This window comes from Podarcis gaigeae, assembly GCF_964106915.1.
Source record: "Podarcis gaigeae genome assembly, chromosome: 3".
In the NCBI taxonomy this organism is placed as follows: domain Eukaryota; kingdom Metazoa; phylum Chordata; class Lepidosauria; order Squamata; family Lacertidae; genus Podarcis; species Podarcis gaigeae.
Genome location: NC_139680.1, coordinates 52,349,196 through 52,637,553, shown reverse-complemented (window position 1 = coordinate 52,637,553; position 288,358 = coordinate 52,349,196). Strand labels below are relative to the sequence as shown.

At 41.0% G+C, this 288,358-nt stretch overlaps 4 protein-coding genes and 1 long non-coding RNA gene across 12 annotated transcripts; 2 read left to right on the top strand and 3 right to left on the bottom strand.

Annotated features, from left to right (window-relative positions):
• Positions 1-62,283: 62,283 nt before the first annotated feature.
• HS3ST5 (heparan sulfate-glucosamine 3-sulfotransferase 5) lies at positions 62,284-208,237 on the top strand. 7 transcript variants are annotated; one of them, XM_083731441.1, is made up of 4 exons: positions 62,284-63,188; positions 112,814-113,015; positions 203,502-203,640; positions 206,309-208,237. In XM_083731441.1, exons 3-4 carry the CDS (start codon positions 203,534-203,536, stop codon positions 207,237-207,239), a joined length of 1,038 nt encoding a protein of 345 aa, XP_083587567.1. In that variant the 5' UTR covers positions 62,284-63,188; positions 112,814-113,015; positions 203,502-203,533; the 3' UTR covers positions 207,240-208,237. The 7 variants fall into 7 exon arrangements, with proteins under 7 accessions (XP_083587567.1, XP_083587571.1, XP_083587570.1 ...); XM_083731445.1 differs by lacking the exon at positions 62,284-63,188 and adding an exon at positions 63,202-63,275; XM_083731444.1 differs by lacking the exon at positions 62,284-63,188 and adding an exon at positions 63,384-63,487.
• Positions 89,357-232,022, bottom strand: LOC310841178 (uncharacterized protein; the record flags this gene model as incomplete). The annotated part of the gene is made up of 10 exons (XM_083731764.1): positions 231,871-232,022; positions 229,879-229,966; positions 198,898-199,035; positions 176,254-176,336; positions 174,991-175,165; positions 168,679-168,724; positions 125,295-125,378; positions 112,107-112,185; positions 100,872-100,948; positions 89,357-89,562 (listed from the first exon to the last, which is right to left on the bottom strand). Exons 6-10 carry the CDS (start codon positions 168,683-168,685, stop codon positions 89,357-89,359), a joined length of 453 nt encoding a protein of 150 aa, XP_083587890.1. The 5' UTR covers positions 168,686-168,724; positions 174,991-175,165; positions 176,254-176,336; positions 198,898-199,035; positions 229,879-229,966; positions 231,871-232,022.
• LOC310841078 lies at positions 161,353-165,224 on the bottom strand. Its single transcript, XR_014562329.1, has 3 exons — positions 164,853-165,224; positions 163,865-163,948; positions 161,353-161,809 (listed from the first exon to the last, which is right to left on the bottom strand). It is a non-coding gene; the product is annotated as an uncharacterized lncRNA (long non-coding RNA).
• A 1,061-nt stretch (positions 232,023-233,083) lies between the features above and the next one.
• HDAC2 (histone deacetylase 2) lies at positions 233,084-255,296 on the top strand. Of its 2 annotated transcripts, none has more exons than XM_083731361.1 (14): positions 233,084-233,549; positions 240,933-241,045; positions 241,627-241,744; positions 242,937-243,011; positions 243,582-243,720; positions 244,399-244,540; positions 248,745-248,837; positions 248,922-249,030; positions 249,772-249,912; positions 251,317-251,425; positions 252,437-252,567; positions 253,714-253,869; positions 254,640-254,697; positions 254,926-255,296. In XM_083731361.1, exons 1-14 carry the CDS (start codon positions 233,498-233,500, stop codon positions 254,954-254,956), a joined length of 1,467 nt encoding a protein of 488 aa, XP_083587487.1. In that variant the 5' UTR covers positions 233,084-233,497; the 3' UTR covers positions 254,957-255,296. The 2 variants fall into 2 exon arrangements, with proteins under 2 accessions (XP_083587487.1, XP_083587486.1); XM_083731360.1 differs by lacking the exon at positions 233,084-233,549 and adding an exon at positions 234,196-234,271.
• Positions 255,297-279,484: 24,188 nt separating this feature from the next.
• MARCKS (myristoylated alanine rich protein kinase C substrate) lies at positions 279,485-285,232 on the bottom strand. Its single transcript, XM_083734040.1, has 3 exons — positions 285,113-285,232; positions 284,631-284,822; positions 279,485-282,723 (listed from the first exon to the last, which is right to left on the bottom strand). Exons 2-3 carry the CDS (start codon positions 284,727-284,729, stop codon positions 281,953-281,955), a joined length of 870 nt encoding a protein of 289 aa, XP_083590166.1. The 5' UTR covers positions 284,730-284,822; positions 285,113-285,232; the 3' UTR covers positions 279,485-281,952.
• Positions 285,233-288,358: the final 3,126 nt, after the last annotated feature.

Sequence of the window (288,358 nt, the reverse complement as noted above, 5' to 3'; positions counted from 1 at the left end):
GAAGAGCTTCTGCCTCAAAATTGATTCTTTAAGAAAGCATTAAAAAGCTATTGGAATTGATTGCCTGCTAATATAAAGGAAAAACTCTTTGCCACTATTTGAGTTTAAAAAGAGCATCTTCATTCATGCATGTTATTAAAACGACTGGCCTGAAAGCCCCCGTAGATAGATAAAGGATATGGATGGGATATTAAAACAGCAAATCTCTTTACCTTATCTGGGATTTAAAGTTAATATGTCGCTTTTATTAATTTAGAAAGAACCATTAGTTAGGATGTCAAAGTGTGGGTTTACAATTAAAATGCTGTAGAACAGAGGGGTCTTTAATAAACAGTGGGCCAGGAATCCTTCATTAATCTTCCAAGCATGAGGTGTACCCCTGCAAAGAATACACTTTGAATGTACAGTTTTCCTTTTTTTGCAAAAAGGAAAAAGCAATCAACCCAGAGCTGATAAAACCTCTGATTAGTTATAGCATCTCCTCTGCAAAAGGGGAGCAGACCAATCAAAAGGCTGAGTATAACTGCAATGGCAGCAGAACTTCTCCATTAATGCCACTTAAAATCAGTGATAGACTGAGAGCTGTTAGGGACTACCACATCTCTGGAATAGCACTCTCAGAGAAATATTTTTGGCACCTCCTTTTGGCACTTAAGAGGGCTGTAAAGATCTCTTTATTCCAGTCAACTTTTGAATGGTATATGGTATTGTGTTTTTGATTGATGTCTGCTGCCACTATTTTAATGATGCTTTTATCTCCTCCTGTTATTTTTGTCTGATTGCCTTATCTGATTTGTTTAATTACTGCTGTTGTTTCAATATGTTAATGATGCTGTCTTGGTGTACTTTCATCATATTGATTTACTATTGTCAACCGCCTTGGGGAGATAATTAAATTTAAGGCAATTTAAGAATCTATAAAATAAGATTTAAAAACTAAGAGGTCAAATGCCATTTTCCCCAATGCTGGGGAGCAAAATCATATTAGTGATGAAATAGTAGTTCATGTGGCTAGAAAAGAGGCCAAAACAGGAATTGTAGCAGAAGCCTTGTCTGTGTGGAGTCAATAGGAGATTTTCAGTGGTCAAAGGTAGAGCCTCACTAGTTATGAAGGTATATCGGATTATATTACGCTTTCCCAGAACCAGATCTATGGTGAAGTAATGCATTGCCACTGCTCCAGTCAGATAGTATGTTTGGATGGAGTTTTGCATGTCTAAAGTGAACGTTAGGAAAGCCTTTCTGGATCAGACAAGTGCCTGTCTAGTTAGCTTCTCTGTTTCCCACAGTAACCATTGAGATGCCTATGGAAAAAATGAGTTTTTATTGCTCTCTCCCACAGATGTTCCCCTGTGGCTAGTATTCCGAGGCACTGTGCCTCTAATCCCAGATATAGTACATAGCCATCAGATTTGGTGCACCATTCCAAACCTTCATGGTGCATCAAACTATGAGGAGCTTGGCCATGATGGTTCTCTTGAATGCATGCGGGGGGATGTAATCTAGCCCCTTAAAACAAAATTGAGAATGATCACATGCAAAGCAGATGGAATAAGGATTCATGCACAATATCAGTTTGGCAAAGGTGTATTCATATGAAATTGACAGCTCCGTTTTTTAAATTAGCTGAGAATCTGTATTCCTGCCATGAGCCACAGGGATGCCAAAGAAGAGAGGTGATGGCTCAAACAAGAGGAAGTCAGTGGTTCCTTGTTCTGGCATGAAGGATGGTGAATCAGAGCAAGGCAAAAGTGAGCACAGTGGAGGAAGACCAAGGTATTGGTATTCAGGACCATGGATAGTGCTCTTGAAGCTGAGTCCTGGAGTCAAGGTTCAGAACAGGAGAGGCTGGCTCTGGTGCCCATGGACACACATGGAATAGGCATGAGCATGGATTTATTTCTTCATTGGAGCTGCAGTTTTCTGGAGGACTCTGCTTCCAGCAGACCTGATCCAGGGCTATGACAATTTCAGAGGTTCAGACTGGGATGAAATGGCAACTTGTCCACTTGGCTAATAATAATAATAATAATAATAATAATAATAATAATAATAAATGTATTTATACCCCGTGCATCTGGCTGGGTTTCCCCAGCCACTCTGGGCAGCTTACAATAGATTATAAAAAATACGATAAAACATCAAACATTAAAACCTTCTCTAAACAGGGCTGCCTTCAGATGTCTTCTAAAAGTCACATAGTTGTTTCTTTCCTTGACATCTGATGGGAGGGCATTCCAAAGGGAGGGCGTCACTGCTGAGAAGGCCCTCAGCCTGGTTCCCTGTAACCTCACTTCTTGCAGGGAAGGAACCACCAGAAGGCCCTCGGAGCTGGACCTTAATGTCTGGGCTGAACAATGGGGGTGGAGACACTACATTTACTGCATTTTGTATTCAAATATATTCTCTTGGATTCAAGACTACTGGGGACCTCATGTAAGCACTGGGACTGTCTAGGCATGGTATTGCAGTTTACCGCTAAATGAGTTACAATTTCCAGCAACTCTTAACAAACTACAGTGCTCAGAAGTCTTTCAGTTAAAGAATGCATTAAAAATGTGCTTTATAGTGTTTCTTGCTCCAGCACATAATTATACTTTTGACCTCAAAGTGGTCAAATGAATTAGGAAAGGGAATGTGTGAGGTAAACTCTGAGTGCTTTTGTCTTGGATACATCCTGTTAGACACAGCCTCTCTTCCTAATATTTGGGTCAATAACATAAAAATTGATGTGGGGGCACTTTTTCAAGAATGCCAAACCACAAAAAGATGACAGGAACAAGTGATTGCATAGTGAGTTTTTCAGGTCACAAACAATTGTGGAAACACACTTCAAGAGTAAGAAAAGTCTACATCTGTTTTCCCCCAGAAAGCAATGCTATCGGAGAAGCAGCAGTATAAAACAGAATGTAAAGGTCTAGTGGAAGACAAGTGGTGCAAAACTAGGACAGGGAACTGTTTTAAGAAAAAGTTTATTGCAAGCCAGCATATGTTAATACTCCAACTTTACTTTCAGGGTTAGTTTGATCAATATGAGCAGTTTCTAACACTGTTGAAATTATTGGAACTGACTGGAGGATATATATTGTTTATCACTGATATTAACACAATGGCAGACATTTTAATGAGCAGGCATCAGCTGATAGCTACACCTACAGGCACAGCTGCTATTTGCATGGGTAACGAGGGCATGTATAGTGAGAAGTCCCTGAAAGGCTGTTGCCACTTCCGTTAGAAGTAAAAAATACCCACAGATATGTAAGGGTATCAGCAAATGTGTACAGTTGGTTGTTTGGTTATTTACTTATGATACAGCAGTAAACCCCACACCAAAAAGATGGAGTATGTAAAGAATGTGACACAGAAAATCAAATCTGTTGATATTTTAACCGAAGCAGAGAGATTCAACCTTTACAAAAGCTATTTCAGAGCTACGACCAACGAAAAGGGGTCCCTAACAGATAGAACCCATACCATCTGTATTAAGATCTAGAGTCTGAAACGCATTCTCTTTTTTAATGTTTACATAATCAAATCGGATGTTCTGATTTTCTAGTGAATCTAAAGTAGATTTTACTGCATTTTATAAATTTGTATTTGTATGTAAAGCCCCATACAAATATCTCCTTCAGAATTTATCCTCAATCTGATCAAAATAATGCAATGTGCATCAGCGCTCCAGATAATGCATAGAGAAAACTAACATGTATTCCAATGAATGTATTCCATGCAAGCGTTGGTTTCTGAATGTGTGGAGTTCAGAGCCAGTAAGTGCAACCCAAATCAGCTCATTTGTACCCAAATGAATGTCTGAACAACCCTTATGTCTTTAAAAGGGTATTCCTAAGGCAACGATAGGGTACCTATGGCTTTTCAGATTCTGTTAGACTCCTGTTGGCCCTAGCAAGCATTGCCAGTGACAGGCCTGGCCCTATCATGAGACAGAGCAAGGTAGCTGCCTCAGGAGGGAAATTCAGAAGGGTGGAAAGTAGCTAGAAAGCTTTGCTATGTGGTCTGCCTTGCAGCCTCATAGCTAGCTTACTGCCCTAGAAGGCTAGTGCACCAGTGAGGTGACCCAGCCAGAGCTGGGGAGAGTAGCAGCAACACCTCATAGAATGCACCCTTTTAACTAAGATTCTCAACAAAAAGTGGGCATTCCCATAGAGTGGCTGCTTTTTCACTGGTCTCCTCCCATCCCACCAGGGAGGGGGCCGGGATCTATAGGGTAGCTGTTAATGGCACATCTTCAGGTCCTTGAATAGGTGCTGAATACTCTCAGGCTGGCCCTGGAAAATAGCTAGGGATAATGGAATTTGTAGCCCAACAAAATCTGAAGGCCACAAGTTCCCCATCACTGGTCTAGGGTGTGTACCAGGAGGAAGCTGGTAGTGACCAAGATCAACGTTTATTTTCCATGGAGAAAGTAACTATTCAGTCTCTTAGAAAGCAAAACATGCTATCCAGTCCCTCCCAAAAGAGTCATTTTTGTTCGCTTTTTGTCTTTCTGAAGTTAAAGGATAAGCCAAGTTAGAATACAGGGGTAGTAGGGAAAGATTGTGGGGTTGGCAGTTGCAGAATGACTTCCACTGGTGCAATGGAGCCTCCGCTCCCTGTCCTCTTCCACATGTCCCCTGCATTCCTTCAAGCTTGCTCCAGATTGTTGAGAGGCATGCAAAGGGACAAGAAGGAAGGGAATTCCATGACTGCAGTTACCTTATTGCATGCAAACCTATAGCTGGGCAGCAAGTATTAATGCAGCCTGCATAGGAAAAGTGCCTTGCAGGATAGAAAGTCACAAAAGGGATCCATGTATGCAAGAAAGGAGTTAGTAATACCAACTGTGTAGACAAAAAAAAGTTTCTCTAATTCCTAACATGTTTTGAACTGCAGTCTTTCTCAAGGGAGAAATTGCTTCACAAATAAGTAAGGCAGTTGGATCTGCTCAGTCATTCGGCAGAGTCATTTTTGTCATATATATCTCTCTTACTGCCATAACCTGTAAAGAGTCTAACTGCTCAAAGAGATACAAAGCTAATCACTGGCTGAGAAAGTCTAGCGTTCAAATGCACTGGGAATTAAGTCTGCTTTGTTGTCTCTGCAGCTGGTTCTGTTGAATGTTTTCTTTTCTTTTGCCTTTCTTGTATGAACTGCAAGGGAGTAAGGTTATATCCTCCAGGTAGATAATTGGGAAGGGCTAACCTTGGTTCTGGAACATCTAAGAAGACATTCTTTATAAGAAGAATTTGGGAGTATTTGCTAAACAAAAATCCCCATATCTAAGCACAACACATTTTGTGCACTGATTTTTTTTATTGGCATTTAGTAAAAACAATAATAGCATGTCCATAGAGGTCCATGCAACTATTTAACCAAAAAAGGAAGAGCCAATTTTCTTCTCTCCCAAAACAAGTGCTGACAATATACATTTTTCTGGTGAATTACATATATACAGGAGAAGAATTGATGCTTTTGAATTATGGTTCTGGAGAAGACTCTTGAGAGTCCCATGGACTGCAAGGAGATCAAACGTATCCATTCTTAAGGAAATCATCCCTGAGTGCTCACTTAAAGGACAGATCGTGAAGCTGAGGCTCCAATACTTTGGCCACCTCATGAGAAGAGAAGACTCCCTGGAAAAGACCCTGATGTTGGGAAAGACTGAGGGCACAAGGAGAAGGGGACGACAGAGGATATGGTTGGACAGTGTTCTCGAAGCTACCAGCATGAGTCTGACCAAACTGCGGGAGGCAGTGGAAGACAGGAGGGCCTGGCGTGCTCTGGTCCATGGGGTCACAAAGAGTCAGACACGACTAAACGACTAAACAACAACAAGGGGTGTGTTTGTAATAATTCCATTATTTATACACAGAAACAAACACTTCATATAATTCTATTTAAGAATTGTGCTTTAAAATGTTCCTATTTTTTTAAGTAATAATAATAATAATAATACAGTAAAGTGATCACCCTTGCAGTTTGCACATGTTCTTGTTTTTCATTATTCTTGTGTACTGGCGGAAGTGGGACCAGGGACTTGTAAAATCACAGTAAGAAATCATCTTTACTTCCTCTGTTCAGAATATCTGAACAATCGTCTTCTTGGCAGCCTACTCTTCTATTGAGTGTTTACAATTCGGATGTCTTTCCATACATATCTTGGGCTTTTGGCAACAATGAAGCTTTGCAATTACCCTGCCAATTGACACCCCCATGTAATTAAAATAATGACATAGCATTGCGTCTTGCTGGTTCCTAATGTCTCTGTCTCTCTTGCTCTTTTCCCTCCCTCTGTTTATCACAGCGAACAGCTGTGGCCATGCATAGGCTACACCTGGCACCTATAAGATTCCAGTTGCCAGACTTCTCTTTCTAGTACTTGCTTTCATTTTCAATTATTATTTTTTAGATGTATTGCTATACAGAGTGAGACTGGTGCCCAGAAAGAGAGAAAGCAAAAGAGAGAAAGAAATGCTGCAGGTGGTATCGAGGATGGGGAAAGAAGAAAGCCAAGTCTGGTTGGCTGGCTGGTATAATTAGCCTTCTCTTGCGAAATTTATCAGGGACATGTCATTTCATATGCAGTGTGTTTCATAAAACCAGGCGTTTCATGGGCTCAGTAACTGATTAAGCTCATGGGAATTAATAAAGCACACTGGGCTGTGTTTACATTGTAGATGTGTATTGGTTGAACTGGAAGGGTAAACCCACAGCAGAAATGATTGAGGAAAATGGAGCATCAGGTCTATTTAGTGGGAAATGTCACATCCAAATGTGTTAGGAGGTAAGACACTTTGTTTCAAGGTAGATTAATAATCATGGCAGGAGAAAAGCAGCAAAATATGTAATTGTATGAATTGTATGGACGCGGGTGAAGCTGTGGTCTAAACAACAGAGCCTAGGGCTTGCCGATCAGAAGGTTGGTGGTTCAAATCCCTGCAATGGAGTGAGCTCCCATTGCTCAATCCCAGCTCCTGCCAACCTAGCAGTTTGAAAGCACGTCAAAGTGCAAGTAGATAAATAGGTACCACTCCGGCAGGAAGGTAAACGGCATTTCCATAAGCTGCTGTGGTTCGCCAGAAGCGGCTTAATCATGCTGGCCACATGACCCAGAAGCTGTACGCCAGCTCCCTTGGCCAGTAAAGCAATATGAGCGCCGCAGTCCCAGAGTCGTCCACAACTGGACCTAACAATCATGGGTCCCTTTACCTTTACCTATGGACTGCCCAAATGCATGCATGGTCTTGGAAACCTGTGGGAAGGAGGGGCAATTTGGAACAGAAAAGCAGTGGATAGGGAAAGGGTATTATTTGTTTATTTTTGCCTGACATCTCTGATCTAAATTCCCCTCATCTTGAAATCAGTAGCAGCAGCATGGAGCAGTATGAGGTTGAGTCAGATTTTACCTGTTTGTTACAGTTTCATAAAGTGTTTACCCCCAAAATATTAGAATTAATAATAATTATGATAATAATTATTATCTGCTTTTTAGCTTAAGGTTCCAGGGTGGATTACAACAATTAAACATAACAAAATTAAAATGCAACATGGTGCTCTTGATGTAGTTTCTCTGCTATTGTTTTTAAGAATTTGATTTTTTGAAAGCAGTTTCAGCTGTGGTGCCCCAGTTATGCGGTACCTTCCTTAAAAAAAAATTCCTGGTACCTTCTTGGAAATCTTTTCAGTACCTGCCCTGAAATTCAGTTAGGAATGGTAGCCCATAAACATTTTAATTCAAAAATAAATACAGTTCTCTAGTATGCAGATGAAATCTTAAAGGTATCTGAATGGTGATTAGGCAAAGGTTTCCTGTTTACCAATGCCAACTACTTATTCCAAAACAAAACCTGGTAACCACTGGTAATCGATGGCAATTGTGACGTTCCTCATTTGCGCTTCCTGTCTCCTTTACAAATGTGTGAGCAAGTGCATTTGGCAGAGATCCTAGTTTGATCCAAGTAATATATCCAGTTCCCTTCCCCTGGACAATTAATGACAGGATTTAAAGCTTCATTTAAGAATATTCCTAATGGATGTTGTGCAATGTTTGAAGAATTGCATTTTCATTTGTTAGTTAGTAGTACCCTAGTCAACAAAAATAGATTAATTTCAGTATTTCAAACAACAATAAAATATGGAGGTCTTGGCATAATAAACAAGAAAAGCATTGCTTGTATATATCACTCAGCAAAGTACACAATAACTAATGAGGCCCAGGAGCTGCTGCAATACTGCCAGGGTGCTGCATGCCCGCCAACATTTCTCCAATGAAAATAGGGACATCCCATTCCATAATGATAATTTTACTATTTGTACCCCATACATCTTACTGGGTTGCCCCAGCCACTCTGGGTGACTTCTAATAACATATATTTAAAAATTATAAAACATTAAACATTAAAAAAAACTTCCCTATACAGGATTGCCTTCAGACAGCTCAGGGGTCGGATAACTCCATACCCTCCAACATTTCTCGAATGAAAAATAGGGACATCCCAAGAAAAAGTGGGACATTCCAGGATCAAATCAGAAACTGAGATGGCTCCCCTAAATCAGGGATGTCCCTGGAAAATAGGGACACTTGGAGGGGCTGGTGCTTTAACAGTCAGAGCACCAGACATGGGCCTGGGAGAGCAGGGTTCCAGTCTCCACTCAGCTAAGCTCATTGAGTAACCTTGGACCAGTCACTGCTGAACCTACCTTGCAGGGTTGTTGTGGGGATTAAATGAGGAAGGGGAGAACCATATATGTCACCTTGATCTCCTTGGGGGGAAAGGTGGGGTATAAATGAAAACCAACAAGATCCAGCTGGTCTATGGTAGAAAGTGCTATTCAGCTGGGAAGTAGCTGGAGAGTTAATACAAATTGATAGGTTTTGCATAGATGCTGCCTCCTACTGGTTCATACAAAGTCGTAAATTATGATTTGAAGCACAGTAAATAGGAATGGAAGGGATGAGGGTGGCACTGTGGAGTAAACCACTGAGCCTAGGGATTGCTCATCAATTGCTTACAGGGGGGCCTGTAAGACTGAGTTGTTCCGCCTGGCCTTTGGCTTGGAGCCAATTTGATTCCCTCTCTCTCTCTCTTTTTTCTTTCTTTCTTTCTTTCTTTCTTTCTTTCTTTCTTTCTTTCTTTTCCTTCTCCTCCTGCGATGAGGCTACATTTTAATATTTTAATGTTCCATTACTTTAATGTTGTATTTTATTTTTTGTTTTTAAGTTGTAATCATTCATCTTGTTTTTATTATTGCTTGTAAGCCGCTCTGAGCCCGGCCTTGGCTGGGGAGGGCGGGGTATAAATAAAAAATTATGATGATGATGATGATGATGATGATGATTATTATTATCAGAAGGTCAGCGGTTCGAATCCCTGTGACGGGGTGAGCTCCCATTGCTCGGTCCCTGCTCCTGCCAACCTAGCAGTTTGAAAGCACAAAGTGCAAGTAGATAAATAGGTACCGCTCCGGCGGGAAGGTAAACGGTGTTTCCATGTGCTGCCCTGGTTTGCCAGAAGTGGCTTAGTCATGCTAGCCACATGACCCTGAAAAACTGTCTGCGGACAAACGTTGGCTCCCTCAGCCAGTAAAGCGAGATGAGTGCCGCAACCCCAGAGTTGTTCGTGGCTGGACTTAACTGTCAGGGGTCCTTTACCTTTTTAAAAATAGGAATGGAAGGAAAGGGGCACTGCAAAGACCTATCTGGTCTTCAGCCGAGACACTTGAAAAGGCCATCTCCTTCATTTGGTTCCACCTGCTCCCCTTGGATCCCCTGAAGGAAGCTATGCTCTAGCCAGGGATGTGACTGGTAGGTACACTGGGTATTAGTAAGTTGTGGTGCTGCTCTGTATCAAGCATTGGACAGGGTTCAAGTCTCAGCAGGAAAGTGCTACGCCCAAGGTTCAAATTCCATTAAGGCATGCCAGGTAATGTAGAGTCAAAGCAGGTAGAAACCTTGATAACATTTAGTGAAGCATCACAGGAGCAAGCTCAAATCATGTTGTTTGGACAGGTAAATTCAGATGGAACCTTACACTGAGCAGTCCCATCTTCAATGGCCAGTTCTGCCTCTAATGCCAAAGCCTCTTCACTTCAAGGAGCCTAGCTGCCTTCGACAGTCATTGACTCCAGTGGTACAAGGGTGGTTGTAGTTCTGGAGTCGTCAGAGAATGGCAATGTAACCTCCTCAGGTGGGAGAAGCATAGGCTAAAGTGGGTGCAGTTGGGGTTCCTAGGACCAGTTCTTGAGACCAATTTTCTCTTACCTTCAGTTGCTCCTTGTTTACCATGAGTTGCTCATGGCCCCTTTAGCATGGAGTAATAACAGGATTTTGGCCTCCCTCTTTTTTATTTTTACATTGGTCCTGTTGTGATGTTTTACCTGCTGTGAGGTATTTGTGTATTACATATGTGGTGGTTATTTTCTTCTTTGTTAGATGGTTTAGGGGGGCCATTTAGAAGACAGAAAGGCAGAGTTTTAAGAAGTCTGCAAAATCATAAATAAACGAATGAATGAAGCTTGAGCTGTTCATTATGACAGCCAAATCACATGAGTGAGTAACAGCAGTGCAAGGATGTTGTTGCTGCTATTTTCTTCTACTTGTTTTTGGGGGGTTCCATTTTCTCTGCTGCATTTTAACCAAAAAGAAAAGAAAAGCACCCATCCTTGTCAATCAAATTATGTAAACACATTTCTACTAGAATGTCAAGTGCATTAACAAGACAATGATGGGAACTAAAATATCACTCTGCTGAAAAGGAATTGAAGACTCTTGAAACACTACAACCTAAATAATAGGAATGAGGGGGGATTATTCAGAGCTGTTCAACCTCAAGGTTTACAAAGTACTTCAGAGAGAAAAACTCTGAAATTCCCATTGATTGCTTTCAAAGTGTTGAGTGGGGGGATGACACATGTCACTTCACCCTAGAAAAAGATGACATCTTTCACCTTCATCCTTCTTAATCATCATTCCTACACATAAAGCCAGACAGACAGACAATATGCCTTGTATTTAACTTTTGCTGGGGTGTGTAGGGGAGCCATTTGATACGCAAAAGACTTAAAGAATGAAAAAGTTAAAATGGCTTTATATAGTAAATAGAGGGAAGAATCAAACAGCCAATTCATCATCACTTTATTTTATTTAAATTTAAGTTTGTCCCCTACACACAGAAAAGGTATTCACTGCAGGTGGCTTTATTGTGAATATTTCATGTATTGACATTAAGAGTATTTGTTCAGTTGCATTTCCATCTTGCCTCAGCTTTAGGGATGTGTTGTTTTCAATTTATTATACAGGCTATTTGCAACATACACAGACGCAGATGGTTGGATCCAGAGTCTCCCTTTCTTGAACGTAAATTCTCCTTCTGTGTTCAGAAGGGATTGATATCCAGTAAAGGGTCTCACTGGGGGGGGGGGGAGGGAAGTGGCAATCTTTTTGCTAATTTCCCCTTGCCTCTGCAGCCACTGACCTTCCCCAAACACCACCTGCAACTAGGGGCATCAGTGCCAATTTCAGGTGAGATCTCACCAAAATTGTAATGAGATCTTGAACACTGCAAGTGTGGTTTCAGTGAGATCTCACCCCAAACTGGCACCGGTGCCAGTGCCATTTCTCCACCGCCAGCAGAAGTGGCAGTGCAGGCAGGGCACATGGTGTGTGTGTGTGTGTGTGTGTGTGCGTGCGTGCGTGCCTGCCTGCCTGCCTGCCTGCCTGCCTGCCTGCCTGCCACCTTGAGGGATTCTGCTGCCTGAGGTTGCGGCCTCACCTTGCCTAATGGCTGGACCGGCCCTGCCTCTAACACTGCCTGAAAGGGTCCACTAGCCCTTCAAAGCAGCGCATCAGGGGGATATTCTTTGCTTGGCACCACCCACTTTGGAAGACTTGAGTGAAAGAATTGTCCCTTGAGTTTGATATTTTCACTTCTTGAATTTATTGGAAGCACCCAAAATAGCAGAACTCCACGCTCCCCAAATTCACAGCAACTTCTCTGAATTGAATTGCAGTTTTTTGTTGAACACCCTGGTTGTGCTGTCAAACATGAAAAAAAGTTTTGAAGGTGAGTTGTTGGCTTTAAACAAATCACCATTAAAAATAATAAAAATCATACCTTTCACCATCAAAGCGTGAATTGCCTATATCACTCAGTGAGAACTGAGATCTATGCTTTCTTTATATATATATATATATACAATATATACAATTCAGGCATATATTGCTGAAGTTATTGTATACTCTGGTTATGTTTGAATTAATAGCACATTTCCATTTCCCATGCTCAAGACGATAGTTTTTAAAATGTTTATACAAATTTTAAAATGAAACTCTAGTGTCACACTGCTTCGAAAATATTCAGAATAAAACCACAGCATGGTAGCTGGTAAAATAGCTTTGTTTATAGCTCCCTTCTCATTCTTGACTTGAAGGAATGGGTTTCTGTGTAGTAAGTTTAAAAACTGACTCACCCCCCCCCTTTTTTATACTTGTACTCTGCAAGATTCTAGGTGTTTTAAGGTCTGTTTCCCAACCCCCTATCATGCAGCACAGTGAATGTGGCAGAATTGAGAACCCCTTCATGCAGGGTTCTATTCCTGGTGCCTCTGCAGAGCACATATCTCCCCCCCCCCCCGGACTCCACGTGTTGGCAATACAATACAAGCCAACTGGACGCACTTATGCTGGTCACTGCCAGAATACAGAAAGGAGCTTACAAGGGTTTTCAACTGTAGCTTGACATTTCCAATTGTCCCCAAAATAAAACACTGCGTAGGTTGGTTTACTCCCCCCCCCCTTCCTTAACCTCTGGGACACTCCGTCCACCTAACGTTGTTTCTCACTCAGTCACCTTTCTCCGCGTCCTGTCAGTGGCCTAGACGGACTCGCGTCGCTAGGAAACGCACCTCAAGGACCACACTTCGCTTCGCCAGTGGCTTCTAGCCTCGACGTCTCATCCACTCAAAGCATTCACTGGAGTGTCCCCATACAAAATAAATACACATACATGCAAACCCCATACACATACAAACCCCATGCACCTCCCCAGTCCCCTTTACCCATAAACTTCCCAAGACCGGTGGCACTTACTGCTCTTCTACCGGCAAACCAGTGGCACTCTGCTCTCTACTGGTTAAACCCAGCGGCACTTTACTGCTCCTACTGGGCGGGGCTGATCAAACCCCTGACTCCCACAAAACAAGCTGTGGAGCCTACCTTTCCCCTGGGTACCCTTCTCCCGTGCAGCTGCTCTCTGTCTTTCTTCCGTCTCTGCTGCATCTCCACTCAGGTACGGGGTGGGGGGCTCCCCCTAGAAATGGTAGGGTGCGTGCTTGGAGTCACCGACGCCGACCGAGCTGTTTGCTTCGCAGTGATGCCTCGGTCCTTTGTCCTGTCCTCGGAGAACGCAGTTTCCCAGCCAATGCCCCAATGGTCAACCATGTAAACCCTAATGAAGGCGAGTTAGATTATTACTTATCCATACCCCGGATCTCACTCAGAGATATGGAGGATGAAGATGCTTCACTCTACCTGTAACTTGCAACCTGAAAGGTATGCTCACCACTTTAAAAAATAAATGAAAGTTTATCCAATAAGGTGTGTGCGTGCGTGTGTGTGTGTGTGTGTGTGTGTGTGGACTTCCATCTAAATCTGCTATGGAATACAAAGTTCATTTCTATTGCTGGGAGCTAGTGTTTCACGCCCCCCCTGCCCCCCATGGACTAAGGCATGTTTCTTTCACACATTGTAAGAAATAAGCTGTCAAAGTACACCAGTTTTATCAGAAGAAACGTGTGTAATTTGAGTGATAGCTAAATCAATATGGCTTTTCTTCTGATTTATGTTAAATTCTGATAGGTGTGACCAAAAAAAAATACTAAATTTTTGTTTCGTAATGAAACTTGGCATTTGACTGCCATTATATATTAAAAAATAACCCTGAACTCTAGTGCCTTTGGGCATTTTTACCTTGCACATTTGGCATTTATATAGCAGATTACCAGAAGCCTCGCTGACTGTGGTAGCTGCACGGGAGTCATAAAAGTGTTTTCATTTAGCTGACCTGATTTTTAAACCTCTCATCTTACAAACATCCATATCAGGTTGAAGTTCAACTTTGCTTGTGCGAATGAGCTAAAGGATCTTTCTTTATCAGAATAAAATCTTAGCTCATTTTCCAGCCAAGTAGTTTTGCAAGGATGTGCTCTAAACTGGTAAACAAGGGCGCAAAGGGGGGGGGGAAACTATGGGAAAGTAGGACAAGGCAAATACGCCTCTTTCTTTGAGCATGGATGGTTATGATGTAGTGAATTGAAAAGCTCAGACTGTAGGGTGTGCTCAGAAACACCATTGTTTGCCTCTCAGCATCAGATGCTGGTGACAAATAATTGGTTTGAGTGGTTGATTTATTGGCATATTGTGTTTGTAAGTTTCCTAAGGCCATACTGCTGACCCCATTTGGAAAGGGTCTTGCAGGACACTTTTTCCTAAACATGAAGAAGTTCTTGTATTTTTGTTTTCGTCATGGCTTTCTCCATGCTTCTGGTTTGGAGGGGGGGTTGGCATGGGGCACCAAGAGGGAGATGTGGAATACTGAGGCTATGTTCACATTAGTGAGGTCATTTTAACCACCCTGCCCCCTGCTGCATTTCCAGGTCACTTGCTATTGTTGCTGCTGCTGCTGCTGTTACAGTAGAGCAGAGGGAGCAGGGTGTCTTTACCCAATGATTTATTTTCCCATGCCAAATTCCAAGCTTTCATCTGTGCACATGCTGCCATCTGTGCATGTGCAAAGTTTTCTGAACCGTTTGCACCCCAGTGGAACTGGGGCTTCCATTTTCAAATCGCATGAAAGCAGGTTTAAGAAAAAGCACCTTGAAGAGGAATGTTTCTATAAAGCTGTAGGATACAGAAGGATTCTGAATAATATGTGAACCCAACGTAAAAAGCCAGTCGTGGGTAGGGTTGCCAGGTCAGGAACATTCCAGACCCTGAGATTTCAGGCGCCAGCCCTGATTCCTTGGGACAGCCCTTGGTGATGTCACAGGGAGAGTCCTCTGGTGATATCACAAGGTTACCCTGGAAATGGAGGTTAATTGGGAGAGGGGAGTAGTGGAGGGCAGGAATGGCCCTGCCCAAGTGTCCAGGCTATAATTTGCAGCAAACTACTGCTGGTCTGAAACCTGCTAGCTGCATTCACAGTCTTCCTTACTAATTATTATTAAAGGCTCTCTTAGCCACTAGTATTTTCAAGTATGATTGACAATACAATGACCCTGGAGATGAAATAAGGTTATCAAAACGACACAAATGAAAGAGGGCATATGAAAATTTCAGTAGGACACATATTTTCCATTCTTCTCTCTGCAGAATTATGTGGGTTAGGACTCAGTGAGCCTACCCATGACTCATGAGCAGAGGGTATGACACATTTCCTCCACTGTCAACAAAGAATCTTGTGAAACTGCTGATTTTAGTTACCTTCCTCTTCTCATGTTTTGGAAAAGCAATTTACATCCTGTTTCATATTGCTCTTCCCCATCTGATATTAACTGTTAGAAGGAAACCTGCACCTGTTTCTCTGGATGTTCTTTGAAAAGATGCCAATTTATTTTTATATGTATGTTTTCAAGTTTATTCATTGTGAGTGATGGGTCTTATTTTATGCAATTTTCAGAGTGCTTGTCTTGGCAAATTTAGAGATATAATTAATCACATGGGAGTGCTGCAGCTTAACAATTTTCTTTTATTTTGATGAAGTCAACTCCTCCAGATATCACCCAGTTTTATGTTTAGAACTGGGAACTTAATACCAGCAAGAATTACTTTTGCAAACGCATCTTGTCAGCTCATTCTTTATCAGCTCTGTAGGTCTAAAGTTTAAAGACTTAAGTTACTCCCACTGAAGCAAACTTCACCTAGGGAATTTTCAGAAGGTACAAAAACCAGCTATTGGTTTTTCAGAAACTTGCTGTCTGGAAATTATAGTGTGATAACAGTCCTGATCTGGCTGGGGAATCCACCGCAAAAGGAAGTTTGCCTTTCCCCTGCTGCCAATAGACACAAGCAGAGGACCCTGCTGGTGGAAGAGGGGAAATCTTTTGCCGTACCTCAGGGGAGGGCTGCAACTCAGCAGTGGTGCATCTGCTTTGCATGTAGAAGCTCCCAGAATCTCTTGGACCCCTGCCTGAAAGTCCAGAGAGCCACTGCCAGTCAGTGTAAACATGACTGGGCTAGAGGGACCAATGAATGGTGTGATTAGGTGTAAGGCAGTTTCCTATGTTCCCCTTCCCTCTGCAGCCATCAGTCACCCCCTCCAATGATGTTCTGGAAGGTCCTCAAACCCTCACCTAGAGCAGGTGTGAACTCAGGGCACCCTGTTAGAGGGGTCTATGTGGAGGTCTCTATACAGAAGCCAAGTGTGGGGCAGACAGGCCATAGAGCTTCCAGCAGCGGCCTGGGAAAGACCACTTTGTGTCATGAGCCAGGAGTCAGCTTCACCTGCTGAACAGCAGCCTGAAGGGGGAGAAGGCAGAGTGACTCCACCTGCAATTGATCAGCCTTCAAGGACACAGAGGAGCGAGAAGGCACTAATGAGAACCAGCTGACTTCAGACTTCTTAAATGGAGCTCTCAGCAGCAGTTAGATGCTGGAAACAACGCCTGTGGTTCCTGGCTCTACAATGCTGCTTCCTGCTCTGTCTAGACCAGTGGTGGCCCTCCAGCTCTTTTGGGACTACAATGCCCATCATCCCTGACCCACAGGTCCTGTTAGCTAGGGATGGGAGTTGTAGTCCCAAAACATCTGGAGGGCCAAGTTTGGCCATGCCTGGCCTAGACCCTTGGCTTCACGATCATTGGATTCCCTGGCCACTGGAATGTCTTGACTATGTGGATTGCTATTTGCCCGACCCTTGGAATGGACTTGATTTCATATGCTGACTCTGCCAAGCGTATCTGAGACTCTGCTCTTAACAACATTAAGAAAATAGTAACTTTTTAAAAAAAGCTAAGCACTGTTAAGTTCATACACATACTTTTCACATCCCCATGACTCATTTGTCATTGATTCAGTTCATCAAAATGAACATAAAACACACACACACAGTGCCCGTTGTTAAGCCAGATCAGCCAGATAGTGGGCCATGGTGGAGACAGTGGGGCTCTCAGACCCACCGCCAGTGGTAAGGTGGATGTTGACTCTGGTTAGCCTGCCCAGACACCGTTGATAAGCAACTCTCAGTAATCAAGAGGTCTATTCCCACTTGAGGAAGTCTGAGAGGAGCCTGTCCCTCTGGGGTGGTGAGTTGTGGCCTGCACTTGGTGTAGAGGCCAACCAGGAGGTCCAGCAGCACCTCCCCACTCATGATGCTCCTGCTGGGCCACAGCCTGTCTACCAGCAGCTGCTCCAGCTTCTTCAGCTGCACTTTGGCTGATGTGGTGGTGGTGGAGGAAGATAGATATCCTAAATTGATAAATCAAGACTATCACCTTTTTTAAAAATGTGAGACTGCCTTAAATACATAAAAAATAAGATCACCTTGAATGCATAAAAATCAAGCTTCTATTTCCTTTTGTGAGACTCCAGGTCCACAGGGACTGTGAGGAAAAATGCAAGAGCGACCAGGAACTGACACTTTTCAAGGTTATTCAATGATAGGCAGACTGCATTTTCTGCTCCAGCAGTAGGGTTGTTGTTTTTCTCACAGCCTCTGAATTATTCTTTCCATGAAGGAATATTTTGTTTCTGTATTGAACTCCTTTGTCTTTCTGGAGTGGAGAATCCGTTTAGCTGCTGTGTGTATTACCTCAAATTTTGGTTCATGCTCTGCCACTTAGGTTAGGTTTTCCTGAATCTGCTCTGCTTCTCTTAACATCACAATACCAAGACTGGCATTTCTATACGCTTGTTACAAAAGGTTGGGGAGATGCTTTTAAATTTTCACAAACATGTGTTTATGTGAGGCTTAATTTGAGTCAGGGGTAGAATTACAGCACACCCCCGTAATATTTTCAAACCTCCAATACCCTCAGCTGCATTAACTTTGTTCTACCTCTGCAGGCTGGTTGCATCATCCATCTGCCTTAATTCACCATGCAACCATAGCTAGTCTCTTCTTACCCACATGTTGCACACCCTTGACTGGGTGTGATAACTTGTGGCCCTCCAGGTGTTGTTGACTTCAACCCCCATCAGCCCCAGCTATCTTGATCAAGGATGGTGGCTGTTATAGTCTGGTATTGTATGGAGAGCCACATGTCCCCTCCCCTGTTTTAAAATGAATGAATGCATGAAGCTATGGAAATAAGACTTACACCAAAGCCCTTGGGGTGAGGTACAGTTTGCATGGTATGTGACATGCAGTGGTATCGCCTTTAATGTGGATCTGTATGAAACCAAGATCTCATGCCGTTTCCCACTACCTTTACATCTGCACAATCTTCCCACATTTGTGACAGCAAAAGCTGTTAGTTGTGAAAGAGGTACATTATCCTAACTGCTAAAAGTATGTGAACACCTGCAGTCCTGAGATTCTTCTCCCCTTGTAATAGTTGTGAATACCACTAAAGACCACAGCTTGGTCATGTACACACTCCTGACAGGTGTGTTAATGACTCCGGCAGCACACAGCAGCTTTATAACTCCTGGGGAAAAATGGTGGTTGTTTATAGAACAATTCCCCTTTGCAATTTGGACTTGGGGGTTGCATTGACCGTGTTGTTTTTCTTTCATGGTCCCAGTATGAAGGAGGCATATGGTCCATAAATCACACTTGGAAAATAAGCCTGGGACTCACTGACAAGAACATTTTTGAGGTGTGTGTCTATATGAGCCTTGAATAGCCTCGTTTTCAAAACAGTACCAAGGGACTCTGCCATTCAGTTGTCTTCTCTAGCATGAGAATCTGCTATATATCCCTCAGAAACAGTAAACAGGGCAGTGGTCTAATTTGCTGCCTTCCCTAAGCTGATTTATTTTCCCATCAAAAAGTTCTTTAAGCATAGTTCACATTGGCTTCAAGAACCAATAGTGTGCTACCCTAGGAAAGGAGGGAGAGGAGCAGAGACTTTGCCTTTGCATCTTAATTACAACTGCCTTCCAACCCAACGCTAAGCCAAACTGCATCAAGAGAACAGAGGAGATAAATGTGCAAGCTGCGAGTCTGACGTCTAATATCTGTTGTGGAAGATTTGGGATTTGATTTAGTGCCTCTATTGGAGAGTTAGGAAAAAAAATAATCCCAAGTCTTTCATCTTCTTATAATAAATTCATTTTTAGACATGCAATTTACCTTGCTGGCAGCTTTGTAGTTCATAACAATGGGATTGGGTGGTGGTGATGGTGGTGTGTGTTTTTTTTAAGCTGTATTATTTTATGATTACTATTTCCTTCATGTTATACATTTATAAACAGAAATGTGCTTTTCAGTAATTTTCAGGACTGTAGCATAGGAAAGGTAAACTCTGTTGCAACTTCAGGAAGTACTTGGCAATTTTCCATCATTATAAACTGCTGTTTTGCATTCCCAAGCAAACCACATAATGTTATCTTCACATGAAGTGCAGTTTCTTTTAGATCTGCCTATGTTGACTGATGTCCTGTTGTACTGCAAAGAGCCTGCTACAAATCAGCTATCAACAAAAAAGGCAGACACTGAGAGAAAAGAGGATTTAGAATGGTATGTATGTAGTTTAATTGGGCAACAAGAAAGGGGAACCTTGAGTAGAAAAGAAGTTTGTGAAAGGAACTATTTTAGAGTTGGTGGTGGTATTTGAATCATGGAACACATCTGTTCCATGATTTCCAAAAAACTGTTAGTTTTTTGTGAAAATTGCCTTGCTGCCATTGGCCAGATCTAAAGTCCATCTAGTTCATTATGTTCTCGGTCAGATGCCTCTGGAAGTTCCTAAGCAAAGCATGATGTTCCCAACGTTAAACTTCAGTTAAACTTCCTCCAAATAAATACTAAATGGTGGATGGGTATGAGTTTGAGGACAGGAGGTTATTCCATCTACTAGGATCAAGATTGGAACTAATGCATTACTCTCGAACTCCTGCTATTATATTGGGACTACTGGTTGGGTGTCGTGGTGCATATCTCGAAAAATGGAAAATACAGGAATGACTCACACAAATCCATGAAAACGATAGTGCCCAGATTACGCCCATCAGTCAGAGTATCTTACTTTGGAATTTGCTTTAGTAAGAAAATAAATACCTACCTGATGTAATTTGCCCTGTCCCATGTGATTAATCTCTACAGCCATTACTGGAGCTGTATAGGATTTAGCCATATGAAAGTGGTACCCTATCCTTTATTGATTTAAATATGAGTCTCATCCTTTGTGTTCTAGCCTGACAGCCCTTTGACTAGTTTGCTTTGTGTGCCCAGGCAGAGCACCCCTCCCCCCCCTGACCCCAGGTGACACCCGGGTGGAATGGGATTAAAATTGGCCACAACTTTATTAAACTGTCAGATGTAGGAAGACAGTGGTTTAGGCATTGGGCTTTTATCCCTCCCAGTCCCCAGCCAAGGATCTGGGGCACATCAGGGTTAACCAATCTGTCTGGGGATTGGGCTGGCTCTGAAAGACATGTTTAAGCAGAGAGCCCACCCCCCATTTCACCGCAACACAGGGGAGTGCACTGACAACCTTTCAGCGTATGGCCAGTGACTCCCCTCAACACAACCCCTTTAACAGGGAACCCTGGGATCACCACTGCAGGTTGGGGAGTCACCGATTCACCCCCCCCCCCATTTAGGGAAGATAGACTAAAGGATTCTGCCCAAGGCCTAACACTGCCAAAGTTGTGACGTTTTGCTATTGGGAAGGTGAAACTTGCCAATGCAGGGAAAATTCCATCCCGGTCCTTTAACAGCAACCATTGTAAGACCACAGCAGCTCCCGCATACCTGTAAAGAAGACGTTAACCTGCAATAAAAGGCCTAAACTAAGGGAGGGTAGGGAGGGTGAAGCTCTGGAGCCGACTGAGAGCTCCCAGGTAGGCTCCACCCCCTTCTATGCTTAAAGAGTGCACTCTACTCTTACCCTAGCTCTACCTCCCCAGTTGCGATTGGTTATTTGAACTGAGGTTTGGTGGGAACCTCGAGGTTCACGACTTGGGGAGGTGGTCCAGGAGCGCTCTTCTGGGAGTCACATAGGATCGGGGTGCTGCATGTGGGCATGCAAAGGGCACCCTCCATTTGATATGGAGAGCGGTCATTCTGGAACTACATATATAGTTACTCTTCAGTCTACTTCCCTAGAAGCATTTGTGTTGATTACTGCCATACTGCACTGAATCTGTACAGCCTGAGCTGTAAAAGAAGAAGAAGAAAGCTTTAGAAGTCCACCCTATGTAATTTCAGGACAAGGGCAATTTTAATGTGTGCATGATTCTGTGTGTGTGTTAGACAAAGAATTATCTCCAGTGCATAAAGACCAGGGATGAAGATAAAACCCTGGCATTTTTCTTCTTCAGATTGCCCCGGGGCCTATGAATAGGATGTATTGCGTACTATAAAAAGGATTTATTTCCAATGCTCCTTTTTAGGTTTGGCTGGTGGAATCTTGAAATGTTGCTGTGCTTAGCAGTTATCTAAAATCTAAATCAAGGCATTATTCATGCCATAAAACATTTCCATCCACTTTCTTTTGTAGCTTACCACTTCTCTATAAGGGCAGCACAATTGCATTCATATTTACAGCTCTGTTCATTACTCGCTGTACTTACAATCGCATTATGTCATTGAACTCTCATACTGTGGTCTTATCATAGTAAACTATATGCATTCCACGGAAGGGGAGGTGGGTTAAGACCATTTCCCATCAAAACAACTATGCCCACTATGCCCATATTTCTACTGTGACTGAGTAGAATATCTTGGCTCCATTTTCAAAAATTTTAGCAGAAAGCAACTTGATTTCATTCCAGCCCACCAAGTTGCAGCTGATAAGGTGGAAATGCTGCTGACAGGTAATCCAGGTATCTGCTGATAACAGCTAGCTTGTTTTGGATGGACTTACATTTCCCTTAAATGTTCAGGCTCATAGCCTAGGGATGTTAACTAGCCCTTGAAGACCTACTGTAAGTAGCCTTGCTGCCTAGAACTGTCTTTCAGGGAAGGGCCCTAGCCCAGTGGCAGAGCAGATGTTTTGCATTCAGAAGGTCGCAAGTTCAATCACCAGCCTCTCCAGGTAGGGGAAAGATTTCTTTGCCTCAAAACTCTGGAGAACCACTCTCAGACACTGGAAACAATATTGACTAGATAGGCCAAAGCCTAATTCAATATAAGGCAGTTTTCTATGTTCCTGTTTTCCTAAGGTTTGTGTAATAGTCAAAGCTTCTTCTAGACATAATAGCCTATCCAGTTATTCATCCTTACAAAACGTTCTTGGATTACTGGAATGCCTTGAAGATAACTCGGAGATTACAGTTAGAACAAAATACAGTAGTACCTCAGGTTAAGAACTTAATTCGTTCCGGAGGTCCGTACTTAACCTGAAACTGTTCTTAACCTGAAGCATCACTTTAACTAATGTTCTTAACCTGAAGCACTATTTCTGGGTTAGCGGAGTCTGTAACCTGAAGCGTATGTAACCCGAGGTACCACTGTACTAAAACTATGCTATTGATTAGACCAGTGCGTAGATCACATCTTACCAGAAATATCTGCATCGGCTCTCAGTGCATTTCTGGAAATGTTGGTTTTCATGACATGGGACTAGAGATTACCATAAAGATCATAAATTTACCCAGCTAAGCATCCTCTCAAAGTTCTTTCTTCAGGTTTCCCCCAACTTCAGAAGTGAAGCAGCTGGCAACCCACAATAGGGTGTTCTGATTTTGGGATGCTGTCCCAAGAGAAGCTCCCCTGATGCCTTTTTTTGCCCACTGGTTCTTGTATTCACATGTAATGTTCAACAAGCATATGTTTTCTGTGCCGATGTAAACAAATAGTTGCGCTGTACAAAATAACAAGTTTACACTCTTTCACACAAGCACTTGTGCATGTGTAGGAACAGCTTGTACCTATGCTCAGTGTAACATCAATGTGGATTTTGAACAGGTTATTATTTCTGACATAATATTCAGCATCCACACCAACTTCAGGATTATTTGTTAAACTGGTATAAAACCAAAATAAATTATTCTGTAGGCAGGCCCTTCTTAGAATACGTTAGCTCCATAGCTGAGCAGAAATCATTGCTTTATCTATAACCAACCTTGCCTACTGTATCTCCTTATTCACAAGTAGTGCAAAAGTTGTGGACTACAACTCCCATCACCCCTGACCATTTGCCATGCTGGCTGGGGATGACGGGTTGGAGTTGTTGTAGTCCACAACATCTGGCAGGCACTACGTTATCTACCTTTTGTTTTGAAAGTGCTTATTTCAATAGGATGGCAAATTTGCTTTTCTCCATAAAATAAGCCAACAGAGTCTCTCGCATTTAGAGGTCAAATCTTTTGTCGGTTCACACACATAAATCTGATTAATGTTATCAGGAAATGCACACTTACTGACTGGAGAATAGATCCTTTCATCTTAGAAGAGAGCATTACTCCTTAAGCTGAATTAGACCTCTTACAAATGGCCCTCAAGTTTATCCCAAAGCAGCTATATTTGAATCTATTTTAGTCTCAGGTACTGTTAAAAATCTAGTTATGAAATACTCTCGTGAATTTGAATCACATGTTGAAAAAAGCCACAGAATTTAATTGCCAGACACCTTGAACTGAAGCCTACTCTCTTATATGCATGGAGCATACTTAATCTTGGTGAGGCACAATGTCTGCATAGCAGAGGACAGTGCATCTTGTTATGAATCCAGTGTCATGAACGGGACCATGGCTGTTTAAAACACAATCAGCTTTAGAAGAGAAAATAAGGCAACTACTATAAACAACACACTGTTGGAGAAATGGTCTACAATTCAATATCAGAAAGGCTAAACTGGAGTTCAGTAAGAGGCCATTAACGTTCTGCCCAAGCCAATAGAAGGGAATGGGAACCTTGAAAGTTCACTCTCCTGCACAGCCCCAGAATGAAGCTAGAAAGTAACACCTGGAAGAAGGAAAAATCTTAATTCACTCAATGAATAAATCCCCAAACCACAGTATGCCAATACCTGTATTATGACCAACACAAATGTCACAAAGTCATGACACAAGTTTTCAGTTTTTCAAGAAGTTTTCATCACGTTGGATGCAAAAGAAAAAAGTGGGTGGGGAAAAGCTAGAGCTGATGTTGTTGTGGCAAGATTAAAATGCATCTTGAATCTTCAAACAATGGTTTTAGTAAGCTGGCAACCCTAATAAGCAGAAGTACTGGGCCCAACTTGTGTGCTTGGCAGCTGAGTATGCTGAATCTTGTAAAGAGATATATATGCTTATGATATATTCATTCATTGTGTGGACAGGCGGAGTCCCCCCAACCCCAGGCGACCCCCGAGTGAAATAATGACTCAAGACAACGTGCTATGGGATTAAAATTGGCCACAACTTTATTAAGTTTCTGATGTAGGGATACCTTGGCTCAGGCATTGGCCGTTTATCCTTTCCAGTCCCCAGCCAGGGATCTGGGAGACTTCAGGGTTATCCAGAATGCTCTGGAGAGCATATGTTCAAGCAGAGAGCCCGCCTCCCGTTTCACCGCCATTGGAGGGGAGAGCAATGAGAACCTCTCGGTGTATGGCCAATGCCTCCCATCAATACCCCTTTAACGGGGAACCCTGGTATCACTGCCACAAGGGGGATGTGGGTCACCGCTTCACGCCCCCCCCCCCCATTTAGGAAGTCTAGTCTAAGGATTCTGCCCAGGGCCTGAAACCGCCACCCGAGGCCGCAAAATCGCGGTCTCGCCGCCACTGCCACTTCGGAGGTAAGATTCACCTTCTGTTGTGTGGGCAGGATGGTCCCTCCCCTTACCTGGCCAATCCCCTGGCAACGCCTCCCCAGGCGGGATTGGGCGATTGGCTGAGGTAGGCGGAGACCTCCAGGTATCCAGCCTGGGGAAGATGAAGCCAGCCCAAACTACCAGGAGTCGCTGCACGCGACCACGTAAAAGGCGCCCCCAGTTGATGTGGGGAGCGGTCATTCTTACATATAATGCTTTTAAAACTATCTATCAAAATTCTTAGATTCTATGCTGTCCTTTCATTATTCGTAAAGCTGTGTTTGTAACTCAGAAGTTTAACTTTGGCAGGAAGATATTCAGCCTTGAAGTTTTATTTAACTTTTCAGGCACAAGAGATATAGTTCAAGCCTTAGTGACTGCATAGTAACCAGAACAAAACTGTTTACATTTTTGTGTGTGCTTGTATGTAATAGCTTTTGCTTGCAGGTGAGTGGCAAGAAGGAGGTTTGGCCTGGCAGACAAGCAAACTGGCAGTATTTGTAATGTCAGCAGTCTGGACATTTGCTATGTTAAACTTTAAGCCTACACAAATGGACACTATCCCCAGGTGCCTTCTGATCAGATGGGCTTTCCATTAATGCTACTGTTTTAAGCAGCCCCCCAATTTAATTGTCTGTAATGCAATTTCTGGCTTTGGCTTTTAATTATTTAAATTGCTTAATTGTTCAGTGCGTTCCTGTAGTTTTGAATGTTGTTGTGCTACATTGGTAAATGGAAAGGTGGAAGAGAAGTAAATGAATAAAAGAAACAACGTACTTATTCACACAGCTTTTAATTAACTTATGGGTTTCATAGCAGCAAGATGTGGTGATGACCACTAGCTTAGATACGGTAGTTTCAACAAGGGGGTTAGGCAAATTCCTGGAGGAGAGTTCTATCCCTGTTTCACTGGCCATTATTGTTAAATGGGAGTTTCACAGGCAGAGGTCATGTGCTGCTGAACACCTGTGGTTAGAGGGCAAGCAATATTAAGGAAGTGCTATTGGCTCCATGCCCTGCTTTGTGGGTTTCCCAGAAGCTTTTGGCTATTCACTGTAAGAAACCGGTTTTCCTCTTTGCCTGAGCCAGTTCTAGCTCTCTGACCAAAACAATACATTAAAATTATCAAGAATAAGTCAGAAGTTAAAAACAAGTAGACCTAAAAATATCAAAATATACATGAAACAAGCAATTAAAATATGCAATATTTCTTTTAAAATGATGTACTAAATGTATGTCAATTTAAATATCTGGATAGGCTTGTCTAAACAAAAAAGTTGTGGTTTTTTTACAGGTGCCAAAAACAATACAGCAAAAGTACCTGCCCAATGTAAATGGTCAGGGAGTTCCAGTGTAGGTGTTGCTACACAGAAAGACTGATTCCTTATGAGTGTGGAATGGACATCGTTTGGCAGTGGTAAAAGTGGTAGTTCTACAAATCGAAGTGTTAAGGGACATATATGGAGTAAGGCAACCCCTCAAGTAAACTGGTCCTAAGCAGTTAAGGGCTTTGTATATTAATAGTAAAACCTTGAATTTGTCCCAGTAACAAATCATTAGCTAATCTCTGAGCAGAGATGCTGTCGCTCCTTCCAGCAATCACGCTGCAGCAGCCTGAGCTAACTGCAGTTCCCAGACAGCTCTGTAAGGCAAACCCAAAGCTTAGTGGTTTCACTTATTTCTGAAATTGGGGTGCAGCAGCAACAATAGCACCCGCTAGAGCAAATCACTTGAAGCACAATAACTCTGAAAGGGCAAAGCATATGTTGTTGATAAGGAACGATATCCACAATTCCATTTAAGCTCTCTCTTGTTTTAGAATAGAAACGGGTCTATGGTGGACTGTAATTGTCGTGTAGTTATTCTTTTAAAAACATGACTATTGCAATGCCCCAAGTGATCTAGCCATCTAGTGCTTATTCCAGCAGTTAAAGCCAGCTCTCTTTCCCTAGTAGCAGGGAGCTTACATTGTGTGTCATTGATAATAAAACCCGTAGGGTGCCTCTTAAAACTGTGTTTGCAATTAAGGGTGAGAAAAAACACGATTCCATACATTTCAGCAGAGCTTTTTAAAAAATTGCTGGGTCATCTTGCTTTTTTGTCTTAAGACAATGTCTGATTCTGGCAGTTAATGCAGTTTCCAAGGAATTTGCACCTGCCAAATAACGGTTTTGTGAGACCAGGCATTTAAAAGCAATTCTGTTCTGTTTCATATAGACCTTGATTAACAAAGTCCTTTTGTGGGTCGTAGAAGCCTGCCGTACAAAGACCATAATCAATAAATATTTAAAGTTTTACTTCATATGTAAATATGGATGTTCCAGATTTGTTAAGCTCAGTTAATTTCCATTCACTCTTGATTACCCTTTCTGTAGAAGTAACAAACGTCTTCCAAGGACTGACTTTTGGCACTCTCCCAGGATTAATGTGTGAAGATGAAATTGGGGGGGGGGGAGAGAGAGATTTGTTCCCATTTTTCCATCCCTGGCAGAGGATGGGAGCTGAAAAGAAGACCCCCAAAGAATGGTGGGGCCTTTCTTTCATTTTTCTTTCCATATGCCTCCCATAATTGCCATCATTCACCTGAGTTTTACCTCAGCTTTGTAGAATCACTCAGAATTTTCAGTGTTACTCCAAGACATTTGCAAAGCAGTCACTATTATTATTATTATTATTATTATTATTATTATTATTATTATTAAAAACCCAGTCCGTTCAATAGTCCCCTTGTCAGGAGAGTTTCTTGTTTCCATGTACCTCTCCTGCTGCCAACGTAATAGCTATACTGCCTCATCGCCCAACTCCACGTAAAGGTCAGTCGGCATTTCCATTATAAAATCCCATTATTTTCTTGTAACTCAGGAATTTGAAATTGCATTGAGCTGCTACTTGGCACCAAGCTCCAGGCCCACTTGCATTTCCTTTACTCATATACACAAAAGAATATGGAAATGTTTTGACAGGAACATTTGCATGTCCCGGGCTTACTTTCCTATTCCACCTACAAACACAAACAATTATTCTCTTGGGATTTAGATTCCTTGGACTTTGTCTGTTGAATCTTCACATTATTTTAGGCACTCTTAGCTTTTTTGTGTGTCACTTCTTTTTTTAATCCAAGCCTGTTGAGCAGTAAACAGACTCACTACAGGATGTCAACAGGGAATCACAATGGCATGAAGTAAATATTGTGTCCTGCAGCAAACCTTGTGAATAAGTAAACCTTCGGTTTGGTGGAGATGAGCACACATGCAGGAAAAGCTCCTCAGACATAAAATAGATTTTATTTATGTATTTATTTGATTATTAGCCCATATTTATTACAAAACACATTCCAATATCTTCTAATCTCTGGCCACCCAAATCCATCTGATTTTTTTAAAATGCAGCTGCTAAAAGATGTTCAGACATGGACTTTTGTGAGCTTCAGAGGAAGGGAACAGTGGAAGGGCTACTCAGAAGAGTCTAGCCTTACAAAGGCTTGAATGAATGGAGTAAAATTGCCAAAAACAATTGTGGTGTAATGGTTGGAGTGTTGGACTATGACCTGGGACATCAGAGTTCAAACCTCTACTCAGCCACAAAGCTCACTTGGGTAACTCTGGACCAGTCACTGTCTCTCAGCATAACCTACCTCACAGGGTTGTTTTGGGCATAAAATGTGGTGAGGGGTGAGTTATGTACAACACCTTGAGCTCCTTGGAGAAAAAGATGGTAGATAAATGTAAGAAAAAAGATTTTTTTTAAAACACCGAATCTAAAACAACCACCCACTGGCTATTTTAGAGGTGCTGTATATATATATCATTTGATATCTGACAACCTTGAATGCCTTAAGTAGACTTAAGAAGTAATAGGCATTTCAGGTGAATTTTTACAGATTTTTCTAATGATTTGAATTTGTCGTTCCTACTCAGCTATGCAGCTTCGTATATGCTAGAGCGCACATGCCTCTGTACATCTTTAAAGCCCTACCTTTCCCTACCTTACTTTAACCCACAGAACCACTCTGTTAAAAGATGTTATCTTCTGGACCATCTTGGCGAGATCCTATCTGAATGCCTTTAGAAGTAATAACATAGCAACCACACTCTCACAAGGCACTCTAGCAAAATACCATCAAACTATGTAATACCCTTCCTATGGCCTCTTTGTTATTTCCGCTATCTGATCTTGTAAAGTTTGTAGCACATACTGTACAGCTTTTCAGTATCAACGTGGTTTCCTTTTTCTCTGCTCCATGCCTGCCAGAATCAGCTGTTAAAGAGGTCATGGCAGTCTTTCTAATTAAAGCTATCAATAAATATTTGTGCTCATGCAAGTTACTGGGCTAGCTACCTTGTGGTAAAGGTACCTATTGGAGTTCAGCACCTCTCTGGGTGTTTTGCTTTTATCTGATCTGCAGGATAATACTTCTAACTTCTGTTTCTTTTCACTGGAGCTTTCCTCTCCTAAATAGTCTAGGAGCAAATGGTTTGATCATTTGCCTGCTTGTGTGATATTTGATTTGCCACAATGAGGATGGTTATGCACACATAAGAAGACCCTTATCACTAGCAGATCATTTCTCATCACCTTCTGGATACAGCAACATCAGAAACTTTTTTCGAGCCCTTCTGGAAATATTACATTTAGAGTTGCACGGTGTGTAAAATCGCCTCAGCATTGATGACCACTGTCTACAGATCCAAAACAGTGAGAGGAAGGCTTTGTCTTGCAAAAATGGAAGAAAAAATTGCACAGACACAAAGTTAGATGTCAAATATAAATAAAAGTTTACTAAAATGATGTATATATGGTGCATGTTTTGCCTTCCGCAGAGCAATAGTCACAACTTTGGATGTGAATTACGCATTGGGCAGAATCCTTTAGTCTAACTTCTGGTGGTGGGGGGTGTGAAGTGGTGCCTCACCCCACCCCCACCTTGCAGTAGTGTGATCACTACTGTTAGAGAGGTCTAGTTGGAAGTCTCTGTCCAAAAGCCAGAGCGGCAGATGGGCCATAGAGCTTCTTTCAGAGGCATGGGAGAGCCATCAACATAACCTGCATCTTGCGATGGACCTACATATCCCAATTTTAAATCCCAGAACGTTGTCTTGGGCCTTGCTCCCAGGGGTTGAGACACTGCATTTTCAAGTTTTGCTCTTTAAATAGTTATAAGGTAATGCTTGCGGTTATTTGCATTCTCAATACATTCTAAGTTCTTTAATCATTCTTTTTGGTTTCTGTTCAGTTGTAGCAGAGAAAGGGTGTTGGAGGTCATTCTTGTTTGGCTTGTGATTATTTAAAACAAGATTCTGTAAAGAAAATGGAAAGTGAAAGTTGAGGACAAGTGTAGACATTTAGACATATTATATCCTTTTTGAAAAAGTTAGACCCTTCAGTTGCTACATTGTAATCATGGGAATCCTCACCCCCCCAAAAAAATCAAGTCTCAGTTTAGGGATATACCTTTCAAGTTGCATTTAAATTCCTGCCGTTTGGTCAGATCTACACCATACATTTAAAGCACATGATTTTCCCCAAATAATATTGGGAACTGTATCCCTTCATTCAGGAATTTTAGACTGCGGTCAAAATAAAAATCTCTCATCAACATCTGTATAGCCAGTCATTCACCTGAAATATTCTTCTCTCCATATTTTCTCTCTCTATTACTTTTTTCTTTTCTTTTCTTCTGTTATTGGTGCTATGACTTGCAATTAAAAGTTATGTGGAAGTTTTTTGTTTATTTTGCAGCAGCATTGTTAAATATTTAAGAAGGACCTTAAGTCTAACTCGCCTTGAGGAAAAATGGATGAATTAATAATGTATGCCATTGCTTTGCAGAAAATTAAAGGTTGGGAGCACGTGTTTAAAAATTAAATCATCCGCAATCTAAGTGAACAGATGCTATTTAGTTAAAATCTTGCAAACAACATAGTACAGAGAGGTGTCTACTCTAATCTCCCCCCACCCCCTACTCTCAGTGAAATCTTAATGATTCATTGCCGTTGAACAGATTCTAAAGCCTGCAGCTATCACATGAGGTAATAAAGAGGAACTTCAATTACATCCTTGAGAACTTTTGCTTCTTTTTTATTTCCTTGTATCGTTAGAATGTAAACATAAATGCCCTGACCCATCCAGAGATATGATGCACATAGGCAGACTTCCATTTATGTATCTCCAGCTGGGTGGGCTACAGAATGTGCAAATGAGCTCTATACGTGCAGTGCCCTTTCCCAATTCAACAGCTGGGTGTGACAGAAAAAAAACCCTTTAAAGGGCTAACATGGAGCTAATCAGCTTATGGTAGCAAGCAGGTGCTTCTAAAAGTGGCAGCTGCTTTGTGGAGAGCGGGCTCCCTGCTCCCCTAACACCAAACAGTTGTTGTTTAGTCGTTTAGTCGTGTCCGACTCTTCGTGACCCCATGGACCAGAGCACGCCAGGCACTCCTGTCTTCCACTGCCTCCCGCAGTTTGGTCAAACTCATGTTGGTAGCTTCAAGAACCCTGTCCAACCATCTCGTCCTCTGTCATCCCCTTCTCCTTGTGCCCTCCATCTTTCCCAACATCAGGGTCTTTTCCAGGGAGTCTTCTCTTCTCATGAGGTGGCCAAAGTATTGGAGCCTCAGCTTCACGATCTGTCCTTCCAGTGACCACTCAGGGCTGATTTCCTTAAGAATGGATAGGTTTGATCTTCTTGCAGTCCATGAGACTCTCAAGAGTCTCCTCCAGCACCATAATTCAAAAGCATCAATTCTTCGGCGATCAGCCTCCTTTATGGTCCAGCTCTCCCTTCCATACATCACTACTGGGAAAACCATAGGTTTAACTACACGGACCTTTGTTGGCAAGGTGATGTCTCTGCTTTTTAAGATGCTGTCTAGGTTTGTCATTGCCTTTCTCCCAAGAAGCGGGCGTCTTTTAGATCAGCATAATGTCAATCGTGTTGAGAAACCTCCCACCCACTCAACCTGACACTGCTAGGTGGAGGAGGCTTTACACACGGAAAAATCCCACTATAAATAAATCAGAAATTAAATTGTTATAACAAAAGGGGGGGAACCTCTATGTAAAAATGCTATTTTTGTGCTCTCTGGCACCATTTGGTGTTGCATGTTTATAATGCATTCAGATAGCTTTTTTTTTTTTTACTAATGTAGCTGAGTCCTAGGAGAAGGAGGAAGTTGGGGAAGAAGCTGGAAGTTCATGGGCAGGAGCAAGACTGACAGCTTGAACCAATGTTCAGTTTGCTGGAATGCCGGTACGACGAAAAAGAATGGGCTGGCAGCGTGTCTAAAGATCATGCCCTCTTCATCCTTCTTTGTATTTACATCTAACCTACTTCAAATGGTAAAGTACTCATAACGAACATCCTATGGACCAGAAATCACTCAAAACATTTTCATGCAAGAATTGCAGTTTACTTTACTCTTTTTTTCCCCTTCAGTGTGGAAGGCAACTATGCTGATGCAGATTTTGTGGTCATGGTGGCACTTTAGCATATAATTCAATATAATTTGTGATGTTTTTGATCAGCCTAATAGGTACATGTTTCTATCAGACCTAGTAAAGAGGTAAACACTCAATTTCTTCATATTTCACACAAAAACACAATCACTATGTGTAGTATCTACTAAGCAAGAATGGCTACACCCCCTCCCTTCCATATAGTGATGGCTTGTATATAATCTGAAAGTGTACCCTCCTTTACATTTTAAAAGTCATGTCTCATTAGATGTTTAATGTTGTATCACACTGTCTAATGCAACATGACATGACTGGTAAAATTTGAGGAAGGCAGACATTTTTCATATTAGATACCCACTCTCTGCTGGCAGCAGATTCCAGACCGCAACGGATGCACTGAGTTGTATAAAGGGCTAAATCATCTGCATATGTGAGGAAGGTAATGTATTAGATTGCTGGTAAATAACTAATTAAAGTGGGAGACAAAACAGCTTGCCGCATTGCTATAAAAAAAAGGCATATGATGTTTTATCGCTTTCCAATTGCTCTGGAAGTCTGTTATCCTCAAATGCTATTTTTCCCCCTTCACTGTTTACATATTCCCCCACCTACACAGTGAAAACATAACCAGGTTATTTTCCTGTAATTAAGAAAGCTAACCTACATTTAGCAATGTGTGCAAATCTGCAAATATAAAGTCCCTTTATAAAAAGTTAATGTTCAAAAAAATATTTGTAATGTCAGTCCTGACATATGAATATGCCATCCCTCAGAAAATGGCATCAATATAAAGGTGAGCTTCGTCTGTGAAAGTACGTCAAGGTTTTTTTATTTTCTTTTAATCAGGAGTATAAAGTGAGCAACAAATTATGGTCAAGTGCCTTATTCTAAACACTTATATGTGCCGAATATGAATGTGCATTTTGTTTTGGCTTCAATGCAGCCTTACTGAGAAAACAAAAGATGTGAATATCAATGGAATTCAAATGCTCTAGCTATACATTATGGCTTGTCAAAGAGAAAACTGACAATTTAGAAGCCTGGAAACCTCCTTCTTTTAATATCATCCTTCAGTAAGGCTGAAATGGTTGGAAGTGTTGGCTAAAGCAAAGTCAAAACTTCTAAAAAGAAATTTCTTGATTTCCCAGCCCTCCTCAGTGCCAACTCCCACTACATCAGGGGGCGCTGTGGTCTAAACCACTGAGCCACTTGGGTTTGCCAATTGGAAGGTCAGCGGTTTGAATCTGTGCAACGAGGTGAGCTCCCATTGCTCTGTCCCAGCTTCTATCTACCTGGAAGTTTGAAAACATACCAGTGTGAGTAGATAAATAGGTACCGCTACAGCAGGAAGGTAAACTGCATTTCTGTGCGCTCTGGCTTCCATCACAGTGTTCTGTTGCACCAGAAGTGGTTTAGTCATGCTGGTCATATGACCCAGAAGGCTGGCTGTGGACAAACGCCTGAAAGCAGAGATGAGTACTGCACCCCATTGTCGCCTTTGACTAGACTTAACTGTCATGGGGTCCTTTACCTTACCTTTACCTATCTTACAACCCACCCCAAAAAGGTGGCCACAATATTTTCCCCCTGATATTCTTCACAGATTTCTTTGTGGTGGCTGTCATCTCCGCTCACATACACAACCCTTCAGACAGCTCAAACAGTGTTTAAACAAGGTAAACACCAGCCTTCCCCTCAAAATGCTCTCAATCATTTTTCTGAAATTATCCCTTCCCTACCCAAATTTTGAGGAACATTTCATTTCACCACTACCCCTAAATTTTACTTCTTTGTCGTCTATGTGAGGGTAGTTGAATATTCCAATTTCTACAACATTTGCTCTTTTGGAGACTTCCTGGACTTCACTCTTCATTGCAAGACCTCCCTGAGCATTTTCTTCAGGGGGACGACAGCACATCCCCAATATTAATTTACTCCTGAGGAGTAAATTCACCATGTACAATGATTCTCTGGAGGAATCTGCCATTTTTGGCATTCCTAGTTTGCTGGCAGTGAGAGATTTTACTTTCTTGGGTTCCATGAACACTGCAGATGGTGACAGCAGTCACGAAATTAAAAGACGCCTGTTTCTTGGGAGAAAAGCAATGACAAACCTAGACAGCATCTTAAGAAGCAGAGACATCACCTTGCCAACAAAGGTCCGTATAGTTAAAGCTTTAGTTTTCCCAGTAGTGATGTATGGAAGGGAGAGCTGGACCATAAAGAAGGGTGATCGCCAGAGAATTGATGCTTTTGAATTATGGTGCTGGAAGAGACTCTTGAGAGTCCCATGGACTACAAGAAGATCAAACCTATCTATTCTCAAGGAAATCAGCCCTGAGTGGTCACTGGAAGGACAGATCGTGAAGCTGAGGCTCCAATACTTTGGCCACCTCATGAGAAGAGAAGACTCCCTGGAAAAGACCCTGATGTTGGGAAAGATGGAGGGCACAAGGAGAAGGGGATGACAGAGGATGACATGGTTGGACAGGGTTCTCGAAGCTACGAACCTGAGTTTGACCAAACTGCGGGAGGCAGTGGAAGACAGGAGTCCCTGGCATGCTCTGGTCCATGGGGTCACGAAGAGTAGGACACAACTAAACGACTAAACAACAACAACAATGTTTGCTGGACCTGATGACCTCTTCAAAGTATGTAGCTACATGCCTCCAGTAAGACTTTCCTTGTCCTTCTTATACTCAGAGGTAATCACATCCCACTGGTTCTCTCCAAACCCCATTCCTTAGAAATGGCAAATCTCACCTACTTCATTCTTGATTAACAGGAGGGAAATGCAGCTTGATTGCCATGGTGTGAAAATAGTTTCAGGCAAGGTTTATTGTTTTGTTTTTGTCATTCACAGTAGGGGGAGTGGTGAAAATTTATTGATACCCGAAAACAACTGGTCACTAAAACAACCAGGGGAACGGATTTAAACTTAAGTGGTACCCAAGACCTGGTGTGAGATGTAAGTGTTGTTGAAGCAATTGGGAGCAGTGACCATAGTGTTTTTACTTAAATATACATGTAAATGGACAATTGTCAAGAAAATCCAAAATGGTGGCATTTGACTTCAAAAAAGGAAACTTCCTAAAGATGAGGGGATTAGTAAAAAAAAATAATGTTAAAGGGCAAAGTCAATGGAGCCAAATATTTTCAAAACACAGGAGTTGTTTTAAAATACAATCTTAGATGTTCAACTGGAGTATATACTGCAGATCAGAAAAGAAACCATGAGGGCCAAGCGTATTTACCAGCAATCTAATACATTACAGGCTTCCCATAGGAGAGGTGGATTTAGGGCAGCACGACCAGTTGGGCACTGAGCCAAGGGGCGTGTCACAGGGATGTAGGCCACATGCAGAACAGAAGATGTGGCCAGGAGGTGGGGGTGAATTTTGGCCTTGCACAGGGTACCACTGAAATTTGAAAGACCAAACACCAACCCTACAAAGAGGCATCTGGTTGGCCACTGGGAGAACAAAATTCTGGCCTAGATGGGCCATTGGCCTGATCCAGCAGTTCTCTTCTTAGAAGCATAAAAAAGATGGTAAAGGACCCCTGACAGTTAAGTCCAGTCGCAGACGACTCTGGGTTTGTGGCGCTCATCTCACTTTACAGACCATTTTCCGCAGACAGTTTTTCTGGGTCATGTAGCCAGCATGACTAAGCCACCTCTGGCGAAACCAGAGCAGCACATGGAAACGCCGTTTACCTTCCTGCCAGAGCAGTACCTATTTATCTACTTGCACTTTTTGGTGTGCTTTTGCACTGCGAGGTTGACAGGAGCTTGGACCGAGGAATGGGAGCTCACCCCGTCATGGGGATTCGAACTGCCAACCTTCTGAATTGTAGTATTTTAAAAATCTCAGACCCCACTTTAAGGATGCAGATTATAGAAGCCACTTTGGTAAACAAGTATATAAATAATGCAAGGAAAGATCCTTGTGCCATATTTTAGAGAGCTTTACCTTATCCATCCACCTCTTCATTGATTTCCTGTTAAAAAGGGAGGGGGGAATAGTCCAAAATGAAGATAAGTTTTTTTCTTCCATGAAAATCCTATTTTTCTGTTTATAAAAATAGACTTTTCAATACGTCAGTATATATAAGTCCTCATGTTGTAAATATACAGTATTTTAATAGCTGAAAGGTTATAAAATTGTGGAAGTGTCACTTTTAATATACTTAGTCTTACAAAATGATTTCTCAATTGTACACTTTTGATTATATTACAGAAGTACAGGGATATGTTCAGATTTCATCTTAGAAACAGGTAACGTTTGAATTATTAAATTCTATTAGAATAGCTTTTACTTGATTATCTACATATATTGAAAAAACATGCCAGCTGATCTCTCTGTGACTTTGAATCTTAGTAATATGTGTGCATACCTTAGAAGCATTGAAGACAAAAGTTGACCACCTGTCTTAAAACAAAATATTCAATTATCCCTAAAACAATGAAAAGGGAAGTTATGGATCTTTAGAAAGATAGTGGGTGATATCCAATTAAGTCATACTCTGAGAACATCAATTGAAATCAAAGGATTTAAGTTTCTTAGACCCATTTAGTTCACTGGGTCTACTCAGAGTAAAACTAACATTGTATCTCACCCAATGTATGAAACCAGGATGAGTGTTAGGAGAAATCTGAAATGGAAATAAATAAATAAACATGCATATTTGAAATGTAAGCTAAATAACTATATTTTTACAATTTTCAGTTAAATATACACTATCTTGACATAAACGATAGCATGACATAGAAAACTCTGTCATTTCGAATAGTTCTATGCAGTGTTTCTTGTTTCAAGCTCTTTACATGTTGAAACATATCTTGCTTGACATCTTTAATTTATTGACTTGGTGATTTTATGTGATGATGGTGAAATAGTTCAGGTGCAGTTCTTTATTGCCCCCTCATATGCATTTCGCCACATCCCTCATCAGTCCAGCCCTGCAACTTCCCCAAGTGCTTCTTCCTGGCTAGGCTGTGGCCTTGGAACTGCAACAATGCCTATTGCTTGACTGGATGGAGAGATGTGGGCGTTTATAGAAGACTTTGCCTATTCTGTGGCTAGAATGTAACATACTATACAGAGTTAAGAGTCAGCCTATCATGGGCCAGGAGTCAGCTTCACCTGCTGAACAGCAGCTTAAAGGGGGAGTGACTTTATGACTTTATCTGCAGCTATCACACAGAGGAGAAGGCACTGATGAGAACCAGCTGGACACAGAGGAGAAGGCACTGATGAGAACCATCTGGCTTCAGCCTTCTTAAGCAGAGCTTCCAGCAGCAGTCAAATGCTGGAAACAAGGCTTGTAGTTCTTGGCCCAACCTTGCTTCTTCCTGCTCATTTGGACCCTTGACCCCAAGATCGTCAGATTCCCTAACTCATGGACCGTCTGACCATGTGGATTGCTGTTTGCCTGACTCCTGGGACTGGATCTGACTTTGGATGCTGACTCTGCCTTCAGGCAAGTACATCTCAGAGACTCTTCAGTTGGCTGGGCTCCCACTCCACTGAGCTCTGCACGTTGTTGTTCAGCAATGAGACTGCAATGCATGCCTATTGCTGCACTCTGTTTTTTTCTCTGGCCCTAGAAAGCTGTGCACAAGGGAATGTGGACCCTGGGGTGAAAATTGTTCCTCACCCCTGCAATAAGTACATGCATACATAGATGAGGTGTTGATTATTTGAAAATTCCAGCTTTATAGCTCCCCTTTGTAGTAAACTTGATGTTCAAAATGGAAGTCTTTTTCCCCTGTTAAATTCCATTCTACCATTTATTTTGCTAAGTCCACAGCACATTTTCTGAGATCCTGATGATTTTTTCATTCTTAATAGGCCCCTTCCTATTTAAGGCAGTGGATAAAGTTGCAAGTCACTCGTGAAAAATCTGGCCTAACTCAGTTAACAGCCATAATATTCAGTAGGCTAACTGCAAAATATCTGTTTAAAAACCCTGCAATACGGCAGACTTCGAACAACAATGTGCTAACTGTTATGTAATGTGACCAAGGGAGACTTTTATTTGGCCTCACAATTTTGGCTGCAGGTGCTGACATCCCAGAGAGGTGGTGAGGAGGCAAGTGGGTGTTGAAGCTACATTTTCTGATGCTATCGTAGGCAATTTCCCTGGGGAGCTTCATCAGCAGAAACATTTTCGTCTTTTGAAAGGCACTTATCTCCACTTTTTTAAAAAAAAAATATATCAATTTTTCTGTATTTTACCTTCTGAAATAGCTCCTCTCTTCCAGCAGTCTCATTCATTTATAAATTTCATCTGTCTTATTCATATTAACTCTTCTAACCTAATGGATAAGGTTATTTCCCGACTGTTAACACATGGAAGGAGCTATCTGTGGCGTGTCAGTGAACCTGCTGGGTGCTATTTATTTGCGGTAGGTAGGCTGTGAAAACACCTCAGTTTGTGATCTTGCATTATAAAGACTTCTAAAGCCCAGACAACGCATGACATTATGATATACTTCTCTTATGCTGCGAAAGCAAATGCGGAGAGCAGAGTTCTCTGCAAAGTGTAAGTAAAGATTTATAGACATGGCAGAGGAACACTTTCACTGCTCCCTTCTTTAAATAATTATGACTTTCCATGAATCTCTTTCTAAATCAAGCACGGAACGACATTGATCTGGATAAGAAAAGGACTCCAAATAACATTCGCTGCACTCTGCCATGGATTTCATTTTCAATAGGCGATGCTCCCTTGAAATCTCATAGTCTAAGATACATTACTCAATCCATCCTGTTCCTAAATCAAATAGTTATTTTAGTGGCTGTGCTTACAAAACTTACGTGCTACTTGTACTACTAGGTTCAGTCAAGCACGCCACTGGCATTAATGTGGCAGGTTATTAAGGGGTTTAAATTTAGCAGGTCAATTTTAAGATTCAGAATTCTTCTTCCTGTATCTTAGGCAGGACCCCAGAATAAATCACCTGGGCCTGCTACTTACCGGTAATTGCAGCCATGTCCCTTCCCCAAAATAGCGTACCTGGGTTGAAAACTGGCATGGTTGCTTGATGTCCTTTAGCTTCTTTTGGCCCTTTAATTTCTCTCCATTTTCGGCAGCCTAATTTGCATTCATAACCAGACATGTCAAAATGGAATGCACAGATATCAATTGTACTTGTGACAAATCCTCATTTGTGTACCATCAAAAAAAAGAAGACGACAACAAATTTGTGCAAAATTTGCACATGCTAATCTATATGTATTGGTGCACATTTAGACCTTACTATAATTTTAATGCAATATATCTCCCTGTAGTGAGTGAGGGAGATGTGACTGTAATAATTGGTATTTATGGAGATAGATATTGTCACTAGTTGTAGACAATATGAATTTGGGTTGGAGAGAAGATTCCACCCTTTAGCTTGTCCTTTGACTACTTTCATTTTCCTATATCATTTAGTCAGTTCATAAACAAACAGCCTCTTGTTCCAGGCCTACAGAGTGAGTAATTTTGCTTTATATTAAATAAGAACTTAATAGGGACCTGTTCAGTCTGCTGCCTAGGTACTAACTTGTGGAAAATATAAAGGCATGTAAAGAAAAATGTATTCATCTGAATGCACACGTCTAGTGCACCTTTAACACAAAATGCTTAGATGCTCCATATTAAATTCATATACCATGTGACTTCATTGCTATTTCTTTAATTAAATCTGCAATTCTTGATACATAGAACCATTCAAATTTTAATAGCAAGTTTTGTGTGGAAGTAGCAAACTATTTGTCATTATTCATTATGTCAATTCAGGCATAGTAAATTAACTGGGAGGAAAAAATCTCTATATTTCCATTATGTCCTACTGAGAGGCCCTGTCTCTCTCAACATAGATGGAACTATGAGGATTGGGTCTTTAGGGAAATAATATGAATTTGGAAAGATTTCTATATTTTAAAAGCACATTACAATCTGCTGCCTGTACAAAAGTTACCTTACTTTACTCACTTTCTACCAATTTAGAGTGGGGATTTATATATAATTTGATTTCTATGGGTCAGCATAATTTGCACCTGTTATGACTGACTGGTTATATTCTGAAGCACACTGGAAGAGGGGAGAAATTTGCTTTAGTTTGGGTTTCAGTGCAAACCTACCTGATTCACATTTTCTGAAACAATAAGTAAACAGAAACACAGCTATTTTTTGGTGCAATTTTCCAACCAAATGTGTATAAAAATATGTACGTTATGGGAAAGTGTGCACCTCTAAGTCAAGATAGATGAAGGCAGGAACTCTGAGTGGTGAAAGAAGTCTTTTAAATAACTGTTTAAATGTCTCTAATAAACTTTGGTTAACCAAGCTTTGCTGGAATATAGCTCTTTAATTCTCTATTTTAGACACTGTTTGGTTTTATCCATGATATGTACTTTATTTTGAGGAACTTTTATTGATTTTTTTGTATTTTTATTGTTTACATATATACCAATTAGAAAATGTTGTTGTATGACGCAACAGAATGTATCTTGCATATAATAAGATGGTAAGGCTGTTGTCACCTGTCGTGACCATCTACAATGTCATGACAGACTTCTGAGAGTTGCTCAGATATTGAGCAATATCTGAAAAAGAAAAATTTGGACATTATCTGTCTACAGGAAACGCACGTTGCTAGAAGGCATAGGAAAGTGTTAATTAACAAAAGGTTGGGAAAGGAATTTGAATCCTCAGACAAGGTAAAGAAAAGAGGTGTGGTACTGTATGTTAAAAATAATATAGAAGCTAAAACAATATTCAAGGATGAAGAGGGGAGGATGATAGGGGTCAGTATTAACTGGCAAGGTGAAAAGCTGATGGTAGTGGGGCTATACGCCCCAAATGGTAGTAAAACGGAATTCTTTAAAAGATTGGAAGAGAAGTTGACGGAATTTGTGGACCAAAAAATAATTTTAATGGGGGATATGAACGGGGTTGTTTCATTAGAAATGGATAGACAAAGAAAAGGAACAAACAAAGAAGGAAAGTTACCAAAAACCTTCTTCTCCATGGTAGAAAATTGTAATCTGGTGGACATCTGGCGTCTCAGACACCCGCTTGACAAACAATTCACCTTTCATTCTGAGCCTAACCAATTGCTGTCACGCATAGACCAGATATGGGTCTCAAAGGAACTGTGTCCAAGAGTTAAATTAATAGAAATAAGACCAAAAGTAATTTCAGATCATAGCCCAACAGAGCTGGAACTGGAAAGCCTAGAGACAAGAACCTTCAGATGGAGATTAAAAGACCACCTTTTAGATGATCAGAAAGTTGTGGAAAAGGCACAGAAAAAACTGATAGACTATTTTAAAGATAATGGTGATAAAGGAACAAAGGATAGCGTTGTCTGGGATGCGAGTAAGGCTGTAATAAGAGGGTTTTTTATCCAACAGAATGCAATCAAAAATAGGAATAGAGAGAAAAACAAAGAGGAAATTCTAAAACAGATAATGGTTAACGAACAAAAACTATCACAAAAACCAAATTGTCAAAAAGCGAAGGAAAGAATTAAAATTCTACAAGCCCAGTTTGCTATAATAATAAATAGAGAGGTGGAGTGGAACATTAAAAAACTAAGGCAAAAAAATTTTGAATTTGCGAATAAATCAGGCAAATGGCTTGCCTGGCAAATCAAAAAAAGGAAGGAGCAAGGTGTAATTAATAAAATAACAGTGGAGGGAGTAGAAAGAACTGACCCCAAAGGAATTAAGAGCGAATTCCTCAGCTATTACAGGAATTTGTATAAAGATCAAGAGAAAGTTGGTTTAAGGAGGATAGAGAGATTCTTGAAGGATAAAAGGGTGCAAAAAATCTCAATAGAGGAAAAGCAACGTTTGAATACACCAATTGGAAATGAGGAAATAGAGGAGGCAATTAAAGATTTAAAGAGGGGTAAGGCACCAGGCCCTGACGGATTCACAGCCGGCTACTACAAGGAAATGAAATCTATTTTGGTGGGACCTCTAAAAACGATTATGAACAATATCTTAAAGAAAGGAGAAACCCCAGAGACCTGGAAAGAGGCATATATTACGTTTATCCCCAAACAGGATGCAGATTCAACCCAGGTTAAAAATTACAGACCAATTTCACTCCTAAACACAGATTATAAGATATTTGCAGGAATTCTGGCAAGAAGGCTGAAGATTTTGCTATCAGAAATTATTCACAGGGACCAGGCGGGATTCCTGCCAGGTCGGCAGATGAGAGACAACACAAGAAATATAATTAATATGCTAGAATACCTGTCTGTTAGGATTGACAAACAAGCTATAATGGTGTTTGTAGATGCCGAGAAGGCATTCGATAACGTGATATGGAACTTTATGTTGAAGAACTTAGAACACATGGATGTGGGTAACGATTTCTTTAATGGGGTAAAAGCAATATACACAGAACAGAAGGCCAAATTGATCATAAACAATATGGTGACGGAGGAGATAAGGATACAGAAGGGAACAAGACAAGGATGTCCGCTTTCTCCGTTACTATTTATAACTGTGTTAGAAGTCCTTATGAACTCAATAAGACAAAACGATAATATAAAAGGAGTATCAGTAGGACAGAATGTTTATAAGACCAAAGCCTTCGCCGACGACTTAGTAATAATGACAGAAGAACCAGCAACGGCAATAGGGGAAATATTAAAGGAAATAGAACAATTTGGAGAAGTGGCAGGCTTTAAATTAAACAAGACAAAAACGAAAATGATAGGAAAAAACGTGGACCCAAAGATAATTGAAACAATCCAACAACAATCGCAGATAGAGATGGTCAAAAAAGTCAAATATCTCGGCATCTGGTTAACACCTAAAAACATAGACTTATTTAAAAATAATTATGAGCCGATGTGGAAGGAAATAAAGAAAGATTTAGAGAAATGGGGAGGGCTAAAATTGTCACTCTGGGGAAGGATTAATATAATCAAGATGAATGTCTTATCAAGGTTGATGTTTCTATTCCAGACCATCCCTATAATCAAAGGGAGTCGAATCTTTAAGGAATGGCAAAGGATAGTCTCAAGATTCATATGGCAGGGCAAAAACCCCAGAATTCAGTTTAAATTACTGACAGACGTAAAGGAAAGAGGGGGCTTTGCCCTGCCGGATCTGAAACTGTACTATGAGGCATCATGCCTATGTTGGATAAAAGAATGGGTAAAATTGGTGAATACGGAGCTGCTCAACTTAGAGGGCTTCGATAATAGATTCGGCTGGCACGCGTACTTATGGAAGAACAAAAGGAAAGAACACAAGGGGTTTGCGAATCACATTTTTAGAGGGCCGCTAATCGAAGTTTGGGAAAGATATCAAAATCTGTTAGAGCCGAAAACACCACATTGGCTTTCACCTCTCGAAGTAATGAGTACAAAAACCATTAATATGAGAAGCAATTGGGCAACTTATGATCAGCTACTAACTAAGGTTGAAGGGAAATGGAAGCTAAAACCGTATGAGCAAACAAAGGAACATGTTTACGATTGGCTACATCACCATCAGGTGAATCAGATGTTTAGTAGAGATATCAAAGAAAGAGGCTATGCAGATAAAGACTCAAAATTCCAGACAGAAATAATAAACAATAAAGTGAAAATTATATCTAAGATATATAGGATGTTGTTGGACTGGAATTTAGGCGATGAGGAAGTCAAATCGGTGATGATCCATTGGTCAAGGGATATAGGTCATAGTATACAGTTTGAGGATTGGGAGAAACTTTGGAAGGAGGGGGTAAACTTTACGGCGTGTACTTCGATAAGGGAAAACGTCATGAAGATGTTTTATAGGTGGTACTTGACACCCATGAAATTATCAAAAATGTATAAGGTGGATAATAAGTGCTGGAGATGTAAAGACATAGAGGGCTCCTTCTACCATATGTGGTGGGAGTGCAGAAGGGTGAAACAATTTTGGGAGAAAGTACACACTGAATTGAAGAAGATATTAAAGTACACGTTCATAAAGAAACCAGAAATCTTTCTTCTAGGGATATTAGGACAAGAGATAAAAAAGGAAGATCGCAGATTGGTATACTATGCGGTTACGGCAGCAAGGGTAGTATTAGCCCAGAAGTGGAAACTACGGGAAACCCCAACGGTGGAGGAGTGGAGATCTAAGTTGTCAGATTACGCAGAGTTGGATAGATTAACAGGAAAAGTTAGATACATAAGAGACCAAGTGTTCACCAAAGATTGGGAAAAGTATGTAGATTATCTGGAATGTATTAGTGAAAGGCAAATAACGCTAAAGGGATTTAGAGACGCACTGTGAAAGACTAAGAGTTATTGTGCAAAGCAAACAGGAATTAGGAATCGGTATAATGACAATATAAGTAATGAAACGTGTAATTTTATTTATTGCTTCGAATGATTTACGGACAGGCTGAAGGAAGCCCCGTAAGAGACAACTATGTTATGGATGATATGGAAATGATAATTGCTGTTTATTATTTTTAACTTTTCTTTTCTGTGTATTTTCTTTGTATTTGTGTGTTACCTTGTGTTCTTTTTGGAAATAACTAATAAAAAAGAATGAGGAAAAAAAGAGAGTTGCTTCATCATCACAGCAACATTGGAATATGTGGAGAAGGGAAGAAGAGGAGAGAGATGGAGGCAGATGGGAAAGCGGCCCAGACAAGTAACTGAAGAACCAGCAGGGCAGGGCAGTTCCTCAGCAAACATCCCAACATTGAGGCTGAAAAGGTGTTATAGGTGTGAAGTGGGCAGTATGAGCAGGAGGATCAGGAGAAGCAGGCAACAGAGACGCACAGTCAAACAAACAGGATTTAACCTCCACTCATCAGCTTTTGAGTGTGGGTTTAATCCTGCTCAGTTCAAAAGGATTCAGTCCAAACAGCCTCCTGGTTAAGGAAGGTGTTTATATCAAAATCCCCTGCTAACAGACTCTCCCCGCCACCCTACTCTACCCCACAAACTTCCACTGCATGGAAACCCCTGTAGAAACTATTGTGGGGAGAGTCAATTTTATCAGAAAAGGTAGTGCATAAGAATCTTCTGCTAAAAGGGAGACACCCCCCCCTTTGTTTTAGCAGGGGATTCTTTTTTAATGGTCTGGACTGTCGCTATTGAGGCTCTGCTTCACTGTTCATGAGCCAGCATATTAGCAATGTTGGAATCATATCCCCCCCCCCCCACTGAAGAATTAGCTTATTTTTATTTAGTAATATGCACATGACTAGTCTATTAATAATGCATGCCTTAATGTGTCACACATTCATGTAATATCATGACCTTGAAAATATTGCTATCTTGCAGTTGAATTGCTCAGTTTGCAAGCATGTGACATATGCCATTTTGTCATTTTGCTCCATGCTGTATGTATGGTAGAATTACAGGATCTACAGTCCCTTCTTAAGAAAACACTTTTCTAGACACTTTGCTGGCTATTTAGTCCAATTGTTTGAAATCCACACAGATTTATTATTTTATCACTAATTGGGGGCAAGGTTTTGCTCGTCTCATTGACTCCTTTTCAATAACAGGTAGCCTGTTTTAACTGCTTTATTTTTCTTCTTTTTTTGAAGGATCCAAGCAAGCACCCTGAACCAGAAGCTGCTCCAAGATCATTCTAGCTTAGAATAAAAGCAAGAAAGGCATTTATAAGCACACGAGGATAGGAAGTTAGAAACTTAGAATGCAGTTTTTTCAATAAAAAAATGGACGATATTGTACCCATTCTGTTGACCTGTTTATGATACAAATTACCTGGGGCTTTTGTATATGGCTAACAGCAAGGTTTGGATTGGTATTTTTTAGCTTAGTTATTTAACTGAACTGTACCTACATTAACATTCCTGCAATAATAAAATCAGTGTAACAATTGGCTTTCATTGCCTATGATGTGACCCCCGCAGCCCCCTGGGAAATTACTCCAAGGATTTTTCTTTATCCATAAATGGAATGAATATAGCTTTTACAGGGTTCTAAATTAGAAAGTTAATGAAATTAACCATAATTTTAAATTATGGGCTTAAGGTGCTGCTTTGCACTGACTGACTACGAAGGCTGAAATCCTTAAACTATTTATTTGGGAGCTGTCTCCAATGAAAAATCTACAATAAATTAAAGCTACAAGGGTAGGAGGAATCTGAATTAAGAATTAGGAATACACCAAGCTCTCTATTATCAGACCTTTATAACTTTTATAAAAATACAGACTTTATAAAGTTTATTATTTGTGAAAATAATAAATGAAAAGAACATGAAATACAGTACAAGGAATTTTTTTAGCCATTTTCAGATCTGAGTTTAGATCTAAATTAGTGCAGTTGGAGATTAGCATGGCAGCAACATAGATCTATGCATATTTATATGTAGAGATTCTCCATGTTGCCCTTAATATGTTTTATGTTCGCATATCGAAACAGACTGTCACTACAATACTGCTTCCCCCACAAAGAAACACATACATTCTTCAGCTCTACATTGAGTTAGAAAAGGGCAACCACATGCCTTTTGTTAAGAGTTCCGTTTTTAGAATGATTCAGAGATATTGCTGATAGAGACAAGGGAGGTGGTAATGTTGGCATGTCATCTTTAACTATACAGTGGTACCTCGGGTTAAGAACTTAATTCGTTCTGGAGGTCCGTTCTTAACCTGAAACTGTTCTTAACGTGAGGTACCACTTTAGCTAATGGGGCCTCCCACCACCACCACACAATTTCTGTTCTCATCCTGAAGCAAAGTTCTTAACCTGAGGTACTATTTCTGGGTTAGCCTGTAACCTGAAGTGTCTGTAACCCAAGGTACCACTGTATAATTATCAAGAAAAAGTTACAGATAGGTAGCCGTGTTGGTCTGCCATAGTCAAAACAAAAAAAATTCCTTCCAGTAGCACCTTAAAGACCAACTAAGTTAGTTCTTGGTATGAGCTTTCGTGTATCTGAAGAAGTGTGCATGCACACGAAAGCTCATACCAAGAACTAACTTAGTTGGTCTTTAAGGTGCTACTGGAAGGAATTTTTTTTATCAAGAAAAAGGTTTGCTTTACCTGTAATAATGAGAACAGGTATTTCTAAAGCTGATAATAGAGTCTACTTTAATAATAGAGATAATAGAGTCCTCCAATAATCGTCAATTAATTTTAAAATTGTATGGAGTTTTATAAATGGGAAAATGTTTCTTTCTATCCTTGATTCAAAACAAACAAATAAATGAGGAAACAGCATGGATCCAGACTTCACTCCCACTGGCAGGAGCATCCCTTGCACAGAGTTCTGCTTGGAAGATGCGTCTGCTAGTGAAAGAGGGAGCAGTGACTTTTGCCGATTCTTCCACCCCATGAAACCCCTTGTGCCCTCTGAAAATCTGCTCTGGAACAGTGTGAGTGATAGCGCTGTAATTTTCAAGAAGGGTGAATGGCTAATAGGTAAGAAAGAGTTAAACTGGCCTCCCTTGCCACTTTTTTACCTGCTACCCACGTGGCTAAGTGCCATTGGGGTTCAGCTACATACAGCTGCATGCAGTCATACTTGGAGAAGCTCTTGAATTTCAACTTTCATGGAATTAAACTGGAGCAGATCTCCATGAGTTCATGAAGAAACATCTTCCTTTTATATTCTAAAGAAAGTTTTCAGAACTCTCAGATGTTTCAGATAAGCTTGTAAAGTATTGCTTCTTTTCTTCTTTTTTTAAAAAAGTGGGAGGGGGGAATAAGATGAAAAAGCCATAAAATATATGGCTACCCATTCTACTTTATTGAATGCCTAGGATTTGAATTGATTTTTCCGGTTATAAAAAAGTGAAGTTAGGACTTTTGATGCTATGTTTCAGAGAAACCAGAAAACTCAATAATAGGTGAGCAGTTCAAAATATAAAGTGTACATGTTTTGCTAGAATGTGTTGATAGTTTGCCATGATACAATTTTGTAGCAAACTGGGCCATTCGTGAGACATTTCATAAATAATGTACATATTTAATATCCATTGTTAAACTGGTGGGGTTTACATATATTAATCATGACGAATCATAAAACTAGGAATCTAAACTGAAAGAACAGTACTCATGTGATTAATAATAATAATAAAAAATTTTATTTATATCCCGCCCTCCCCAGCCGAAGCCAGGCTCAGGGCGGCTAACAACAATCAACAATCAAACAATCAGATATTCACACATTCTAAAAATATTTCATTATAAAAATCAATTAAAATCAAATTAATGGCAACTAATTAAGCAAGATTCTAAGCAGGTTGCCAGAGGAGGGAGTCAGGCTGCGCCCTGACCAAAGGCCTGGTGGAACAACTCTGTCTTGCAGGCCCTGCGGAAGGATGTCAGGTCCCGCAGGGCCCTAGTCTCTTGTGACAGAGCGTTCCACCAGATTGGAGCCGCAGCCGAGAAGGCCCTGGCTCTAGTTGAGGCCAGCCTAACCTCTCTGAGGCCTGGGACCTTGAGGATGTTATTATTTGCAGACCGTAGGTTTCTCTGTGGGGCATACCAGGAGAGGTGGTCCCGTAGGTACGATGGTCCTAGGCCGTATAGGGATTTGAAGGTTAAAACCAGCACCTTAAACCTGATCCTGTACTCCACCGGGAGCCAGTGCAGCTGGTATAGTACCGGATGAATGTGATCTCACAGCGAAGACCCCATAAGGAGTCTCGCCGCGGCATTCTGCACCCGCTGGAGTTTCTGGGTCAGTCTTAAGGGCAGCCCCACGTAGAGCGAGTTACAATAATCCAGTCTGGAGGTGACCGTTGCATGGATCACAGTGGCTAGGTCAGGGCGAGAGAGATAAGGGGCCAACTGCTTAGCTTGGCAGAGATGCTTGGCGGATATATGGGATCTCATTTAACTTGTGAATTGCATGCCATAGACAAAGGATGGGGCCCTCCAGATGTTGTTGGACTCCAACTACCATCATCCCTGATGATTGGCCCATGCTGGCTGGTGATGATGGGAACTGGAGTCCAACAACATCAGGCATAGGCAAGCTCAGCCCTCCAGATGTTTTGGGACAACAACTCCCATCATCCCTGGCCACTGGTCCTGTTAGCTAGGGATGATGGGAGTTGTAGTCCCAAAACATCTGGAGGGCTGAGCTTGCCTATGCTTGAACATCAGGGGCCGCAGGTTCTTCATAATTGCCATAGACTTACATTTGACTTAAGTCCAGGCGTGGTCAGCATGAGTAGGGTGGTGTCACGACATTACCCTCCTGACAGCAGCATCACTGATGCTTAGTGAGTTGGTGTGGGCTTAGGCCAGGGCAGGGATCAGGACAGAGCTATGCAGGTGCACTGACAAAGCCAATCCAGCTCTCCTGGAGCTGCGGCCAAGCAGCCCTGCCCCCCAGGCACTGTCTCAGAAAGTGGCCGCAATGCCATTGTCAGGTGAGCAGCACTGCCTGCCGCTGTTACTTAGATCCCACTCCTTATTTCCAAAGCCAATGTTTCCAGCAGCAAGAGAATATCGCGTGAGAGAAGCAAGCCCAGAACCAGAGCTGTTCTGTTTATACAAATTCTTGCACAAGCACTTTCATAAGACCTTTGATGGCCACTAGAGTTTATACTGTATAGCCTGCATCTCTCTTTTATTTAGTGTGACTCTCACAGTGGCGTAGTGTGGGGGTGCAGGGGGGGCCGGCCACACCGGGCGCAACATTGAGGGGGGGGCGGAAGAGACTCGAGTGCTAAAATCCATGGGTTAGGGGGCGCAAATTACTTGCCTTGCCCTGGGTGCTGACAACCCACGCTACGCCACTGGATTCTCAGAATGCAGGGATGGGGGAATCGGAGGTTCCTGCTCCGCCAACAGGTGGGGGATGATAACAGCTGTTCTCCAGCAATAGCTAGAAGACCTCAGTTACATTCTGGAGATGAACTTACAATTTTCCTTTTCTACTCAAGCTCCTTTGGATCAAAGCCACAGTTTGGAATGCTCAGCATCCGTAAACCAGATTACACCAGATCAAAGAAGAGTAAAATTGTAAGTTAGACCTCCAACATGAGCGGGGGGGGGGGGGAGTCCTAATGCCGGAGCCTGGGTGGATTCTCAACAAAAGCAAGTAGAATTCCCAGTTCTACAAAGATTCTACTCAAACAGGAAGGCATATTTCAGAGCATTCTGAAAGAAAATGAAGTTTGTGGTTATTCAAGTTGTGCAGGCGGGTTTTGTGGCTACAAAAAAATTAACAAATACAAGTCAAAAATGACTCGGCTTTCCATATCAAAAGTCTGTGAGGTGGCAGGGCAGGTAGGAGGAGCAGGACACACATAAAGGCCTGTCATGGTTTCACAACAGTATGAAACTTCATTGACTGCAGTCCACTGAGTGCAAGGGTGAACAGAATAAGGTTATCAGAGTTTTTCCAATGAATCCGGGGACACTTTTCAACTTCAATGGATTTTGTATGGGGACTGATTTGTAAATCCATGGACTGTCCCTGGGAAACGGGGACATCTGATAACCTTAGAATAGAAGGTATATCACTGTCTACTACTAGATTTGAATGAGATGCAGTAGCTCAGCAAGGGTTTCCACTTCCAGCTGGTTAACGATAAAATACCTGTCCTGCTACTTTTTTTTATTCGAAGCACTCAGCTACATTAGTCAAAATACAGCATCATAAATGCATTACAGCACTGTAACACCAGATGCCTCTGTAGAGCTGAAACTGCAACTCAGTGATAGTTTCAATTGTGAGCTTTACAGCATTTTTTTGCAGAGCATTTGCAGAGCATTTTTTAATAGCTGTGTAGATCTAGCCTAAGTGTGCAGATTGTACCTAGACTCTGGAAACTGTGATGGCCTTTCTTATTCTTGGTTCAGGACTTTGACTTTTTATTATTTTTGTGATTAATCTCATCAGTGGTTTCTTCACCAAATTGTATCATTTTCTTTGGCATAGGGAATATCTGGGATAAGCAGGATTGGTGCTAATTGATTCCCCAAGTGAACTGTTGGAGTAAGAATTTTTTATTATGGAAGCCATGCTGATCTTGATCCTATAACGACTGTGTGACAATGTGTGGCTGTCATTATGCCTCTGTGTGTCTCCATCTCTTCTGATAATTTCACTTTTGTATGAATAGTCATTTTATGGGCAGGGAGAGGAGAAGGAGGTACATTTGGCAACACCTAAGCTTGTTTTCGATTCACTCAGCCTCAGTCAGCTTAGTTTGAGAACTTTTCCAAGTCTTACCCTTAGGCTGTGCTCATTGAAAGATTCCCTTTGATAACCAGAATTCAGATATAACTCTTCTGTAAAACAAGAGAGCCATGCATTTAATGATGATACACTGTTGAAACACAAAGGACATGTTCAGCTGAGCAGATTATCCACTTGGTGCCAGTTTAAGATCTACCTGTTTTGGATATAAAACATGTTACAATTATCTGAGGTCTTCATTATTTACACTGATGCTGCTTGTAGTGTAGTACCATTTGAAATTACTGCAGCTGTTTTAACCATGCTGCTACAAACATCCTCCTAAATAGGACTTTGGGTGGCATTGTGGCTGCAAACATTTGGGGTGCCATTAGATACAATATAAATATACTTTGGAATTACTTCTGTCCCTTCTGTTTTTATAGAATCTCTCTGTCATGTTGTCTGCTCCCAACATATTGTTACGTGCCACACCTAATCTGTGAGCATTTTGAGATCTCTGGGGTTCCAGGCAGTTGCCCAAGGACCGCACTTCCTTTTCGAAATGAGGCACAGCTGAGATTGTGGTGTCTTTATGATATATTGTTTATTTACGTGTATATACAACCTGAGCCTACAATGGAGGGCTCACAGTATTAACACTCCAAGAGGCTCTTGCCTCTTCCTTAGGTGAAGCCTTGGATTGAAAAGGATATCAGCCATTGTGATGCTTTCTGTTTGTTGCAGAACTCCTTCTGCCCAGCTTCTCTAACTTTTTGGCTTTATCTGTAGAGTGAAAGGGGGCCCACCCCTTTGCCATCTCACACAGAGTTCCCTTTGACAGTTTGTGTTGCTCCTAATGGCCCATCCCCAGGCTATCACTTCACACAGGAGACCAGCCTGGCTTAATTACCCCTTAAATGTAAAAGGTAAAGGACCCCTGACAGTTAAGTCCAGTTGCAGACGACCGTGGGGTTGCGGCACTCATTTCGCTTTGCAGGCCGAGGGAGCCGGTGTTTGTCCGCAGACAGTTTTTCCTGGTCATGTGGCCAGCATGGCTAAGCCGCCTCTGGTGTAACGGAACACCGAAACCAGAGCAGCGCACAAAAATGCCATTTACCTTCCCGGCAGAGCGATACCTATTTATCTACTTGCACTTTTGGGGCGTGCTTTCGAACTGCGAGGTTGGCAGGAGATGGGACTGAACAATGGGAGCTCACCCCGTTGTGAGGATTCAAACCACGACCTTCTGATTGGCAAACCCAAGAGGTTCAGTGGTTTAGACCACAGCGCCACCCGTGTCCCGCTAATTACCCCTTAAAACATACTCATTCCAGAGGATTTAGAAGTGTAACATGCAGCTTAATACACACTGGTCTGCCCTAATACAGGAGTCTAATACACATGGGTCTGGCCACCAGTTTTAACAGTCCAAGTATTGATTAAATACTAAACATATATTAGATCCCTCGAATTTAGGGTGTCTAGCACCCACAAACTGATCACACTATTACATCAGCACTGTGCCAATTTATTTTTCATCTACACAGTATATTCCATCTAAATGCTTGCATTGTTGAAGTCCTCTTTCTTTTAAACTGTAATGTGGGAGAGTGGATATGAGCAGGGGGGGGGGGGAGGCTTGTCTTTAAAATATAGCAACTTGATTGTGTGCTATTGTTGCTTGCCAGCAATGAACTAAATAGGTTAATGGATCACAGACCTGGCAAACGGCCATGCTGCCTCTCATTGAATAGCATTTGGGCTGATTTTTTTTATGGTTGCTTGGTTGTTAGTAAATACAAGTTGTAATATTTTACATAACACTTTAAAAGAAACTACTCAGCTCTCTTTTGTCATTCAGAGTGAATTTCATTTGATGGTGATAAATAAGGAATAGATAATAGGGTCTTGAATCTAATTTCTTGAGCATTTTGCAGTGGTCTTTGTCCTTGTGCAAAGTGGCTGTAAAATGTTCCCATGTATACATTGGTATTGTGCGACAGTGATGTACACCTTCTTCTGTGGTGGCTTTTGTCTCTAATAAATCTGTTCACCCTATCCCCAAGAACCTCTCACTGGCAGAGGGCAGTAGTTCAAGAGGCAGAGCCTGGTGTGATAAGGATCAAAGGTTAAGATGGGATACTTGGCAGAACCTGATGGATCAGGACATGAAACTTGGTCAGGAGGCAGAATGCACCAAAACATGTTCATCCAAGGGAGCTGTGGAGAACCTTTGGGCCTCCAGACATTGCTGAACTACAACTTACACCCTCCCTGGCCCTTGACCATGCTTGGTACCTCAGTAACACCTAGAGGGCCAAAGGTTTCCAACCCAGACTACTGCTCCTTTGGAAGCAGTAACCACAACTTTGTCAAAAAACAGAGGGAGGAAGCAAGACATTTGTGAACAATTGCCTTCTTCAGCTTAGCCCTACTTTAGACAGTTCAACAAACTTTATGTGCATATGCACATTTTTTTCCTAATGTCTAAGTACTTCCCCCCCTACCTAGTCCACACACAATCTAGATATATTGTATATTTTTTGCCCCAAAAGGCATTTCTTGAGAAACTGGTTTCAAAAAATGAAAGCTCATTGCAGATTGATTCTGCATTGCCCCACAATTTGTCCATTTTCAAACAAATGAAAAAAATATAGGTGGCCCTGACAATAGATGTATCCCCATCAGCCCAATGACATTGTGGGTGGGTGTATACCAGGCATAGGCAAACTCGGCCCTCCACATGTTTTGGGACTACAACTCCCATTATCCCTGACCACTGGTCCTGTTAGCTAGGGATGATGGAATTTGTAGTCCCAAAACATCTGGAGGGCCGAGTTTGCCTATGCCTGGTGTATACCAAGATCACCATCACCGTTTCCTCCTTCATTCACCTGGAATATGTGCAGGGAGGAATAGTGTGGATAACCTAAGGGGGTGTCAAATATGTATCAATTAACCACACCCACCTTTGTGGATGGCAGAGACTGGAATAAATCTAGATTGGAAGCATCATGTTGAGCTTGAGCATGAATGATTGAGGAAAAACTACATTTTTGTACTACAATTGGGTACAAATGTGTACACAACCTAGTTATATGATGTCAGTAATTCTTATCACAGCCCACCAAGGTATTTCAGTTTTACAGTGGTACCTCGGTTTATGAACTTAATCTGTTCCGAAAGTCCGTTCTTAAACCAAAACTGTTCTTAAACTGAGGCACGCTTTCCCTAATGAGGCCTCCCTCCTCCGGTGCCCTTCCACCGTTCAGCTTCCGTTCTTAGACTGACATCTGGTTTTGCGGAGTTTGTAAACCGAATAGTTCGTAAACAGGGCTGTTCCTAAACCGAGGTACCAATGTATTATCTCCATACTGAAAGAGGAGAAACTGAAACAGACTAATTGCTTCTCTAAAACCACCTTGTCATAGTGAGTTCTTAGCAGAGATAAAATTTGATATGGGAACTGTATGATTCACAGGTTACAGTAAATATTGTTCTTTACTGCATTTATATCTCACCATTTTCTCCAAGGAGTTTGAGGTGGCATACGAGGTTCTTATTTTATCCCCACAAAACTCTGTGAGGTAGGTTAGACTGAGAGGAAGTCACTGGCCCACTGGGCTTCATGGCTGAGTGAGGATTTGAACCCTGGGGTTCCAAATCCTAGTCTGACAATCTAAGGCAGTGATTCTCAACCTGTGGGCCCCCAGATGTTGTTGGACTACAACTCTCATCATCCCTGAGCTCTGGCCTTGCTAGCTAGGGGTGATGGGAGTTGTAGTTCAACAACATCTGGGGACCCACAGGTTGAGAAAGGCTGCTCTAAGGGTTGTCAACCTAGTTCCTACTGCCCATTTCAGGATTCTAGGTGGGCGGTAGAGGGTTCTATGGCAGAAGCTGAATCCTCCTTCCATCGAGCACTGGTGGGCAGTAAGGAAATTCTACCATCAAGAAAGATGCATTAGTGGGCAGTAGGTATAAAAAGGTTGACTACCCCTGCTCTATATACTACACCACATTGGCTCTCAAAATCCTAAATATGTCTACTCGGAAGTAATTGCTATTGAGTTCAATGGGGCTTACTCCCAGGGAAGTGGGGTCAGGATTGCAGCCTCTCCAGAGAAGTTTACCTGGTGCCATCTTTGTGGTATTTTTGGGAGAAGTGGATGATCCTTCTGTTCAACCAATCCTTTTAAATAGTCATCCAAGCTTCTCAGTTTTTAAATTAGGTATTAGTTTGGGGACTATATTATCATCTTTGTTGTACTTATGATGCTTTTGATTTTACAGTTTCATGTCTTATTTGCATTCAGATGGTTTACTTGATTATTATTGTAAGCCACCGTGAGAACTTCGTGTTTGGGGTGACATACAAATGCCATAAATACATAAATAAATTCATGACATTGTGTGTATAACATCTATAGCTCATTGCCTATGGGCACTCTAAGGTCACACCCATATACTAGCAGCTCTCCTGGTTGCTTATTGGATACTTAAATCTATTTCTTGTCCAATTTTGCTCCTTTGGTGTTAATTATGTAGTTGGTTATTGCTTTAACTTGGAATAGGTCCCCTACTTCCTGCTGTGGAAGATGGTTAAAAAATGCTGAGGGTATGAACCGGCCAGTCAAATGACTATTAATAGAAGCTACTTGGCTCAAAGGAGGAGAATGTGAAGCTTTATAGAGGAAAAGACAACTAGAGAGAAGCAGAGGCTGAAAGGGAAAAGAGGGAAAGGAGCAGCAAGGGGTTGGGGAATGAAAACAATGCATAACTGGCCTTGGCCAACAGATAAGCTTGCAGAAATAAAACAGAGGAAGGAAATACTTCATCCTATTCCTGTGTTCACTTCTGACACATCTATTCATAAAAGCACACTGTCCTTACATTCTGGTAATGCAGCTCTGCCCTCTGTCTTCTGAAAGTCAAGATCTGTTGAACTACTGAAATAGACTTTATTCACTGAATTATTCAGTAGAATATTCCAAACACGATCCCAAATCTAGTACTAACCCCCATTTTCACAAGTTCATAGGTGGTGGTTGTATCCAATTAGCTGCAGGTTTTGGCTCCTGACAAACTTTCCAGCACAGAGAAAGGGCAATAACGTGCAATAATTGGATACAATACAGATGATTAAAGGTGTCCCCCCCCCCCCGCTGCATAAAGCCGCTAAACAATTCCTGTATTTGGCGTGTACCGTGCTATTTTCATTTGCGGAAATTGACTCAATGGCTCTTCTCTGGTGTCAAGAGCTCTGATTCAACATCCCTGCCTGTCCTTCCCTGCATTTCCAAATAATGGAGGATTAGCAATATTAGTAGGAATGGCACAGGGTAATCTGGGGATTCTTGGAACTTGACTTCACAAAGTCCTTTATTCCTCTCTGGCTGTATCTAGATGCCTGCTTTTCTACATCTGGTTTATTGCTGCAATGTTAGGTGCCCCCCCAATACTATTACTACTAATAATAATAATGCATCGAGCATAGGGGAGGGGCAAGTTGGCAACCATTCATGTTTTGGATTATGCGACTCAAAATAATTGTGCTAGACTGCAATCTAGAATTTAGGCTAACCATCATGGGGACAGTGATTGTCCATCTATGGTTTGTGGATGCCATATATTATTGAAGTCAAAAGCAATTTCTGTGATCACAATGGCAAGGTTTCCAGCTGTTGCAATAATTGTTCATTATGACAATGTACATGAGAAGTATATTCCAAATTAGGACTGTTCACATATATTGCAAACGTGCTGAAGAACCACCTTAGGTTGTCATAACATACAACCAGAAGGAATGAAATTGTAGCCTAGAGAAAGCCCAGGTGCTCTTGCAATCCAGCTTCCTTTACAACTCTTAGCATACATGTTCAACAAACCCTGAAAGTTCTGCTCTCTGAGGCAGCAGCTTCCATGCTGCTGCCTCTGTAATGAAATCTAGTTCTTCAAAATACAGGCCTCAAACTGTTTGTCTCCAGCTCACCTTGCACACACTTAATGAGGCAAGTATAGGTTTAACTTAAGCTCTGTCCTGCAAGGATGGGGATGGGGATTCCATTCTGTTTGCATTTCAAAGCAAACTTATCTAATTCGCACCCCTGAGACCATACACAATCTAAAATGCTGCTATCCTTCAAATCCCATACCTCTGAATTTTGTGCTTTATGCGCACAAAACTGCACTAGCAGAAAGTGCATGATAATAAGAGCTGTTTGATAGTGGAATAGACTCCCATGAGAGGTGGTGGGCTCTCCTTCCTTGGAGGTTTATAAGCAGAGGTTGGGTGGCCATCTGTCATGGATGATCTGGCTGAGATTCCTGCATTGCAGGGGGTTTGGTTAGATGACCCTCAGAGTCCCTTCCATCTCTCTGATTCAAAGATTATTCTATTAAATATGGCAAAACCAAATTTGACAGATTCCACTATCCCCACATCTTGGCAGGTAGAGGGAGTCCATTTCCAAGTACCATTGCTCCCTGTCAATAAGTAAAGGTAAAGGTAAAGGTACCCCTGCCCGTACGGACCAGTCATGTCCGACTCTGGGGTTGCGTGCTCATCTCGCTCTAGAGGCCGTGAGCCGGCGCCATCCGAAGACACTTCTGGGTCACGTGGCCAGCATGACGAAGCTGCAGCTGGCGAGCCAGCACCAGTGCAGCACACGGAAACGCCGTTTACCTTCCCGCTATAAAGCAGTACCTATTTATCTACTTGCACTTAAGAGTGCTTTCGAACTGCTAGGTGGGCAGGAGCTGGGACCGAACGACAGGAGCTCACCCCGCCGTGGGGATTCGAACTGCCGACCATATGATCGGCAAATCCTAGGCACTGAGGTTTTACCCACAGCACCACCCGCATCCCCTCTGTCAATAAGTAGACTAAAGTAAAGTCTCATGGCAGCACCATCCCTGAATATTGCGTAACAAATGTCAGAAAAATATTCTAGATCTTGGTGATGGATTTTCCTTTGATTGAGGCTATGTCGGGGGGGGGGGAACCCTACTCTTCTCTTTTCTCATTGTGAGCATAGGTCTTACAGCTTTTATTTAACAACAGCAGCCACAACTAACCTGTCAAGACCCAATGGAGAAAGTAATGGAATAAACATATTAATAAACAGAAAATTGTAAGGAAGAAACAAAGTAGAAGCCTCAAAGAAAACAACTCCTAACATTTTTTTCCTACTGTTGCTAGTGAGCGTCTCTCTCTCTCTCTCTCTCTCTCTCTCTGAGATCTCTTCTTGCTTCAGTGGATATTGCTGACAACGCCTAACACCCACGGCGACTATGACTGCTGCTATTATTACTTTAACAATTATTTGGCACCAGCAGTGTCTGTGCCAGGCATTGCACAGAATGCAAAAATGGCAGAACTTTCCAAATTCATCATCTGTACACCTGTCCCAAATCAGAGTTGCTTATTTACTATGGAGGGTGTCATACTTCATACCCCCCATTGAATGGAAATTTGAAACCTTTATTCACATCTTCATTTCAATTCTAGTGAAGCCTAAAGATCATGAATACATACCTATAATGGCATAAATGCCATGCATGCAAGCAACTAAGAAGGTCTTTATAACTGAATATTTTATTGTTGTAGCCTTTTATGTCTGGTATCCATTTCTATTGTGATGTATTACTATGGCAGATTACTTGTCAAACTGACAAGTTTACAGTTTTGTTATTTCCCAGATCAATAAAGTTTTAAAATGATTTATTAGCTTACTGCCACACTATGGTCAAGGGGAAAGCACAGTGCTGACCTTACCCACTTTCCTTTTCTGTAACATTAAATTTTCTCTAATAAACTATGTGTTCCCAGTGACAAAGCTAATGTATTTTATTCACGATGTGACTTTATTTAATAAGGCAATGCAAATATTTACTAACAATCGCATAGCAACAATACATTAGTTAATTGTGAGAACAGATCCCATCTGACTTACAAGCCAACCCCCTGCTCCCCCACAAATAGCACATTTTTGAAGATTGTAGCTGCTATCCATAGTTTTGCTGTGCATTTTCTTTTCTTCAAAATAAATACTGAAGACCAGTCTGGCATCACATTGACTGACTTCATTGGGAAGGAGAGTAGAATGAAGTCCATTGATGGTTATGTAGCAGGAAACTCAGTAGTCATGAGCTTATTTTTCATAGGCTCTGTTCCAGAATATATGCTGTGATGCAGTAAAAAATATATAGTGGTGGTGGGTGAGAAGTAAGCAGCAGGAATTGGATGAGGTGCAGAGAGAGAGAGAGAGAGAGAGAGAGAGAGAGAGAGAGAGAGAGAGATCTCCATTGGCTGAGCTGTTCAGCATAGTGGGCTGAAGGTCCCAAGAAAATAAAAACAATAAGCAAGGGACCTAGGCAACCAGGAGCTAGTGGAAGTCAGGACAGGCTTAATAAACAAAAGGTGATCTAGAGCAGGGACAGGGGATATTCTTTCAGCTTAGGGGTGTTATTTTCCCCATGGGCAAACTTCTGGCAGCCAGATTCCAGTGTGGGCAGGTTGAGAAGTAAAAAGTGCGTGGAAGCAGAAACAAGTGGAGCTTACTTTTGTAAAGAGAAGGATACTAACCTTAGCATAGTAATCTCTGTTATTTGTCTGGAAAGAAACCTACTGTACTCACTCCCCACGTACATCTCTCCATCCTCAATCCAGCAATGCTAGAGGCATTGTTGCAGTTCAAGGGCAGATTCCTGTCAGGAAAAAGCACTTGAGGACTAAGGCTGGTGTGGGATGTAGCCTGGGGAGAGTCCCAGGCGCCAGGTATGAGGGGCCTGGGCATTGCATTCAGCCCTTCAGCTTGAAGTTCTCCTTTCCAGATCTAGAAGAACAAAGAGTTAGGGGAAGAGGGCAACAGAAATGAGAAAGGACAGGGAGGATAACTGCCAGGCACTGAAAAAAATGAAGAATGACACATTGATCTGAAATAATTATCCACATTCATGTGGTTGCTGCATAAAGCATGTGTGCACTGCACACATCTGATAAATACTTTGTCTTTTAAAAATTGATGTTTGCCACTCTTTTCAGTCATTGCCACTAACTGCTTATCAGTGTCTTTTGGCGTATTTGGTCTACACTAAAACTTTGGTGCAGATGTGGTGTTGCCACATTCAAAAGTATAGCTGTGTTTGCACTATGCACATCTGTGGGCTGGTTTAATAATCAGATGTGTCCATGGAGAGTTGTTTGATCCACCTGGTTGATTCGTGGATTGGTTTCACATCAGATGCATATTCCAAAGCACAACTGGCCTGTGTAATAAAATCTGCATTTGGGAGCCTTCACAATGTCAGAAGCAAATCACTGTGTGCAACATAATTCCTTTCAAAGAATATACATGATATTAGGAATCTATATTAAAATGATACATATTTAATTAAGTTATGGCTCTGTTGCATACAGATAGGATGACTCAAACAGTGAAACACAAAAGCAGTTTGGATGGCCATTTGCCATGGATGTTGAGATTCCTGCATTGCAGGCTGTTGGATGAAATGGCACTCAGGGTCCCTTCCAACTCTGCTATTCAGAGATTTGAGCCACCGTTTCCCCCATAAAGACTGTTTAAACCAAGGGTGGGCGAGCTGTACTCCCCATGCAGCCACTTGCCAGTGGAAGTTGGGGCAACAGATGTGGTGACTCTTATCTTTTGTACAGGAGACGACAGTCAAGCATGGTAAAGCCAGTGCCTTTCTATGCATACATCTCTCCATCCAGGCAAGCAAAAGTTGTTATTTCAATTCAAGGAGGATACATCCTAGCCAAGCAAAAGAACCGGAGAAGCGTGTGGAGTGGGGTCAGTGAGGGGAGCCACCTGGGGAGGAGGCATGGCCCAGGAGAGCCCCAACAGCTGGAGAGAGATGTCTAGAGCAGTGTTTCCCAACCTTGGGGCTCCAGCTGTTTTTGAACTACAATTCCCATCATCCCTGACCACTGGTCTTGCTAGCTAGGGATGATGGGAGTTGTAGGCCAAAAACAGCTGGAGGCCCAAGGTTGGGAAACACTGGTCTAGAGAGCCATGTTTGCTACCCTTGGGCTTGGAGGTTCCCCACCTGTGATGTAAGCCAATGCAAGTCTTGCCACAGAGGAATGTGAAACAATTCTTTCTGAAGTCCGGTTAGTGTTCTCTCTCTCTCTCTCTCTCTCTCTCTCTCTCTCTCTCTCTCTCTCTCTCTGTGTGTGTGTGTGTGTGTGTGTGTCAGAGTGGGTGCCTTCCAACCAAAGGCTCTGTGTGCATGTTTCTTTCTTCCTGGTGCCACTTGAACGGACTGGTCCTATTGCCATGTGAACTGCTAACAACCCCAGTCACTGTCCGGCGTGCAAGCCTGATGGAATGGATTGTGCTGAGTCAGGACATCCTAGCCTCGCACAACTCTTCATTGCTAAATTGAGGGGGGGGCGCTCCAAAGCACAACTGGCTCCGCTATCCAATCTGTGGGAGGCTTGGCATCTGCTCTAATTCGCTTCCCTCTTCCCCCCCCCCCCTCGCCCAGCTAACAGCCTGGGGTAGCAAAAATTGACAGCGAAGCCGACGAAATTCTTGTCTACGCGCTTCGACGCTGCGAGTTTTCGGCGGCGCCCGGCTACCCATTCTGGCCGGGACGAAGGCCGGGAGGGGAGCCAGGCTGCAGCGCGGCGGCCCCGAAGGGAAGCCGCGCTTCTCCCGGCGGGCCCTCTCCGAAAGCCGCGCGTCTGCTGCCGGGCCGTCCTTTGCCAGCACCTGCGCCGCTCCCGACGGGCGGCTGGCAGCCCCGCGGGAGTGGGCGGAGGGCAGCCTCGCTCGCTTGGCGGGAACAGGGAAGACGAGGCTGCCTGCTGCCGGCTCCCTCCGAGACCGGAGAAGGGCAAGAGGCGGAGAAGAAGCTGTGGCGGCGGCGGCGGCGGCAGCTGCTGCCGTGACTCGACCCCAGGCAGCGAGGAGCCGAGAGAAGAGCTGCTGCGTGCAAACATCGCCACAGGGACAGCAGAGGAGGTGGCTCCGGTTTATGTGAGGACTGAGGAACAACACACACACAGCCGTAAGGCAACGGGCGATGTTGGCGGCTGTTTCCCGAAGGCGAAGGGAGGGCCAATTCGCCGCCAGGAACTCGAGAGAGTTTGTACGCCGCCTCGGGAAGTGAGGGCAAGAATGTGCTTCAGCCCCACCTTCGCCGCCGCCGCCGCCGCCGCCGCCACCTCGCGCTCTCCCCGCCGCTTGCCCTCCACACAAGCGAAGCTGACTGGAAGTGAAGGGACGCGGGTTGCTGCTGCTGCTGCTGGTCGCGCTGTGCTTGCGCCGCGGGAGCGAGCTCTGCCGCCGCTGCTGCTGCTGCTCCGCCTGCCGCACCTGGCCTGGGCCGCTGGGGGATGTGCAGCAAACGCCGCCTCCTGAACTCCACTACTTCTCCCGCGCGCTCTACGGCTTCGGCTGCTGCCCGCGATCTCTCTCTCTCTCTGCCTCCGTCGCCCAGGCGCTGCCCGGTTTGGCGGGGAAGACGCCAAGGAGACTTCTTGCTGGCGAAGGATAAGCGCCAAGCGGTGCCATAGCCGGAGCTAGGAAGGAGGAGAAGCGAATCCCGAAGAGGAGGCGGGGGGAACGGGCAGGCGGAGAGCAGGAGTGGAGCGGGCATCTCCCTCCCGCCCTCCCTCCCCGCCCTCGGTCAGCAGGACTTTGGGCTGCTGGAGCTGCCTTGCCATCGCGGAGGAGAGCCCTGCGCGTGAGTATGGAGCTCAGCGAAGGGGCTTGGGGACTGTGCCGCCTTCTGGCGCAGCGCGGGCACTTTGGGGTTCTCCCCGGCTCGAAGGTTAGGGACACACTTTGGGGTGGGTGCATGTGTATGTATACGTGGGCACGCGCGCGCGCGTGTTTGGCTTGCAAAGGGGCGCCTCTCTGCTTCTCTTCCTGGTGCAGTTTTGCGAAGGCACACGCACACACTCCCTCTCCCTCTTGCTCTGCAGTGCATTGTTCGGGAGGCTGCTGGAGGCTGCCATCCTGCGTGTGCGCACTTACCTGGGAGTAAGTCCCATTGTGTTCCAGTGTGGGGATGCCTCCGCGCTCTCGCTCCGCCGGGCAGCTCTGGGGGTTGCTGAGGGCGCTGGGGAAGGGGCGGGCGGGCTCTGTGTATTGTTGGGGTGAGGATCTGTGACAGAGACCGGTGGGAAAGGGGCTTGGCAGCCCCTTAGGAGGGTAGGGCTTGGTGTGCGCCCTGCCCCGGAGACTTGGCTCTGACGGAGAAGCAGAGATGCCATTGCCAGGCTGGGCTATGGCAGCGAGAGAGTCAGCCTTCCTTACCTGGGGAAGGTGAGGTTTGTCCAAGTACAAGCTATTAAGCTCCCACATTGGGAAAGGCAGTACCACCTCCTGCCATCCGGGTGCATTCCTCCTCGGATCTCCTCCTGTTCTGAGTTCTCGCTCTCCTGTGGGCATTTCTGCACTTGGACCAAGGAAGCATCGGGTATGAAAACTCATCAACTCCTTCCCTCCCCCTCTTCCTCCCATCCCATCTCTTTTCATCGCGTGCTTTAATAGCTGGCCGTAATTGTGAAATATGGATCCCTTAAGGGAAGCCTTAATATTTGCAAAATGTTCTATATCAAATTAGTGTCTGGCTTCATTTAACCAGGGATATGTTTGGGGGGTTTTGTTCTTTTGCATTGTAACTTCTTCAAGATTTATGATAGTTCTGGCTTGACAAATGTCAAGAGGCATTTGGCTAGATGGGGGAAGCACTGGGGAACGTCCCCCACCCCCACCCCAATTTCTTTTACACTGCTTGGCATGATTTGTGTGAAACATATAAAGCCGGTAATTGCTGGAGGCTTTTTAATGGATTTTGCTAAGCGATTTCAATATTTCTCTTTAATTTTAGTGGCAAGTGCTTTGACAATAATGTCCTTTTGAGTTTCACTTGAAAAGCTTATTCTTTCTGTTGTGGAATTGAGCAGTGTAAAGCATATGGATTTCATTGGGTAAAAGCACTGGGGCCATGTTAAATGCTTTCTAAGGAGAAAAGACAAGGATGGGCTGGAAAGTAGTCTGATACGAGGTATCAGTGCAAGTTTCAAAATCAGGGTAAATGTAGGAAGATTAAAGCACTTTGACTTGTTGTGGCCACAATACAGAAACAACTTTCCTAAAGGCAAGCTAAGGGATACTATTCTGGACTAAGCAGTTAATGGATTGGAGGCAATGCACCTTGTATTTATCGTGCAAATTTATTTTATTTGTCAAATATGGGGAAAGTGAAACGATTTTCATTGTACACTCTTTTTTGTGTCTGCATAGGCAACTTCAGAGATCAGATTCCCAGGACAGCCTTTGGATATATAAAATTGTTCCTAACTGGAGGCCTTACCCACTGTTCCTAGTCTGCCTAGAATAGTTTGGGGCAGGGGGAGGCAACACAGAACTATTGATCACTTAAATCAGCTTGTCAGCCGTTAACACTTCTGCTTCAGATAAGGCAGGATGTCACCTGTACTTCATGATATGTTTTCCCAATTTAACTTCATTGCAAAGTATTAATAAATGCTTGATGATTTTGTAGACAACTGTGAGAAACATTTTAGTAATGCAAGACACTAGACTGCAAAAAAGGATTATAGAGACTATTCTTCTGTTTTATTTTCTCATGGTCTTCCTTGATAATAAGCCAAGTGAGATAGCATTCTCTGTGTGTAAAGCTTCAAAGTACTCAGTGCAGCAGTCTTGAAGAGTTGACATCTAGTTGTTTGGAACAACATATCATATATGTGTGCATCAGAATTTTCAGTTTATAACTGTTGTTTTATTCAAAAAGAAATAAAATATGGAAGTGGATGACTGCAGCAAACTTTAACTGTATAAGAAGGAAAATAATTTCCCCAATGCCATGCTGAAATATCTTAAAGCTAAGAATTTTCCTTGGGCTATCAGCCTAAAGCTGCTTCTTTCCGTAGGATGAGTATGTGGTACCAATTTATAAATGCACCACAGTAAAGGATTCAAATAGCACTTGGCCAATAGAGTGGCCAATGACTTGAAATATATCTTTCTTGAGAGAATTTTTCAAAAAGCGTTTGAAAGGCTAGATGGTGCGTGAAAATATTTGAACCTTCTTATGATGTCATTCTAAGCACACTAATACATTATAAGACTACTTTTGTATGGGCGTATTACAGTGATATGTCTTGGTACAGTCCATCATTTAAGGATCTGAGTGTTAAATGCTTTGGATTGGATCCACAAGGGTTACTGTGAGGTAAGCTCAACAAATGCAGTAGAACTTCTGAGAAACCTACATTTGAGCATCACCTCTTTTTGCAAAAACCACTTTCAAAACTCAGGATTTTTTTGAAAGTAGCTTGCAACAGAACACAAGAACAATTGCATTTGAAGAGAAAACAGGGAAACACCAATGCACATAGAAGTGCACAATGTCCTCTTGGGATATTAATTTGATGCTGGAATCATTGAAAGTCGTGCTGTCAGGGCAAAACCACTGCATAGACCATGACATTTTATGAATTGAATATGGCATTCAAAAGAAAGGTTACAATATTATTTGAAGAGTAGAATATTATCTAAACATGTTTGAACATCTTGGGGGGGGGGTAGAAGAAGGAAATAGCATGAAAGCATGGACTTCCAAAACATTATTCGGCAGAATACTGCTTTGGTAGGGTGTGTGTTTGTGTGTAGGCAAATACATGAGTGTGTATGCACAGTATTGCGTCTTTGATTGTTATGCCATATCACATAGTGTTTTGAACACAAGAAATGTTAAATAGTACACCATTTGTTTATTTATTTTCCTACATTTGTATCTTGCCTTTCTTCCACCATGGAACCCCAGGTGGTATGCATGTGTTTCTGGTATCTGAAGAAGTGTGCATGCACACAGAAGCTCATACCAGTAACAAACTTAGTTGGTATCTAAGGTGCTACTGGAAGGAATTTTTTTATTTTGTTTCTGAAGTGATCACCTTTCAGGCACTGACTACACCCAGATCTGCTTAGTTTCAGCAAGGTGATGGCCTCACGTGCCTTCAGAACATAATAATAAAACACAGTTGTGTCTTAGAGAAAAGTTTCAGGCTGTTGAGATTTTTTAAAAATATGCACCAGAATATCTGGATATATCTGTGAACAAGGATTGGAATTGACTATGCATACAGAAGGCTCCCCAGGAAATTTAACTAAAGAGGGCCATGGGTTACCATTTCTTTTCTTTTTTTTCCTTTGCTACTTAGAGAACATACCAGAATAGAAAACCCATGTGAGCAGGGTTTTTGCATTAGTGTCTAACACAAGGGCCTTTTCAGCAAAATCCATGTGGAGTTTCCATTCTTACGTAACACTTGCCATATGTCTTCCTTCGTGACAATAATTTCAAATTAATCCCGAAGAGATAAAATTGTTATGGGAAAGACACCTACCAGTGAAATTGTTTATACAATGTTCTCAAAGCCTTTGGATCCTCAGGAAAATTCTCAAGTACAAACCGGTACCAGTGTAGCATGGTGTAAACTTTAATGGACCAAATAAAGTACAGGGTGTTGTTCTTGTTTTATAAAAGTAGGTTAACTGAAGGAAGAAAAGGTTGACACAACCAAGCTGTTTGACCCAGGAGGCATATCAGATATCTGAGTTTGTATTACTTGGGTAAATACATTAAACTGTAAATAAAGAAATAAATCCCTTAATTTCTGTGGTAGATATTGTTCTTTGACATTGTCACTGTTTCTGTGGGTTGTATGTGCAGTAGGCTCTTTTGCTAGTGGGAAATGATCTAGGTTTTTATTTAGTGGGAATTAGATTAAGTATTTTCTCAGTTATTGTTTGAAAACAGAGGTGATCAATCCATATTTTTCCTGGCAGAGAAGAAATATATCCATTCAAATTGCAGCAATAAAGCCTCGCAACTTAATGGCTGGAATAATCTTGAATAATTGTGTGCATTTGTTGTAGTCTCAAAGGACAGTCATAAATACAGTGGTTATACAGAATTTTAGTAGAGACTTTGGCAAGACATATAGCTGGGAATTACAATTTATCAAATCTGTGAAGGATCTGTATATACAATGAGGTTTTTGGTACAAATCAAGTCCTTTAAGTGTTAGTTGCTATCTAAAATAAAGATGCTATGTGTGCTTTTGCTTCTGAAAGAATTGCAGCAGTGATTAATAGTTGTAAGCTGTGCAGATACAGGCAAAGATGGCAAGAATACATTGCTACCCAGGGTAGGTTTTGCTATATATTCAGTGTGAGCAAATGTTGTTTGTGACTCCACATAGGATAGCCGTACACTGCAAATTGTCTCTGTACTGCCTAATATTTTAAAGGAGCATTTATTGGGGAGTGTATTGAGTATCACATAAGACTATACAAATAATATAGTTAATGCATGCCCAGATAGTAACTTCCCATGCTTGTGGGTTTTATGCTTCTGCCCTAAACCAGAAATGTTATAAGTGAATGAAGCAGGTTACTGTGTTCAAAATACAGTCTATTGTGGTCACCCAGTGCCACCTTCTGTAGTGGGGAGTCCATGTGGAACCAGTGTGGGATGAAGTTGCAGAAGTATAAGTAAAGTTGTGATGGGGCATTCTGTGAACTCACTCTTAGAATGGATGGTGGGGTTGCTTTTATTTTACTTTCTCTTTCATGTTTGCCACAAATTTGATTTTTTATTATTTGGGTTTGTGCTAGGAGCACTTTGAGGTCTGGAACTTGACTATAAACAATTATTTCTGCATTGTACTTATGAAACAAAGAATTAGTCAAAGTAAAAGGAAACAAATTGAATGTTCCCACCCCCTGAAAATACCTTTCTATTTAAGATAACTCCATTTGAATTAGCTTGTTTATTGGTATAATTAACACAAGAAGAATTAGCTCTTAAGGCATGCCTTCTAATTACAGTTTATACTTGTACCTACATTTTCATTAGAACTAGGATGGACTGAAATGTGGAAAACTGAAATCAGACAGCTGTTAGGCAACACTCTATTTTCACAGAGAGATAAATTGCATTGTCATGCAGATGTATTCCAAGACCTCAGCAGGCCTAATTCTATGCAGAAATGTAGCACATATAATTACATTTTCTGAATGGAGTAAAGTTCCTATTATAGAGGAACTTAACTCCACAAGAAGGTTCATATTGTTAAGTTCATATTAAGTATAATTTGTATAGAAGTTTCAACTTTTTTAAGTGTCAGAGACAGGCACAATAAATGCAACTAGTCTCCATACAGATCACAGAAGGTACTGTGCAGCAGCAGCAGCATGCTGAAAAGCTCCCCGCCCCACACTATATAATAGATAATGTAAGAATTATCCCTGCTTGTACCTGTATTGACTGGATGAAATTATTGGGTTGTACCCAATGCTCCACATGCATGGTATCACCGGCACAGCAGGACTTCCTTGAGAGAGCACAGGGGCTAGAAGTATCAGGAAAGGAAGAGGACAGGGAAGCTGGTTTTGCCACCAGTGGAGCCACAGCATTGGATACGACCCATTGAGTGTGAGCTATATTCACACCTCACAGCTTTCTGGAGTATAGTCAAAGAATTCTGCATTAACTGTAAGACAACTCTGGGATCGCTGCTTATTGGGGTTCCTACTTGGTGCCATCATGTGGTGAAAGGGAAAGGAGTCGGTTGTATTCTATTGTCCACAGCCTGTGACTTTCTGGACGAGTTTACTTCTGCAATCTAGACCTTGCCTTGGATGCCAAATTTGCTGTGATGGGTAGTTACTAGGATGCAGGTCTTTAGGACACACCTGAGGGAGAACCTTCTACATCTGGTCTATACCAGGACAGTAATAGGAGACCACCCCTCCCCCTCCCCCCCCATTACTGTGGGTCTGAGATTCTGGCAGCTCACATCAACTTCCGACATTCAGGTTGTAGTGGTAGTATCAGCCAGGAATCAGGCAGCTTGTTGACTGGATCCCTGCCCTCTATCACACCTAACACTGTGAGGTGCAATAAATTTAGTTGGGGCCATTTGGAATCTACTTCAACTACGTGTAGTCATCTGCACTTGCACCCAACTCCACACTGCTGGAACACAAAAAGCAGTTGTCCACATGAGACTGAAAAGGGGTCCAGTCACTTTTTTGGGTAACTTAGAGATTGAGATGGCATGCTTTATTAGGTTTATTGAAGAGAAGCGCAAGCGCTGATCTATTTGTGAAGGTAGTTGAATACTGAAACAACAAATGCAGTTGACGTGTTATTGAATGGTACGTCATTTTAATTAGCACACTCAGGTGTAACAAAAGGGCAAGGCAGATAATTTTGAAGTGGAATATTGTTGTGCAAGATCATTGGGCTATATCATTATCACTGTTACCTCCTCAGATCTATAGTTGTAATCCTACCCCTGGTTATGCAGAATAGGCTACATACTCTTTCCATGGGTTGCATAAAGCAGAGAAACTATTGTTTGGAAATGAAAGTCTTTTGGTGACATGTCCAGTGACAGCACAACAGCCTGCCTTATACTTTAGTGATTCCATGTACATCCTTACTGAGAAGTCCCTTTTCTTCAGTAGCTGGAAACAATCAGATTGGGCCTACAGTTGTATCTTTCCTTACTAATTCTTTAAACAGGAGTGCTGGAGCCCTCAACAATAGTGCTAATGGAGCATAATTTAGGGGTGTTTTTTGAATATATACATTGTACAGTGTGGAAGTTGAATGATGTATGAAGGATTATGTTACTGTGACTCAGCTGTATAGAATGTGCCATCTCTTGGCAGTCCACTGAAGGTAGAACAGTAAAATTCCTGCCCCTTCCCTGGCCTGGTGCAAAAAGGATTTGGACTGCAGGTGAAAGTAGACATTTTACCAGAACAGCATCGACTGATGAAAGAAAATAAAGTTTCTGAGTATTGAATCCGTTCATTTAAAACATTAAGCGTTCAGCTAAACTAAAGCATTTTAGCAGCATGCCTGTAGGCAAAACTTTCAGATCTGCCAAAACTCAGATTATAACAGAGGGGGGGGGGTCATAAATGAAAATGCTCTATTAGCTCTTGCAGACCTTTATGCCTCTGTTATGGATGGCATGTACGAGACTTCATCAGCAACCATTTGAGGTGTATCATTGTTATTTCCAAAGTAAAAATGAGAGATTTGGCTATTTAGCGAGTCTGTGGCCAAGACAGAATTTGACATTTTCAGCTCAGTGTTTTTGTTTGTTTGTCTGTATCCACCGGGACATACTGGCTTTCATGGGAGAATGCTCACTGCTAATTAACACATATGAATCGATTTCATGTTCATACTGTTTACAAAGTAGATCTCTCTTACACTTTCTTGCAGTGGACATTTGTATTACTTAAGAGAAATACCAAGAAGGACTGAGTTGTTGTTGTTTTTGCTGTTCCTTCTACAGCAAAAAAGTTGCAAACCTAAAAACAGTGGGAGTTTGCTTCTGGTGTCGTTCTTCCCAAAGATTCTGTTTCCCCTCACTTATTGATTGAGTTACAGCTGAAAGTGCTCCCACATTAGCTGAGAGAACACCAGATGCAGGTCTCCAAGACTGTTCAAGAGTTGTAAAGGGACAAGACTGAGCACAGTCACAACACCTTATCTGTGCATCTGTTTCTGATGGTTACAGGTACAGATGCAAGTTGGCCAAAAAACATTGAAACAAATTTTGCTTTATTCTTGGCAAATACAGCAACTGCATATTCAAAATTTCCTATTACTGAATTCCTAATTTGCAGTTCTTAACTGTAAAAGTGGTGTAAAATAAGCAGTAGCCTCTGAACTTCAACAAGAGTAACCACCTTAGAGTACAACCAAACAGCTTTAATACTGAAAACAAAAAAAATTCCTTCCAGTAGCACCTTAAAGACCAACTAAGTTAGTTCTTGGTATGAGCTTTCGTGTGCATGCACACTTCTTCAGATACACTGAAACAGAAGTTTCCAGACCCTTCTATATAGTGAGAAGGTGGGGAGGGGTATTACTCAGAAGGGTGGTGGGAGTGGGTGATTGGCAGATAGCTGTGATGAGCCTGTTGATGACTCTTAACGACTGCAATAGGTCTTACAGGAAAAAGCAAGGGGTGAGAAGGTGAAAAATGGCTTTGTCATGTATAATGAGATAAGAATCCAAGGTCTTTGTTCAGACCAGGTGTCTCCATGGTTTTAAGTTTGGTGATAAGTTGCAATTCAGCAGCTTCTCTTTCCAGTCTATTTCTGAAATTCCTTTGTAGTAAAACAGCTACTTTGAGATCTTGTATAGAATGTCCTGGGAGATTGAAGTGTTCTCCTACTGGTTTCTCTGTCTTGTGATTCCTGATGTCCGATTTATGTCCGTTTATTCTTTGGCGTAAGGTCTGGCCTGTTTGTCCAATATAGAGAGCTGAAGGACACTGTTGGCATTTGATGGCATACACAATGTTAGACGATGAGCAATTAAATAGTCCCGAGATGGTATGTGTGATGTTGTTGGGGCCAGTAATGGTGTTGTCCGGGTGTATGTGGCAGCAAAGTTGGCATCTGGGTTTATTGCAGGCTCTGGTGCCAGTGTCCGTGTTAGGTCTGGTTGTAGTAGTATTGTGGGTTAGGAGTTGTTTAAGATTGGGTGGCTGTCTGTAGGCAATGAAAGGTCTTCCTCCCAGAACTTGAGAAAGAGAACTGTCATTGTCCAGGAGAGGTTGTAGATCTCTGATGATGCGTTGTACTGTTTTAACTTGGGAGCTGTATGTGATGACTAGAGGTGTTCTGTTATTTTCTTTTTTGGGTCTGTCTTGCAGCAAGTTCTCTGTTTTGACTATGGCAGACCAACACGGCTACCTATCTGTAGCTTTAATACTGGTAATTATGGGCAACCTTAGCAAAGTTTATAAAACTTTATGATAACATTTGGTTTAGTGGTGAGACAACTACAGACATTCTTGGAAGACACAGATTATTTAGACCTGTTCTAACCTGAGGTCAGGCCTGGTTTCAGTGAAACTCAAGCCTTGTTGCTTTCAGTGCAACTCAGTCGTGATGTCAAACTTGCAAAGTACCCAGATTATTAGAAAAGTTTGAGGGTCAGATCCAATGTTAGCAGAGGCGCCAGCTTCTCAAGATGATTGAGGGGGCCTGATGCGACATCCTGATGTCACATGCACAATATTATGAGTAGCCAGGGAGTAGAACCAAATGCCCTCTGAACATTGAGGGGGACTGGCTTACTAAAACAAAACAAAACAAAACAAAACAAAAAACAAAACAAAACAATATTGCTGGGCCGAAAGTTCCTCAACCCCTAGGAGCTGGTGCCTATGAATGTTAGTCGTATTCACTGTATGAGTTTGTTGGATATTTCTCTGATATAATTATGTCTCTTGCACAATACAAAGGACACAATGTCTCTCTTCTGATAGTAGCAAGACCTCTCGCAGATAATAAGCCCAGCCACACCTCTGCTACACAGCATAATACTACTGATTCAAAGTAATGGTATTATAATCAGCAACAAAAATGAGTTTGTATCACAGCTGATACCAAAGAGCTTTAATTACTTATTAGACCTATATGACATTTAATTAAATAAATGCTAAAAATAACGTTTGCATAATCAATGTGACCACTAATATTTATTAAATGTAACAATTGTGTAATCTCATTAGTATTTGAATATATTAAAGGTAAAGGTACCCCTGACCATTAGGTCCAGCCACACATGACTCTGGGGTTGCACGCTCATCTCGCTCTATAGGCCAAGGGAGCTGGTGTTTGTCCGCAGACAGCTTCTGGGTCATGTGGCCAGCATGACTAAGCCACTTCTTGCAAACCAGAGCAGCGCACAGAAACACCTTCCCTCCTGAGCGGTACCTATTTGTCTACTTGCACTTTGACGTGCTTTCGAACTGCTAGGTGGGCAGGAGCAGGGACTGAACAACGGGAGCTCACCCCTTTGCGCGGATTCGAACCACCGACTTTCTGATCAGCAAGCTGAAGGCTCTGTGGTTTAGACCACAGCGCCATCCATGCCCCTATTTGAATATATTAGTATAGGTGGTGATGCTGATCATTTAACAAAGTTATGTATAGATTGCCTTATAAATGAATACAAAAAATTTGAATATGTTGGTATTCATTTATAAGGTAATCTATACATAACTTTGTTAAATGATCAGCAACACCACCTATACAATCAAAGTTGGCATTGGAAGAATTAGTTTGGGGGAGCACTCAGCTAATTAGGACATAGAATAATTATTTCGTAGGAATAAAAGGATGGCAAACACTATCATTAACTACGGTATTAACTCTATTATTTTATGTGATTTCTTAATAGACAATTTTTAGGATACTTATATTCTCACTTAAAATGTATATGATTGTGACAAAATGGAAGACTGGAAAATGGGTAATTTTCTAAAGATAAACCTATGACTTGTTGCACCCTTAAGCATTATCTTTGTGAATAATACAGTGACTCAGTTTAGCTCTAGAAAAAGCTAGAGTGTGCTAAAAAAATCAAGCAGTGTACCAATGTAATTGATTCCACTTCTTTCATATCACTGTAGTTTTCTTTTTCTTTTGAAGTAATAGCGGAAGATAAGGACAATACTTTATTTTAATTTTTTGCCCCCCTGAGGCTGTGATCTTAAGCACACCATTTGGAAGCAAGTTTTGTTGATATGGTAGAACATCCTTCGTAGGAAATGCATTGAGGATTAAGGTACAAAGAAATAAACTGAGAGAAAATTGAACTACTTTAAGTGAAAACAGTCTTGAGCAAAGAGTCCCATTAACATTGATCTGAAATTTACTGAGCAATTATAATTTTAGGACACGTACAAAAGGGTTTGCCATTCATCCTGCTCTGCAGGAAAGAAAGTGCCTCCATCCAAATGTCACTTTGATCCTCACTCAACCAAGGGTACATCCCTGGGTGAATTAACTGTTAACTAATCAGGCAGCGTAGTTCTGACAGGAGGTATCTGTTCTTTATGCAGCAACCTATTTGAAAAGTTATGGCTGAGTGGTGCTTATCTGTCCTTTATATTTAGTGTGCATGCTACTTGATTTTGGAAGGAGACCTCTGCTGTGTTTAACATTAATAAAAATTATGGTAGCTAGTAAAAATCTTGATTCATCTATTTTGACTGCATTTTCTACTTGCCATGTTAGTCAGCTCAAATACCTCCTAGTACAGTTTGTTATTATATTTATGGTCTGTCCTTCCTCCAGTGGGCTCAGGGTTTCACACATGGCTCTTCCCAGTCAACTACCGTAACTATCCCCCATTTCATTAGCACAACAACCCCATGTGGTTGGCTAGAGAGAGAAATAGTGGCTGGCCCAAGCTCCATCCAGCAAGCTTTGTGGCTGGGGATGTATTTGACCCCAGATCTCTCTGACAATAGTTTGACACATCCAACAAACCATTTTGGTAAAATACCATCCTTTCCAATCTGTCTATAAGAGGATCAAGAATCACAAAACATTTCTGCAAAGATGCCTTTAAAAATCCTAATTTAACGGAATGGTTTATAGCAGCCTAGAATAAACTATCAACATCATTCTGGTACTCTCTTAAGACAAGCATGCAGCTCTCCCATTTCCGTTAACTTGTTTCAGTAATCAGACACATACTATAGGTTAAAAACAACAACCCACCAAAACTTAAAAACAGGTTTTTACCAGTTTTATAAAGCTCTCTGAAGAAAAGCTTTTTCTATAGTTAAATTATAACAAGAAAGAGAGACCTTTGCTCCCAAATGCATCTACATGATTGTGAGGTACTCTATTCCCATGTACCTCAAGACCGTTAAATATGACTATTTGCTGGCATTCATCTTTGAAAATAAAAAAGGAGTTGAAACCACTTTCCTCTTTTTTAGGACTGAGTGTGAAAGAAAACAATTTTGCATTACTTTGATGTATTCTTGGACGATGTATGCTTGTTTCATTAGGATAATAAGTGAAAAGGGGTAGCTTCATAGTGCCTGGAAGGGAAGCCATTGATAAATTTAGTGGCAACTGTGGGGGAAATGAAGACAACCAATGCAAAACAAAACAAAACCCTGAAGGAAGTGATTATATATATTTACAATTACTCTACAATCTGATTTCAAATTAGTCAGAATTGCACTATCCTTAGATTAAGGGGTTGGTATTGTGGAGGAACAACTAGAGATGTTTAAAGTTATTGCTATAGACCAGCCCAGAGCAGGATTTATTCATAATGATCACAGAGAACAGATGGCTAATGGGTTTCAATCCATGCCCGAAAGCAGTGGGGTATTTTCTATGCTTAGTCCCAATACCATGGCTGGATGCCCAACACAATATGTGGTGCTGAAAAAGAGATCTGCAGGTGAGGACAAGGTCGAGTTACACAGAATGACACAGAAGGCTGTAAGGGGAAGATAGACAAGTCAGAGCAGTCAGCATCAGACTGAATTCAGGAAACCGGGGTGGGGAAGTCACAGAAAAGAACCAAGTGGAGCATAAGAAGCTGTGGCAGCACAATGAAAAGCTACGTCAGTTACAAGATAAAGCAGCAGGAGCAGCAGTAACAACAAAATATGTAAGTGAAACAGCTGTGCCAGCAGGCATTATACAAAGGGAGAAGGAGGGATGCACAAAGCTTAGGAATGCATGCAGGTGCTAAAATAAATTCTGCCTTATCCTTCTCATATCAGGAGGAAAGATACCGTGCTTGGGAGTGAATGTGCAGCTGCCATTGTTTGGCTCACTAGATATGCTTTTGCTCACCTTACAGTTTGCTTAGGAAAGAAATCATTCTAGGACCCCAAAGTAGGAGTCATTTAATTGTCTGACAGCTATTAACATGCATTTTGGTTGTGTAAATCACGGCCAAGAAAAAGCCTAAACTGTGCCTTGGGGCTGTGCAGCCTGAGAAGGGGCAGCTAAACCTTTTCTCTCCCTGAAACAATTATGTCAAAAATCTCCTTGTTGGTCTTTGCAGTTAGTTCCTATTGGCACTGGTTTGGCCCTAACATAACCTGTTCATTTCTATTTGCATTAATTCATTTATACAGCATACAATTGCTCTCCTGAATAAATTTGTTGGTCAGTGGCACAATCTTAGGATAGCTACTTGTGCAAGGAATGCTCTGCTCCAGCAGCGAAACCTTGAGTGGCTGTAGCGAACCTCAACCAGAAATCTAAACTAAACCTGTTTTAAACAAAATCTGCATTCTTAGGTTTCAGTTCATGCTCCCTGTAGGGTCACTTTCAGTTTTAAATGCAGCTTATTTTCTCCTGGGGTCATTAAATGAAGCTGAAAGGTGGGAGGAATAGGCAAAGGAAGTAATTATTCACACAGCACATAGAATTTTCTACTAGAAGATATTGTGATGACCACCAACATTGGTGCTTGGACATTGGACAAGTTCATGGATCATGATTTCTGCATTAACTTCCACATCAGAGGCAGCTTGCCTCTGAACACCAGTTGCTGGGAAAGGCTACAGCCAGCCATTGCACTTGTGTCCTGTATGTAGTCTTCCCATAGGCATCCAGTCACAGTGGAAAGAATGCTGCTCTGATCTAGCATTTATTCTCTTATTTGTGAATGCATTACTGAAGGTATACATCAGGTATAGGCAAACTCAGCCCTCCCGATGTTTTTGGTCTACAATTCCCATCATCCCTGACCACTGGTCCTGTTAGCTAGGGATGATGGGAGTTGTAGTCCCAAAACATCTGGAGGCCCGAGTTTGCCTATGCCTGGTATAGATAGTCTGCTGGCATAGATAAGTGTGTTGTTTAGGAATGATAAATTAACACCTTCTATATATCAGGATAATACACCACTGTGCTGGAAATAAGATAAAGTCTATGCTAATTTTTAAATAAGCTCAAAGCATTTCTAATTTTGCACTTGTGATCTAGTAATCATATTCAGTTAATGTACAGAAAAATGTATACCTATATTCCAACATATATATATGTTATTTATTTATTTATTTGAATTTGCATACTGCCCAAGAGCCTAGGGTGGTTCACAACAGAGAAATACAAAAAGAGAATACTTAATGTAACAACTTCCCACCCCCAATAATCCTCATCCCACAAACACATTTTTAAAAGCCATAGAATGTTAGTCACCTGAACACCTGGGAGAATAAAAACGTTTTCACCTGTGCCTAAAGATATGTAATGAAGGCACCAGGTGAGCCTCCCTGGGGTGAGCATTCCACAAATGGGGAGCTACCACAGAAAAGGCCCATTCTGATGTTGCCACCCTCTGGACCTTTTGTATTGGAGATATACAAAGAAAGGCCTCAGATGATGATCACAGGGTCTGGGTTGGATCAAATGGGCAGAGGTGGTTCTTAAGGTATTGTGGTCCTGAACCATTTAAGGTTCAAACCAGCACTTTGAATTGGTCCCAGAAACTAATTGACAGCCAGTGCTGTCAGGCCAGATCAGTGTAATATGCACAAACCGTCTTGCCCTGTGAGCAACCTGGCCACCAAATTTTGCACCAAATGACGTTTCTGAACTATCTTCAGAGGTAGCCCTACATAGTGTGTTGCAGTAATCCAACCTAGAAGCTGTCCCTGTCCAGATAAGGACACAGCTGGGCTATCAATTTCTCTTCTCTTACACTTATTTTGTTTGGAATCTCCCCATAGCTTAGATTAATTATTAATAAGAAATTGCATTTCTTTAATCTGGTTATATTAATCTGTGATGATCCATTATTTTAAAAAATACAACCACGACTAATCAATGAAATTAGATAAACTTGTTACAGCCTTCTGGACATAAAAAGACAGTATAAATGGTTACCTGTTGTGCAGCATGCACAGAAATTTATTAGATAAGGGCAGCTAACTGGCTTTCTTCAAATCATTTTCATCTGGTTCCTATAATGCCTCTAACAAATTTTAATCAAGGTATGGTTAAAAAAAACCCCTTTGCCCACAATTTAATTTGTAAGGCAAAGAAAACTGTTGTCAAAAGTTTTGACAGGCAGAGATATCAGACATTTTAAAGTATTTCATTTCTCTTTTCGTTTTGTATTTAATTTTCTAGTCATACCTGTCTCAGTCATATGCTGAATAAATATGAAAAGTGGTGCTGACTTTATTATAGATGTTGACATTCCATGAAAGTATTGGGTTGTGCAGCAAAATATACTTCTGTCTGAGGAATAGAAAAGCCACCTGTAATATAGGTTGACTGTCCCAAGTTGGTTGTATTTATTATTATGATTGTTTTGCTTTCATCCACCCTCTACCCTACAGTTCCAAGGTTACAACAACATAAATAGTAGAAATTAAAACTAAGTAAATCCAAACCGTGTTGCAGAGTAGATGTCTTAGCCAGAGTAACATGAATAGAGTTGTAATGTCTGCCTCTTTCATCAAACAATGGAAGTGTCTTTTCATTCTCATTCGTGATTTTTTCCATTGGATTTTATCTTGTACAGTGTCATTTATACTCGTGTATGTTTCAGGGAACATCTGTAGGCAAATGATGTACACTGCCATTGACGTACGGCTCTCCTTTTTAATTTTTTCGTACTTTTGCACTACAAAAATGTACAGGATTTAAAGCACACACTACATGTTCCAGCTCTCTCCACAGCTACCACAGAAGCTTTCAGGAGACTGTCAAGTACCACTGTTTCAGCACTTGCAATTTTATTTTGAAACGAGAGTCAAATGTGCCTAAATTGGTGTGCTATAGCCCTGGTTGTATGGTTTGTACATGGCATGAAACTGGAACTGGCAGCCTGTCTGATCTGTGCTCCCTATAAAATATGTGTAACATATTTTGCCAAACTGGTGGTGCTAGTTCTTGTGTTTGGGCCAAATTTCATTTAAATAATTATGCTCTGCTACTATACTATTTCACGGGACGCGGGTGGCGCTGTGGGTAAAAGCCTCAGCGCCTAGGGCTTGCCAATCGAAAGGTCGGCGGTTCGAATCCCCGCGGCGGGGTGCGCTCCCGTTGCTCGGTCCCAGCGCCTGCCAACCTAGCAGTTCGAAAGCACCCCTGGGTGCAAGTAGATAAATAGGGACCGCTTACTAGCGGGAAGGTAAACGGCGTTTCCGTGTGCAGCTCTGGCTCGCCAGAGCAGCAATGTTACGCTGGCCACGTGACCCGGAAGTGTCTCCAGACAGCGTTGGCCCCTGGCCTCTTAAGTGAGATGGGCGCACAACCCCAGAGTCTGTCAAGACTGGCCCGTACGGGCAGGGGTACCTTTACCTTTACCTTTTACTATTCTCTTTGCAATTTCAGTTGAAAATACATTCCTTTCCCCACTTCTTGCTAACAATTGCTTCACCAGTGCCAGCAGAGTATGGGTTTTGCAGTGAAGCTCAGAGAAAATTATACTTCCTGTGGGTCCAAAATATGTTACATTCATTGTGTTACATTTTGTTAGTTTCATGTCCATAAAATGCTTTTAGGAAACTGCACTGAAACTGTGCATAGTGTTTCAGCAAGTCTGCTGTTTTGGAATAGAGCTAGCTCTACAAGAGAAGGCTGTGCTTGCATATGGTTTAAGGCAGCCTAATCCACAAACCAGTTACAAAGGATTACTTGGATTTAAGAGATTTAGTCACATTGAAGTCAATCCCCAATCTTAAACATGCTTGCTTGCAAGTAAATCCTATTGATTTTAATGGAACTTTTATAAAATTGTGTTTGGGGTTGAAGGCTAGATCAACTTATATGCAAGTGCTGTGGCTTACCTCATTTATAGGCAAAGTCACAATTTACACCATTTTGCTTGGTTTTTTTACAATAAAACAATGAAGTCTGGCTGGCAGATTTCAGTAAGCCTGGCAGAATTCTCAGGGCAATATTCTAAATTTGCAGTATGAATGGCTGTTGGTGTCCATTCAGATAAGTATGTAAAAATAGGCTGTAGTGCTTCCCTTTGTTTATAATTGATGACAAAGTAGGAAAGATAACACTTTAAACTGAATTGGACAAAAGTTCAAACCAGGACATGGTGTGAAATCACATGAATAAGCAAGCTTGCTGAAAGTCTATGCCTGGTCAGAGACTATTTGGGTACCCTGTTGTGCCAACTTTTATGTCCATGGATGAAAGGTACCTTATAAATACAATAAATAAAGTATAAGCAAGCAAGCAAGCAAACAAACAAACAGTGTCTAGGCATTCACTGGGGCAGGCTGCATTTGTATATCAACAAAATAATGAATTGACACTATAATATGCATAGTTTTTAATGAAACATTTAACTATGCTGTGGGGGGGGATGATGCAATCCTTTTTTCACTTACTTGAGAGAAATTAGCTGCACGGAATTAGCTAAATGTATACTACTGGGCAGGATATTGGCTGCATTCACAGGGCAGATTATTCCATTGCCCCAAGGTTTCCCAATTGTTAAATTCTGCATTATATTTGAGCTTTCATGTGATGTAAAAACTACTTCTGGCAAACTAATAGAATGCACGTTTAGCCCTCATTTCCTCCACTTATAGTCTGAAGTCATGCAGGCCAGACACAACCTTAGCAATAAATAGGCCAGCATTATTTTTATTTATTTATACCTTGTTTTTCCTCCTAGGATCTCAAAGTAGCATATTTGGATCAATTCCTCTTTTATCTTCACAACAATGCTATGCAGTAAGTTAGACTGAAATATAATGACTGACGAAAAACTACCCAGTGAACTTTGTGGCTCTGAATGAGCATTTGAAACTGGATCTTTCCCATTCTTGATCAATACTCTAACAAAAAGAATGTGAGTAAGGTACATGTTTGTTGCTGACAGTGGGGCATATATGCTTATATGAAGCATAATTGTATGGTTGCAGAATTCTATGCAAGTAGCCATTCTATGTGAGTAGCCATAAATTCCAGTCATGCTCATTATAAATTCTCATCAGACTGGTTTGTTGTGTTCCACAAGCTTCCAGATCTCTGAAAGAGGACAGATTATTGTAACAAGCACTGCCTTGAGTCAAAGCCCTTAACTAAATCTAAGAGACCAATACAAACTGATCACAGTGGAGAAACTGAGTTCAGGTCTTCAAGGCTATGTACAAAAGGTTTGCAGCCACTCAGGGAATGGAGGGGTCTGGCAAGTGGATTCAATGTACAGGCACATGCTGCACCAACATTGCAGAGAGTGAAGGGCTGATGTGGGTGCTATTTAACTCACCCCATTCTTCTCATGGCATCTTCATCTGTCAGGCTACCCACCTTCCACCCTACTGGCAGTGAAGCTAGTGTCTGGTCACCTTTGCGGGGACTGGTAGGGATCAGCTTTGCTGTCAGGTTTATTTCCCTACTCTGTACTGATGTGGTGGGGGTATTAGCAGGGGTGGGGTAGTCATTATAAAGACCAATAGGCACATTGGCAGGTTGGTTATGAGGAAGTTAAGGTTTGGTGAACACCCTTGGACAGGGGAGGGGTGTAGTCCTGATACTGCCTTCAGGGCTGTGGGACATGATGACAAGGTTAGGAAGCAACTATGGAACCCATCTGTAACACTTGCATGGAGAATGGGGTCCACTCTCATGTGAAAGGGAGGGAGTAGAGGATGTGATACCCCAGGCCCGGGCCCTGGGCAGGGTTGGCTTGCCCACAGTTTAGTTATTAGTTAGGTCTTGCACCCTCTTCCTGCTTTGCAAATCATTTTTGGGTTTAAATATGGGTTTAATTGGGTTTAAATATTGAGTTTTAATATGGCCCAGTTCTTTTGCAACTTGCTTCTTCATTTCCTTGTGTGCTTGCAAACATACTTCAGTTTGCCACTGTGGTAGGAAGTTGTGTAAATAGAAGTTAAAGTAGCTACATGACATTTAGTGTTCAGCAGCCGTGCCAGAATATTGTGTATTAAGCTGAACTTAAATCTGAAAGAAATATTAATACTTTCTACCAATACATTATGGAAGCAGTTAATACGAACTAAGCATAACTGTGGCTTCCCTCATTATTTTGTACCCCTTTGAATTCTACATGATAAATTAACCTATAGAATACCTCTAGATAATTAAGCAAATAGGAAAGTGTTTGTTCCCATAAAACAAAGTTTCACATGCATGCATTCACATTAAAGCAGCAAAATAAACATCCTTTTAATGGTTTCAAGTGCAAATTTGAATATTAAAAATAAGCACAGACCCAGCATGCGGTCTTGCTGCAAGGAAAGGAGAGAGCTGGGCTTGCTCTAGATAAGCTGCCTCTGCAGAACTTTCCTTTTCTGTACCTTTCTTTTCTGCACCTATTTCTGTCAACCTGTTAGTGTTGCAGCCTATTCTGTAACCATATGGAGACTATCAGTGCATCACCAATAAGAGAACGAAAGAGTACACAGATTCACATGAAATTTTGATATGATCCTATAATTGAAAGAAGCACATGGTACATATCACTACGGTAGAGAAGACTGTGACAAGGTGGTTTTTGTGCCTGCTCAGTCTGATAAACATTCATGGCCAACTAGAGGGCCTCTGCTTTCTTATGGTTCTTTAACTTCATAGTGGACTTGGACCAGACATCCCATTGTATACAGGATATGTCATACAAAGGTCATTTCTCTGTAAAATGGGAAACATGGTCACAAAATTTAAATCAATTTTGTGGGCTACTTAATGTTGCCTCCACTTCCTTTTTCTTATTGCTGCTTGTTATCTGTGCCACAATATGATTCAGGCAGTATAAAGAGTCCACCCAGGAGAGAAGAGTATATGAGCTGTGAGAGGAGGTGTGGGAAGAGGGGCAAGTCAATAAGGAAATCATTCAGAAACCTGGGTCTCTGGTGGTTCCTTCTTCATTTCTAGGCTGTTTCCTAACCCATACCCTGGGGGTGGGCAGGAGGAGACTCAGACATAAACCAATACAGAGGAAATGCAATGTAAATGAATTACCTAGAATAATGTTGTGAACCTTAATTCTTGAAAAATATATTACTGTAATCCAGTAAGGTTATATTTTTGCTTCATTATCATTTTTTTAAAAAAGAGGATTGAACCAGAGGTATGCTCTAATGATAAAATTCAACATGATTTGAGTCATGTTGAGTCATACTCTTCTTTCAGGGGGGATTTATTTATGTACTATGAAGACGGATTCTAAACTTTTTATGGTCTTTAAGCCATCCCACTTACATGGACAGGTTTGGATCATTGGGCCTGCATGTGAGTGCACATGTCTAATACAAAAATAGACATGCAATCCAGTGTGATTCTGTTGCCCCTTCTTCATGCAGTTGAAGGTATGCATTTTCATTAATTTCACATTGCAAATTAGGATGCATATACTAATGTCTTATTTGAGGCCACTACACTGATTTCCCCCCTTGGTTTATTGTTTGTGATGTCCTGCTATATTAAACTATTACTGGATCAGAGTTCCCATTTTTCTTTCTTTCTAACTGCTGTTAGAAAGCAGTGAAAAAGAAGAAAAACTCAGGCAGAAAGCTTTGTTTAAGGAAAGAGTGATATTAAGGATGACTACCAATCAATTTAATGATATCCAATGCAGAACGGGTGCACTCTGGAAAATCAGTTTTCAGTTTCCAGACCTTAGGTACTCCTTCCCTCAGCAATGCCCTCTTTAAATTGACCACTTGAAATATTCATCATAATTTTATTTGACCTTCAGTTAAAAGCCATATTTTCTATGCAACCATTTTTGCTGGATTCTTGGGTGGTCACATCATAAATTGTATATTCATTTAGTGAAAATATAACCCGTGTTTGAACTTGAGCCAAAATGCTAGAGTTTTCCTAAGCATAGCTGTGTATTGTCATGAAAATGATTAGCGAAGTAATGTAAGACTTGTATCTCAGTCTAGGGAAGCAAAAATAATGAGGAACAATGATGGTAACAAACTAATTTCAATACAGAAAAAGGAAAGAGAGCAAATGGTTTCGCCTTACTCAACGCCACAATAAACCATGGGAATAAGTCTAGTTCATGCACTCCCACTTCTCCTCTCCTGCTCTGACTTGGCTGCGAGGAAAAGCTTTTGCTTCCATATTTGATTTACCACAACTTCTTGTAACTTATGAACCCAACAAACTGTGATTAATCTTAACTATGGTCTGTTTGAATAAGCTGACTTCAACCTATGGGTTGTGAAGCTGGATTGTTTCAACGAAGCAAAGTAAAGCTGAAGCACAATTTACAGTTCAGACATAGCACTGAGCTATTTCTTCATGGCTGCAGCGAAGAAAGAGAGGGAAAGTATGTGAGCCCAAAGGTCATTACAATCATGATAAACAATAATTTATTGTGGCATATGAATGTAGCCACTATATATGGTAGCAAATGCAGGTTTCTCATTGTGTTTGCTGTGTATTAATGAAAGCTATGACAGGCATATCACACTAACGCATGAGATCATGTGCTATAAATTCATGTGTGAAAATTATACTTCTTTTTAGAAGTAAATCTCTGTGGCGTGCAAAATATACTTCATTTCTAGAAGTCAAGTTCTATTGTGAACTTAAATGGTATTTGAGGATGCATGTTTACAAAGGGAAAGGGCGGAAATGAAAGAGTGCTCTCTGTCTTCCTCTTCTATCCACTTAACATAAATAGGTTTCCTTTTCTGATCAATGGCTGCTATTTAAAAATGCTTTGGAAACTTCTGGCATTTTGGTAATGGGAAATTAAAATGTAATTATTGTCTCAATGGAACCGTCGAGAAGTTGAGCTTGGGAAGGAGAAAGTACGGTATATGTGACTGAAAACCCAATCATTTAGATCTGTGCAGGTGTATCTGTCTGTAAGGCTGGTGGTGCAGTTGTATTACCTATTGTGATTTGCTGGTTTCTGATGTCTTAGGATCCATCTCTTCTGACGTGATAGATGAAGAAAGTGAAATAAAGTTTAGAACAGCCAAACAGTCATTCTCAACCCTCTGAAACTGAGAAAACAAACCTTGCTTTCCACTCTACTACATTACTCTGACAATTACCACTTAACTCTTCAGTAACAAACATAATCCATTGATACCATTACTAAATGTCCATTAATCTTGCAATCTCCCTCCATAAGAACAAAATACAGGGGTATGTGCTGGGTTGAGCGAGTGGGGAATTTCACCCTTTGCCTACTGTTGTAATCCTGACCTGGATTCCCCTTTTCTGCTTTTCTTCATTAAGCAAATAGCAGGTGTCAATGTAGATTAGGATCCTCTTATCCTAAAATGTAGTCCTAGTCCATATCTGCCCATCTTTGCTGATTATTTGTGGAAGAAATACCTTGCAATCAGGGACAAATCACATGAGTAATGTCTTGTGTAATTTGACCATTAGAATTGGTGGAAGCAAAATATTACCTTTAGATTTCAGGCACTTTCTATCAGTTTCTGTCCAGTGTTACTACATCAATAAGCTACCTATTTATCTTGCTGTTTATAAAGTGTGAGGGAGTTTTATTTACATATATAAAAAGGTATATCTAATATGGGCTTTTGACTGTACCATAAGCGCCACTAAACAAGCAGGCACATTTCAATATGTATCACTGGGCTCATTCAGGAGAAGTAATAGCCTGTTAAACCAAAGCATATTAACAGGTAAGTTTTATAGTTCTTGAAAAATATGTATATGAACATTTGCAACCACATTTAGTTGCTGATACTGTACTTGGATCATATCTCTGATGCTCTGAAAGGTCTAATTTTCTCTGCCACTTCAACATTTTTAAAATAAAATGGTATTGAAGAATCTACATGCTTTTGAACAAAAGCCTTCCAGTATTTTAATTATAGTTTAAAAAGCCAAAGATCTGATAATTAGTTTAGATTCATCCCATGCTAATGTTGGTATCTCTCTCTCAAGCACAAAAATCTCATTCTAATGTATGCTAAATTTAAATCTAGCCTAAAATTGCTAATTGTGATAGTAATTGAGTATATGAGTTTTAAAATCTAAATGAAATTAGGTGAATATGTATGTGTGTGTTTTTCTGATTTAGAGGAATAGGCTCCTCTTACATGTTTATTGGGGGGACGCAGGTGGCGCTGTGGGTTAAAGCCTCAGCGCCTAGGACTTGCCGATTGAAAGGTCGGCGGTTCGAATCCCTGCGGCGGGGTGCGCTCCCGCCGCTCGGTCCCAGCGCCTGCCAACCTAGCAGTTCGAAAGCACCTCCGGGTGCAAGTAGATAAATAGGGACCGCTTACCAGCGGGAAGGTAAACGGCGTTTCCGTGTGCGGCTCTGGCTCGCCAGAGCAGCGATGTCACGCTGGCCACGTGACCTGGAAGTGTCTCCGGACAGCGCTGGCCCCTGGCCTCTTAAGTGAGATGGGCGCAAAACCCCAGAGTCTGTCAAGACTGGCCCATACAGGCAGGGGTACCTTTACCTTTACCTTTTACATGTTTATTGAGGATTCTACAAATTGCGACTTAGCTTAATCATCAACCATCATTTGCAGTTTATATTGCCCCACATGTTCTGTGGTACGGGCCAAAATGGCAAAAATAAATGCTAAAAGACTTTTTGGCCTAGAGAAAATTTGATGAAGGAAGGATTTGATACATTTATTAAATTATATACGGTGTGCAAAAAAGGTCCTCTGATAAAGCTGTTAGGGTCACCCAATGAAATTGATTGGCAATATATTCACTTCCTTACACAATGCATAAGTAATTTATGGAGCTCTGATAGAAGATGTGTTGATAGCCACTGGTTTAGGTGTCTTCATAGGGTGATAGACCTATCTGTGACTGTTAGCTACAATAGCTTGGTATAACCATATGTTTAGAGGTAGGACATACATACAGTATTTGAAACATGGTTGCTGTGGATGAGCAATGGGGAAAGGCTACTTTCCTCAATTGCTTTTGGTCTGTGTGACCAGCTCCTAACAAAGCTTCCCAACCATTAGCACAACAAAAAGTAGGTCCCTCTGCCTTCTAAAATTCCCAACAGTGTGGCCTGGGAATAAGAGACCCAGGGATTACTAGCACAAAGGCAAATAGAAATAACAGTTTTGCTGTTTTTAGCTTACTTCAAAACAGGTGCTACTTTTTTAGCACTTAATTTATCATTTAAGTATGTGTTTGTGTGAGAGAGGGGGTAGAGAGAAAGATGGGGACGGGGAAGAATCAATTCCATTCTCTATTGTGCTACTCTTTTGCTGGGAGCCTTCATCCATCTTTGGGGTGCACAATCTGTGGCCCTCCAGATGTTTCTGGACTAAAACTCCCACCAGCCCCAGCTGGAATAGCCAGTGATCAGGGATGATGGGAGGTGTCATTCAACATCTGGAGGGCCACAGGTTGTGCACCCCTGATCTATCTGCAGCTAACTGCATCCTCTGTTGGTGCAAATTTGTAGTACCATGGTTGAAACAGCCACTTGCCTAAGCCAGTGATATTATGAGTCAGTTTACAGTGGTACCTCGGGTTACGTACTTAATTCGTTCCGGAGGTCCGTTCTTAACCTGAAACCATTCTTAAACTGAAGCACCACTTTAGCTAATGGGCCTCCTGCTGCTGCTACGCTGCCAGAGCACAATTTCTGTTCTTATCCTGAAGCAAAGTTCTTAACCTGAAGCACTATTTCTGAGTTAGCGGAGTCTGTAACCTGAAGCGTATGTAACCTGAAGCGTATGTAACCCTAGGTACCACTGTATACTTCTTTTCAGCACACAGCCAATCCAGTAGAAACACACACACACACACACAATCTTATTATTTCAATGGAAGAAAAGTAAAGACAAATGCAAGAAGCCATACTATTTGCAATTTATCCTTCGCTGCTAGCCTTGTTTATTTTGAATTATAATAAATTATGTAATTGTTGATAGGAGAAGTCACACACATGCATGCCCACTTCCATTTATCCTAATGGTACTGCAAAGTTGTATTGCAGCATCAATGAAAATGTGGGTGTGCTTTCAAAGCCTTGGCAGCCTGTAGTGACCTTCAGGAAAAATGAAATGCTCTGCTGGCTAGGGAAACAATTGAGCTGAAACCACTGAGGCGCAGTCAACTCAGAGATAGACTTCCCAAATTAAAAGCTGTTAGCAACAGCTCTAAACAAGATTGGAAAGTGAGAGCAGAACATATTTCTTGAAGGTGATTTATGCAATGAATAAGGCATGATCAAGAGCACAAACCTCTCATAAAGAGGAATACCTATTAAACTGAGCAACCTGGACTTTAAACTGAACACCACTGTCGTCAAAAGTCTGTGTCAGAATCACAATTTGTTTAAACAAATAGATAAATGCAAACTGATGACCTTTTAACACACAGGGACATAAAATACATCCGTAGCTTCAAGTAATTAATTTGCAACAAGCCCATCCTGATTTCCCCCCTCAAGTATCTTTTGACAGAATGTTCACACAAGAGCATTAGATATTTGTAATGACCTTTCCTGATTATAATGTATCAGGCAGGCAACAATGGAGTTTTCACTGCATTCCATATTAATGTCAATTAGCTTGGTGTAACTGGGAAGAAAAGGTCAAGGCTTAAATTAGCCCACAAATTCCCCATAAATTAATAAATGTTTTAATATGGATAAGCACATAAAGACCCAAATAAGCTTAAGCCCCAAAGAAACCCTAATTATTTCAGTTCTCTGCAACAGAGAACAATCCATCTAAAATGTTGGCATATGTGTTAGGAACTTTCTAACCCAATCTTTGTTGTTTTTCTGCCCAAAAGTTAATGTAAAATATTAAAGTATTTGAAAGATGTCTGAGGAAGTGATTATGTATGTATTGGTTCAGAATGTGGTTCTATCCCAAATTTTGACCTGGATGAATTTGTCTTCTGAACCAGGTAATATCATTCCTGTATGATATTCAGGTTAGTGTTTCCCTAAAATTCATCAAAGTGAAGGCAAGATATTTAAAATAGAAATATTTGTGCTTATATTTAAAACACCAGCAATTAATCAGGAAATACTGGAGAGAAGATTGAAATAAGAATAAAACAACAAAACTAGATATATATTTTAGTATAGTGCTTGTAAATTTGTATTCTTTCTTTTCCATTCAGCATATCACATACCAAAATCCCAAGTGAAATTTCCTTTCTCCACATAGATGTATTTTCATGTTCTTTCTCACACGCACTAGTCTTCCTAACCTGCACCAGGCCCTTTACTCGCCCCTGCAGAAATTTCACTGTTGAATTCTGTTTTAATTCTGTTGAAAAACAAATCATTTGTAGTATTAATTCTGAAAATTTGTATTACTGACACAAGGCAGCTTGATTTTGCATCCCGGAAATGAATCACACAAAGCCTTTGGTTAATTCTCTAAGGACATTTTAAGACAATATAACACACCTTTGAAAAGCTTGCTTTAGTTATTTATTTGTTGATGTAAATGTTGCATTTTATAGCAGCCTTTCTTAATTTAAAATGAAGAATTATAACAGCAGAGTGAAGAATTCCCTATAAAGCGGTGGTGTACTTCATTATTTAAGCAGTCCAACTTCTGTTTGATATGGCCCCATTTATCACTGAGGATATTTTATCTTTATTGTTCCTTAAAAAGAGCAGTCACCTGTACATTAAAGCCAATTCCCACCATTCTGTTACACGAGTATGACCAAGAAAGGGAACCTAGGATGGGCTGTGCAAGTAAAGAGGCGCACTATGTAGATAGAAACAGGCTTTATTTTCAAATGTTTGGGTCTGCAACAACACAAGGCTGGTCTAATCCCACCACAGTGATGTCTGAGTGCATCCCTTTACATTTGCAACCTTAAATGAATAGATGTTATTTACTCCAAGTGGAAAAATGCTGTTTTGATAAGAATGTCCCTCCATCTCTAACACAGAGCTCAGTAGTGGAACTTGACATCTCAAATTTCAGTGGCACTTTGGTGATGCCAAAATCTGGCACACACCCCACCTCTCGCCTTCCACTATACTTCATAGCTGCAGCGCCTGGTATGGTGCCCCAGAAGCTCTGCTCCTGGGGCCACCAAACAAGTTGTGCTCCCTTAGAGCCACCTTTGCTGAGCTCTCCCTTAGGGTTTTCATAGGAAGAGCATACACTATAATTAAATGTTAGGACCATTTAATTATAGAAGTGGAAGTCTTGGGGAATAGAGTCACATACATCCATACCCAGTTCCTGGTAACTGTAGTCCTTCCCCCACATAGCTATTATTCTGAGCATCATGTCTTTTCAAGGGCACATGTGCCCTAAGTCCACACCCCCTGCTCAGTCCAGGATTTATAATTCAAAATGCAACTACAGCATTCCTGAGATCAAGCCTCTGCTTAAATACATATGGTGAAAGAGAGCACACCAAATCCCAAGGCAATTTGCACCACTGTTTAACTACTCTTGCGGGACGCAGGTGGCGCTGTGGGTTAAAGCCTCAGCGCCTAGGACTTGCCGATCGAAAGGTCGGTGGTTCGAATCCCTGCAGCAGGGTGCGCTCCCGCTGCTCGGTCCCAGCGCCTGCCAACCTAGCAGTTCGAAAGCACCCCCAGGTGCAAGTAGATAAATAGGGACCGCTTACCAGCGGGAAGGTAAACGGCGTTTCCGTGTGCGGCTCTGGCTCGCCAGAGCAGCGATGTCACGCTGGCCACGTGACCCGGAAGTGTCTCCGGACAGCGCTGGCCCCGGGCCTCTTGAGTGAGATGGGCACACAACACCAGAGTCTGGCAAGACTGGCCCGTACGGGCAGGGGTACCTTTACCTTTTTTTTAACTACTCTTACAGTTGGGAAATGTCTCCTAATATTTCGCCAGCAAATGCTTGTCTGCTATTTCCATCTACTGGCAGCAGTCATGTCTTCTGGGGCAACAGATAACAAGTCTGTTCTATCTTCTGCATGTCTTGCTTTAATATTCTGATCTCCATGATAGATATATCCAGCTCTTTCAATAATTTCTCATTGTTTCCATGCCTATTACTATCCTGTGGACATGCTCTAGTTTGTAATGTCCTTCTTAAAATGTTGCACCCAGAACTGGACACAGTAGACCAGATGTGCCCTGTGCTTCACTCTGACCATTACTGAACAGAGTGGAGCTGTTATTCCCCATGATCTGGATGCCATATTTATGTTAATGCAAACAAATAGTACATTTACTTCTTTTACAGCTATGCACTGGCTTGTTTTCAGGTTGTGGTCCACCAAGACACCTAGATCCTTTCTACAAGCAATGCTGTCAAGTTAGGCTTGCCCAATTATACTTTTGTGCCTTTAATGTTTTGGACCTAAATGCATGACATTATCTGTGTAAAATTTCATCTTGTTGGTTGCGGTCCAGTGTTACCGCTAGTCAATATCGTTTTGAATCTTGATTCTCTCTTCTATGATGCTAGACAACCTTCCCAATTTCATGCAAACTTGCACCTGCAAACTTGAGATGCACCTGTCTGCTCCCTTATCCAAGGGATATACCCTTACTCCATGTTCTGAATGTCCAAACATGTATTTACATGTTTTGATAGTTTTGATTTTTTCCAGTGAATGCTGACAGTAGTATTCATTTTTCTCAATATACCACAAAACAAAAAACTCTTAAAGGCATAATCTAAGAAGTCTTTTGGAGTATTTGTGTACTGGGTTTCTTTTGTTTTTAAAAATTGAAATAGCAGCTGCAGGGGCCTTCATGATTAGTATGGGGGCCATGACTCATGAAGAAGAGGATTCCTCCCATGTCACAGTGCTGGTGATACGCTGCTATTTCACATGGAAAGAACTCCATTTGCCTCATGGTAACTTTCTTTACCACATAAAAAAAGCAGTTTTAGGGGGAATTTGTATGGGTGATGGCAAAGGAGGAAAACATTGAAATCCTGGGGTAGTATTCAGCTAAGTTCTACTCAGAAATTGTACTTGAAAATTGATGCAGATGCCTAAGTTAGTTTACTGTACTCCATTTAAAACTTAGTTGAATACCATCTCTGTTATGTAGTTTGGTCCTGGCTGTTATTTCTGACAGTGGTTCCTTGTGCTGTATTGCTGCTTCACTGGGTCTAGTGGGCAGCTAGTGAAACAAGTTCTAGAAAGTGAGGATCAAAAATTATGGTGTGCACATTTAGCTTTCTACATAGCTTTCTGCACTGGGGTCATATGTATTTGAACTGCCTCTAGGTGGATAAACTTGGTGGCCAATCAGTATATTGGTGACTAATAATTAGCAGAGAAAAGCAAGAGAAGTTATTTAAAGAAGGTTTAAGAAACAGAGGAAGAAGTGGAACTAAGGTTTCTCTAATGATATACATCCATACTTAGTCATCTGCTACATAATCAATATTATCAATAATATCTTGAGGCTTGTCCTTCTGGTAACACTTCTAATTGCTTAAATACTCTCTACTATGCTGCTTTAATTAGTATATCCAACCATCTATTTTTAATGCCCCTAAAAGAAATATGGCAATCAGAAATGTCTTTTGAGTGTGCATTACTTTAAAGGAACCATTTTCAAATAGAATTAAATGCTCAAACCTGTTTCACCTATAAAATAAAGATTCTTAGAAAAACAATAATTCAGTCACATAAAGATTTGTTATCTAAAGAAATGGCCAACTTAGAAATAGATTAGCTATTTAAGACTAATTTGGCCATATGTCTAATGGGTATGGTTCATAAACCTACACATAAAAAGCTTTGAAATGGAGAGTGGATGGTAAAATTACCCAGGTTTTATCTTCTTTAGTTTGACTATTTAAATAGCTAACTCTTTCCTAACCTGACTGCTGTAAAAAATATTATCACATAGCCAAGAAGGGCTTGCTGCCTCGGAGACAGAACAGAAATTTTGTTGGTGTATTGTCCAACAGCATCCCTAACCTGAGCTGATGGAGGTGGTCTTAGTGGTGGGTTTTGGGTTACCTTTTCAAGTTCAGTGCTGGACTTCATGATAACTAAGGCAATCATGAGTCTTTTTCTATAAGGCGGATCCAGCACATGTGCTCGTCATACTCTTGTTTTGTTCATTTGTTTTTATTTGCCATAAAACATTTCAGGAATGATCCAATTATACATGGTTTCAAGTCACTCTATTGTCATGGACAGAACATTGATGAAGTTTGGATTGTTGTTCACAGTTTCTCTCTGCAGGGATGGAAAACTGACTAGGATGGCCCTGAAAACCTACAGAATCCCAAGGATTCCTGAATGCTTTGGGGGAATTTCTAATTGCCATGCAGGCAAACATGTTGGACGCTGATCTCATGGTGGAACAGTGAAGTGGAGTCCACTGGAGTGAATGCTTTGGTGACCTAAATATTGTTATAATGTCATCTTTGCATGAGTCAGTACCCAATCTTTCCAAGGTGCCCAGTGTGGTTGTTAGGTCAAGCTCCTTTGGCTTTGCTCTTCATGTGACTATGCAATGTGCATGGCATAAAGGCATGACAGAGGAAGCAAACTTTGGTGCACTTCAGCTATCTTTATTAACTTGCTCTAGGTGTATTCTAATGCCTGACAATGCACCTGATATATTTGTCTGTTGCCAACTTAATGTGTGTCTCTATCTGATCATCAATTTGACCTGGTAAAATAAAAGTGTATTTCTAAAGAGCACAGTGATTAGTTGCTTTTTCTTTTTCTCAAAGATAGACCTTCAACTCCAATCCTCTCCTAGTCTCAGTCTCATTCAAGATCACCTTTTTGTCACAGGCAACCCCTCCCCTCAGGGAACAAAGGCTTTTAAGTATTTTTCTCCAAGAGACCATACTCTTGGATTTCTCCTAAGACAAATTGCTCATCTATAATTAGCTCCCCTTCTGTAGCTCCCCTTCCTGTCCCCCTTGCCTCCTCCTCATTGGTAATTTTCTTGTCTAGTTAGGATCCAAAGGGATCATGAAACCACGTGTACCATTTTTTCAATTTCTCAACTTTTGTGCTATTTTGGGAGTGTTCTGAAAATGCTAGCTCTGCACCATACATGGTTCCCTGGGTGAAGGACAGCCTGCCAATAATGAGAGGCAGACTGTGGCTTATGTCCAGCAACTCATGCCGAAACACTTCAAGAATCCCAGTATAAAACCATGACTGAGATTCTCAGGTCACTATGAAACTCAAGAAATCCACTCCTGGTCCTTTAATCAGAACACGTAATTATCAGCACTTATCCCCAGGGGTGCACTCCTCCATTGTCTCCCAAGACTGATGGATGCCAATCAACCACTCTTCTGATCCTCTGTCTCCTCCATTTCCTCATTTTTCATGTCCTTTCTGCTCTCATGTGTTCTTAACTAGTGTCATTTGCATTTGATTCCCCTCCCCCATTGCATTGAGGTCTTTGTTGCAGCCTGCCAGATTCCTAGCACCCCTCCCAGATCCTTATATAGTAAACATAAATATTCCCCACCTCTATCTCTACTTCTGTCATAGCAACATGCAAAACATAAGCTGTTGGTCCAGACAGAGTGGGATGAAGGAAATATATCCTTGTGTATTGTCTCTCAGCAAATGATTTTATTCTCTCAAATCATTCTGGCGATTCAAGTCACATGGCTGAATGGTGCTGTGTAGTAATAAACAAATTTCTTTTGAATCCACATTGGGACTCAGTGGTCCTTTGCTGACCTTTGTTGTGCCACAAATCTGGGCTCAAGATCTTGAAATATCACACTTGTATGGCAACACATGTTATAGCATGCATGTTAATCTGTAACATGTGATCAGGGACATGGGTAAGCTTGCTGACACTGAACACTCCTCTCCCTGAGAAAAAAAAACTTCTGTAACATGAAAATTGTTCCAGTGATATAAATTCATATTAAATAGGCTGTGAACGAGGCAGCTAGAAATCCATGTCGGGCAGTCAATATTACACACCATTCTCTCACAAATTTGTGGAAACATGCTGCACGGTTGCATATCCTGTTCCCTGTTGTATATATCTAGGTCATAGCTACTCCCTTGATCAACACTGTATATGAATCATGTAATTAAATGGTCATGATGGTCCACAGTGTAAAAACTGGTAAAGATTTACAGTAGCTGTTAAAAGGCTCAGTCAATTACCTACCATCAAATGTTTTATTTGCCTGGGGGTTGCTGGTTTTTGTTTGTTTGTTTTTTTACACCTAACCTCAAGAATTAAGTAAGCAAAGAGAGGCTTTTTCGGTAACATATTTACACCTTCAGCCTCTGTGGTTTTTTACGCTGGGATAAGATCAGAAATAAGCCACCAATGTTTTATTTAAAAAGAAAAGCTTCTTTTTGCAGGGGAAGTTAAGGAAACATAAGAGATGTCAGGCCTTATTCCTGAGAAGGTTAGTATTTTACAGATACAAATGTAACAATGTCCTTCCCATGCAGACAGCTGAAAATGATTTAAGGGTGAAAGCCAATTGTTGCCCTTGTGCTTTGCAGCCAGTGAAGCTGTTTCTGATGATGGAAGAGGACAGGAGGGATTCCCCCCCCCCCTGATTCCCCCTACCACATACAGGGCTCCATGAAAATAAGCTCATGGGAGCTGAGGGACTGTCCAAAACAGGGGGAAAGGAGAATAAGCAAAAAAATGCTGCCCATCCTCTTCCATTTGAATCCCACCCATCTTCTTCAATTTGGTTATTATATGGAAGATTTCAGCTACATTGTAAGATGCCACACCATGCAACCAGAGCTAGAGATATTCAGTTCTGATACAGAGTCTCAATGTAATCTGACCATCTATGTGAGGTAGATTTCAAACAATACAGTTCACTATGTGGTACCACATGGAAATGTTTTCCAAAGGCCTTGATATGTTTATATGGAGATGGAGGTGGTGTGTTTCACTGCCTGAAGTGGCTCTATTTCTGATTATGTCGTATGTGAGCAATAAACAAGTATGTTTCTGTATTTATTTATGTATTCGTTAGGAATACTTATAAACCACTAAACATCACAGTAATGCTACAGTGCTGTATAACAATAAAAACTATACAAGTAAAACAGAGATTAAGAAAAGTTCTCAAATATCATTAAATACTGTCTGCAGGTAGTGTGATGCTTATGGAAACCCAGTAGAAATAAAGAAATTTTAAAGCATCTAACAAAATAATTTGACTATAAGTTTTATCTGAAGATCAGCATTCTTGATTGGTACAAACAACTCAGAATGCAGCTCCAAACAGATACTTCTCATCTGTCATGGCAGTGTCACCTTCTGTGATGGATAATGCTACCAATACAAATTTGGGTAGAAGGTGTTCTGCTGTTTGTACCACATAGATTAGCAGACTAATACATTATTTAGTGTTTCCATAGTGTTCGCTTTCTAGATATTTTAAGAATGCCCTCATGTCTGGCCAAGACTTCAGAGCCATGTTTTCTAGACATCATCAGCATACAGAGGACTTTCGGTGGCCCCTAAATGTCTGATTTGTAGTGAAATGAGGAAATTCAAGGTCTTGGGTGCATCATTGTGGATGTTGCTTGTGTTTCTGATTAAGACAATATTTTCTGCAGGGCAGCAGACATAAAGGGCAATTAAAGGTAAAGGGACCCCTGACCATTAGGTCCAGTCATGGCCGACTCTGGGATTGTGGCGCTCATCTCGCTTTATTGGCTGAGGGAGCTGGTGTACAGCTTCAGGGTCATGTGGCCAGCATGACTAAGCCGCTTCTGGCCAACCAGAGCAGCACACGGAAATGACGTTTACCTTCCCGCCGGGGCGGTACCTATTTATCTACTTGCACTTGACATGCTTTCAAACTGCTAGATTGGCAGGAGCTGGGACCGAGCAATGGGAACTCACCTGGTCGCGGGGATTCAAACCACCGACCTTCTGATTGGCAAGTCCTAGGCTCTGTGGTTTAACCCACAGTGCCATATTGACAAAACAAAGGATAGAAATATGCTTCCCAAAAATCCAGGTGTACCATGCACCTGACCTCCCAGCAGCGGAGTCGCTTCCACTTACCAGCAGGGAGAGGGGCGAGGCAGTGGAGAGGTCAGTGCTGTGCAAGCACATTGGCAGAGACAATTCAGCACTCCTGACACTGCCACCTTGTCCCAGTAAGTGGCAGAAGGATAGCATGGGAAGTTGTATTGAAAGCTTCTGGGAGGTCCAGGAGAATGGCAAAGGTCTGAACCCTGACTGAAATATATCAAGAAAATCAGTATCAGTTTGCAGGAAAGCACCTGCTTGAACATTTTATCTAGGAAGATAAATGTTAAGCACTGGCTGAAGATGTAATTCACACCGTCCAGATCCCCAGCAGGTTTCTTTATGACTTGTCATTCCATGGCCTCCTTTAAATAGTCAGGATCACCCCTTGGACCTAGCTGGGCACTCTTGTCATATGTTTTAACCTAAACTAATGATTCATGCAGTAAGTCTCAAACCATTACATTATTTAGATTTGACAATGACTAAGCCCTGACCCTGGCACTCCTTGTGGCCTTATGACAAGCTCTGTAAAATGCTTCTGAATAGGAGAGTGTTTGTCAGACTATGTCCAAAGGATCGCTCAGTTCCTACATGAGAAGTAACAGCAGACAGTCATGGCTGACACAGTTTCCCAGGACAATTTGCCTGCTTCGACCAATCTTCACTTGTAACGTCAGCTGCCATGGAAAGTTAGGCATATGCAATGACTTTAAGTTCTTCTGGAATGAGAGTAGGGATCATGACCAGTACTCCATGTGAATTGAACTTCCAGCCTCCACAATTTCCCTGTCTCCAGAGCCCCCTGCAATCCACATATATTCCATGGTACATGTTTAGGGGTTGGAAAGCAGAAAAGTTGACTCAGAAATGGTTCCTTTGGAATATGTTTACAAACCATGGACTAGTGAATGCTAGTCAGTGTGGTTGGTTGTACAACACGTTTGCAACAAAGAAAGGAATTCATATTGATTTTCTGGAAACAATTGGCACAGTATTCGGCTTTGTATAACAATGAATATGTGCAAATGTCCCCATGTATGAATACATATTTAAAAAAATTCTGCCATTGCCTTCTTATAACTGAAATACTCTGTTTTTTAAAAACCAAGCCATCCTGTTCTTCACTGCTCCTGGGGTGAAAAGTATAATTTGTTGGAGGCCATTAGACTTAGACACCATTCACACAATAATGATTTTTATAATTACGTATAGAAAAGATTGTGAATCCTTTTTAAGTACAATGAGCTGCTAATTATTCTGAGCCTGCGGAAAGAACAATAGATTAAACAATTTGTCTTTTAAAGCTTACAGTGCTGTATTTGGTGGATATAGTGGTTGATAAGGAAAATACTTTTAAAACACAAATCATGCAGTATTTAATGCTTCTTTGAAAACTGCTGTCTTCATGTTAATTATAATGTATCTTAAAAATGTAGATTGTATTTGAAAATATCATTTAAGATTTTACTGACAGCATACTTTTAAAGTGTATTTTCTACTGTTGCCTGAGAAGGCCAGCGACAGAAAGATTTAAGCAACATTATTTACATACATTTTTTGCAATTGCTTTTTAACAGTTAAATAATAGGAACAATTTTATATAATAAACAGCTGGTAAACCTGCACTTCAGGGCACTGAATTCATCTAAACTTAACATCCCTGCAAAAAATCCCTGCATGAAAGCTCATACCAAGAACTGACTTAGTTGGTCTTTAAGGTGCTACTGGAAGGAATTTTTTTTGTTTTGACTATGGCAGACCAACACGGCTACCTATCTGTAACATCCCTGCAAAGTGATTTATACATTTATTTTCTTTTATAATAACACTGAATGGTCTTTGCTACTTCAAACTGATTGCCAAAGGACAGTTAGTTCTCATCCCAAACTGTGGCAAAAAATAGCAAGGGTGCTGAAATTTGAGCTTTTCAGAAGGATATAGAAACATGCAATTTACACTTGTCCCTTTTAACACTGTGCTTACTGTATCTACTCTGGCCAAATTGCCTTTTACAAGGAGAGCTATTTTTGTTCTTACATCATAGGCTGTATTGTAGCTCTACATGAATTACAAAACCCATAATCTTTATTTTCAAAATGATGGCACCACTTTTCTTCAGTTACTGTATTTACTGAATTTTAAGTTATAGCTGAGATTGCAGAGCATATTACAGTTCTCCAAATGGAAGAATTTCATTTGCAATTAAACTTTTTGAAGTCTTTAATGCATCTGTCAGAATGAATGACAGACTCATTCAAGGTTTCTCTTCAATATAGGTGAAATAAAAGTTGTCACAGCAGGGTTCTTTTGGGGTGGGTGGGTGGAAATTAAGGTTATCTGCAAACTTGGCCAGGGAATTTTAAACTTTTGAAATTAAGTGCTTGCCGTTGCCCTATACAAATGTGATATCAGTTTGGAAGTATTTATTATGTATCATTTATTTCATAATTAATGCCAGGTATAGGTTCATCATTAGTACCATATTGGTTGGCCAACTCCAGAATTCTTTTGATATATTTGTTCAGGTGAAAATTTAATTATTTCCTTTTATCACATAAATTTTGTTTGTTGTTTTTAATGTTATAGGATAATAAACATCATAGTACTTGGGTTTCCTATGAAAACATTTGGCTTGGGGGTCACTGAGGAAACTGAGATCCATGGAGAAGGGAGTGAAAGTATACAATGACTGGTATACCTAATGTCTTCAAATCCCTAATGTCTTCAAATCTGGAAATGTACAGTTTGGTACAGGTTGCACATATTAAATCCCTTCTTGTACCAGGGTATCATTGACTATGATGGATATAGAGTGCTGGCATCTTTATGCAATTAATGTTCACACAAAACCATGGTAGGAAAGAAAGGATTAAGCTTCCCTTCCCTATGTGATATGGCTTTTACCTGCTCATGCCTGCTAAGATATTCTTTTTAACCTGATGTATTTGCAAGTAATGCATTTAATGTCACATCTAGTTTGTGGCATAGATTTTCAAGAAAAAGAACCCACTTCAGTATATAAATCTGAGATGTGGGCTCTGGATCATGAAAGCATAGATTCTAAGGGGCTGTACGGCTATTGCTTTTTGTAGGTAACCTTTCTGGAATTTAAGAATTAAATTGTGTTTCTATCCTAGTGGTGCAGCAATAAAGCTGTTGGCATATTTGCAAAGCTGGATGGGGGACCGCGTGTTGAGACTCCTGTATTGCAACAGGTTGGACTAGATGACCCTCAAGAACTCTTCCAATTCTACAATTCTATTATATTTTTTAGTATTATTATTGAGAAGCTTTTCTTTTTTCAGAAACTTAGCATGGTCCAATGCCACTATTCCTTCCAGAATATTTGTGGCTCACACGTATTTATGAGATGTTAGTGTTGCAGCACATTTAATGTGATAGTATTAAATGTTCATATTTAAAACAAAACCAAAATCAAAAGTACTTCTGAGACTGTGGGCTGAACACTCATAGACAGGGCATGCTTGTAATGTGATGGAAGTAACATTGGTTAAGTTATAAGTGGTATTTTCCAGTTTCCAAAGAATGAAAAACTACCTTTCATGTCAGATTTGTCTATGACCAAAAAGGTACTGATGTTTCCATAGTGAAAATAGCAAGTGGTTTATTCATAGACTCCTTTTGTACCTTTGCTCAGTTGAATTCCAGATGCACCAAAGCCAACCATTTCTTCTCTCCTTTTGTTTGCCCCTTGGACTGTTAATCTGATTTGTTGATATTGTTGACAGGTTGCAATATGAGAGAGGGAAATAAAAATGAAATCATTTTCAGTGCTTGATAGAATAATACAACGAGGCATAGTATTAGTCACAATGAACATTTATTTCAGCACCAAGAAAATATTTTTTTGTAGAAGATGTGGCTTGTGCAAGTATTTTGTCCTCTTTTTGTTAATATTCAGGTCACAATCAGAGACGGGAGGGAGGGATTGAGCCTAAGCACAATGCTGCTTTTGATTTTTCTGTCACTTAGATATTCATTAATAAACTGTATCTCTACCATTGCTCACTTCTCAAAACTCACATAACATTTAGATGAGCCACAGCGGAGTCAGAAATGTAGACAGCTCTGTGCTGTATTTATAGTGGAAGAAGTAACAGGAGAAAAGAGGTAGAATAATATTATAAACTCTGAAGAGAAACTATTTTATATTTCCCTGCATCATTTTCACTTTTTACCATTTGTTTAATTCAGAATTATTTAAATTAACTATAAAACAATTAACCTTTTTTCCAAATTAGCCCAAACAATATTGCTGTATATTTATTACTGTGTTGTATACTTATTTCATTTTAAAAAGTAGTGTCTGATAAAATTATTTCAATCCATCCCTCTGCCTCCTTCCTGTTCCCCTTACTGCGAGCCCTATAATTCCCCCTTCAAAGTACAAAGAACTAGATCATATCAATCTTCTTATTGTCTTTGGAAAATCTAATCTGTGGGTCAATGTTGGCCAGCTTTATCTTAAAAATTATCCAGCTGCAATTTGCCTGACAATTCAGCTTCCTTAAACTAACCCCCTTTCCCTCCTCCCTACTTCATTTGATCAGGGAAGTCTAATTTGCAGCTGTCAGGAACTTGGATTGATATGCTACTTTAAAAAATGATTTAGTCATGATTTACTCCAGTTTGGAACAGAAAGCAACAATATATTACTATCCAAGGAGCCAGTAATCGAGTTGTAAACCTATGTATTTTTGCCCATAGATGAACTAGAGCAGTTTGTTATCCAAGACTGCACATGGCAGTTTCTCCGTAGGCCACAAAAGCCACAACCAAACAATCTGAGTTGAATATTTTCTGCATTGAAGGCATGGAAGACTATAAATTTGAAGTCAAGGAATGAAAAAGAGAGAGAAGTAACAGTCTCTGAAGACAAAACGCAAGCTCTGAAACGATTTTTTTCTTTTTTAAAAAAATGGCCTGGAAAGCTCAGTGTTTCAGTGCATAATATACCGTATTTGCAAACTATTCAGGAACCACTTAATATAAACAAACAAGAAAGCTAAGCACTGTTGCCAACAATGGAAATGTGGGACTGTTTTTCTATATAATGCAAGTAGTATATAATATCCTTCAGGTGAGCAACAGAGCTGCAGAAACCTTGATTACAAAGCTTGAAATGCTTTGTAATCATATTGTCAGATTTTCCTTGGCCGGGATCCAAACCTGTTGAAAAAGCTGTTCCACTCACACAGAGGAGCTTTTAAGCACTTCCCTTCAAGCCCAGCCCCAAAGCCCAATCCCAAGTGTGAGAAGGCTTCCAAACCACTACTTTATGTGTGGCTGCAATTGGATTTTCTCTCCCTGCACATTCTGAAGCACTTTCACTACTCATGCACAGGGGGTGGGAAGTATGGTGGTGGATCTGAATTGTGAATATTTTTAAAATGTCCACCTTTTCCCAGTGAACATGAAATTATCACCATCAGTTTATTACAGTCAACAGACCAGAAACAAGACCAAAAATTAACCATAGAATACACCAAAATTTGATACACAGAATATGCACCAAAAAGTGCAAAAAGGAAGAAAAGCTCAGTAGTATACAAAATAAGTAACCTCAGTTAAGTCCCTGGGAATAATTGCTCCAGTTTTGGTGGTTATTTCCTCCTTAATTCTCACTGTCACAGATAAAAAAATATTAGCCTCTATCAATGTCACCAATGGGATTTTTGCTCCCAGCAAATATTTAACATGGAATTGAGCTAACCTTCCTGGTAATTTGGCCAATAAAAGACCAATCATTTGCTGAAAAGCTCCAGTGTAGAAATTGCAAAACAGAAGGAAGGACATGTTCCACACATTCCACCTCCTGGTTGTTTCTAGGGCATACCTCTAAGGAGAGAGGAAAATCAGCATAGCTACCCCAGAGCATTTGAAATGATGAAACATTCAATCTGGCCAGAGTAAAAGCTCTGCAGTATTTAACTACACATGAATTCCTAAAATAAGCAACTAACTGAAAAAGAACATTATAGGAAATGCTCAAGGAGCAATGTGAGCAGGTTATACATGTGAGCCAAAGGGTCCTGAAAGGAAATATCCTAGAATCTTTGTTTTACCAGAGCTAGTGCAGAATTAAGTATCATTTGAAGAAGGAAAGAAGGATGCAACAAGATTTTTGGGCAATAGACTTAGTGTATACACTATCATATCTATCCTTGGGTAAATATGGTAGCCACCAAGTTGGTATTTTAAAGACAAAGATGTTAAACCAAAGTTTTAAGGCTGCCAATCAAGCTCTTATCTCAAAAGGACATCATCCTGTTTCCAGAGATATAGCTGCATTAGGAACACATCTTGGAATATGTAAAAGGACTTGTAAGAATTTAGCTCGAGCATCATTTAATTCCAACCACACTCCATTAGTTCAAATAGGAGCGTCACAAAGCACTGAAATAACCACAGGAATATATTGACACTCTTTAGGGTAAAAAAAGCACACTAGCAGACTGATTCATTGAAGTTTTCTGAGAAGCAAAGGATCTATGTGTAGCCCAAGAGATAAAATGATGGAATACCGCCCCCAAAGTGAGCACGAAGTGGATTGGATACATGTGAACCACCAAAATCTACATCTTTTCAATTATCCAATTATATACCCAAATTGTCATGTGGTCATTGTTTCTACTATCAGAGCTCACACTCAGCGGCAGCCCATCCTATTTCCCCAGGGTCATCTTTAGTATATGCACTGCCGAGGTGCAAAGATCCGCCCAGCGCCCTCAAATTTAGTTTAGCCGCCCCCCAAATTAACTTTTATTGAGCTTTTTTGGGAGGAGGGAAGCCAAAGTTGTTGACTTTCTTTAAGAGGGGGCGAACCTCAAAATTGTTGAGCTTTTTGGGGTGAGGAAAATCGCTCAGCTGTAACAACGACGCAGCAGAAATGTCTGCTTTTGCTTCCTGACTTGTCAGGAATATTTGACCACTACAGAGTAACACAGCGATGGAGGGGGGCGGGGACTTTGGCTCCATTGCTTTTCACTGTTGCCAATCAAGAGGGAACGGTATACAGTAGGTATACATTTGCCGCCCCCCAGAAATTGGCGCCTAGGTGCCCCACACCCCTTGCACCCCAGGGTAACGACCGCCCTGTATGTCACTATTTGAGTTGAAATGGGAATGTGCTGCCCCCTGCCGCCCCTGTGTCCCGCCCCCTCCAGTTCTGCCATGTGCTAGAACTCTGGGAGCATTCCGTGAGGCATTCCCGTTCATTGGGGAAGAGGTGGAAGTGTTCCATTGTGCAGTGGAAGTGGTGGAGCAGAGAGCAACACGTTCCCATTTTGCTTCAGGGAGTGTTTTGGAAGGCAGTGTTAGTGATAGGGTGGCCTGAGATGGGTGCTTCACCCTGCCTCACTAGTTAGCCAGCTCTGCTCACAGTTCTATCTTCTGCTGGCTTTTCTCTGTTATATTTCCTGAGTGTACAGTAACAAACAGTACCTATTACTAGAGAAGAAATTATAAAATAACAGTTTTCATCCCTCTCTGGGAATAATTGGGACCATCTCCAATAGCCTATAGAATGCTGATCTTACCACCTTAGATTTTTGTCCACCTTGTACAGTTTTGCCTGGTTTGACTGTAAATGGCATTTTAGAGTCTTAGGCAGAGTTCTTACCCATCACCTGGTCCTTTGGTTTGTTTGTTTTATTGGAGATACCAAAGATTGAACCTGCAATCTTGGACATGCAACACATGTTATAGCACTTAACCAGATGCCTCAAGAATTTGGGTTTGACTGTTTCTTTATGGTGAGTTCATTGCACATGGTACAATTTGTCCTTTTCATTTTCCTATTGAGAGCCATCCATTATTTTTTTCAGTGCACACTCTAAAATTAACCTTTTTATTATTGGAAGGCTGGTGTTAATACCTTAAACTTCCTAGAAATTTTGATTCAGCATACAGTCTGCCTGACATTTTCCACTTCAGAAGACCTCAGGTCAATGTGTTGTGGCAAAGCATATAGCTCTAGTGGCACTTCATGGCCTTCAAATAGTTCATGTCATTTAAACATTTCATGACATAAATGTTAATTTTTCAGTGTGATCATTTCTGAGGCATGTCATATAATTGAGATGCTGTTTTGGCATAGCATAGTTTATTAATACTTAATCAGAAGATAGAAGTATTCTGGTGCAGAAATTTGAAACAGGTTCTGTATTTTACAGCCTAACACAGGTTGATAATGGCTCAAAAGTATTTTCACTTGGGATTTTTATTGTTCTTCCAACAGGAATAAATCTAGCTCTTCCCTCCAGCTAGCAGTACATTTCTCATAGTTTGATAATCCAGTCTTACTGAGCTCTGTATCCCTTTCATCCCATGTGAATGGCACACAAATTTGTGACTCAAGTCGGCCCATCAAAGCACAGAGCTGTGGATTGCATTGTATTTTTGCATCTAGGTTCTTTGCCAGAAGGCTGACAAAAATTAGAAACCTTTCATACATTACTTCAGGCAAGCCTAGATTTGCCAGGAGGACTTTGCACTACAACAATCTTCATCCAATCACAGTTTTCTAACAAGGGTACTTGTATGATAAACACAATTGCTGCAATTCACCTGTTATAATCTTAGGTGTGCATTTCAAGCATTGTATGGATACATTTAAACTTGTAAATATGTGAAGTGGTCCTTATTGTCTAGCATGCCATTCACATGAGTGGTGATCTCTGCTGCATTTTCCTATATTTTCTCCATGAGCGTTTGTTTTCTGCATCCTTTTTTCATATAGGCATGAATATTACTGCGCATTATAACATGTTCAGTGTATCTTAACAACTGGCCATTTAGCTATATAGTGACTGAATACCTGATAGGAAGGCTGAGTTTTGAAAGCACAAGGAGGCACTTGCACTCCAATCATAACATTGGTTAAGCTTGTTTTCATTGCAGTAGATGCCAATTAAATTACTGATTTTCATAATTATAATTCAGCATGGTAAGTGTCGATAATGAATGTTGTCACACTCAAGCTAAGTTATTACTGTATAGGAGCTCAGGTCTTCCTTCTGTTGATGTACTAATCCAAGAGTTTGCAAACAACACATTATTCATTTTTTAAAATGTGGATTCCAGCAGCTTACAATGATATCCATTCTACCACATGTTGAATTGTTTATAGATTGAATAAGCTAAGCAATGCTGAAATGTGTCAGTATTTTGGTAAAATCACACATTATCTCTAGTAAAATCTCTTTCATTTGAGGAATCTATATTACTGCCCCGAAGAGACTGGAGGCACAGCAGTGTTTTAGGCTGCTCAGCCTCCTTGCCTTACAGCTGATGCATGGGGTAGTACAACAGCTACTTTCTTGCATAGCCTCCAGCTGGCTCCAAAGCTTCAATTCAAGATATTTTGGTCTGGATTGGAGAGTGTGGGAGAGAGTGCTGGAAAACAGGGGGGGGTGCTCCCCACTTATGTGATTTTCGCTTATGTGTGCAGGGCTCCGGAACGTTATCCCAGCATAAGTAGGGGGGCACCTGTAGGTTCTCCATAGGAAATGGCAATTTTGTAGAGCACTTTTGGACTTTGATTGTGCCACATGGCCTGCAAGCACTTCCCATAGCCTGCTACTAAAAGCATATTTTAACCTTTGCTGACTAAATTGACACTGCTGTTCAGGTCCTGAAAATAGTTTGTTTGTTTGTTTGTTTGTTTGTTTGTTTGTTTGTTTCTATTTCTAAAAGTATGTACTGTATTTTTCACTCTGTAAGACACACTGTTCCCCTCCTAAAAAGTAAGGGGAAATGTGTGTGTGTCTTATGGAGCGAATGCAGGCTCCATGGCTTCAGCGAAAGAAACGCAAAGCCTCCGGTGCGCACCGACCCCTCTCATTCTCCTGGCTTCAGGGATAGCCACCAGAAGCATCCGGAGTGCAGCGGGAGCTCCTGCTGCACTCCGGAGGCTTCGCGTTGCTTTCTTACATGTCCTCCAGCCTCCAGCTGGCCCCAGAGCTTCAACTCAAGATATTTTGGTCTGGATTGGAGAGATCGTGGGAGAGAGTGCTGGAAAACAGGGGGGAAATAGCATAGAAAGAAAATAGAAAGAAGCCCCTCTCGCTTTCCTGGCTTCAGGGATAGCCGCCGGAAGCCTCCGGAGTGCAGCGGGACATCCCGCTGCACTCCTCCCACTTTGCGTTGCTTTGACTGAAGCGTGGAGAGCGAGAGGGGTCGGTGCGGGCTGACCCCTCTTGTTCTCCTGGCTTCAGAGAAAGCCGCCTGAAGCCAGGAGAGCAAGAAGGATCGGTCCACACCGATCCCTCTCACTCTCCTGTTTTCGCTTCGCTGGAGAGGTGCCGCGCAGCTTTCTCTCTCTGCGCAGCGCCCCTTCAGCGAAGCGGGAGGAGAAATGGAAGGGGCTCTGTTTCTCCTGCCGCTTCGCTGAAGGGGCGCTGCGCAGAGAGAATATTTTTGTTCTTGTTCTCCTCCTCTAAAACTAGATGCGTCTTATGGTCGGGTGCGTCTTATAGAGCGAAAAATACTGCCCACTCATATATCAACATATAATATTGTAAAGCAATACAAAATAATTGCAAGAATGACTGCCTCATCTAAAAAAAGTGTGGGGGGGGGATTAAACAACTGAATAATAGACTTGTTGGCATGTTGTTATATTCCTCCAATCTGAGCTAGATATTCTGGCTGGACGAGAACTTAATTGAATGTTTCCCAATTCCCTTGTCCTTGGAGGTTCGTGTGCCTCTAAAAATAAGTTTCTGATGGTTGGGGAACCCTCTGGAGCTGGAAGAGGAAATCAGCAGGGGGCTTGCACAAGCTGAGGTGTGTTTCTGCTCATACAAGAGCACCTTGGAATCCAAGCCATCAATTTTAAAAGTCATTTGCTTTATTTTTATTTGTGCCTGAAGAAAAGCTTTGTAAATCTAAATCCCCTAAGCATTTTATTTAGGAACAAAGATCATACACAACAATGATTTTGTCTTTTCCATTCTGAAAGTATGACAGTTAAATATTCTTGTCAGTTGCTTGAAGGATTAAAAATCTTATTAAAGCATCTGAAAGGGTGTTTTTTCTTCCTTTTTTGCTGGTTTCCATCTCTGCCATTCTCTCATTATTGGTTCTTTCTTTATAAATATTCATACTTTATCTAGAACTAATCGGTACTATGTTCTCAAATTAGCTGAGATGTTTGCCTTGGTGTACAGCCAATTAGCAGGAATCCAGGGATGTTATCCATTGACAGCTGGAAAGAGATCTCTAACAGCAGCATAAGGGGCTCCAGTATTACATAGTATTGGTGCATTAAGATTACATATTAGGATTTTAAACAGCATTCTGTCTACTGTTTCTAATTAGCAGTGTTTACTAGGAGAACATTGCAAAAAATGTATTCTTAAAACAACTGATAAAGGCAGATGTAACAGCTGTGATAGACTTTTGCTCTCCGGGACTACAGTCTGAAAATAGTGGCTTTGCACATTTGCAGCAGAAGCAAACTGTAAATGCCACAAAAGGCCACTTTACAGCTCCCCAGAAGTTGTTTTACTCCTCTGTGGAGAATGTCAGAGAATCAACCATCTGGTCTGAAGACAGGCACTCCTCCTCCACTCCGTAGTCTCACTCCTAGTATACTCCCTGTGCCACTGTATCTGTGAACAGCTGTGGATGGTGGCATCTGGTTCTTTAGGTTCACAGGTAGTTGCTTGTGGGCCAAGACCGTCTTTACTGAGGGTGCAAGGGGTGCAGGACACCCCGGCGCCGAATTCTGGGGGGCGCCAGGCATCCGCCGCTGAAGCCGCCTATGCTCTTAACCATCTATCCGTTATGAAATAATAAATAATTTTCATCAAGCTAGAAAAACAAAATACATATATACCTAGTTATTACCAATATATATACCTACTGTTTCACTAAATGACTTTCAACTTTGTGTGCTTATTTACCAAAGACACAATGCGCCAGCAGCGGCGCTTGTCATTCACAATGGCATATTTTAATTTCATCACTTACAGTTCAAATTCGTTTAGAGAAATCATTAAAAAATAGTGTTTATTTTCACTAATTGTTGGCATTTTCTTTGACTAACTACTTAGTACTTAGGGCTCTACTACACATGCATTTCAGCATGCGATTTTAGTTTTCCATTTCTGCAAAAATGCACCTAGAGCACACACTATGAATTCCGTGAGCTGCATTTTTTCTTCATTTTACAATGAATGCTAAGCGAGAAACACATTTCTTTTTCCTCCCTTCTTTTGTAAACAAGAGATAAGGCATAAGCGTAGTGCCTGACATAAGCATAATAAAAGTTAATTTGGGGGCGCTGGGTGGATCTTTGCACCCCAGCGGCGCATATGCTAAAGATGGCCCTGGTCCTGGCAGTGACCATACAGGACCTGCTGGTCTAGGAGGAACTTCTGAGGAATCCTGTCTGACAGCCTAAGGCAGAGAGGTTCACTGATCACCAGCAGCTGGCCTAGAGAGCCTTGAACATGACCTGACTCCTTAGCTGGTGCCTCTGCAGCCTCCATGCTTGCTCTGTTAGCACATGCTCTGCTATCACGAGTGTTCCATGGGCATTGCTCTCCAAGTTACATTGTGCTTTTCTGTAGGACTGCTATGATGGATTTCCAGATCATAGCATTTCCTGATAATAGGCCCATATTCTTCATGATGATAGGAACTAAGCAAAATGGCATTCATTTCTTTGGTACTTATCTGCTTTCAGAAAATATGAATGCTTCTGCAAAGAATGAATAATCAGAGTAGATAAAGTTGTAAATATTTATGTTTCTGGAAACATCATGAGAAGAAGAGGGGAGTGCTTATCTCATGACTCGATAGATTGCAATAATCTTTTCAGAAAACTTTGTGGTTGCCTCAGTTCCAAAAAAAATTCATTAAATCCCATAATAAAATCCTAAAATGAACAAATCCCAAACCATTATTCCATTGAGATTGTAGATAAAAAAGAATGTGAAGATACAATGTTTGCTGTGTTGTGTAATAGAATAAAGGTGTGCAGAACATATTTCTGAAAGTTGCATTAATATGACCTCAAAACGCCCTTTGAGAAACGCTACTTTGAGCAAAAACACCTTGGTTAGAGTATTAAAGCCCTTCAATAACATTTATCATTTGTTATTTGTACAAGTCATACAACTTTGCTTCATTGCTGTTACAGATCCCACTTGAAAAATGTCTGTACTTTATAGCTTTATACATTACAGGATTACTTTTTTGCTGTGAATTTTTTGTTGAAAAAAATATTTAATATTTACAGTCTTGATAATAATTTCAAAACAATTGTACATGCTAGTTTGGTTACTAAGAGACCATGCAGACCAGCCTTTCTCCGCCTGGATGGCAACTTCCATCAGCCCCAGCCAGCATAGTCAGTGGTTAGAGCAGACCTTTCCAAACTTTCCATGTTGGTGACGCACTTTTTAGACATGCATCATTTCATGACACAGTAGTTCAGTTTTATTAGCAAACTGGAAGTTAAACTAGGCCCTTTCCAGCCCTGGGAGGAGTGTGGGGAGCGTTCATGCAAGACACCTACACACTGCAACCAACACACTAATGTGTCATGACACACAGTTTGGAAAGCTCTGGGATAGAGGATGGTGGGTACTGTAGTCCAACAATGGTTGCAGCAGCCACCATTGTTTAGAGAGATTCCCTTGAGTATGTTCACTGGGAGACTAGCCAATGCTATATCCTCAAATGCTGGAACATTGCATGAGAGGGTTCAAGTAGATGGTCTTCTTGTATAAAGAGGTAGAACCCTTGCTCTCATTGGCTCCCACTAGTGGCAGTAGAAGCATGGTAGATAATGGATTCGATCTTAAGGTAAGTTAATTTAAGGAAGTTTAAGAAAATAGAGTTTCCTGATCCCTCCTCCCCTGCAGCCACTTGCGTTCCCCTAAAAGTCTCTCTAGAGAGATGGGAAACACTCATTAACATTGTGGGATGGGGCACGGAGGGCTGCTGAGCAGTAAAATTAAATCAGTGTGTATCCAAGGCAGGAAAGTTCAGCTGAAATCAAGTCTGGTTTCATTTCTTTCTTTATTTATTTTTAACTGTGTTTGTTCTGTTGAGAACAAATGTATGCCTGGAACACAGACTTTGCTATCATGCTTTAACTACTTCATACACATTCCAAGTCAGTAAATAGTAGTGAACATATAGATGTTTTCCTAATGCTACTGATGTTCATTCCTTTCTTCTGCTTAGTGATGGATAGAAAGCTCCCAAGCCAAGCACAGGAAATGTGCTTGGGATGCAGAATTATGGGTAGAACCTTTCATATCAAGGCTGACACCATCACTTTTATTGAACAACACTGCATCTCAATTTAAATGAAGATTTATTTATTTGTATGCTGTGAGCTAAATATACTCTCAAGGGGAGGAAGAAGTGGAAGCTTTTATTTTAAATTCAGCCTACTTTCCACTTATCAGCTTAGCTTCCCTCTTAAATACTGAGTTCAAGATTTCACTGGGAGGAAACATTTTAAAAAGCTTCTTTCCTAAAGTATAGATAATCTTTTCTATATAATGGCAGTCTTTTCAGAAGACAGGATAATGAATGCACAGGGCAAAGTGCATGTCCTTAAAAAAAAATAAAATAGCATGTACTTCAGTAGCAACTCATACATTTTCTTCTTTTTGCCTAATTGTCAAATCACTTTTTAAACTAAGGGGAAGAAGTAAACATTACATAAAAATATGCGCAGCAAAGCCCCAAATGTTTTGAACCCAAACTAATATAAACATATTTTAAAGATTTTAAAAAACCAACTCAATATCTTTGGCACCTTACCCCAAACAAATTAAATGAGATAACTCAAAATAATTGTTGGAGATGTAGGACACAAAGGGCAGAATTACTTACATATATTCTTGAGCTGCCCCAAAGTTCTGAATTTCTGGGCCCCTTATACGTAGCAACTGCAAATCCACAAGTGATATTACTGGAATATATAAAAGAGGAGGTGAAATAATAGTTTTTTTAAGCCGCAGAAACCTGTGTTGCCAAAAACTGATATAAGAGAAACCCCCAATGGTAACCTGTTGATTTGAAAAAAAATGTGTACAATATGATCAAATTAACATATTGTAGGAGAATTCATAACAAGCAGCCTCTACCCATGCTATCCCCGCCACTTATCAGCTATTCTTTGTTGTTATTCTAGTGGAGGTTACTGTGTAGAAGTGGATTGGATAGATAGATAGATAGATAGATAGATAGATAGATAGATAGATGGCTGACACTGACTGTCTTCCAAGTTTACACCATTTGTTTTAAAAGAGAACATTAAGTTGGGGGTGGGCATTTATAGATGCACAGTGCTAATCAATACAGTTGCATTCCTATATCCCAGCCTTCCTCACCATAGTGCCCTCCAGAGGTGTTGGACAACAACTTCCATCAGCCCCAGCTAGCATGGTAAAAAATCAGGGCGGATGGGAGATTTAGTCCAAAGCACCTGGAAGGCTGCTATAGTATAATTTTGTGGCCCTGTATTTTATTGTTGTTTTAGACTTACATGAACAATATTGCTTCTTCAAAATAACTGCATTCTGGTTTTCCCCCTACAGCCTTAACAAGACAGAACACATTTAAGAAGAAATATCTATTCATCCCTTTTGCATCTGGAGCCTTTTTACCATATCACTGATCTCTCTTATAAACTCTGAAGGCTTTTGAGCACTGAAGACTGGCAGACATAAATTCTTCTTTGAATGTTCTTGGTCTAAAGTAGATGTATCCGATCTTCTGGATGAGTATAAGGATAAAAAGGTTGGTGGATTATTTGAAAGCCTACAGCTTCAGAACTGTTTGTTTCTGTGTATATAGTACAGTGGGGTGGGCAGGCAGAGTTAATAGATGTCTGTTTTCCATGAGCGGTATAGCATTTTATTTATACTTGGGAGAGAGAACCTTCCTTCCTTCCTTCCTTCCTTCCTTCCTTCCTTCCTTCCTTCCTTCCTTCCTTTCTTTTTGGAATGTCATGGAACAAATTTACTCCTGGAAAAGCATCCAGTGATTTCTCTCGATCTGACAGATTTGCTTTTGCATACTCCAAAACTGATTTAACCTGAACGTATCAAATGGGATGTTGTATCACTGGAAAAAAAATACCTATGCTTGTATTGGATGTGAGTGCTGTATCTATACAAAAATTGCAACACTTTAGGTGAATATAGAATTAATTAATGGGAAGCTGCATTCAATAATGGAGTGGAATGAATTGGGACCATGACACTTGTGCATGGAGAGCATTAACTCTTTCTCTTCCTCATTCATGATGGAAATCTCACCCCAAGAAGCCATGATTAACCAATGAGGTTTCTTTTTAAAAAGACAGCTATCCAGATACCCCTTTCCCAAATCTCTCCAGCTGATATCACCTTTGGTGGTGGGCATTTTCACTGAGGAACCAGGATTTAAAACCCTCCTTCTGCACTGCTGCCCTGAACCACTCCACTCCACCCCACTCCCGCTTTTAGCTGAAGAAAAAAAATGTCAGGCAATCTGATCATGGATATACCAAGTTGTATCTAGCTTGGCCCTAAGAGATTAATTACTGATCCATAGTTTATATACATGCTGTTAATGCCGCAGGGGAAAACCCCAATGTTTATTAGAAACTAGTCTAACGAGATCACCAGGTGATGTATGGCAAAGGGGGCACAGAAGGTTTTGCCACATACTGTCCCTCCAGTGTACTTACCTTAGTTAAGGACTTTTGGACTTTGGGGCTTTCTCTGGCCTCTGCTGTTTATACTCCCTCGTTTCCTTGGGGGTTCTCATATCTCATTTCACACTGCCTACTTTTTGCAGCTGAAAATGAATGTATTTGTTTGACTTGATATATATGTGGTACCTTATCATAGTGGCAAGTGAATATTCCCCATTGCAAAAGATTCTTAACTGATTAACTACAAACTTCAAATGTACTGTTCTTTATCAGCATTTTAAAAAGGTGTTTTTCCTTTGATAGCCCCCCTCTCTCTATCTTTCTCCAATTTATTGCTCATACACTCCATAGTGGAACAGTGACTATAATGTTAGACTATAATGTTAGACTTGGAGGAGACAGACCTAACTTTAAATCTGTATAACCACCATGTGATGCATGTACATGTATAGGACTGAACATGTCTCATCAGGATGTGATGACTCCCTGTTGTTCACTGGACTGCCTCTACCAGTTAAACTGTGGGGTTTTGTTTTGAAGTCTTAGGTCAGCTTTCATTCAACATTTGATACGTGATGCCTACTTACACATACAAGTTACCAATCAAAGTTGCAGTTCTTAAGCTAGGAACATGCATGTGTGAATTCATTTAAAGTTTCCACCTCTACTTTTAAAAGACTCTCATAGCCCCTGTAGGGCAGAGAATGGGTAAGGCAGAACATAAACACGCCATGATAAACAGCTGAAGAGCTGGAAAGTCTGCTAGGCAGAAAATACACCAGCCTTCGTTTCAAAATGCTCCCTTTGCACCAGTCTAGGTATTCTGCCGCCAAAGCACTTTGAAAATCAGGTGTGTGGAGGGGATTGAGAATAATTTATTCTAAGTTTTTTCTGCCTTGGCTATTATAAGGAATGGGAGTATGGTGATTAATAAAGACAAAACTAAAACTTCGCAGTGTTACTACATTGTAATTTCCACTTTGTGGTAAATGATACCATATAAATCCCTCAGCAGAATTATACTGTGGTACTCAATCTGTCTGCCTTTTAGTATGTCTGCAACTACTGTGTGCATGCTGTATATATTATTTCTCCAGTTATAAACCATAAATAAGAGACAGACAACATGCAGTCCTTTATCAGAAGAGACTTATGTCCCAATGGCATCAATTAGCTATTCCAAATACAAGAAGAAAAAACCCATTGCATAATAAATGTAACAGAGCAGCAACGAAAGCATGCAACTAAAGCTCTGCACTAAAATGAATAATAATACATCAGTGATCTTTCAATGGGAAATGGTAACAGGTATGGGGAAATATTGTAACTGGTTTAACAAAAAATAATAATGAATTTACTTTTGAATAAATGCAGCTGTGATAGCTGTGGTAGTAAACTCCATGTTTTCAATAAGAAGCATAGAATATTCTCTTGCATGTCGAGGTCCCCAAGCCACCCTCAAATAAAACACAATTCACACAGAATTTTTGTTTAAGGTTTTTGACTTAATTTTTTGGCCACAACTTTATTGATTACGGAATGTAAGTGGTTGCTTCGACATTGGTTTGCGACTATCTGTTCCCACCTAGAGGTAGGAACAGAACTGACATCCGTAAGCCTGCGAAAGTCAATAAGGGAAAACATTTTGGGGAGAGAATAGAGCTGGGTGCCAGGCCCTCACCTCTCCCCAAATGCTCCCAGGGGCTCTTGCGTGGCCCTAGCCCCTTGACAGGGGTTCAGACAAGAGCATGGCGAGCCCCTTGATTCCATTAACGGAATACCCTTGCAGCAGCAGCATTGGAGGGGCAGGCACAGCCAACCATACTCCCCCCACCAACCAAATTTAACCAATGCCTAACCGCAACCCTACAAGTTCTGAAGATTTTGCTATGAAGAAGGCAAAAAACCAAATGGCACCGGCCAATCAGCCAAATGGAAAAATTCCTACCAGGCTCCTGCCCCAAAGCAGATGACCCCATGACAGGCATAGCAAGGTCAACACAAACAGCCCTAAATATAGGGAGGGTAGGCAAGTGATCCAATGCATGCAGCGAAAAGAGGCAACTCAACGCTGCGCACAAGGAATAAATGGCCCCTTGGTCGTCAATCATAAATTACAACGTCACATTCTTCCCAATGACCAAGAGGTGCCCAATAAGATTTGTGGCCATCCAAACTAACCTGCCCAGCAACAGAAGGGTGTCTTGTTTGCCCCCACCACAACACGTGCTCTCCATGAAGGAGAATACGCTTCCTAAAAAGTGGGGCTGAGACAGAAAAACCCACATTAAGGAAGCTTAATGTGCAACCCTTAGCAAACATAGAAAAGAAACAGAAAGATGCAACAACATTTTAACACTATGTACAGAAAAAGGGAGGGAAGATAACCCTTTTGTGACTACAAACATCCCCATCCCACAACTGTCTCTCTTCCATCCTGGTTTCATTTCTTGCAATCCAACACTACAAAGCATCTTTTGTCCCTTTTTGTCCTTTCATCTGTAAATCAGTAACTAGTTTTCTTTGGATTGACACATTATAATTTTATATCACTTTCCTAGATTGCTGTCCCATTGTTACCCACGCTGCTCATACCTTTTAATAGAGCCTCTCTTTTTTTCTCTAGAGAAGAATATGGGTTTGTGTAGAAGTAACTACCAAAGGCTACCTCTTTTGTACAGCAATAAAGGATCAAAACAAAATATGAATCTGAGTCATTTATCGTTGCCTGTTTTTTTCCTGTGTGGAAATAAAGTGCAGGCTGCTCTCTGCACAATTTTTGTTTCCCTTCCTGTAATATGCCTTGTTAACCAAAATTAACAGGTGGCATGGTGCTCTGAATGTTGAGTAGGCTTTGATGGCTATGGGCCAGTTCAGCATTACAAGAACAACCTGCAGCAAGGTTTGGGCTTGGGTGCTTTCCATTCCTCTTCTGGTGGAAAGTGACTGTGAGGAGGACTTTAGGACCTTTCACTTCTGTTTTAGATTAACCACAGTTGGCCGTGTTATTTGAACATGGACAAACTGGGTTAATCTTAACTTTGGCCAGTGGATACAAACTGAACTCAAGCCATAGTTTATGCAGGTGGCTTCTTTACATTAACCAGAGTTAAGATGAACCACAGTTTAGAGTTCAGATGACCCCCTAAACTGCAGTTGATATAAAGTGTAATGGGAATATTTGAATATCATCCTTGTGGCCATGCAAGAGGGGAGATATGAAGGGAGATTGTTGTTCCTGTAGCACTAAGCCAAGCCTTAATCCCTTGTCTGAATGCAGCCTCTGTGTAATTCTCCATTCCCCAGTTTTATTGTAGCTGTTGAACTGAAATGAGTTTTTGTTGCAAAATTTCTTTCATGTCCTTTTCAATCAGGGCAGCTGTGAGTTTCATCCTGAGATTGATAAGGGTAGGCTTGAGTACTTTTTCTGTAGGAGAGTGACTCATCTCTTGGGTCAGAATAATACAAATAATACAAATAATTCAAATAAATAAATAAATCATAAAATAGCTATTGCACTAGTATGACCTGTCTGTGACAACATGTGAGTAGCTCTAACAGTATAGGATATCACAGATATCTGATTTAAAGGAATGTGAGAAACTTATGTTCAGTTTAAAAATAAATGAGTGCTCATAAACACATGCACATGCAGACAGACACACACAGGTACCTTAAACAGCAGGATGTAATCTCAGACTATTTGCAGTCAAGAGGTTTCTGCTGAGCAAAATGCTCATTCAATTTAGAAATGGAGATTATAATAATTTTCCTATCTTCCTCACATCAGGGGTCCTGCCATCATCATGCAGATGTATATGTTATAATGTGATATATCTAGCAAACCTCAGTTCCAGGTAGCACATGCTTTAAACATACAACAATCTAATTCATCCATAATGCAACACTTCCTAGCTTCCACAAGTGAAAAGTAATGTGCTTAAATTGCCCCATCTAATAAAGCACTTGCTTTTAATACATGCAAAGTGGTTTATATGATGGCATTGGTTATAACATGCAGCACTCTATTGAAATAGCCATTCACACACACCCCAAGCCAAAATTGTCAAAAGGTGCAAATTATGTGTAGATCTCTACAAAGAGGTTCATCCTAAGGACATGAAATGTAGGAAAGGGAATTAGGATGTTTCTGGGAAGGATGCTAGCAGCCTGTCATCTTTTTTTAGAGGCTCTATGGGAAGAAAGAAAATGGTGGTGGTTTGTGCTCAGGTGTTCGTACTGCTTAAACTGTGCCACTGAAATAATATGAATTGTTTAATGCTGCCCCCTCCCTGTGGTCACATTTTGTTTTGGGGAAGAGCCCTGAGAATTGGGCAACTCCTATACAGGAGTAAGATGTTTCCATCTGCCCAATCACTCACCAAGTCCCCATCTCAGTCAAGCACAGTCAAGCTAGGAATTTTTGGTTTTGTCTCTACGAAGTCTCTAAGTCAGTCAGAATAAAACACATAAAAATGTGGACATGTGCCTTCGCTAGGATTAGATGGGCAGGGAGTTAATGGCAGACCACTGCAGTCTCCCATACCAAATAAGTAACCAAACCTAGTAACCAGTTTTGAGAGGTAGATGGCAGTGATGCCAGATATGGGGAAGAGAAAGGATAAAGGAGTGTTTTCTACCTTTCAGCCTCTTGTGATTTCACACGTTTCCCTTTTCATAATGCTGTCTAAAAATTAAATGCATGTATCCTAAGCAGTACCAAGAAAAAGGAACGAGAAGGATGAGGAAGCCTTTTGCATAATTAATTTAATAATAATAATAACTCAGGGTCCGGCTGTGGAGGAGAGATTCATCCATAATACTAGAGGGAGCAGAAGGTCCTGTGTATATAAACAGAATATTGCAAAAGCCTGCAGAACATCTCTGCTTATTACTCTCCCCATTAAGTGATGTAGCACTGACTTTAAGTGGAGAAAAGCAGGTGCCCTGGAAGGCTTCATGGCTCAGAGGTATAGTATGTGCTTTGCATCTACTGTATAAGGGCTCCAGTTCAGTCCCTGGCATCTCAGAAAATAAGGATGGGAAATGCCTATGTCTCAGGCCTTTGTGGATAGCTGTCAGTTGGCATAGACAATCCTGGGATGGGTGGACCAATGACTCATAGTATAATAATAATAATAATAATAATAATAATAATAATAATAATAATAATAAATTTATACCCCGCCCATCTGGCTGGGCTTCCCCAGCCTCTCTGGGCGGCTTCCAAAAAAATATTAAAATACTGTAATACATCAAACATTAAAAGCTTCCCTAAAGAGGGATGCCTTCAGATGTCTTCTAAAAGTCTGGTGGTGGTTGTTCTCTTTGACATCTGGTGGGAGGGCGTTCTACATTGAGGCCACCACTACTGAGAAGGCCTGCTGCCTGGTTCCCTGTAACTTGGCTTCTCGCAGTGAGGGAACTGCCAAAAGGCCCTCGGTGCTGGACCTCAGTGTCCAGTAGAACGATGGGGGTGGAGACGCTCCTTCAGATATACTGGATAAAGTATAAAGTGTCTTCGTATGTTTCATATATCTTCATATATATTATACTTGGTATTTGGTATTTGGTACTTGGTACTTGGTATGGCAAGGTACCTTTGCTAGTCCTGTGCATGTTTCTGTGCAGTTGTGAAGACAAGCACCTCATGCTTTTGGTGTGTGGGATTGGAAGCCCACTGAGCCCCTGAATTGGGAACACTGGTATATTATCACCATGACTGATTACTACTTTCCATATTTGGTGTTTCTCCCCAGGACACCTTTTTGTAGACTTGTAGACTACACTTCAGCACAAAGATGTTAATAAGCTTGGCGAGATTTACTGAAACAGCTGCGTCTCTTACTAAGATAACAAAAACCAGGTATCTGCTTCCTTGAAAATGAAATACTATTTCCCTAGATAACTGATAACACATTTCTCTTCAAAAATAATTTTTAAATGGGGGCTGAGCCAGGAGAAATTATCTTATGCTCCAGCTGCAATTATATAGCACTTCAAATACATTTTAACACTTCAAATACAGTGAAATCATCTCACTATTTCTTAAAGGTGTTTAATTGCAAATGTCTTTTAAATTAGTAATTCAAGGAGAAAATATTAAAATAATGGCTCTCTCACTCTCTAATTTTTCTAACAATTTTTTATGGATTGTGGTAGTTCAAGTTCATATTCTAACTCTAGCTGAAATATTTTGTGCATTTCCCCCCAAATGAATATGCATGCAACTGAGAAAGCAATAATGTCAGATCTACAAAGTAATTCTGTAGTTGAATAGAATGTATGTAGATCATCCATATTGTTATAAGGCCTTTCTCCTGTCTCAACATCTTTTGCAATCTCTTAAAAGGGTGTCTGATCTGTTTTCACACGGTGTCAGGATTTTATTTATAAGCCACTTTTGATTTGAGGATATGAACTCTCTTCTTTTGAATAGCAGCTGATATATTTCTGCTTATGGAGATAAGTAAAAGAAATTGTTTCCATATGCTGTCCATGGCATCATCTATCCTCTTCTAAACGCACACACACACACACACACAGAGAGAGAGAGAGAGAGAGAGAGAGAGAGAGAGAGAGAGAGAGAGACTATGGCATTATTAAGCTCTTTTTCTTTCATTTTCCCTGCCAGTTATCTGCTAAATGTATACTATGCTAGTGCTGTGCATATGGCCAAAAACTGGAAGCCTTCCACAGAGGTATTAACTAGACTCAACCTAGTTTCCTACAGAGGAATCCAAGAAGCATGTACAGCAGTTACTTAGGAAGGTACAGGATTACTGGATTCCTGAGTCAATATAAGAACATAAAAAGAGCCTGCTGGATCAACCCATTGGCCCATTAGTCCAGCATCCTGCTTTACCAGTGGCCAACCAGATGCCTGGGATTCATCCAGTCCAGCCTTTTGCATGATGAATTCTGCATATAAGTTAAATAAGCAGGGAAACAATATACAGCCTTGTCATACTCCTTCCCCAATTTTGAACCAATCAGTTGTTCCCTATCCAGTTCTAACTGTCACTTCTTCTACCAAATAGAGATTTCTCAAGAGAGAGATGAGGTGATCAGGCACTCCCATTTCTTTAAGAACTTGCCATAGTTTGCTGTGGTTGACACAGTCAAATGCTTTTGTGTAGTCAATGAAGCAGAAGTAGATGTTTTTCTGGAACTCTCTAGCTTTCTCCATAATCCAGCACATGTTTGCAATTTGGTCTCTGGTTCCTCTGCCCCTTCGAAATCCAGCTTGCACTTCTGGGAGTTCTCAGTCCACATACTGTTTAAGCCTGCCTTGTAGAATTTTAAGCATAACCTCGCTAGCGTGTGAAATGAGTGCAATTGGTAGTTGGAGCATTCTTTGGCACTGCCCGTCTTTGGGATTGGGATGTAGACTGATCTTCTCCAATCCTCTGGCCACTGCTGAGTTTTACAAACTTGCTGGCATATTGAGTGTAGCACCTTAACAGCATCATCTTTTAAAATTTTAAATAGTTTAGCTGGATATCATCACTTCCATGAGCCTTGTTATTAGCAGTGCTTTCTAAGGCCCATTTGACTTCACTCTCCAGGATGTCTGGTTCAAGGTCAGCAACCACACTACCTGGGGTATACGAAACATCCATATCTTTCTGGTATAATTCCTCTGTGTATTCTTGCCACCTCTTCTTGATGTCTTCTGCTTCAGTTAGGTCCTTACCACTTTTGTCCTTTATTGTGGTAATCTTTGTATGAAAAGTTCCTTTCATATCTCCAATTTTCTTGAACAGATATTCCCATTCTGTTGTTTCCCTCTATTTCTTTGCATTGCTCGTTTAAGAAGGCCCTTTTGTCTCTCCTTGCTATTTTTTGGAAATTTGCATTCAATTTCCTGTATCTTTCACTATCTCCCTCGCATTTCGCTTTTCTTCTCCCCCCCGCTCTTTGTAAGGCCTCGTTGGACAGCCACTTTGCTTTCTTGCATTTCCTTGTCATTGGGATGATTTTCTCCTTTATAATGTTACAAGCCTCGATCCATAGTTCTTCAGGCACTCTGTCCACCAAATCTAAATCCTTAAACCTGTTCCTCACTCCCACTGTGTATTCGTAAGGAATTTGATTGAGATTGTATCTTACTGGCCCAGTGGTTTTTCCTACTTTCTTCAGTTTAATTTTGAATTTTGCTATACGAAGCTGATGATCTGAGCCACAGTCAGCTCCAGGTCTTGTTTTTGCTGACTGTATAGAGCTTCTCCGTCTTTGGCTGCAGAGAATATAATCGATCTGATTTCGATGCTGCCCATTTGATGATGTCCATGTGTAGAGTCATCTCTTGTGTTGTTGGAAAAGCGTGTTTTTGATGACCAGCTTGTTCTCTTGACAGAATTCTATTAGCCTTTGCCCTGCTTTGTTTTGAACTCCAAGGCCAAACTTGCCAGTTGTTCCTTTTATCTCTTGACTCCCTATTTTAGCATTTCAATCCCCTATAATGAGAAGAACATCCTTCTTTGGTGTCATTTCTAGAAGGTGTTGTATGAGGGCCACTCCATTTCTTTTACGGGATTCTTGCCCACAGTAGTAGATATGATGGCCATCCGAACTGAATTCACCCATTCCCATCCATTTTAGTTCACTGATGCCCAGGATGTCAATATTTATTCTTGCCATCTCATTTTTGACCACATCCAACTTACCAAGGTTCATGGTTCTTACATTCCAGGTTCCTATGCAATATTTTTCTTTACAGCATTGGACTTTCCTTTCGCTTCCAGGCATATCTGCAACTGAGCGACCTTTTGGCTTTGGCCCAGCCGCTTTATCAGCTCTGAATCTACTTGTGCTTGTCCTCCGCTCTTCCTCAGTAGCATGTTGGATGCCTTCCAACCTGAGAGGCTCATCTTCCAGCATCATAACTTTTATATGTCTGTCGTCTTTGTCCATGAAGTTTTCTTGGCAGGGATACTGGAGTGGCTTGATGGTTTCTGCTCCAGGTGAATCACGTTTAGTCAAAAATCTACACTATGACCTATCCTTCTTGGGTGGCCCTGCATGGCATAGCTCATAGCTTCTCTGAGCTGTTCAAGTCCCTCCGCCAGGACAAGGCAGTGATCCATGAAGGAGACATTAACACTTGCTCTGTCACAAACCACAAGAGTAAATGAAATGTCCTTCCAACAGCACATTGGAATGAACATCTTAGTACTGATCTCACCAGTCTGCACACTGCATTGCTTATAACCGGATGCTCATTTGATTGGTACATACATAGCATTCTAAGTTTGACTAGAAACAGAAAGGGATAGTTGTGTCCAGAGTATAAAAGCAGTATAAAATTATGTAACTTTTTGCTCTGATGTAGAATGATTCCATTAATTCATGAATTGACTTTGAAAATGACAGGGAGCGGTAGTCTCTCAACAAAGACTACTAATGCTGCTTAACTGCCTCTTTGTCAGCATCATGGATGCTTACTTAGACAAACTTCAGGCTAGCAGAAAGCATCTTCAAACTGACAGACTACGTTCTAATTGCGGATACATGAACTTCTGAAGTGATTTTTTTTTTAAAAAAAGTGCACTGGTGTGTTGAGACATGCCAAATGCTCCAACAGAATAACCATTGCAATCTTTTAAACAAGTCACATGTTTCATGCAATTTACTCTTGGGTCCAACAAATGCATTCAGTTTTATTTGTTAACCTAGCAGAACATTATTTATTAATGAGTTCTTCATGCTTTATTAAGTCTAATGTCAAAACACCTCTGTGGGACTGTAGGAACGCTCTGTCTCTATGTTAAAAGCCTTCTAAAGAAAATGAAAAATTATGCACTAAAGCTGCAGATAAAACCCAATAGATATCAGTTCAATTACTCTTGATCCTGGCAGATGATGTTTCTGAATAGTTTTGAAAGAGCTGCATCAGATAATATAAGCTGTCTCAAATGAAAGAATTCTGCACTATCAAATGTACATAATTAGGAAGGCTTAGAGAAACTTAACAAAGCCACTCTGTTCCCAAAAGCTGAATGGTATATTCAGCAGGTGAAAGCTGACAAGTTCAGTAGAGAAGTACAATGCTTGCTTGGCTTCATTTAGTTTTCACTTAGTCCTTTTATATCAGGAAGGGAAATTTCTATTTGCAAACATTAAAATGACGGAATGTTGAAACACAAGGGGTTATCAGAAGTTTTCTTAACTCAGTAGAACTAATATTGCACAGGAAACCAATATTGGAGTTCAATAAACTTTTCCCTTGCTCACTTCCTACTCTTTCCCACTCTGGTATTCTTACTAAGCATCTTATCTATAGCATTGGCATACAATTCAAAGTGATTTATTATTGGGCCTTTTGTGCACTCTAAACTTTGCTCAGATTTGTCCTGTGGTTTAGTAAGTCAACTAGCATGAAGATTTGACTGAGAAGAAATGGCAGTAACTTTACCTACATCTCTCTAAGGGTAAGAAAACACAAACAGACTTAAGCAGCCTGTAGTCTTTATTGATTGCAAATTAACACCTGGCTAGTTCCAGTTCATCTTAATAATGCAACATGGTCCGTGTCAGATTTTGCCACAAGCATTAGTTCAAGGGTTTGCATTCAGATCTAGCCCAAATACAACAGTCAGTAAGTACTGTCTGTGGCTTCCTAATGGTACAATCTGTGTTGTTTGCTGCAGTTTACTATCAATGCCAATGTGGTGTAGTCATGGACTAGGACCTGAGAGACTAGGGCCAGCTACTGTCTGCACCTAACCTACCTCACAGGGCTGTTGTGAAGTAAGAGTCATGTATGCTACCTTAAGCTCCTTGGAGGGAGGGTGAAACTTAAACGTCATAAGTAAAATAAAATATCTGGCTGTATGCTATGAAGTATTTAATACTCATACCCATATGTGTCACTGTCATGCTTCTTTCGGTGTGCTTATATATTTGTGAAATCATTTCTGCAATTTATGGCCGTGGTTACAAACAGCTGACTTGACTAAGAAAATAATTTCAACTGTAAAGCAGTCATCCCAACCCTACTGTGCAATGCCAAATCTAAGTGTTAGGTTGTGTACTTGCTCCTATGGTAATTTGTTCCACTGTGGTTGTTTTCAAGAGGGGGCAGCACTTCATTTCCATGTTGGCAAGGGAGTTCTACTGTAATTTCCCTTCTCTCTCTCAGAAAATGTTCGGTATGCTTTATTGCTGGTAACTGCTCAAGTCCCTCTTCCCCAAATTTGGTCATAATTTGAGTGTTTAGAAGGGTCACTGTTTAATTCCAAGTTTGCAATTCTGCTGGTTATAAAAATGGAAGACGAAGGCACCACATTTTATCACAACAAGAAAAACAAAGGCCCACCACCACCTCCCCTTTGTCCATAGGTTTGGCTTCAACAGATAGCACCCACCTCACTTACCAAAATTACGTATGACATGAATAGTTTGTTCCAGCTGCTCTATCTTGCCCCTGTTGTCAATTCGTAACCATATCCTGCTTGTGTCTGAATAAAAAAAAAAGAATGGGGGTTGATTTACTTCTGCAGGTTGGGAGAGAGGAATTACCCAGTATGGGATTTGCCACCTGCAGTTTAATTTGATCCTTCCCTCAAGGAAGTAATTGGCTACCCAAAAATAGCAGATGGGAGGGCCAAAGTGCCAATTATGCCTGTCAAAAGCCTTTTTCCTTTGGCCATTACAATTTCCCTGGTTGAGGCTGTAGTTCAGAAATTTCTTATCCAACCTTACAGTAGTTTCTGTAACCCACAGCAACTTCCCAATCAATTATATTGTTGTTATGTCTTACCCACATGACACAAACAGCTTGCAACCTAAGTGCAGGATTTTCTATTTTCAGTATTTTTGAAAGTTTTTTTAAAAAATTGCATTTTCAAAACCAGGAACAGAGATCATATTTAACTCCCCACCCATCACACTTACAACTTCGTACCAAATACAGCATGTATACATATACCATATGACTTCCCTTCCACACATTTTCTGGTTCCTTTGCCTTTCTGCTATTCCATGCAATTATTTCTTTTTGCTTTATTATTTAAACCATTTACGTTCCATCTCTGATTTTCCCAATTATCATTATTGAGATTTTTAAAATATATATATATATATTAGTTTTCAATTACAATCCAATAATAGCCTCATTATAACAATACCAATTTATAATACAATTACTAATACCAATCGTTCAAATACTGAATTAAATAATTTAGGTGCTATGTGGGGTCCAATTCAACTGATGTCTCATGGCAAAAACAACAAAATGGGGAAATAACTTTTCTGCTTAAATACGTTGATAATATAATTTTGGTTATTGAGAATAAATTAGATTGTACAAAAAAATGCTGAATGTTTAAATAAGCAAGTTTTGAGAATTTACATGCTAGATTAAAATTGATTAATTAAAATTAGGCACATTGAGAAGGGGATTGGAAGAAAAACACTGGGGTGAATCGGACAATGTTGGGTATTCGGCGAAATCTTGACCCCGCTGGTTAAGGGGCCGAGGGCTCATTTTGTGGGGCAGCATGAAATGTGTAGTTTAAACCATCAAACGTTGCAGTGGGACTTTTGCTAGTGTTTTGCACCACATCGGATGCAGGCCTGGCCAGGGCAGCTTTCCTGTTATACCTTCTGGGCTTGGTGAGGCATATGACCCCCCCCTCCTCCTCTGAGCCTACTCCAGCTGAGGAATCACACATCTACTCCCCAAGCTTGCTGGCCCCACCTAGGCTGTGGGTCCTTGCCTGCCTTCTCTCAGAACTAACAGCTGCAAATTCTTGAATCCTGAGGTCAGGGGTGGTATGCCCCTATTTGGCACTTGAGGCAAAACAGGAAGTGCCATCCTGCTCTGCCACACCATCACCACCTTTTTGACAGTTAAATGAAATATAATAAGTGACATAACAAGACTGTCAATAAACAGTGCAATCCTAAATGTGTATACTCAGAAGTAAATTCTGTTGAGTTCAATGGGTGAGTATAGCGTTGCAGCCTTAGACAGTGGCACTGTTTCTGGGCAGTGTCATGGTGTATAGCCAGAGCTCTGAAAGGAGACTGTTCAATATAAATTAAGAAACAATAGAAAGAAATAATCACCAAAAATCGGTATTATTTGTATAAATAAGGAACACTGTACAGTGGTACCTCGGGTTAAGAACTTAATTTGTTCTGGAGGTCTGTTCTTAACCTGAAATTGTTCTTAACCTGAGGTACCACTTTAGCTAATGGGGCCTCCTGCTGCCACTGCGCTGCCGCTGTGCGATTTCTGTTCTCATCCTGAAGCAAAGTTCTTAACCCGAGGTACTGTTTCTGGGTTAGAGTCTGTAACCTGAAGCGTCTGTAACCTGAAGCGTCTGTAACCCGAGGTACCACTGTACTGACTTGCAGACTTACATACCATGGCAAATTGCTGTAATGTTAATATAAATTTTATAGATAAATAAATGTGATGAAACAAATGTGAGATTAAAGGCAAGTGAGTTTAGTTCAATTATTTGGCTCCACAACACTTGATGTGTGACTTTAGATATCTCTCATGTATATCGTGACTGTGTGGGATCTTCTGCAATGAAACATGAAGAAGGGTATGCTCACTTTTTGTACACACCCACATGCCCCAGCATTGAAATATATGGGAAGAAAGTGGTGCCCATGTAGCATTTCCCTAGATGCTTCAAGGGCTCACTGACCTGCTAAAGCGAGCTTCTTTGTAGAGTGCACCTCTTCCATGCAGGCATCAAAGCAAAAAAACCAAAACACGCACACAAACAAGAAGAGATCGGAATTATGGGTGGCAGTAACTATACCTAAACTGGGATTGTGTCCAAACACAGGTGCATAAGGTCACAGGGCTGATCTCTGCAATTTAAAAATACAATATGAAGTAAATTTAAAGCAAATTATAGTAGCCAGAATAGGATGGATCCTAAAAATATGTTTTTCAAGTGTCAAAGGCTACAGTAAAGCAGTGCATCTTCAGCATATGGCAGAAACTATAGCATGAATGTCCCTAAGCTCCAGGGCTGGCCCATCCATGAGGAAAAGTGAGATGAATGCCTCATGCGGGAGGATCCACTGGAACAACAGATCCCAATGTCAAATTTTCTTTCCCCCTTGTTTCTGATGTAGTTCTTCCCTCATCCCTTCTCCCCTGGCAGGGAGGGAGACAGTATTTGGGGGGGGCAGCCTCAGGTGCCAAAATGTCTTGGGTCAGCCCTGCCAAACAAACCTCTGTAGGGAGGAAATTCTACAAATGAAGGTAGTGGAATCAATTCTAAACTATAGTTAATATTTAATTTCCTCTCTCCCCTGCCCCTTTGTCCATATTATTGAAATGACTACTGATGTAGAATGGCTTGATTCAAAGGTGGTTATTTTTAGTATTGTATCATTACTTACTCATGTTTATATCAAATTTTCATTTTCATTTTGATGCTTGTAATTACTGTTACTAGCTGATATTTTATACAGGGTTTTTATCATTTCCTTTCATCTTGGCCCTTTCATTATGCATATTTCAGCACTTAACATCAATACAAAGCAAAGAAAATGCTACAGTCTAAAGTCACTACAACAGAATAAGTTTAAATAAGAGGGTCAAGTCCTCTATGGTATAAATCAGCACCAGGCCATCTACTACAATAGTTGTGGAGGCAGCTCGGGCCCTCATTAACTGGTATAATTATGTCATTATGAAATAACTGGTATTATGAAATTTATATAACTTTCTTAGGGTGTTATGCATTGAAGTTCTCACCCTGGCCACCAGGAGTATCGTGTATATAGTTTTCACTCAGGTCAACGTCAGTTACTTTAGGTGGTAAACCCTGGGTTGCTGTTGCTACAATGTTGACAGCTGGTTGCCTATAAAAGTAGGCCGGCTGAGCTGTTTGCTGTTCAGTTCTGTTCCAGCTTACAAATAAGGAGCTGCTTTGAAGAATCGCTGTGTCGTCTGCTATGTCTACCCACTATTTAACATAGACATAAGTAAATATGAACTTTTTCCTCCAAGAGAGGTTTCTTGGCACTGACATATCCAAATCAATTTATCAAAAAACTACACAGAAATTGATGCTGTCTAGCAAAGGCTCAAGTTTTGCTCACCTTTAAATTGAAACGGAATCAAATTTCTACCCCATTAGTAATGGGAGCATTGATCTTCAGCTGTGGGTAAAGATCTGCTACTAGGTCACATCCTGATCTAAGGTGTGTCACAACAGCAGAACTACCACGGTGCAAATACATAGTTAAAAAAGAAATATGTTTCCAAATGTAAACTTGAGTTAAAAGTGGGCCTTGGGTTGTAAAAGGTTTAAGACTGCTGTGCTAGCACACTCAGGGCTGAAGTTCCGTGAGCCTTTGATATTGGCAAGGGCTCTAGAACCTAGATTGCTTAGACGCCAGGCAATAAGGCCTCACTTCAGCTTCAGTAACATGTGACCCCCCAAATTCAGGCTCCCTACAAACTGATGCCAAAGTTTTGTTCAAGTTTTGACCTCACTTCCCTTAGTTACTCTTTATTTTGCATTATTTTGGCAAGTTGTTTTGGTGCCATTAGCATGCCTTTGCCAAGAGCCAATTAATGTGTTTGTTGTTTGATGTTAGGTATTTCCCCTCATAAGCATAGCTGCATAGCTTATGAAAGGAAGCATGACTCCTTCTAGGAATGGCTTTCTGCATTTTACTTCAGCTGGTCTGAAAGATGGCTAGACACGACTTGTAAGTGTTGTGGGGTCCTAACAGACTGACTTGATAGGTGCAGCCAAACAGAAGAGGCAAGCTGTTAAGCCAGGTAGAAACAGAAGCAATTAACCCCTTGACTGAATGACTCAACTAGCTTTAAAACAGTGTGTGATCTCGGAAATCACTCTGTTATAAAGAGAGTGGGCCAAGGACTGTGTATTTTGCCACACAAGCTGACCTAATACATTGTCTAGAAAGTTATTGGCTAGGGCACATTCCTGCCTGGCTGCAGTTTTCTGCCAGTAGCTTTACATGGATTTCTATTTACTTTGTTTTTGCTTTCTTGCTGCTGCTTTTTTGTATTTTGAATGCTATGTTTTTGCTGACTTGATATTTTGCTTTTTATTACTTTTTCTGTTTTGTTATTAGCCACTTCATTTTTTTCTGAATAGAAAAGAGGATTGTATCACATATAAAATCCAAAGAAAGTGTTAAAGTGTAAAATGACTTTCCTGCACGCAACCATTAATAGACATTTTCTGTTCTTTACAAGCAAAACTGTAAGCAAAACCTATGGACAGCACACCTTACGTGTTTCTAAGCCACCCAAAGAACTATATCTTATGGGACAGAATACAAATGTCATAAATAAATCATTTAAAATGAATGGGGACATTAGGTGGGCTATCTTTTGACCATCCTAGTTTGAAAGTACATCCCCTTTCATTCACCTAATGCAGCCGCATCTTTAAAATATCCAATATACTGTTTGGAACATTTGGTGGTCTTGCACATGTGTACATTTGTGTACAAATTTTGGGAAGATGTAATAAAGAACATTTCTGAAATAATAGGTGCACCAGTGTACCAGTGCCTTTAACCCCCAATGTGTGTCCTTTGTAAATTTTTGATTAGTCAAATACAGTAAAGACTTAATATGTAAACCTGTTATAATTTTTCTGTTAGTAGGGGCTTGTTTGACCATATTGCAGGGCTGAAAGGAGTCCTCCTTCCAGAAAAAAGGGGTTTTCTTCAAATATTTATTTCAATAACATGTTTATTCTCATTTCTCAGAAATTGACTTACAACAAGGGTATCTCAGGGTGCAGGTAAACCTATGGATTTTGCCTCCATTTGCTGGCCATTTCTTACTTACAGGATAGGTCAATCACAGGGATGGCAAGTCTCAATGAAATATGGATTTGACATTTATAATTTATTTTGTATTCTTTCTGTATCAGGTCCACTTTTGTAGGTACTTCTAATTCACTGTATAGTCTCTTGGGAATGTATTTTGTTATGTGAGGTAATGATGTGGCCCCTGTTTTTTGTTTGTTTTGTACTGCTTTTTCCCTCTCTCTTTTTAACACCATAATAAAGTCTTGATTTTTCTTTTCTTTTTAAAATAACCAGGATATATGCCTTATGTGCCCTGAGGGTCTGTATTTGGCTGGTTTGCTTCACTGTTTAATTGTGTGGGGTCAGTAGCATGTGCTGTTCTCAGACCCACTCAATTAGAACTGGGATTTTTGAGTGTGGCTCTTTTTGACTATGAGTTCTTCCATTACAAACATAACAGGTTCTTCATCTCTCTGTTTCATTTTTTTTTATTTCAACAATGAAAGATGTCCTGTAGTAAAAAAGCAAATACATGCTCCACACCTACATAGTATACCCATATATTAAATTGGTATTACAATAATGTCCATCAGCATTGCAAAGGCTTGCCACAGTCAAAGGAAGAAGAGCAGAGGGTCTCTTTTTAGAAAGGGAAAACAGCCTGTTATGTACAGTTATCCCTGGAGGACCCAATCAAACCTTATCCAATTCAGCAGCTATTGCATATGCTTTCAATTTTTAATAAAGCGCTTTGAGACCGGAAACAATGTGCATAGACTGTATCTTGTGACTAGCGTATCATACCAAGTAGGTTTCTAGAGTTGTGTCTTGTCTTCTAGACTTTATTGTCTGGTGGGCAATCATTTCAATGAAAACAAAAGACCACCAGACACTTACCTTCTCTTATGAGTTTTATACGACTTGCACAGTATTCAAATACATCACAATGTGAATTTCAAGAAGTGTACACTTATACTTCAGAGAGAAATTCCTAAATATTTCTGTCATCATTTGGAAGGATACCAGAAATTTTGGTCAGAAGTTGAGCAAGTTTTTGGAAAACTGAAGATGAGGAATGATAGCGCACAGTATTCCAGTTGTGGTCCAACCAAGGCAGAACAGAGTGGTACTATTATTTCTCTTGATCTGGACACCGTACTTCTGTTGCTGCAGCTTCTGCTACATCACGCTGCTGACTCATGTTTATCTTCTGGTCTAGTAAGTCCTTTTCACATGTACTGCTGGCAGTTCTGATGCCACCCATCTTATAGCTGAAAACAAATATCCAGGCCTCCTCTGAACTCCTGTAGAGCAGCCCCTCTGTTTACTCTTCCAGACAGACTTCTGGGACTTTTTCAGAAGAGCTGTTGAGCATGCTCCACTATGGCAAAAAATGGGAAGAGAGGTCAGTTGATAGACCCTCTGTTGGCTTTGAAATATATTCTCCTGCTGTTAATAATGAGGATAACAGCATGAGTTACACAACTGCCCTTGAAAATCTATTCCCCATTTTAATTAGTAAAGTATTTACCTTTGTTTAAGAACAGAATAAAATAAAGAAGCAGAAAAATCCACAATTGACTACAGATCCATAAGCAACTACAACTGGGAAAAATTATTTTACCTTATAACTCCATATATTATATTGAGAAAGAGTTGATACTTGGGATGGAGCAGAGGAAGAGAAACAAATGTAAGCATTTACACTTAAACAAACACACACAAACACACTATTCTGCTATTGCTGTTTCTGCATAATTGTTTCTTTTGCTGTAGCAGCTTTTATGTCCTGAAAAGACGGGTTCTCTTCCCTACCCCTAAAATACCACATTTCTTTTCATATTCTTCTATAGAAGTGCAGTAATGATCTTATTGTGCATAGCACTGTATTTAATAGTCAATTAAAATTCCTATTGAATTTTTAAAATGGGCTCAGGAACTTTTGAAGACTTTTTTATTTTTAAAAAAACTACTTGGAAGGCTGTACTGATAATTGTTACTAGTGTCCTATTCAAAACTACTTAGGAAAAGACAGATAGCCTGAGAAAATAAATGAAGGGGAGAGAAACTATTGTTAATTTTTCTTTTCTTCCTCCACTGCACCATTCATTCCCAGCATTGAATTTCTGTTTCTTTTGTCCTTATTTCATTGTATGTCTTGCCATGACTTGCCAGTGTATGTTTTGCATGCAATTTCATTGAATGTATTGCCATTTAAGAGCAGTGGGGGCTGAATGCATGATTTAATGTATAGACAAGGGAATGGCTTTTTGCTTATTTGATAAATTACAATGCTGACATATTTTTAGAATAAAGGACAAACACAGTTCTTTGTAGGGTTGGGCAAAGGGAAAGGAAATAAGTAGGGGAGAGTGTGGTATGTGCAAGGTCAAAGCCAACAAGCAGGTAAGCAGGCTTGGAAAACCATCTGTAAAGTGGGCAGGCTGAGTAAGCAAGCTCAAACATGAGTTAAGTCTAAGATAGGGGTGTTTTTTCAGGGCTGCTTTGAAGTGATGATTGATAGATATATTGATTGATTATTGCAATAAAATGCAATGGCAGCACCATCTTGTCAGTGTGGTTTTATTCTGTTTGAAAAAGATAAGAATAATGATAATTTAGGGAGAAGTGTGGGAAGACGGGGATATGATAAATGATAGTTGATTTATAAAAGCCAGCAGAACTTGTTTCATATTCATTCTTACTAAGCTGAGAGTTATGAAATCTCAAGTGATGGTCAAGTCACCACTTGACACAATATACTCCTCCAAGTCTTTATTTAAAAACCTGTGGTGAATTTATATTTTATCTGGAAATTTGTGCCATTGTCCAACTATTTTTTAATAATAAGTTATTCCCGCTATCCAGCTTCAATATGGTTTACTCTCATCATCGTATTACAGAGATGGGGAACCTGTGCTGCTCCAGGTGTTGCTGGCTTTCAACTCCCATCATCCCTGTCCGTTGGTCTTGCTGGGAACTGGAGTTCAACAAACATTTGAATGGCCACGTGATCTAATTCCCAGCCCTTGTACTTCCTGCTATTTTCTCAACAGTGACTTTAGCAATGAGAGTTTTCTTGATGGAAAGTTCTTAACATGTGAAAACCACTTTTGTGTGCTGAACCCAAGTACTTTATTATTTGATGCATTTCAATTCTTTTACCACATTTATTAAGTACTCTGCACAATTCTTAATTGGAGGACTAACCATTGCAAAATAAGCCCACACTTCCATCTCCTGTGTCTTGCTAGACCTCTCTGGGAAGTTTGCATATGGCTTAGTTCCCCCGCCCCAGCACCCTCACACATTGTTTCAGCACCCAAGGGTGTCATTTGTCAGGTTCTGCTATGCTGGAATAGTTTAATGTGGCCAAATATTCTCTGATGAGCTCTTTTCTTTTCCTGACCTTTGCCGAGCACAACTGTGAAAGTGCCTGGAGAGCTCCAGGCAGGACTCATTATTTACTGCGTGTGGGCTTTGAAACCCACCTGAAGTTCAGGTGCCCTTTTCAATTTTACCAAAATAAAACAGACACACCTTTCAGGCAATTGCATTGGTGATTTTTTTTTACATGAGGTCAAAAAGTTAGACTACGAGCACAATAGCTAATTAAGTTCAGACAAGGTTGGGAGGGATTTCTTCAGAATAGCAATTCCACTGCTTAGCCAGGCAGCCCACTAATTCAGCTACCGACCATAACAACCATATATTTATTATTGTATTCTAGGTGTGTTAAATGAAGCTTTAGCTCACAAGTAGGATTATGGTTACCAAAACAACAAAATGTGCAAAAAAGCTAGGGAGTCAAATGAAAACATTATCAAGCTTTTGGAGGACTTTCTGCTTTATTTGATTATTTTCTTCATTGAACTGTTGAACTCGCTCAGCCTGTCTGTCTATGAAAATGCAGAGGGGGATATAGGTCTCCACTGCCCATTTTACTTCTTCATATGCTGCTAAATTTTAGTGTTTTCGTAAGTACGTTTTTGGTACTGTAAGGAAGGAGACAATCAAAGTAGCCACTAATGAATATTAGGGAACATGCACGTGAACCACACTGAACCATGCCACTTCTAGGAACTTAAAAGGAAGCTCTCAATTACCATCATATTGGCTGAAGCTTGAACTCAGTTGAACTCGGGTTGCTTCCTTCAGACTACATAGATCCTTGTAAAATATATTGAGCTTTGATGAAAGATCTTCAGTCAGCTGATTTTCAAACTTTTAAATCAGAAATGCAAACAGTCTTGCAAAGAAGTGTGACCATATTAAGTTGTTTTTAAAAAATCAAAGGAAAGAACTATCAAGTCTTGATTACATTCCTCACTCTCTGATTTCCCTATGCTGTATTAATCTGGCACAAACAATAAGTGAAATTTGAATGCCTCCATATCACCTCATTTACTTACCAGAGAAAGGAGGATCTGACAATTGCATGACAGAGTGGGAAGATGATGCCATTGTTCCCACTCTGAAAAAAATCTTAAAACATGGGTAGGCAAACTAAGGCCTGGGGGCCGGATGTGGCCCAATCACCTTCTCAATCCGGCCTGCGGACGGTCCAGGAATCAGTGTGTTTTTACATGAGTAGAATGTGTCTTTTTATTTAAAATGCATCTCTGGGTTATTTGTGGTGCCTGCCTGGTGTTTTTACATGAGTAGAATGTGTGCTTTTATTTAAAATGCATCTCTGGGTTATTTGTGGGGCATAGGAATGGGTTCATTATTATTTTTTTCAAAATATAGTCTGCCCCCCCACAAGATCTGAGGGACAGTGGACTGGCCCCCGCTGAAAACGTTTGCTGACTCCTGTCTTAAAACTTTGCCATCTCCCCTGTGTTCCCCCTCCACTACACTACACTACTGACCATTATGACATGTATGTTGGTGGTACAATCGCCATGTAAAGTGTGTGTGTGTGTGTGTGTGTGTGTGTGTGTGTGTGTGTGTGTGATATACATTTTCTCACATACAAGGAACAAGTTTTCCTGATGCATGTTATAATGTTTAAATGTCATCCACACACCATATATTTGCTATGGGAAATGGCAATGTAGTACTTTTGAATCTGCAAAAATAGTTCCGTTTGCTTTTGCAACATAAGCTACATAGGTTATCTTAGAAGATGCTATAAATATTAAACTGGAGTATACATTATTATCTTTATATACTAAAACAATACCAGAAGTTTTAGTGCAGTCATATTGCATGCAGTTTGTTTGATAGGCTGAGGTAACTGAAGGCAAGAGATTTTAAAAATATATATAAAATAGCATCTGCAATTTATTATGTCCTTGTCTTTTTCAAATAGATAAAAAGTTATTATTAATCCCTCATGCAACTAGACTAGACTCTTACATTTGTGTTTTGAATTATGCATTTGTTGTTTATATCTTTTCCAGAATTTTGTTATTCTCCATGGTCTTCATGGTTAAAGAACCTGATTATGAAACATGTGGTACACTTCCTGCAAACTGAATAGAATATTTAATATTTTGGGCACAGCCTACCACAATGTCTTCTGTGTGCTGTGATATATTATGTTGTTACCGCTTCATCAGGAAGCCCCGGAAGGACAAAGGAAATTATGAAAACCTTCCAAGGGAAAAGAGTAGATTGCATTTGCAGCAAACTATGTATTTGCATTCAGCATGACACATACTGTAGAATACCACCCCCTACCCTGAATAACTGATTAAATTTAACTGCTGGCCCTACATGAAGGTGCATTTTAAGTCTCCTTTGTCCAGCTGCTGTTAATACTAAGTAATTTTCACAGATCAATGGCCTGCCTTTTATCCTGCTTTCACAGTGGTGTTGCCAAATTACTGCCATGTTACTAGGGTTGCTTCTGTTACAAGGATAGCAATGTAGTGGCCTACAAATGTTGGATTCTAACTTCTATCACCCCTGACCATCGACTAAACTGGCTGAAGCTAATGGAGCTTGGAGCCAAGCAACATCTGAAGGACATTCCTGTTCTATTATGTTTGTGGGGTCCAAATCATGAACACATTTCCTCATAAATCTGCACTCCTCATGAACACTGGAAAGGAATTATTTGGCTATGGTTCCTGCAATGCAGGGGGTTTGACTAGATGGCCCTCCAGGGCCCGCCCAACTCTACAATTCTATGAAAAAGTATTGTGTTTTGACAGTTTATTCCTCTTGAAAATATGCTTACTGCTTTTAACCTCGGATCAGAAGGGAAGGTGACGGCTGATAGTTTTGCTATTGAAAACAGCAAAAGTTTAATTTGACTTCCTTCTCATCTGCTTATATTGAAAATGGGTATAATGATGTCACTACACCATGTATTTCTTGGCCATGCAGTGTCTGGAAATGGTGAAAGGAATGGAGAAAAGTTTCCATAACTATATATGATGGCAGAGCTCCAGGTTTGAGGGGGCCCTAGACAAAGTGTCATTTTGTGCCCTTACATTAGTGGTCCCTTCTGGCTTACCTAGTGACAGCACCATGCAATTGCTTTCATGAACCAATAATCCCAAAATAGCATTACTGTGAAACATTGTGGGAAATTAAAATGGCAGCTCCCAGAACCAGATTATTTGTAAAAGGAAGACATTATCAATGTATCCTACTTCTGTACTGAGGTCCCGGCAGCTACAAAGTATGTGGTTATACCAAACCTGCAATATGGGCAGAGAAAGAGGAATTCAGTGGGGGGATACCATTTGCATCAGCAAGTCTGTGCTGGTGGTTCTGTTACACTTTGGTACAGATGCTCAGGTTTCTTGCCTCTGTTGTGACACATGAGGTGCCTAGTCCTCCTGACTGGGTGGTGGAGCAGGGCAGTGTCAGGGTTCGGTTCTGATTGACATTTTCAAACTAAAATACTCTACCATTATAGCAAGAGAACAATCAATTCACTAGTTACTTTCTGGAATTTGTACCAATCAAGATTTAAAAGGACTTCATTACTTGGCTATCGCTGCCAAATTTCAGATTATACAGAGCATGCTTTTAGATGGGAACCAAGTAGTAAATCTGTGCTCACAACAAATTGGCTTGTAAACATGACACTGGCTATTTCTCTCCCACAAAAAATGAGCTACCACTCAGCAGGAAAAAGAAGCATGTTAAGTGGTAGTTGTCTGGGGAAAATACCTGGACAAAAATTTATTCTACACTAGCAGTTTTCTCTGGAATTGCCATGGTTTGGTGACTTGCTTTTTTCAGGGAATTCAGCCAAAATTGTCAAATCATTGCAGTTCAGTGTTTTCTCTGTTCTCCTCTTGCATTTTTCCCCCCATACCTGATTTGTGACAATCTAAACAAAATAAAAAAATTCCTTCCAGTAGCACCTTAGAGACCAACTAAGTTTGTTATTGGTATGAGCTTTCATGTGCATGCAATCTAGTTATTTGTTTTTTGCAGTTGCAACCTATCCATTTTGAATCAAAGATATTGTCAGGGCTTCCATGCCTTTAGATTTCCTCCTTCCTGTTATTGCTTCCTGTTAATTGTGGTTTGGGAATAAGTGGCAGATAGCTTAACGTAAGGGCATAAGAATAGCCTGCTGTATCAGGCCAATGGCATATCTAGTTAAGTGTCCTGTTTCCACAGCGGCCAAACAGATACCTGTGGGAAACAAGCAATAAGAACATGAACGCAAGGTCACATTCCCACCCTGAGGTTTCCAGCGATTGGTATTTGGAAACATTGCTGCCTACAATTCTGGAGGTAGAGCATATCCCAGTTGGCTAGTAGCCATTGATAATGCTCTCTCCCATGAATTTGTCTACCATATTTTTCGCTCTATAAGACGCACCAGACCACAAGACGCACCTAGTTTTTGGAGGAGGAAAACAAGAAAAAAAAATATTCTGAATCTCAGAAGCCAGAACATCAAGAGGGATCGCTGTGCAGTGAAAGCAGCAATCCCTCTTGCTGTTCTGGCTTCTGTGATAGCTGCGCAGCCTGCATTCGCTCCATAAGACGCACACACATTTCCCCTTACTTTTTAGGAGGGAAAAAGTGAGTCTTATAGAGCAAAAAATACGGTAATTCTCTTTTAAAGATCTCCAAGTTGGTGGCCATCACTCCCTGTGTGAAGAAGTACTTTCTTTTATCTATCCTCAATCTTTATTCAGCTTCATTGGATGTCCACAAGTTCTAATGTTCTGAGAGGGAGAAAAACTTTTCTCTATCCACTTTCTCCTTGCCATGCATAATTTTATAAACTTCTATCATGTCTTAATCATCTTTTCTCTGAACAAAAGTCCCAAATGCTGCAATCTTATGTTCTTAAAAAATATTTTTCTTTTCTTTTCTTACTCATGAGTAAAAGTTATAGAGGGATCTAGGCCATGGGAAAGGTGCTGCTTTAAATCATTTTTTATTCCACCGCCATCTATTTGAAAAACAGCAATGCTTCATGGGCAATAAGATGCTCTGGGTGAAAGCTTTTTTTTTTAATACTGTGTTCCAAGTAAGTTCTAAATTTTAAGAAACCAAAGACTGTCTGTTGAGGGACCAAAGCTAAAGGTAGAGTGTATAAAAACATAAGAGCTTAAGAGCCCTGCCGGATCAGACCAAAGGCCTGTCTAGATATTCAAGGGAAGTCCACAATGCTGCTGCTCCTGGCTGCATATATCTGCAACCCAGCAGCACTTTGCAGAGAGCCCAAGGGTAGAGAAGGGGCTGGGGACTGAATGACATCTGCACACCTGCATGTGCACATTTGCGTTTGCATCAGGGGCCATGGCCATGGAATTCTTAAGCCAGTGTCTTTGTTCATATAAAGACTTCTTTTGAAACATAGTTTGGTAAAATGCTAGCAAAGGTCACACCAGAGCAGGTAGAAATTTGATTTTAGATGTGGATAAACACTTTTGCATTCCTGTCTGACTTGGAAGGTTTTTGATTGGCACATTCTTGCTATTAAAATGAATGAGATTTTCAAGTGTTGAAGGTTGTGTCCTCATATTCCACTTCAGACATGCCAGAATACATAGCAACTCCCTCAATAAAATGGAAGAAACCACCGCAAAATCTACATGCTATTTGGAAACTTTACTGCCCACCATAATGTGTAGAATATACTTTTTATAAAAAAAGTGCAAGAGCAAGGTATTTTTTCTGCAATAAAGTTGTTGACACTTCTATTCAATTTATTCAATCCCCATTATTTATGTTGCCCTTGAAATTGTTTTCTGCTACTTTCTTACATGATAGCCCCAGGACACCAATGAGAGTGAGATAAAATATCTCACTGAGCTTTCCCAGTGAAATATCTGAAAACAAAGTTTTAAAATGGAAAGCAATAGATAACTCAGCTGAAGCAAGATCAATGAGGACTTGAGATAAAAAGAAATAAAATATGTGTATTTCATTTAAATGTTCCCACTATAGCCTGTAATGGTATTTTTTTTATCTAGTGAAAATTACATTAAATCACTTGTGTAAGGTTCAAAACATCTGCTCTGTTTCTATCTACAAAAGACAATGGATTGAATTCTAACTTTTTGCTCCATGAGCAGGAGAGTTCTGCTCATGAAAGGGGACTTTCCATGAGTGTAAGGTCCCCCCATGGCAACAACTCTCCTTCTACGAATGGAGGAAACTCATTTTCTCTCTTCATCAAAGTTGCATGACATATACAGCTGCTGTGGCATTTTTCAAAAATGAAGCAGGGAACTTGGTAGCTTGTAGAGTTTGTAGATTTTATAAAACCAGCATGATGTTTAACAGTGCATAAGAATCAATTTCCATAGGCAGCGAGACATGATGTTTGCTATGCTGGTATTTCAGATTTAATCAAATTTGTTAAGTGGATCAATTTTTAAAGCATGGGTTTTACTATACTGTAATAGTGATTGGTTGTCTGAAAGTTTTATAAATGCTGTGTTGTCTGTGTCTTTGTGTGAGTCAGAGATAGGGAAGGGATTAGAAGGCCCCCCCACTCCCTTTCTGCCTTAGCACTTCTATTGCATCAGGTTTGTCTTAGGTTGGCCACATATGCATCACCAAAATAGAAAGTAAATACGTCACCATTTTGGCATGTATTTGCATCAGATTTCCATGTACTAAGCTATATGTATAGATGCAAATTTAGAAATAATTAGTTTAAATTTAATAGGAAAAAACCACTACATCTCACTATAGTTGACTATGGGTGATTTGTGTCCCTGCTCAGTGCCCTGTTGATGGGCATCTTCAAGGACCTTCCTGCTCTTCTCTTATGCTTCTTTTTCTTTAAAATGGGCATTGAAGAAAAAACACCTTCAAACAGAGGACGACCTGCTCCAAACTAGGACATAGACGGGCGGACTTCAAGTTTTCAAGATCTAGTTTCCCGCCCTAGAACTCCAAGGCCCACCAGCTACACTTGCGTGCCCAATATTGGCTGAGAAAGTGAGGTGGACATATAAATCCTCATCCCAGTAATTTGTTTTTAGTGCAGGAACTGAGCTCACAGCCCTTTCAGTCCAGAAACTGGACTCAGTGACCAGCTTGTTAATAGGAACTGAATGAGTTGACATATTACATCAATTCTGGCCTGGCTTCACTGGCTTGCAGAATGTTCCCGGATTGAAATTAAAGTGCTGGTTTAAAGCTATAAACCCCTACACAGTTCAGGACTCCAATACTTTATGGAATTCCTCCTCCCATGTGATCCATATAAGCCTACCCAAAGCCTGAGGTCATTTGAAGTTTTTGGTAGAAACTGAAAGACTGGTTGACAAGAAAGAGGAGAGTTCTTTTTCCATCAGTTTATGAGACACTTTTTCCAGAGAGACTCTGCTGTCTTTCACTATTTTCCTGGACATTTTTAGAGGATTAATTTTCATGGCAATCATGCTTATTATTATTTGTTAAATTTCTATACTACCCTTCATGTTTACAATATAAAAACACAAAAATACATAACATAGTAACACACGAAACAATAATCCTTCCTACCCATACACAGTTTCAAAGGCCATAGATTGTTTAATTTGCCAAAGCCCCGGTTATAGAGAAACATTTTCACGTAGTGCCTAAAGATATGTAACAAAGATACGAGACAAGCTTCACTAGGGAGAGCATTCCATAAAAGGGGAGCCACCACAGAAAAGGCCTGTTCTCATTTTGTCATCCTCTGGACCTCTCGTGAGAGGGGGGTCACATGAAGGATGGTCTCACATGATGGTCGCAGGGTCTGGGTCAGTTCATATGTTGTTGAGGAGAGGTAGAGTTTTTTATTGTTGTTTTCAGAATAAGCATATGACAACTTTTCAAGTTTTAAAAACTTGTGTGCAACTCTTGTATTTGAAATGTAACACTTTTTTATGTAAGTTCCCTTTAGACTTTCTTGAGTCAGGTGACTTAAAAATGAAAATGATGATGATGCCCTGAGCTCCTTAGAAGAATTAAGGGATAAAAAAATTAATGAATAAATAAAATAATTCTGTTGCTTTCATCTTAAAATAAAGCTTCCCGTGGAGATCTAGCTGGGAGGGCCAGACATACTGTTTAGGAACTAGACTTTTAATTACTCATGATGCACATACATTATTCTAATACAGTATTATTTTTCTGCTAGCCACATTGATACTTTTTGCAGCATATTTCCAATTAGCTTTGCTATCTTTTTTAAAGAGGCAGTGTGCCAGAAGATGTTCGTTGTTCTTCCTGCAGAATGATTGAGTTTGAGATTCTGAGTAGTAAACTGTTTCAATTGCCTTATATTATATATTTCTCATACACCATTAAGATGACAGTGAATTCCCACAGCAACTTTCACAATTACATATATATGAAAATGTTATTGATTCACAGCAGTATATAGCTGGTTTTCCTGTTTCTGTTCCACATATAAATGACTTTCCAAGGAGAAGCCAATTCTGAATTTTAATCAGCTGTCAGAATACTGGTGATTATAAAGAATCAAATGAAATTCAGAGTGCAGTATTGTGCTGAAAGCAAGGTATGTGAAAATGAAATTAGCCATCTCTTCTTTTTCTTAGATTCTGCAAACATTGCAAACCATAAATGTTTCCCTTTTACAATTTTCTTTGATGCAGCTCAAATGCACATCTTTGCAGGCCCCCTAATATCTGCCAGTAATCTCAGTCAAACTAGATTTGATGAGGCAACTATGCAGATTTTATTCACATCTGTCCCATTTACATATAAAGCAGGGTAGGTGGCAGCTTTTTTTATTTACATGGTGTAGATCTAAAACCAATCCCCTCCCCTGACTTACCTTATTGCTCCAATATCCTCAAGCAATTTTCTCCCAGCCCAGTTCACTTCTGATATTGAAGTGATTCATCCAATGCAGCGCAGCAAGGTGAGGCACGTTCCATTTCATGCGTAGAACAGACACCCTCCCGTACACTGCATAAGGGAACAGGGCAGACATATGAGTAAATATATGTGGCTGCCCCATTAAGTCTAGCTTGCCCCTATCTATGCACTAAAGATGTTTACTTGGAAGTAAGTCCTATTTATTTCAATGGAGCTCAGTTGCAAAGCAATCCAGCACTGCCAGTGGTGTTAAGTGGAGCAACACACCTATCACATCCAATTCTGGCCAGCGCAATGGAATATGGTGGTGGTGGTGGATTGCTTTGCAAGTGAGCTTAATAGTTGCAAGTGAGCTTAATAGTTAAAACTTAAGTGCAATTGATGAATAGAGTTCAGGAGGCTTGCTGGTGGATGGGGGACTTAACAAAACAGCTGATAGATGAGGTAAAATTCCAACATGGTAAAGCACAACACTATGGAAAAGCAGCTCTGCCCGTTCTTTGACAGGTTGAGATTCACATGTTTATTTTATTCTTCTTGATTTATTCTGAGTCAACCCTGTATGTTTGTACACATAAAAGTGCATTTTGTATGGAAAGTACATTATAAGGTTCAGCAAAAAAATATTCTGTGTTTTTATGCTCCAGAAGCGCAACTCACAAAAGATGCCTCTGTGACTGTGTAAAAATGGATTCTTGTCAAACAGAGTAACTACCCTAATAATGTGATGATACGGCTGGCTCTGCTGCCAGACTCCACTATGGCAAGAGCAACATAATTATATGAGAAGCAACAATTCCCTTATCTGTCATTAACATGTGTTGCTGCTAACTGTGTTTCGGCATGGCTGAAGATGAAGCACAAAATTAAAATTTAAACCTAGTTCCTCTGCACATGGTTTTCACACTTTCTGGAGCTGCCAAAATAGACTGGGAGATGGTAATATTTGTGGACCAATCAGTTATCACCAAGATATCATGCCACCAATTTTTGTTTCGTGGATGTTTCTTGATTTTAATAAAATTAATAATATGTAGTTCCTACATTTCTGTTATGTTTCTTTTGGGATTTTGTTCAGAGCTCACTGCTACAGAATAGAATGTTAAAATGATGGTGCTATTTATTATTTTTCAAAAAAGGTCAAATGCTGTGGTTTCTATACCTGCCAAAAGTCCAATCAGGTTAGTAAATAAGAACTATCAGAGTCAGAAGCTGTTCTGTTGGTTCATTAGCAGATTTATCAGCTCCAAGGTGACATTAATCTAGGCCCAATAAAGAAAATTGAATAAAGAATCCTGCTATTAAGATATACCTTGGAAGGTGCATAGTAAAGACCACATTATTTTATTCTAAATTAATTGAAGTGGAATAATTATTATCTGCATCCAAATTTATCAAGAAGAATTATAACCCCACACTTACATATACACTGAAATAGTGGGGAAGTCCTCCTTGTAACCTTGTTCTTTATATATAGGAAAGTAGATCATGAGACAACAAATAAGAGATGGATTATCTTGTAGCATTTAAGGTTTTTCTTGTAAGAGATAGTCACGAAATCCCACATTACATAAGTTGCTTACATAAAACCAGATAATGCAATCATTGACCAAAGTGGATGAAATACCAGCATTCTTAGGAAATGTTCATGTCAATCTTCAAACCACACCCTTCAGATGACTTACACTGACTTAAACAAAACTTCTCTGCAGCCAGAATTCTGAGGACCATAGCAACTGACATACAAAAACTACAATGAAGGTAATTATAAACAACTAATTTATTTTTAAAAATTACAAAATGGTGAAGATGTCTAGAGGAACGAGAAGAAAACAATACATATAGCTAATGTAGGACCAAAAGAAGTGACTTTAACTATTCTGGCCCAAATATAGTAAGTGTTGATCCCTGTCAGGTTTCCACTGACACATTATCACCCCTGCAGAATTTTTATAATATCCACCAAATATATGTGCTGTATCACAAAAGATGCAAATCATAAAGCTGCTCAAAAAGTGCCCAAGAACTCCAGGCTCAAATATGGTGTGTGGCAAAATACAATTACTTTGCCTCCCGTATACCCTCATAAAGTAATGGTAATTTTAGAGATTTTTTTTAAGGTTCATGTGTGGTTGCGTTCACCATAGCTGGTGGCAGCAGTAGAGACAGTCCTTTAATTAAAACTCCCCTGTCCTACTTTATAAGCTGGCCAAATGCAGCACTGAAATAGCCACTGAAAAAAGTCCTCCCGCCCCCAAAGTTGAAAAAACTTTACATAAAATTCAAAAAAGTAACAATAGCATACAAACCCTTTTTTAAAAAAAATATCATCCCCCTAAAAAACAAAGCAAAAGCTATCATATTCCTTCAAATTCTCCTCTGAACAGGATGGTGGGTGGTGGAGCATTATCATAGCCCTAGAAACCTACTAATTTCAATGAGTATTTCTGAAGGGGAAAAAATGCTCAAGTATTTCTGCAACATAGTAACATCCTAGGTTTTTGAATATTAGAGTGGTGAGATAGAGGTTTCATTAAAAAACGATCAGCTAAAACAACAAAGAAGCCAGATTGCTTTCTAAGTCTTTTGAAGATCAAAGCTTTAAATATAATTTAGATGCAGTTTCATAAATAATGAATGTTCAAGTGACTGTGGCAGCATTCAGAAACTGTACATGATAATTATATTAAAATTAAACATAAGCAAACACGTTTTAAAATAGCTGTTTTCATCGACTATATGACCCAAGAGGCAGTCAACCACAAGAAGCAGATATAACTAGGATTATATTAATCTTGCTTAGGTCACTTTGGTACAGGATTCATTGCGAGTCTTATTTGGCACTAAAATAAAAAGGCGAACGTTTCTCATATTAAGTAACGGATAATGTATAAATACTTCTCATGTCAGTATTTTCAATTTGCTGCTGAAATTCAGCACATAATGGTAAGAAATGTACTCTTGGAATTTTGAAAGTGGTTCCTCAAATGAACATTGTATGACGACTATGGCCTCACAGTATGAAGAATAGAATAGAATAGACTTTATTTGCATAGCCGACAGGCCATAGCATCACAGGACAAACACCAACAAAAATAAAACTTGGCAGAGGTAATAAAATAATAATAATAAAACGTAAGAAGAAGAAGAAGAAGAAGAAGAAGAAGAAGAAGAAGAAGAAGAAGATCCTAGGGGAGAAATCCAGGTAACGACACTGATGTCATTCAGATAGCAGCTCTCAGTCTCATTGCTCTCTCGATAAATTTGGCAACCTTCTCTGTTGTCAAGCTGTTCTGGTCGGCTAGGAGTGAGAACAATTTGCCTTCACAAGAGGAAGCCAAAATGGAAAGTTAACTTTTCTCTCTCTCTCATTGGGTCATGTGTGTGCATTGAGCCAAAGAACTGAAAGGGAAATCTATGCACATTCAGCTTCCACTCACCATGTGAAGTCTGTCTGAGAAGATCTCCCTCTGTCTTGCTCTTTCGTGGTGTTTCACCATACAGCAAAAACCTTTAGACAGGTGTTTGTTTCATAAGTTTTTTAATACTCCACCTGCGATGAGACCCTGCTCCCGTTCTTTAATGCATGAAAGACTGGTTTATGAAGGGGGATATGCTGTGGCTTTGATGGTGTTTTAAAATTAACCAGGAACAATCAACAGTATCAATAGCTACTAGCTATGCTGGCTATAGAAAACCATGTTCAAAGGCAGTATAACAATGAATATCAGTTGCTGAGTGCAAACACTGGGAAGTATATTGCTTTCATAACCTGCTTGGGTGGCTTCCTTGATGCATCTGCCTGCCTTTGTTATAAATGTTATGTACTGAAGATCTCACCCTGGGCCAGCAGGGGGATACTGTAGATAGTTTTCACTCAGGTCCACATATGCAAATAAGGGATTGAAAGCGATGTTCAGTGATTGGATAGTTGTGTGTCGAGGTCCCCAGGTCCACCCCAATAACTCACACATCACACAGAATTTTTGTTTAAGATTTTTGGCATAATTTTGGCCACAACTTTATTAAAATACAAATTTGTGAGTGGTTGCTTAGGCATTGGTTGTGACTATCTGCCCCCACCATGGGGGACAGACTGACATTCCGCACGATGCGAAAGTCAGAATGGGGGAATACACTTGGGGGTTACGCAGAGCAGGGAACCTGCCCTCACCCCAAATGCAACCAGGAGCTCATTGCTATGGCCCAAGCCCCCTTGACAGAGTGGACAGGCAATAGTTAGCCCCCAATTCCTTTAACGGAATCCCTTGCAGCAGCAGCAGCATTAGAGGGGCAGGCACAGCAACCAACCAAACCATAAACCAATGCCTAACTGCAACCTTACAAGTTGTGACGATTTGCTACGCAGTAGGCAAAAACCAAATGGCCCCAGCCAATCAGCCAGATGGACAAAATTCCTACCAGGCCCCCGCTCCAAAGCAGACGACCCCATGACAGGCATAGCAAGGTCAAAGCGAACAACCCTATTCTAGGGAGGGAGGGACGGGCAATCCAATGCACGGGCGAAAAGAGGAAGCCCTAGCCTTGTGCAAGGAGTTTTAGTATTTCTGGCTGTCAATCAATAAATGGCAACATTAACTTCTTCCCAACAACAAGGGACGCCCCAATCGCATCAGTGCCCAACGATCAGTTAGCCCGCCTCCAACTTTGGAGTGTCCTGGCGGCCCCCACCGCAACACGTGCTCTCCATGAAGGAGAACACGCTTTACAGAAAATTGTTAATGTTGCGTTCTAGTGGAGCTCTATATAAGCAGGCTGGCTGAACCCTTCAGTTCAGTTCAGTTCTGGCCTGTGAATAAACAAGAGCTGTTTGAAGAATCACTGTGTCGTCTGCTATGTTCACCCACAACTTAACAATAAACAAGATGCTGGGCAAAATTAACCCTTGGTTTGAACTCTTGCGTTCTTATGAGTCCCTCCTTCTGAATATCCCCTGATAGGCCTGTGCTATGCTTACACGCTCCATTGTGGGCTGGAATTTACTTCCTGCAGAACCCCTTTCTGCCTCAGAAAGGATATTTTGCAGATAAATCTCTGGCAAGATTTAAAAATGCCAGATGAAGGAACAGGACTGTCCAGCAGCCTCATTCCGTCTCCCCGTCACTTCCAGCATGCAGATTACTATCTTTATGCACAGCAGCTACGTTGGGTATAGAGCCTAATGGGGAGATGCCTCCCCGATTGCCCTGTGTAAGGTCCGGAAAGTCCTTTGTTAAGAGATAAAATGCCTCTCTGTGATGCAGCACAAAAATGGAGGCAGAGGGTAGTGTGTAGAAAATGGTTTATTGACCCTGTGTGAGGGAAGGAATTTTGCACATGACATTGTTGTGAATTTAAAATAAATAAACAGAAGTTATTTATTGGCCCGACATATTTCAAGTCTCACGACTTTCCCTCCAGGGCAACTTGTTTAATCCATTCAGAGGATTGAAGACTGTCCTACTAACCCTGTGAATGGATTAAACCAGTTCTCCTGAAGCAGGACTGCAATATTTGATGCATGATTGACCAAAAAATAATAATTCAGTGCACGGTTGTGATCTTCTCTTTCTCAGATTTTGTGTTGATGCCTTACCTTTGCCCCTTTCCCTATGACAGAGCATGTCAACACAGCAGTAGTTCGTCCAGTGTACCAGCAGTCTGTGTGTGTTGCAATCCTGCTGACTCTAGAAGGAGCTTTTCTGCCTTCGGTGAACGTAAGGCAGGAAGACAGCAAAATATACCTTTAGATTTTTGTTGACCATAATCAAACCTTGGCAGCATATGCTGAACTAAGGGGTTGTGTTAAGTGGCCAACTGCTACAAAAATATTTTTCCTAGATTATTTTTTGCATGTGTGTTCTATGTTTGACACCATGCAGCTGATGCTTGGACCAGTATAAGTGAACAAAAAAACATGTAAAACATGCATTTGAAAAATGTGGGGAAAGGTCATGAATTTGGCCTTCTCCCCTTTTTCTTTGTCATTTTTTGGGGTGGAATATAAGAAAGGAAGGGGAATACAAATAAATATTTCACTTTGTTAGAAGTATATGATAAAAGGTCAGTCAGGTTAATCTCCCTTTTCACAATAATGAGAAATTAATACACAAGTCATCCGTATTTTATCTATTAGGCATTCAGCAATGTCATTGAGAGCCTCAAGCTGCAGGAATCTTTGGCAAAGCACTATTGATGCAGTCCTCTCTGCACAATGACTCTATCAATATATTTGCCTTTCCTTCAATAACATGAGTGTTAAATGTGACATTTACCACTACAACTACTACTACTACTAATAATAATAATAATAATGTTTATACCCCGCCCATCTGACTGGGTATTAACTTCCCTGAACAGGGCTGCTTCAGATGTTGACGCCAGACCTTCAAATGTCACAAACCATCACCCACCTGCATTAAAATAGGATTGCAAATGCCTGTGAGCCTGATGAGATGTGGCAAAATGCCATTCCTTTCAGAATCGATGTATGAAGGGAAAGATGGCTGCCACTATAGAGCCATACAGCCGTTAAGGCTGAAATGCTATGCACAGTTAGCTGAGTTCCATCAAACCCAAGAGGCCTTATTCTGAGTGGATATACCTAGAAAAGCTAACTGTTAAGTTACCCTTTTCTTAAATCACTTTCATCTAGTGGTTATTGGGATGCACACTATGATCTTTCCTCTCTACAGATGCAGCCATCAAGCATTGTGAATACCAGTGTTTCTCCTACACTCGGAGGGACAGATAGCAGCACATTTCAAGCAACCCTGGAAAATGAGCTCTGCACGCTCATTTCCCCAATTTCATGCTTTTCCCCATTCATCATGAGCAATTGAACACCAGGAAATTATATAATCCCATTGTTCTTGCTGGAGTTATGAAATTGCATCAGTCCGTTACTGATGGAGAAACAGTAAAAGCTGTATTTAATAAAATAATGAGTTCCAAGGAAATGTAACTATAAATATGAAGCTGCCTTATACTGAATCAGGCCACTGATCCATCTAACCTAGTACATCTGCTCTTATTGGTAGTGGTTCTTCAAGGGCTCAGGCAGCAACCTTTCCCACTAAGAGCCTTGTCTTGCAGAAACAAAAGATGGCGGGAGCATCAACATCCAATTAATACTACAGCAGATCACAAGTATAGTAATATGGAGGTTCAACAAAAACATAATAGTAAATCTCCAAAGTGGTAAGAGATATTGGGGGGCTCCTGGTACATAAGCTAGGTTTGGCTTCTTTGAAGGTTACTGGGGGTTGATGGGAATTTTGGTGATATAGGATACACACACACACACACACACACACACACACACATCTATACTAGGGATATGCATTGGCCAAGTGTGAGAGCGCGGGTGAATAACCTGGTGAATCGGGGTGATCCAGGGTTCTCTTCCACATTCATGGGTTGAAATGTGATTAAGCATTTCCATACATTGAAATGAATGGCTCTACTTCCATTCAAGTGGATTCCACTTGAGAATCTGTGATGTTTGCTCTGTGATGTTTTATTTACACATACAAGTCATCAATTATCACTGCAGACATCAAGTAAGGAGCATGCATGTGCAAGCCATTCCTTGGTCTCACCCTCCTACACTTCACACTCACCATATTCTAGAATTGGTGAGTTGACTCTCAGAATAGATATCAGACAGGGAAATATTGTGGGGGGTGGGGGAGAGGAAAGATGTGGCTCAGCAATGGCATCATGTGTTATTTTAATCTAAATTGTTTGCATATGAAACACCTTTCAACATTCTGTGCCTAGGCTTTGCTATGGGAACAATTGAGATCATGGGTAGAATTCAGCGTAGTCTGTCAGCAAACACATTTCTAGCTGCCTGGCAGAACTTCGCCTGCAGGGGAAGAGCAGGGAGAACGACCCATTGCGCTAGCAGGAGTCCTTGTGCTGGCTTCTGCTAGGGGGAATCCGGTCAATAATTTTTGTTACAGTTTTTTAATATATCTGACCCAGTTCATGCATGTATGATATCATTTGGCACTTTCATATGCAAACAGTATAGGCCAAAAATCCTGATAGTGCTGAACCACATCTCTCTCCACCCACCCCTATATTTCTGTGCTAGCATGCAGTTTGTGATGGGACATGGTTGTGTTGTCATTTCCACATCCCAGCTCCACTCCATTTCATTGGCTACTGGTTTTAGGGGATGAGGAAGTACTAATCCACTGTCGTACTCCTAGTCCTTGAGCTCCATATTTTCTATTGATAAGTAACATAACATTTCACTACTAGTTTTCTTTTAAAATAATTTTCTTTTGTATGCTTCAAATCCTTCTTCCTCACATCTCCTTTCCATACATGTCAACAGCTGAACTGCGTAGGTTTTTTTATAGCAATGTTAATATAGGCCTTCTGATGTACCACAGTGCTATCAGATTCAATATGTTAGCTGTGACTTTCAGTCAGTTTCCAACTTTGCAGATCTTTTTCAAAGAAAAAGGTTCTAAGTTCAAGCAGTCATCAAGCATATGCTCCAGCAATTACCAGAATGACAACCCTGTCATACAAGAAAATGAGCGACAATAGTTGCTATGGGTTTCCTAGCTCACCTAATCGGATTTCTTCAGAGCCCATATAATTATTGTCATTAGGCTGAGCTTCAAATGGCATGACAGATTTATTTAAAAGCTAAAAATAATGTCCAACAGCAGATCATTCTATTATTTTCTTTCTTCCCCTTCAGAATACCTGTGCAGAGACACTCAGGCAACATCACTGTAAAATTGTTCAAAAATCAGTGTGATATTTTGGAAACAGGCTGGTTGACCTAATTCTGAGTTATAGCATGGAAAAGGAAGCTCACTAAGAGAGGATGTGAGTATCTGTCTCCTTTTCCCCCTATGTCCCTCCAGGAAGGAGATGAATAGGTATGGTGAAGAGGTTTTCTTAAACAAATACACAAAGCGGAGGACTATAGTCAAACATTTGGCTGGTAAATTTTCATCAGTGTGTGAAACTTAGCACCATACAGCTACAAACCACCACTTTGTGCATCCTGGGGTAGAGTCTCCCAGCATTAAGTGGGGGGGGGGGATCCTTTGTGTATCTAGATTTCTGAATCTGATGTCAAAATAAAGGAATTCCTTCAGGGAGTGAAAGGGAATTCTGTAGCCAAAGGAATGGGGCAGGGGACAAGAACTGCAAGTCACAGAATCATAAAATCGTAGAATTGTAGAGTTCAAAGGGACCAAAAGGACCTTCTAGTCCACGAGAGCCCGACATTCATCTACAGAACTGTAAACAACTAAAGCTACAACCATATACATTTATTTGGGAGAAAGCTCCACTGAACTGAGTGGCACATATTTGCTCATAAAAATGCATAGGATCAGGCTGTGTGTCACAAGCAGCATTTGAAAATTCTCTACTGGGAAGGCAGAGAGAGAGAGGGAGAGAGAGAGTGCCAGTGAATACCATTGTCAGCAAATCCTAGGAGTCTGAAAGAGAGCAGGAGGGTCTCAAAGCTGTGACAGGAGAGGGGATTCACATGAAAGATGTGTGTTTAAAAGGCCAATGGAGTAAACAGTAATGTTTTCATTTTATAAAAGAAATTTAGAATGCATTGCAATGCTGAAATTGACATGAATGCTTGCCTTATAGATAAGGCAATCGTTTTGTGCTACTAGAGGCAGAGGTACAGGTGGGTTGGTAATGTAGAAAGGCAGGGTTTCATGCCTTATCATGGGATTTCATCACAGTCTAGTAACAGGACAGTATGAACCAGTATTCAGGAGAGGCGAAGGTCCCTTCTGCATTAGCTAAAGGAGTGTGTGGCGATATTTAAACTGGAAAATGAACCACTTGAGGTGGCACTAATTAACTGAAACATGGTTATAATTAACTGAAGATTCCCACGTGATTATTAAAGCATTTTTGTGTGATTTTAGCCATAATTTTCTCTCTGTGTGTGTTTAAATCAGCATAGCAGGGATAGTATTATCACCAGTGACTACTGTTGAGCATGAGTTACTCATATTTAAAGTCAGCATAGAACTTTTACTGCTTTCCATTGCCACTGCTCACAACCATTTCATCTCTGTGCTCATGCATGTACCTTCATGCACCTGACAAATTAAGACTAACAAGAATATGGTGACAAAAACTTCCATGATTGTCTCCCCTGGCCATGGCACACACTGGTCCCATTTCTGCCTTTCCCACAGAAACAGAATGTCTGAAGTCAGCCTATGTGTACCATTTCCTCAGTTTAGGCTCAGTCAGTCAACTGATTCTTCAAATATTTTTCTTGTATTTTACATGTAGGCCAACTCCAGACATGCAGAGGTGTGGCCTCACTGCACTGGACCAGTCAGTAAATATCATCTGAACTAGTCTACTGAGTTTGGAAGGAGAGTGCAGAAGAGAGGCTTGTCACTTCTGACCTTTACTCAGGTGCAACAATTTAAGAAGCTGGATTTTTTTTTTAAAGGAAAACAGATGATTATAAGATTTAAATGAGAAAATGTAGTGTTACATCTCTCTCTCTCTCTCTCTCTCTCTCTCTCTGTGTGTGTGTGTGTGTGTACACAATTTAAAAAGAGTACAGAAAAAAGCCCAGAAAAATAGTACATGCTGTTCTACTTTTGGAGTCAGTGTGTGCAGACTGATTTCATTGTTAGTTCACTGCATATTCTGGTCACATTACCTGTCTGGTCAATGCCTATGCAGCAGTAGAAAAGATAATACAGTACCTGCACCTTGTGGTGACGCAGCATAAGGAGGAATCGCACTTGCTTTTCCATGGGAACCTTCCTATGCCATCTGAAAAAAACCTTGAATTGGTTTTGTTTATTTCCATTCAGTGACTGTCTCAGACTATTAGAGAAAAAACATCCAAAAAATTCAGAAGCTGCTCTTTGATTTTTGATCTCCTGTTTACAGTACTCATATTTAAATGGGAATATAGTTCATTGGTACAACCTCTTTCTTACAAAATATCAAAAGATGTTATAAAAAGGGAAAAGGGAAATAAAAAATAGCCATTCTGTTAGTATGATTATTCTGGACTGCACCGAAGCATTGCTTGCTTTCAATGCAAAATGCACTGTAGTCTCAAATTCAAAGCTGTCAGCACTTCAGAATTAAGTAACAATGTTTACAGTTAGCATAAGCAGAAACCACAGCTCTTTCCATTTCAAACACAATCCTCATTGCATTTTGTAGATCTATATAGGAAATTTATAAAGCTTTGATGATAATATGTGCTGTCAGTCCATTAAGTTGATTTTTATGGCAGGAACACAACCGGCGTCCGTTTGTATGAAGCTTGAAGACTACTTCAGAGCTCCAAGAATGCCATTTGATACCTGCCCTCTTTTATGGCTGACCTTGAGGGGAGTTCAGTTTTGTAATTTATGGCAATACCATCTAGGAATACCCATTTGCAAGATTCACTGTCATTTAGCGCTAAACGATTGTTCCTGACTCCAAAGACAATCTGAGTTCCTGACAGGACAATCCCATGAAAAATATTGCCTGACCGCCCAGGTGTCCTTTCCAATTATCTGGAGTAGAAATTAATACTTTTAAAAGCTGCTAGTTTTTGAAAGGTTATTACAATTTATTCCAATGCTTTCTTTTGCGCATTATGATGAATTGGTTTATTACGCTGCTATTTTCCATGTCAGCTTTTTAAGAGATAGAGCTGTAATGTTGAAGCATTAGAGAGAATGGCACATTTATCGTCTTACAATTGGGCGATATATACTTTTTTTAGAAAAGTGAACTTTATTTTTAATACTGTAACAAGTAATTTTATATTTATGAATCCTCCAACACCATTGTCAAACATTATTTATTTCCATATACTAAAGACCTGAGAACTTTCAAATGTTGACAATAACTTGGATAGGGGAATGGTGACATCGTTGGTGTAAATGGTGCCTTAAGACCATGTTCCTTCCGAGCCTGGGACTTTTTGGCTAAGCAATGAGCTAGTAGCTACCGCTTGCTCAAAATATTGAGTCTCGCAGATGGGAAATGTTATGTTGTGAGCGAACATATCAGACAACACAGCGATTCTTCAAACAGCTCTTGTTTATTCAAAGGCCAGAACAGAACAGAACTGAGGAGCTCAGTCAGCCTGCTTATATAGAGCTCCAGAACAATGTAACTGTAGCAACTTTCTAAAACTATCCAATCACTGAACGTCACTTTCGATCCTTCCTTTGCATAACTATCTATAGTATCCCCCTGTTGGCTCAGGGTGAGAACTTCAGTACATAACAGGAGATGCAATGTGGAAAAAGTGGACAGAGACTAGTTTTACTTCCTCTCTCATAATGCTAGATACCAGGGCCATCCAATGAAGCTGAATGTTAGAACATTCAGGACCCAGAAAGGCTACATTTGCACATAACACTAAGCCAAACCACAGTTTAGTGCAAATGCATGAAAGTGTGTGCTCCTGGGAAATCACAGCCAATTTAGTCCTCCTTGGTCCTTTGAGTTCAGTGTAACATGGCACCCACACCAAGGTTTCGCTTAGTGTGATACTCAAATGCAGCCTCACCGTTAAACTCCTATTTCCTTAACCACGACCTATAGCCAATGTTTGTTTATGTGGCCCTTGTAAGCCTTACTGTTACTTGTGAACCTAGACAAACAGAGCATAGTACCACTCTTACCAGATGTAGCAATGGTCAACAATGTGGATGGTTTTAAAATGGCATTATACCACTATATGGAGGTTAAGACTACCAATGGCTACTAGCCATGTTGGCTATATTACCTCTAGTGTCAGAGCATCTGTTGCTGAGGGTGCCTGTTAAAACCAGCAGCTAGGAGCACAAGTGAGGAGAATGCTGTTTTGCTGACATTGTGCTTATGGCTTCACACAGGCATCTGGTTAGCCACTGTGAGAAAAGAATGAGATTATCCTTTGGTCTGATCCAGCAGGGCTCTTGTTATGTTCTTAAATTCTGAATTGTGTTTTCATCATTAATTTAGAACCTTAAGCATTGCCAGAGTAAACGAAATATTTGTCTGTCCATTTTTAATTTAAGGTCAAGGGTGGAAATTTGTTCTTGAGACATTTGTTATTTTATTTCAATGGACTGTTTGAGTCTTAGATGCATAATCATCATTTTAATGTTAGTAATAGAATTTTCCTCACTGTTTATGCTGAAAGAAACACAAACTGCAGTCAATCTGTATGTTCAGTCCTACTATAAGCAGTAGTACCTAAAGGGTCATGGGACGGGGGTGGCGCTGTGGGTTAAACCACAGAGCCTAGGACTTGCTGATCAGAAGGTCGGTGGTTCGAATCCCTGCGACGGGGTGAGCTCCCGTTGCTCAGTCCCTGCCCCTGCCAACCTAGCAGTTTGAAAGCATGTCAAAGTGCAAATAGATAAATAGGTATCACTTCAGCGGGAAGGTAAACAGCGTTTCCGTGCGCTGCTCTGGTTTGCCAGAAGCAGCTTAGTCATGCTGGCCACATGACCCGGAAGCTGTACGCCGGCTCCCTCGGCCAGTAAAGTGAGATGAGTCGGTCACGACTGGACCTAATGGTCAGGGGTCCCTTTACCTTTACCTAAAGGGTCAGAAATAATTGAAGTTCCAGCCTAGAACCTGATATGCATTCCCTAACCTTTGTTTCCATTGATACTTGGTAAAACAGGGATTATGCAGAAGAACAGGAATCAATATGTGGTTCCTGAAGTGTAGGTAGGTTCAGGCATGACCCAAGACTGAGATTCGGCTCAAAAAAAGATTTATTGGAACATCAGGAAGAACAAGAATGACAAACAGGGGCACTTGGCCAGCCCAGACAAAACACACACACCGCCTGTGAAAGTTTGCAATTTGTGAATCACAGCATTGGCCCTCAGCAGGGATTGGCTGTCTTCTAGCTAATAACAATGTCATTGGAGGGTTTTAGAATCCTCTCTGTCTTTTGTTATGCAGATGAAGTTCCTGAGCTCCAGGAGGCCTGAAGGTCTAGGCCTGCATTGCTTCAGCCTAAAACGCCTGCATACATAACAGTTCCAACACCCAAAAATAACTGTGGACTCAAGGGCATAGAGAATCTTCAGTATAATTGATATTAATACTAGGTTTGTGGACATGTCAGTCCTCCATCAATATTATTATGTGCTTTCTGGAGCAGATCAGTCATTCAGATACAAGCTCCTGTTGTTGCATAGGGACACCTTAGACAGCCTCTGCTGCCCAGCAGTGTCCTACATTGTTTTTTAATTAGAACAATTATTACACAAGTTAGTATTTGGTATTATTTCAGAAAGACAGCTTCCTGTGGGGAAATGGTATCTATTACAAAAAGTTACAGGTTAATGCTAGTGAGGCCCCAATGTTATTTTTCAAAAAGGCACAAAGAGAAGTAAGACTTTGGAATGAAGCCCAGAATATTAAACATGCATATTTCTTTCTATTATTTCTTAATATCCTTTCCTTGAGCAAAAATGCTGGAGTTGTTTCTAATTTAACTCACTAATGGCAAGTTCACAGACCCGAATGGGGGGCCTACATGCTTGGGACACTTTAGCATGGGCAAGGCTTGCCAGTTCCTTGCCAGTCAGTGGCAAGCAGCCAGCTTTATGCATCTTCTATCACACAATGCCATCATCACATAAGCACTTAAAAAGCACTTCTCCTGTAGCTACCACATTACAAATGTGTTATTTGAATATATGACAAAGAACTTAGTTTTCTCCCAAGGCTAGCTCTACTCCAGCACAATTGATTGGATCCTATAGTAGTAGATAAAACAAAAATTCTGGTTTTCAGTAGATCTATTTATTCTTTGTTGTTGTTGTTGTTGTTTAAAAGCATTGTTCATGTTCCAATACCTCAATATTTTAAGCACCTGATGCAGAAAGAGTAAATTTGTTCATTCATTTTATATGTATGCTGCTTTTCCACACACACAAAAAAATCATGCTCAAAAGCGGCTTACAAAAAAACCAGGGATGCATTTCAAACAAACTACAGAAACAATTTCAATGTAGCACAACAAAAAATGACATAGACTCTCCTCCTGCAAAAGAGGGGAGTGGTTGTGGGCGGGAGCTGGTCTCCGCCTCAAGCAGGGGGCGTTAGCCCCCTGCCTCCCACTCACCTGGCTGGCGCACCACACCCACAGGCAGGCACCCAACCAGGTGCCTTTGAAGGGGCGTGGACGGCAGCGTAAATCACTGCTGCGCCAGCCACGTGGCCCTCACTCTTGGGCTCTGGGGTGGCGGTTAGGCATTGGAGTAATGTGTTGTGGTGTGTGGAAGGGCTAGGTGTGGCCATCGCCTACGCCTTCAATTTTTGGGTATTCCGTTAAAGGAATCCGGCGGTCGTGTATTCTGTCCGATGCCTGCGTGGCGGGAGGCCATGGCACGACCCTCGGTGACATCAGGGGAGAGCTTATAGTTGGATTAGCATCAACAGGCTCCACCTACTGGTGAATACCCCCCCCTTTTTAGACTCACCCCACTCTGAGTGGGTGGAGTCAACTGACGTAATCCGATGCCTAAGCCAATACCTTTTCACTTGCTGTAATCAATAAAGTTGTGGCCTTTTCTTGCCCATTAACCTTATATCATGTGTCCGTGTGTTTTCATTTCCACTATGCGGGGACCGGGTCCTCGAACCACAAAGTAACGATTTCATAATAACAAAGCAAAACAATAGCAAATATAGTAACATAGAAAAATACATTTTAATACTATAAATATAAGCAGATTGCTTAAACAACAAGCAGGATCCAATATCAAAAGTAACAAGGGAGTTTCACAGTTTCACCTTAGTCCTAGAAACAGCCTTCCCATAATGCTCCTCACTGTTCCTCTCCTGAGTCAGCTTCTCATAAGGCTTCCAAGGGCAAAGGGCAGAGTAGCTGGAAACACCCATCCCATAATGTTGCCTTATACAAGCTCCTTCAAACGTGCTTCCTTTGGTGGACTATATTAGGCATATATATGACTCTTCCAAAATAATTGAAATCAGCGGTAAGGTGAAAACAAGGTTGCAGTACAGTACATGCCAACTTTATGCAACATCTGTAACACTGCTGGTTCCACAGATTGAAGTGGATGAGTGGGTATATATGGGGTAAGGTGACCTTGCAAGACTTTTTATGGAATATGAACTAAATATTTTCTACCACTATCTTAAAAATTCAGAAGGAAAATCATTGTTGAGAATTCAGATAGGTAGCCATGTTGGTCTGACACAGTCGAAATAAATTAAAAAATTGTCCAGTAGCACCTTAGTTGGTCTCTAACGGGCTACTGGACAGTATTGAGAAATTAGGGTATTTACTCTGATCAGGTTAAAAGGTAAAGGTAAAGGACCCCTGACAGTTAAGTCCAGTTGCGAACGACTCTGGGGTTGCGGCGCTCATCTCGCTTTACTAGCCGAGGGAGCCAGTGTTTGTTTTTCCGGGTCACGTGGCCAGCATGATGAAGCTGCTTCTGGTGAAACCAGAGTGGTGCACAGAAACGCCGTTTACCTTCGCACCCCAGAGCTGTGCCTATTTATCTACTTGCACTTTTTATGCGCTTTTGAACTGCTAGGTTGGCAGGAGCTGGGACCAAGCAACGGGAGCTATCATATTCAGAACAGTATTGATAACTGTACCCAGTTTGGAAAAATGCTTGAAATTATAGCAGTCAGTAGCTTATTTCTTTAATGACACTGAGCAAATCTACAAAAGTCAGCATTGGTGGTCAATGATTTTTCATTACCTGCTGCTTACACAGTAACCAAAGCTGTGTAGTTGAATAGTACCACTGCAAGAGTGTTCAAGTAAATGTGGTCTTCTGCCCTTCTGCCGAAGATTCCTTGTGTATATTGTTACTGTTCTATAGAAAGGTACAGTACAGATCAACATGGAGTCTTTCAGATTAATGCTTGTGCATTGCTGAAAAGTGCATTAAATAAATTACTGTATTGCAAAGAGAGTTACTGTAAGGTCTATTAACTACTTATTTAAAGACTTGGCAACAGTGCACAACAATAAATAATTCAAGTAGCACCTCTAATCTTGTTTTCTTTCTTCTTAATTGGTTTTACAGCATTGTTTTGACATTTACCCTTGAATTAAAAAAACCCAAAAAACTTAACGGGGAAGAAAATGCATGCCTTGCAGTACTCCATTTGCCAAGCAAGTACTTGTATATAGATGCTTCAGAGTGCAAGAATTACAATCTGACTTCACGGCTGTCATTGGTGAAGAATGAAATAGAGTTATGAGGATTTACAGCTTTGCATCATATATGGAGACCAGCATGCATATATTAAAAACTACTTTAACGGATATGTAAATACATAATCTCCAAATTCGGGTAAATAAACTCTAACAGTAACATAAATTTATGATGATTGTGATAATGATGATGATGATGGTGGTGGTGGTGATAATAATGCTATTTTCATATGAATTAAAAAGAGGAAGAAGATATAATTCACCCTGAGTGTCATAGGTGGCCTTTAAATTCATCAGAATAAATCAGACCTCTTTAGCCTTTAGTTCTAAGTCACTTTAGGTCACAAAAAATACCCTCTCTTTAGTAGTAATGGCTTTGACAGCTAACACAGCAGCACAAAATTGTATGGAGTTTAAAAAGAGCTACAGATTTATTTATTTATTAAGGTTTGTGTGTATCCTTTCTGAAGAATCCAGACTTATTTTAAGGGATTTATTTAATGTAATAATAATTTATTCTGAGCTGCCCAGCAGTGCCTTGCAGTTTCCTGTGGGAAACTGGTATCTGTTACAACAACAACAAAAAAGTTGCAGGTTAATGCCAGTGAGGCCTTGCTGTTATTTTTCAAAGTCCAAGGAGAAGTAAGGCTTTGGAATGAATCCCAGAAGATTAAATATGCATGTAACAACATTAATCCCTGCTACAGTTGCTGCTAATCAATATCAGGGTGCAATCCTATACCATATTGGCTCAGCTCTCGCTCACTGGCACCGCCCCTGAATGGTGGGCCATGATGGTACTTCCAGGGATTCTAGGGCTCTGTCTGTACTTTCTACACCACTTTTTATATTCTCCATGCTGTGTAATTTCCTTCTTTCTTGGCTGAGCAATGCATTAGATATGGTGGTAATTTCTACTAGTGCAGCAGCAGAGTTACCTATAGGAATATGCTGCCATTTCACTTTATTTTTCATGTAGTGCAAATCCCACCTGAACTCAGGTAAGTGTACAGAGGACTGCAGCCATACACACACACACACACACACACACACACACACACACACACACACAGTATATAAAGTATATATTTACTTCATGCAAAGTAAAGTTCAAACTGAAAAGTGGTAGAAGCACACACATCCTATTCCAACAAGGTGTTCATTTTTATTTATTCATACCATTACTTATATTCTATCATATTAAATTGCAGTAATCTGCCAGTGTGATATCCAGCATTTGCTTAGAAAAAAGTCTCCCTTTAAGAAAGATAATTGTTTTTATTTATCAGGAGAAATAAAATGTTATTTTATATTTATTTTAAAAAACCATTGTTTTATACTTCTCATTAAAACATAGCATATTGTTTGGCAAATATAAAAAGGTTTTCACTGAGGGTATCTGCAGCCGCAGTCCTTTTCATGGACTGTGCCTAAGTGTGAGTGCTGCCAAAAGAAGGGCAACCACCGGTGAGATAATCTCATTAAATTAATTATCCTGCTGGCATGTTTGTTTTTGCTGGGTTTAGACAGCATGTTGTGAAACACTCGGATGTATTAGTACCCTAAAGAGGAAAACAATCAAATAGTATTGATCTCTTCTCACACTTACTGACCAACCTCCTTCTTTAGGAGGAACGAAATATTGCAAGAAGATATCTGACACATCTAGGAAGAAGGCGTATCATATTATATCGCATTGTACAAGTATATCACGGTGGATGTGTCTATTATGTAAAACTAAAACAGAGACATCCATCTGACTTTGAAACTTGCATTCTCAAGTTATGTAACCAGAGCAACTACCTCTTCCCAGATAATAGGAGCCACTATTTTATGCATCATGCATTCAAACCCTTGAATCATAAAAGCTTCAGATTTCAATTCAGTTTGGAAAGTAAAAAAAACAAAAAAAACCCTGTTATTTAAAATAACATTCATTTTTTTTCCCATTCTCTGAAATTATTCATCAAGCAGGGTGCTACCCAAAGCAGGAGCTAAATTTCTGCCACATTTTTGTGACTTTTGGGTTAACCCTAATAACTAACTTAGGGACGCGGGTGGCGCTGTGGGTAAAACCTCAGCTCCTAGGACTTGCCGATCGCATGGTTGGCGGTTCGAATCCCCGCGGCGGGGTGCGCTCCCATCGTTCAGTCCCAGCGCCTGCCAACCTAGCAGTTCGAAAGCACTCCCGGGTGCAAGTAGATAAATAGGGACCACTTACCAGCGGGAAGGTAAACGGCGTTCCATGTGCTGCACTGGCTCTCCAGATGCAGCTTGTCACGCTGGCCACGTGACCCGGAAGTGTCTGCGGACAGCGCTGGCTCCCAGCCTATAGAGTGAGATGAGCGCACAACCCTAGAGTCTGGCAAGACTGGCCCGTACGGGCAGGGGTACCTTTACCTTTACCTAATAACTAACTAACTTTCACCTTTCTGTTGTTAGTTAGGTGTGCCTGATACCTGCTTTAAATGTGACTTGAAAGTTTGAGTTTATTGTATAGTTTTATACTTTAGAAAACAACATCAACTAACTAGAGTGTATTCTTCTTTACTTGCATTACACATTACCTAGTGGCAATGTAATAATAATAATAATAATAATAATAATAATAATAATAATAATAATAATAATAGCTTTTTCTGAATGCTCCTTCTGAAGTGTCGAACAGGAATATCCAAAAAGAAACTAGCATAGTTTTCTGGATTAAAATCGTAGCATATTTTACATGCCTTTGGGAATATTTGAGTATTGGAGGGGTGCCATTTTTAGTTCTCCTAAAAGGAAACATGTGATTAAGCTGTCAGCTATTTGAGATTACTACAAATATTTTCTTTCATAATGAATTTTGTGACTTGGGATGGGGGGAGTTTCTTGAGTTTCTCTGGCTCTCTCACTGTGATGACAGTTAAGGAAACTAGTACTTCCACAACAGATAGAAAACTGGATTTATTTTTTTCCACAAATAGAACTGTAGATTTGAAAGGGACCACCCCCTGCAATGCAGGAATCTTTTGCCCAGTGTAGGGCTTGAACCCATGACCTGGAGATTAAGAGCCTCACGCTCTACCGAATGAGCTATCCCAGCTGGGGCCAAACACACCCTCATTACTAGATAAGTCTTTTAAAAATATATATCTCCCGCAAATTATATTTGGATCTGCATGAATTTGTGTGATAAAACAGGGGTGGGAAACCTTGAGCAGGAGGCCAAACACAGTCCTCCAGGTACTTCTCTCTAATACTTTGAGGTCTGGGCAGTGGTGAAGCCGCATGCTCCAGCACTGGGGGGCAGAGAGAAGGCGGGAGCATGGCTCGTTGCACGCGGGGGTGTAGCGTGCATCCCTGGGGCGTGGAGTGCATCTGGGGGCATGGCATGTTTCCTGGGGGTGTGGCGCCCAGCATAGTGGAGGGATGCACAGCGTGTCTGGGGGCAGCTGCAATGGTACCCCCTTCCCCGATGTTGCCAGGGGTGATGCTCTCCCCCCCATTCCTCTGCCAGTGGGTCCTGGGCTGTCCCCCAGACAGGTCTGCTCACCAGCCCAGTTCTGCACTGTCACTGAGTCATTCAGTGTATCACTGAACTATGATAATGCCTCTTGCTTGCCTGGCTAGAGGATGGAGAAATGTGTTTATGAATATATATGGAAATGCTTGAGTTTCGCAAGGCTGGCATGTAGCCTATTGTACAAAGGTCAGAGGCACATCTGTAGCTCCACCCACTTCTACCTCTGGCACTGTCTTATCACCCTTAGAAGGTTGTCCAAATGGGCATGTGGTCCTTGGACTAAAGGAAATTCGCTGCCCCTGGTATCAAAGGCAAATAAAATACAACAATTTACCAACTGGTAATTTAGGAGAGTGTGCATGTAACTATTTGGTAAACCAGTTGTCACTGTCTTACCATTAGATTCCTCTGATTTCTTATCAGGTGTGAAGCTGAAGTATGGTAATTTTTTATTCACTGTTTGGCAGATAAATACAAATGGCCAGCTTTATTATATGCAAAGTAAGCACATATGCTTCCTCCCAATCAAGAGTTTTGTATCACTTAAAAGCTTGTGTACTTCACCTTGAAGCAACATTTAGGCTTTAATCAGGCTGAAATTGATTAGTATATAGTTTGGGGATAGATGACTAATCACTGAAATGAAGTGAGAAAACACCAGAGTTCAAAAAGGAGAGGCACAGCACAGAAGCAAAGAGATTAAAATGAGCTGATGTATTGACAGAGCACAGCTGTGAAGCTGTTCAGATGGAAGCAGACTATCAACTTACAAACCAGTTTAATAGGAGCTAATTAAAGCAATTATTGCATCATCCCTAATGCTACCTCAATCAATTAAGAACTCTACCATTTCCACTTCTCCAGTTGAGCTGGATTCTAGAAATGTATTATTTCACTAGCAAAAATGAAAGAATCAAAAGCTTGCTTGTTGAGTCAAATTTACTTTTCTGACTTTATGGGGAAATAAGCCCACCCAAAACTATATTTCTTTTTAGAAATAAAGTGCACACCCTTTGAAATAATATTGGAGGTCTACTATGGCCAATTACCTAGCATTAGGACATGGGTGGTGCTGTGGTCTAAACCACTGAGCCTCTTGGGCTTGCTGATCAGAAGGTCCGTGGTGAGCTCCCTTTGCTCCTTCCCAGCTCCTGCCAACCTAGCAGTTCAAAAGCATGCCAGTGCAAGTAGATTAATAGGTACCGCTGTGGTGGGAAGGTAAACGGTGTTTCCATGCGCTCTGGTTTCCGTCATGGTATTCTGTTGTGCCAGAAGCGGTTTAGTCATGCTAGTCACATGACCCGGAAAGCTGTCTGCGGACAAACACTGGTTCCCTCGGCCTGAAAGCGAGATGAGTGCCACACACCATAGTCGCCTTTGACTGGACTTAAACATCCAGGGGTCCTTTACCTTTTTACCTTTTACCTAGCATCAAAGAAATAACTAAAAATCAAAGGCATACACATGGTTCTGAATTTGGTTTCATTAGTGAAATTGATGATTGCCCAAAGCAATCATGGTAGCTAATCTTCATACTGCTAAATCCTTACACTTGGGATTACCATATTATTCCATGTTTCCAAAGCCTAAAAGAAATCCAGAATTCCAGATTCCAAAAATGAAAGGTATTCACGGTTTTCATGTAGGTATTTTAAGGTGGGTATTTTAAGGTGTATTGTGCACCCAACTTGAAATTTCAAACTAACCCCATTTTTGCTACCTATAATAATACCTATAAGATAGGTATACCTATCTATACCTATAATCTTATGTTAAATACATCAATATATAAGCTACACACACACACACAAATAAATTAAATATGTAAATACATACATTAAAACATTTCATATAACTTTTTCTTTAAATATTCCATCAGTAAACTTATTCCCACCCACACTCTTAATCTCATTCATTAAATACTTCTTTAAAACATATTCTTTGAATCATTGCTAATTATTAGATCCAATGCAAAAACAAGAAATGGGGCAAATACAAAATGGTGAAAAACCATATTTAGAGATTAGATCAAAATCCCAATATATTTCGAGCAAATGCTCTTCTTGAGAGAAGTACTGAAATATGTTTTACTTTAGTTTCCCGGTTAAGTTAATTTCTCTGGGCTTCGTGACAATTAGGTCTGCCACTTTGATGGGAGCAGGGAATCTTTAATTCCCTTGTGCAAAATGATCTGGAACCAGTTCAGTACAGTATTTTAAAGTATAACTTTTGGAACTACAGTACTGGCGTTCATGTATAAACCAACCATTCCTAACCTTTCAAACAAGTAATTAGCAAGCTTTCAGGCAACAAAATAGTTTCTACTACATCTCTCTGCCTTGATGAAAACAACTGCTAGTTAAAAGGTATTTAACTTTTAATGGAGGGTCACAGGCTATTTCCAGTTGCATCCTTCTGCTGGCAATGGGCTCCATGAGGGAAAAATGGAGTGGGAGAGATTTTTTTTGCTGATTTCCCCCTTTCCCTGCACACATCTGTGCCCCTTTCCTGATCTACTCTATATGGTTTGGGGACCCTTTGGAGCATCATATGAGGTGATGCGGATGAAGGGAGGGGATGCAGGAGCAAGACAGATCCCCCCGCCCCATTTCCACTCACTGAAGCATCCAGTGGATCAAAGAGCCTTCCACCAGTGGAGGGACACAACTGGATATAATCCCGTGTTTCAAAGGTACAATGTAGGGCTTGGGGATTATTATTTTTATGTTACAAACAGTAAAATACATTTTTCGTTATGGGAACACCTCCTCCTCCTCCTCCTCCTTCTATCATGTACTGTATCCAGTGCCGGATTTACGTATAAGCTATAGCTTAGGGCCCCACTCTCTTGGGGGCCCCCCAAAAAATTAAAGGGAAAAAACACCACTGGGTGTACATTTCCAAAATATAAGGTAAAAAACAAATAAAATACATGTTTTGTTATGTGCAGTATACCTGAAGGAGCGTCTCCACCCCCTTCATTCTGGTTTTTATGGAAGCCACCCAGAGTGGCTGGGGAGGCCCAGCCAGATGGGTGGGGTATAAATAATAAATTATTATTATTATTATTATTAGCAAATGGCTTTAGATCTGGAGGGCCAAGTTTGGCCACACTGATATAGCATATATTCAACACACAAAACAGTGACAATTTGTAGTTGACAAAGGACAGCTGGATTTATAAAAGGCCCCATTACCTTCTGTAGCTTAGGGCTTCTTCAAACCTAAATCCAGCCCTGACTGTATCTGAACATTTTCTGAAACACGTTTCTGCTAATTTTCTGGTGTGAGAGAAAGAAGGTTAACTATGGTGATGCCTAGCTTCAGTGGTCATTGTTATAGTCTATATGTGGTTGGTATCAGGTGGCATGCATGTACAAAATAATACTTAAAAATAAATGGGTATAATTTAGGGTTGCCATATGTCTGGATCTTCCAGGGCATATCTGGAATACTGCAGTTGGCAGTAAGGAAATTGGGGGAAATGACTGGGAAAATCTGGACATATGACAGCCCATGCTGGCAGTGCCGTTTTCCCATAAAGATAGCTCAATAACAGCATTACTTTTTGTGATTTTGCCCAAAAAGCTCAGCAACTTTTCCGTTCGAAAATGACAACCCTAGTATAATGATTATATAATATATTTTCCTTTTGTGCCATTTGAGACACCGAAAGCACAAATGTAGGATCAACTTTACTGAATCTTGGGGCTCCATAGTTATGCACTTGGCAGAAAGTGAGGGTTTTTTTATTTTATTATGGTGCCTCTTTATGGCAAAGTATTAAAAAAATACTTTGGAAAATACCCTGATGCTGGGAAAGATTGAGGGCACTAGGAGAAGGGGAAGACAGAGGATGAGGTGGTTGGCCAGTGTTTTCAAAGCTACCAACATGAGTTTGACCAAACTGCGGGAGGCAGTGGAAGACAGGAGTGCCTGGCGTGCTCTGGTCCAGGGGGTCACGAAGAGTCGGACACGACTAAACGACTAAACAGCAAACAACAACAATTAAAAAAATAGGTTTGGAAACAGTGAGTCAGAGAGAATATGTATGTCTGTGATTAAAAGGAAAGGCTAGAATTTTGAAGGATATTAAGTAATTTCACAAAGCAAAAGTCTGGTGTCTTACTTGGCATAAAAGACATTTTGAAACTGAAAGCAACATACATTACTTAAAGTTTTCCTGAGGCCATTTTGCCTCAAAATAATTCATTTTTTTGTTGGTTGCAGGATTCCCCCCTCCCCAACTTACTGATTAAGGGGGGTCGAAACTTCAATAAGAAAATATATTGAATTAAGTGTAAAAGCTGAAAAGTCGGTATGGAAAATTCAAAGGCAAACATGCTTTGCTTGCAATGTAGTTGTTATTTTTAATATAAATAAATAAGGGAATGTGCTGATGTTGTAAAGTAAAGACAGATTCTTCTATTGATATTTCACAAATGCTGCCTTGAGTTGAACTTCTGCACTTTGAAACTCTGAGGGGCAATCTGTTTAACAGGAATAAGTTTAACAGGAAATATCTTTTTAGGAAATATGCTTTTAGGACAAAGTATCCAGTTTTCTAAATACTTATGCAACAGTTTGGCATTCTTTTTTTCTATTTCTTTTGGTTTTGAAAACATTTCATACAAATTGGTAATGAAACACCAAAAGCAGAAAATGTTTGCTATACAGTACAACTTGAAAAAGGCATCTTGATAAACAGGAGATAATGCAGGAGAACATTGAGGGCTACCCTCACAAGGTTTATGCAGCCAACTGAAGTCATTTTGTGGGATGTGGCTGCTGTCAGTGCTGACAGGAGTCACAGGTGAGAGCTGAGTGCAGGATGGAAACCAAAGGTGGACAAACTGCCCCAGAAGGATCATGATGTGTCACCAACCAGACGTACTACCGCCCCCCAACACCCCAAATGCAACTAGACACATGGTAAATAAGAAGAAGCCATATGAAAAGGACTGTGTGTCCCTCTCTTGTGATCCTGGACTCCCCATGTACTCCACATAAGCATAATTGTGGGTCTTACCTTTCATAGCCTCTCAGTGGAGTGTGGGAATAATATAGTGATTTCTCTGTGAAAAGATAGGGATACTTTAGAATCTTGACATTTTATAAAGTAGTTGGAGAAATTTACCCATAGCATTGTGCAGTTGTTTGCAAGGCTAAAATGAATTAATGCAAATCAATGCATTAATGTGATTCTCTGGCCTTGTATAAAGAATGAAGTGTGTTCTAGGTGCTATTAACTAACCTTAGAAAAGTGTGTGTAACCTTTTGTTCGTCATTATGACGAGTACTTTTTGTGCTAGATCTGCCTCTCTTTCTAAGAGCGTGCCTGCCTGCCTGGGGCTTAGGTGGGAAAGTAGAGACTTCATAAGTCACACATTCAGCATGCTAATAGGCCATAATGTACAACACAAAAGTATGATAGTGGAGGCAGCTGCCTTGCACTGCCTGTGGCCACCAACACATGATGTTGACATGTGATGCTCCTCTGCCCCACCATACCTTCCTTGTTAGGGGAGCGTTCTCAGCTGCAACTTGGAGTTAAAGATGAGCATAGATATACACCCTTGAATTGTTAAGAATGGGCATTTTTAATGTCTGGGTGTTGTTTTTAATTAGTCACAGTTTTTAAAAGAGCATTATAACCTTATATAGTTTACTGGTGATGGCCACAAGAATCTGCCCAGCTAAAATCTGGAGGGCTGCAAGATTATACAATTAATCAAACTGATTAACTGATTAAAATCCTGGCTCAATCAAAACTTCAGTCCTGGTTAATCAGGCCACATAGACACAGCTACCTCCACAAACTCCCAATCACAGAGCCAAACTCTGTTAATTAGAAAGTGCTCTCTCTCTCTCTCTCTCTCTCTCTCTCTCTCTCTCTCTCTCTCTCTTGTGTATTACCTTTTATCCATCCAAGTGGTTTTTGGATTGTAGCCCACCTATTTTGCGAGGTATCAAACGATACCTATTTGTTCCTAATGGAAACTGTAGAACTCAACTGCGCTGCAGGATGTGAAAGCTCATGCATCACTGTAACCTACCCAACCTTTCCTGTACTAATGACAAAGTGCTGGAAAGTGGCTTGGGGTCAGGTTACATGTTCACTCAAATACTTGTCCTTCATCATAGAACTCTGTTGAACCTATACATTATTTAACATCTTAAATCATGGAGACAAATGCAAAATACTAATTACAATGTATAATTGGAAAAAGATAAAGTCCATGAAAGTGGTTACTTCAAAGCAGAATGAGCTCTAGAATTTGATGTCAAAATGGCCCTAGCCATTTTATGTTATTTTACAATCATTAAAATATCTGTTTTGCAATAGGTTACTGTTTTCTGAATATATAACATAAAATCTACTGAAATTACATGGATTTCTCTTTTGTTTTTGCTGTTTGCTCAGTTTAAAAGGATTGCTCATGAATTTAATACCAAGTCTTCAAAATATATGTGGAAAATAAGTTTTGTAGTTTTGTGTGCTGAGGGTCATTTTAGAACTGGTTATTACCTAGTTTTTGTTTGCAACAAAAAAGTTTGGAAATACTGTTTCCTCCTCTACTTTCCTTTTTTTACTTCTGTTGGAAAAATAGTGTACTATAAACATTTTCATATGATAATGTGAAAAGCCATTTTATATGGCACAGTTCTTAATGAACAGATTCCTATAGGCTCATTTGGTTCAGTACACTTAGTAGCTGCACCATTAGTTGTTGTCTTTATCATGGTCCCACCACCATCAAAGTATTATTTGTCTTGAACCCAAAAGCTAAATAGGAGCAATGAAATAGTAAGCAGAGACAGAAACAATAGGAACGATAAGACATTGCTTCCTTTGGCATGAAGACAGCATTCATCATACAGGGGCAGGAGGCCAATTCAGGATAATGCAGGCATGTTGTGAATTATGGAAGTAAAATGCACACAGGCTGTTTCTCCGTCTTCGAAAACAGTTAATGCAAACACGTAGGAGGAATGGAGATGTTTTGTGTGGCATTCAATACAGTACTAGGAATTTTGACATTACAAATTACAAAGAAACTGCAGCACAATGGTAAAACTGATGCTTTGCATGTAAAATGTCCCAGCTTCATCCCAGGGATTTCCAGTAAAAAGGGATCAGGTAAAAAAAGTTTAAAAAATATGTCTCTGAGACTCTGGGGGCAATACAGGGCCAGATACAAATTTTCTCCAGAACAGCTGTGACCATGTATCCTACATTACAGAGGAGACCCCTCATGGCTGTCAAAGGCATTACTCTATTTGCAGGTGTTTACTATTGGAAGGGCTGTCCTGTCCAGTTTAAATATGAAGAACCATAAAAAGGGGGAGAAGAAGGCTTCAAGTTGTCCATCAGCTGTAAACACATGACAAATTGCTGCTAAGTCTCCCCACTGTGGTGAGATGTATTGTATTTCCATTTAGATTACAGTAATGATTTCTAAGGGGACGCAGGTGGCGCTGTGGGTTAAAGCCTCAGCGCCTAGGACTTGCCGATCAAAAGGTCGGCGGTTCGAATCCCTGCGGCGGGGTGCGCTCCCGCTGCTCGGTCCCAGCGCCTGCCAACCTAGCAGTTCGAAAGCACCTCCGGGTGCAAGTAGATAAATAGGGACCGCTTACCAGCGGGAAGGTAAACGGCGTTTCCGTGTGCGGCTCTGGCTCGCCAGAGCAGCGATGTCACGCTGGCCACGTGACCCGGAAGTGTCTCCGGACAGCGCTGGCCCCTGGCCTCTTAAGTGAGATGGGCGCACAACCCCAGAGTCTGTCAAGACTGGCCCGTACGGGCAGGGGTACCTTTACCTTTTAATGATTTCTAAATTTGAATGTGCTAATTCCATGCAAATTATACCTTCCTTTTTCAGGTTTCCGCTTTTATTTGTAATGTGGATGTAAATGTTTTAGGGTTTCACAGCATTAAACCATACATTTTCATAATGAGCTCTCAGGATATGAACATGAGCTAGAGGCTGCACAAGGCTTCCATAGGATCATCTGGTTTAGATGATTCAGCCCACTCTTCACCAACCTGGAGTCCTCCAGATGTTTGGGACTGCAACTCCAGTCAGCTGTGCTAGCTGGGGCTGATAGAAGTTGTAGTCCAAAACATCTAGAGGGCATCAGATTGGAGAAGGTTCATATAGCATATAGCCAAAGAAGCTGGGTGCTGCCTGGTTGTCACTGACCCATGACAGGGCCTTATTGGTGGTGGTTTCCTGTTTGTGGAATGTCCTCCTTGATGAGGGATGTCTTTCTCTCACATTATTGGCTTTCAGGAAGAATTTAAAACATTCATTTTCACCTAAATGTTTGGATAACAATACTGTTTCTGACAATCTTGAAAGTACTAGCTATTAGAGTATGTGAGTGTTTTACTTGTTTTTTCCATTTAAAATAAAGTTTTTAATGGATTTGTAATGTTTCAAATATTTTTTTAAAATTGTATTGTTTGATCTCTGGTGTGTTTGCATACCTAGGCAAATTTGGGGAAAAGGACAGGATAAAAAATATAAATTAATTAATGAGCATTAATATATTGGAGTGAGGAGAGAGCAAGAGAGTACAAAGCATCATTTTAAACACAAGTCACAGTGCAAGATGACAAAGGTGTGGATTTTTTAAAGTGGTACTCTCTCTCTCTCTCTCTCTGTGTGTGTGTGTGTGTGTGTGTGTGTGTGTGTCTTAGAAAGCTTGTTGCATGGGAGCCACCTGGAAAAAGCACAGCAGTGGCTCTGTAAGACAATGACAAATAGGCTTCTTCTCTAGAAATGGATTCTAGCCATGATTTACAATACTGAATAATAGAAGGCAGAGGAGAGTATATGATATAAATTATAGAAAGAGAAGTAAAAATATTCTAGTGAAAACAGTAAATAAAACATGTATCCTATAAGGAAGAAAGATAAATTATTTAAGAAGAACAGATAAGACAGAAAACGTTATATTATTATTTTTTTGAGATCGTATTTGATTGTGGCAAAGAATGAAGACCCATTCTATATATTTTTTCTATTGTTTTTAATGTTGTGTTTTAAATTGTTGAGTCCACCTGGGACCTTAGGGTGAATAAGCAGACCTTAGGCAGGTAATAAATTAAAACAACAACAACAGTGCTGAAAATAGGATAATGAAAGGTGGAGGAGAGGGTAAATGTAAAATATACTTGACTAAAGCAAAACAAAAAAATTCCTTCCAGTAGCACCTTAAAGACCAACTAAGTTAGTTCTTGGTATGAGCTTTCATGTGCATGCACACTTCTTCAGACATCTGAAGAAGTGTGCATGCACACGAAAGCTCATACCAAGAACTAACTTAGTTGGTCTTTAAGGTGCTACTGGAAGGAATTTTTTTGTTTTGACTATGGCAGACCAACACGGCTACCTATCTGTAACTTGACTAAAGCAAGTCAATGTTATTTTGAACTAGTAAGAGAGGCACGTGAATGAAAAATATTTCAAAGTATTTTTCCTTCCCTTGTTGTCCAAAGCCCAATGGTATAGTATCTAATAATCTGGACGTTCTCCTGAAAACAAACCAAGCCTGTCCAGGGAACCTAAATTGGGTAGGTGAAATGGTTGAATCATATCCCTACTTCTTGCTGGATATGTAGCTGCTGTCGGCATAAAGAGGGCCTCATCCCATACTATCTGGTCAAAAAAATCACATCAAAGTTGGAACTTTGGGTCTTACCAGACACACACACCCACCCTCCACCACCACTGTCTGAGACACAGCAGATAGAAATGAGGTGTGCTATCTTTTATAATGTTGACTAATTTATTCAATCCATGAGTTGCATGTGTGACACATAAGGAGACTTCAAGCAACTGATAAAAATTGAAAACAAAGCATGGCATAAAATCAGGGGTGGGGAAGCAATGTATTACAATTAAAGCCACACAAGAAAACAAACAGCAGGTCACACTATCAGTAGCTGGTGCCTAAACTTTGGCAAGCACTCCTAAAGGAAGCCCCCCAGCTCACGACCTGCACTCAAAGCATTTAGCAATTTAGTTGTTATGATTACTTTATCTCTTCCTCACAAAAATTTAATATCCTCAAAGGAAGCCATGATTTTGTTCTGCTTTATTTCATGAAGCAGAATTTCATGGAGCTCCAATGGTATGGTGCCTTTCTTTGCTCTTGTTATAAGCAGGAGAAAAACTGGAGAGCGGGAAATCTAGGGTAAATAAGAAGATTTAAGAAGATTCCACCTAAACATTAGGAAGAACCTCCTGACAGTAAGAGCTGTTTGACAGTGGAATTTGCTGCCAAGGAGTGTGGTGGAGTCTCCTTCTTTGGAGGTGTTTAAGCAGAGGCTTGACAACCATATGTCAGGAGTGCTCTGATGGTGTTTCCTGCTTGGCAGGGGGTTGGACTCGATGGCCCTTGTGGTCTCTTCCAACTCTATGATTCTATGATTCTATAATCAGCTAAATGACTGGTTTTAGCTCAGGGCTAATACAGAAGTCTATATGTGATTTTAAGTAACAGCAATGCAGAAAGGCTCGGAGTATTTGTTTTAGGTTAGAAACATCTCATGCTTTTTCTGTAGTCATCTGAGTAAGAGACGATAACTTCCTTGTGTCAGCAAAACAATCTAATTATATCTGTAGGGTTTTCCTTAACCTTCTATTGTTTTAATTAGTTCTACTACACTCCCCTGAGCAACAAACTGTAGCCTAAAGCATTATTTCTCCAGCACACAAGCCTAAATAATAAAACAGAGAATCTGCTAATCAGCTTTATCTCACTGTTCAAACAACTTCCATAGACACTTGCAACTGTTGCAGAAAACCACTTGGAGACTCAATTTAAAGCAGCGGTTTTAGTCTTTAAGGCCCTAATGATTTGGGACACATCTATCTGGAGGGCTGGCATGCACCCAAGGCTGCCTGTGCATTAAGATCAATGTTTGAGGACATGTTCTCTGGCCCAACGCTGAAAAATGCTTGGCTGAAGGCTACTGGGGCAGTCTTGATCAGTGGTGTCCCCATATGTATGGAATACAATCCCCTTCGAAATTCATGTGGCTCCACCATGACTGAGGCTTAAAAAAACCCCAAAACTTTAAAACCATTGTTACTTCAAGCTGTGTTTTACTAACAACTACACTATGGATCAATTTGGCTGTTTATTTTAATGGGTGTATATGTTTAGATTCACAATTCTATATGTTGTTGTTCTATTCTAGAATTAGACACTGATTTCACAGCTACTGTGTGCTGAAAGGTGGGAGGTGGGTTAGAAACCTTTTAAAGAAATATTTGCATTTTCCTAGTGTCCCAATCATAAGAATCTTTGGTTGGAAGTGGAGGGATCTTACCACGTGTGAGAGGGAGGCCAGTGCACAAAGTTGCTCACTTCATCTCCTGCTACTATGCCCAGAAGTCACCACCCTGAATATACCGATCAGTCTGTGCATCATCTGGAGATCTTTCACGTGACTTTCACAAGTTGTTCTGTGTTTACTATCAAGAGTGAAGTTTCCCTTTCATTCTCTGCACAAACACAAGTAAATAGCCAATAAGGTTTCAATACTGTGTTATTAGAAAACAATTATTTCCCCCTTTGCTTGTGCAGACAAGCTCTGTCAAGCATTTTACTAGTGCATGACATATTTGAAAGGTTGAAATGAAAAGTTGAAATGAGAACATGCATATTATTCACTGCAATTTGGCTGTTCAATTCAGGAAAGTATGTGTCATGTCAGGAAGTACAGCAAAAAATAATGATAAGAAAGAAAGGTGGGCTGCATGTATGACACTGAGGGTTGTTGTTTTTAACCCTACATATCTTCTCATCAACTCATCTAAGCAATCTAAATAATTTACCTCAAACAAAATGTCAATGACTAGAAGCCTTGAGACTCAAATTCAATATGAAGCGTGAAGCCTTCAGTAATGTTTTACCAGAGTTTTACATCTATATTAGGAGTTTTGCTCAAGAGCTCTTAAGTAAAATATTCCTTTGTCACCAGGGTGGATTAATTAAGATGCTGCATTTAAAATGTAGCAGACTTTTAGTTGTCTTGTGCAAAAAATTCCATTAACACTTCTTGGCTATATCATAGTTTTAAATTGTGTGCTTTCAGGAAAGGAAACAGTGAGTCATTCAGTCCAGACACCTATTTATACCAATTTGTGCTCACAGACTCATGATTCAGAGGGGACATTTTCTGCATTTTAGTCCCACTTTTCCTCCAAGTAAGTTTGGCATTACATGGCACCCCTATTTTATCTTCAGGACAACCGCGTGAGGTAGATCAAGCTGAAAGAGCTTGATTGGAATTAGGTCTAGTGAACTTTACAGCTGTGTGGGGATTTGGACCCAGGTCTAGCCAGGTTATTCATTTCAGTAGAAAATGCCAATCTCCACATGCAATACATAGTAAACAGAGAAAAAATCCCTTTGCTTTAATGAACAATGAAGATATTATGGGTGAGGAAACTCTCGGTGAGTATAAAAGCTCCTGCTGTAGCAGTGAAATACGCTGTATGATGGCACACTGCACTGACAAAAATATCTAGGAAAGTAAAGAATAAGAACAACAAAAGTTGACTTCTTCAAAGGTAGGGACAAAGCAAACCTTTTAAGAGGAACATCACTGGCTTCAAAACGTGCACATTTTTCCCCGTCCTGTGTGAGCTCCAAAATAGGCAGTTCTGTAAGCTTTCAGCATGGTTCATGTGGATAAAGAGAGAAATCAGCTGTGGTAGGCACCTATTAACTAGTACTTGTCACATTTTCATAGATTTTGCTGAATCTCTAACTCCGTTTTGCAATTAAAAATAAAAGTCAAACAGTCTGCCTGATACATCATAGTAGTCAAAAGATCGTGGGGTGATATTCCACACTGGCACTAGAAGCAGCATTTGACAACAATGTGCAAGTTTATAACATCAGTTGCAAAGCTGGCATCATCCTGTGAAACATCCTGTTTAGCATATAGATATATTAATATAGATCTATTTAAAATTTACAAGATAGAGAGCAGGAGTCACAACTCTCCTGAAATTTATTTATGTTGCCAGTTTCCCTGTTCAAATTTGAGGCTGCACAGGCCTCAAATCACTCTGCTTTTCAGTCGCATGACCTGGCAACCAGGCATAGAATATTGTTTTAAAAGCTTGTTTTCCCTCTGCCAGGCTTACGCATAGCAGTAGCAGCGCCACTGCTGAATGGGGTTTAGATGTGGTGTAACATGGGGCTCTTTCACCAACTTGCTTTACACCAGCTTATTCCCTAAAATGATAACACTTGTATTTACCAAATCAAGATTCAACATTCCATGGACTGATCATCTGCATCATCTTCATGTCTTCTACTTCACCATCTTCTTCATAAGAGTCCAGATATAATAAAGAACATGAATATATCCTTGATCAAGTGCCAGGTTCATAACCACAACTCTTTCTTTTCTTTTCTTGCATATTAGCCACTGCCAGTTTAGTGTGAATGGTGCAGCAACTTAAAGAGAAACTGCAACGACTTCTGGCAACATTAACAACTGTATGGATTTCCAATTGGAACAAATCCTTAGGGAAGCATGTATCATTTAGCAATTTCCTTGGCATTAATCCACACTCTTTCCCGGATATTTCTTCCTTCAAAATATAAGCAGTTCTTCATGATGCAGGAGAGTAAAAAATGATGCTAGACAGGCAAGGCCTGTCCTATCAAGACATGGAAACTTGATGGTTAATAGCTAATCCAGTCTGGCTTAATGTGAGGCTCTTTCTGTATCCGAACTAAAGAATATGCAGCAGTGTTGGCTTCGCAGAGTAAGAAGCGTGGAACAAGTGAGCTGATAGCTTTTCTTGGACCAATTAGCCTGACGTTAGCTCAAGTCTCTGGATTCTTTTCATACATCAAATAATATTCATGTAAAAGAATATACTGTGAAGCTGTGACGCTCTGTTTAAAACTTGTGCTAAATAAGTCCTCTGACTGAGTTTTTAAAAGGTTTCATAGAACTTACTAGATCAGTATCTTGACTATGCAATGATCTGAATTTGTCAAAAGCTTTTCTTTTGGATCTTGACAAGAGCTCCTCTTTGAAGCCCACTGGTCTAGCAGATCAACAAAGAAGAATCCACAATTCCAGTTCATGTTTATATATATTCCAACTCCATTATTGCTGTGTGAGATTGTTTCTTGCAAGCTGTGTGCTGGCATTTTCCCCATAGTGTCACACAGAGTGTGCCATTCTTTTCATAAAGCACCAAGCAATAGTGTGATAAGCAGGGTTGCCCCATAATATTTTACTGCCGGACGTGAATCAGAAAATGCCACCCCCAGGAATTGGAGAGAGAGAGAGAGAGAGAGAGAGAGAGAGAGAGAGAGAGAGAGAGAGAGGCACAGGGGAAAGTCACACACTCTTCTCCTTTGCCTCCTGCCTTCTCTGCAGCTCCACCAGCAATAAACAGGAGCAGCAGCAGCAGGCAAACCTCTCACCTGGCTCTTGGTGAGGACAACGCTACGGTCTGGCACAGTCCAGCCGGTGGCCAAGGGTGGCAGGAGGGGGGATAGCTGGTGACTGGGAGTGGCCTGGGGAGCTGCCAGGCTGGAGCCCTGCCCAGTTGGGTAACAGTCAGATCCTCATGGCGCTGCATCCACAGCTGAAGGAGCAACAGCAAAGGTGCATAAGGATGCCCCTCTTTTTCCTTTCCAGATCTGCCACCCTTCCCAGCTCTCCCTAGCCTGCTGTTTAAGGCAACTGCCTCAGTCAGGCTAATGGCAGGGCTGGCCCTGGTGATGAGACAGTGTTTATACGTTTGGGACATGCAACCTTCATAGGGAATTTATTCATATGATCAGCAAGATCAGGCATTGTGACTGCAAAGGAAGTTTGGCTGGTAGACTTACAGTGAAATCCTGTACATGTTTACTCAGAAATAAGATCCATTCATTTCAATGGTCACTTACCCGGTACCTGGATGGGCGGAGGTTGCGACCCAATGCTGAAGCTTGTGGGCATTGGTCCTTTCCCCTGGGTTCCCGCCAGACCCCATTTTGAATTCTGGCCAATCTGTGGCGGCCAGGGGGCGGGCAGGGAGTGGACTGTGCATCAGCAGTCTTCACCGGTCCACTCCCTCGGCATTTAAGTGGGCCAGCGCCGCCCAAAGCTTTAGCACTTGCAAAAGATTCATTATTAAGTACAGCAATTGCTGTATGAACATCCCTATTGCATGCAGACCAACATATGTGGAAAGTCTGGGTGCCCTAATTCCACATGGAGCCAGTAAGTGCATTCACACCGACTGTTTCCCAGGTTGTAGCTTGTGCCACACCAATTCTGTGGACAGCTTGTTGTGCATTCTCTGTTTGCCTACAAGCTATGGTATGAATTCTCACCACACATAGTAAAACCCCTGGGTGGTATTAATCTAAATTTTACTCAGAATGGACCCATAGAAGTCAATGAACATGACCAACCTAGGCCCATTAACTTCAGTGTGTCTACTCTGTGCAAAACGTAGTTGAATACCACCCCTTAGGTGACAATCATTAATCATTCCATCAGCAAAAGCATTTCAGCTTGCCAGCTGGAATGAATCCCCCCGAATTCTGGGGGTTCTTGCCATCCTCCTGAGCCAATTTGATTTTTTTTTTTATAATAATTTTTTATTATTTTTACAAAACAAAAAAAACAGGGAACAAGGGTATAGGAAAAACAAACAAATCACAAACAAATACATAAAACATGACTTCCCCATACCTCCCCTTCTCTGCATCATTATTTTATAATGTGTCAGCAACCCTTCAGTCAATTTCTCTATATATTCTCATTAAGTTTCCCCCTTTAATTTACGATTTACAGCTGTAGTTCTTTGTTTCTAGCCTCTCGACATCTTAACCGTCCAATATTTTACAGTAGTTCTTAAGGTATACTTTAAATTTTCTCCAATCTTCCTCCACCGCCTCCTTCCTCTGGTCACGGATTCTGCCGGTCATCTCTGCCAATCCCATATATTCGATCACCTTCATCTGCCATTCCTCCAGAGTGGGTAGTTCTTGCATCTTCCAATACTTTGCTAAAAGAATTCTTGCTGCCGTGGTAGCATACATAAAGAAAGTCTTATCCTTCTTCGGTACCAATTGGCCCACCATGCCCAGAAGAAAAGCCTCTGGTTTCTTTGAAAACGTCCATTTAAGGACTTTCTTAATTTCATTATAGATCATTTCCCAGTAGGCCTTAATTTTTGGGCAGGTCCACCAAAGGTGATAGAAGGTTCCTTCAGCTTCCTTACATTTCCAACATTTGTTATTGGGCAAATGATAGATCTTAGCAAGCTTGACTGGAGTCATGTACCACCTGTAAATCATTTTCATAATATTTTCTTTCAAAGCAGTACATGCTGTGAATTTCAAACCGGTGGTCCATAACTGTTCCCAGTCAGCAAACATAATGTCATGACCAACATCTTGTGCCCATTTAATCATAGCTGATTTTACCGTTTCATCCTGTACATTCCATTTCAGCAGCAGGTTATACATTCTAGATAAGTTTTTTGTATTGGGTTCTAACAGTTCCGTTTCTAGCTTTGACTTTTCACTCTGGAATCCTACTTTCCTGTCCAGCTTAAACACTTCATTTATTTGGTGGTAATGTAGCCAATCTCTAACTCTATGTTTTAATTTTTCATAGCTCTTTAATTTAAACTTTTCTCCATCCTTTTCTAACATTTCATCATATTTTAACCAATTTGAGTCCATGTTAAGTTTTTTAACTGCTTTTGCTTCCATTGGTGATAACCATCTGGGGGTTTTATTTTCCATTAAATCTTTGTACCTGATCCAGACATTATACAATGCCTTCCGTACCATATGGTTTTTAAAACTCTTATGCACTTTCACCTTGTCATACCACAGATACGCATGCCAGCCGAGGTTATTATCATAACCTTCTAGATCTAAGATGTCTGTGTCCTCAAGAAGTAGCCATTGTTTTAACCAGCAGAAAGCTGCTGCCTCATAGTAGAGCCTCAAGTCCGGCAGGGCAAACCCCCCTCTATCTTTTGCGTCTGTTAAGATCTTAAACTTAATTCTGGGCTTTTTGCCCTGCCAGACAAATTTAGATATATCTTTTTGCCACCTCTTGAAACACTCCATCTTGTCCAGAATTTGTAAAGTCTGAAACAAGAATAACACTCTCGGCAATACATTCATTTTGATAACAGCTATACGGCCTAACAAGGAAAGTTTCAGTCTAGACCATATATCTAGATCCCTTTTGACTTCTGTCCAACATTTCTCATAATTGTCCTTAAATAAATTAGCATTTTTTGATGTTAGGTTTACCCCCAGATATTTAACTTTTTTAACAATTTCCAAACCCGTTACGTTTTGAAATCTATCTTTTTCTTCCGGTGTCAAATTTTTCCCCAACACTTTGGTTTTTTGTCTGTTCAATTTGAATCCTGCCACTCGACCAAATATCTCAATTAGGTCCAACACTCTTTTCGTACTCTCCTCTGGCTGTTGTAATGTTAGAACTAAGTCGTCTGCAAATGCCCTTAATTTATAATGTTTCGCTCCGACCTGAATACCTTTAACCAGCGGGTCCATTCTAATCATGTTTAACAAAACCTCCAGGACAGATATAAACAGGAGGGGAGATATAGGGCATCCCTGTCGTGTACCCTTTTCTATTGATATATCATCCATCACCATACCATTCACGATTAATTTTGCTTTTTGTTCTGCATATATCGCACCTATACCATTTTGAAATCTTTGGCCTACCCCCATTCCCTGGAGATTCTTCATCATAAAACTCCAATTGATATTGTCAAAGGCTTTCTCCGCATCCACAAAGATCAAAACTGCCTTTTTGTTAATGTCCATTTCCAACAGTTCCAGAATGTCTAAAATATTTCTCACATTACTTGACATATATCTCCCTGGGAGAAAGCCTGTTTGGTCCTTATGAATCTCCCCTACTAGCACTCTTTTAAATCTTTTTGCCAGAATGTCTGCAAAAATTTTATAATCCACATTCAACAGTGATATAGGCCTATAGTTTTTTACTTGGCTTTTGCCAGTCTCTGTCTTTGGTATAAGTGAGATGAATGCCTCTTTCCACGATTCGGGAGCCTTTTTCCCCTCCAAAATTTGATTGCAAACTTCTTTCAATGGTTGAATCAACCATTCTTTTAACATTTTGTAATATCCTGCAGTTAAACCATCCGGTCCTGGAGATTTCCCCAATTTCATATTCTGAATGGCACCCTCTATTTCTTGTTCTGTTATTCTCCCATTTAAGGTCATCTTATTCTGTTCTGAGATTTTTAAAAGTCCATATTTTCTGATGAATTCCTCTATTTCTTGCTCGTTTGTTGGGCCTTGCGCGTACAGTTTTTTGAAGAAGCTTTGAAAACAATTGCTTATCTCATTTGGTCTAGTGATTATTCTTCCATCTTCTTCCAAAGATGTTACAGTATTCAGTTTTTGTCTTTTTTTCAATTGCCATGATAGCAGTTTCCCGCATTTATCTGCCGATTCAAATGTCTTTTGTCTCATCTGCTTTATCTTCCATTCTATTTCTTGATTCATCAGTTCCATATATTGCATCTGATAGAATTTTATTTCTCTTAATATTTCTTGTGACTTTGGTTTAGATCTTAACTTCTTCTCTTCTTCCTTTATTTTTTCCAGGATTTTCTCTTCCCTCTCCTTTTGCTTTCTTCTCTTTAGGGAATTCTGCTGAATAAGAAAACCACGCATCACGGCTTTACTTGCATCCCAGATTGTTCTTTTCTCCACATTTGTTCTTAAATTTATCTCAAAGTATTCTCTTAAAGTTTTTTGGGCCTTCTTGTAGATTTCTTCATCTTTTAAGAGGGTGTCATTCATTCTCCATCGAAATGTTCCCGCCGTTGTTTGTTTCATTTCCATTTTTACAGCATTATGGTCGGAGCAGGTTTTTGGGCAGATTTCTATCTTCTTAACTTTTGATGCCAGATTGCTGGAGATCCAAATTTGGTCAATTCTAGTCCATGTCATCTTTGCTTCGGAGAAAAAGGTTCCCTCTCTTTCTAGAGGGTTCCTTGTTCTCCAAATGTCTATTAAGTCCATATTGTCGGTCATTTCAAAAAAAGCCTTTGGTAGTCTCCCGTCCTTGGATATCACAAGTCTTTGAGCTTTGTCCATGTTTGTGGAGACTACTCCGTTCATATCGCCCATCATTACAATTTTATAGTCCATAAAGTCTGATAGAGTCTCATGCAGTTTCTTGAAAAATTCCGCCTTCCCCTCATTAGGTGCATACACCCCTACTATTAAAAGTTTTTCTCCTTGCGATTGAATTTCAACTGCCAAATATCTTCCTTGCTCGTCCTTAAATATCATTTTTGGGGCCAATTTTTCTTTAATGTACATCACTACGCCTCTTTTTTTGACTTTATCTGATGATATAAATTCCAATCCTAGTCTCTTATTTATCAGAAGCTTCCTGTGGGTCCTGGCTATATGTGTTTCTTGGAGGCATATTATGTCCAATTGTTCTTTTTTTAGAATGTAAAAAACTTGTTTTCTTTTTCGGGGAAGGTTCAAACCATTACAATTCCAGGTTAATAGTTGCAGAGACATCTTTGTTTATTGATGGGTATCTGTTCCTCCGACCGCACCCAATAATTGTTCTTCTTCGGTTGGTGGTGGTGAAGTAAGTCCAAATGATAGATTTGAAATGTCTGTTGGTTCTCTTAGGGTCACAGTCCCTTTTTGTAAGTCCTCAAAGTTTCTTTCCAAAAACTGGTCCTTGTCCTGTATTGTTTTGATCTTTATCTTCCTCCCTTTAAAGTTGAAGGACAATCCTTGTGGGAATTCCCACCTAAATGGGATGCTATTTCCCTTCAGCAGGTCAACAAGGTCTTTAAAGTAGGTCCTTACTTGCAAGATGTAACGGGGGATGTCTTTAAAAATCTGTATCTGAGAGTTTCCTATCACCAATGCCTTCTGAAAATGTAGATTTAATATTTTGTCTCTCTCTTCTCTGGATCTTAATGTGATTAGACAATCCCTCGGCTTTTTGCCTTGTCTCCTGCCCAGCCGGAAGGCTGTGGTTATCTCAAAATCTTCTTCTCCTTCCCAGTCCTCCAACCAAAATCCATGAATATTCTCTGTGAGGAATTCCTTAAGGTCGTCCTTTTCTTCCTCAGGGACAAGTCTCAGCTTCAGATTCTTCCCTTTTCTCTCAAGTTCCATCAAGGCCAAGGTTGCATCATGTTCACCCACTTTCCTCTCAATTGGAACAAATTTTCCTTTAAATTCCTCAACCGTACTTTGAGCACTCTCGGCTATCCTCCTCGTTTCTGTATTTTCCTGTATTAATTTATTTATGGAGTCAGTATGGGATGAAATCGTTGTTGTGTTCAGGTCTAATCTTGTTGTAAGTTCTGTCAATTTTCTGGAATTTTCTGCCAACTTCTTGGAGTTGTCTGTGGATTGCTTTGTCAATGCCTCTAGAGACTGGTTTATTTTAAGCAGTGCCTGTGTCATAGAATCCATTGATGCTGTTGTTACTCTTTCCTGTGCAGCTGGTAAGCCTGCCGTGGAGGCCCTTTTCTTTTGTGCTTGTGCTTTTGTTCTGGCCCTTGTTGATATTTCCTCCACTGGATTGCTCATAGCCAAGGTCGTTCTCACAGGAAAGGTTTGAGTGGAAAATCCCACTGTTATTTTTTCCAATGGAACAATGTCTCTCTTTCCCTCTAGGGGGAGTAAAATGTATCCCAAAAGTGAAAGTCACAAAGAAGCTTTAAGCATATATCGATGCAAATCCAATAGTCCAACACGAACTTTACTTTGTATCAAGGTAAAACAATCTTCTAAATAAGCCAAAACCGTTACTTTTTGTCAAATAGAGTCATTCACATCTGCCGTCCGATTTTGACAGCCCCCTTTTGACAGTTCCCCTTTTCCGGCGATACAACTCTGATCAGGCAGCCCCTACCAGGGGGGTTTAGCGGTGAGGGGGCATGACTTCTCTTAATGTTTTCAGCAGGTTAATAATGTCTCTTTTTTTCTTCTTCCCCCCCCTATTCCTGCCCAAAAGGGGGGGAGGTTACTCTCTGATGTCGGGCTTGTAGTTTTAAAAAGCACTTGTCATATAAAAACAACTTGATTTTTTCGTTGCTTGATTAAACATGCAGTTTCCGGGGGGCAGACTTCCTTGATTTAATGCCTCCCGTTTTCAGCCAAATCCAAATTTTTAAGTCCCGTTAATAGTTGTTTTGAAGTTCTTACTCACGGGTATCGATGCCAATTGTAGTTTCAGGAAGGAATCGGCGCTCTCCGTTAATGGCGACGCGGCTTCACTCTGCGGGCTGGGTAGCGACTCTCAGCACCGCGCTCACACCCGATGCCGCTCCGGAGCCTTTAAAAAGGCTCTTTCGCAGTACCGGGGGGCGCAAAGGTACCCACCGAGTCTCCTTGTTCGCAGGCTTCAGCGCCTGCGATTTTAGGGGTCCCCCGCTCGCCGTAGCGGGTCAGACCCGAACTCGCAGAGCAGTCTCGCCTCGGAGCTCGAGGCTAAGACCGCCATTAAAACGCTGGCGCCGACCGGAAGTCCCCTCCTGAGCCAATTTGAGGGGATGCAGAGAGGGCAAGCCCCATTGCACTAGTGGAAATCCTTCCATGGGCTTTCACTAGCTGGACTCATTAGCTGAATTGCCCATTACTATTATACTATGTGATGTTTCATGCTTTAAACCTATCCCCCACTTTCATTTGAGGAGAGTAGCTTTGCACCATCACATTTAACACATGAATCCTCCTCCACTCTTTTCAGACTAACCAGAGTGAAAATTTCCATGCGTACCTCCACATCCAAGAGATGCATTGCCTGGGAAGACTTTTATTGAATCTGTTGTGATCAAAACAAATGATCTGCTATCTACTACCTTTACATTTACTGACTTTTTACATTCAATACTAATTTTATTACAAAAGTACTCAGTTGTGAAATATGCAGTCTCTTTAAGTGCTTTTCACTGTACAATTTATATTATGCAAATGTGTTAAACATTTCAGTTAGCATTACTATTATAGCTTGACATTTGTTTTGCCTTTGAATAATGTTAGTGCTTTATCTGGAACTTCAGAGACACTTACATTGTTTGCAGCCTTTAAACTACACAATCCAAAGTAGTTTTACATATTATGATAAAACCCATTATAAGCTGGAGAATGACCTGGTGCTTGGCTTCTCACTTGGATTTTTCACCGTAGGAAAAGGCAAGCGTTGAATTCCTTGACACTTGCAACTGATTAACAGATGTGGGGTAGATATAAATGGCATTTCAATTGATGAATATCCAGCTAATCTACTACTGTGATCTGTATTATTGATCGATAGATTGGAAATATTTATGCTCTGCCTTTCAACAAATCATTTTCAAGGTAGCTTACGACATAATGAAGCTATTCAGAAATCTACATGGTGCTCTTGTTGCTCTGAATGGAGGCAGAAACCAATGTTTCCTTCCCCTCCTTCTTCACTCCTGGGGCAGCTAGTAGTTAGAGTCCTTTCTCTGAATCCCCTCCTCCTATGGCTGATGGCTGGAGATGAACTAGTCTTCTCATTGCTGTATTATTTGTGGGAGAGAGGGATGGAATGCAACCTGCCCTGAGCCTAGCCAAAGGCAAAGACCAGAATGTATTTCCTTTAATTTCTATATAATGTGTGCCACAAACCTCACAATCCAATGCATGTTTATTCAGAAGGTATAATGTAACCTTGTTAACAGATTTAGGTTAACAGCCAGATTTGGGGCAGTGCAGGAAATATTTGAAAAATGAATATCTTTTTTTCTCTCAGAATGATGAATGAAATATTTTAAAGGAATTTTTTAAACTAGTATTCTTGCATTAAATTCACATTGCTACAAATTCCTTAGATGCAATATGCAAAAGTATAGTGATCATAGTATTGCTTCTGTGTTTGGTTATTAAACAAACAACACTTAAGTCTTGATGGTGGAAAAGTACTTTCAGATCTTTAGGACTTTAGGTAATAGGTCCAAGAGTGCAATCTCAGAGTCTTTCAAGCATATTGTATAAGCTCTGTAGTGTAAGCTTTGAAACAAACTCTAGCTCCTGTTGCTTCTCACTTGACTCAGATTCTTCCATCTTCTGCAATCAAGTGAAATGAACAACAAGTGCAATTGTTGAACTGGGGTTTTTTTTCTCTTTTCATGTAAACAATCAATTTTCTGAAGTCCATGAAGCTCAAGTGAAGGTTCAGAATCTGAAACTAATGATCTTTCAGACACTAGCAGCAATTATAAAAATAATTGAGCAGAGCAATCCTAAAAGCAGGGAACCGTGGAATAGTGAATAATCTTCGTTTGCAGGGTAGATAGAGAGACAGATAGTGTTGGATGTCTTTTTTGTTTCAGCAGTTTTTGAAACTATTCGTTTCAGTGGGAGGAATTAGCTAAGTGTGCTTCAGGCTGATATTGTTTACGGCCCATTCCTGAAGCCTCTCAGAAGAATGGAGAGACTTTGGATCCAGCAAATTGTAGGCTGCCTGACCTATCCCAGAACACTTCATTTTGGAGCCTACCACTGGCAGAAACACTGCGAACAGCCCTTTCCTCTGCCATACATAAAGAGAGACACTTGCTTCAGATGCCTTTTCTCTTTGTCCAGGCTCTCCTTGACCCTGTTTGGAGCCTGCTTTATGTGTTTGAATTCACAGGATTCCTGTTTCATATGTTTTTCTATGCTTTTAGATGCTTCTATGGTGAAGCTTTAAGATGCTTCTATGCTGAAGCTTTATCGGTTTTAGGTTGTATTTTTTTTTAATGATAATATTTGTTGTACTATAATCTGCTTACAGATTTTTAAATATTAAGCAAGTTATAAATGCTTTTAAACAAATACATGTATAGAATTGCACTATAGGCACTGCAATGACTGCTTTAAGCACCTTTTCCTAAGGGCCAATTCACAAAACTACGGTGGTAAGCCCATGAAAATCCTGCAGAACACACAATGAAGCTTTTTGTATGCTACTGAAAATATTAATTTCTAAAATTTTGTTACAGCATACAGAAAAAGCTTTGAACTTCACAGAGTAGGACCTGCATACAACCAGCTAACTGCAGACACAGAGTCAACATTTCTAAGTTGTTTTACAGTGCTGCCCATATGTTTAGCAGTGGTGAGAACCTTCCCAAAGTACAAAGTCAATTGATTTTAAGTGGCTTTGGCCAAGTAAATGCCATGTGATTAATGCAACAGTTTGAGTTCTTCTGAACATTCACAGAACAAATGGCAAAGCCAAACTTCCTTCCTAAGAATGAGTATGTGTTAATGGTGGATAACCTGCCTGTATCCCCATGGAAAAAAACAAGCCACTCAAGTAAAATCAGTCTTCTTTTACATAGAACAAACTAGTTGAGCAGTGTTAAAAGCTGGGTATTGATTTGTGCCCAGACTGAAAGTCATGCGCTGATGTAAATGAAAATGTGTCAAGAGTCAATATTGATTTTTTTTTAAGCTAGGTTGTCCCCTGGGAAATACTGCCAGACATACTACTATGCTTGTCAGTGAGTGAAATAAGACCCTTTTCCACAAGGCTACACATGTCCAAGCATCAAATTTCCTCTTTTTACTGAAGTAAAGTGGACACAGTGCTTAGCATCAACAGCTCGTACTGTGAGAAAAGAGTTGGGTGAAAAGGAAAGGGGATAATAAAATTCTGAAGGGGATAAAGGGCTATTGAAAAATCTGGAGACACCCTATAAATACATGTGAAAAGTACAATTTTGTTTTATGGGTGAGAATTAGCACCTAAAAGCTACCAGAGAACTTTATGAAGTTTTCAGGCACAAGAAAAATGTACTAAATACCTGATACCTGTTGGATAGTTGATCTTAATAACACCTGAAGAATATCTAGAGAATGGTGTGAAGAGACACGACACAGTGCTACTGCTAAAGCTTAGGAGGTTTTGCCATTTAAGCTACATCAGTGAGAAGTCTCTTGGGTAGATGTGGAAAATGTGAACAAATCCTGAGTTCCCCATAGGAACTCATGATACAATTCTTTAACATCTACTCAGAAGTAAGTCTTGTGAAATTCGGTGGTGTTTACTACCAGATATAGGTGGATATAGGATTATGGCCTGAATCACGTTGATAAATAACAACAAAGATTCAATGTGAACTCTTTTTAGATGAGTAACAGACAGCTAACAATGCACTTCTATATGTAAAGTCTCTGAAATCAGTTGCATTAGCACATGGTTGTGCAACATGTGCCAAGCATGTACAAGAACTTATTCTTCTTCCAACAACATTTCCCCATAGCCCTCAATAACGGCCTGTGCAATTTCCAAGGAAAGACTTGGAGATGTTGATAATTCTTACTCTCGCTCTTCTATTCAAGAATACATTGAAAATGTATTGTTGCATGAATTAAAGTATCTACACTGTACAGTAAAAAAGTCAGATTGCTTTTTCCTTAAATAATATTTGATATTGCTGGTTTGATGTACTCTTTCTACTCGGAAAAGCTCTTGCATCAGGGAGAATGTGGCTCCAACAAGAAAAAATAATTCTAAAATTCTTACCAGTCAATTGTTTTAAAAGGTGCACATCTCAGATGTACCAACCTATCCAGAGGTGGGTTTAGGATAGCACAACCAGTTGAGCCGCACTGGGCACCAGTACTACAGAGGGCACAGGAGCGATGATCTAGAATGGAGCATGAAAGGCAGGGGGCGCCAAATTTTAGTGTCACACAGGGAGCCATTAAAATCTGTGAGCCCAAAGCCTGCCACTGATTTATCCCTGCCACTCTGCCTTCTTTGAAATCAGCAAGGTGGGAAAGAGTACTTTGGTTGTGGCACTACAACAAAAGGAGAAATAAGACAATCAAACAGCACTGAGAATTGGTACAGATAGAATTGGTATAAATAGTTACAACACTGACTTGCCTCTTCTTCTGCTGATATGTGCTATGTAGCCTGGGGGATAACATGGTCTATTATTGGACATGAGGTTGAAGACTGCATCGCTCTAATGGGGCAATTAACTCTAACACTCAGCAACTCTTGATCTGCAGAATTTTGTTTTAAGATTACAATGATGAGGTGAAGATTAACACTTCTGGGTGTTACGGGACTGATGAGACATGACTTATTAATCCTCCAAGAAAAGCTTAATTGGACGCTAGAGTAACCTTGCTTCATTGTTACACGCCACCAATCCCTGGGAGATTGAAGTAGTTGGGGGTATATGGTAGCAAACGTTTTTGTAATTAGGCACACAAAGACTAATAATTCCCCTCTTTAGGAAAAGCATATGTCATTTCTTCGGTTATCACCCAGAGTTTTGAATTAAATAGAAGCCAATCCTAAAAGCCATTAGGCACTGTCAAGATCTATAAAACAGGAAGGCTCTTTGTGAGAACCAGCCCCCTTTGTTTTCAAGAGAATTCCTTCCAAGTGCTGGCCAACCAATAGCGAGGTCTATTCTAGTTAGCTAATTAACAGCCCAATTTGCTTTTAGTGTGTTGCTCGTTCTTTCATCAGGCTCTCTTGCATTTACCCATAAAAAGGGTTTTGCAACAGAGCTGAAAACATTTCCAAAATAGTATATTGAAAATATTTCTGCTGGGAAGAAAAGCTTCATGGGCAAGGAATCATGGGGAAATGAATTAAGTATTTGCTTTTGACATAAGAAAGCTGGAACAATCTTCTGTTAAGTTCACTAAGCGACCTTCTGCCAGTGTAGACATGTTCAGTGAATACTTGTAGGGCAGGAACAAGGATCTCACCATGTTCATTCCTAACTCTGTGAAGACTTTTGAATAAACATACACTTTGGGAATGGAGGCAGCAGACATGTTCCCGATTTCCCACAACCATTTCACATTCATTGAGGGTCTACCCCCACCATTCTTGTACAACTTCATGTGACATAAAATATGTGAAATAAACTATGTCACATGAAGTGATATTGGGGATTTCAAAAAATCAAAACCAAGCAAGCCCTTCCTGGTCTGATCTGAAGCAGAATGATTTGAGACAAAGTTTAACCTTTCTTCCCTGCCATGACCTAGGGGTGCAGGGATGGGGATTATCGCCCATTCAACAAATATTGACAATAAAAGAGCAACAACTCACCAATGGGAGTTGGTTTTCCTTTTGCAACTAACAACTTTAGGGTGAAACTTTTCAGTATCATGCTGATAGTAATGTGCAGTAGGGCCTTCAGTGTTCTGAAGAGTTAGAATAATAAAATTTTAGAGTTGAAAGGGACCTCAAGTGTCATCTAGTCCAAATCCTCAACACACAGTCCTCTATCCAATTTGAAACCATACCATACCCTACATTTGCAAAACTAAACAGGTTCTGGTAGAGTTCTTAAGAGGATAAATACAATTGTCTGACTAGGCGGCGACCGCCCTGGCCCCCAAATACAATTGTAATTATTTCTCAATTGGAACAAGACTTTTCACTGTACAGAGTGTGTTTTTACAATTGCTTTTCTATTTATTCTCGAACATCACTGTGAGCTAAGACAGACTGAGAGGCTGTGATTTATTCAAGATCACCCAGTGGCATTAAAGCTAAGAAAGGTTTCAATCCGGGGTCATTTGTATCCCAACTCAGCATTCTGCTCACCATACCACCCTGACTCACAATAAATTTGATGAAATATATGAAGCATTTTTTACAATACAGAAAGTGTTGGCAGTTTTCCTTAAAGTTGTTTTCAGCTATAGCATTGGAGAGACTTGTATTTATCCATGTCCTTTACTGCAAGGGAAACGAGAAATTATAATGATGGGATCATTAAAGATTTTAGAATAGTGAAGAGCTTGTGAAATAACTTAGCATGCTCATTAGGGACTTGGAGCAATCGTTTGAGAAGAAAAAGCCTTCCTACTATATTTATTTACTCTGCTATGCAAAGGATGTTTTGAGTCAATTGGGATAATCATTGTCAGAATTTTATGTGATTACAAAGCAAACTAATAAGCCATGCCTGTAAAATTATGTCACTCATATCTAAATATCAACAGGAAAGGTACTTCCATATGTAGATGCAGAGTTTCCAAATGTAGATGTTCAGTGTGGTGCAAACAGCATGCATTATCTGTCACTGATTTTAGCACTGATACTAGCTGATGGTCCCAATTCAAGATGAATTGCATTTAACAGGGCAGTTCTTTACATGTCTTTTCAGGAGTCTTCCTTTAGTTCAAGTGAGTTACTATTAGGTAAGGACAAATAGAGTTGTTGCCCAAATCCCACTGAAATCAATGGAACCATTTGCCACAACTCGTTTAAAACCATGGATTCTAGTGGGACTTAAGTCCAACGACTTTATCTGCATGGGGGCTAGCGTCTTGCATGAAGCTTGACTACTTGTGGCATTAAAGTAAAAGAAAACTCACTATTTTTGTGGATAATGCTTATTTTTAATGGCTAAATTTGTGAGTTTCAAATGTAGGGGACAGGAAACTGTGTAGGGAAGGCACACAGTAGACCAATAAGCTTCCAGGCTGTCACTATTTTCAAGTGGGATTTGGTCACATACTGGCAAATTCAGCTTGCAAAGTTATAGTTGATTGGAAGGCCTTGTGCAACAAACCTCCTTCCCCAAAAGATTCCCGAGTCCAGTGCCACTTGCTTTGATGCAACGTAGTCTAGCATCATCCCTGTAAACAAAATGGATGCTCATTAAATTGCCAGCATTGTCTAATCTCCCTGAAAAAAGAGTAAAGATGAATACTCAATAAACAGGTAGTCTGGAAGTGACATTAGTTGTGAATGGTAGCTCCAAAGATTTGCATGCACAAGGATGTCCTTAATTTTCACTGAAAATGGATCAAATGGGTTCTATGGATCAAACCCATTCTGGGGTCCTCTTGTCATATCTTTGCTTAGCCATAACCAAGCAGGCACAGTTTGTAGAAAAGACAAGCCCCTACGATAGGACCCAACGGTTTAAAAATGACCTAGAGTACTAAGTGCATTGGAAATGTAAGTTATGTTGACTTTGACTCTGCTATTCTGTAAGGTAGTTTGGGCGGTGGGGTATGGGGAGAGATAGAGAGAGATTGAATTACACTCTCACTGCGAATTTCAATCAGATCTGTCATCATACACTGAAAACAGCTATTCCGGTTGGGCTCAGTTCAGTGCATTCCTAGTCCCAGCTGAGGATTCAGTGCAATCAGTTGCAGTAGCTGGCAGGGAGAGGCAGTTGTGGTCAATTCTTCTTGGCAGTGAGACAGCAGTCTTATCCCCAAGGAGAGGAAGGAAATTGGAGTTGAATGATTTGGGGCTGCCCAGGCTGATATGCAACCTATACACAGAAGAGCAATCTGCAGGAGGAAGTCATCCAGTTATCTCAAATTCCTTTAACTTCACACTGACACAGGCAGCACGAAAGCAACAAGCATCTAGGAAACCTATAGGAACACATATTAAAGTAGCATATCATGTGCACACTGGAATTCAAATACTGAATAAGTTGACTTATCCATATTTTGGTCTAAAGCATGAGTGTGGAGTGACCTCTCTTTGCTGAAAGCTGGCTCAATTGCATTATCATCTGTTTGTTCAAGGCTAAGCTTAACAGCTGTTCCCCTTATGTAATTTTTACATCCAACCCTGTACATAGAAAAGGAACAATGGCAATCTCACTGTGGCCAACCTTTTTGTAAGTGCTTTACTGCAACGTTAAAACTAAGAGATGCACAAAAGTGCAAGCGAATTAACAATTAAGTTTATATATAAAATGCTGCTGGGCAAAACATTTTAGTCACTGGCATTCTCATAATGGTAAAAGCTCACTAATTCAGAATGCCTGCGTTCAGATCCTTCTTGGTTTGTGCTGAAAGCATTAATGAATTAATTGGTCCCATTATTAGTTAAACATGGTACAGGTTTTAAAGTACACATTTTAACTAGATCTTAATTGGCACTCTGCTAAAAAGGACAGCTCCAGTCAGTAATGCAACAAGGCTGAAAATATGCATCTCCTGACTTAAACAATGAACTTAAGATTCCCCTGCCCCCAATAAATTGTGTAACTCAATTAAAGGTAGCTTAACCATGAAATATCATTTGTTTACAATCATTTAGTATTTCTTTAAATACATTTAAAGCAAGAAAATGAAATGCTATGAACTGTAATTAGCAGGCTGTGCTATTTATCAAGTTTTTATTATCTGATTATAGATAACAGATTGTGATCAAGAGGGATTAGACCCAGATTGTCTAGGCATGCACCTATATTATTCCATGTAATTTTTTCTCAGGAGCTGTTGGCACAGAATTTCCACTACTACTTAAACTTTGCTGAGTTTACATATTTGGAGATTTGATGTGATGGCAAGGATTACTAAAAGAGAAACTGCTGCTGGTATATGCACAGTGAGTGATATCCAGTGCTAGTCATACACAGAGTAAGCCCACTGAAATCAATATACCTCAGTCAATGCTCTCCATTAATGTAAATTAAGACAATGGGCAGGGCTGGATTAACCATTAAGCAAAATAAGCATGTGCTCAGGGCATCAAAGGAAAGGGGGCACCACAGAAATTTTCCGTCGCTGGGTTTTTAACATTAAAGGTCACAAATTGTTCAGCTGAGCATTAATTTTCACAGTTGAAGTATATGAAAAACCCAACAGAACAAGTATGCAACAAGACAGGCTGGCCTGGATACCTTATCTCCACTAAATTTAGAAGGAGATGTGTTATGTAAGATTAGCTTTGAGGATCTGAACAAAGACTTTGCAATTAAAAAATGTTGGATAAAATTTGTCAAATGAAGTATACAAATATAAACATTATTTTCCATCTTACTGTAGGTTTTGTTTTACTTCAAAAAACAAAATTATATTTACAGTTTATTATTGTTTATATTAGTTATATATGGGGGCACCAAAATCTTTTAAGTTCTTAGGGCTTCAAAAGGTCTTAATCTGGCCCTGACACTGGAGAATATGGTTTTCACTTTTGAAGTTTGTAGCTCTTGTCCTACCTGCTTATATGATAATGATAATTAAATGTGTGTTGTGCCAGTGTGAGCTCCAGTGCATGAACTTTGAACCACTTCCACCAAGTTGGACTTAGGTGTCAGGCTGTGTGCATTCTCGCTAGCCAATGTAATAATGTTGAGGAAAGCATGAAAAGAAGAGAGCTGAGGTCAGAAGAACATGGGTACTGTGAATTGAACAACTATGCATAACATCCTGCACCACAGATTGGCATGAGTGTGGGAGGGACCCTGGGTAACTGGTAGAGCAGAATGCATTGAAAAGAGAAGGTGATCTGTTCAATTCTTGACATTTTCAGTTAAGATGGCCACATGTTGTTGTTGTTGTTAATTGCTTTTCACCTTAGTCTCAAAGTGATTAACAAACATAGCAGCAGGGGATGTAAAAGACCTCTGCCTTAGAGCCTAAACAGCCACTGTCAATTAGAGCAGATAATACTTGATTATATGAACAAATAGCAGGAACTTTAGAAGCCGCCTTAAATATAGTGAGAGCAGTGATCTATATAGCGCAGAGCTGTCTACAGTGATTGACAGCAACTTTCTAGGATTTCAGACAGGGGTCTTTTGCAGTCCTACCTAGAAGTGATGGGGATTGAACCTGAGAGCTTTTGCATGCAAAGCAGATGCTCTAGCACTGAGCTACATCTCTGCTCCTACTCTGATTTGCTATAAGGCTATAAGGCAGCTTCCTTCATTTTGCTTCGTTGGCTCCCAATGTATTTTGGCTCCCAATGTATGTTTTGAACTAATTGGTCCAGGGTCAACCCATGGTCACTTCCAACATTTCCCACCCCAAACCATCTGTTTCTACTCTTGTAAATGACTTTAGATTGGGATGTGCCAGAGACAAGAAGAGGAACTAATGTCTCGCATCTGACATTTGTCGAGGAGTAAACAAATCACTTCAGTTGTCAGCTGCGAACTGGGTTGGATCTCTCTTGAAACAAATGCTAGCATCTTCATGTGCAAAATAAAAGGCTTTTTTGATCTCCAGAGGCCTTTTGGTAGCCAGCACTTACTTCAGTGTCAGTGACCAGGCAGAGCAAAGGGCAGAAGGATGAGACAAGCGCAGCAAGGGACTAACAGGAGAGGAAGTCAACCAGAAAAAACCAGGATTTTCTCAGGCATATATTTTATTTATTGGGAGAGAACTGACTAGGTGGTTCTTTCACATTTCTCAAGGTGAGGTAATTGAGAAGCAGGGCCATGCACAAACTGCTGGGACACGCCTAATGGAACTGCATTGGAATTACTTTCAAGGAGATTGTCTTAAACTGTTTGATAGCTGAAACTACTCTGGAATTGGTAGAACAGCGTATAATTCACTGGGGCTCTAATGACAATTTTATGATGTGGTGTTGGGGGGAGCAAAAACCTTTTATCCCCTTCTTTAGAAGAAAAGGCAGTATTTCTTATATAAACATATACTTACATATTCCACTGAAATGGCAAGATTAAAAGAATAATTAGAATTCTGGGTCACAGTGGTATTCTGTTCACATCTCAGCCCTTAACAATCTGTTAAATGAGAGAGCTTAACAGAGGCAGGATTAACTGACTTTCTTTTAAGTTTGGTAATTGCAAATGCAAAATGAACATCATTCTGCCGACATGGTGCCAGAGGACAGCTCAAGCTGACGAAAGAGTGGTGAGCTATGATAAATAATGTATGCCCAATATCAAAAGCTGAATGAGATACAGAAATGGAGAACCCATTTCAAAATTTGGAATTTGCTCAAAGCATTTCCTGCAGTGATTCTCAAGAGGATGAGCACAGATCAGTAATAAGCTCTATAGCTGTGTATAATTTATAAACTTACACCCTTTTTATTCACAACAATTCTTATGTTATGCTTAAAGAAGGAAACAAAGAGAGAAAACAGTAAGAGCCACTTGATAAATCTGAATGAGATGGTTTTCTTTTCACTTTGACTTTTGCACTATAGGGTGTCAGTTCTGTCTAGAACCCCCATATATTCCAAATGTTAAACCCAACAAATGGACAGGAGAAAAGAACACGTCATTCTTATGTGACTGGTTTTTCTAAAGCCTTTTTTTTTAAAAAAAGAAGAGCTATCCTGTATATTTCTAACAAGTGATATTTAAGTGATTCCTGTAAAAGGATTGTCTACTGCTATATTTGCATAATAAGACTGTTCCATGATCATCCCATGACATCACAGCAGCTCAGGCGATGTTGGATGATGCAACAAACCATTTGATAAAATGAAGCCAGAGGGATTTTTGCTAATAGATATTGCTAGGGAGCTGTCAACGGCTGTGGGGTGCACAACTCAGGTCTTACTGCTTCTTTCCGGTTCCTGTGATTTATTTGGCAAATTGGCAGAACCACTTTTTCTTCTGCTTCAATTTCACATCTTATCCCTATCTAGTCAGCCACCTAAGGCTATCCGTCTCCCTAGAGGTACCTGCTTGAAGAGCCAACAGACTAAAACTGCCATCCAATAACATCACGGTTTGCAGCTCCAAGACAGAATACCAAGCATTTCAAATTATTCATAAGCATGAGGAATAGAGTCCTTGCAGTTGCTTGCTTGCTAGCTAGCAGTCCCTGCTGCTGACTGTGCTACTCACGAACCTGCCCCCTGGATGTCGTGACCCTCCTGCTCCTAAATGTGAACCTTTGGATCCCAATTGGCATCTTCTACCCTCTTCTTGCCTGTCATCCTGCTACCCTGATTGGCTCAGAGACTCTTCAGATTGATGTAGAGGATCTTGACTTCCTCAGATAGCCACAGTATTAGCAGGCAGTTATTTATGGAATAGTTTTAAGGACATAAACATATTTTGAACAGTAGAAAACTTCTTAGTTCATTTAAAATAGATGCTGTGGAGAGAGAAAATTGCACAATCAAATACCAGTTTCTGAAAAGGGAGTGTAAGAGGCCCAACAAATTGCCGAAGAGCCAGACCACGAAAGCAGGTGGGAAGTGGGAAGGCGACATTAGTTGATGAAGAATGGTCCAGGAAATTTTAAGCACAGCAATAGAGGTTTGTGGGGTGGACCAGGCAAAGCGACATTGCTGACCTGCCTTCCAAACCTCAAACATTGCTGTCAGTTCCTGAGGAGAGTGGTGAGGTGCCAGGAGTTCAGTACAGTACAGCTGTGGTGGCAGGAATGTCTGACTGGCTCTGCTGCCATGCTCCTTTTACTCTCAGGAACAGACAGTGATGCTCAGTGTTCAGAATGCAGGTGAGCGATGTCCTACCTCCCTGTGCCAACCTAGCAATACTAGTCTTTATTGCTCTACAGTGGTACCTCGGGTTACATACGCTTCAGATTACATACGCTTCAGGTTACAGACTCCGCTAACCCAGAAATATTACCTCAGGTTAAGAACTTTGCTTAAGGATGAGAACAGAAATTGTGCTCCAGTGGTGTGGCAGCAACAGGAGGCCCCATTAGCTAAAGAGGTGCTTCAGGTTAAGAACAGTTTCAGGTTAAGAGCGGACCTCTGGAACGAATTAAGTACTTAACCCGAGGTACCACTGTACTCTGTTAATTCCTTCTGAAAATAAGAGCTTAGATTTCTGCTACTAAACATCCCATATGCTTTAAATTCTTATACAGATGGTAAGTCCTCTGGTTTTGTCCCTTCTAGAACCATACAATGTGACCATTTGGGTGCTGACAAAGTAATATCAGGAGAATCCACATAGCTATTGCTGCAATTGCAATGTAGCATTAAAACACATTTCCAGCATGAATGATTTAGGTGTTAGCTTCCTCCTCAGTGAATTCAACATATATTAACATTTCCAAGTCTTACTGAATTCCGTACGTCTGTTTCTTTAAAATACTACCAAGGATAGCAAGACTGAAACGGCTCCCAGATTTTAATTAATCTGAAACAATCACGCTACCTGATTGTATGAGGCATATCACTGCCAAGGAAAGACAAAGGCATTGGGAGGAGGGGGAGCTGGTATATAAGGCACAAATGTTGCTGCGTTAACTTTGGCATTCAAGATGCCAAAATGCTATCCTGATCCTACCGTATCTGCAACAACCACTCATTACCAAATGAGATGCAGTTACAAAAATGAGAAAGGGTAAAGATTTGTATTTTAATCAAGCTATACTACTCAGACTGCAAAAGAAGAAAATATAGTGTTAACCATGCATACAGGTGACTCACATATTTTATGCATCTCTCCAGGCTTCTGAATGGACTACTCACCTGCCTATCTGTAGTGAAGAAGTCCTTCCTATAGGCAACAAGGCAGGGAAGCTTTCCACGCACACAAACGCACACACACAACCGCAAAAGTGATTCTTTTCAGTTGTGTCAGTTTAGCCCTGTAGTTTCCTGGGTTGCCTGTGAAATATTTATTGAGGATATAAAGCCCATTGGTGTTACACTAGATACTTGATAGCCATCTTGTATAATTTAAGGTACAGGAACTTATGCAATTTCTTATTTCAGGTGGTGGTTTTTTTAAGTAAAAATACCATCTGGGACTGATAAATTATTATTTCACAGTTCATAATGCCTTTCCTCTTTGTCTTGTTCTTACACAGCAGTTTGCAACATTTTTCAAATTTATCACCCTAATAAGAAAAGAGGAGCTCAGGTGTAGAAAATTTTCCAACCCCCTTGAAGATTGCAGCAGATTACTCATACATTCTCAGATTCCTACCTTGGCCAGACATTCCCCGCTTCATACTTTAATAGCCCCTCTAATTTGTTATGCTTCTTGCTTCTAATACACAGTGCATTCCTTGAATACTGACCAAGCTACTAAGAGTTAGGCAAACTCTTTGATACAAGGCAAATGATTGTACAGTGGTACCTCAGGTTACATACGCTTCAGGTTACAGACTCAGCTAACCCAGAAATAGTGCTTCAGGTTAAGAACTTTGCTTCAGGATGAGAACAGAAATCATGCTCTGGCGGTTAAGAACAGTTTCAGGTTAAGAACGGACCTCTGGAACGAATTAAGTATTTAACCCGAGGTACCACTGTATATATATCACACATTTTTCTATAAAAGAAACCACCCACAGAATCAAGGTATTATGTACATGCAAAACATGTCAAGCAAGGCATACGGCCTTTCTTGAGTCAAAAATGATTTAAGCCTTTTATTTATAGACAACCTCCCTGTCAGCTGGTTCTCAGGATGTTTGTTTTAAAATGTGGCACAATACAATATGACAAAAGAGCATAAAACAAACTTAAACTGTTATAGCAGTTTAAGACTTAAACACAGACTGAAAGATACATTTATTATTTTATATCTAACTTACCAGAATGTATTGGGGTTTTGTTTTGTTTTGTTTTTTGCATTAACTCCCATTTTAAAAATACATAAGCATCTTTCACTCACTAGAATAGTTGGTGAGGACCAACATGCAAAATAAAAATAAGAGACAAATTCAGTTACGCCAGTAATTAGCTATTAGGGAGCAGGTGTTCAGAGTCTATGAATCTTCCTTTTGTCTTTTTGTCAATTATTTACAGTAATTGCTATTGTTAAATCAGGTTCTCAGAGCTGGTTCATATATTATAGCAAAACCATGTTTGCTGCAGGGGAAAAAAAACTTTCCCATCATTGGGGCTCCACACAGGTGTCATAATTTGAGTTATGGGTTTGCATGTTAAGCAGTTACCTAATGGAATATTTCCATGCCAGTGTCTGCAGAACTAATAAGAAAATATTCTATGGGAAGTCTTCTATATGATAAGTTGCATGGACCATGGGAGAACAGTTTCCAGCAACAACCATGCCACTTCCATAAGCTGGATTTCAGACTTTGTCCAAGTAAACTTACTTAAGTCAGGGGGTGGGGGGATGTCACCCAAACTTTTCCAACTTAAAGATGATCATGCAAACAATTTCACAAAATTGAAATTTGATTTCTTCTTATATCTGAGACAGGCACACTTAAAAGGATAATGCCTTATGGGATCAAATTGCACCATAAAAGAGGTTGGAATGGTAAGGAATTGTAAAAGAGCATCAGCTTTTTGAAGAAATTCTTACTGCCTTCCTAACCAGGCCTGCACAAATCCTTTGGATCCATTACGCCAATCCATGCATGTGTGAACATTTCTAATGTGAATTCACAAGGGCTGTTTGACAAAGAATTAAAAAATATTGGAATGACTTCAGTGAAAGACAGTTGAGTTGCAATTCACTTTTAAGCAGCTTGTTTGCAAGTGTTCTGTGTAAATCATTAAATTTGCTGCTAACTAGATGATGGTTGTATCATTATGTGCAATTAAAACATTGGGGGAAGCTCCGAGAAAGATTGCTTATTTATCTGATGGAAAAGTATCTGTTCCCCTCGTGTTACCTGAAAGACACTAAAGACTATGGGTCGAAGCCAGTGAATCATACTCTGAGTAGACCAATTTAAATCTATGGTCATTACTTAGATTCACTTATTTCAGCGAGTCTCCTCTGAGTAAGGCTTAGTTGGATATAACCTTGAAAATTTAGAGACAATAAATTGTCTTTTCATGTATTTTTTTGCTGTCATCTGTGTCTGCCTGTGTTCCTGACAAAGTCTGCAGATATTAATGAGCATTGAAGTCCTCATATTTATACATGAAAAGAGACACTTAAACAAGCTTATTTTCAACATAAAGAATGGGATTTCAAGTTTGTTACAGGACCATCTTGTGCTTGCCTACTCTGCAGTAACTCCTGTTAAGTTCAACTAAATTTCTATAGGACTGCAGTCTTGAGAACTCAAATCAGAACCATCTCCTCCAAAATTGTAACTTTTGTGTTGATGTTCTTTTGTGATATCAGTAGTATTAGATTAAAAGCTATAAAACTATAAGCATTCGCTGGTCTTAATACCATTGTAACAACCATTTTTAAAATTAAAGAATTTAATTAAAATCATTGGGATTATAGAGGTACACACATTTCAAGCTGTCATGTGTAGGGGGGTTTTTTTGTTGTAATATTCTCAATCATAATTTTTGGCAATGGTATATCTTCACTACTAAAAATCTCAAAGGAAAAAAAATTCACCTATTTTAGCAAAAAAAAATATGCAAGGGATTTTAAAAAAAGACTGTAGGAAGAGAAATAAAAAAGAGAGTATCATCTTGTGGCTAATGCTCAAACTAGAATTCTTGAGAACCAAGTTCAAATCCTAGCTTTGTCTAAGGCGTATTGTACAGCTTTGTGAAAATCCCTTAAAATCCTTGTCTACTTAGTTGTTCAGGGGAAATGTGCCACTTTTTCTCCATGCATCTTTCAAGACAGGGCCTTAGATTTTATTGCAAAACAAAAGCAAACCCCACAGTGTTTTCAACCAAAATAAAGCTTGGGGTATGATCTGTCTCTTTAGATTAAAATATTCAAAACCATGGTTGCCTAGAGTTAGTTCACACGTTCATTAGACGCAAGAATTCAGCACTGTAAGTAACATTGAATAACTGAAATAAGACCCACTTAGGTTCTTCTAGAGGTTTGGTGGCCCGTGCTGAAGGAATTTTCCATAGAACTATTTAGGCAATAGACTGCAAAGAACAATATGATCTCTGCCTGTCCTATGCACTGGTCATGTCTATCTAACTTCTGTTCCTACCGTACTTGTCTGCTTGTTTGTAATGTTTACAAAAGATCTTTGCATATACTGTAGGCCTAAACCACACACTCATATCCCACATGCATTCCTGGTCAACTAACTGGTCAAAACACACCTATGAGCGAGCCCAGAAGTAATATAGGTATATGTGGCGGGAGGCATGGGAATGTACGATCTCACTCTCTTGCCAGATGTAGTCTTTACTCAAAGATTAGATCATCTGAAGAACCAGCTATTTGACAGACTTTTCCATTTCATTCCATGTCCCTTTTCTAAACCAGCTCATGTTTTCTGAGTTTGAAGTCTTACCTGTTTGGTTTTTCCATCTAGCGAAGGAGCAAACTAGATGTTATGATGGGAGAGCCATTGTTTACATTTGGGTCACTGCTGAATTTAGCATTTAACCATGGGGTTGGGTGGGATAAAAAGTGCAGGATAAGTGGAGTCCTAAACCATTCTCTCTCCCTGAGCCCCATGCTTCCCCACCCCACAAACCCCCTCCTGTTTCTTCTAGTCTTCTCAGAGAATATCCACTGGGGTTTTGAAATGGGAAATCTTAACTGAAAGTATAAGAGGCTCAGGACAAGTGGTTTCTGGGAAACAGGTGGTTCAGCAGCTTCACCTGTCAATCTGTGCTCTGCTACAAATCACACCGTATCATATTAGTTTGGCACAACCCACATATTCACACAAACTGTGCCATTGTAACATCTGATTTATCCCCAAAGAAAAGACATCCAGAGGCAGGGAAACAGAAGCATGAGAGTGTGCAGCCAGGTTCCTTCATTTATATCTGATTTTTCTCCCAAGGAAGCGACTGTTGTAAACCTTGCTTACACACTTTCATGCCTGTTCCTCTCCCGTTGGGCATGTGGATGTCAGAAAACTGCTAGTGAATGAGTTTGCAGAAATAATGTTCTGTATCCAACATTATTCTGGTGAAATTGACATGCTTACAATGGCACCCACCTCTATCTCCATTCTGCTGAATGTTCAAGGACTCAAAACCCAAGAACCCCCTGAATTTGGTAGTGCTGGAATTTAGAAGCACTGCCCAAACCGTCTCACTGCATAAACACGTTGTCTGCTTTTCTTGTGAGTGAGAGGGGGAGGGGGAGAAAGATGCAAGTGTGGGTTAATCACTTGTAGGAATTGATTGACTGCCTGTTAATAAACATTAGCCTGTATATTGCCACTTGCTCATGAGTGGTTTATGTATTCTGCTCCCTGCAGACTGAAGAAGTCCTGAAGATTGATGGAGGGCCATGCTATTCAAACAGCAGGCGTTGCTGAGACAGAAGCTCCTTGTGCTAGGCAGCCTTGCTATTGGAAGTCTCCTATATCTAGTTGCCAGAGTTGGGAGCTTGGATAGGTAAGTCATTAAATTAGCACGTGTGGGTGACATTCATAACCCTAAATAGCTTTAGCTGAGGTTTTTCCCCACAACTTCCTCTTAGACTTTGGAAAGAACTGAATAGGTTTCCAGCTCTTTGTCTTACTACTAAGATCTAGAAATACAATCTGCTGCAGTATTGATTTTCATTGTTATTTCCTTTCTTTTTAAGGGTGGAGGAGGGTGTGGGTAAACTTAAAAGTTTCAGCTTGCCTAAGCCAATGCATCCTGCCTTTCCATTTGTATTCCATGCGCATTGGCAGTTGTTTTCAGAAGGAAACTAAAGCAGCAAACAGTAAAAATGTCATTACAGCAGTTCATTTTTGTCTGTGTGTGCATCTGCGGATTGACCTCGAGTCTCGACAAACAGTTATGATGTATTTATGCATCTTCCTTTCTGAAATTTATGAGTGGGCAATTAATGTGCTACTGTGGTAGTTAAAATTATGCATGAGCCTGCAGAGTTAGCTTGTCAAGCCTGGAATCCTATCGCACTTGAAAGATTGCTGCAGGGATGAGGGATTTTCACTATGTTAATTAGCTGTTTTTGTGTGTGTGTGTGTGTGTGTGTGTGTGTGTTGAAGCTGGATACGCTGGGTGAAGAGGATCTGCCTGAGAATGATTTCCTCAAGCAACAGGGCAGATGTACAAAACTCAGCTTGTGAGAACAAATGCAGACCTAAATACCACCAAAAAGATCCACCTACTGTTAAATCCTATGCATCATTTCACCCAGAAAGCGACAAATTTTCCATATTCTGCCACTTGTCACAATTTAGTTCTCCAGTTTCTTATTTGAAAATGAAGTTCTGCATATACTGAAAAAGGAAGGATCATCTATGCCTAGGCTGGCATTATCCCACCATCCACCAGCAAAACTCCATACCTTAACGATATGCATAAGGCCATGGCCAATTATGCAGTTTCATGTATGGGATGAAAATTCCTTCTTGACTCCTGCAGAAATTTGTCCTGTGCCCTGAGGCATGAAATTTAATTAACCTTATCACCAATCTAAGCTTGCACAGCTACAAATGTTATTAATGGTCATAAAATTATCCAGACACAGTACTTGACTCCTTGAACTCATGCAGCAGTGAATGCTACAGGATCCATATATAATTATTGCTAATGGCATGAAGGGTTTATTCCAATATCTCCTGTTTTTACCAAGCTGTGAGGGGCTTTTATTCACTAGTGAATCCTGTTCTGTTGCTGCAGAAGTCTGAGTGTCTCAATAGGCTCCTTGATCTGCAGTCACGTCATTCTAAGTGTAGGAAAACTAACACCTTGGGATTAACTTACTGTTGCTGCTTTTCTTTCCCCACCTCCTGGAGCTATTAAAAGTGATTGCTGCTGTGGTGTCAGAACCTGGGAGGAGACAACAGTCAGCTAAGCTGGAGGAAGGAGTTATACTTAGAGAGTCAGAGCAAAAGGACACACAAATATATGCCACAGCCAGTTGCTGCTCAGGCAAAGCCTTAGCCCAAACAGGAAGTCTTTTATAGCTCTTCCTGTCTAGGAGGTATAGAAGCTGATACTACTGCTCATTGCTCAAGGAGCTGCTCAAAATCACAGTCCTGTGGCTCACCACATGGTTCAACTCCTTCAGACATGCAATGATCACTCTGCATCCGTTTTATGTACAGGCTGCAGTTGTGTGATAAAAATACTGCCCACTTACACCAAAGTCTCCATTCACGTATTTCATGCAAGGAATGGCTATCCTATCTGAAAGGGTTGCTCTAGAGTCCTCTTTTGGTTCACAAGGACACAAGCAGTTGCTCAAAATTCTTTAGCATTGATTTCCTTAGAAGTTCATTTCAAAAAAACATTTCCTTTTTGGAGGGGCGAGGGGTTGTTCTAAGAACGAAAATTCCAGTAGGAGCATTTTAATTCCAGGCAATAGGCAGAGGTGGGGAAGAAAATCAGCAACACTGCCTTGTTCAATCAGAAGTGGCTTCCATTTATGTAGCAAGGTACTTGTTTTCCAGTGTAGGCTTAAAACTGTGCATGTGGGTGTACACAACAAGCATACGGTTTAATGTGTAACATGAAGGCACAAGCTCCTGATTGAGGATGTTACCAGATTACGGCTTAATAGTGCAAACAGGCCATTCAGATGCCAAGACTGACAACAAGGATTTTCAACATATCATATTTTCCACAGAAGTTGAATCCAAATTAAAGGAGAGAGAAAATATGGGCTAGCCTTTTGATGGCATTGAAGTTTTGGGGACACTGTAAAAAGCTTGCATGCATCAATCCCACAATACGCAACCATTTGGAAACATCCATCCATATAAGCAGTGGCAACTACATGCTTCATCGGAAACACAGTGTGTATCTGTGTGACGCTTCCTGGAGTGGATGAAGCAATGGCATGGTGAACTGTTTTGTGTGTTATCTGATCTACTGCCATCTAGTTTACTGCCAATTCAACTCTTACCATGATAATAACTGTCTACATCCAGGCAAGTTAATAGGGCTGTTGCAAATCATCCCAGTTGCATAAATGATGTCTCTTGTTACCTTTATGTTGAAATCCAATATCCACTCACCTTACAGAAAGCACCATTAACTTCTGAGCAGTTGTGTAAGATTTCACTGTTAATAACTCCTATTTCGCCTCTTTTTTGAATTGCAGACTGCAGCCCATATGCCCTATCGATGGTCGATTTGGAATCCATGGCCAAGGTGAAATTCCACTCCGAGCTCTACAGTTTAAGCGTGGGTTGCTACATGAGTTCCGGAAGGGCAATGCCAGCAAGGAGCAAATTCGACTTCACAGTTTGGTCCAACAGATTCCCAAGGCCATAATAATTGGGGTGAGGAAGGGTGGAACTCGGGCGCTGCTGGAAATGCTGAACCTCCACCCAGCAGTGGTCAAAGCTTCTCAAGAAATCCACTTCTTTGATAACGATGAGAACTACGCCAAGGGCATCGAGTGGTACAGGAAAAAAATGCCATTTTCTTATCCTCATCAGATAACCATTGAGAAAAGTCCAGCATACTTTATCACAGAGGAGGTACCTGAAAGGATTTATAAGATGAACTCCTCCATCAAATTGCTGATCATTGTCAGGGAACCCACAACAAGAGCTATTTCTGATTACACTCAGGTGCTGGAGGGAAAAGAAAGGAAAAACAAAACCTACTACAAATTTGAAAAGCTGGCCATTGATCCTAATACCTGTGAGGTGAACACTAAATACAAGGCAGTAAGAACGAGCATCTACACAAAACATTTGGAGAGGTGGTTAAAATACTTTCCCATAGAGCAGTTTCATATTGTCGATGGCGATCGTCTCATTACAGAACCACTGCCAGAACTCCAGCTGGTAGAGAAGTTCTTAAATCTTCCTCCAAGGATAAGTCAATATAATTTATATTTCAATGCCACCAGAGGGTTTTATTGCTTGCGGTTTAACATTGTCTTTAACAAGTGCCTGGCGGGAAGCAAAGGACGCATCCATCCAGAGGTGGACTCCTCTGTCATTACCAAATTGCGCAAGTTCTTTCACCCTTTTAATCAGAAATTTTACCAGATCACAGGGAGGACATTTAACTGGCCCTAAAGTAAATTTCATACAACACTGTGTGTTGCACCTGGAGATATGCCACCGTGTCTCTATTAGAGTAAAAAAATATGCACTTTTCGTATACACAGCTATCAAAGTAACCCTTTTTCATGCATACTTGTATATATGCAGTGTGTGACCAAATATAAGGTGGGATCAATTTTTCTACAGAGCAGTGAATAACATAAAATTTACTCTCTGCATAATTGCATCGTTTTATGCTATACAATTAAATGAGAAGGTGTCATTTAAAGGAATTAACTCAGCTACTCAGTTCAAAGGGTCAGTACTCTATTTGCTCCGTAAAATTTAATACCAAACATATCTAGAGAGAAGGCAGAATATTATGGTAGAATTCATTGCAAGAATTGCATTGAAAGGTCTAAGATGGGCTATTATGGATACATATTGCTAAAAGAATATTGACCCTTTAAAGGTGTAAATCTATGCTTCAGGCTTATATTGGTTTAACAGTCACTCTTTCAAAGTAACTATGCTTCTTTGACCAGGGGCAGGGAATCTGTAATACAGAATTCTCACCTGACTACTATTTCCAGGATTTTTTATTGGGGTGGGGGGGACCATACTAATTAAACTGGCAAAAAACCAATACAAGTTTGCAGTGTAAATATATCCCTTGTAATGCTGAGTTCTACTGGAACTCTTTTCCTATTGTTTGAAAAGAAATTCTCTCATGCAATCAACATTGTTTCAAATTTCCTGTGGTGAGTTTGCACTATTGTTTTTATTGTATGGATCATCTTGGCACTTGTAGCATGTCAATCATGTGTCGAAAAGGAAGTCTTTTTTTCCCCTTCTATACTTGTACGTTGACAAAGAGAAACCTGCTGTACATAATGTATATTGTTTGTAAATACTGGTTTCACACTAAGTAATTCTATTTTGTAAACTGAATATGGCTATTTAATTTATTGTGAAAATTAAATTTATTGTGGTATTTAAAATGGAATGGATTAAAATTGCTATATGTGCAACTGGCTTTCTCATTTTCTTTGATGAATGTCACATTATTTCAAACACCATACTTTTCAAAGGAGGCAATTCACATGTTCAGTTGAGAGTTAAGCTTAAACAAGTATAAATACACACACACACCCTGAATCAGCCCTTAGAAATCTAGGCAATCTATTATTATTAATATTTATTTATTTACATAAATTGTATACTGCCCTTCAGCTGAAGATCATATGGTGGTTTACAACATAAAAATACAAAATTAAAAGACAAATCATATAGCATAACAATCATATTGCTGTTTTCTGGAGTATCATAGCAAATATTAGTATCATGAATTCTAAAATAGTAATAGACACGTGATCAGAGTGCTATTGTCTGCTATAATGGAAGTTCAGGTAGAATGTATACTGCAAACAGGAAAGGTACTACTAAAGCCAAGAGGATGCCAGCATGGTTAATGAGCAAAGTCAAGGAAAGTATGAGAGGTAAGAAGGCTTCCTTCAGAAAATGGAAATCTTTAAACTCATATTATCATGAACTATACAACCACAATAATGGTAATGAAATAGAACTGCAAAGGAAAATAATATATGGGCTTACCTGGGACTTCACTGCATCCCACCCATCAGTAAAACTAATCAATTCAGAGAGAAGACTTGAGTTTAAGATAATTTATTATTGAAAACTTTAGAAATGATGTACCACATGCTGCATCAGTTCTGTACTACAAGCCAGATACAGTCAAACCTCCATTTTCGAATGTCTTGGCTGCTGAATGATTCAGAAGCTGAACGCCCAAAACCCGAAAGTGAATGCTTCTGTTTTCGAACGCGCCTCGGAAGTCGAACGTCTTCTGCTGCACGTTTTTCCATTTTCACCATTCACATTCCCAACAGCCCTTCACTCAGACATTTCAGAAGTCAAACAGACTTCCGGAATGGATTACGTTTGAAAACTGAGGTGCCACTGTAGTGACTGACCCAAAGTTGCCCAGTGTGCTTCAAGGCTGAGTGGCTCTCCTCAACCTCAGCCTGATATTTTCGCCACTACACCACAATGACTTGTACCTTTGCACAGGAAAGAACCATTAATTGAAAAAGGTTGGGTCTATCTGGGTTTTCTCTGGGTCATGGACACTGTGTTGAGGCCAGGGCTTCAAGTTTAAAGGCAAGTTAAATTCAATTTAGCTAGATTGCAAAAGACATGGTTTGCGTGAATGTGTGTTTGAGAGACGAAGAGATTTGTGGGAAGAAAATGACCATATAATAATGACCCCTAGGCTGTCTCTAATGAATAAAAGTCAAAACTGCAAAAATGTGGAGATAATTAATTAAAAACAAACTTTAAAACTGGGGTAACAAACACATCATAGAACATTAATGCCCTTCAAGTAATTTGGTTATCATTGATTGAGAGGTCCAAAATGGCAGTAATAGATTCCTAATACCAGAAGAGACATACAGTTGTTTAAAACTAACATGACAGACTAAAAAAAAAAGCAGCTCAGTTAGTTAGAATGTAGACAATAGTGAAGCTTAAGAAATGAAAGAAAGTTTTTTTCACCACCTTTTTATATGTATTTAAAATGTGGATAATGCAGCTTTGTAGCCAGTTAAATGACAGTGAGCTTACCACCCCTAGATAAAAAGGAGTTCAAGCTAGAATCATATTCATGAAAAGAGGCCAATTGAAAAATGCTGTGTCAAGGGGAGGGGGGTACAGTGCAATGAAAAAAATGATATTTTTGGAAAGCTCCCAGACTATTCAGTGGCCTTCATGTGCCAGGGAGAAGGATGCATCCATGTCAATAAAATTGTCAGCTGCATACATGGTTGAACCAGTGTTTTTATTAAGATCTAATGAATCTTGGAGCAAAGTTAACCTAGCCCTGTGCTCTGAGAAGGTAGGATCCAGTAACCTACATATCACACTGTTTTCTAACAGTGATTTGGGGCGAAGTGAGGACACTATCACTATGCACTGCCTTCACAGAATATTTTTTCTATGTGCGCCCTCTTGTGGACAGATTTATCTGTAAGCAAGCCCCCTGATGAATCTTCACAAACTTTCTTTAGACCATAACAGCACATTTATGAGAGAGCTTCTTATAAATGCTTTTATGACTGCATACAAATGAGTCAAAAGATTCTATCTTCCAGATGTTCTATGGAGCCAAGAGTCATAATCACAGTCCTCAGACTGCTTACTCTGGAATAATGCCATTGAAATCAATAGGACTCATTCAGAGTTTCGGATTTGAAAGCTACCATCAGGATTAATGTGCTGGAAGAAAACTCAATAACAGCTGGGATGCTAATTCCACCAGAATTCTTCAAAATCCCAAGTGATAATAGAAACGCCGACGCTTTGCTGATACTTCCTGTTTAAAACTCAAAGCGTGGCCTTCAGGGGAGGAACAACCATCCTTTAAAGGGAATTGTGCTGAAATACTCTAAGAGACTTTCGACCTTTTGGCATTTATCTGTTAAGTGCAATCTGTGAATAATTCATTTCATCTATTTCAATCAGATTCAAATGTTGGGTGAAAATCATATCCATTCAGCTTATTGGTGCGTGGAGAAGAAAGAGAACCACTGGTTTCGTTTTCAGTCAAATTTGTAGCTGCTATATAACACTGCAGCATTTGTATTTCTCCTATGAACACCCTGCTGGAGTGTTTTGAAATGTTAAGAGACATGCATATCATGTGTTTCACCCAGATGTAATCCCTAGAAACTCAAGTTGAATGCCATTAAGAAGAGAGCTGAAAAAGTGTAAGAGTGAGACAACAATAAGATCATCGGCATCAGTATAAGGCAATTTCTTATATTTCAGTTATGTACTGACCACAGATTTATCTGAGAGATCGCTAGTTGACTGACAGTTGCGGTACAGTGGCTACAGACCTGGACTTGGAACAGGTAGGGGTAAGATGCTTCCACAGTAGAGCTCGTTTCTGTAGCTGAGGCTTGAGCCTTCTTAATGCATTAGTCACATATAGAGGGAAAGCATGTTGAAAAGAGTTTCCTCCCACTCCCAGGGTCTGGCTTCTCCTGCCCCCACTACTGCAGTCTGTTGGGATGCTACCGGGAGACAGGGGCGTCTGGCAGACCCCCAGCTGGCTCTAGCCACCGGCCAGCAGCCGAGCGAAACTCTGGTTCTCGGAACAGCATCAAAACTGTGACTCAAGCCTCAGAAACCTTCAGAAGCTTAAGCACGCAAGCCAGCAGAGATAAAACTCTTTGCAGCAGAAGTAGCGGACAGAGACATGTGTAAGCATATTTACAGCATTTATTGAACAGCAGGACATGGAAAAATATGTCTGCTTTCCTTCGTGTCCAAGCAAAACAGGAAAAAGCAAAAGCAATATACAAACGAAAGTTCCCAGCAGACTGTGCTGGAAGTAAACAGGCATGTGACACACAACAGTCATGCCTGATCCTTTTAAGGTGGAGCAGAACTATATCCTAACACAGTCATGTTTACAATACTCTACAGCAGGAAGACTCCTCTAGGAGTGAGGGTTCTCTGCAACATTGAGAAGCCTGATAGCCTTTGTTTCTAAACGGCATGGGAATCCTCCACAAACATGTGAAGATTCCCATTGCAGATTTCATGATTTACATGACAGGAGTAAAAGAAGTTATGTGACTTTGGTAGCATGGCCACATAATATGTCACAAGGTCCCTTTTCCTCGACACACAAGCCTTGCACTTTTGAAATGAGGTGGACAGAGAATTAAAACAGAAATTCCACACAGCACCTAATATACCATTGTATGATAAAGCAATGCCCTTTTCTTCGACAAATATCCTTTGATAATGTCCAACCACTTCCATTCAGCAAAGGTTCTTTCCAATGTTATTTGAAAGCTTCTTCTATATAGTTTCATCTTGTTTTATTGATTCCTCTTGATCAAGGCCCGGGAAGTAGTGATGAGTAGCCCATGATCTGCACTTTCAATATTCTCTGTTGTCTCAATGCCAGTTTCTCCTCCCACTTGTTTCTTCTCATTTTTCTTTCTTTGTTTAATGGCGGGTTTTAGGAAACCAGTAATTAATGCCTACATGCCTGCCTGCCTGCTTGCCTACACAGAGGGGGGGGGAGAGGAAGAGGAAGGGATGAGTAGAGGTGGGAGCAATGCTATTCAGAGATTATTGCTATCAACGGGGAAAGAGTGAAGGCACAATCCTTGGCAGCATCCCTCTATCACATTGTTGTCAACACACCTACAGATATCAATGAATTGTGTGTGTGAAGGGTTCTTCCCCCATACTTTATAGTAGTAGTGGTGGTGATGGTGGTATTATTGTAAAAATTGTTTACTGCCCTCTATCCAAAGATCATAGGGCAATTCACAACATAAAAATATGAAAACACAAAATACATAATAAGATAAAACAAAAACAAATCAATAACCCCCCAAACATATTTAAAAGGCCATTGAATGTTAATCAGCCGAAGGCCCAGTTGAAGAGAAACGTTTTCACCTGCCACCTGAAGATATGTAATGAAGGCGCTAGGCAAGCCTTCCTCGAAAGAGCATTCCACAAGCGGGGAGCCGTCACAGAAAAGGCCCTCTTGTGGCACGAAAACCCAACTTCCACTCTGATGGTGCTCCTGCCCCGGGGCCACTGCCACCATCCCATTTTCCTTATTCCATCTGGACTCTTAATTTGCCAAAAAGCTGGAAGCTATGGGGTACAGGTATGTGGTACAAAGCTAGTCAGATACAGTTACTGTATTTTAAAGATATTAACATTTTTTTCAAGATTGTGAAGTCCACAATAAGTTTATCTAGTTTATCTAGTTGTCAGGGACTGGGCAGAGGAGGAATAGTGGAGACCGCCTCCCCAGCCTGACCCTTCCAGAGAAGAGGAAGACATTTCAGAATTACAACAGGTGTTTGAGGGAGGTCACAGCTCAGAGAAAGATGAGTGGGGAAGTTGGGAAATCATGGGAGAGGAGGAGCAGGCAGAGCTGGAGCAGTAGCTGGCTGACACGTTATCATTAGAAAGCATTCCAGACCCACCATCTCCCAGAACCCAACGAGCCTTAAAAGTAGGAGAGCAAAGAGTTTGAAGCAGAGGGCAGTTAGTGGCACCCATAGAGGAGGTGATGCTGATGATGAATGAGGAAGTGAGAGAGAAGGGGGGGTAGATTTACTTGTGACAATTCCATTACCCAAGAGGCTGTAAATATTGAATAAAAAGCAGCCAGTAAGAAACTTTTCCATGCCTTTGTACATGCCTGCAACCAGCTGTGGGAGTTGCCTGCAGCCGCCTAACACTAGTTACTTTAATATGGTACCGTATCTTCAAATGCCTGTTGTCTTTGTCCATGGAGTTTTCTTGGCAGGGATACTGGAGTGGCTTGCCGGTTCCTCCTCCAGGTGGATCACGTTTGGTCAAAACTCTCCACTATGACCTGTTCATCTTGGGTGCCCTGCTCAGCATAGTTCATAGCTTCTCTGAGTTATTCAAGCCCCTTCGCCACGGCAAGGCAGTGATCCATGAAGGGGTTGTAGTTTACCTAGGCAGCATCTTAAAAAGTAGAGAATCACCTTGCCAACAAAGGTCCGTATAGTAAAAGCTATGGTTTTCCTAGTAGTGATGTATGGAAGTGAGAGCTGGACCATAAAGAAGGCTGATTGCCGAAGAATTGATGCTTTTGAATTATGGTGCTGGAGGAGACTCTTGAGAGTCCCATGGACTGCAAGAAGAACAAACCTATCCATTCTTAAGGAAATCAGCCCTGAGTGCTCACTGGAAGGACAGATTGTGAAGCTGAGGCTCCAATACTTGGCCACCTCATGAGAAAAGAAAAGTCCCTGATGTTGGGTCCAGGGTCCCTGGAAAAGACCCTGATGTTGGGAAAGATGGAGGGCACAAGGAGAAGGGGACGACAGAGGACGAGATGGTTGGATAGTGTTCTCGAAGCTACCAGCATGAGTTTGACCAAACTGCGGGAGGCAGTGGAAGACAGGAGTGCCTGGCGTGCTCTGGTCCATGGGGTCACGAAGAGTCAGACATGACTAAATGACTAAACAACAACATCTTCAAATGAGAATAGCTTTGAAAATTGGCTACTGTAACTTTAAATGACAACTTATATTTACCTAATAATGTTAAAGCAAGACAGTTTTGAGGAAGTAGTTACTCCTATTAAAACTCTGGATATGTTTGGTAGATTTTTAATTTCTGAAATTCATTTTAGGATGACGAGCAGCTTACACATTTTTGAAATAAATAAATAAATAAATAAAGCATCGTACTCTTTCTGGGAAGCTTGAGGTTACTCCGCCTAGAAAGCCTGAATTACCGCTTTGTATCAGTTAACCCCATTTAATAACAAAAAGTTGATAAAATTCTAAAAGGAAAGGCCTTTGGTTCTGAACATGGGGAAAATTTGAGTCATTTTTGAAGCAAAGCTGCAGAAAACTGGCCTTGTCAAAATCCATTATGCTGTAAACAAATTACCCCAAATAAGATCAGGCATGTCAATTTATTATCTACTTGTGAATCAAACAAACAAAATACCCAAACAGACTTCTATGTTTTTAGGAAGAAGTTGCATTGCTTTTAATGCATCTCATTACTGCCATTATTGTCACACAATTAAATTTATATAAGTGAGATAAATGCACGGGGAAGGCAATATGGAGTTTTAAATAGTTGCATTTACTGTGGTTGTAATGTCCCAAGATCATCATGTCTGGGGACAAGGGCATTTGTAAGAATAAGTAACCATGGGAGAACTCGACAGGTGAGTTCTTGAGATTTATTGCTGTCAACACTAGAAATACTCTGTCTAATCAAGTATTCTAGATACTTATCTGTAGACTAGGAGTTGTGCAAATAAAGTTGTTGGCTGTGCCACTGCAGATTGCCAGTGGGCAGGGTCATAAATGCTCCCATCAGATATAGAGATAGAGAGATATAGATATACACACACATGCAGATCTACCTGAAGGTAATAAAGTAGGACATCAAAAAGAAATCCTCCTCCCTGATCTGCTCACTTCCTATATCAGGTAACTTTTTACTGGAGGGAACATATAAAGATATGAAAACACACACACATGTAAACTGAAGTGGTACAGTCCAGAATTTCACTGTATCACGTTGTTTAAATGGGTCTCAGACAGAATGAAAGCAGAAAAGTGCCATGGTCACAGTGGGAAATTGTTCCCTTAGCATATCTGAGCTAAATTCCCTCCAGTAAATCATGTTCCAAAAAGATTATTCCCCAAATATGTAGAAGCAGTTACAGAAATACATGTATAGAGAGACCTGTGTCCCAAGCAAGCCTGGTAACACTGGTTAACGAACTAGTACAGTTGTACCTCAGAAGTCGAACGGAATCTGTTTCAGAAGACCATTCGACTTCCAAAATGTTCGGAAACCAAGGCGCGGCTTCTAATTGGTTTCCGATTGTGCAGGCATGCCAGAAACAATAGCGGAAGACACACCGAACATTAGGCTTCCAAAAATAGTTTGAAAACCGGAATACTCACTTCTGGTATTCAATCATTCGGGAGCCGGAACGTTTGGGAGCCAAGGTACGACTGTATAGGCTTCTTGTAACCTATTGAAGCATGCTAGTTAGGCAACTGTGGGACACGGGTGGCGCTGTGGTCTAAACCACTGAGCCTAGGGCTTGCCGATCAGAAGGTCGGCGGTTCGAATCCCTGCGACGGGGTGAGCTCCCGTTGCTCGGTCCCTGCTCCTGCCAACCTAGCAGTTCGAAAGCACGTCAGAGTGTAAGTAGATAAATAGGTACCACTCTGGTGGGAAGGTAAACGGCGTTTCTGTGCACTGCTCTGGTTAGTCATGCTGGCCACATAACCTGGAAGCTGTACGCCTGCTCCCTCGGCCAATAAAGCGAGATGAGCCCAGTCAGTGTGAGGAGGAGCAACAACCCTCTGCCATTCATGGTCACCAGAGGAGGGGAAGGTTTTGGCCCACTTAGTGACTGTACCCATTTACTTATTTCATATATGTGAAGCACTGCCATTCATTCAACTAGAAGGGGATAATATTCATTTTTTCTATATTATCACTATTTCTTCATATTTTTGTGTCTTCTCTATATTCTATATTTATTTGAACAGAAACATACACATGGTCAAAAAAAAGGATACTGCAGTGTGACGTAAAGTATACGTAATGGCATAGTCTGACCCATCCAACAGAGTTGGATGATAGTCTCCACTGACAAAGACCAATGGGCACCGCGTTAATATATAGCACGATGCCTAATGATGGGTATCTCATTACTACAGAATAAAAAATAGTACACTGAATAAGGCACAATTGTGTGGAATATTTATGCAAGTTCCTCAGTTCTGGCCAACCTTTTAACATCTGGGAGCTATTTGAGCCCTAAGGCGAAAGGACTGGATGGGCTCCTTAGTCACCATGACTTCCCTTTGTTTTGGGTTTTTTTTGGACACAGGTAATTATGTAACATTTTTCCACTGGGAAGAAGTGTAACAGAGGTGCCTGTATGTGTTTTAATAAAATTGTAAAGACAAACAAGTCCAAGGATTCTGTGGGTGGAAGAGAGAAACTAACTGCTAAAGGCAATTTAGGAGAGATCCATTAACACTCTGTTAATGTGATTTTGAGAAGGAACCCTGTAGGTTGGAAATTGGCCAGTTTAATGTCATAATTAAGGGATGTCCAGAGGGAGCTCCAGAAGATTATAGACCAGTTAGTTTAACTTCAATTTCACAGAAAGGCTTGGGCACTATTTTTAGATATCAGTTGGGAACACTAAAGAAAGAAGCATGTCTTGATTAAGAATGGGCAGCCTATTGCAGGGAGGGCATGGTCATGTTTCACTAACCGAGCTAATAAAAGATGTCATTTAGAGATATTAAAGCGGAGGGGTACAAAGGGATGCAGCCGGCATTCTAATTAAATTTTCAGGATGCCTATGAGGAAGTTTCACTATATAGAGGAGGTCTAAAGGGGATTTCAGAGAAATGGAAGAATGTGTCTTCTGCCGAATGCCATATATTAAGCTGCTGCCACAGCAGCAAATGCCTCAGCACTAGAAAATTTGTTTTAACTCTGGAGAATGATTGTCCAGGGTGGAATCAGTTGAAGGTGGCACCATAGAGTCATGGGTAGGATTAGCCCCATTGTTTTCTCTGGTCAAAGAGGTCTGGCAAGTTTGATGCTACAGATAACTTGTAGGCAACTCAACAGAGCTTTAATAAACTGCTTAATCAAAGAATCCCTAAGCAGTGACTATAGAGCAATCTAAAGCAATTATCAATATACAAATAAAATCAGCATAATGTAAAAACAGATATATTACAACTTGTTAGCATGTCTAGATAGGCTTGCCAAAACAAAACTTGTTTTTGTTCAGTTTTGGTGTTATCAGCATAGACGTAGAATATGGAAGCTGGCAGATCCCTGAAAATATACTCCATAGGAAGTATGTACCAGACCAGTTCTTCTGCCATCCTTCTAATCCTCAGGTGGAAAATGGTTCTTCAGCACATTTCCACTGGCAGCAATTTGGGTAACCCTCTGCCAGGACCCATCGTTCTCCACCAACACCAGCTTAGCTAAAAACTACCTAGAATAACTTGGGGAAAGAGCCATTACTGGCAATGGATGGGAAGGGCATGCACTTTTGTTCCCAATATGCTTTCACCTTGGGACAGAAATTAGTGGAGCACCCCCATTACACACACATACACACAAATTCAGATCAGGTGGCTCTTTCTCTTCCGTGGTGGTAAATGTACTGTTTTCAACACATTTTATGACACTGTTTCATTTTATGACACTGGAACAGAGACATCAGCAGTTAAAGAAGAGTTTGATATCCTGCTTTATCACTACCCGAAGGAGTCTCAAAGCAGCTAACATTCTCCTTTCCCTTCCTCCCCCACAACAAACACTCTGTGAGGTGAGTGGGGCTGAGAGACTTCAGAGAAGTGTGACTGGCCCAAGGTCACCCAGCAGCTGCATGTGGAGGGTGGAGACGCGAATCCGGTTCCCCAGATTACAAGACTACCGCTCTCAACCACTACACCACACTGGCTTTTGCAGGAATTTGCAGGGACCAGGGTGGGGATATAAATGTTGAGAGTTTGGGGTATCAATCGGGATAGAACCCTGGGTCCGCTTTCCAAACCTACAACCTGAGGGTAGAATGTCTAAGAGGAAGCTTGCCAAACCAGTTCCTTTGTCAAAGTAATAGGGTTGACTGGCTTGTTAAATACCACAATTTAGCATATCCAAATAAGTTGCTCTATGTGATACAAAAAATGGATGGGTCTTTTCCTCACTCCCCACACCTGGCTGATACAGAGAATAATAGAGTTGTTGTGTGAAAGAGCTGCAAAGCTGGATGGACTTTGGGGCTCTCCTGGAATCCTAAAGGGGAAGCAATGAGAGTGTTTATTCTGTGAGCACCACCATCCTGCGCTCAGGTTGTATATATGTGTAGACTGAGGTCATTTTATTTGTTTTAGTGTTTTAACTATTGTTTGTTTTAAAGTATGTTTGTGACTTTTCCTCACTTATATTGTTTTGTCTTTTTTGTAAACCACTTTAATGAGCTTTTTTTTACAATTAAGCAGCATATACACTTTATTAAACAAACAAACAAACAAACAAGCACACGAACCATATGTCCTAAAGATATCATAGTCTCTGCTGTCTTTAATTCCAAGAAAAATATGTCCTGGATATGCACTGGCACCTCTGGAGTCTCTTGACACTTGGAGATTTGGGTTGCACATAACACATTTTTCTTTGATTGTCATTCCAATATTAGTTTCTGAAACAGGAGCTAATATATTATGCTGAATGATGGTGTGTTTCAGTGAGTAAATAATAAGTAAAGCATTTAACCGTTTTCAGTAACTTAGCAGTTCCAGCTTCTGGAAGTAAATTAAAGACTTTTTTAAAAAAGAAAAAAATTTGAGGTCAATTTTGTAAGTCACCAGGGAAGGACAAATGTCCTTTGTGGTACCCTCCAGATCTTTTCTGAGACTGAAAAGCACTCTGCAAAACATTATTTTATCAATTAGAATTATTGCACTTTTAGCAAAGTGTGACCTATTTACAAGGTTCAGACTCTTCAATTTACCCATTAGTGGGCATGACCTATCTAGATTTTTTGCTGCATTAGGCAATTAAAGTGTAATTCAGCTAAAATATTCTAGAAAATCAGGCAAACAACTTCATCATCATCTTGACCTATCTATGGTACCAGTGATTCTAATGGATTTCATTTACTTCTAAATGTGGTAATAAATTATATAGATATTCTCTTTCAACTCTAACTCAAAATATATTAGAAAATGTAACATGATTATCAAGCGATATACTACCCAATCAGTTAAAAAATCCTGAAGAGCAGTGAGATGGGTATATGACCTGCACCTCAGGTCAAGCAGACTATTCATTCTCAACAGCATGTAGGTCAGAGAGCGGCCCCATCAGAAAGCACAATACATCAGCTGATTCAAAGACAGGAGAAGTTGGTGATAGCATCCTAAAGATCAGAGTGTAGAAAATCTCTGTTCCCTTTCTCCCTGGAAAGGTCATTCACACAAACCCTTCCACATGTTGAAAGAAGATGTGGAAGGGTCACAGGGCAAACCCTGCCTGCCAATAGCACCATTCTCTAATGTAGTGGTTCTCCAACTTTTCTCTCTGGGCCACATTTTCAGAATAAAAATTTGCTTGCACCACACCGATTTTTTACGGATAAGAAATATATTGGAAAACAGAAACAACTCCTAGCCATGCTTCATTTATAACACAGAACCCAACTACTTTATAATATGACCATGGGCCATCTAGAAATGATAAAACAATACAGCTACATAAGAACATGAATCATTCCTAAAATATAATTATAAACAAACCTCTATATATACAAACTCAGTGAGAGGTGTGAGCTTGCTTTGGTGGGTAATCTCATTTATGTTAGGTCCAGCTTGAGATAAACAAATCACCTCATCAACACAAAGAAAGTCTTTCTTTCTTCTGATCTTGCATATTTCTCAGAGTTTAAAATCCCTGTTCACAATGACATGCCATGGAGAACTGTAGAAGAATAGCTAACACTCTTGAAGAGAGGCATGGGTAGTGTTTCTGGTTGTATATCAAAAGATGAAGAAGAAGAAGAAGAAGAAGAAGAAGAAGAAGAAGAAGAAGAAGAAGAAGAAGAAGAAACTACACTATACAGGCTCTCCTGTTTTGCATACAGTGGTACCTCTGGTTGCGAACGGGATCCGTTCTGGAGTCCCGTTCGCAACATAAGCAGAACGCAACCCGCGTCTGCACTGGTCGCGATTTGTCGCGTCTGCCCGTGCGTGTGACATCATTTTGCACATCTGCGCATGTGCAAGCAGCGAAACCTGGAAGTAACCCTTTCCAGTACTACTGGGTCGCTGCGGGACGCAACCTGAAAAAATGTATCATGAAGCAAACTCAACACGAGCTATGACTGTATATTCAAAGAACACTCGACCATGCCTGGGCCATTTTTGGACCCAGAAGAGGGCATGACAGGGGTGTAACGGGATGTAACGGAGGTGTGGAGAGCTTATGTGTGCTCTTCCAACACAGAAAGACCGGAACACAACCCCCAAGCAAATCGGGGGTTGCCTGTACTATACTACACTGAAATATTTATATGTTTCTTTGATTGTTCTTGAATCTTCCCACCACACTCACCATCCTTTCCTGCCCACCAGTGTGGAGTGCTACACGCTTTAAAACCACTGTTGTAATACCTACCGTACTCATACCAACTAGTCTGGGTCACACATTACACTGAACTCAGGTACCAGTTGTCTCTACACACAGACAAGTGTTTGTATGAAAGGCATTTGATTTGTGCAACTCAACTATTGTGTACATACCCTTTGAACGTAATGTGTGGTTGCCCTTTCATGGCGTTCAACTCACATATATATGCATAGTGCTCTTTCAGGCAATGAGTGGCCATGATTGGGTGATGCAAAGAGGAGCTCTACCCATGTAAATGGGGTGGAGCCTAGACCTATCTCACATCTTCACTTCAAAATCAGTCTCGATATACTGTTATATTTACAGGGCAACTACCTGGTCTGATGAGGATGTTTATAATTAGCCGTATTAGGTGAGGGTTGCATTTTCCCCCTTTTCATTTCTTTTCAACTAATTTATATTATTCTTGATATTTTTTTTATTATTCGCAGGTGTTGCTACTTCTGATTTATGCCATTGTTTTAAATAAATTAGTCTGAACATTGGAAATATTTTTATTCAGCTCACAATTTGTGGCTGAAAAGCATAAACTAAAATGATCCAAAAATAATATTAATCTTTAAATGAAGTAGAGACTCTATTAAACCATAATGCAGGCTTTATTTGAGCAAATTATCCACTTGTGTGTACTTCTTTTAATTCAGAAAAAGTCAGAGAACGTGAAATGTCAAGAACATAGCAAATATTTACAGCTCTGTATGAAAATGATACAGAAGTTCCAATGGCATAAGTAAAGGGTTGCAGAGCAGTGCAGGTTAGTTTCAACAAAACCATTTATTGGAAAGCTCTTCTGTTAATGGATTGTTGGGTTTTTCTCCCTTAGTTAACTTAAGTGAGATTCTTTGCACGAACAAGAGCTCCCCCTCAAGGAGTAAAGTGAAAAGTTCACTTTCCCAATTGGAGATTACAGTACAAACCTAGCATAGGTTTATCAAAGTGTCAGGGTGGTCTTAACACATGCTACAAAAGGAAAAACCTCCATGTTGTGTTCCAATGTGCAACAAGGACTTTCTGTGTATCACTGCAGACACCCTAACTCAGTGAAGGAAAACCTTTTAGAGACCAAGTGCTCAAACTACAACCCAAAACCCACTTATATATCGCAAAATGCCAACACGGTAATTTAACCTGTGTATCTCATTTTTTTCTGTGTGTTTCACATTTCTTCTTTATGACTGCTGTTGTAATAAATAATCCTTCATAAAAGTTATTGCATTACATTCCTCATTAGATTATCTTTCCATTGATATATAATTTTATGGTATAACTCAGTGCTTTTTTTCTAAAAAAAATGTTTAGGGGTACTCTCATTTTGACTCAAGAAAATCACCACCGGGGGAAAATAAATACAGTTCAAATCGGGGAAAATAAATAACAGTGAATTTCTTCTCCCGTTAAATTCACAAAATTTTTAGGGGTATTTGTCCCCCTGCGTCTCCACAGGAAAAAAAGCACTGGTATTACTCCAAAACAAAGTGGTGTCAAACCCCGGAAATACATTTTTTCCAGAAGGTTCCACAATTTTGGCCACTAGTGTATACTGGAGGGCTGTACTAAGAGCCACCCTCTCCCAATTTTTAATATGAGATAATAATGATTGCCTGTGTGTGCACATACAAATAAATATAAATAGATAAACCCAGCCAGATGGGTGGGGTATAAATATTTATTATTATTATTATTATTATTATTATTATTATTATTATTATTTGCTCTTTCTTCGGCTGCTATTTGATTGCAGTCTCCACAGAATGAATTTCTCTGTTGGCTTCTGTGGGAAAGCCCAGCGAACATATAAACCCAGCAGCCCCTTCTTAGGTTGCCATCTTCATATGCTTACTGACCTGGGAGTTAAGCCCTGCTGAACTCAAGGCGGCTTACTCCTGAGTAGGAAAAACAGATGAGCAGAAGGCCCTGGCACATCAAAAGTCAACACCTGCTCAGCTCCTCACTTGCTTGCCAGGCCCTAGTGCTGCAGGCTTTGGACGGCACACGCAAGCCCTCCTCTCCTCCTCCTTCCACCCCCAGCATGGAAGCTATGGCTCTGCTGGAGCGATGGTGCGCGTGCCCACAGAGAGGGCTCTGAGTGCCCTCTCTGGCATGCCTGCCATAGGTTCACTACCACTGCCCTAACTTGTTTGCAGCACAATTCCCCCCCCCCCCTTCTCTTCCTGGAATCATTCATGCTTGTCCTCAAAATGCTCTTTAAATCTAGATTGCTTTTAGATCCTACTGTCCACAAGGGTGGTTGTGGTTACTTGATATAAGTTTTAAAATCCTCCCATTTATTAGTTCATCCATACCTTTGTCTCTCTGCACATACTAAAAGTTAATGATGAAGGAAGTGATGATTGTGCTCTTGGTAAACGCCCACCCCCAATGTCATTGGGCAGGTGTGGATACACAAACACATTTCTGGAACTGCCTACATCTGTTTTAAAATGGGCACACTCTGGGTTAATGCATAATCAATATCCTATGAGCTTTTATTTTCTGAATGAAACTACTTTCTCAGGAAGATTTCTAAGGCCAAAAAAATGCAATAAATCTAACTGGTGTGTGGACTACATGGAAAAAAAACCCAAGTATCCAGTCCACATTGATCCTAAAATAAAATAAAAAACCCTATACAGGCTTACATTCACTGGAATGTGTCTTTTCTAATTTACTTACATCTCAGTCCTGCCCATGTTTAATCTGAAGCAAGTTCTACAATGGAGCTTACTTGTATGCTAGTGGACAGATGATCACGACCGTAATTCCCATTCACATCAATGGGGAAAGCAGCTTTATATGTGGAAACTCTTATTTATTTACAGCATCTATACCCTTCCCTTTAGCCAAAAAGGCTGTCAGAATGGCTTACAAAAATGGCTGGCAGTTCTAAGGCAGTTTCTTTCTGCCCACAGATTCACAAGCTACAAGCACATGACACACAAGGAAAAAAAGAAAGGGAGGAAGAAGGGAAAAGCAAGCCCAAGCACTAGTTCTTAAAGTTAGTTTTTAACATCACAACCAGAATCAGTGGAGGTTCTGGCTGTCTTGCTATCTGGATGAAAAGGAGGGGTTTTTTCCTTATCAATGGGGAAGGGGTTTTATTTGGCTTCAGGTTTGATTTTTAATAATGCTTATTTTGCTAGATGAGAACAGAAGCACCAGCATTAGAGAAGCAGGCATCTTATGGCCCATTGACTTGCTGGCAAATTCCTTCCTAAACAGCAGCACATCCTCCTACCCCTCCAGTCAAAGTTGCTGTTGGAATCTCCCTACTCCTGTGCTAACTTCATGCACTTTCCTAGGCTTATCTTGATGGCCTGTAAGGGAAGCCTACCACCCTTATTCGCATGGTGTGGTCCTACCTTTTCGCATGACATCATCCATTTCTACACACAGTTAATTCTTTATGTAAGACGCAGCCTAGAAGTATTTTATTATTAGCTAAGCAATTTCAGGTTACTTATACAAGGCTAACATAAAACACGAGAGAAATAACTGTTAGATGCCACCCTCTCCTTGTGATACAGTACAATACTTTCCCATGTATTTTCCATTACACAGACCCTCCGCTGAAGCAAGGGAGATTAGAGCTGGTGATTACATCCAGGCAAGGAGGCCAGGACAGCTTTTGGTGCCACCTTGTTTTTCCCACAAACAGCTGACTTGGTGACAAATAAAATAATTACAGGACGGTTACCCTCCTCTCTCCCCAACGTCAATGGCAGAAGGTTATGCTTCTACAAGAAAGTGCTATACAAGAAAGTATAGCATGTATACTCCCTAATGATATGTTTGCAGTAATGTGGCTACAATCCTATGTGGTATTTCTTGGGGGAATAGTGCCCAGTGAATATAGAATTGTTCCACTGGATTGTACTGCATATGTTGTATGACTCCTGGGGTGGAACTAGTACTAAGCACTAGCTGCAAAGTAAATGAAAGTGCAATGATTTTTCTGAAAACAATGAAAATGACCGGGGATATTACATACACTTTTATTAATATACATAAGGTCCAATAAAAACTAATCCGTCTTGCTGCTTTTGCATCTTTCATTCTGGTATATTTCACTCTGGTATTTTTCATTCTGCACACAAAGGTCTGTTCTGCATTAGATCAATGCTTTAGTGCCAAGTTTTTAATGCAAGCTCTGAGTCTTAAAAACCAATACTTTTCTTGGGTGTGTGTAACCACCAAATCCAAACTAACCTACTGTTTAGCACCCCAAATGCCCTGGTGGCCTCCTGTTAAACTGACAGTGGGGGAAAAAAGAAAGAGACAGTTCATCTCAATGAAGAGTAAACTGAAAACCATATGTTCAAATTCCATCTCCCAATCCATATTCCGAACTGCACTATTGGCAGTACTTTGATCTGATGAATAAATTATTTTTAATTTATCTAAGTGAGATGGTCTGTGCATCCCTATCATTTTCCATTCTGTGTGCAAAACAGAGAGCAATTGCCACATGCTTGTAAATTGGGTTTTGTCAGTAAAATATGCTTGCTTGATACTGGAGGCATTTGCATTTTATATACTTCAATTGCCATCTGCTAATGGTAATTTAATCATTCAATAAATAAAACCAAAGAGAGCAAACATTAATGAAGAAGATGGGAGAAATTCTTAATGGGATAATTTTTTTATTTATTTTTAGAAACCACAACTGCAGCTAGTAATAAAAATTAAAAAGGATAATCAATTAAAACAAGATGACAATATTAAAAGCGGTTATATTTCTGGCATATCAGCTGACTAGAGAGGCCTGGAATTCCCAAAATACAAGTCATTATTTAGCAGAGAAAAGCATATTCAGTTACATGCTGTTGGGGGAAGTGCTCTGCCTCCACACTTGGGGGGTATACCAGTTGCTAGAAACCACAGAAAGAGAGAGTGCCCTTTCGTTCAGGTCCTGACTACTGCAGGTTTCCCGAAGCACCTGGTAGGAATAGGGTGCTGGACTAAATGGGCCACTGTCCTGATCTTACATTCTGAACTTCTGAACTGAAAGTTGGACTGTGTGGAAAGAAACTGCCTCGCGAGGGACATTTCCAAGGAAGAAAAAGGGTTCACAAGAAAGAACAAGCACCTCCACCTTCTTCCATGTTCTTATTATCTTATCTAAAAATGGAGCTGGAATCCAATGCCTGCCTACTGAGTATCTAACTCTTCTTGTCTCAGTAAGCTGCACCCGAAGTTTCATTTTGCCATGTGAGGCCCACGTGTTGACCCCTTTTGCTCCTGCGCTCAGCCTAATTCTCTTTATGAATCATCTGTGATTCATGCACTCCTCACCATCACCTTGTGTCATCTGATTCATTATGGAAGAAAGCAGTCATCTCACAGGTTTCCAACAAATCTCAGGTAGCAAGTTGCCTGTTTGCTATTCTGGACGAGTCACCAAATGCTAGAGGTTTTCAGCCCCACATCCATTATTGAACTTTCTAAATAAGGGAATAAATACCAAATGCTGCTGTTCATGGCAGAACACCCTTGTTCAGTGACCTTTTAAAAAATTCTCAGCATAACCACTTTACAGTGTTAAAAAAAAGAAGTTTGTTTTGCTGTAATGGAAGTTCATCAAGTCTATTTGAGTTAATAATGCAATGTCATAATTTGATAGGGAGGAATAGAAAATATGGAGATGGCTTTAATTGACTTAGTTGTACTGCAGGACTGGGCTAATGTGCTTTATTCAGGAATAAGAAGTGCTGTTTCCTTAGCCCCAGTCCTCACAAAGAGGTGTGGGGTCAACTTGTAAGTGCTGCTTTTTCAGAGGTGTTGTTTTTCTGTTTTCAACACAGACTCAGGAAGTGCAGTTTCCTTAGAAAGAAGGAAAGCAAAACATCTTTGTGTGTTTCAAGGGCATATGGCTTTGAAGAGGAACAGGTTGTGCATCTAGCAAACCTCCAGCCCACGCAGTCAACTTGCAACCAGAATTACATCATGCACTCGTTGCCCAACTGTCCCCTCCTTACAGCATCCAAAGCTTCATAAACTGGGAGATATTTCCCACACTATAAGGCCCAAACTAGACGTGATGTTATTTACCAGAATGCTATTAACATGCATATGTATATTTGTATTATGCAATATACAGCAGCTGCCATGGAGGCCTCTATGAGAATGGCTTGACTCCAACTGGTGCTGCTGCCAATTGATTGGCTTGAAAGAGAGAAAGCAGAGTCAGATGACTTTATTTCCCCACAGGACCTTGGCAGGGGCTGACAGTTTCCCCCCATGAATATGCTAGACTACAGCCTCTCTCTTTCTGTCATACAGTTCAACAGAGAGTATGGCTGTGCATCCCATTGGATTAATTAGGGTCAGGGAAAGACTGCAGCATGGATAAACACCTGGTGAAAGACACAGTCTATGTATACAATGCCAGCATAAAACCCAGAGAGGTTACTGTTTTCCACTGCATTTCAACTTGCAGACGGACATCCTTGTACACATCAGTACAGTTGGATGTGTTTCCAAGTTGCCTGCTGTCTGCCCATATCAGTAGGTAGAGGCTATGTGGATGTCTTCACATGTTGGAATAGCAAAATGATAACAGAATGTAACAAAATGAATCTACTCCTCCGTAACTGGATCATGTCCAAACAACCTCATTCAGTCAGGTGGAAATCTAAACAATGGATTACTAGCATTACCCAGATCCAAAAGGATTCTTGCCCAAAGCACATCAATTTAGGAAAGCATCAGTCAGAAAAATATGGTACAGAGGAGTAAGATTTTTCTCTTATAATGTCATGGAGGGCCACTTCTCACTCAGGTACTAAATCTGATCTACACCACTTCAGACTGCATGCGGGATTTCACATGTTTGAATATTTTTCTATACTAAACAAAATAGAAGAAAAATATATCTGCAAATAGAAAACTGCATGTCAACGCGAAGAGTGCTAGACTAGTTTTCTATGTGCTGCATTCAATCAGGTAAGGTCCACCTACATTCCAGACATAGAATTACCACCTCAGTGAGATCAGTGACCATAAAGGCACAAAAGCTATTATTCATTACAAATGTTCTGCACTGTTTGGGCTGAAGCTTGAATACTATGTGCAATCACAAGAACACAGCATCCTTTAAGAAGGACATTGACAAACTGGAACATGTCCAGAGGATAATGACTAGGAAAGTGAGGGGTCTGGAAACCATGTCCTCTGAAGAATGGTTGAAAGAGCTGGGTAGCCTAAAGAAGACAAATGTCAAAAGGATGCACAATGGCAGTCTTCAAGTGTCAAAAGGGATGTCACGCACAAGACATAGCAGGCTTGGTCTATGTTGCTCAGAAGGCAAGACTAAGAATAAGTTGGTAGAAAAAGCACAGGGTAGCAGATTTAGGCTAAACATAAGGAGGACCTGCCTAACAGTATGAGCTGTTTGACAGTGAAAGTTGTTGCCTCCACAAGCGGAGGGCTCTCCTTTGCTGGAGGAATTTAAGAAGCGGCATGTCAGAAACACTGTAGTTGCACAAAGCATCCTATGTTGCAGGTCATGCATTCAGCAGAGAGTTGGACTAGATGAATTCCAAGGTTTGTTCCAACCTCATTATTCTAAGAAATCATGTTGCATTAAGAAGGAACAGTTGAATCAGCTCAAAATAAGGTTCCTTTTGTATACCAATATGGAAAGGAGTACCCTGAAAGAAGCCAACATTTATTTTGCTTCAATTTGCTAAACTTTTCTTTGTTCTGTGCTGTGTTTTCCCTGCTGTGCTCTCACAGCTTAAAGATTTTCCAGAGACAGATGTTGACCAATATCAGAACGTAGGCTGCAGTACTAACCCCACTTACCTGGGAATAAGCCTGTGGCAATCACACAGGGTCCCCGGACATTTGACGGTCTATTGATCCCTGTGCCACCACTGTGCTCGCTTCCCCGCTTACACCAACCCATTACAGTGGTGCCCCGCAAGACGAACGCCTCGCAAGACGAAAAACCCGCTAGACGAAAGGGTTTTCCGTTTTGGAGGCGCTTCGCAAAACGAAATCCCCTATGGGGTTGCTTCGCAAGACGAAAAAAATCTTGCATCCCCCCGCGGGTTTTTTTCACTTTTTTCGCCCTTTTCTTAAGCCGCTAAGCCGCTTATCAGCTGTTCTGCTGATAAGCCGCTTAACAGCTGATCGCTGGAAGCCGCTTGACAGCTGTAGCGCTAATCTGCTAATCTGTCAATGGGCTTGCTTCGCAAGACGAAAAAACCGCTATACGAAGAGCCTCACGGAACGGATTAATTTCGTCTTGCGAGGCACCACTGTACTCTCGGGTACCCACTGAGTCCAGACAGTTGTTAAAATTAAACCAAATAAACAAGTTTATTTTATAAGCATTAACAAGTTTATGGTTTCTCAGATCATTTTCTTGTCAGTTTCTTAATCTTTGTTTCTTTACCGGCCTATACCTTCCTAATACCTTCTGACTGATTATCTCAACTGTTTGACTGACTCCTCTTAACAGATTCTCCACTCTCTCACATCAGACTAGCCCAACCCACAGATTTATCCTCCCTCTCTCTTCTCTAACTCCAGACTGACTTCTTAACAACTCTAACTCCTCCCCTTGGGTTCCTATAGGTTGGCCATTTTACAATTAGTTAACCCTTTCCTTATGAACCCAGTATGATGTCACACACCTAGGAGGGCAAACGCCACAAAGCCCCATTGAAGTCAGTAGGATTTCCTTCTGATTACACAGGGTTAAGATTAATAACATCAATCTTAACCATTAATCTGAATTGTTAAGATTAATCTATCACTTAAACAAAAAATTGTGCCATTTTATTCCATTAGGTATCTGCTAGATTTAGAAAGCGCTTAAATTTTCAAAGGTTGGGAAAAAACTACTTGAACAAAAACTGACCTTGTCTTTATATACTTCAAAGGATGAAGAAATTCTTCTTTATTTTCCCCAAAGGCTTCAAGCAAAAACTGCTTTGAGGGTTTTTTCCCTACAATTAAGAGGTATATAAATTTTATGAAATAAATGAAATGTGTTAAGTTCTCTTCCCTCATCTTTTTGGAAAAGTTAAAAATAGCATTGCATTCCCATCTCCTCTCAAAAGATGAATAGTGTGAAGACTTTAGAGCTTGCATTAAATTAGAAACGGAAAACCTTCAGTCCACCAAACCCAACCATTTGGCCTGCGAAGTCATTTCAGGCAGGCCATGCATCCTGCCCTACACCTGACATAAGGTATGGGACAGGTAAAGGTGGGATTTGCGTAAAGGGGATTTTGAAGAGACTTGCGCATTGCTTCCCAAGCACCTGGCAAACAGCTGGCTGCCAGGCAATTGCTGCACAAAGTGCTTCTCAAATGCCCAACAGCTGGGTGCTTGTGGGCACTGGAAAACCACTGCACAAAGCACTTTTACCAGCCCTGTGCTCAGCATTTCCTAAGGCTTTGCAAAGCATTTAAATGGTGCTTCCAGCTGGCTGTCAAGTATTTGGGAAGCAATGCACAGGGGACTTTGACATGTGTCAATCATCTGGCACCATCATTTTGTCAGATGATTGACTGGTGGGCTGTCCCACCTGTCAAAGTTGGCCACTGGGGGTTGGGGGAAGGATAAGAGTCTGGCCTGCCAGGACAAAAAGACTCTTCTGCAGTTTGACTTCATCGCCAGAAGTGAATACCATTGTCATTCAAGACAGACAGATGCCAACAATAAAAGATTAGGAGGCACTATAGCATGGCTAAGGGCAAAATTACATGTTATGAGGTAAACATGGAGTTTCTTCAAGAATGTGTGGCCAAGTTGCTGCTTCCACAGTAGACTGGTACATGAGATGGGGCATACTGTGGATCTGGGAACCATGCCTGCAGTGGCACCTCAACAATCATTCATTCCCTAGCAGGGTCAAGTCAACCTTGGTCTGACTTTCTTCTGGAATGCTTCTGAGGTGTTCTAATTATTTTTATTCATACAAATGGTCAAGTGCCACAATAAAGTTGGTGCAACCCAGTAATAAATAATATAATAATAATAAAAGGTGTATGTACCCAGGCACAGCTGGACATACAAAATGTTAGAAATTAAAAAGTTAAAACAAAAACATGGTATTAAAACTTTTCACTCTAGATAAAACTTGGCCAGTGCCTGAAAAGGCAGGGTAAAATTGTTTCAGGGGCCAGACTCACTCAGCCTTGCTCTAATCACAGAACACCATTATTGTTAATTACTTTTTAGCTGCTATCATGGGTGTAGCTAGGATTTTGGGGGGGGGGGCAAAATATATGCTAGAGGGACAGAACCAAGCTATCTGTATTTTTATTTATTTATTGGATGGGGGCAGCTGCCCCCCTCTTAGTTAAGCCATGGAAATCTCCCTGTAGACTTCTCTTACTGCTATTTATTTTTACTATGATATCCAATAGATTGTTTGTTTCTCCATATTTGTAAGAATTACAGAATTACACACAATTTATTTTTTTAAAACTCACTACCTGAGGGCTCTTTTAGATACATTCTATAAATCTTTCTTTTAGATACATTATTTTATATACATTCCTAGAATTTAAAAATAAACGTATTATGTCACACTCCTTTATCACTCACTGTAGGTATTTGCATGCTACTCTATCCTCTTTTCATTGCACTATTTAAAAGATTTGGGGAAAATATTTTGAACAGCTTGAGACAAGCTCTATAGCTTTAGTTCCTCCCTCAAGTCTTATTAGTATACAACACTCATTTACTCATATGTAAGTCCCACTGCATTTATTCACAGGTGTGTAAAGTGTGTCACACCAATGCTAAGAATTAGATTGTGTCAGGGTCAATGCCTTTCATTGAAGAAATAAATAGCAAAATAATAATAATAATGAAATAAAATTAACCTATAGATACCCACATATGCATCCTAGGTGCCATTCAGTCCAGGGTGCCCTGGCTGGCTCGGAAAGACACAATTTTGGCCAGGCCAAACAGTCGAATGGAGCCTGCCCTAAAATGGCTGGCCACAAAGCAAGGCAGCCACTTGCTCAAACAATATTGGCGGGTAATTATTTGATATTGGCGGGTAATTATTTGCAAGGGTTAAGCTGTTCTTTAGTCAACATGAAACTCATCTAAGGTATCTGTTGCTCACTACCTTCTTCTTATGTGCCCCAAAGCCAAAGGGTTGGAAGTGAAGAACCCTTTTGCAACTAAAAGTCATCCACAATCTCCCCTCACCGTTGTGAAGCCTTGCAGGGTGCCATCGCTCCCTATCACCACCATGAGGCCTCACAGGCCTCCACCATCTCAGCCCTGCAGGTTGTCACTGCTACTGCTGACATGTACCGCAGTCATGGCAAGTTGTTTCTGCCACTGCTGCTTCTGCCTCCTAGCAGGCCTGCTGGCAGTCTACCAGTCCCAGAATATTTGTATTCTCTATGATTGATCACCGGATTGTCTTGAATACTATCATTTGAGGTAAAGGTAAAGGGTCCCCTGACCATTACGTCCAGTCGTGGCCGACTCTGGGGTTGCGGCACTCATCTTGCTTTATGTGGCCAGTATGACTAAGCCGCTTCTGGCAAACCAGAGCAGTGCACGGAAACGCCGTTTACCTTCCCGCCAGAGCAGTACCTATTTATCTACTTGCATTTTGACATGCTTTTGAACTGCTAAGTTGGCAGGAGCAGGGGCCGAGCAACGGAAGCTCACCCCGTTGCGGGGATTTGAACTGCCGACCTTCTGATCGGCAAGTCCTAGGCTCTGTGGTTTAACCCACAGCGCCACCCGCGTCCCCTCACCATTTGGTAGCCAAGCCCCAAACCAAAAGTCCTGTTGGGATGCATTTTGGCTTGCCTGCTGATGAAACTGTGTGACGATTGATAATATTGTCATTTATCCATTTTAGACCCCCTAAGTAGTAGCAGTTGCCAAGACATTGCCCTGTTTGCCTCTGTATCACTCCATCCTTCTTTCAGACATTGTGAAATGTCTATTAGTAAAAGCGAGAGGGGGTTGTGGATTTTTTTGGTGGAGGCCTAAGAAGAAAGGAGTAGGGGCGGAGCCAACGCTCTCGTGGTCATAGCCCACACAAGCAAGAACAGAGCAGATGCTTCTGCGCACGCGCTCTGCAGAGAGTCTGACCAGAATGGCCTGTACCATTGCGACTCTGCCCAGGGGGGAGGGGCTGACCGCTCTACGTTTCCTCCCATTAACCGGAAGCCTTAGCAACTTACAATCCGAAGCACCCACAGGAACGGGGCAACGCGTTACAGAGCGGTTCAAAGCAGAAAGAGAGCTTCCCTGACTGCGAAAGGCTAGAGCATTTTGTCTCTCTCTGCCCCACCCCCCCGTTTCAGGGTGGTTTCTCCGGGTGGCACCAGTCGCTGCTGGAAGAGGCGGGACCGGGTCTTCCTGAGGCTGTCCCCGGCTCCGGCGTCCCTGCTGCTGTTGCTGCCGCCGCCGCCGACACTGTCGACGTAAATCCCGGCCCCTTCAAGCCTAGTCTCGCCCGGCCCCGGGTTTCCCCTCAGACAAGTCTCATGGCGTACAGCCAGGGAGGCGGCAAGAAGAAAGTCTGTTACTACTATGACGGTGAGGGGGGCGGGGCACGCCGCCGGGTTTTGTTGTGTTTTGTGTGTCGGTTGGGGTGCGCGTGGGAGCAAGAGCAGCTGTTCGTCTCCGCGCGCCTTCCCCTCCAGGCCGCGCTTATTTCGCCGTTGGGAATGTTCGTTGGCTCCGTCCTCGCGCGCCCCGGCCCCCTCGGCAGCCCCTCGGCTGTCCTCGCTCGCCTCCTTCCGGCGCACGCGCCGCCTCTCCAGCCCTCCCCCCCTCCCCTCTTGCTTTTACCCATTGTGTCTGCAGGGGCTGCATCTGGGGTGGAAGGAAGGTGCTGAGCCCCTGGTTTCTTAAAGCGCATCTACACCCTCCACCCCCTTTAATTTTTGTATCGGGTTTCGCCTCCTTCGAAATCCGCGCGCATCTACTAACGAACGCTTTGCAAAAGAGGGTGAGGGGTGCGCGCCCGGCTCGGCCTAGCAACAAACCTCATGGGAAGGGTCCCCATTTTGGGGGGGGGGGATCCGAGGCTGGCCTCGCGATCCTTTTCCTACTAAGCGTCCTTAGAGTGGGACTTGGGCGCGCGAGTAACCGCGTTGCGTTGAGAATCTGAAGGCCTCAACGTTGAATCCCTGAAAGGTGCGAGGCTGGCACGCTCTGGCCAAAGCTGAGAGCCCCACTGGAAGGATCTGGATGAATGGCCTGCCTATCGCATCCTCGTAGCTCCATAGAGCATCTTTCTTGCGCACCTCACCCTGGTGAATACAGGTTGTCCCCACCATCCATTGGAAGCCCATCACTAATTCAGGAAATGGTTATTTTCATTGTAGTTAGGGGTTTATATCCTGGATATAAGCGTATTGTTTTGAACACTGTTATACATGGTAGCCAAAAGAATGGTAAAGATTTAAAATTGTGGAGTGGAGATAACATAGAAAAGTGAAGATTCTACTCTATGTGAAATTTAGTAGAAATGAATTATTACAGCCATCAAGAAGCACAATGCGGGTGCGGGACAGCCCATGGGTATAAGGCAGACGTTTGCAATGGTACCTCGGTTTTCTAACATAATCCATTCCAGAAGACCGTTCAAGAAACATTCAAAAACAGGCACAAAGGGCGGTCTGCAAATTTAATGGAGAAAATTGGGGGAAAAACTCAGCAGAAGCCATTCAACTTCAGAGGCGTGTTCGAAAACAAGCATTTACTTCCAGCTGTTTGGCGTTCGTAAACCGAAACGTTCAACTTCCGAGACGTTCGAAAATGGTGTACCACTGTATTAAACTTCAAATGCAACATGTAAATGTTTTGAACAGAGTGCATCTTCCTGGGCACTTAAGTAAAAGCAACCACTAATTTAAAGCAAGACTTTATTTCTCAACCACTTATTTAGCAAAAAAATAGGTTGCATATTTCAGCTGTTAAGTTTTATTCTCAGTTTATTTGCTCTTAGCCTTACAAACTGCAGATGTAAGGACATTGCAGGGGAACTTTATTTGGCTTCACCGGGCTATCCACAAATAGACAGCAGAACATGCATCTATTGAAAATAATACAAGAAATTGAAGCATCCAGCCTAGTGTGTGTGTGTGTGTGTGTGTGTGTGAGAGAGAGAGAGAGAGAGAGAGAGAAACCAAGAAGTTGTTGTATTTATACCATTCTCCAAAGAACTAATGTCCCTTGTAATTTTTTCCTAAAGTACTTATATTGATTCTCAAAACTTGAATATGTTGGATTGTTTAAAGCAACAAATCTCTTGTCTGGTATGTGTGAAATCTTGACTTTTTTGCATTGGAACTAAGGATTGTTCTAGGTTACTTAATTTGTATGGTGATAAAGACTTGAAAGTTGTGAATGTTACCTATTTCTGGTAGAATGTTTGCCTATGGGTGCTGTTTAAAGAAGTAGTGATAGTGGCACTCTGATTTTTCCTGCTTACTCATCATTTAGGTGCATTTTCATAGCAATTTAACACAAAATGGCATCTTGCACTGGAAACTCCAGAAATGTTTTTTCAAATACATCCTTTATTTGTTGGCACTGTGGCTCTAGTAAGGTAGACAATATACACTTTCAGGGATACACAGTTTTCCTCAATTCAAAAATGTTAGGGACCTCCTAGAGAAGTTGATCCCACTGGATCCGGTGGTGGTGGTAATGTCATCTGAATTAAATGGGTTTAGAGTAGGAGGTTGAATTAATCTGCAGTTTGTTAATGACTGCAAAAATCTGGATATCTCAACATTGAGGAATAGGAAAGTGCCATTCATTATACTTTGGGGGCAGTTATTGTTCACACATCAGGCAAGTTTAAAACTGACTGCAATTATTTTAAGATGAAATCAAGTACACAGAAAAGATTACTACCTCACACATAGATTCGTTATTCTGCAGAAATATGTTTGCTGGGATGAATTAAATTATTATGGTTCATTATTATTTCCATAAAATTTTATAAAAAGGTTTTTTATAATACAGTACAGTGGTACCTCAGGTTACAGACGCTTCAGGTTACAGACGCTTCAGGTTATAGACTCCGCTAACCCAGAAATAGTACCTCAGGTTAAGAACTTTGCTTCAGGATGAGAACAGAAATTGTGCTCCCGCAGCAGCGGGAGGCCCCATTAGCTAAAGTGGTGCTTCAGGTTAAGAACAGTTTCAGGTTAAGAATGGACCTCCGGAACGAATTAAGTTCTTAACCCAAGGTACCACTGTACAATAAAAACAGACTAATCTAAATGAAAACAAAAAAAGAAAGAGAAAACCATCATTATCACCATGCAAAGTCCTCTCTCAAGGGTAGATCTTAACCCTTGTCTCACACAGAAAGGGGTGGGCCCACCTGGGAGTTTCCCTTTCTTCTCACCCCCCCCCCCCCCGGGAGATCTTCCATTTTCTGCCTCTAACACAGGGTCTTTAACCAACCACCCATCGCCTTCATGTGCATAAGCAAGAGCAAAGCAAAAAAATGTAGAAAAGAGAAACCATAATATAATATAATATAATTAAAAAATGAAATAAAAAGAACTTCCAATAGTTATGCATATAAATATTATTCAAAATATGCAAAATATTTATTCCAAGATGATATCCAGCTGTTCCTCCTTCTGCTATGTGATATTTTCCCAGTCTTCAAATCTAGGCATCTCAAGTTCATTCATTTTTCCTTCCACACAAGTCTAAAAGAGCTTCTCTAGTTATTAATATCAATAAATGTCAACAGTATTCTTCCTCCAGTCCAGCAAAGCAACTTTGCCTCCAGTGTTGAAAAACAATAAATCCGTCTTCATTTACACAGGAGTCTATTTGCTGTGGTCATACATCAAAACAGCAATCCATAGTTATTTCCACATTGTATATTGATCAATTCACACCCAGTTCCATATACAGTGGTACCTCTGGTTACGTACCTAATTCTTTCCTGAGGTCTGTTCTGAAACTGTTCTTAACCTGAAGCACCACTTAACTAATGGGGTCTGCCACGCCGCCGCCGCGCAATTTCTGTTCTCATCCTGAAGCAAAGTTCTTAACCTGAGGTACTATTTCTGGGTTAGCGGAGTCTGTAACCTGAAGCGTATGTAACCCGAGGTACCACTGTATTCCAATCTCATTTCCTGTTGGCTGTGATTTTCCATCCTGATTTAGAACAAAGAGATTCTTTTTCACAATCACTTCTTCCATTCTTTTTCCAGAGGCTTGATAGTTTTCCTCTCTTAATTCACTCAAAATTGTATGCAGAATCCTTTCTCAGCTCCACCTCTGCCAGCCCAGAATATTTTTAATCTCTCAATCCATGTTTCATTCCACTCTTCCAACTTCATAATTCCACCATTGAACTGTTTCACTCCTCCAGGCATCTATTTGGAGGTCCTCTCCATTTCACCATATACTGCTTCAGTTTTACCATTCCACTCTCCTGTTCTGGTAGTCCTGCATCAGTATTATTTTCCAAAGGTTCTGTGCCGCCTTTAGCCTTATTTTTCTCTTGTCCATTTTCATTCACGAATTTATGCATCCCAACTCTGAGCTCTTTCAGTTGCACATACAGCAGTTGCTGCACGATGCCAACAGTAAATGGGGTATCTAACTGTATTTTTGCCATACTGAGTGTTCTTGGTCTTATTAATAATTCTCATTCCTCAAAATTTTACAGTCTTCGCTTTACCTATGAGTCCCCTGGCTTCTTATCAGAATGGGTTCACTTCATTCCTCTCTCATGGCAGCATATGTTAGCTTCACATTTGCAGCCAGCACTTTCACTAGAGGGATGGAAGATTAAAGATAAAAACTTCAAACATTTCACATTTCCCTGAGACAGGAGTATGAACATGCTCAGAATGTGGGCTTGGGAGAGCACATCCTAGTTTGAGATTCTGTCTGGCCATCAATAGGCTAACTATAATAATTAGAATAGGATTTCAGTCCTAAATGCATCTACTTGTGAAATGATTCTTAAGCAAATATGCTTAGATCATATTAAATATATAGCCATCAATTAAGTGATTCTTTTCACTGAGAGAATGGATAGAATTGGGGAATCTGATAGTTATGCTCAGTGGGAGCTGGGTGAAGAAAGGATATCCTCAGTACTTTGCACACACTGAATAGACAGTTTTGGGGTAGATAGCTGTGCATTTCAAAGTTTGACTGTAGTGCAGTTAATCTGCTTTGCAGAGACAGAAGCTTTTCAGCCTAGTATAAATTTCTAAAATGCTGCCAAGAAAGGCAGAATAGTGGTTGCAGCAGCCTTCTTTGTTGCTCACTCTTCTTTGTTTAGTTTTCAACAGAGGAGAAAATAGCCCTTAGTAGGGAGAGCTGTTTGTGAACTGAGATTTGGTTTTTATAGGCGAAAGATAGCGTTAAAATCTTGTTGTATGTCCAGTACTTTGCAAGAATACATGGAGAATGCATGCTGATTTTCATACATTAAATAATGTATTTAATTGTTGTGTTTGTCACTAATCTTGTTAAACGGAAGTCCAAATATTTGACTTCAGATATTAAATATAAGTGTAGGCATCATTTTTCCAGGTACAGTGGTACCTCGGGTTACATACGCTTCAGGTTACATACGCTTCAGGTTACAGACTCCGCTAACCCAGAAATAGTGCTTCAGGTTAAGAACTTTGCTTCAGGATGAGAACAGAAATCGTACTCTGGCGGCGCGGCAGCAGCAGGAGGCCCCATTAGCTAAAGTGGTGCTTCAGGTTAAGAACAGTTTCAGGTTAAGTATGGACCTCCGGAACGAATTAAGTACTTAACCTAAGGTACCACTGTATAACATTACTTAGCTCAGTATATTTCCTCCTCTATTTTCTAAGTGATTATTCTGTTTTCTTTTAAGTGTGTGTGTTTATAGCTCCACTGATAGCAATGCCACAAGTTCCTCATCTGTGGTGTGCTTGGGACAACACTATACAGGTGCACTTCAGTTGGTGACTCAAAAGCTCTCTTCAGATAAATTGCATGGGGGTGCTTAACTTCTCCCTTGTCTGCAAGAAGTAGAGTGCTGCAGAAAGGAGAGTTGCTTTTTTGCCACTTTCTTGCGCAAGAGAGTCCTTGTCTCCTGGTGGAAGAGTGCCCAGAATCCATTGCTCTATACTGCTCTAAATAGTAAGGATGTCGTGACTCATTGCTTAATGGGGGGAACCCCCAGACTTGTGGCAAGTCTTTTGTGGGTCTTCATGTAGATGATAGTGGGCAAAGAGCAAACTCTTTTCTTCAGAGCCATTTATTTGAGTGCTAATCAAATGAGCCTTGCCAACTTGAAGAACAACCAATCACACTCCTGCAGAAAATCTCAGTGATCAAGCTGGCATGTAACAGGGCTGGGCAATAACTGGTTTTCGATATTGTTATATATCACAATATCTGAAAAAAGGAAGGAACTACACAGAGGTGAACAGAACAATGTCCTGGCAACTTCTACTACTTAATGGTCTAAAACTGATAAATGATGATATTATCAATCACCTCATTGTCACTTTCAGCAGCAAGCAACCCAAAATGCATCCAAATGAGACTTTTGGTTTTGGGCTTGTATTCGGGACAATCCAAAATTTGGTGATGAGTCATAGTGAATACAAATAATCTGGGATTGCCAGCAGGCCTACTAGGCGGCAGAAGCGGCAGCAGCCTTGCAGCAGCAGAATCAACAGCAGCCTGTGAAGCGAAGCCTTGCCACGGCAGTGGGCAGAAGCAGCGGCAGGCTGTGAGAACTTGTAGTGATGGCCTTGTGGCAGTGGTAAAAGCAGTGACAGCCTGCAAGGCCTTTTCATGGTGGTGGCAGTAATGGTGGCCTGTGGGGCCTTGTGGTGGCAGCAGGAGACTGTGGCTGTACTTTGGATTGTTCTGAATGCCACCATTTGGTAGCCAAGCCCCAAACCAAAAGTTCTGTTAGGATGCATTTTGGCTTGCCTGCTGATGAAACTGAGTGTGTGATGATAAATAATATTGTCATTTAAGTTTTAGACCCCTAAGTAGTAGCAGTTGCCAGGACATTGCCTTGTTTGCCTCTGCATACTTCCATCCTTATTTCAGACATTGTGGTAGATTGCAATATTTAGCTGGTGAGTTATTGCAGTGTTGAAAGCAGGTTATCGCCTAGCCCTTACACACAATGTGATATGTTGCCAGCTCAGATATTATGAAACAGTTACCACAATGTGAACTTCAAAATAGTTTTGGACGATATATCAATATATCACCCAGCTCTAGCATGTAAGGGTTCAGGCAGTCCCTGAGGTATCCTGCACTAAGTTGTTTTGTACAAGCCCTTTGTACATTAATCACTTTGTACAAGGACCATGAACCAGACTCAGTAGTAGCTGGGTAACCAATGCAGCTGTTTTAACAATAATGTCACATAGTTCCATAACTCACCATGAACAACTCCTCCATTCTCTTATAATGGCAATGGCGCCCACCTAAGAGGTGCTGGAACTGAGTTCTATCTGAATAAAAGCTTTGATGTCCCATATTCTCAGCCAGATGCCCCCTTAAAGTACTCTGGCTGTTGCATTCAACACCAACTGGAGCTTTTGAACAAAACCCCAGGGCAGCCTCATATAGAGTACATTACAGTATGGTGGTACCTTGGTTTAATCAGTTCCGGAAGTCCGTTCTTAAACCAAAGCGTTCTTAAACCAAGGCGTGCTTTCCCATAGCAGTGGGGAACTCAATTTACAAATGGAACAGACTCAACAGGAAGCAGAACTATGTTTCTTTCCTACATCCTCCTGAAATGCAAAGGGAGGGCACAGTCTTACTGAAGGAATACTCCCCAAAGCAGGAAGGCAGTTTGCCGTTACGACTAGTGTTTGTATTTTGAATCCCTGTTCTAGAGAGAGAACTTAGTTACGTAAAGCCAGAAAAAGTGATCATTACATTTTCAAGCATGACTCATTTGCTTTCTTTTAGGTGATATTGGGAACTATTATTATGGACAGGGGCACCCAATGAAGCCTCACAGGATTCGCATGACACATAACTTGTTGCTCAATTATGGCTTGTACAGAAAAATGGAAATTTATGTGAGTATACATTTACAGTTTTGTCACCTGAAAGTTGATGAGCAGTGAAGGGACTATATTTTCCTAAGATTTTGAATTCACTTCAACACTTTCTTTGTTGTGGAAAACCCTCTGGCTGATTCTGAGATAACATTTTTCTTCCAAGGAAGAACACAAACTGAGCCTGGGTCAGATGGTTAGAGTGTGGTGCTGATAATTCCAAGGTTGCAGGTTTAATCCCCATACAGGAGAGCTGTATATTCCTGCATAGCAGGGGGTTGGACTAAATGATCCTCAGGGTCCCTACAATTCTATGATTCTATGAAACCTATGAGTACCTGTGAAAATGTCACATAAGGAAACAAAATTCACAAGCATTCGGTGTTCAGATATCTACTGGATGGAAAACATGATATGGTTACAGTAAAATATATACAAAGTGTTTTCTATTTATAATGTGTTGTTGAGCCAAAGCTGAAATATTTTAAAATATTTCAGCAATTTTCAAATTAACACATGCCTGATCAAATCTGTTTGAAGTACTTGAAATACTACTGCTTTTTATTCTGTCTCAGATCAAATTCAATCTGTTTCTTTTCCAGCGGCCTCACAAAGCTACAGCAGAAGAAATGACGAAATACCACAGTGATGAGTACATAAAATTTCTTCGCTCAATTAGACCCGACAATATGTCTGAATATAGTAAACAAATGCAAAGATGTAAGTCTAATGCTAAAAATAACTGGTCTCCCTCAGTTTCTCACCTGGTTTTGGGAACTTGATCTGTTAAGATGAAGAGTATTATATTATCTGTTTTACTGTAATGTGCAGAATCCTGTCTGTATGATGTTTAATCATTTTGAATTGTTAGTTGTTAGCTATAGTGGTTATAACATTCAGGCTTGTTCAGATGTAATGCTGCCCTGTTACCAAACTGATAACTGAGTCATATTGTACATGATTCTTTCTCTAGGAGTTGCACATGTCTCCCTTTTCTTCTTAGGGGATAGTTACTGCTAACCATAGTTAGCTTCTACACCAGAGGTGGAAATCAGCTTCTAATTTCATTCACTAGTTTCAAAGCTATATATCTGAATTGGACCATAGTAACAGGTTTGCCACACGTATTAAATTCAGCTAGTGTAATTTTCCATCCAAAAATTTAGAACATTAGATAGCATGATGAAAAACTATAATATTTATCTTCTCAATTAACTTGTACTTACTTTGATTTCTGAACATTGATTTCCATTATGAATTCTGAATGACAGCAACTTGCAAGAGAATTGTATTTTACTAGTTGGATAACTATTTGCTCAGTTTATACCACCTATAGTACCTTAATTGGTAATTGGTAATTGTCCTTTTGCTGAAACTTCATAAGCCATAATTTGACATATAGTGATGCTGTAAATTTAGGCATACATTCAGCTACAAACTGCTCTGAATCCATAAAAGCATATTTAAATATACTTACCTGACAAAAAAAGGTGTCTACCAAGTTTCACATCTGTGGTAATGGTTAGGTTAAGTTTTGAAAAATACCTCTGTTCTAAGGTTCTGGTTTTCATTTTAAAGATAGTGTTGGGCATTTAACGGATCAAAAATTATTTGATCTATATCACTGGTCAAGTAATAGACATTTAGCTTTTTTTTTTTTAAGAACAATACACACAGTTTCAACATCAGCAGGCAGAATGATTAACAAACAGTTTTGTAAAAGGTATTGTAACCTATGGCGTGGCCACATTTGAGATAATGCTACCAATGCAGAGGTGTTCATTTTTCATGGAACATTTGACAATGTTTAGTCAATTGACCAACATGCTATACTTTTTTTAAAAAAAAGAAAGATTATATACAAACTTAAGTAATAATGCATTTAAGGATAAATAAAACTTGTCTTGTATAGTTAACGTGGGGGAAGACTGTCCTGTGTTTGATGGGCTGTTTGAGTTCTGTCAGCTGTCAACAGGAGGCTCTGTGGGTAAGTATATCCTAATGTTTTCCTGGAGTTGTTAATTTTTAAAAGGCTGTACCAGTTTTTTTTAACATTACCCATGTGACAACTTTTATAGCTCTTGCGGAAATCAATGAGGGAGAAAGAATTTAATAGAAATATAAAGTGAAATGTTTAATTAAAAGAAAATGTTATCAGCAGCTACTAGGTATGATGGATATGTACTACCTCCAGTATCAGTCTGTGTGCCTCTGAATGCCAGTAGCTGGGGATCGTGAGTTAGAGAAGTTTAATGCACTCATGTCCTGCTTCTCTGTTTCTTCTAGACATCTGGTTAGTCAATGTGAGAACAGCATGCTGGACTAGTTGGGCCTTTCATCTTTCAGCATCTCCCATTACAAATTAATAGTTCATTCTGCTGCATGAGTTGGTATATCCAACTGTAGAAGTGCCTAATAGTAAACAATTAAAATCCAGGCTGCACCATGATGTCTTACATTGAAGCTCTCTCTCTCTTTCTCTCTCTTTTTTTTGGCAAGACATACTGTCTACCTTTTTCATTCCTTACCTGCATTTTTCTCCATAATGGTTCTTTAGCTGGAGCAGTAAAATTAAACAGACAACAAACAGACATGGCTGTTAATTGGGCTGGAGGACTTCATCATGCTAAGAAGTCAGAAGCATCAGGTTTCTGCTATGTCAATGATATTGTGCTTGCCATTCTGGAATTACTAAAGTAAGTTCATGTTGGTGTTATATGCACAACTTGTCTTCTAGAAATGTTAAAAATATAGGCTGTGTATTGGCTTAATCTGTATATATTGACCAGAGGACTAGCGATCATTCTTCCTTGGTCATTTTAAATTATATTTTGTTTATATATGTGTTTGTGTATGCATGCACGCATGATATAAATCACAAAACCCTTTTTGTTCTAAATGGCTTACTGATCAATTCAGACTCTGGCTGGAGAGCAAGCATCAGGACCACATAAAGCACCAGAGTTATTGTTCCATCTGAAGCCTTGCCCAGGGCAAAAAAAGAGGGGATTCAGGTTTTGGTGGTTTCTGGGGGGACATTGTTGCTGCATGAGCTGTAGGCTGATGTAGCAAAGGTGCCCTAATTTGGTCCCTCTCTGGGAGCTAATCAAGTTTAATTTGTAGATAATTTTATGTTTATTAATGAGCTGTCAGTATGGCTATACACAGTGACCTTCCTGGTTCTTGATATTGTGTCATACACAAAGTTTTAAGCATTATATTGAAAAAGGGAGAACAGATCTTTATACATGTAGTCATGCGGCTTTATATATCTGATTTAGTCTGGGGATAAATCTGGCACCAGATAAACTTTTTGAAAGGTAAGTAGTGAGTTTTATTGGTACTGCTCAAGTCAAGTCTCTCTCTCCCTCCAGATACCACCAAAGAGTATTGTACATTGATATTGATATCCATCACGGTGATGGCGTTGAAGAAGCATTTTACACAACTGATCGTGTAATGACAGTATCATTCCATAAATATGGTGAATATTTCCCTGGCACAGGCGATTTGAGAGTAAGTTCAAATATGAGGTTACCATTTGATTAAAGTAGCATCTTGCAAATGCTATATTTAAGCCTGGTTATCAAGTTAACAATTTTAATTTAATTAGTTTTTATCCTTCCTGCTGAATAAGGACACTTTGAATTGATCAGGGTGAAAAAGACTAACTCTTAACTTGATGAGTCCGATTCTATATATGGTGTATTTTTTCATCTTAATTACAGTATTGTTTCCTACACTCATTGGGCTATTATGTAAACAATGTGTGTTGTCCCTGAGTGGCATAGTACTGCAACTTTGGAATGAATGGCAGTTTTGGTAACTAGGGTTACTTTTTTGTCATTTTATATCTGACATCCATTTTGCTAATCTAAAAACTGTATCTTCAAGAGTAGATCTGAGTTTCTGCCTTCCTCTCCCATCTCTTTTTCCTTTTTGTGCTCTTTAGATTGTAAGCCTGTATTTTGATCTATAAACCATTCTGGGAGTGGGCAAAAATACTTTCAAGCATATCAGTGATGAGTAAGATAGGTATACAAAATGTCAAAATAGTTGAAAAAAAGTGCCCAACATGCTAATAGTTACTAAAATGCCATTTAAAAATCACAGTAATCATAGTTGCAGCTTACCTAGAACGTTACTATAGTAGAGATGCTTGCATTTGCATGAGCACATGAAGTTGTTCATTAAAAATTCCTGTGCAAAATATAATCCATGGTACCCATTTCTGTTGTTGCTAGCTGTGGTATTTGTTCCTTTTTTCAACAGAAATTAAATGTGCTAGCTTGGAGACAGCTTTTATAACTCAACCTGATTGGCCACAAGATGGTACTGTTGCTTCATGCTAAATGCAGGCCTCTAAAGAGCAGGAGCACTGACCTTAAACTAGGCTTCTCACCTGTCAAATACATGAAAGTTTAATTTCGTATTAAACCTAATCTTCTGATATCCTTAATAATCTGTCCAAAAAGCAAATTCAGTTAATTTTGACATTAATACCTCAGCTAAACAGGAATATATTTGTTTGATTCCCATATTTTCTGAGACTTTTTTATTTTGCTAACTTGGAGCATGGTGGGTGTGCTGCCTATCATTCAATATATAATATAATAACTATAAAAATGTACTGTATAATACAACATAGTAAACTTAAGTTGCTTACGCCCCATTTGTGTATGTTACAATGTATGCTAAGAGCACTGCGTGTTAATTCAGCTGTATCTAGGTAAAACCATTGTATGAGATTCTCTTAATAGCATTTTGTTTGTTTGTTTGTTTATTAAATTTGCATACTGCCCTTTATCCAAAGATCTCAGGGTGGTTCACAACATAAAAACACAATATAAAAACACAAAATACATAATAAAACAAGAATAAAAAGCAGCAACCACAAACAAATAATAAACACATTAAAAGGGGTATATAAGATGTTCATCAACCAAAGGCTTGGTTGAAGAGGAGCATTTTCACCTGCTACCTAAAGGTGTATAATGATAGTGCCAGCCAGGGAGAGCATTCCACAAATGGGGAGCCACTGCAGTAAAGGCCAGCCTTGTATTGCCAGCCTCATGGCAAGAAGGCACACAAAGAAGGTCCTCAGGTGATGATCTGAGGGTCCAGGTAGGTTCATATGGAAAAAGGCGGTCCTTGAGGTATTGTGGTCCTGAGCCTGGATGCATTGCACAGTTTTGCTTCTTGTGAAATAGTAAGGAAGGACACATGGTGATAAAAAGTGACTCCATAACAAGTTAGAGCTCCTCACTTTAAGATTTGACTCTTCTGGAAAGACATCGTTTCTATAAGAAACATTTTCATTGTATCTCTTTAAAAATCTGCTACTGTTTAGATATATAAAGCTTTTACTGCTTTAGGAACTGCTGCAGTACGTCAAAAAACAAAGACTGTTGCCCTGTACTAGCACAATTCTTGTAGTCAAACTGTATAAAACTTCATGCACTTGAAGTGGACCATGAAAGCTTCTGTCACAAAATACAGTGGTGCCTCACAAGACGAAATTAATTCGTTCCGCAAGTTTTTTCTTCTTGCGAGTTTTTCGTCTTGTGAAGCACGGTTTCCCATAGGAATGCATTGAAAATCAATCAATGTGTTCCTATGGAAACCGCCTTCAGACCAGGTCCGGGGACAGTCTGTCCCCCAACCTCTTCTGAAGGCTGGGGGGGCCAAGGGCTTTTCTTCCCACCGCCAGCCTTCAGAAGGCTGTTCTGAAGGCTGGCGGTGGGAAGAAAAGCCCTTCTCCCCACCTTCCGCCCTGCAAGCTCCGGGGACAGCAGGGCTTTGCTGCCAACCGCCAGCATTTTAAAAGCCCCCGGTACAGCGGAGACTTCTCCGCTGTCCGGGGCGATTTTAAAATGCTGGCGGGCGGCAGCGAAGCCTCCGCTGTCCCGGGCGATCTTAAAATGCTGGCGGGCGGCAGCGAAGCCTCTGCTGTCTGGGGCGATCTTAAAATGCTAGCGGGCGGCAGCGAAGCCTTCGGTGCCGTCCCCCAGCATTTTAAAAGCCCCCGCTTTTAAAATGCTGGGGGTAGGCAGCGAAGGCTTTGCTGCCGCCCGCCAGCATTTTAAGATCGCCTCGGGACAGCGGAGAAGTCTCCGCTGTCCCGGGAAGGCAGGCGGGGGGGAGCAAAGACTTTCGCCCACCGCCGGCCTTCAGAAGAGGTCCAGGAAGGCCGGCGGGGGGCGAAAGTCTTTGCTCCCCCCCCCCCGCCTGCCTTCAAAAGCCGTTGGGATAGCGGAGAAACGCGCTGCGCTTCTCCGCTATCCCGGGAAGGCAGGCGGGGGGGAGCAAAGACTTTTGCCCCCCGCCAGCCTTCAGAAGAGGTCCAGGACCTCCTCTGAAGGCCGGCGGTGGGCGAAAGTCTTTGCTCCCGAAGGCCAGCATTTTAAAAGCGGTCCTGGATAGCGGGAAAGCGCAGCGCAATTCCCTTCTATCCCGGAGCGCTTTTAAAATGCTGACGGTGGGGAGCAAAGCCTTTCGGCCCCCGCCGGCCTTCCTGGACCTCTTCTGAAGGTCGGAGGGGGGCGAAAGGCTTTGCTCCCCACCACCAGCATTTAAAAGAGGTCCCCGGAGATTTCCCTATGGGCTTTCTTCTTGCGAAGCAAGCCCATAGGGAAATTCGTCTTGCGGAACGACTCAAAAACGGAAAACTCTTTCGTCTTGCGAGTTTTTCGTTTTGCGAGGCGTTCGTCTTGCGGGGCACCACTGTAATCATTTATCCTTAAGGTACAATAATTGTGGTTCCCCTCTAGAACAACATTGTAACTTCCTATTAGTAAATATGAAGAATATATTCAAACTGGAAACAAAATGTCTTTTTAGCTACTGGTGTACTAAACCAGTGTTTCCCAACCTTGTGCCTCCAGATGTTTTTGTCCTACAACTCCCATCATCCCTGACCACTGGTCTTGCTAGCTAGGGATGATGGGAGTTGTAGGCCAAAAACATCTGGAGGCACAAGGTTGGGAAACACTGTACTAAACAGACGTCAAAGGTCTTGTATTCCATTTGTAAATCATAAATGTTGAAGCAGGTGCAAAAAGGAATAAACTTGATGTGTTTTCAATTAGTGAATTGTGGCACATTTCTCGTAGATATAATAGCATGTGATTTTACGGATCTGACACAGCAGACCCATGACATTACTCCCCATCCCCAGGTAACTGGTTGTCTTTTAAAGCCGATCTACCCATATGTTTCTGTTTTATGCCATCCCCATTCTTGGTGATACCCTATTTAAATCCCTGCAATGATTATAAAACCATACTTTGGTGAATTTCAATAAAGTCATAAAATCCAAATTATACTTTTGGGTCTGATTCTTCTGTATTTTCACATGTCATCCTTCTGTTCTTTTGGATATACTTCCTTGTGCACTGATTTCTTCTACTGCACTGATCAAATGTTTTATCTGAAGATTTAATGCTTTATCTGAAGATTAAACTTGAAGTATTGTTTGCTTCCCTCGGCTGCTTTGGGAGAAAGGGTGAGATAAATTTAATAATAAATATCTGGCACACTTCTTATATGTGCAGTTTTGGTATTCATTACATACTCAGAATTTTTCAAATGTCTAGGTAGCATCTAAACTACTTTCAAACACTCTTGGCCACAAGTGGTCCAGTGGTAAACACAAAATGTGTTTTGCCTTTTGATATGAGTTTGTGATTTTTGTTTTTGTCTTGTTCGTGTTCTCTTATAGGACATAGGTGCTGGAAAAGGCAAATACTATGCTGTCAACTTTCCAATGAGAGATGGAATAGATGATGAGTCATATGGCCAGATATTTAAGCCAGTGAGTATATTCTAGATACTTTTTTTTAGAGATGCTTCTGTGAGGCTGAATAATAGATTTACCATGATTTCTGCTTCTTTACAGATTATTTCCAAAGTCATGGAGATGTACCAACCTAGTGCTGTGGTGTTGCAGTGTGGGGCAGATTCACTGTCTGGTGACAGGCTGGGATGTTTTAATCTTACGGTCAAAGGTCAGAGAGCAAAACATTACTGTAGAGTCACAGTTACATATGTTTTGAAAACAAGTACTGAATGCAGATTTAGTGGAAATGGTTTTGGTTTTTTTTGAGTATCAGTTCTCTTGCAGCCATCTCTCTGGGCAGCCATCTCTAATGCTGGGACTCCCCCCCCCCCCACACACAAACACACTGGTGACTGTCAAGTATGCACCCTTTTGGCCATAGTACATCTAAAGGAAGATGCGAAAACGATGTTCCATGTCAATGTCTTTATTTGCAGTGCTTCAGTTTTGTGTGATTTTAGGAAGTAAGTTCAGGTCTTAGTAGGCAGACATCACATGATCACATGTAGAAATTCAGTAATGTTTATGTGAATAAGCTATTAAATATCGCATAATGTGTGAGATGCAATTTGGTCAATATTTTAGTATAATTAGATCAGTAATGTATTAAATGCATTCAATTTATGATTAGATTGCAAGAATTATTAAACTGAGTGTGCATCTGTTTGCCTTTATGACTCTTGCAAAAAAATAATAATTCTTGTGTAACTCAATGCCATAAATGCAAAACCGAAGATCGGATTCCAAAATTGATAGGATACCTTATCCTATTCTGTTTTTTTAGTTCTTGCATCTTTCAGTTGTGTTTAAGTTTGTTTTTCTAGAGCTGATGTTTCTGTATACAGAACTTAATTGTGTAATCTTGAAAGGAATATAACTGTATGTCTTTATGGTTTGTTTGTTTTTTAAGGACATGCTAAATGTGTAGAAGTTGTGAAGACTTTCAACTTGCCTCTTCTGATGCTTGGAGGAGGTGGATATACCATACGGAACGTTGCTCGATGTTGGACCTATGAGACTGCTGTTGCCTTAGATTGTGAAATCCCTAATGGTAAATACTTGGAGCCAGGACTTCCCAAACTGTGGTCCATGAGCTTCATTCAAGTGGTCTAGAGCATGTCTGCAAAAATGCATGAAAAGTCATACATTATGTAGTGCAGTGTATTACAATTGCTACAACAGGCAGAAAAATCATTAAGTGGCCCACAAAGTCCCTTATGAAGTGGTTCATTGGGAGAATGGGATTAGGAGCCACTGTTCTAAGGAGTATCACAGGTGACACCAGGGTATGTATTGCAGTACAGTGTATCTTGCCATAGAGCCTATGCCAACCTGCTACAGAGGATTGGAGACTGACAGAAAAGACTTACATCATAACCATTCTTTGATCTACAGGGGATTTTGCTAATGGTTGAATCATTAAGAAGTGGGATATCTGTCTTGACTCATGTGGTTTCTGGCTCATTAACCAGACGCTTGGTAGCTTCAAATGGCTTACCTAGATGGGTGAACACAGATGTTTTAGAAAGCATTAATGAGATGCATAGAAATCTGCATGGACATTTTATAGATTGTATAAATGAGTAAGTGTATTTGGTGTGTTTTATTTAAACACAGTGTGTTATTTTCAACATAGTATAGTTTATTTTAAACTATTGTTTAAATAAGCTATGGTTTTAAATGCACAAGAGCTTTGCTCCTCCCAGCTCCTGATTGTGCTGTGCAAGGGAAGAAGCAAGTCAGAGTCTGGATTGTAGTGACATGTGAACCCTGGACTTTGGTTTCTCTCCAAACAAACCACAACCAGAAAGTGAAGATTTATTTATGGCTTACTGATTGTTGTCTACCTTGAGGAAGCAAAACCTGGTTTCATGACAACCTAAAGTTGAGCTTGTTTCCTCTATTTCATTCAAACCATACAATCATTTAAACTTTACATTCATAAACACCAGATTTTCTACATCTTCAACATAATTCGTGGTGTGTGAAATATGCCAGTAAGTTGTTGTTGTTGTTACTAATTACCCACCTATCACCTTAAGATCCCAAGTGGGTTCCAAAAACCAGCACACATTATTTAAAACAGTTTAAAGCAACTTACAATCACAGAAACAAGTGAGGCGTCATTTTTATACCATGGTGGAGCATCTAGATTTCTGCTATAAAAGATAACTGTAGCACATTTAATCTTGAAAAAATATTTGTTCTTCCTTAGAATTCAGATACTTCCTAATGTATTTATTCTGGAACAGAAAATAATTTTGAATGTCTATTAAATATTTGAGACCTGCATTGCATTCCTTTGAATTTGTTCTTTTTTCAGCATTTAGTAGAAGAAAACAGAAGCTATGCTTTCAAATATAAAAAAATGCATACTATCATATCTGACCACTATAATCTGAAGAGCAATAAGGCTGTTTTAAGAAGCTATTATTACTTCATTTTGTTTTAACAGAATTGCCATACAATGACTACTTTGAGTATTTTGGACCAGATTTCAAGCTGCATATTAGCCCTTCAAATATGACAAACCAGAACACCCCAGAATATATGGAGAAGATTAAGTGAGTATTAATGCCATAAAGACACATAATTACTATAACAATCTAAATCTTTGCAATGGGTAAGGATCCATTTTCTTTTTTATGCTCAATATGAAGCAGGGAAAATGAGGGGTTAAAAGGTTCTGGGCTCTTGAGATAGCAGAATTACTGCTTTAAAAGCCAGCAGGTGAAACTAGAAAGTCAAAGACTCTATTCAGTTAGTGTCCCTCTGTTGAAGAAAGGCTCTCTGATCAGTGAATGCGTCTGTCAATGGAAGGGGGAGAAGCACTTTTCACCAGTTCTCCTCCCTATGGCCTCCTGTGCCACCTCCCATGTCGTTCTAAAAGCTAGAACAACCTTCTGGAATGGATTTCTGGGGCAGGGAAAAAGCAGAAAAACCCCCAAACCTCATTCTTCTGATGGAAGCCTTTGCTGGAAGGACATGGTTGGATAAACCCAAACCTGTATTTTAATGTTTCAGGGTCATACTCAAAGTAGACCCGTTAATATTAATAGACTTAAGTTTGATTTCATTAGATCTACTCTGAGCATGGCTTAGATGGCTACAGCTCTCAGTGCTTAATGGTTGGAAAAGAAAAACCTTTTTATCTTTCAAAATTTGGTACACATTGTTAAAATCATTTTTTATTTTTGCAAAAGAGCTATTAAGTCTCAGTAAGCTCTTTCGTCAGCAGAAATGCAAAAACATGATCAAAGTATCACTATATGTTGCTTAATTTCATTATGTTGAATGCCAGCCATATGTTCTGAGAGTTTGTATTTTTTAAATGTATTCACCTCTAACCATAGATGTTCTGTCTGACACATGTATTTCCTTTGGATACCATGGCTTGCCTTTTTCAAGAAAATTGCCCCTAGTACTCTTGCTATGTAACTTGCTTTTCACCTTATTTTCCTATACCATTACTAGGCAGCTGGGTATTTTTGTGAGGACGAGAACTAAGAAACTCCCAAGCTATTAAGAAGAAAGTTGTCTCATAACAACTTTTCCCTGGATTACTTTCCTTGCAGACAGCGTTTGTTTGAGAACTTGCGCATGTTGCCCCATGCCCCAGGTGTACAGATGCAGGCTATTCCTGAAGATGCTGTTCATGAAGACAGTGGTGATGAAGATGGTGAAGATCCAGACAAACGTATTTCTAGTAAGAATGGACTAACATTAATACTGGGTGGATTGTTGAAGTAGTACTAAAGAAGGTGGAACAGAAGTGCCCCAGTAAGTCAGATGGGCATCTAAAATTACCATCCAGAAACAAATTGGCTTTAGTGCTTTCTGAGGAAGACAGCAATTACGTATCAGAACATGAAGGCAGAAAGCCTGGGAAATAAACACAACTGGCAACCAAGGGGAAGCTGCTTAATTTTTAAAGCCAATCTTGAAATCATATAAACATACAATTTGGTGTGCCATTTTTGGCATAGTTCCTAGTACACCAAGCTTTTTGAATTAGTTCTCCTAGCACTGTTGCTTCAGCAGAGGTTTCTGCTAACATAAGACAAATGTGATTTTTGCCTATTTTCCCTATAGTCCCCAGTCCTACTGAAAATGATTCTGGAGCATTGGGGGCTCTTTAGAGCAGATTTGGGAAGTGGACACTGGGGGCTGCAGGGTGGAGGGGGAATTGGCAAAAACGGCCTCCCCTTCTCCTTCAGCAAATGTTTGCCTTGTGCCTGTTTAAAGGCACAAATTAGATACACAGGCCTTACATATTGGACCAGTTCACGAGACATGTCTGAGCATTTGAGTTGGCCTAGAAGTTCTGGTTTTTACTTAGTTTCCAGGAAGGGAATAACTGGGTCAGGTAGACGCTGCAGGTGCTATTTTGCAATAGTAACTTCTAGTTTGGACTTTATAACCTGTTTGCCTGTGAATGAGGACTGATGCTGCTTATATGTTGAAATTTCATGTCGGCAATACATGCTATTTCTACTGCATCTTTTGGCTAATAAGCGGCAAATTTTGCCTCAGGCCTAAATAAGAGCTAGAGTACACATTGCACTTATCACCAATACACTGTTGAAATTGCAACCCCATTATGAGTTCATTCCCCACCCACTCACTGTATTGAGGAATGTCTTTCTAAACACAACATTGCTGCCATATGGAAAGTTTTCATTATGGTTATGATAAATGCAGCAGGACTTCCTTTACTGATGCACATTGCAGGGAAGAGTTGTCACAAAATAACTTTTATTTATTTTATGCCTTCCCATGGTGAGAGAAATGGAACACACAAGAAAGTGATCTTTGAGGAATGTGTTTTCTAATCCTATTCCCTTACTTCTAGTTCGTGCATCAGATAAGCGAATAGCCTGTGATGAAGAATTTTCTGATTCTGAAGATGAAGGGGAAGGTGGACGCAGAAATGTTGCAGATCATAAGAAAGGAGCAAAGAAAGCCCGACTAGAAGAAGACAAAAAAGAAACAGAAGATAAAAAAGCAGGTAAAAGTCTAAATCAGTATTTTTCTTTCTTTTACTTTCCTTATTGGCTATATTCCTAAGCATATCATACTCTCCTGAAAGTAATGGGTTTTGCTTCCAACTAAATATCATTGAGATTAGGTCAGACCTACTTAATTTATGATGGTAAACTACCCATATTTGTTATACAGTGGTACCTTGGTTTTCAAACTTGTTCCGGAAGTCTGATTAGATGTTTGGCTTCTAAAAAACGTTTGCAAACCAGAACATTTATTTCCAGGTTTGTGGCATTCGGGAGCTGATTTGTTTAACAACTAAGCCATTTGGGAACCAAGCTACCACTGTATTCATCATTCTGCAAAAACAGTTGAGGCATAAAGCAGCTCACATGCCATGGTCCATAACTGTTGGTTTTCCTTTAGTTTGAATCTAAGTTGTGCATTTCTGGATTAGGCTGTTGGTTGGAATGTTTATCTTTCTGAGAATATCTCTACTTTAACCGTTTTTAAATTTTCATTCTTTTATTAAAACCTTTCACCTTCCAGGTGTTGCTAAACTACAACTCCCATCAGCCTCAGTCAGCATGGCCAGTAGTTGTAGTTCAGCAGCATGTGGTGGGGCCAAAGATTCCACACACCTGTTTTGAAAGAAGAAATCAGCACTGGCAAAGGTGCAGCTTCATTCAAATTCTTCTATCAGTGTTCATTTTCATTGTAACTTGTTAACAGCTAAGTCAACAGTTGTCATTTGAAATTTATTTATATAAACCTGCCACTTTTAATTATTTTTAGACATTAAAGAGGAAGATAAATCCAAGGATAGCAGTGGTGAGAAAGCAGATACCAAAGGGTAAGTAAATTGTGGCCATCCTATAATGTGCCTGTTTCAGAACAGCCATTAACTTTGAAATGTTATTTATGCATCTGTTATCCATTATGGATGACAATAAATCAGTGCCAATAGCTATTAAAGAATTTATAATGTGAGCAATGCAACCCTTACTGTTTTTAAATGAACAGAGAATGGCATTAAATTGTGACCCATGTTAACAATTGACTTTTTCCCTCCTCTGAACAGCACAAAGTCAGAACAGCTCAACAATCCTTGAATGTAGAGACTCACATCAATTAAAGGACACAATACAAAAGTGGGGGGAAAAGTTAAAAGGAACTTTTCATATGAGAAGAGACTCTTGATTTTCATTTTGTACTATTTGGCATGGAGCGTATTTATTTTCAAACAACTGTGTTTTTGTTTTTGGCAAGTTGTATTGTGAGTTTTCTAATTATGATGCAAAATTTTGTTCCTTCCGCCAGGCTTTAAGTAATAGTATTCAAAATGGATGTGCTATTATGTTAGACGTCTAAATGATCTATTAAAATTTGCCTTTTCCTGAACTGATTTTACCCCTTTTTGTAATTATATCTTTATTAAAAAAAATGTACTCAGCTGTCTTGTCCATCATTGCCTAGAAAACACATAAATGTCATGCTGGTAAGACTATTATAAAGAAATATAGTGAAGGTTGAAATTGCACTGAACTACATTCGATAGTTCACAAAAAATGCTTTTTGTATTACTATTGGGGCAAACAATGAATGTTGAGAGGTTACTTTGCATGGATAACTACTAGGAGATTACTTGTGAAAATCATGTTTGGAATTATAGCACACTAATTAAACTACAGAGTTATATTCAAGTATTCAGTAAAAAAAGGTATAGTAATCTAAGAGAACCTTAAGGGGGAAACAGCATAGTTATCACTAACAATTTTTGATATTTTGAAAGAAAATGCTCTATTCAGTACTATCAGTGAAACATAATATCAAAGAATGACGCACCAACTAGAAAAACATGCCACTATCACTCCCTCTATCAATATATAATAGTCAAGTGCTTGAGAACCCTGTTCCTGCAGTTCAAAACTGTCAGCAAGGTGAGCTCTGTTGACCCTGGCTGGCAGGTTATGTTTGGCTTTGTAGCTCAGGTTGTACAGGCTTTTAGTAAATGAAGAACTACAGGGTTGTTTGTCAAACCATCTTCCCATCAGGTCTCCTGCAATTCTTACTATTTTCTGCACCCCTGCCCCACCATCCATATGCATCTTAGGTGGTAACAGTTGAGAACTCACCAGAGAAGTAAACATTAATACAGTGATATCTCCGGTTACGAACGGGATCCATTCTGGAGGCCCGGCTGTATCCTGAAAATTTTGTAACCATAGGACCACTTCTGCGCACACGCGCAGCGCCACAGAGCACTTCTGTGCACGCTGAGCAGCAAACCCACTTCCAGGTTTGCTGTGTTCACAACCCAAAGATTATGTTACCCGAAGGTAACATAACCCGAGGGTCCACTGTATGTAGGAAGCAAGCTTGGCACAAAAATATTATACCCTGTAAGGCTGCTTGTGTCATTGTAAACAATCTTCCTATAAAATTTGGATTATACTACTAGCATTTGTAAGTTGTATGTAGTTTTTGGGCTTTCTTACTTCCCAGGTTGCTGCAAACTGATTTAAGAATAAAAATAGTGTTTTAAGGGTATAGTGTTGATAGGACTTGTTTTATAATCGGATTCTATGGTTTTCATATATGGGACAGGTTTCTATTTTGGAGTCTTCAAGATAAAGTTTGAGTCTGTCTTTAGTACAACCTGCCCATGAAGCTCCCTTCTTCCTCATTGACAATATACTGATCTTCTTAAAAGTTTCATTTCTTTAAAGGCAAGAATGAAATGAGAGTGCACTCGACACTGACCGACAACAGCACCAGTTTTTCAGCTTCTGCTTGGTGATTACAGTTTAAAGACTAGCATTCTGATTGGAATGTTGGCAATAAAACATTTTATTTGGGGAACTGATTCTAAAGAGTGTAAAGTGTCTGTAGCACTGGGAGTGTTTTATTTAATAGAATTTGTATATCGCTAGCAGGCTCTGGAAACTGTAAAGGTGCTTGCCTAATGTCAATGGGCAGAGTGTTCCAGAGTGTAAGTGCTGCTACACTGAAAGGTTGATGGACTGTGGAGTAAGCATGCAGCACTTGTAAATGCATCAGTTCTGCAGGTCAAAGTGGTTGAGTGAGCACACATACAAATGCTTAGTAGCCTGTGTAACAATTTCCCACTTACCGTATTTTTTGCACCATAACACTCACTTTTTTCCTCCTAGAAAGTAAAGGGAAATGTCTCTGTGTGTTATGGAGGGAAAGCCTACGGGTGGCATGCCTACGGATTTTCCTCCTCTAAAAACTACGTGCGTGTTATGGTCGGGTGCGTGTTATAAAGCGAAAAATACAGTAGCACCTTTTTGAAATGCTTACTGCTTCCACACCTTCAGATTGTGATCTTATCTGAGAGACTAGAGCATTAGTAGCTTTATCAGTATCTCTGAGCAAAGAAGATGAGATGATGCCTCTCATCATGTGAGTTAGAATCCGAAAAATAGCAAGCTTTTGAAATGAAGCTTTGTTGATGGAACAATAATGATTGGGTGTGGTAGGGGGAGTTATTTGAGTACGCACCGACCCCTCTCGCTCTCCAGGCTTCAGGCAGCTATCCGCAAGCCTTCGGAGCGCGGCGGGAGTTCCCGCGGGGCTCCGAAGGCTTGCGGATAGCAACCTGAAGCCAGGGGAGCGCAGTGCCAACTCCCGCTGCGCACCCCGGGCTTCAGGCACCTATCCGCAAACCTTCGGAGCCCCGCGGGAGTTCCCACCGGGCTCAGAAGGCTTGCAGATAGCAGCAAGCTCCGGGAGCGAAGGCGAGGTTGTGCTCGCTGTCTTGGCTTCTTTGCTCTTTGGGGCTTGGGGGGGGGGGATAAATTTTTTTCCCTTTATTTCCCCCCCTAAAAGCTAGGTGCGCCCTATGGTCCGGTGCGCCCTATGGAGCAAAAAATATGGTAAGTTTAGGCCTGCTACTACTCTTTGGCATTTGCAAAGCACTTTTTCAATTATTATTTTAAAAGCACTCTGCAGTGTCATTCCATACCAAACTGGTCATGTTTTAACATAAAGCCATGGCTAAACACTGCATTGTAGACACAGCCCTTGATGTCCTTGTTAAGTGTCCCTTTTAATCTGTTGCAATAATTAATTAATTTTCTGTTTCCTGGAAATAATTTGCATCAGTCTTCTCAGCTTCATTGGCACACACAATGGCACAGATGGCGCAGACATATACAGTGGGCAGCATTAAAAACTGGCCATTTACCATCTGCGGCTGTTTTCATGCAGTGCTTGGTATCCTAAATTGTACATGATGAATTATAAATAACACTGAGTGTATATTCTTAACAGATGCCAAGATTGGGACATCTGAACTGGCAGTGGGTAGGCAGAAATAAATGGAACCTCCCAGCTTTGAATAAGAATCCATTTCCAATACCCCCCCCCCCTTGCACTGCTAAGAAATGCACAAAACGAGCTGTGGGCAAGTGTTCAATCATTCCACATCACATATTTGTCAGTCTGTTGTTGAATCCGGTCCTTCTATTTTTAGGAGAGTACGCTTTTAAATAAAGTGTAATTCTATTTTTAAAAGCTATTAGGACATACCTGCTAGTGAAAGGAGTTCTATATCATTAAAGAAAGAAGTGATAGGAGTGGATCCCAGTAGTAGATCACATGCTTTGCATGCAAAAAACACTGGGTTCAGCCCTTTCTATCTCCAGTTAGTAAAGGGTTCTGAGTAGCAGAGCTGCCTGAAAATGTGGAGAACTGTCAATCAAAAGTACTCGGCTAGATGGACCAGTTGAGCGCTTATGTAGGTTTCAGCATTCAGATTTCCCCCACCCATTAGCTACACAATCTTTTGATAAGTATGGAGAACAAAATGGAAATACAGCTCAAGTTCTAAAATACTATTATACTGTTCCATGGAAGGCACCTTCTGCAAGTGGAACATCAAGATTTCTCTCTTCACAACACATATCTCCAAATGTAGAATGAAGGTCTTCTGCATCCATTTGCACGACTTTCTTCATTCTAACAACTAAACATTGCAGGATTTGCAGAATCTGTAATTTCTTTCAGTGGCTGGCATTGTGGGGAACAGTAGAATATTGGGGTTCTGGAATAAGGTTGCCATTTTCTGTAAGAAACAAGAGCTTGTGCTTCTTTAACAGATGCACAGAATTGAGCAAATATGTGTTTTTTAGCTCTTTAGAGGCAAAATCTTCTGCTGAAATTATTCCTTTTGCAGGCAGAAGTTTCCTCTGTGTTGACACTGAGAAGTCTATTTTGCAGGGTGGCTGTACGAAAGGAAAAGGGAAACATGTGCAGGGATGGAGGCTAGCCTACCATTTGAGCAAAGGTTATAGAAGTCAGAAAAGGGGGCATGCCACTCTGTATAGAGGGAAACTCTTGCAGCTCAAGATGGCTTTCAGCCCTGCCAGTGGAGTGCATTGTCAGCATGGCTGTGGGCCTATATTCACTCCAACAGAAATGTATGTGGAAACTTTTCAAAGCCACGCTAAGGGCTGCATTGCACGTTATGCCATCAATAACATTCCTGTGGCAACTTTGACTTGGGCACATGCACACACCCTGCTGTTACTGTTGGAATGGCTTGCCCGCAAAAGTGGTTGCCATTGCACTGAGTTTCCATGCTTCTGCTCCATGCTCCTGGCAGCTGCTGTTGGCCAATTCTAAACATTACACCAGGATGCAAACATGCAAAGGACCCACTAGGGGGATTATATCTTTGGCAATAATAATCTGGTGTGTCGTTTCCTGAAGCTCTCAGATGTAGCTTTGATAGATTTCCACGCATATTTCTGTCAGAACTGGGACAGGCCACAGCCATACCCACAATTCATTCCAATGGTGAAACAGGAAGCCATCTTGAACTGCAAGGGACTCTCGTCTCACTGAGAGGCATGCCTTTTTGCTGGTTCTGCTTTTTTCACTTCCCAGTCCCGAAGCACAGCGCATTAGGCAGGAGTGGGATATTTACTTCAGAATGACCACTTCAGCCTATGCTGGCAATTGCTCCCTATTCAGCTCCCTGTCTGCCCCCTCAGACAGCACATGCCAACAGCTCTGGCGACTGAGAGAAAAGGTGGGCATATTGGTGTGCTAGACAGAACCTTAAGTTATACAGGAGGACAGAAGGAAATATTTTGAACAATATGAAACAAAGGGAGTCACGAATTGCACACACATAAAATTAGTTCCATGAGCATGGAGCAAAGTCAGTAAATGTGGAGTTTGTGTTAGCTGAGGAAAAGGGAAAAGCAAGGCAATGGAATGGAGTATCCTGGAGCAGGGTATGGCTGCATGGCAGAAACCTTAAACACACCCACTAGGAGATGAAGATATACTGTCATGTTTTATTAAAGGTCCACTTGTGACATTATAAATCTATGAGTGGAGAGGGAGGGGGATGAGGAGCTCTGCCCTCCTGCTCACCAACCTCCCTACCATATCCTATTGGATTTGCTTCTCTCCTTTTTTCAGTAGTCCCCTCCACATCTCCACCTTTCCATCTCACACCCACACGGCCTTAAGTCAGCAGCAGCTTAGGTGCCATGGTGTGCGGAGGTTGCAGGCATTCAAAAGCAACTCTGCTGCCAGAGCTAGGTTAAGACTTGCATCTAAGTCAATATACATAGAACTGAGCTATTTTGAAGGTATTCTTTTTGGAATCCCAGCTCTCTCTCTCTTGAAGTGCATTATTATGGGAGGCTGTTTTTATTTGTAGCCCACCCCCTTCCCTGACGGTACAAGCAGTGGCAGAGGAAGGGAGGTGCAGTGGGGGTGGTCTGCCCCAGGTGTCTTCGCTGAGGGGGGTGACATTTGGCACACCGCCCGCCTGCGACTCCCAAGCCTACCCTACTCCGCCCCCAGCTGCAGGGTGCATTCGCTGCTCTGTGCACCCAAGCAGCTATCCCACACCTGGGAGGGCACTCTCCATGCCCTGCCCCCCTCGGGAGCATGCCCCGCCCTAGGCAGCCCAGGCATATGCTCTGCCGCTGGGTACAGGGCAGGTACCGGGTTGGAGGTTAAGTTTGTGGAATAAAAACCTGTTGCAGCACTACAGGTGCACTAGTAAGCTTCTAACAACTGCCATACTGAAGATGCTGCATCCATTTGAAAGGTGAAATGATGGCAATAACCATTATCCTGATACTAGACAGGACACAAGTCCCTAAATGAACAAAATGTGGAGCTTTAATCATGATTGCTGCATTCTTACTTGGCATGGTTTTGCTTCTCCAATACTTTTCTCACTCGTTCCGCTATATGGTTTCCTGTGGAAGACTGCGGCTTCTTTTTTCCTGCTGAATTCTCTTGCTTTTCCACTTCTGTAAATTCTTCAAGGGTTTCTCATCCCCCAGCTTGTCGTCTTCAGTATTCTGACAGAGTACCTCTGGCTTGTCTTCTAAATGCCCTTTATTCCTGGAGCTTGTTCACTTACCTGTGTGAGTAAAATGTCCTCCGTGAAGTGACCCTCATTGCCCCTGCACACCTGGAAATCTTGTCTGGGAATGCATAAGTAGGGCACACCCTGGCACTGTGAATTTTTCTGTGTTTGGAAGTCTCACAATGAAATTCAGTGACACAAAAATTCAATTAATGCAAGAGTGAAATCTTGTTCCCAATAGCTAAGGCCTCAGTCTTACTTGACAGGAAGACCAGTTGGACAACAAGACTTGGGAGGAAACATGGACAGAACTGAACTGTGAGGATGCAGTTTTAATCCTTCACTGGAAAGAAATCTAATAAATAGACAGGCGAAGCACTATGAACTTAGGCTGCACATACTGTATAATCACTGCACATGGTTTTAATTATCCAACTCCTTTTTCACTTATCCTGGAAGGGGTTTTGGATGTGGCAGAGGCATCTTCCATGGAGGTCCCTGCTGTGCCCATACTGAAAGCACAGCTGGTGGAAGCTACCAATGGCCATATAGCTGGTTGTGAAAATACTGAAACAGGGCATTACTAGGACACATGGGATAGCATAGAGCTAGACTAGCCAAGGATTCACTGCATGCTAAATGGTCCAGCTACTATCAGTAGTCGAAATTTGTGCTTCCACGCAACATCAGTCTAGCGCTGGTGCCGCAAAAGAAGGAGCAGGATAAAGCCACTCGCTATCATCATCTGCCCTGGAGGTGACACCACAGCTCTGTTCAGCGACATCTCTCTGCAGACAGGAGTTAGGATTGCTCCCTAACCTGAATTTGACTGATTTCAATGGGTATTGTGTAAACATGACTATGTCTGGATCCAGCCCTAGAAAATTTAACTATTGTGAGTGTTGACAAGAATGAGTATGTTTAAACATCATCTCTTCCCACCCCCCAATCCAGTGATTTCTTAAGAGCATGAAAACTCCAATGCCCTTTAGAAGTTCCCCATTTTCATCAGCTGCCCTGTTCATTTGTTTGCTCATGTGGATCTGTTCCTCTATTCATGAACTATCAGGTCATTTATATTAATGGAATGGTCTGTTCTACAATTGGATACGTACCACTGCGCACATTTGAAGGACGCGTATTAAAATGCATTTAATAAAATGAGCTGATCAAGATGTCTTCAGACATTTTGCCTAGCCAAGATAGAAGAAGCAGGTTATATGATTTTCCATTTTTAAAAAAGAGGCCTCATGAATATTTCCAATAAAATCTTGACTAATTCAACAGCTCGCTCTGAAGTAGGTTTGCTCTCCTCTCTCTTTCCCAGCAGGTAGTCTAGAAAAATGCACTGTTCTTGAGCGCTACTGATTTACAGACCCAAATAAAAGAGGCTGGTAATAAAGGGGGGAAAGCAGCAAAACAAATCTTCAAAAGGTCAGCCAGCCACTAAAGCTGAAGAGGAAGTGCCTTAATTTGGGAAAGGGGCTGTAATACTGAGTAGGAGTCTGTAAATGAAAACTATTTGCTGAAGTGAGTGTGTTACTCTGGGTTAGTTGATATTTACAGATAAGAAAATTAACCTATCACCTAGGATTTGAAGTTGAAGTGGGACAGTTGTTGACTTGGTAGGAAAGAGCTGACTCCTGTCAGTAAGAGTTACATGAGTAAGTAGGAAGGGTGGTTAATGGAAAGGAATGTATGGCTCCCACTTCCTCGCTTTTTCCACAGTTTTATCTATTATGTATTTATTTTATTTTTGAGGGCTTTGCCGTTTCGATTCCAACTTTAGGCTTACAAAGAAAATCCCAAGATGGCTGAGAACGTCACAATAACAAAATAAATCAAGACAAAGCTCACCATTAAAATCCAGTAAGACAAATTGCAGAACCCTAGTTATAAAAAAAATAATCTGGTAATTGTGGTTTTATTCTTCACATTTGTAATTTAAGATTAGTTTTTTCCCCCAGCCCCTAAATCGGTGATAAGAATGTTCAAGAGCACTGTGCCCACGATAGAGCTTAAGACACCCCACTTGAATCCTCACTCTAGTTAAATGAGGACCTTTCTCGGCACTGTTTTACTACAGTTTTCCAAACAGCTGTGACCCCACCTGACAGCAGTATCATCTAGTATACAATTTAAACAGTTTGCTAACCAAAATATCATGGGGCACATTGTCAAACGCTTTGCTGAAATGATAAATCACATCCACAGCATTTCTGCAATCTACTAAGCTGGTAACCCAATTAATAAATAGATTTTTCTTGGGCAGGATTTCTTCTTGACAAATGCATGTTGGTTTCTGCTAATCACTGCATTGTTATAAAGATGCTGAGTGCTTTGTAATTTTCATGGGAGAATGGCCCAGTATGCATAATGCAAAATGAATTCATTCAGCTTGAGAAGCAGTTGTAACGATGTCTGTTTCATTTGGTTTCAGGAAGACTTTCAGGTATAACCAGTGATTAGGAAAAAGGACCTTCTGCCTGATAATCATTTTGTGCCAACAACTCAGCGTCCCTTCCAACTCTGCAATTCTATGATTCTATCGTTGCATTATAGTATTTAATTCTAAATGGAGACAACATATTACTGTATTTAAGTTGTAGTCCTATATACACACTTACCTGATAGAAAATCCCATGTTTCTGAGCAGATATCCATAGGACTGCACTGTTGTTATTCTTAACAATCTGTGGCAAACTTCTTACCATTTCTGTAGCAAGTCACACAAGATATCAATATTATGGTTGTTTTAGACTTGGGCATTTCTCAGCTACAGAAACCTGTATATAGACTCAATAATGTGATGCTTTGGAGGAGAACAAATATAATCTGCGCTACAAAACTCACAGCTTTTATTTATCTTAATTACCAACAACATTAGAAAATTGATAGAAGTGGGGTAAAAAATAAGCAGCACAAGCTAATGAGCTCATCACAGGTGGAAATTTAATTTTTGCAGTGGCCACCAGCAAATCTGGAAAGTATGCTTCTTTTGTAAGTGTTCCGGCAAAGATTCATTCACAAAAATTCAGAAAATCTGAACCGTCCAGTACTGGTGTCTGGCATCCAGAAAGTCCTTAACACCTACATCTTTGAAGCTTCCTTTTAGTCTGGTGAGGATTACTAGTTAAAGATGAAAGGCTTTTTATCATTTCAAACCACTGATACCTGGGAAGTTCCCATGAATGGAATTCGCTTCAGCCCCACCCTGTTTCGGCAGCCAGACTGTCTCTTTGTTTCCTTCAGGTGAAAGTCTTCCATTCTTGAGGCTGCAGTCCTATCCAGGCTTACCTGGTAGCAAGCCACATTAAACTGAATGCAGCTCACTTCCAAATACATATAAAATGGTTCTGTAAACCACTTGTCCTGTGAACTAGTGTTCTCAGAAGAGCAGCCGAGAAGCAGATGCCAAACATCCAGCAACGTGTCGTGTCTGTAATGGCATCTTATGATCTTACAGGCGTATATCTGGGGCAAATGTGTGTGGAAAAGGAGCAAGGCTGTGCAAGCAAGGCCCACCCACTGTATCCCAGCATATGCCCATCTTCAGTGCCTTCTACCGGGGTCAGACCATGGTTCCATCCAGCTCAAGATTGTCTGCTCTGATTGGCAGGGTCTCTCCAAGATTTCTCTCTTGATCCTACCTGGAGATGACAGTGATTTGATATGGGACCTTCCGCAGGAAAAGCATGTGCTCTACTGTTGAGCGTTGTGCTTTGAAACCCGGACAGCAGAAGGCGATTGGTTGTCGGGAGGCTTCCAAGCCCATTTGTGGTTAGAATCTCCTTTCAAACATTTGTGTTCAATATATGAAGAGCAGAAATGGAACCAGTGTGTGTGCAGACATTGGCATCTCTTCCCTACTTTAAACCCACACATGTTCATACAGGTGTGTGGATAGGGCTATGACATGTGGTTGATTGCCACTGCGCAGGGGTCTTTTAAAGGAAGCCCTGCCAGCAAACAGCACCCCAATGCACCCACCTAAATGGTGGGCAGAAGCTACTTTCACCAGTAAACCCACTTGCAGTAGCCAGCAAAAACTCCTGAAACATGATATTTGGGGGTGGCCAGGCCAGGCTGCTCTCATGGGACAGGAATAGGTCCCCAGAGGAGCATTTTCCTTCCCTTCCTACAAAGCTGGCATGAAGGGAGGGGTACCACTGATGCAACACTGTGGTGCTCCATTGAGCCCTGATGCTGCCAGCCAGGGATTAGGATTGCAGCCTTAGTTATTTTATGGTATCTAAGCTATCTTGATAACGTATTTGCTAGATAAATTACATTTTCTTAAATAAATATGTGAGTGCAAATCTAAAGGTTTTTGGCAGTAAAGTATTGTGTGAACCATTCCACAGATAATGCATTTTGGCTACTTAATAAAAGCAGCCATTTTCTTTTTTAAAAAATGAAAAAAGTGTGTAATTTAGTTTACCTGAAACGATTGTGCTGCAATCATCTTTGGTCTCTGTCATTTCAAGGCAAATGTGGGCTTCTCAGACAAAAGGGGGTGGGGGTGGGAGTGCAACATGCTTTGGAATCTGTCCAAAGTTTGAGATTTAGAAAGGAGGCCTTTTAAAAGAAGAATATTTGTGTTAAGCGCACAGGAATGTAGACTGATTTACGTTATGATAACTTTCCAAACAAATGCCATCAAGGATCTGTTGATTGAAACTCTTTTGCACAACAATGAAGCTCCAGTTTGAACTATTAACTTTTCCAGTTTTAAGAAAAGAAGAAGAAAAGAAACCACATTCCTTTATTCACAGCATGAAGGAATGAACACACATATACATAGCTGCTTATTTGCAAGTGATCTTGGTGCCACAGTTTTACTCAAGGAAGTAAAGCCATGGGGATGGGGGAAAGGGGCAAGGAGTTAAAATGACCCGTGCTTCATCTGGACATCAAAGTGCTAAGGGGAAAACGGAAGCAATCTTAAAAACGCTGCTCCAATGAGCCCAGTCAGCAAAGCTGAACTGACCCAAAGCAGGAGAAGGAGTAGAAGGATGTGCGATGGAAAGATCAGACTGAAAACACGATGATAAACATTACAAAGTTATGTCTGACATGACTCAATATTTCCATCAGTCTTCCTTGCTCTAATGCCCTCCAGACTACAGCTCCCATCACCCCCAGCCATCATGGCCAAGGGTCAGGGATTATGGCATTTGTAGTCAAGAACATCTGGATGGAACCAGATTGGGAAAGGTTGATATAGGTAATAAGGGAAAAGTAAAGGACCCCTGGATGGTTAAGTCCAGTCAAAGGAGACTATGGGGTTGCAGCACTCATCTCGCTTTCAGGCCGAGGGAGCCGGTGTTTGTCCACAGACAGATTTCTGGGCCATGTGGCCAGCATGACTAAACCGCTTCTGGCACAACGGAACACCATGATGGGAGCCAGAGCGCATGGAAACTCCATTTATCTTCCCATCGCAGTGGTACCTATTTACTTGCTCTGATATGCTTTCAAACTGCTAGCTTGGCAGGATCTGGGACAGAGCAACGGGAGCTCACCCCATTGGGGGGATATGAACCACCAACCTTCCAATCGGCAAGCCCAAGAGGCTCAGTGGTTAAGACTAGTGGTCTAGTGACGGACTAGTAATGGTAGCATCATGCATCCATGCACACAAAATCCTCAAAAGCTTTTGCAAATGCAAATAAAAGGTTTGCACACTTTGGTTGAAAGATAAATGCCATCTGTATAAATGAAATTCTTTGTAAGACATTAAAGGTCACTTGGAAACCACCCTATGGCAGGATTCTATCCTTGGGATGCAGGGTGCACAAGCACTTTATCCTCTATAGCAAGGTGTACCTCACCCTTTCCTCTCTCACACAAACACCTCTCCAAAACCTCAGATTACAGCAACTAACACAAAGAAACACATTAAAGGCCAACAGCAGATACCTAAGAGAATGCTCGTGAAGCAAAATGACAGAAATCTCAAGGAGGATCACAGCCTTATGACCAAATCAATTAACTACCCTTTGGGTGGAAGTCCAAGTTGTGATCCAATGTGAGATGAGTCCGCCCATCTTGGCTACCCACAAACAAAACTGATCCTTGTTGCAAAAGAAGGCATGCATAGACATAATATGTACAACCTGACCCTAGATGGAAATGGACACCATGAAATATCTAATACATCTGGAGCAAGCACATGATCTACAGTGATCAGCTTTCATTGTTACCAAAAATTCACATTCCACCATCAAAGGCAGAAATTACAGCCTCAGTTTGACCTGAATGTGTTCCCCACCCACCTGCAAAATACATTGCATTTGGAAATCTGTTAAAAAAGTATGATCAAAGATTCTTTTAAACCAAAGCAAGAAAGCTTTGGATATTTCATTACAATTTTTTTAAAAAAATCAGGTCCTCTGTTTAATTGTATGATAACAAGTAAGTTAGTATAGCAAGCAGACGAACTTTGGCATCACTTGAAGGGTGCAAGTGCAAAATTTATCTCTTGCCCTTTTGATCTTTTCAAAAGAAAAATGGATAATAATTTTAGTGAAACTGGAAGCCAACTGTATATCATGAACATGATGGCTCAAAAAGCAAAAAAATAAGACCTAGGCAAAAGTTCATCCACTCATCAGAGCTTTGTAAAATGTGAACAAAAAAAAGCAGCACAAAATACTGTAAGGTAACCTTATATTTAGAGAAGGAGGCTGCAGGAGGAAGGAGGGGGGATAGAAACCCTGAGGTGCGAACATAATATTTGGTTACAACCCATCACATTTTTAAAAGAAAATGAAAGTGTGTAAAAAGGAAACTTAACACAGTTTCTGCAAATTTTTCCACTCCAGCTGTTTCACTTCTACTCAGCTAATAGTTTGTGGTCAGTGCTATAAAAAACTAGAAGGAGCCCAGGGCAGCAAACCCATCCACAATATATATATATATTAAAGCATCCTGAGCACTTAAAACATTTTTAAAACAGTTACAATTAAAAACATTACTTCACCAAGTGATCTCAAGGTTGCTACAAACAGTATTCTTTAACCACCAACTATTTGCAATGTTTTCAAACTCCTCCTGTAAGCTAATAATGATGGAGACAGACAAACCTCACGGGGGGGGGGGGGCATTCTACAACAGGAGAACCACCACTGAAAAGACTTTGTCTTGCTAGCATCAACTAGGCATTATTAAGTTTCTTAAAGGACCTAGAGATACATACTTTTATATCATGGACTTATTCTAAGTGGACTTTGGGATAGCATAGTCATATTTTGGGTTTGTTTTTTTGTTTTTCTAAGGAGTTAGATCTGCAGTTGTATACACACACTTCCCTGGGGTAAATCCCATTGAACATATTGGGACTTCTGAGGAGGCAGATAATATAATAGCAGTTGAAATGTACTCCCCCTCTTATTTATTATATTGTTTATTTATATATCTTATTTACCTGTGTACAGGAAACCTCCATTAATGTGTGTTCAATAAGTGTGCAACCGTGCAGCTGTGCACATGCGCATCACACTGAACCCAGAAGTGACCCCAAAAAGTCACAAAAAGGAGTGGGGCAGGGACAGAATGGGGTGTTTGCAGGCTTTTTCAATGGCGTTTCAAATATACACAATTTCACTTAAATGCATGGTGCTTTGAAACATAAGCCTTGCATAAATGGGGTGTTTCCTGTACAGTGGTACCTTGGTTGTGAAACTTAATCTGTTTGACTCCCAGAACCATTCAAAAACCAAGGAGCGGCTTCCAATTGGCTGCAGGAGCCTCCTGCACTCAATTGGAAGCTGCAGAAGCCATGTCAGACGTTTGGCTTCCAAAAAAAACGTTTGCAAACCGGAATACTCACTTCCATGTTTGCGGCGTTCAGGAGCCAATTTGCTCAGGAGCCAAGCCATTCAACAACCAAGGTATGACTGCATTTGTTTATTCATTCAATACAACTTTAAAGAGTGTAATAGGTGGAAAACACATTTTTCCTTATGTTTATTTGACAAGGACCAGCTACAGGTTTCAGGTATGCCATTTTGACTAAAAAATCCCATTCATCCTGTTACATACAACATTGTGGCTATATTGGCATCCATCTGCTTAACATTCCAAACCTAGGGATATTTTTTTAAAAGGGGTGTGTGTATGTGTGTGTGTGTATGTAAATGAGTACACTTTAGCAAAGCAAATGATTAATGTAAGTTTTTAAAAATCTATGTTACATTATGCTCAAATATGTCGCAAGTTCAGACACACTTGGTTCCTGCATTGTTTGAAAGGTCAGAATCAAAAGGTTTTCCTAGAAAACCTAAAAATAAAAATGTCAAGGCCAGAACTAGTAATACCATATGGTAAACAGCCATCCAGGTGGATCAGTTTGTTATGCATATGCCAGATTAGTTTCCTAGATGTACTTTGACAAATGAATTAGGACCGGGGTTTCAGAGGAGGAAAACAACATTATCACCCTGAACTTATGAGCTAGTTTGCTGGCTGGCTTTTACATGACACACATGAATATCTAAGCAGAAAGAGTTTCATGGCTCAGCTCAAAGGTGTTTCCTGCTGAAAAGGTCTGCTGGGTGCTGAGTGATCATATACCATTTTTCAAAGAGCAACTCTCGCTGAATCAGTAAAATTAATTCAGCCATCTGAAAAGAATTACAGAAAAATTATAATGAGTGCAAAAGGGGGGAAAACCTCTGGCTCTGTCAGGGAGATTTAAATATATATAAGCAAGCAGTCTCACATACCTCTTTTAGGAGGTTGCCTGGAACGTTATGTACTATATAGTACTAATTTCATACTGAACTGTGGGCTGATTCATGACCTTATTTCTAATTACAGGCGTCACTTATTTTTCTTTTATTACTGTTAGTCTCTGCCTAAAACTGTTTGTTCTATTGCATCAAGAAATCATCGTGTTGCTTCAAAATTGCACCCATAGATTTACAGCAGCATGCCTCACATTTCAACATCTAAATGTTCTTGACCTTGTCCCGTGCACAATCACAAGGACCACACATTTAAATAGTAGCATATCCCTTACAGTAGCAGCACTGGAGTGCAAGGGATCAGAGACCTTGCATGGTACTGCTTCTGCACAAAGCACCTCCATGTTGAAAAAGCTATTCAGTGATGTTCACATGGAACAAAAAGACCAAAACTCGTCTTTGGTGAATACACAAACAGCATAGCCCAACCGAGATAATGTTCAATTTAACGGTCAATTTAGACCTGGGGAATCTGAGTGCAAATAAATTTGCACTCACAAACTCACTGGGAAGCTTCCAGCCTGCTCATGCAGTCATTCAACCAGCTTCCACCTCTGATTGGGTGAGGAGAGAACCAACTTAAGAAGTTGTGGAGAGACAAATTGCTGCTTCACCAGCCTATATTGCAAATAAACCTGCTGGATCACTGAATTGTAGAGTTGAACGTGACCCTGAGAATCATCTAGTCCAACCCCCTGCAATGCAGGAATATGCAGCTGCCCCATGTGGGGATCAAACCAGCAACCTTGGTGTTATCAACCCGAAGCTCTAATCAACTGAGCTATCCAGACTGATGATCTGGCCCACTAAGAACAGAATTTATGGAGAAAGCCTACCAAGACTCTCTGAACTGGCTTAATATAGTGTTTGGGGTTCCCCACCCCAGTGACTATTTTGAAACATTTCTTTTATACTCATATAATAAACATATTCTCTCTGTGGCAGTGTATTTAGCAGCAAACTGGACAAATAGATGCACTGAAGTAATACACTACAGTGGCCTCACTGTGTCACCAGAGAGCTTTCTATAAAACCCATACTTCTTTCCACGTTCATTTTCTACATAATGATCAAATCTGTTCAAAATATGTATCTGCTTTTAATACATTGTTTCTCCCCATTCTTAATTAAAGTGCTGCATTCAGCTTCATTAATATCAGCTTTGTATAACAGTCATTTTTTCCCTGGAAGGTGAATCCTAGTGAAAGTATAATCTATGAGGCTTACATACCTGACTTACAGATATTTAAATTGAAAGCATCCCTGAAGGGGCCAATTGTGATCTAAATTTTATCCTCCATAGAGAAAAACCTGTCAAGAAACAGGCACACAAAACACTACATTAAGATTCAAAATCCATTTACTTATCAAAACAGACCTGTGAAGGGACACTACAGGTAGAAATCTCACTTCTGTATGCTCCTAACATAAGTATAGCTCGGTGACAAATAACTTGACTTTGAAACTAATCCTGTGTTTTGGTTTGCTGTGCAGATCAGTGCATTGCATGTTTTGCTTGATTTTGGAGTACTGACACATGATTTTCACATGCGAAATTAAGAATGACAGAAAACAAAACGTTTAAGGGCAAGTACAACCTGCCCATCATCGGTTGCCTGTCATTGACTCTGCATATGCAAATGGTTGCTCCTCCAGTCCAAAATCCAGGGTGACAAATCTGTGCTAGAGAGCAGTTCCAGAAAGTGAATAAAAATAGACATGGTATGTGGCTTTCCCTAAAGGTAAAGGGGCCCCTGACCATTAGGTCCAGTCGTGGCCGACTCTGGGGTTGCGGCGCTCAACTCGCTTTATTGGCCGAGGGACACAGTGTACAGCTTCCAGGTCATGTGGCCAGCATGACTAAGCCGCTTCTGGTGAACCAGAACAGCGTACGGAAATGCTGTTTACCTTCCCGCCAGAGCTGTACCTATTTATCTACTTGCACTTTGACGTGCTTTTGAACTGCTAGGTTGGCAGGAGCAGGAACCAAGCAATGGGAGCTCACCCCATTGCGGGGCTTCGAACCGCCGACCTTCTGATCAGCAAGTCGTAGGCTCTGTGGTTTAACCCACAGCGCCACCCTTACATGCCAGTGTAGGCAGAGGCAAAAAGTAGATGGAGCAACTGATACAATTTTTACCTTTGTACAAACCCACAGCGCCACCCGCGTCCCTTGCTATCCAATAAACAGGGAGAGACAAGGAAGACAATTGCAGTGATCTAGGGAGAGGCTGCCATCCTATGCACACTTACCTGACACAAAGCTCCTCTGAACACCACGTAGGGCTTTCTTCTGAGCAGACGTGCAATGGGTCATGTTGCGAAAGAGAAAGAAATGGAGGTTATAAACAGCAAAGATATCATTGGCAAGGCAGGGAGGGAACAGCATACAATTTATTTTATCACAATTTCTTAATAATTTAACTTGAACCTATGTGTTATTGCACTCAATTTTGTTCTGGATGTTTGCATAGGCATTGGTGTAAAAGGAAGCAAAATGTTGCAGGTAGTGGGGTTAATGACCTTCCAACCCAAGGCCTGGAGAGAGAAGTATCAGGACGATTGGACTGGTTTACCTGGGAGATTGATCTAACATTTTGTTCTATCCTGGATAATGACATTTCATATTCACACCTCGGGTAGTTGGCCAATCTTGCCACTTACATTTTCCCTCTTTACTCCCATTGCATATGCAGACATCCAAAACAATGTCAGTAGTTAATATGGAGTTCATGCTGGAGTGATTTTATGAATGACTATATCCAATAATTGTATGCAAATTGGTCACAGCAGGCTAGCAAGGCTCTTCTGCTCTCTCACTCTGACCACCCTCCATAAACACTACTGAGAGTAATATGAAATGGGCACTTCAGCACTTGGATCAGCTCTACAGAGTGACCCTGGGCAGATGCAATGGTGATGGAGAAGTCAGCTTCCTTTGCGATCGCTGCTACAGACTAGAGTCTGGTCCATGTTCAGTCAGCTTAAGTCTGAGTTTCTGCCCTGTATTCTAACCACCATCCCTGCTGTTTCATCACTCCAAGCTCCTCAGAAAACCAGTAGAAGACTCATAGAATCAATGCAGGAATCTCAGCTAAAACATGCATCACAAATGGCCATTCAACACTTCTGCTTAAAAAACTCTTACTGTTCAGAAAGTTCTTCCTGACGTATCAAGAAAGCACTTGATAAATTATGTTACCCATCCAGGTCATCCTCCTATTCCAGAGATCAACTGGGTTTGGACATGGCCACCATTAAGGGCAAGAAATACCCCCAGAGTTTCTGGGGGAAAGATTCAGACCTTGGGGGCAGACCATCCAAATTGCCCTTAAACCCTGTGGAGGTTAGGAATTTGTTTAAGCAAAGATGCATGGTCCTCCTGTTTAGCAAATCAAGTGTATGATGCTATGTATATGTAGGGAACAGGTGTAATTTGAGAGAAACCCATCAGTATCATGGCCATGTTACCTGATGGGCTACATGCCAGTGTAAGGTAAAGGTAAAGGGACCCCTGACCATTAGGTCCAGTCGTGACCGACTCTGGGGTTGCGGCGCTCATCTCGCTTTATTTGCCGAGGGAGCCGGCGTACAGCTTCTGGGTCATGTGGCCAGCATGACTTAAACACTTCTGGCGAACCAGAGGAGCGCACGGAAACGGTTTACCTTTCCGCCGGAGCAGTACCTATTTATCTACTTGCACTTTGACGTGCTTTCGAACTGCTAGGTTGGCAGGAGCTAGGACCGAGCAACGGGAGCTCACCCCCTTGCGGGGCTTCGAACCGCCGACCTTCTGATCAGCAAGTCGTAGGCTCTGTGGTTTAACCTACAGCGCCACCCGCGTCCCTTACATGCCAGTGTAGGCAGAGGCAAAAAGTGGATGGAGCAACTGATACAATTTTTACCTTTGTACAATAGGTTGCATTCCAACAACACGAGTCAGTTTCCCCTTCCCACCCTTCTCTCTCTCTCTCTCTCTCTCTCTCTCTCTCTCTCTCTCTCTCATACACACACACACACACACACACACACACACACACACACACACACACAGTTCTTCATCCAAACAAGCAAGAGGCATTATCCCTGGCCAAGGATACGTTCCACTGCATAACACACTTGAAGCTTGGAGCAGGGACATTGGGGGGGGGGGGGTCAGTGGTGTAGCATGGGTTGTCAGCACCCGGGGCAAGGCAAGTAATTTGCGCCCCCTAACCCGTGGATTTTAGTAGGGGCAGAGAGCTGCGAGTGCGAGCGCGCCCCCCCCAGATGTTGCACCCGGCCCCCCTGCACCCCCCACGCTACGCCACTGGGGGGGGGTGACCTGGGGAAGAGACATGGTCTGAGAACAGTCCTAAGGGCCTGATAGAGAAGCCTGGAAGGCTACTCTTCACTCCCAGGCCTGAGCTTCTCCACCCTTGGTGCACGTGAAATTAACAGATTTCTAGATGTGGTGCATGAAAAGAGATGGAATCCTTAAGGAACTCAGCACACATTAGCATAGATCCGGAGTAGTCTTCTGCAGTGCAGGATGCAAATGCCAGCAAACGGTTAAGCAAAGGTCAGAAAGCAAGTTGATTTCTCTGGCTGAAATCAACCAAGCACATTTGCCCCATGCAGTTCCAGGAAGGCTTGATGACATTCAAAGGCAGTCTAAGACTTGCAAGTAGACGCCAATGATCTTATGCAGATAGTTGACCTATACTCAGTGCCCAACCGGAGGAGGTGGAGGAGGAAAAGAAGAAGAACCCTCTTTTTCTTGCTTTGATTCTTATTTGGTTCAAGGATTAGTGGACTTGGATTCCTTAAAATAGGAAGTGCATCTTAACCTGTGAAAATGGGGGGAAATCTCACATGCAACAAGATTGTTCTTCAATTTAAGTTCATAGCATATTCACATTAAATAGACAGCTTGGTTTTGTTTTGAAGCACCCTAGGCAAACCCATCCACGCATGCAAATGAGTAAATTAGCACTTTCAATGTTAACTTGCTTTCCTTACTCCAAGGTAAATTGATTAATGGCAGTTTTACTTCTACATAGGCCCATGTAGTCATACACAATTATTAATCTCTTATCTCCCTGGAGCAATTGTGGTGCCCAGAAGCGTGCAAACATACTTATTTGTCTCCAGAAAATGTTAACAAGTAACTATCAACTGCAACACCAAATGACACCAGTTTGCAGATGACACCAAACTGGGAGGGGTGGCTAACACCCCAGAGGACAGGATCACACTTCAAAACGACCTTGACAGATTAGAGAACTGGGCCAAAACAAACCAGATGAATTTTAACAGGGAGAAATGTAAAGTATTGCACTTGGCAAAAAAAATTGAGAGGCACAAATACAAGATGCGTGACACCTGGCTTGAGAGCAGTACATGTGAAAAGGATCTAGGAGTCTTGGTTGACCACAAACTTGACATGAGCCAACAGTGTGACGCGGCAGCTAAAAAAGCCCATGCAATTCTTGGCTGCATCAATAGGAGTATAGCATCTAGATCAAGGGAAGTAATAGTGCCACTGTATTCTGCTCTGGTCAGACCTCACCTGGAGTACTGTGTCCAGTTCTGGGCACCACAGTTCAAGAAGGACACTGACAAACTGGAACGTGCCCAGAGGAGGGCAACCAAAATGGTCAAAGGCCTGGAAACGATGCCTTATGAGGAACAGCTAAGGGAGCTGGGCATGTTTAGCCTGGAGAAGAGGAGGTTAAGGGGTGATATGATAGCCATGTTCAAATATATAAAAAGATGTCACATAGAGGAGGGAGAAAGGTTGCTTTCTGCTGCTCCAGAGAAGTGGACATGGAACAATGGATCCAAACTACAAGAAAGAAGATTCCACCTAAACATTAGGAAGAACTTCCTGACAGTAAGAGCTGTTCCACTGTCGAATTTGCTGCCAAGGAGTGTGGTGGAGTCTCCTTCTTTGGAGGTCTTTAAGCAGAGGCTTGACAACCATATGTCAGGAGTGCTCTGATGCTGTTTCCTGCTTGGCAGGGGGTTGGACTCGATGGCCCTTGTGGTCTCTTCCAACTCTATGATTCTATGATTCTAACACTGTACAACAGGGGAGGAAACAGTTCAAAATAAATATTCTTTTCTTCTTCAACATGTTTCAGTCTTGAGTGTTAATACTTTTGTTGGTCTTTGAAAAGGCCAGTCCCAAATATATTCAAGTGCTTTCTAAAATTACAGCTCAGTTACAACCACTTTTTGATTAGCTGGCGTAAAGTGCCCGGAACAGCTTGTAAACACTTTCAAACCCCACTTACTAAATGTTGGACATATTATACAGTCATTAGGTACAGAACCTTTAAAATAGCTTTTAGGAAACATATTTGGCAATTCTCATAATTAGTCAAGAGTATACAGGCTTAAATGGATACTGTGAGTTTATCACAGCTTTGACTGTTGGTTTCAAAGCCATTCATTCTACATTTAAGCCATATTCCAGATAAGCTAACAGAAATGAATTTGGTCGATGTTTATTTATAGGTCATGTGTGTGCCAGGGGCATGCTGGGGGAGACTGAGGGAGGTCTTGGATTCAGAGAATCCTACCCAGGAAGAAAATGAATCCTGATACTGACATAGGGAATTTCCCTCCCATAGGAACCAATGGGCAGAAAATAAAAGAGGAAACACACAAAAAAATTGCTTGGGGAAAATCTGCCACCCCACAGCCTCTGCCCTGACTGGTTCAAGCCCAAAAGGGCTTGGATAGGGTAGTTTCTATGCCATGAATGCCCCCCCCCCAAAGGATTGCTATGACATAGTCCAACATTTCAAAACACTTGTTGCTCTTCCATTTATTTAATTACAATTCTTTACATAGGGTGACATCACCACCACCTAACTTTAGTGAATATAGATCAGGAAGATTATGGTGTGTTTTTTTAACAAAAATAGTAGCACTGAGAGTGGGAGGGGGGAATCACTGGTTATTAATCTGTGGAAGACAAAGCTTTATGGTGGATTTAGATTATCTTTGTTCTAAAATATTTGACAGCCTGTGAAATTTCCAGTGCAATCCTATACACATTTACTCAAAAATATGCCCCACTGAATTCAATGGAACTTAGTACTAGTGGGTATAGGAACAAGTACAATGCACTTTGCTGAAGGATGCTACTGTATAAGACTCCACAACTAAAATTTGTTGACCAGGATGTTCATAGTGCACAAACTGGCTATTGCACACAATCCTTTCAGAAGAATTTGTTTTAATCAGTTCTCAGCTTGGTGACAACCAAATGTGTCTTGTTGAGCAAAAACCCACTTGTGCAACAGGACTTTTGGTTTCTCTTCTCTCTCCTCCAACCTAGGGAAGTATCATGTCCAGAAGATCCCTCAACCCTCTGGAGTAATCATTTTGGGAATGGGGACTGCAGGGGGAGCAAGGTCCCATTACTGTATGTGAGCACAACAGACATCCATTCATGTTATGTTGAATCTCATCTGTTATCTTAAAAACCTACTATAATTTACTATAATCTGACTGCTGGAAAACATTGTTAGCGATCATGATGGGGCAGCCAACAGAGCGTCAAGACTTAAATCCTTGCATTCAAATCTCAACTCAGACATAACAAAAATGGGCTCGGGTCAGTAACTCTGAGATTGTTACATTTCGCACTGAAACCAATGGGGATTGTGTCTGAGTACATATCTTTTGAACTGAAAGTCCAGCTCCAACCACATTTTCTCAGAAGTGGGATTTACTTCCACGTCTGAAGGCAGCGCTGTTTAGGGAAGTTTTTATGGACTGATGTTATTACAGTATTATGTTTTCAGGTATGTTGTAAGCTGCCCAAGAGTGGCTAGGGAAACCCAACCAGATGGGCAGGGTATAAATAATAAAATTATTATTGTCATCACATATGTATGCCTTGAATTACAACACTGATTCTTCATTGGTCTAAAAAATGGAAATCACAATCTAGCACGAGGCTTAATAAGATACCAGCACCTACTGTATTTTTCGCTCTATAAGACGCACCAGGCCATAAGACGCACCTACTTTTTGGAGGAGGAAAACAAAGCAAAAAAATTTCTGAATCCCAGAAGCCAGAACAGCAAGAGGGATCATTGCGCAGTGATCCCTCTCACTGTTCTGGCTTCTGGGATAGCTGCACGAAGCCTCTTCAGGGCAGCGGGATGAAGGCTCCCCCTGCCCTGATGAGGCTTCGTGTGGCTAAGCCAGAAGCTAGAACAACTCTCGCTCTCCTGGCTTCAGTGATAACTGCGCAGCCTGCATTCGCTCCATAAGACGCACACACATTTCCCCTTCCTTTTTAGGAGGGGAAAAGTGAGTCTTATAGAGCAAAAAATACGGTAATTCACCCTTAGAAAGAAAGTGCTGTTTAACGAATGGGCTGCTTCAAGGTAAGAATGCAGCTTCAGTACTTTTGTTCATCAAGTACTGTGTAAGTTAGCTGCCAATTCAAAACAGTCAACAGTACATTTCCATAGTAAACTCAATTGTTCCATAGAATTCTATTGTGTGCTATTCTTTTTCAACATCCAACGATTTAATCCTCCACTTGCTATGCAGCGGCACTCATTTAATTAGGTAGTTCCACTATGGGACATCTGATAGTATATTGTTTGAGAAATAATCCCTGCAATAATTTAAAATCCACAGCAGTGTTTCCTGTACTAGGAAAATAAATGACTGTCCAGCATTAAGATAAATTATCCAACTTCAGTGTAGACTGGAATCTAGTAGACTACTATAGAAGGCCGCATGGCTGTCTAACCTAGCATTTTGCTTCCAACTGGCTGACCAACTGTACTGGTGACAACAAAGCACTTTTCACAAATGCTACTGCTTGTAGAAGCCAGACATGTTCAGGGAGGAGGAGCAGAAATTTGTTAACTATGCAGTTAATTCTACAAGTGACCAAGAATCTTGAGTGATGCAATAGCGGACATCTTTGGGGGATGGATAGAAATAGTTTAACATAATTAAGAAACCAAGACTTGTAATCTGCACATTTCAGAGAGTTTAAGAGCCATTCTACCGGTATATATTGCACAGAGCAATCTTCCCAACCTGGTGCCCTCCATATTCTTTGGTTTAGAACACCTGTTAGTCCAAAGCATCTAGCGAATACCAGGTTTGGGAAGACCTGCTACAGAGGCAAATCAAAGGTATTGCCCTACAGATAACTGCTGCCCCACAAAGTTCTGAGATAAGTGTACCTTAAAATACATGCGTTTCCCAGTTTGCAGCATTCCAGCTGGCTCTGTCCTACTGAAAGCAGTGGGCCTCAATATATATAAAACCGTGCCCCAGCTAGTTTTTGGAGATAGAGAGAATTCCATTTAAGTGCAGAATGTGTAATAAATAAATAAATTAAGCCCAGCTTTATTTTACTGACTTAAGAACACACATTTATGACGCACCAAGAGCAACAGAAGAGAGGAGGGAAGCCATGCTGTTGTCAGCGTTTTATCAAGAGGTATGAATGTTGTGTTCCCAACAGATGCAGTCCAAGAACGACACCGGTATGGAAGATCTCATTTTACATCCATTTATTTCATCCCATGGCCATTTAAAGCATAATAGTCAATACATTTCTAACACTACAGAGAAATAATACCAGGGTGACCAGAGTATATATACAAGCCAAAAATAAAAAATAAAAAAGATGTGGACAGCTGAATAAGAGTATGTATTCAGTATGGAATCCATTGAACTTCATTCAGCTCAGGCTTTGTTCTTTAGGGAACAAGGTGCTAATGTGCCACTCTCATATAAAGTGAGTGTAATTGCTTCCAAAGCAAGTTACTGCTGAAAACATAGATGGAAGCAAGTTAAGTGTAACACTAAATTTCACCTATAAACCTAGGAGCAACACTTCCTTGAATCAATTTCCACCCTCCAACACCATTACTACTCTGTATTTGTTTTTTGTGGTTTTTTTTGTTTTTTACAAAAGCCTACTGTTTTATTAAGGCATATTTTGCCCTGAGCAATTTTGGTGGAAATTAGCCCAAAAGTCTAAACAGTTAAAAGGCAAGCACCAAGTGACCCTTTTGTAGACAAATATAGCAATCTTTTTTGTTTGTTTGTTTGTTTGCTAGCTCACCTATTAAGCTGGGAGTAACATACAAAAAGTATTGCTCAACAATTTGGTAGAACAAAAACTTTTTTCTTTTCTTTTTTTACTTTAGGCCAAACTTCCAAGGCTGGCAAGCTTAAAGTTAGGCACTGAAGTAGATGCTGAAATGGTTAAGAAGTCGCATGTAAGATTGGACCTTTGCTGTCTTACACCTGAATTCAGGCATCCCTGTTTGAAAACTCAGGCTAAGCCCAAGATATCCCAAACAACCACAGCCAAAGTGTCAAGTCAACTCAAGCTAAGAGATAATAATCTAATGTACCATAAAGTGGTCCTCAAGGCTCTGACTACACACATATCCATTCTAGCTAAAGTCAACTTGTGCAAGCTTGTTGTGAACACATTTATCTTGTCCCCCCTACCCCCAGATCTGACATATCAGCCAATCATATGTCCAAAGTAGCACAGGTTATTCATTCAAAAGCCAATGCACATCTCTATTTAGAAGGCCTGAATGCTCTTCCCTCTACAGATACAGCTTTTAAGTAGGGCCAGAAGACTACACAATCCGTAATTTAGAAATAAAGAATAATGTTAAGTGGCAAACAAGTGCCTTCTTTTATACAAATTTAGACAATACAGGCTATCTACTAAGCTATCAAGAGTATCCAGAAAAAGAAACACAGCCAATTCTACATTTTATTCACATTTATTTTTCGCTTTTAGTGTGCTCACAGAAAATTAGAACACCTTAAGCAGGAATTTAATAGCAATTTTGTAAGCAAAGTTACATTCCATCTCTAAGTCAAATTGGTCAAAGCTTCTCCAGTATTTACAAAAACATGATAGACAAGATGCTACACAAAAACCATTGCATCTGAAACTGGTTTTTATTCTTTATTCTGAAAGACAACTGGAAAAAGAAAGCATCGTCTGCTGTCATCAAAAACATACCACAGTATAAACAGTAACCATTCCACTTATCACAGCTTGGTTGAGTTTAAAATTGTGTGTGGTTTTTTTCTTTTTTCTTTTAAGGTCCAAGATTACTGCAATTTTACAAAAAAATAAAAATAAAATGGGCAGGGTGGAAAAAGTTGCAAACTTAATGTGCTTCTGGATATCAAGATTTGTTTTTATACAATAGTCACAGTTAAAAACACCCTGCTGGTAATACATAATTACACTTTATTAAGGTCATAAACCAGCAATAAACAATAAAGCCTATACAACTTGTATTTCTACTTAATCACTGACTGGTACAGCTAACATGAGATAAGTGAAAGTTCCTATGGTTTAAATGAATTTCCTAAGACTATGATCTTTTTTTTAAAATCTGAGTATTGGAATTTTTCTTCTTCTTTCTTAGTCAAGACTTGTAGTGTTGTAAACCTTATAGAACATCTGCCTCACAAAATACATTGTAATAACTTTCTTTTTTAAAAAAGACTAACCCCTTATTTCTTGTGGCACATTTTCTTGGCAAATTATCTGCACCACTAATTCCCCACTGTGACCCCTTATCACTTCATTTGCTATCCCTTTATTGACCCATCCATTTCCTTCATATATGGGCATGTCCATAGATTGACAGAGAAAAAAAAGTTTACATTTTGAGTAAAAGATGCAAAGTATGCAAAAAACATTAATACTGATGCAAAAAAAAAAAAAGGAGGAGGAGGAACGAGGAGGCAGAGGGAGGCGTTTAGTCTCTCCTCTGCCGGTTGGAATGGTGGTAACAGAATGATCTGAGATGGGATCTGTGGGTAGAGACAAAAAAGAGAAAGACATCTTTTAAATCAATCCCTGGTTGTAGACAAGTTCTCCAGAACCAGTACCTGGCACCACTCCAAACAAACAAACGGGGGGGAAGAAAAGTTCAATCATCTCAAAATTGCCAAATTTTCCTCTCTCTCTCTTTTTTTACTCTGCCGACTCAGCTGGTGGAGCTTCTGGACTAGACTCGGACGGGGCTTCCTGTGTAGGAGCTGCTGCCGCCGCTGCCGCCGGCTCCTCTGCTTTGGGCGCCTCTTGCTCAGTTGAGCTGGCTTCGGGGGCGGCGCTTGGGGCAGCGGGCGCCTCTTCCTGCTTCTCCTCGGGCTTCTGCTCTTCGGCAGGCTTGGCCTCCTCCCCAGCAGGCTTCTCGGGCGCAGTCTCTTCCGATTTGGCCTCCTGAGAGCCCCCGGCCTCCTCCTTGGCCTCTTCTGGGCTACCGGCAGCGGCGGTGGCAGCGGAAGGAGACGCCTCGTGGTCGGCCGCTTTGCTCTCCTCCTCGTTGCTGGGGGGCTCCGGGGTGGCGGCCACCCCTTCGTCTTTGCCCCCTTCTCCCGCAGCGCCCGCCCCTTCGTTCTCGGCTCCTTCCCCAGACTCCTTTTTGTTCTTTTTAAAGGAGAAGCCGCTTAGCTTAAAGGACTTTTTGAAGGAAAAGCGCTTCTTTTTTTTTTTAGGGGTCTCGTTGCTGGACGAAGGGGTGGCTGCCTCCTCGGCCTTGGAGGAGGACTCCCCTTCGACGGGAGAGGCCGGCTCCGTGCTCTCGGCCTCAGCCGCCTCCTTCTCCGAGGCAGCCTCTGAAGGGCTCTGCTCTTCCTTCACAGACTCCTCGGCCGGAGCGCTGCCGTTCGCCTGGACCTCCTCCTTGCCCGCCTCGGCGGCAGCTGGCGAAGCGTCGCCATTCACCTTCACGTGGCCATTCTCCTGGAAGAGATGAACTCAGCGTTATTCGAGGAGAAGGGGGAGCGAAAGGAAGATCTCTCTCACGTCAAGCGCAGGTGGACACAGGACTATATACCCTGTTTGTGCCATTGAGGCACTTTCAGTCAAAGGGATATGAACATAGTCAAAGGAACCCAACACTGCACAAATCAGTTTATGTGACATAACTCCCTGGGCCAGCCATGGCAGCACGTTGCCAGCGACTTTCCCGCTGCTTTTCTCGAGGAGCGCGCGTGACGCAATGGCCGGGCTCTGGGGAGGGGAGGCGACGCCATTCAGACGCAAGCCCCTCCTCCCCGCGCCCTTTTCACTCCGGCTCGTCCCTTCAGGGCTCCCCCCACCCAGCTATTTGGGCGCGGCGTCAAGTCAGCGTCGTTTGGAAACGCGCCGCGTGGCCGCCGTCCACGCTGCTGCTTCCCTTCAGCGATTTAATCAACACTCTCTTCCCCCGCCCCCCCCCCGCGCGCGCGCGAGCATCACCACCACCTTTTCTCAACACACCCTGCGAGAATCGAACGAGGCCAAGGCAGCGAGGAGTCTCCGCCGGCAGAGGGCACTGCGGCTCCATTTTGCCAAATCCACCCGAAGGAGGAGCGAAGCGCCGAGGGAGGAGACTTCGGAGAGAAGCGCTGGCGAAGCAAGAGGAAGCGTCGCCTTGGCCAGGATCGCCTCTGCTAGGCGAACAAAAGCTCCGTCCGCAGCCGCAGCTTCTCCCAGCCCCTTCCTTCTTCCACCACCACCTTCCTGGTGCCAAACGGAGAGACAAACCCCCACCTCCCGCCCACCATAGTGGAAGGAGCGGCGCCTCCGCTCCCCAGCGCACCGGTTGCCTTTTTATTTCTATGCAAAGCGCGCCTCCAGCTCCTCCGTGGAGCGGCGAGGCGACGAGACAGCAGCTGCCGCTAAAAGGCGTGGTGCAGCCCGGCGCCCTCCACAGCGTGGCGCGCCCGGCCGAGAGCGAAGCGCCGCCACATGCAACATGCACATGCACGCGGTTGCAGGCGCGCAAGCCTCCCGGGCTGCCCCACGTTCAGCCCGGTGCCGTCGGCACGCTCGCGCATCCCTTAGCAACAGCTCTCCAAAGCGCGCGCACAGCAGCGCCTCTCCGAAAATCTCGCCCTAATCTCCCACCAATGCCGGGAGAGTAGCCTTGGCTACGACAATAATATGCACACGGGGCGGGGGGGGGGGGTCTCGTAGTGCCGTCTACGATCAACCACATTCAGCGTGTGCCGCAAGCTTGTATGCAGGGAACCGACAGAGCGAAGAAGGATCCAGCAAGCAAGATGGAGAAGACGGTCTCTCAGCCCCTTCCCCAATACACACAACTCTCCAGCGCCCCCCACCCACCAAGCACCGCTGTCGTTTGCTTATCACTGCCAAGCTCCCAAGCTTATCACTGCCACTACACTCTCCTCACGCGCCAAAGAGGAGAAATGGGGGGGGGGGTAGAGAAAGAGAACAGAATAGGGGCTGCTACAGGATAGGAAGCCATCGAGAGAGGAGCACACGATCAGTTCCAACCAGGAGCACGAATACAGCAAAAATGTCTTCAAAGATGCCGCCAGTTTATAAGCAGCAAACTGTGCACCACGCCAAAGGGAAAACACATCTCACTGTACACAAGCATCTAGCAAATTTCTGCCTCCACCACACTACTACGCCTAAAACACTGGGTCCACAGCAGTGCGAAAAGCCACTCCTTTTCATTACCATTCATTTAAAGGGCTGTAGTCAGATTTATTTATTTTTTAAAGCCATGCATCCCCACCAAGCAAGAAAGTGGGAGCCGAACGAAACACCGTGCACACCATTTATTTTCTTCAAAGAGAGAGAGACATTATTCCATTATCACCATTCTTCGCTTCTCCCCATTGCACCCCGCTTACCTGTCCATTCGCCTTCGAAGGCGACGCAGGCACCGCTTCCCCGGGCTTCTCGGCGGCGGCTTCGCCTTTTGCAGCGTTCTTGGAGAACTGAGCACCCATGCTGGTTTTATTCAACAAAGAAACTCAACAGATCCAAAAGAAGGGGGGAAACAAAGAGCGGTGGGTTCGTATAAATGCTGGGAGACCAGCAGCCTGAAGAGCAGCAACACAAACACACACCAGAGGGGGAGGAGGAGGAGGAGGAGGTGATGGGGGTGGGGGTGGGAAAAAAAGAGAGAAGACAACCGATTATTTTAAAATATGTACACTCCCGGATTTTTTTTTATTAAAAAAAATTAAAAGCTGAAGAGGTCAAAAAAGCAGCAGCGCAGAAGCAAAAGGGGGGGAAAAAGGAAGGAGGAAAAAAGTCGAGCAAAAATATTAGAAGCCCAAGGTTAGTACAAAAAAAGAAGTAATAAAAAATCCCAGATTTGTAGCCGTACTGTAGACAAGGGGAAAATGGAGAAATCTCCCTGGTCGCTAATAAGATGCGGAGTCCAACGCCCAAGTGCACAGATGAATGGGCTTCCCGAGCGCTGACGGCAGCCCCCGCCCGTCGCCGACCAATCACGGCGCCGCCAGACAAAAGAGGGGGCGGGGTCTCCAATTGGAGCGAACAATGGAGCTGCGATTGCAAATAATTTGAAATCGGCCTTGGACTGATAATTAATACTCCGAAGAATATAAATAAATTAATGAGATTAGAGCGTGCACCCCGATTTCTCTTTAAAAAGCGGGGGAGGTGCGGGGGGGGGGAATCGAACGCTGCACGGTGGGAGACAGAGTTTATTTCCCTTTCCTTTCGCTGGCGGACGAACACTCCTCATAAAAAGCGGGGGGGGGGGAGGGAGAGAAGGTATCCCTCTTCTTGCAGTGGTGGGAGCCTCTGTTTGGTGTCTGTCTCTCCGTGTCTTCCTTCTCCTCCCCCCCCCCCCCAAGCCCCGTGTTAAGTTAGAGACAATGGTTTGACTTGTGTGTGTGTGTTTCTGATTTCATCTTCTCGCCCCCGCTGCCTCCCACCCCCCTTTCCATCCCTCTTCCTCCTCCCCCTTTTCAGCTCGAAGAGGTGGGTGGGGGTGGAGGACTCAACAGATATGGAGGCTCGAGGTTTCGCTCCCCCCCCCCTTAATTGGTTGCAATTGTTCAATCGTCCCAATTTGGAAGGTATTTAAACCACGTAGATCAAGTTTCGCCAAACGAGATCACGAGTTGAACGTTATTAGGTCTGTAGGCCAGATGTGAAAAATGCTTCCACCAGCTGCCGTCGCCGCTGCTGCTGCCATGGCTAGGGAAAGGGAGAGTGCCCTTCCCCCCATCAATATTGGTTTGAAATAAAATATTTTGCGAGGAGCCTACGGGTCTAATTAAATCTCGCTGCCTGATTAACTTTGATTTGTATCTAAATTTATTTATTTTTTTTTTAAAAAAGCTGCTGAGACTGCAAATCCCCTTTAAAAAAATGATGATGATGAAATGAAGCCAATGCCATCAAGAAGAGCTGCTTGTGTGTTTTCCAAAAAGAGCGAGCGAGAGAAGCGTCCACGTGTACTTGGAAAACGCTCCTAGCCAAATGGAACGGGAGTCTTGATTCGTTTCCATGTGGTGCACGTCGGAGCCATGATGGCTTGTGTGCAAACGCGAATGGTCTGGATTTCGACAGAGGCAGGAGAAGGGGCTTCCCACCTTAAGCACCGCGCAGCCTGATCCTATACTTCGCCTCCTTCCCTCCCCCCCCCCCCACCCATCGAAATCCGTGAGCTATGGGCACACCTAGCTTTGCATTGTTAGGAGTACAACCCTAGCATAGCTTCATGGTGGGCTTTCTCTCTCGCCCCCCCCCTTTCCGCCCGTTCTGTTTAAATGGCTACAGTAGAGTGATAGCAAACGCCGAGCGATCTCTCCTCTCGCTGCTTCGAAAGCAATCGCATCACTCAGGATACCAAAATGCCGGTGGGTTGGGGGGGTGATGGTTTCTAAAAGGGGGTTTGCAAAGCAGCAGCTCCACAGCCCACCCTTCTCCCTCCCTACGGACTTCATTGTGTGATGGTTCCAGATTTGTGCACTCACTGCCGTTCAGTAATACCCCCCCTTCCCTTGCCAACACTCTAGTATTTTTAGCAAGATGGCACTCAGTCAAAGAATATTTAGTTTCTTGTGGGCAAAATACACCACGAGGCATTTGGTTTTTACATCAAGCTTTCCTCCTCTCTCTCCCCCCGCCCTCCCCGCTTCCTTCCTTATTCCCTCGCCTCCCCCGCGGTATTACTTCAAATGCAATTCCTTTCTCCAGCCCGGAGGACGGGAAAAATGGATCGCGTGGTGGAAATCCATTAGTGCCAACCGCGATTTCTTTGTTTTAATCATTATTTCTCGCTCTTTTGGAAAGGGGATGGGGGACGACGACGACGACGACGGTTTTAGACACGCTGCTTCAGCTCGATGCATTATTCACTCTCCAAGTTATATTCCCCTAGACCCCCCACCCCTTTTTGTAGATGTGCATCGTGCCAACAAACAGGGCTTATCGCCCTTTAGGGAAATCGGGCAGGCAGCCGGCAGCACTAGTTGATGCAAACCGACCGTGTGCGTGTGTGTGTGCACATGTGGCAGTTCCCAACCGAAACGTCATCTGGATAAATCCATTAGCATCCAGGTGCAGTTTTGGAGCCTGTTGATTTTTCTTCACTGGAACACCACCATATTCCCTTCCATCTCCATTATTTGGGAGCTGTCGGTTTAAATCGCTGCTGAGAATCCTGTCTTAGGAGGAAGAGGAAGGAGGCAGCGGCGGCCACAGGCATCTCTTACAAGCATCTGCATCAAAGAGAGGGCAAACTGAGCTAGTCTGGGGACTCCTTTCTTTTCTCTCGGCCAGCCTCATTTGAGAAGGCTCGGCTCCTTTATTGCTCCTTTGTTACCCCGGCTGCATTGCTTTTGCAGGGTGCCTATTTACACGGTATCGGCTGGTTGCCTAGGCGACGGCCGGGGAAGATTCGAAAGGGAAGGGAGGGGCTCGCGTGAGAGGGAGGGAGCGAGGGCGAGGCGCGGCAGCACCAAGCAGATGGACCCTCGAGAGGGGCGGGGGTTGGGTGGAGAGGAAGATGGGCTGCTGGAGTTGGGAGGAGACTCGCAAAGGAACCAGCTGGAAGAAACCCCAAGAGAGCAAAGGAGCTCTGAGAGCGGGGAGGGGACTCATTTCCTTTCTCTGAACAACTTCTTGGAACCATTTCCAAAGGGGGAGCCATGTTTGTTGATTATTTATTTGTTGCATTTATTCCCTACCCTTTCTTTCTCCAAAGTAGGTTAGGCTGGGAGGCTGTGACTGGTCCAAAGTCACCCAGTGAATTTTTATGGCCAAGTAGGGTAGCAGTTCGAAAGCACGTCAAAGTGCAAGTAGATAAATAGGTACCACTCCGGTGGGAAGGTAAATGGTGTTTCCGTGCGCTGCTCTGGTTTGCCAGAAGCGGCTTAGTCATTCTGGCCACAGGACCCGGAAGCTGTACGCCGGCTCCCTTGGCTAATAAAGCGAGATGAGTGCCGGAACCCCAGAGTCTGCCACGACTGGACCTAATGGTCAGGGGTCCCTTTACCTTTACTTTTACCTTTAGGGATTTGAACCTTGGTCTCCCAGCTCCTAGTCCGGCACTGTAACAAAGGAGCCAACTCCTAGGGGCTGAGGTCCTTTCAGC

Coding starts and splice junctions, on each gene's coding strand:
- HS3ST5 (XM_083731441.1), top strand. CDS start 203,534: ATGCTATTCAAACAGCAGGCGTTGCTGAGACAGAAGCTCCTTGTGCTA. Junction 203,641..206,308: donor AGAGTTGGGAGCTTGGATAG/GTAAGTCATTAA, acceptor TTTGAATTGCAG/ACTGCAGCCCATATGCCCTA.
- HDAC2 (XM_083731360.1), top strand. CDS start 234,211: ATGGCCTGCCTATCGCATCCTCGTAGCTCCATAGAGCATCTTTCTTGC. Junction 243,721..244,398: donor GCCATTCTGGAATTACTAAA/GTAAGTTCATGT, acceptor CTCTCCCTCCAG/ATACCACCAAAGAGTATTGT. Junction 248,838..248,921: donor ATGGCCAGATATTTAAGCCA/GTGAGTATATTC, acceptor GCTTCTTTACAG/ATTATTTCCAAAGTCATGGA.
- MARCKS (XM_083734040.1), bottom strand. CDS start 284,729: ATGGGTGCTCAGTTCTCCAAGAACGCTGCAAAAGGCGAAGCCGCCGCC. Junction 282,724..284,630: donor CTTCGAAGGCGAATGGACAG/GTAAGCGGGGTG, acceptor CATCTCTTCCAG/GAGAATGGCCACGTGAAGGT.